Genomic DNA, 288,358 nt, shown 5'->3' on the forward strand with positions numbered 1-288,358 from the left:
TATATTACTAACCAGTCTTGTAGGTTCCTCGGGATTGTTAGTGAAGACAACCTGCTGCCATGGAAATAACAATACCAACTTGTTGGTTCTGTAATGTTACACAATCAAAAAAGTTCAGGGTGCCAAAAATTTTTTTTTTATTACTGTGTCCTGTCTGGTCCTGTCTAGACACAGTACTGCCTGATCGATTACCTCTGTTAAGATCTCCAGGCTAACTCAAATCCATCCTAAATTGCACAAACAGTGAAAAGCCAATTGATTACTGCATTAATGCACTCTTGCATGGATTTATTCAACAAATTGTGGGTCAATATTGAACCCATTGCTCGTCTGGGCTGCATACAAACAGATTATCAAGCTATAAACAGATAATAAGGCAGAGAGTCAGGCACTCTGAAAACACTGAGACATCTCACAAGGAGCCAAGTGTGGATGTAATCTTAATATAGCCATGGAGTGACACGGCATGGCCACTGTGTTTTGTTGTGTCATCCTCAGCCGTTGGCCAAATAGGGGGAGAATCATCCAAGACTTATGAGGCGGCATAAAGTCGATTACATAAGTCCTGCATTGGACAGGACTGCACCAGAGCGAGACAAGTCAGTCTAACGGTTTACTGGCTGGCGACAAGCAGCTATTTTATCGAGTTACACACATGTGATTCAATTGTGTAATTTCTATTATGTAAGGTCTTATTCCAATTAACCTTCTTAAAGGATTTGAATGAACACTCTGAAGAGAAAATTCTTGGATCCCCCAAAAAATCTTCATTGACACTGTCTGATGGAGAAAAGAAGCTTAGGCCCATTCACAGATCTGGAGCCGTGTATTTGTTTGTGTGTATCTGGCTTTAAGCCGCTTATTAGGGCTATTCTAGTCTGTAGTGACTGCAGCACACAGGTTCTTACATAAGCTTAAGGAGCTGAAGTGCACTAAGTGATCAAAACGTTGGATGTGTATAAGTGTGTGAGTGCGTGGAGTCAGGCTGACCTCCCACAGTGACATTCAAACTGAGCTGAAGGCCAGATGACACCCTTTTGCGTCACATATACGCTCCACACACTGACTTCACTGCACTCAATCTGTGCCTCCCTCTCTCTCTCACACACACAATATCACATACGTCATCACACACATTCAGACATGCTCTCTGGGTGGAAATTCTTGGTGAGGGTGTTTACATGCGTACATAGGCCTCCTCTGCTATATGGAGCGTGACCGGCACACATGGATTAATCAACAGAAATAGAAGACATGTGCACACAAGCCCATCAATCAGCATGCAAATGATCCCACCAACACACTGTCATGGGTGATATGGCACTCATATTCACACAGACACACACACAATGGCACTCTTCTGTTCATCAAAAAGGTACTTTCACATTCATTGATGGGCTTTCAAATGACTATAATTTCTGCACAATTAGTTGTTTTTTTTATGTGTCTGAGTGTGTGTTTGCATGTGTGTGTGTGTGTGTGTGTGTGTGTGTGTGTGTGTGTGTGTGTGTGTGTGTGTGTGTATAAAGGATTCATTGTAGTATTAATGTGCCTCGTCACTATCCCAGCAGCATCTTTAAGGCTTAACTCTGTTAACCTCCATTACTGAGTAAAATCCCAGCTGTGTATTCTCGAAAAAAGACCTACTGGAATTATGATTTTGGGATTACACACAAACAGCGATATGATCGACAGACTCAGTGTGTCCAGTCACTGACTTCTTAAGTGAAAGGCAGCAGGTGGTCCATTATTTAGAAGCTGGCTGAAGTTGAAAGGGCAGAGGGATGTTAAGTACACTTTCTGAAGCAGCACTGTGGACTCTCACTTGTCCACTGTATTCCTGAACCATCAAATGCAACCAGATGGCTGTTTGTGCTGCATTGTTGTATATCTGCTAATGTGTGGAATTCTTCTTCTTCTTTCAATGATACAAATCCATTGTATCAGCTGAGGTGAACAACCTGCAGCCAGTGAGCTAACTGTCAATCAATGACCTTGCTGTAATAAAATATTGTTTTATAAAAATTTCAGATCAACAGTTTACTTTGTCAAAATACTTTGGTTTGTGACCATCACCAATTCAAAATGCAGCAGCAGGGATGCTAACAAAGACCAGAAGGAGAGCTTATGCTAAACTCTTGACACTGGCTGTCTCTGACTTTTCGATTTGATTTTAAACATTTTTTTGTTTGAGGCACCTTATGGCTTCATGAGCACCTTATGCTCTTCTCTCTTGTTCCACAGACTAGAACAAAAAACCGTGGGTGATGCTGCTTTCAGCCACAGTGCTCTGAGGCGCTGGAACAGTCTGCAGGAGGAACTGACAGGAGCTGGAAATATTAATACTTAATATATTAATAATAAAACACAAACTAAAGACATAACTATTCAGTCTGGCTGCTATGTTGAGTTTTACACTTTAAGTTTGATAGTGTTTATATTGTTGTTTTATTTATCTTGTATCCTTTTTATCAACATGTTCAGTGTTTTGATTTGTATTTTTACTCTTTACCCTTTATTATTTAATTTTTTTTTATTGTTGTTCATTTTTAATGTTTTAACTTATTTTTAACTCTTTACTTTTATTGTTTTAACTATATATGTGTTATTGCTATTAGTGTGCATTAGTCTTTACCTTATAATCCATTTTTGTTTGTATCAAGTTTTTTCTTGTTTCTCAATCACTTCAGTTGATTTGTACGAAAGGTGCTATATAAATAAATTTGAATAGATGGATGGATGGATGGATGTATTGATTGATTGAAGAATGATCTGCATGCGTATATCAGCGTAATGTTTTTTCTCCATGGAAAATGAAGGCTTTAGCATGGCTTTAGTTACTTTGTTCTGTTATTTTACATGGATTTTATTGTTTTGAAATTTCAGTAAACTTCTAATTGGTGACAATTATATCCCTGGTTATCTTCAGTGAGTGGTCTGGACTGTTATTGGGTGCACCCGGTTTGTATTTAAACACATTTTCTATCACAGCATAGTCTCTTCATCCTGCAGTCATGTTGGCAACGGATGAACGTTAAGTTATATTATCTGTAGGCTGGATATTAAAAGGAGACAGCCAGAGAGTCACCCCATAACCGGAACAAGTCATGGTACCATTTCTTAGGCACCTATCTGTTATTCTTAGTTAGATGATATTAATGGTAGTAGTAGATGTTTATAGAATAGCTGTTTAATATAATATATATAATGTGCATATAACTCATTGAGAGTTGTGCATTATTGTCTTCAAGATCTCCAAAATGTCACAAGAAATCTGTTTGTTACAAGTAGCACATCCCCCCACTATTGCCAGTATTAATAGTGCTATTCCACAAAAAAAAGGGGGGGTTTGGTTTAATAAATAAAGATGAACCTACTTTTCTTCAGACCAAATGGAAGCCGAGGCAAAGACACATCCACTTCAACTGAAGTAGTACTCCTCATTCTTTATTATTCCAAGAGCCCCTCTGATGCACTTTCAACAGCGCGGGACATTTTCCTAGAGCATGAATTCATGACATCACCATCTAATCCATCTTCATCCAGTCCTATTCCTGTCAGGTGAACAGCATGGAGTGAAGGAGTGAGGCTGACCTCTGTTTCTAAATAAAGATGCAGAACCTTTGGCTAAACTTTACACGGACACCACACGTGTTTTTCTCTGTGAATTTCTAAATCAAGTCAAAGCTAGATCCAAGTCTCTGTTTGGATCAGCACCCCATACAGACACTGTGGGATCATGGGCGGTTCTAGACAGGGGCCAACAGGGGCCAGTGCCCCTGTAACACTGAGCTTGGTCCCCCCTCTGGCCACCCCTCCAAAAGGAAGAGCCCCCTTATAACACATACACAGTATTTGACTCAACAACTTGACTCGCAGTCTAGTATTAAATACTGTTACTGAAAGAAATATAAATCATGGCATTTTATGTTGTGGTAGTTAATGATGTGCAATAATAATATTTCTTTTCTTTTTTAAAGTGATCCTCTTTGTCTATTTTTCACCTGTGTTTAATGTTCCCCTCCACAGATGTTGATGCTTTGATTAGAAACACAAGACATCATATCAGATATGTGAAAGCAGCAGCAGGTTTCGGGCAAAGATTGAGATATTATTATTTTTTAAATTGTGAGTGAGGAATTAATAGGAAGAGGCATTTGTGCAGTGAGCATGCATGCACTGATGTTACTGTGTGTTTGGGAGTTTGTGATGGTGTGAATGAAGTGTAATGGGAGAGAGAATTACAGTAGTTGTTTAGTAAGGCAACGAGTTAGATACTGTATGTATGAGGCATAGAGCAAAAGGAACATCCCCCAAAAAAATCATCAGCACTAACTGCAACATAGCCTCTGCACTTCAAATTTGACAAAGGAAATTTAAAGCTGTAAACCCAGACCGATTAATTGTCTTAAATAAGCTTATAGACATGGATGTGAAAAGCCAAAGACATTCTTACAGCAGCACTGCTCCTACTTTTCATTATGTGTAGTCCTGAGGAGGGGGGTAAGTGGGTTAAAGGAAAAAAAAGATGAAGACAGGGGTATGAAAAAATAAATGCAAAGCTGTTAGGTCTTTGAGAGAGGATTAGTCTATAGTCCCTGCACACTCACAAATGATTTGACAAGCAGTTTAAAACCAAGCCCTTGCAAGACAATTATAACCAGGATTAATAGATTGATATACAAAGGTCTCAGATACATTTTCTTGTGAAAGCGGGTATGAAAAATGATTGCAGATCAGTCAAGTCTGACCTTGACCTCATCGGCTCTCCAAAGTGTAAAAGAGTCGTGTTACATTGTAACCTGAGACATAAATCCTGCGATTGTGAATAATGAGTTATTACTGCATATTTAATCAAATAGAGATTAAATAAAATAAAAAATATATAATGTGTTTTTAATTTCAGGGGCATTATCCTTCTTTGCATTGCAGCTCATCTCTTAAAGAGACACTAAAGTAATTTGAATTACATGCCCTTAAGCCCTTGGTTTGCTCAGAATCAACATATTATACTAGACTGAGCGCTTACAAAGCTCCAGTGAGCAATAGCCGTGATATCAACATTAAAATTTGATTGAAAACATGTTGAAATCAGGTTAAACGTCTAAGTCTAAGACGTAATTTCAACCATTTTTCTGACTAAAATATGGTTAGCTCATCGGTTTTTCAGTTTTTAATATAATTTGGCATGGTAAGGAGTTTCAATTTTAATTTTTGCAGTGGTGGGTGCTGTGGCCACCAGAGAAACTGGTTTAAAAATAAACTTTTTTCAACAACAATTGAAGAAGCAGATTCAATGTCTATGTAGGCAGGTATCAGCCGTATCATCAGCATGTTTAGATTAACTTTTTTTAAACAACTATCATAAACATGGTGCTTTATGAGTTATGTGATGTCTGTTTAAGAGACACCTTAATGGGACCTTTAAAAACATTCTTAATGGGAGTAAGAGCTTCAGTGCTCTAAATGTTTCATTGTTGAATGTGATGCACTGCTCAGTAATTCTGAGATACATGAGATATGACTTGTAAATTGCAGATAATGTGACCAATTGATTGATTGAAGTAGATTTCTCATTGAAATCTGGTTTAAACATAAACGTTGAAACAACAAATGCTCGCTGGGCATGATCAGCGGGATCCTAAACGTACACAGAATATTGTGTCAGTCCATCCTGGAGAAGTGGCGATACCTTTTTTTTATGAGTGGAATCCTTGACCCGATGATGGTTCTGGATGAAAAGGTAAAGTCATCTGGGTTGCTCCTTTGGGGGACATAGCAATCTGCACTAAATTTAATGGCACTCCATTCATAGCCAGTGAGCCATCACACCCGACAGTGTGTCGCCTTTTTGTAATGCAAACTTTCTTTTATTCCTCAAAAAGATAAAACCCTGATGACACATTCAGAGCCAGAGAAGACATTACACCGCTATTTCCACCGGCTGAGCAGTACTCCTCATGGACAGTGAGCTGATCTTTATGAGTCAAATTAAAAGTCCTCCTTTAATTTTATCCAGAAAAAACGGAGGTAAACTGAGGGAGCTGGGTCTCTGCTAATTGTGACAATCTTGATAAGGTTTGTCTTTAAAAAGTGTGTTTTCCACTGGAACGTCCCTTATTCTGCCGTACTCCTTAGCTCTCTTAATTTATCAACCTGTGTCTGCCCTGAGCAGACAAAGTACTGACATTGTAGTAAAGTCAGCAGTTTTCTTCCAGTCTAAATTTGGCCATGAGCTCATGACGGTGTACTTTAAAATAACCCCTCCACCTCCCCTTCAACACTCCAGAGGCTAAAGCCCAACCAACAAGGCAATTATAATTTCCTCCAATGTAGTTTCTCAACATCACACAGTTAGCACTGTCACACAGGCACGTCCAGAGATGCAAGAACACAGACACACACACACACACACACACACACACACACACACACATATGGTTGTGCATGGCCTGCAGCATGTAGACAGGCAGAACTGAGGCCTACTTTCAGCCTTGTCTTGAAGTTATATTTTGGGGGAGTGCATCATTACTGTTAGCGGGTGTTGCTGCCTCTCTGCTTCTTTATTAAGTCACAGTCATCACTTTCTCTAGACCTGCAAATTTATTTTTACAGCCACATCCATACATTGAGGGAAGCAGAAAAAAATGTATGTCCATTTAACCATTTCAAGTACTACCCAGAACAAATGTGACTTATTCATGAAGCTGACGGAGTGCATTCTCACTAAAAGTGTTTGGTTTGAGGCTTGAAAGGTGAAAAAAGTCCAACGTACATGAAAAAATATTAAATATTTGATGATCCTGTCTATGCAGGTTTTTCCCAGATCTAATGAGTCCATATTTACAACAATGCTCAGAGAGGTCTCATAAGGACAGCCCAAATCGTACTTTGAGATTCACTTTCGTAAAAGGCTAAATACTGGCGTAACATTAGAATTATGTTGTGATACCAGAAGAGAAGCCTCTCAGCTGTGAATTAGAGTGGACTGCTACATCCAGTTCCATGACGCATCGTTATGTAACTTTATGCCAGTGTTGCCACTGACGCTCTGCCAGTCAGGACAAGCCAATAAGCTTCTCAGCTTGTGAGTTAGCTAGGTCTAAATTTGCCAGCTCAGTGTCTGGGGGATGACCATAGACTCTGTGGTTTAATTGGGAACCAGGTTATTCTAGAATCATGCAGTGAGAAAGTGTAGATTAGGAGTTTGATGAACAGCAGGTGTGGCAACCATGAAGGTAGCACACAACAGGATTTAGATATTTGGCAGTCTGTTGGACGTAACCAATAAAACTATGATGTGCCATGCTGATGCAGCAGTCTTTCCTCAATTGCCACATTTTTGACTGGCTTGGTGTGTGATTCCAGATTTAGCTCTTCTTGGTTGCGTTCCACCAAAACCACATATGCAGCTTCCATCCAGGAGGCCGTTTCTACTGTACTCCAGTCAACACGTAAGCTATAAATAACTCAGAAAGTTGGGACTTAAATATAACTGGAAATAAAACTGGAAGCTTCCTCTGCATTTTTCAAGAGCAATGTCTTAACCCAGAAGAGGAAATTGTGATAAACCCGTAAATGGGATTACAAAATTGTTTTACTGAGTATTGATTGTGTTTACGTTCATATTTGCTGTCGCAACAACAGTTCTCTGGAGGACAACAGAGTTATGCAATAACAATAGATAATGCAATTATTTGAAGTGCCAGATGTATTTCCTCCTTTTCGTCCATTAGAGTTACATCACCCGTTTAAGTACAGTTACTGAAGCCCACGTTGTTACCACAGCAACCCATGCGGATAGGTTGGTGGTATCTGGACACACAAATCACCTGCAGTGATCACCTGCAATAAAACAGTGTAGACAGTTTAGATCTAATCTGAGAAACAAACCTGATTTATCTGTACTCAAAAAAGGCAAGGGAGAGGCCAATCAAGAAATCAGTTTGCACATTGTCTCCAGCTTTGCAGTCAAGAAGAGTTTTTGAGAGTCTTGAAGTTGAAGGTACTTTTCTTAAAGATCCCCACAACCTTAAAACAACACCATCCAGGACAAAACACCAAAAATCACCACACAAAAAAAAACAGTTAGAAGTTGATGAAGTTAGATTCTAAAAAATAAAGTTACAGTATGGATACAGAAAACTTCAGCAAAAAACTAGGGTCCTGTCTCAAATAGTCGCATAGCAATAAGCATGATGTGGCCAGCCACTTATTTGGCAAATCAAAGTCATACAGGTGCACTGAATGTTGGATAATACTAAATTATATGAACACAGATGTCTTCTGTTTACCTGGCTGTCATCAAAAGATCCAATCATGGCACTCTGACACATTTCCAAAACATTAAAAAATCGTATCTGTTGAAGGTCTATTGACTGAAATCCTAATATTATGGCCTCAAGCAGTATTTACTATCAAAGATAAACAGCGTTATCTAATAAAAATCTGGAATGCCTTACCATGGAGTGTAAATACAGCCTTAGACATCTAAAGGGGTAATGAAACCCAATGATTAATTTGATTAGTTAAGCTACTAATTCATAAATCAGCATGTGGACCCCCTCCAGAATCCTTAAGTGCTTGAAGAATCCTGCAAGAACATCTTGATCAAAAGCCATTAAGCAGGCTGTGGGCACACATCAGCGTGCTCCTTCCACCTTGGATGAGGTCAGGAAGATTGGACTGACGTATGCACGAGTTAGAAGTGAGGCAGAAAAAAAGAGAGTGGGAGACAGAGAGGGAGGGCTGATTGTGCTCCTATTGTCCATTCACTACTTTAGAATTAGTCAAGTGTAGGCAGCAGGTGGGTTCAGGCACTGTGTGTTTGAGTCATCCATGAAGAGGTGTGTGTATGTGTGTGGGCAACATAGATGAACATAGTGATTTGGTCAAAACTTACACCTAATAGATGGGAGGAGCCACAGGAACTGAAGAAACTGTATTGTGATAATCAGATAATCAAAGGTCTCTCTCTACACCTTTATGTTCGGCATATATGATTGTGTGTGTGTGTGTGTGTGGGGGGGGGGCATCTGTTTCTGTGTGTGCATTATGTGTGACGTTCAGCTGGATTATAGGGTTTTATGATGTTGCTTGTTCACACTTTCATTCCTGAATCTTTTACAGTATCAAACTGTAAACACTTGAAAACATGCACACACTAGCATACAGGGAAAAAACACACGCTATTAGGTATACAGGGAAAAAATGACTACATGAGGAAAAAAAAACAGCAACATCAAGAATCCTCACACCATCACGGACAGTGATTAATGAGCTTTTGTTGTTGCTGTGTTACACAACATCTGCTGCCACAGAACTTCAACACGAGCCGGAAACAATATGGTCTTTTTGGCCCATTATGTAGTGGCCTGTCAGATTGAAACACATAGGCACACATGCTCACAAAAACATAGACACAGACACACACACACACACACACACACACACCCCTCTGCCCTCATTATGCTGGTGGCAACCTCATTTTCTCCCAAACCACCCCCTTCTACACCCCCTTCTACACACACACTCGCACAGACACATGACCCCTGCAGACACACACATATGCCCATTATACATTTTGTATCCATCAACCCCACCTCCCCCTTAAAGACCAGCATAACCTGCACCCCTAAGAACTCCTAGAATGCTTCATTCATGGTTTTTACAAGGAGTCCCCGCTGACTGTAACCTGCAAACAATCACCTCAATAACACTGTGAACAATATCATAGACCAAACCATCATAATAGTCTCTTTATGTTTGATTACTTGGCAGGGAACAGCAATATAGCGTTTTAATAAGAACTACAAACAAAAATAAGCAGAGAAGGCATTCAAAGAGAGGAAAGAATAACAAAATCGAGAACATTATGAAACTGTTGACATTTAAAAACCCTTCATATTTCAAACAAAGAATACTGCTAGTAGTTCTTCAAGTAAAGTCGAATCCTTTGTGTTTTAGTCTCGGACAACACACTTTCATAATCAGAGGGTTTTTGCATTTTTGCTCACTGTGTCTGTTCCCCTTCTGCCTTTCTGCAGCCCTCTTGATGCAAATGGCTGGCACGCGGTCAGATGTGCGTGGGTGGAGGTTTCTGTGATGTGCATGTGGCCAGGTCACCTTGTGTGCGTGGTGGGGTGTGCTCTGCATGTTTGTTGGGGAGGGGTTCAACCGGCTTGGCATTTATGTGATGACCTCCAAGGGGTTCACATCAGAAGACAGAAGTTGAAGCCAAATGGCGAAACAAAGGCAAGGCGTGGCTGTGAATTTTATGGAGCCTGCAGAATGTGTGTGTGTGTATTTGGGTGTATGTGTGTGCGGGGGGGGTGTATATGTATGTGTGTGTGTGTGTGTGTGTGTGTGTGTGTGTGTGTGTGTGTGTGTGTGTGTGTGTGTGTGTGTGTCAATGTGAGGCCATAAGGATAAAAGAGACACCCTGAGGACAATGGAGGTGTGTAGCAGCTGACTATGGGGGAAATTATTCACGAAACAAATTAACATTTCACTAGACCACTTGGGACACTGGCTGTTAATCTTTCATTGATATCTTAAAATGATCTGCAGCATTTTATCTGAATTAAACCTGGGTTATTACAGCTTTTTTAGTTCTTTACAAACAATGCACCACACAAGATAAAAAGTGAAGTTTTGTTCAACCAACAGTCCAAAACCTACAGATATCAATATTAAAGTTAAAGATAAAGAACAGATCAGATTAAATTGGGCAACGTTTGGCATATTGGCATAAAAAGAAAATTGGAATTGATTATCAGAAATGTTTCACTTGATTGACTTGGTTTGTGCCTTGCAGAGTTTCCTAACCTGTCAATAATCCAAGAGATGGTTTAAAACAAATACAATATTTCTCTCTGAAATTAGTTTGAGGAGAAATAAAGAAGAGAAAATAAAATGTACTCACGTAGCTCTAAGTTCAGAAAACTGGTCTTAAAGTGTGCTGCCATATTTTTTTTACATCGATTTTATCATTACAAAGATCATTTAACACCCTAGTGCTCTTACATTCTCAGCAGTAACAATATAGGAATAAATTAAAGTATAGTACAATTAAATTAAATCAGAAACAAACAAACAAACAAAACAAAAAAAAAACCATCATCCTCTTATGTAACAGACGCAGAAGCACACAAGAATGAAAAACACAAACTTGCAAGGCCCATGACTGTCACTCCATCTTGGTTAATTTTTTAATATATAACATATTAAACTGATACGTAGCAAAATAATAAGCCACAGCTTACAGGGGAAAACTGATCCGTTTAAGAAAGAATGTTACCTGAGGTCTTGTTTGCAGATATTTACTCAAACTAGAAAAATAAAGTATTAATAACCAGTATGTTCCATTAGGTGAGTCAGTTAAAGTGTCAATGTATTCAATATCCTGAATTTACTCAAACACTTGATTGGAAAAAGCTCTCCTGAATGTTATTAGTTATATCTCTATTTATCACCCAAAGGAGAATTTCTGCTGTCCAAAGGGTAATTTTCTGTTTAATAGCTAGAAACAGAGCAGCAGTGTCAGTAACTACAAGGCATACACTATTTGAAACAAAGAGACTAACAACAGCAAATATATAATGAAGCAGAATTCCCTCAGTATATGTCATGATATCATGAGAAACACATGGCCTCAGGCCAAAACAGCCTCTGGCAAACACTGATATCACAGAAGGTTGTAAAAATGTGAGAATTTGCACTGATTGTCTTCCCAGGCAGAGTTTAAAGAGGAAGGATTATTTAGGAGGTCTATTCAGAAACGGTGCATCAGGGGAAGCAGTGCATGAGTGTACAGTAAATCATAACTATGAATATGAGGGTTCATAGTATGTATAATCACACAGTGACAGAGGGTGATGAAAATGGTCGATTTCTCCTCTTTTAGTGTGTAATGAGCAAACTTTAAACATTACATTGGGATAAGGTTACTCGCTTCTCAACAATGCTGCTGCATGATATACTTTGTTGTCAGTGCAATATCTCATACACAAACACAGATACACACAGACAGCCCACATTTTCACCTCTAACATTTAACGACAAGAGAGAAAGAGTAGGGCTGTCTACAGACTCAGATAATTAAACCAGAGGGAAATTATAAAGCTCTCTCTCTCCTCCCCCCACTCCCTCTCTTCTCTCGTCGTCTCTCTCTCTCTCTCTCTCTCTCTCTCTCTCTCTCTCTCTCTCTCTCTCTCCCTCTGTCTTGTTCGCTCACACTCTTACTGCTTGTCAGCAAATCAGCCTGGCTGCAGATGAAAATGGCAAACCTAAAAAGGAAAGTAAAGTGAGAGGAGGAGGTGGAAAATACACATGCTGGCAGTTGGGCCACAAAGAGGAGATGAAAGTAATATTTTCCATCTATTAACTTCCATCTGGGGTGGGGGATTTTTTTGGCGCAGTTATTCAGTTTCTGCTGTGGACTGGTGCTTAGCTGCAGCAGGTGCGAGGAGCATCATACAGAAGACATCAGTGGGATAATTTATTGTTTTTTATTTAGTGTCTTAAGCATCCCATTACTGGCCCTTTCATGCACTCACATACCATAAATACAGTCACTGAGAGGGTCCATAGGTATAATAGTTGTGCTCCTCGTTAAAGCTATGTGTTAACTTTGAGGTGCACAATAAAGCCATGCTCATCCCTGCAACAGAGCGTTTTGATTTGCCTCACATTGTGCAGCCATGTGTGTTTAGATGTGTGTTGTGTAGTTAGCTGAGGTGTCTGAATGTCCAGAGAGCAACAGCTTGGAGTAAAATGCACAATGTGATGTATCATCTCCGTGGTCACAAACACAAATCAACTGGCATAGGAAAAAAAACAAGACTAACTCACACTTTTAACATCTAACATACTCTCAGGCCCACACAAGCACATACACACGAGCGCACACAGCAAAGGCCTTTGTCCAGACAGGGTTGGTTATGGGGAATGGGAGGGGTGTTTCCATGGTGACCAGGGCGACAGAAGGAAGAGGGGGTCCGCCCCTCGACCTTCATTGAGAAGGTGAATGGCTGTCACTAAGCTGAGGCAGGACAGCCAGTAGTCACAATGCTAAGACAAGAGCAGGGGAGAGAGCAATCAGCAGCTCTGTGAGGCCAGCGAGGCTGTGTGAGCTTCAGTGGTCAGTCAGAGGGTCTTATCATTCGAATCAGAAAGACATCATTCTAATAGGGTGAAAGGGTCCTGCCTTTTGTGTATCTGCCAACTGGAGGCCATTTATTCGAGGGACTTTACAGTTCAACCGCCCTTCTAAAACTCCCAAAGTATTTCCATGAAGATAACATTTAAAATAGAAAAAACGAATCTGAAATGTTTCATCAATGATAGAGCACAGCCAAGCTTCTAAAGGCACTGAAGGAAAGGGAAACTGGAGAGTGACAGTGATGAAACTAAACGCTGTATACATACCAGAGTACACAGTCAAAATCCTTCCCAAAATCCCAAACACTTATAATATTATCACGCATGTCTCAGTGTTAACAACAGAAGTCGGGAACAAGGAAGCCAGAAGTTTTTGTTTTCTTTCTTAGAAATAGTTGACACAGGGAACAGAAATATTCTACCGACAGGGAAAGGGAATATGGGAATATCTTCCAAGAACTATGTTGTTTTAAATGTACTCTGAGCAAAAGTTGCAAGTTACTGTTTATAATTCAAGACCATGAAACAAAATGATTTCAATAACAGCTTTACACTCCATGCACTTAAGGCCATTCGTTTTCTCTCAACAGCATTAAACACATTTAATATAAAGTTAGATCAAAAATAAATAAAACGTTGAAATTCAAAGGGATTCAATCTCTATCAGAATTATATGCGTTAATTAAATTGATTACACAGATCATTGCAAGTTATTTTCCCTGAATGAACTATTCAGAAACTTTAAGGCAACAGATCACTTGACACTGCGCTGAAAACTCCCTCACAATGTAATATCTGCAGGACAAAGGCAGCTTTGCATAGTATTTATGGGGTTGTTTTAAGCTATTTGCCAAATTGCCCATTACACAGCGAAATTGGAGAGTGGAGGGCTTTTCTAGCCAACAAAATGAAATATTACTAAATCTGGAAATCACCACCCTGTTCTATAAACGCAGTCCCCTGCAATAGTCCCTCTAGCGAGCCTTTGAAAACATTGAGTAAAAAGGGGTACAGAATCCACATCTGTATGAATTATTACAATTAACACCCCTTTTATTCCTCTGACCCTTCGCTGTTCCTCGGGGAGAGACGCCACAGAGAAATTAAAGGCATTGCCGTTTAGAAAAAAAGAAAGAGGAAAACATGGTTGCCTCGGTAAAAGAGGAGGACAACGTTGGAGGCGAGTGCTCAAGAAGAGGAGCTGAGAGGAGGGAACAAAAAGCAGAGAAAGGTGGACTCATTTTCCTTGGATGAGTCATTCAATACATGGTATCACCTCGTATAGAAACATACTTACAGTACAGTGCTCAAGCATCCAAGCATCACGATGCCAATCCACACACAGTCTGTGACTCTGTGAAAGAAATGTCCCAGTGCACAGACACAAGCACAACCTGGACGAAAAACGGCATTTCATTTCATTTCTTGTTCCTCTGAATTGGCTTGTTATTGGATTTGAAAAGATGCCCTTGACCAACACCTCTGTGACTCACTGCTGTGGTAATGTTCGTCATCCGTGGACAGAAAAGAAGTAAAAGGGTAAAAAAAAAATGCTGACACCATTCAATGACTAATGCTCATGTCTTGTTGTCACATGATTGCCCCCTCAAGTACAAGCAGGTCACTCAGCCTCTGACGTCGTCACAGAGTTCCTCTTTCCATTGTCCGCTAAGGGTTAAGGAGTGATGTGAGCAGCATTGCACAGTATTGTAATGTATTATTAAAAAATGATAACTTGTTTTTAATAAAATACTTTTTGCCTTGCTCAGATATTTATTTAAATTTCATATAAGTAGTGCTGTGCTGACTGGTCTAAAGGGTTTTTTAATGGCTTTTACCAAAATCAAAAGAGACAGCCAGCTGGTGGCTGATATAAGCAATGTCCTGTTATCCTTTATCATTTCATTTTTGCACCTGAAATCTTTAAAAAATAATAATAATGACAAAGTAAAACAATAATTCTTGACTTATTGAATACTAAAAATATTGTCTCTTGTTTTACATAAATGTCAACAAGTGGTTAGGAAAAAAAAACTGATCTCTGAAAGAACTTTAAGAAATCAAGAATGCACGAAAGTTTGGTGGAATAAAGATTTTTCTGTTCAAAAATCCTCAGGGAAGAGTGACAGCCGGGAAAGAGGCTGTCTGGATAACTCTCCAGAATATATCACAAACCAATAACAGGGCTCATTTCCCTCCTTGTGTCCCAGAGGATTTGCCTCAGGGGTCACAGGGGCGAGTCACCGTGCTTAAGCCTCAGCAGGAGGGGGCGGGTTTGGCCTTAAGCTGCCTCCTGACGCAGCCGTCTGTTGCCAAAGCAACTTCCCCCATCTTCTAGGGCAACAGACATTTACAGGTAGGGTATAGTTACAATTCTGAATGTTCTGGAGTCGACACTTGAGCTGAGTGACCCTGTGGAAGTCACTGATGTGTCATCAAGTGTAAACAGGTCATGACCGCAGGTGACATATTTGAGGTCTTTTTGAAAACCTTTTTGAAAATCACTTAGTTTCATGGGATTAAAAACATACATACTTAAAAAAATGACATTGTATGATTTGATTGAGAAACAACAGTAAAGTTTAGAAAACAAATACAGGTATTAGTTTTTGTTTTTTTTCTCAGTTGATGCAGTTATCAGTTCTAAGGATTAGTTAATAAGGCAGGTTGTAGTTCAAGTAATTAACATTTCTATACAATGTAAGAAATTAATCATCTGAACCGCAAAAATCGGTCAAATTCAAAGCCTTCAAGCCTCCATAATTATTTATTATAAGCTATTTCTTGCAGCTGTGGCTCAGTTGGTAGAGTCAGTTGCCACCCTACCAGAAGGTTGAGGGTTCGACCCCCAGCTCATGCAGATGTGTCCTTGGAAAAGACACTTAAACCCAAATTCCTATGAATGTGTATGAATTGGATTAGTTACTTACTCCTGATGGCCACTTCACATAGCAACCACTGCCATCAGAGTTTGAATGGATAGGTGTGACATCTGGTGTAAAAGCGCATTTACCATTGCCAAAAATAGTCTTTTACACAAACGGACAAAGCACGACATTAGTCCAACATGGATAATTTAATACCAAAAAAATATAATACAAACAAGTAACAAATAAAGAGAAGACTCAATTCTGACCATGTCAAGTGATCAGGCACAAAATTACCATCAATAACATTTGTGTTCAAAAGTCATGGCCATAAGAAACCTGAGATTGATACAAAATGTCTAGAACTACATGTGGTGCAAAGGAACGTTGCACAATGATTAGGAAGCGTTACAAAAGTAGAGTGCGAGGGTTTATATATACTGTATGTACAACCGATAAAAGGTCATTCCTTGAAGCACAATCAGAGGCATGCCTACCGTGAACATGTTCTGCTGTACAATTGTGAGTTCTAAGAAATGCTTCCAACTCCATACTCAATAATGTATCAGCTGGTACATGAAAAACACCTCTCCATCTTACTTGCTGTTGATTTTGTATTTCTTTAAATTAGGTTTAAATATGAAGAAATGGGAGGATTTGCCGAGCCAGGGTGTCGAGTAGAAGCAAAACCTTCTCCCACAGGCTTCACTCCAGCATCACAAGATTTAGAGAACAATAAATGGGCTGTCATCGTATTCTGCGACAAACCACAGATGATACTAATTGGTCAAACTCCATTCAGGCTCTTATCGCAAGGCTCACAGGTTAGAGGGTCAGGAGTCACGGCTCAGCAGCTACTAGGAGGGGGCATCTTCACCATGTATAGCCTTATACCTGGACATCTCCTCTGGAAAGACTTTGCCGAGCTCTGAGATAAGAAGACTCTTGAATTTCTGTAAAAGAAAGTACAGCGGTGGAGGTTGGTTTAATTATGATTTCTAACTTTTTTTTTTTTACATAAAAGCTGAACTAATGTTATTTATGTATATGTTCAAAACAACTTAAACTTCATGTTTGTTAAGTACAATCAACTTTGGGGAAATTTGCAATACCAAATGAGAGAAACTGGCTTTACAAAAAAATAAAGTTTCCAATGGACTACAAGAACTCCCCCTCCTGTTGGCTCGAGGTGAATTCTCCACAGAATATCCCTCATGTAATGAAAACCATTACAGACAAAGATGTTTCTATGGAGTTCCTAAACATGATTGAGAGCAGATATTGAGTTCTGTAAATTCATACGGAGTCTTTGAGTCAAGTTAGGTCATTTATAATATAGTACATTTAAAACCATCTCAGTTTACCAAAGTGTTTACTACCAGTCGAGGTTTACACCACAATAAGAGGGATGAGCTCCATATCCCTGGCATTATTTCTTACCGTCATAGTGTCAATCTTCCCTTTGACCTGCTCATTCCTCGCCAAGGCTCTCTCCAGACATTCCTTGGTGTACAGCTGAGGGTTTCGACCTTGGTCAATGTACCTACAAACAAAAGACTAAATATTAGTTTAGGGATTTTTTTTTTTTTTTTTTTTTTAAAGTTTAAACGCACAAATAAAAAAATGTCTATTCAATAAGTCACATCAGGTAAATTTGCCTTTCTTCTTATTCAAAGACTCCACCGATGTCTTCAATAAAATGATGATTTGATCATCTCAACTTAAGTTTTGTTAACTTATTTCTGTGAATTATTTTTTTTAAACAGCACACCCATAGATGCAGTACAAGAAGCAGGGACACACATACTACCTATTACTGTCATTGTAGCTATAAATCTTTTTTTAGCCGTTGTTGTTCTGTCTCTCTCTTTCTGCACGTCCCTCTATCCCCTCTCAACACCAACACTGTTTTGGCAGATGGCTGGTCAACATGAGTCTGGTCCAGTTCAAGGTTTCTTCCTCCTGAAGGCAGTTTTTGCTAAATGTTGATTAGTGTTGTGCTCATGATGGATTGGTGGATGGCGGAAAAGGGTAATTGAAGCAGTTTTTCTTTCAGTTTTGGATTATGGTGATGTGGTCTATAGGCATGCCTCTTTCGCTACCTTAAAGCCCTTAGATGCCGTTTACCATTCTGCGATTTTTAACCCGCTGGAGAGAGAGAGAGGCTGGTTCTCCAGGTTCCTCATGCCAGGACTGACCTGGGGAAAACTGCTTTTAGTGTTAGTGCTGCAAACTCCTGGAATATTTTACAACAGGACCTAAATTTGAGCACTTTTATCACTTATTACTCTTATTTTTAACCAACCAATACCTAATTGTAACTGTTTTATTTGATTTTAATTACTGACTTATCACTGTAGTCATTTCAAGCCTTTAAATTATTTTAGTGTATATATTTTATTGCTCTTTTATTGATTTTATTTTCTGTAGTAGCTTTATCTCATTGTATGTATGTTTTCTCGGCATCACTGTAAATGAGGGTCGCCCTCAATGACCCCCCCGAGAACTTTAAAAATAAAGGTTGATGATGATGAGTGTCGGGCGACGTCTTTATAAACAATATGATAATGAATGAAGTCTAGACCTGCTATTTTTTTAAGTGTCTTGAGAAAACATCTGTTGTGAATTGGTGCTATACAAATAAAGACTGACTGATCTTACAGTTGAATTTATAAAACTATTCCTTCATTATTTTGACAGTGTAAATATGCCGAACTGTGTGTGTTTCTCAACACTTCAGAATAAAAGTGCCATTTCAATTCAATTCAATTCAATTCAATTCAATCTTTATTTGTATAGCGTCAACTCATAACAAGTGTTATCTCAAGACACTTCACAAAAAGCAGGTAAAAGACCTTACTCTTTGTCTGTTAACATTACAAAAGAGCAGGTAAAAAGACCTTACTCATTGTTATGTTACAAAGACCCGGCTTATCCATCATGAGTCCTTGTGACCTTTCCTGACACTGACTAACAAGCTTTCCTTTCTTTTTTTCTTCATTATTATTATTATTATATTTTTTTTTTTTATTCAGCTTTTTTCTGATTGTGTAATACTGGCTGGTTGGTGGGTGGCTAGGCTTGGGGGAGCATTAAGTGTGAGTGAATGTGAGTGTCTCTGTGTTTAAATGTTTGGTATTATGTTTTGGATTTACCTTTTATTTTGATTTTATATTACATGATTCATTTATGTTTTTTTTGTAAGGACCCCCTTGAAAATGACATGATGCATCTCAAAAAGGGGGGGGGGGGGCTATCCTAGAAATAAATTACAAATGTCATTATTTTTGACACGCGTAAATACGCCCAACTGCGCATGCGTTTCTCAACACTTCAGAATAAAAGTGCCATGAGTCCTTGTGACCTTTCCTGACACTGACTAACATCTTAAAAAAATGTTCGATTTTAAATGGGATTCAATGTCAGCGCAGCTTAATGCAACACATCTAGAGAAAGTGTGCAGCAGAAGGTTACAGACACGACACTTGATGAGCTATGAGACTTACTCAAAGACCTCCAGAGGCACATTGATCTCATGAAGCTGCTGACGACACTTCTCGATATCTTGCAGCCCAGATATCATGAAATTTCTGTAATGCAAAGTCAAGAGCACAGGTAAAGGTAATGCTTAATGCAGATAGGTTTCGGTATAATGCTGTGAATAACACATGACTCACAGTTTCTGGTTGAGTCCTGTCTGACTGCTGGGCTGGAAGTCGCTAACTATGATCCCCAGCTGCCGAATATTCTCGATAAATTTCTCCAGGTGCTCCTCCAGATTATCAAATTTTTCAGCCATTGTCCGCTAAATGCCTTTCGAGTCAATGGAAATGTCCCGAGTTTGTAGAAATCCTCTGAGTCAAACGATCGCTGTTTACTGCTAACCGCTAGCTACCGCTTCTACGACGCTCGCTGAGCCGATGTGCTTTACGGCAACAAAAAGAGCCAATCCGCTTGTAGGCACTCTTCCGCTACCAAGGCAACAACCAATGGCAGACTGTCGTTAAGTGTCGTGCTGGGAAAGCTTCTTCTTTGTTAGAACCCTCTGCGATCAGAAGCATAAAGTGCAGAGAGTTCGTTCATCTACGTGAAAGTGACTCGACTCCATTCAAGCCAGTTGTGTTTAAGTTGATCTTAAATGTGTGTGGATTGCATTGACAGCTGTGTATTTGTTTTCAGTTTATTATTATTATTATTTTTAAATATGATAGGAATTAAACCGCACCATGCTGAGTAACATGCCCGACATGAACATGTGTTGCACTACAACTCAAAATCTGAATTATACTCTCTAGAAAGGACCACTTGTTGGATAAAGCTAGAGACAATGATTTAGTGAGAGACCCTCAAGCAAGTTTCACATTACAGATAACAGAATTTGTATTTATTGCTTCAGGAATATTGAGAGTCGTGAGTAGTATTAAAGAGAATAAAGGGTGGTGTGTGTGTGTGTGTGTGTGTGTGTGTGTGGGGGGGAACATTTTGCAGTCGGCTGTTAAATATTTCTACTATGCAGGCTTATGAGAGACAGGAAGTTTTGCTCATGTAATTCTGATGTCAGCATTTCCTTTGCCCTATATGGCCAAACGATTAGATAAGGCAATGAAGAATGGTGTGTGTTTAATTTACGAACATATTCTGTGCATAATATGTTTTGCACCTTTGAAATATAATGTGATGGGAGTCATACATACAGAAATTTTTTTTTTTTTTGGGGGGGGGTGAGAAAGCTTTTTAAATGTTGCAACACATTCAGCACTCAATGAAAATGGGACAAAACAGCCTTGATTTTGTTTTTAGTAAGTATAAGATTTATAAACCTGCTGACATCACGTCAATGATACTGAAAGTGAAGGTTAATGTCGGTGGCACTAAGATGACAGTCTTCTGGCATTTTCTTCCTGGACTGTATTTCACAGGTATTTGCAGCAGCAGCAGCAAGACACGCATTGTTAGGCAACGACATGGGGAAATGAAAACTTGCCTTCACAATAAAGGTAGGTCCACCATTACTTGCAGATACGGCGCATTGTAGGTTAAAAACACAAGACTGTAAATATTACAGTTTCTTTTTTCTTTTCTTTTTTATCTCTAAATGTGTTATTATGTTTTGCCCAAACCCAAGTTGAATGGTACAGGGATGTTTTTGTATGATATAGGCCTGTCTCTTACTGTCGAATACTTTCATTTTCATCTTTGCAACACCTTCTTGAAGCCTTGGCTCCTCTGGATGTGTTAAATGTGCATTGTAATTACATTTCACTCTAGGGTGTTCATCTTTTTACCTGTTCAGAATCCAATTTTATTATTTTGGGTTGCGAATTGTATTGTATCTTATTGATATAGCCTTTAGTTTGTAGGCTATGGTATGGACTTTTATTTGATTTATTGTTTAAGTTTGAGTTTGTATGCTTTGTTCTAATGCTGCTCTTGTTTTTTTGTGTTTTCTTTTTGTCAAATGACTTTGTAAACCTGCATGTAGTGAAGATGCTATATCAAGTTGTTTGTTATTATTACCATTGTTGTTATTGCTGTTGTTGGGAAATTGAAATGTGCATTGCTCCCATGTTATAGTCATTATTAAGTAATATCGACCAGAATATTTCAGTAAACTACTGTAACCTCATTTGTGGCACATTTCTCATTGTAGCTTAACCGGTGTTTGGTTTGACGAGACCATTACCTAACACTGATGCTTTTACTTTGAAATGTCAAAGCCGCTGCAGCGCCTCACCGGTGAGAACTGGCTGAGGACGATTACCGGGGGCTGGTTTGTCCTCGGCTGCATTAAAAAGCTGGAGCTGCAGCAGCTGCACACACATCAAAGGCTCTCCTTCTTCTTCTTCTTCTTCTCCCACACTGCGGCTCCCACCGACAGGCAGGTTCTTCTGGATGGTGAAGCCATTTTTTTTGGGTCATTTTTTTTTTTGCAATCTTTGACACACAAGCGGGATCGGTGTCCGCTCCACATAACGGAACATAAAACGGACATACCTCGAATTGCAGCCGTCCACGGTAAGCACGGGCTGCTGTCGGACTGCTGCTGTATTAGTCTGCTGGATCTGTGTGGGCGGGATAACACATACAGGACAATTCATGTCTTGTATTCTTATAATAAGGACTTTACATTGGTGGCTGTGTATGTTTTTAAAGCAGGGATCTTATCGTGGCTTTATGGGCTTTACGACATTTCTATCCACTGCTACATTCCCATATCATTTTAAAACAGTGTGTCATTTATATAACTCGAGTAGGCTGCATTTGATAGACCAAATTAATATTTAAGCTACATTAATTTAGGCCTATTTCAATGTATCACATAGCCTGCTTATATTTTGCAAGGCCCATAGTCTACTGTGTCTTCCTGTCATATTTTGAGATAATTCTAAAAAAAAAACCTCTGATGCATCGTCGCCTAGTGTTTTTTCCTCCCACATTATCTCTGATTCCTCTGCAGGTTAAATTGATTTCACGGTGTGCACCTTTTTTCCTTGAGAAACACTGTAGGATCAACCTCAGTGCTTCTGCGTAAAGTAGCCTATCGTCCTATCACACAAAAAAAAAAAAAAAACAACTGCAGTCACAGTCGTGATGTCGGCGCACTTGTCGGGAGGTTAAAATGATGAATTCGGCTGATCCATTTAGACAAACCTCACTGTGGCTGTCTGCGTGCAAATTGCCATTAACGCTGGTGTGTTCCTTGTTTCTCTGTTTTGTCTTTAGTCGAGCCGTCTCGAAGATGATGCTCTGAGGAGAAAACAGCTCAGGGTCCCCGGCTTGTGTTCATCCTGAGGCTGCAGCGAGCGGAGCAGGGGGGACTGCGCTACAACAAGGTTAACGATCAGCATCGATAAAGGTCTTCTCTGTTAGCGGGAGACGACTTCAAAAAGGGTGAAGCTTGCCCCTGTGTGGGGGGCGGGGGGGTATCGGCGGAGAAATTTCGATCTCTGAAAAAAAATTATGGCCACCCTACTGCGGAAGATCGGTCTGATCCGCCTGCACGACCGAGACACCGAGGACCCGAAGCACCACCAGGGCTCGTTAAAGGGGACCAAAGGGAACCAGAAAAACAACGCCAACAAACACTGTCAGACTGCGAACGAAACCAACATCCTGAGCACCCCGGAGATCAAGGCGAGGAAGCTGGACCAGCAAGGCAAGGACAAGCCGTCCGGCAAGGATAAGCAGGGCAAGGACGCGAAGGAGAAGCAGCAGACGGGAGGAGGTGGGAGTAAAGCGAACAGTGCCTCCTCGATACCACCGCTGGCGCCTCATCGGCAACACTGCACCCAAGTGAGGACGCGCCGGCTGATGAAGGAGCTACAGGAGATTAGGAGGTTAGGGGACAACTTCATCACGGTGGAGCTGGTGGAGGACAACCTGTACGACTGGAACGTCAAACTGCACCAGGTGGACAAGGACTCGGCGCTGTGGCAGGACATGAAGGAGACCAGCACCGAGTTCATACTGCTCAACGTCACCTTTCCCGACAATTTCCCCTTCTCGCCGCCATTCATGCGCGTCCTGACGCCACGGTTGGAGAATGGCTACGTGCTGGACGGTGGGGCGATATGCATGGAGCTGTTGACCCCCCGCGGGTGGTCTAGCGCCTACACGGTGGAGGCGGTCATGAGGCAGTTTGCAGCAAGCCTTGTAAAAGGACAGGTGAGAGGAGGAAGGGCTGGTGGGTGAGGGTCCTTGCATGAAGTACCATCAGCCGTAAAGCATTCTGCACAATTATTTCAGCCATGCTACCCGCTGGATAGGAGCACTTCCATTAGGCACTCGTGCGTCATGCGTAATTGAAGCGTAAATCTGCTTCCACGCTGATACAACACATGTCCACCAAGTCGAGGTTAAGTCTTACGTGTAATGTTTGATTATGGTTCTTCCATGTATCAGTTGTATTAATAAACTCAGTGTCTTTTCACAAGTGCCATTTTGGGCACTACTGTTTTGCTCTCATATCCAAGTTAAAGCAAATTCAGTCTCTTTTAATGTTTGTTTTTAAGAGATCAATTCTTTGTCAAAAAAAAAGGTGGCTTTGTTTAATGCTTATCCTATTCAGAGCATATGTTGGGCTCAGTGCGAGCTATTGTCGGTAAGGTAATATTTCAGGCCTTCAGTCTCCTCATTGCCTCTCAGTATTGTGATCTGTATTAATCTTTATGTGACTTTATGGCAGCCATTTCATGCAGTGCAGCCCTCACTGTCTCCTCCATGCTAGCTCTCCTCTGCAGCACTGCTTTGCTCTCCTTCTTTTTTTTTTATAGCTGCAAAAAAGCCCCAGCATGCCTTTGACAACAAAGAGCGGTTTAAATGGAGCGTCCCCCATAGAGGCTCCAATGCAGCCTCACTGTATGTGTGCGTCCCCGATTCTAAAGGGGTAACACAAATCATCCAGCAAGTGTGACGCGTGACGATGGAGGAGAGAGATGAATAAATAGACACAGCAGGTTGCCTATACCTAACTGCAATCCACAGTGACTTAGACTGACTAGGTTATGTAATCCTGTCAAATCCGTTTCGCACAGCCTCAGTGCACTGCAGCAGCAGCAGCAGCTCTGCTATTCCCATGGAAATGGCTGCATCCCCCAATGCACTCATGGCTATTTTTGTACCAGCCCAGACCTGATTTTTTTTTTGTAGTCCACCTATACTAAAATGACTGTTTCATTCATATCAAAAACTCACTTTTTTTTTTTTTTTTTTTTTTTTTTTGTCATATTCCTGTGATTTCATCTGTAGAGGCTGCTTCTTTCTCATAGACTCACACTTTTTGACGTCAGCAGTGTGACGGCTCTGTGGCAGAGGAGACCTTATGTAAACTGTCACTGGGTTCTCCTGCCCAGCCCTACAAACCCTCTGAGATTTTGTTTTTGTCTTTGATGATATAACTGAACGCTATCACTGAGTCATCCTTGGTTATTACGCATCTGTTAAGCGAGAGAGGTCATGCAATAAACTGTACCAGAAGCAGAGAAAGAGAGAGAGAGAGAGAAAGAGAGAGAGAGAGAGAATGTGTTCATCTTGATTTGCTGCTTGAGGAGACGGGTGAGCAGCTCTGCAGTGCTCCCTAATTATGGTGCAGTGTCTTCCCTCTCCAGCTGGCTAATGGAAACAATATTGATTAATTATTTCTGTGTGTGTGTGTGTGTGTGTGTGTGTGTGTGTGTGTGTGTGTGTGTGTGTGTGTGTGTGTGTGTGTATCGTTGTTGCCTCTCTTGTGGCTATGTACCTACAAAGATGCTTGTATGTGTTTCATGTTCTTGTTTATTTGGAGAGAGACTCGCCTCTCGTGCATCACGGCCAACATAGCTCGCATGGCGCTATATAAACCCGAATACAGCCAATATATTTATTCGCCCATACGGCACTGCTACTTTGACAAGAGTGGCTTGGCTTTTTTGAGAAGCTCCTTTCCTGTTTGCAGGAGTGTGAGAGGCTACATGTAATGACAGACTGCTGAGGCCAGAGCCAACAGAGACAGGTCTAAACCTGCGGATGTGTGGAAACGCACACACACACACACACACACACACAAGATGACATTTCCAGAGGTTTGAGTGAACTAAAGGCAATTGGCAGTTCTTCAGTCTAACTTTTTAAGAACAACAATTTTAAACAATCTGTCAGGTGGTAAATCTAGCTTTGGTGACAGGCGATGAAATGTCAGATTGTACAGTACGTCTGTTTGTCTACTGTACACAGACATGGCATTTAGTTAATTTAGTTCAACATAGGTGTCTTTATAGTGTGATTTGATTTTTTCTGCTTTTTTTTTTGTACAGCAGTGCTCAGAAAGAAAACATGAGTCATTTGCAGTTAGTCTATCACTGACTGGCTAGAAGCTACCTCTTCTACTTTTGCACTGCAGACAGCTCTTTTTCCCTAACTCACACTGTTTATAGCTCCAACTCAAACAAATATTTCAGTCGTTCAGCCTTCATCATGTTTATTTCTGCTCTGTTTTTACACAGTAGTTAGGCTTTCATTTCTCATCTTTAACCACAAAGTGTTTGTGTGTTGTTGTTTCTGGTTGTACTGATAGAAGTGAGACTCAGAGTGAGAAGATGGGACACACTGTTTCAGGATGACAACAATTTGTGGTTGTTGATTAATCATAAAAAGTAGCTCCTGACGCAAAGTTGCATATTCCCTCGTGCCACTGTTTCAAACCTTTGTTTGGCGTTTGACTTTTTTTTAATGGGCATTTCACTGACTAAGCAATCATTTCATTTTGACAATGTCTAAGACAAAGATAACTGGATGATCAACGTAGAGTATGAAATAGGTTGCAGTCCCAGATGTTATCATTAAAATAATGATACAAATTTGCCAAACAAAAATTAAAGGGACAATCCATCAATTAATAACCCCTCTTCCATGACGTTTGGAGACTCACATGAGTCATAATTGAAATCAAGGCTGAGCAGAAGACTATATTATAGGCCAAGTCCCAAAAGGATGAGGAATGTGACATTTCCTGCAGCTGCATGTCTTTCATTCAGTCATTAATGCCTCTTACATGCCTCTGAAACTCCAGTTAGTAGCACAGATGTTGTGTCTAAATGTCTAAAAAGCACCAAGCCAAGAGAACCACCTCATGACATCATCGTCATCATTGCTTTTGCAAACTTTGAAAAGTTCCTCCAGCAGAAGAAATGTTTTTCGCGTTTTCACAGGTTGAGTAGAAGTCCTTTCGAAAAGTTCTGTGAAACCAGTTCCGCCTGTTTAACGTTCCCTGTTGGATTGTTGCTGTAGAAGTTCACGTCTTTGTCAGCGAAAGACTGCTCGAAGAATGCGATGCTGGCTATATGTACAGACAGGGACACGTCGAGCGATGATGCGAACTGTAAAAAGAACCACGGCATCGCCCTTTAATGACCCCGCCATCAGTCCCACGGGGCTCTCCTTAATGATCTAATGACGACGCCGATGACATTGATCTCTTGTTTGTTTATCCCGTCCCTTTTGAGCACATGTCTGGGGTTACGCAATCGCCCTACCCCCCAGAGCTCTCTTCCCATCATGCACCGGGGCTTTCCCTGCTCTGCCCATTGACTGATCTCCATTCACACGATTACCCAGCAGCCACTTTACACAAGTGTGTACCGCTCAACGAGCAGGCGCTTAGCTGAAATAGATAAACACTGACATGGCACTGTAGAGGCCCGGGGCTCTCAATAAGCCGAGCCATGACACACACACACACACACACACACACACACACACACACACACGCACACACACACACACACACCCTTTTGATTGCCTATTCTTTTTTTCATTATTTTCCTTTCTTTCTCCGTCATTGGAAGCATCATCATCTTCTCTTGAAGATCACAATGTACTTAATAATACTTAATTTGCCCTTTTTATGCTGAAGTCTTCTTCACAATCTTTTTGTCCATTACGCTGTTCTTGAGGTGTCTATTGGTTTTCTCTCTCTCTCTCTCTCTGTCACACTTTAACTACTGTTTTTAGTCAATAAATTGTGCTCACACTGTTCATTGTTCTCAGAAGTAATATGTCAATAAGAAATTAACAGCGATTGTGCTGACAAAAGATGCTGGCAGACATCGATTTATGAAAAGATGTTAGCAAAGGGAATATTCCTTGTTGCCATTGATCGCCGTGGTAATGACACCTCTTTAACAATGGCCAATTGCCATAAAAATATACATCTATGACAGCATCGGCCATTTTGAGGGTGGTGACAGCCACCATATGGCCGGGTGTGAATATATGTGTATTGTGAAAAAAAAAAAAAAAAACAACATATCCCAGATTTTTAGCGATGGCTGTAGCCAAGCGGCAGCTCTGCCTGTTGTTAGCTGCAATAATCTGTATCACAGACGTCTGGCTGCACAGAGAGGCAGGGCAGGTTTTAGTCAGTGCTGCTTAGGTGTCACCCGGCTGGTTTGTTTTTCCGTGTTTTTAAGGCTGTGTGGATCAGTTGTCTGAGAAAAGAGGAGGTTGTCCTTGAATGTGGTTCGGTAGAGGAAAGGAACAGAAACCAATCCCCAAGCATTTTGTATCTCCCTAAATGAGTCACTCACTGAGTCATGTATCGCGTTTCTCAATACATTCCAGGATTGTTTATGTTCTTCCTATAGCCGTGAGATCGGCGTATTCTGCCTTGTTTTCATTTGCCGAGCAAATTTGAGGAGTCAAACTGTGTCACATTCCCGTTAAGGACTTGTCATGTCTGGCATCTACAGTTAGGAGGATTGATTTCAATATTGATTGAAATACATGTGTCACAAACACTTCACACTGTACACTTGTGAGAGACACATTTAGGGAGAGTACAGTGTCTCTAAGCCCTGCAGTGAAATGAGGCCAGCATTGCTACAGGAATGGAAACTGTGTAACCCTAATCTCCAGATCATTCAATGTTACCACCTCATCTCCCTTTATCCTCCCGCATCACTTTGTCCCAAAATAGCTGAGCGAGTACACATGGGACAAACCGATCGTCCATCAGATGACCTGGAGGCAGAGAACGGGCAAACAATAGCCAAAGCATGTTTCAAATATACCCTCTTTCTTATTGTGCTATTACACTAACACTGAAATAGTGTATATTAAGTATGGTACCCGTAGATAATCTTCTATGGTGCTATGTACATGTAGTTTGAATGGGTCCAAATCACAAAAGAACGCAGATAGTGGAGGATTTTGGGAATATTGTTTGGTCTCATTGTGCAGATATCCATGTCTAGGCTAGAAATCTGTCTTGAACACAATGCAGAATAATTCCAGATCTGACCTTGGTGTGGACTTTCATGTTGAACAGAATGAGAATGATTTCTACAAAACTGCAGGCTAGTGTCTGTGGATTATTGGAAACTAGATAGCACTGCATTGCTTGTGGGACGGGACCATTCATTCATCCGGTAAATTGCATATCAAACAAAGTGGATTGTTGCTTTTTTTTCTCCTAGTTTTTATTTTATTTTTTTAAGATTTACTTTTGGGCCTTTTGTACCATTCTTGTGGACATAGGACAGTGGATAGAGTCAGACATCAGGGAGAGAGAGAGAGAGCGGGGGATGACAAGCGGGAAGGGAGCTGCAAGTCGGGTGTACTTGGAGGACTAACCACCACGCTACCGGCGCCCCTTTCTCAAAGTTTTTATTAAATATTAAACAGGATGTTTGAGCTTTCAAAGGTGTTTAAAGGTTTTGGTATTTTAGTCCAGAGCCAGTTTAGTTGCCCCTACTGTTAGTTCTCCGCTAAGCAGCTACTTTAGCTTTATATTTACTGTACAGAGAGATAAGACAGTGTTGTTAATATTTGATACATTTCTTGGAAAGAAATCAGACAAGCACACTTCCCAAAAAAAGTCAATCAGATGGAAAATAAAACTGATGGAAAATGTTCATGCCCTAAAATGTTGTTGGCTAAGACAAGTGTTTTCTTCTTTAAAAACTTGACAGGAGCACAAGTTGCAACTTGCAGCTTCGTCTTGAAGCCTGCGAGACTAAGCTGCAGATCATCAGTATCAAACAATATGAGATCATTTATATGTACTGCACTGCAGCAGCAGCAGCAGCAGCAATGCATCACAACATTACATTTCATTAGCATTGGTTTCATGAAAAGTGGGGTTTACCTCATCCGCGTTCCACCTTCAGTGTTAGTTAATAACCTAACATGCTGCAAAGAGTTAAATACAGCAGAAACATCAAGATTGACTGTGCAGGCTGACCTGTTTGTCACGACTTTCAATCTGTGGTGTCATTGTGACTCTCAGGGATGATTTTTAGATAAGATATTATGCATTTCCAAACAGCAGTGATACTTGCCTGAGTCACATAAATGTCACGTCTGTGTTGTTATGGCTGTGTATCTTCCTCATTGTTTTTATTCACTGTGAGGACAATTGTTTCTTTCTCAATCCATGCTCCCACCTACTCCTCCTTAGATTAAACAGCACGTCTGCAAAAACAGAAACAAAAACAGCTGTATCACATCTGTTCTCCTTTTTCTTTTCCTTTTTTGTTGTTGCCTGATATCATCCCACGCTTATTATTAGTCCCAGTATGAGAGGGAAGGAGGCGTCAGCAAGGTACAGTAGTGCCCGGGTGGAAATGTCTCTGTGGTGTGCTTGAGATGCTTTTCGCACTGAGCATAAGAGACTGAGCTCGCCTGTATATTTATCTCCAGTCATATATTCAACCTTTTCATGATTCAGTGCAGCGGGCGGTCTGCGCCTCTTTCTTCTCCCCATAGCCCGATGTAGCGGAGGGTATATTTTCACGTCTGATCGAATTTGACATCTTAAAAGCCTCTCCTTGTGCTTAAACATCGATCTGATGTTGGTCAACCAGCATTCAGGCTTCCTGTCGTGTCGACATCTCCCATGTGGCAGTGCGTTCACCATCAAGTGGGACTGTCTTTCTATATTTTGCCGTGGAAAAACTTTTTCAAAAGAGGTTTGCAAAAACAGGATGAGCCCTAGAAGACCACCGACGTTCCTGATCAAGAGAGCCAGCTTTCCTTTGATCTGACACGGCTCATCCAGATCAGATGAATAATGTTTTGACATATGCCGGTTTTTCAAACATTTCCCAAGTGATATTGTTTTTCAAGTACACAAACATAACTAGATCAACATCAACATGCTTTTTTTTTTAAGCAAAGACTCCCAAATTCTGTTTACAGCTTAGACTCTTACACTTTTTCTGCTTCACAAAAACAATCTTTGCTTTAGATTTATTTTTTTTATTTTTTTTACTCCATGTAGACAATTAAAAACATCACCGTGGCTTTTCTGAACTGTAGCAGTTGCAGCTTGAAAATGATTCACTTCGGTGACGTGAGCTCACCTACGCATCCTAGATTTCAGTTTAATTGGAATGAATTCGGTAAGCACCTGGACAACACACAAATGGAGACCTAAAGAGAGCTTCTTTCTCTGGTAGATTTAAAGATGTGATTGCATTACAATACATTTCCAAGATTTGGATCATCTGCAAAGAATTATCTTGATTTTTGGCTCGATATACCTATTTGTTTCTGCAATCTTGTGCAAATTAATTCATAATTTGTTCGTTTCCTTGTGACAGACAGCGAGAGAAACACAAATAATGATTGAAAACAGTGTATTTTTCCGACATTGTACTTTTTTTTCTGGAAGTCATTCGCCAGTAATTTGAAAATATGGAGGCCTTCAGTTCATCTTACTTCAGAACATTATATTTTAAACATATGTGAATAGAAACATACTCAAAAAGTCACGGGGGGGCTTTGCTCTGCCTAAAAGCACTACATTTGCTTACAAGCACCCCAAAAGCTGTCCGTTACAGTTACTCATTATCTCATACCTCGGCTAAAAGTAAACAAGTTTCCCAACAAGTCACTTTTTTTGTTTGAAAAACCCACCATGTGCAATATGTTTGGAATTGTATAGCACACTTATCCTCAGGTCTTTAATATCCCTGAAGATTTAGTGCTGGACATGATTCTGCCATTCTGTCGTAATGTCCCTGTTGCAGTGAGATAAGATGAGAGAGTAATGATATGACAGAGTATGAAGGTTTACTCCTATCCTACATGAACAAAGTGTTAAGTCAATTCCTTATTGTCCCAATAGCAAACACACACATACAGAAACATATTCTTTATCATTCTACTCAATCATAACCTCATTTCCCTCTCACCCTCTCCTCTTCTCTCTGTCTTCTCTCACAGGGGCGTATATGTAGAAAATCAGGGAAGTCCAAGAAAGCCTTCAGCCGCAAAGAAGCCGAGGCAACCTTCAAGTCCCTGGTGAAGACCCACGAGAAGTACGGCTGGGTGTCCCCTCCTGTGTCTGACGGCTGAGCGCTTAAGCTGACGACCCTCCATCCCCTGCGCTAGCTGGACGAAAACCCCAACTAGCCCTGACACGCAAAACAACACACCACGCTAACTCAACAATCTCTCATCGTCACCTTTTCGCTGATTCAATTCCTTTTCCGGTTTTGTGTGTCTGTGAATTTCTATTTTTGCCCTTTTCTCCACCAAAAATGCTCTGAGAGAAGACCCCCTCGTCATCACCATGACTCCTCAACCAAGAAGCAACCCCCCCCACCCACCCCCACCCCTCCTCTTTTCCAGCAAAGTTATTTTTCTCCCATTTCAGAGAGACCAGAGAGGGAAGTGTGTGTGAGTATGTGTGTGTGTTGTGTGTTTGTAACTCCATTGGACATCAGCTAGGAGTGTGTGCACGTGCATTGGGGTGTCTGTTACTGTCAGTGGATTTATTTTTTGTTTTTATTTTTGAATTCATGCACACACACACACACACACACGTGCAGTGGGATAAAGTTGGACAGTGTGGACCTTTCCACCCATGTGAAAGACTACTGAATGAAGAAGACTCACCCCCCTCCCGCCCTCTTCATCCTGCCCTTCCCTCTTCTTCGTCCTTTGCACTGAAGTGGCGTCACTTCCCACCGCCTCTCTCTGTAGCTGTCGGTTCATTTACATATAAATGAAGCTGTTAATGTTTAATAGACGGGCAGCACACTCATTCACTCCTTCATTTCCCCTCTTTCTTTCTTTTTAACTGTGCTGTTGCTCACTATTCAATGCAACATGAAGATTGTAATTTACATGGAGCTGTGCTCGCTCTATTTCTCTCTCTATCACTTCCTTTTAGCTTGCTCGTTCACTTTGTTTCTCTTTCTCTCCGTCTCTTGTGGCTAAATTTAGAGCTCACTGTTGTGTAGATGGATATTGATTTCTAATGGAGAAACAAGAAGTCACATGTTGCTTTATGCAGAGACTATGTATGATAAATAGAATGACAGTCAGTCACCTCTCTTTCTGTCTGTCTGTCTGTGTGCGCTCGTGTGTGTGTGTGTGTGTGTGATTGTAGAGAGGAAGAAGACTGTAATTCCCATGATTTAGATACCAGATGGTACAGCTGAAGGCCAGGCCTCAGAATGTGTGTGTCTATGTGTGTGTGTGTGTGTGTGTGTGTGTGTGTGTGTGTGTGAGAGAGAGCTTGGGGGGGGGGCAACCCTTTAAACAAAAAAAGATGATTTACTGTGAATGACACTAGGGCCCAAAGGGAGTGCTGTTTTCTGTTAAAGTACTGTCACTGTCTTGTCATACTTCCTAGGTCAGCCCCTTATTACTACTACTGTAAACACGTGCGTGGTTGTAACTGAATATCTACATGCACTTAGCCTCGTCTGTCTCTCTGGTCCAAGTGAAGAACTAAAGGTCATCAGTCGTGTATACGCTTCAGATGTTTAGCTATGCTACAGACCCGTTCACACATACACACATGCTCATCCACACCTGCAGCAGTAACACTCTGGGATGAAGACAGACAGGGGATCGAGCCGCCGCCATACACGGAGTGGTTGCTTTAAATGAGCGAACACTTCAGAGCCCGCCTGATTGATGTCTGCGAGAGGCGGGGGAAGAGGAACAGAGGGAGAGGAGTGAATTGTGGGAGCTTTGATCACTGATGCTTGCATCTCTGAAATGTCAGGTGGCCTGCAAAATGGCCAAAGACAGATATGACTTATCCAACGTGCTGTGACTACTTAAAAGACTTCAAAATGATTTTAATAAATAGATCTAATAATAACTCTGCGGACGTTTCAATCAATCAGACCCGCACTAAGCCCAGACTGTCTCTCCTGTCCAGTCCAGTCCAGTGAGCTCCTCGTGTGTTTGTTTTGCTATCTGCCAGTTAAATGTCAGAGCTGCTAATTGGTCTGACATTTCAGCAGAGCGTCATTAGAGAAGAGCAAGCGAGAGCAGAAGGATGGAGGATGTCTACCTCCTGCTCTGCACTGACATTTCGTCACTTTTCACTCCTACCCTACATTATGAGGGAGGGTTGTGTTCAGGGACGTTAGATAAGTTGGTTCTGGGAGGTGAGGCGCGGAGAGGAGAGGCTGGGATAGGAGCAGGTCCATGCCAGCCAGTTCTTAGAGGGTCAAAACATAATCCGGGTGCTGGATGTGTAGACCTCTGAGCTGAGTCAGAGCCTCAAAGCCAGCATGCCATAATCTCCCCTTGTGTTGTGTTTTTTCGTCAATAACAACTGTCTGCGTGTGCGTGCATGTGTGAGCAAATATGTGTTACACTCCCACCATGAAAAAATAGGCAAAAGAAAAACTGCAAAACACCATCTGGTATGTGATCATGTTCGAAAAGCGTGTTAGTTCTCTTTAAATTTGGCTAGATATTTCAGGGTCGATCGTAAAGTGATCTCTTGGCTTTCAGCAGAGAAAACTGAATTACTGCTAAGAAAATGTCTCAAAAGCTGAGTGTTTGGTGGTTTCAAGAGAATAATTTTGTGATATAGTTTAGATTGGTAGATTACAGACACTAACTGGGTGAACTGATTATGTTGTAATATATCTGCATGTGATATGTGATTGGTAGCTAGCTACTGTATATCTTTTTTCAAGAAAAACAAGAAAAAATATGGGGAAGAACAAAAATGCAAATGCTTCTCTTTTCTTGGTCTTTTTCTTTCTTTTTTTTTTCGATATGTATTGTATGTATCTTTTTTTTTTCTTTTCTTTTCAAAGCGTCCTAAAAAATGTCACATTGTGTTCTATGAATGTTTGTGTTTTAATTTATTTGTGGTTTTGCCAAAATGAAGATTTGAAGCATGTTGCAGAAATTGTCACAAGAAAATGAGAAGGAGGAGGAGGAGGAGGGGAGCTAAGAATTATAGCGTATGTGTTTGTGAGAGGGGGGACACATGCTAATTTGGGGGGAATTCAGGGAGTTAAAAATGGACAGAAGGTTGTAAAGCCTCAAGATTACAAAGGGAGTATTTCTTTTATTGGGAGGTCATGAAAATGGATCAAAAAAAAAAAATTTGCTCCCTAGAGTACTTTGTAGTCCACTCAATGATGTCACTACTGTCCCTTACCCCTTGTTCCTGCTCTAGATGGTAAATTGGCTTTTAGGTAATGCTGTCAACATGAAGATCTGGACTGAAAGTTCCCCCAGTCACAGCTCGAGGATCAGTATGACCTCCCTATGCTTCAAATCTCACTCCTAAAGGGAATGTGCACATCTGACCTGTGATCAGTTACTCTGGGCAACTTCATACCACTCCTGACTTGAGTGTTTGGTCAAGACCGAGGTCTTAAAAGTTTTAAAGGTGAAAGGTCGTCGCAAGACCTAACAGGAATGTGCAATAAAAGTTTCAGCTTATTCAAACTCTGCTGGTTTGATTGTTTTGTTTCATATCTGCGTTGTGAGCTGGTTTGACATCTGGTGCCTTTGTTTTCTGCTACAAATGCATGTATTTTAAAGGACCCTCTTCAGGCTGCTGTGTCCTCTGCATGGCCACTGCAATTTCCTTTTACTTGCATTCGCTGCAGTCAATAAGACGTTCTTCATGTCTGGACCACATACAGTATGAATAGCAACTTCCATTACAAAGTATTCATTTTGCATGCATTGGAGTTGGGCTGATTTTTATAACCAACCGCAGCTCAGTCAAAGCTACATATTTTAAACTGTGAATGAAGGTCTGATCTCCAAAAAAGAGCATGATGGCTTACATACTTCAAATTTGTCATATTCATTTTGCATACAGTTGTTGGGATAAACTCAACCTTACTAGGCACACTACATAGTAAGGGCATTAAAAAGGCAGCCATCGTTTCTAAAATCCTCCATAAGCTCAGACTCTAATCATCTCTTATCTTGTGCTTTTATTAAATGGCTCTCCAACTTTATGGACGACCACTGGGCACACAGTGTTCCTTCCTGTGTGCATTGTGGTCATCCTACTATAACATGCGTGTAAGTACATGTGTGGAAGAGACCGTGTTGTCTGGTGATGTTGAGAGAATACGTTTGAGCACAACATTCTACCAGTTTTGTGAATTGACTTTGTATACACTGTTTTATATGTAGGGATGAGGTAATGTGAGAAAATTCACATCCTTGACAAAATTCCTGTTGAACTATTTTTACAAGTTATGAGAAAAATGTTCACCAATGTCATGCTTTGACCCATCCTCATACCTTAACATGTTTTGGAGCCTGAAAACACGAACTCTAGAATCCTTGTATACTGTATTGTAGATACCAGTCAAGATTTTAAAGATGACTAGGTGTGTTTATTTTTACTTTCAGTTCCATAGAGTAATAAGGAGATTATTGTTAAACCAGGGCTTTACTGAAATATTGATCTTCTGCCTCATTGGACTATATGATAACGCAGGCCTGGTTCTAAAACAAAGTGACTCAGGGTGCATCTGAGATTAAAGCGGGTGCAGCTACAGTGAGCGGCAACAGCAATGAAAAAAAAATCATAGGTGTTCAGGGTCTTGCACGTAAACAGACAGGTCACATGCACCTGTCCTGACTATCAGATCATGGATGTAATAAACACGATCTGAGTCACTGCTGTCATTTGAAAGCTTTGATTACTTTTTTTTTTTTTTTTTGTTGTTGTACTATTGTCAATTTAATTGAGAGTGCACACATTTTAATTCACAGTGCAATGCATCCTTTTGCACCCTCGTAGAACTGGGCCTGTGATAACGATATCGCAAAAGTGCAGAGTTCAGATGACTTCAGCTGGTGAATAAATGTTATCATGACTGACGACATTTCAAAATGTTCTTTGTTTAAAATTGGTTGAAAAGATAGAAACTGAAGGGCATGTCAATCCTTAAATATCATCAACAACACAGTGTTTTACCACTCTTACTTTTGAAAAGGCAGTAGCAGAATATGTCATTGATATTGATGAGATATTGGAAACCAGACTAATGGCAGATTCCTTTAAGGGAAGAGTCTGGTAATGTTTGACCTGCAGTAGGGCTGGGCGATACAGTATGAACTCAAATCCATCACGATTAATCGAACATTTGACCTCGATTACGATGAATGAATGATTATCTGGTTTCATAGTTCACTGACATGATCTCTCTCTACTGTAAATATGCTCAGCTATTAAAGATGGAATATATTTTCTAATGAAAGAGTGCATATCTGATGAACTATTTTGTGGTTATTTATTGAATAGTTCGAACTGAAATCAAAGCATCGCTCTGTTCTTACTCTACTGGTTTTCGTCAGCTTTTTATTAGCTTCTTTCTTGCATTTTTCTAACAAATTGTATGCATGTCATTATTCAGCTTTGGAGAAGCATATGACAACTGAGACACATACATGAGGCCTACATGACACAAACTTATATATTCTACAAGGAGAGCTGATGCACTTTTTTTTCACTGAACTATTAATCCTTAGTTCAGGCATTACATATCAAAAGAATAGATCGCCTGACTCATCAGAGAACAAACACAGCATGAACGGCACACATGTAATCAATTACACTGATGATGACTGCAGTCCATCAAGTAGTTCCACATCCAGATTGTGTGTACGCCTCGCTCGCTTATCTGGCTCATACAGATACTTCACTCGCAAGGGCCACGCCACAACCATATGCGTTTTAGATATTTCATGATGGATCATATGAATGATGAGACCGAGGAATTGTAAGGTAATGATTATGATGGAAGAGGATGTTGTCTGGAAGACTGGACTGACTGCGGGGCAGAGGGGGGCTCAGGATGGGGGTTCTGTCTCGACCCAGACTGCTCCTATAATAAGACGGATGAGATGAAGGGATGAGGAAGGAAGGTGAATGGATGAGAGGAAGGGAAGGGGGGGGGGGGGGGGGGGGGGGGTCGTCAAAGCACTGAGATGAACATGGAGGAGTGGGATGGCTCAGTATTAAGTAGGCTTGTCAGGTTATTGAAGGTATGGTTTTGGGCGTAGTCCTGATCCCGAACCTAAGTGAATATATCAACTTCATTCAAATGAAACGGCTGCATCATTTAAGGGTCTGCTGTAGAAAAGGAAAATGATATCCAACATTACCAAACACTGCAGCAAACCTGTGTCTTAAAGGCGTGGTTCTACATTCGCTTGTTCACCTTCTTGCTGAAAGTCAAATGAGAGGATGACACCGCTCTCAAGTGGGCATTGTAAACATAAAGCTAAGGCTGGCTTGGTGGGTGGCTTATTGTAGAATGATGACTAAATAGTGGTTAAAAAAAAAAAGAAGATCTTTCCAAAGGTAATGTAATCTGACTGCAGCAACTTCCTTTCACTTCAATGTCAGAATTGTCTTCGTCAGCACCGGTTCAGCAGGTGTTAGACAACATTTAACTGCTGAACAATGCAAAGTCGCTCAACTAAATGAGCACTCGTACACCCACCCTTATGCACAAAGACACAACAAAAACACACACATCTTGCTTTCATCATTGCTGACATATCGCAATTAATTGATCCCTGAGCACTGTTTGTTTTTGCCTAGCTATTTCCCGGCTGCTCATTAAGGCGGTAAAGACTGAGCAGCGTATGGATCAGAGAGAGCGTGCACGATATTGATGACGGCATTCTGAATACTGAGGGGGCAGTAACTGATTAGTTATCACCGGTTGTGTACAGAAAAAGCCAGTTCTGTTTATACGTGCATGTGTTTGTGTGCACTCCTGCTTGTGTCCAATGTAACAGACACAAACATTCATTATTCAATTGTGAGACACAGAGACTCCCCCTGAAGGTTACCTTGACACAAAACAAAAACATCCAAAACCAACGTCAGCTCAGAAAGAGAGAGAAAAAAAACAAAAGGCAAAGTAAGACGGAGAGAGCAAACTCAGAGAAAGGTGACCGTTTATGAATTCAGGTTACTTCTTTTCTGTTAAAAAAACAAAACAAAGGCAAACCACCAACAGAGGAAGATTTCATGTGATTTGTAAAAGCAGCATGATGAAATAGCACCGTGACAATCAGAGAGATACGAACATATGGCACTTGTTTTTCTGTGGAAAGATTAGCTGGAATGAGATTTAAATATGGGGTAAGGAAATGGTGATAAAGTGTTTAATATGGGTGGTGTCATAGCAGGAGTAATACCTTAGTCAGGATTATGAATATGGTTGAGAGTAAAACATTTTAAATGCAATCTAGCCTTGAGAAGTTCTTCCCTTCACAGGGTGAATCTACATCTGTGTGATAAAGACACAACATATTTTACCAGTGGCTTTTTGTGCTCCTTTTATTTACCAGTCGTTATCTGTGTATAGACTTGTTTTACATTTATTTTGAAGTTTCTGAAGTCTACCAGATGTGTTTTTTGGGGTATTTGGGGCAGGTGTTAGATGGTAAGATTGTAACCACATTTAAAATCTTGAAATCCCCTGGAGCGCCTTGTTTCATGTGAGTCTCAGTGAAACTGCAAATAGTGGTCACGCAGAGGTTTCCCTCTGGGTTGATTCAGTGGTCTGAAAAAGAAAACAGTTTCCTTGTGATTTACTTGCAGCTTAAGGGTATTTAGGTTGCCAAGAAAATAACATGAAGAGGCAGGTTTGTGAAAAAGTAAAAACGCAAGATTATTCACAGCTGTCCTCAGGAAGAGAAGAAAAATAACTTTTAAAATGCTGGTTAAATAAATGGAGGTCAAATTGATCATTTCTCATGCATTCCAGGAAGTCGGACAATCTAAACGCTGATTAAAGTTCGTGACACAGCATCAAGCAGATTTGTGGCTCAAATTGAAAATTTGGTCCGATAAATTTGTTTAGCTGCACTAGCATGCAGATATCAGTTTATAGAGCTACAGTATGTAATCCACATCAGATTACTGACGCATGTCATGGTGCTGGATCGCATTCTGTCTGCTTGTGCTCTCCAGCCCTAACTACTTTTCCTGCATACTACAATGCCTGCTGATATGTGATTGGTCAATACTACTCGTACTACAAACGTACTACAAACACCAACCATAACACTCCGCATAACAAAATCCAGCCCCACCTGTATAGATTCTACATTTTATTATGTAGAATATGTTAATAGAGATTAATGTATGCAACTTTCACTTCATATGAACCAATAATGAGATTATTAGCCTGAAATATTTACTAGACATGTCAGAAAACCTTTCCTTTAATGTAAATTCCCAAATGAGAGTAATGTGTAACTATTCTATTAAAACTCAATTAAATATCATTAGAAGGAAATGAATGCTAAGGGAACAGTAGGCGACGTTACATATTAACGTTGGCCTGTTCAATCTTGCCACTTTACTAGTCAACCCCCTTTGAATTTAATGTGTTTATTCCCACACTAAGAGCAATTGCGAGCTTGAATATTATGGATGAATGACTGAAATGACATTACCAACCTCATTAAAAATTAACTGCATTAATTGTGTTTGTGTTTTAAGGTTAGCTGCCTCTTTGGGTCGCGCAAGGGAGAGCTTTCCTCCCTGAGAAGCAAAGTGTGACCTTGATCTTGGAACACATTTAATAATAACCATGAAAATAATGTGAAACAAGCTTGGCCCTTCAGTCTGCTCATCGTAATCAATCACCAGCATTTTGTCCATACATTTCTGTCAGTCAACAAACAGATTCCTTAGTTTATCCTTTCAGGAAACCTAAAAGTGGTCTCTGGTGGAGTTAGCACAGACAGTGAAAGAGGGGGACTTTTAATCGGTTAAAGGAGATATATAGACAAGAAAATAAGGCCACACAGAGCAGGGGTGAGCCCCTCCTCTCCATCTTAATTGAATTAGCTTCATTAGATAAGATGTGATTTGTGAGTTGCCCATTTCCTCTGTTCCATCCTCGAAGAAACATACCATGTTGAGGAGATTTTTCCAGGCTGTTTTCTGTGAGAGATCAACCTTTTAGAGATGCAAACAACTGCGTTATTGGAAACACACTAACCTTGACTGCTCATGCTCACAGATACACTTGCTTGGTGACAGAGTAAATGTCAGAAGACTTCAGTAGATGCTAGAAAGACTGTAAAAGGGTCAGAGGAGATAAACCAGAAGAACCAGGAGCCTCTTGGGAGAAGCCATCAAAAAGCCATGTGTTGAATTATAGATTCTCCCTCTCTCCCAATACATATAACAGTACATACATGATGTACACTGTATAGCTATCTAGTGGAGGTGCTGATATATGGATCACATACTATATAATCTGTTGATCATGCTAATATCCACAGGATGATTTACATTGACGCTGTCCTGGAGAATCATATGAAAAGAACCTGAAATGTTGCTTCTTCTTCACAGTTGGAAGAGTAATAGTGTGTGTAAGTAATCCAATAGCTACAGTATAGACTGCAATGAGGCTTTATTGTGTGGAGTGAGGGGACACTTGAGATGTGATTTCATTCTATACAGGCTGCATGCATTATGCATCTATGCCCAATACACTGTCTCACTTGGAAATATGGTGTTAAATAATGAATTGGTTTTCCCTGTTGATACATAGATGTATGGATACAATGGAATGTGTATGTTTGTGGCAAGTTTTACATCTAGATAATGCATGCGTTTGAATAACAGGCCATGTAAAATGTATTTTACTCCACGAGCCAACCTGTGCCTGACAAATTAGAGGACACTCGATGCGGTGCGAAGAATGGACGATGTTTGCAGCTCTAAGTGCACCTCTATTGAAGCTCAGTTATACAAGCAGCTGTTCTTAATTAGAGCCCCCATGTTTCATTTCTCAAGGCTAGGAGGCATACTTTTTTAAAGGTGAGGTGACGATGCCAATGAAGAGCTTCTCACATACACAGTCCTCGTCAGCTTGTAGATTCTTCAAGTTAGTGAATCAACTGAAAGCTACAGAAAACAAAAAGTTAAAAAAAAAGGTGTGAAATGAAAGACATTTTTGATACACAAGACATTCTTTGCCTTGGCTGACTCAACAAACCTTAGTTAGAGAAGTATCGAGCTGATGGTTATGAGTGTTTATGAAGCTGCAGAATGTTTCTCCAGGTGGAAATGTTCTGGCCTGCTGTTACACATTTCCCCTTGTTAGCCAGTGTTTGTTCACCAGCTATCATTTTATCTGAGATGATGTCTTCACAGACTACACAGGCAGACAAAGAGCAGTATGTGTTCTGCAATCATGGAACAGTATACAGTAGCTCTGATTTTCAACTGACATCAGAAATATAACAGTCCTTAGAAAATGTTTTGTTTGAAGCTATACATGTTTAATTCATGCTGTTTCACAATGTGTTTTATGTCAAACCTACACCTAAGGCAGAGATGATTTGGCAGAGAGGACATGACAAAGCACTCTGTTGTGCATAAATGCTGGAGAACAAGATGGCAACAGTTTCCCGTTGTGTGTTGCAGAGGTAGTAAGTATCACATCAATCCATTTTCTCAAAGGTATGAATGAGAAATGTTTTAAATTATACACACTCAATTGCTATTCAGAAAGATGGGTCTAGGTTGCATCCCAACATAGTTTGCAAGTGCAAGCTGAAGTTTGTAGCCATCCATAAATCGGTCATTTCACATTTAGCTCGTTAGCTTAGCATGACACCTGATAACAAAAGATAACCCCATGCCCGCCCACTCCAGCATGCATGACACATTTTTATTGAGATGTAATATTTCATAATAGTGATGATGTGTTGAGTGCAATTTGAATTGCAGAAGAACTTGATGACAAATATGGTTCCTCATTTACAAGTCTATTTAAACATTAAAAATTTGAGTTGCTCGAGTCTAGTTTTATTACAAATGAAAGGGTTGAACAGTGCTGACCCATCCGATATTTTCTAGAGTGAAACCGTTCTGTTGTTGCTGTAAAGACAAACATGACAGTGCTTTAAGCTCTGTACCACTGTATCTCAAACTGCAGTTAGCTCTTATGTAAGCTCTGGCACTTAAATAGACGCTACTGCAAGCTCTGGCTATACTTCCCCTCTCTGTCTCTGTTTCTCTCTCTATCTCTCTGTAGCATCTTTGCCATTCTTAGCAGACGGGGGCTCACTATAAATATTTTATATGGCACAGTGCATGTGGGAAAAAATGTATTTTTAGCCTCTTTCATTGCTTTCACTGGAAGCCCGCTCTCTGTGTAGCTAGACTGCTTTCATGGTGTAGATTATTTTGGCTCGCCTTCCCTTTTGCATGTGTAAGCGCATGTGCAGCAGGTCCAGCCTTGATTCATTTGATCAATTCTGACTGCTGTGCACTGGCAACATTCACAGTATTGATTCTTACTGAGTTCTTTTGAGGTAGCATTATGGTTTAGTAGATTAACACTATAAGGGACCTGCATTTGATTGTGTGTGGCATATTACTCAATGGGATCCCTCTCTCTCAAAGGACAACTAGAAAAAAAATGAATGATGCTGTGAGAATGTTTCTGAAAGGTCAACCAAAAGAATAGGAGGAAAGAAAAAGCATTTGCAGATGTCACTAGTGAGGGATGGACGTTGATATGCAAAGCACACCCTACCCCTGTTCGCCATGCATGCGTGAACATTAGCAACAGACAGCAGACACACTCTGTTGAACACTGCTAACACCCGAGGATGTAGCTCTTTGCATCTGCTTAGACAAAAGAGATCAGAGAAAGATAAAAAAAAAAAAAAAGAAAAGAAAACAAGAGACACTCATTAGCAGTCCAGGCATTAGACACATAGCCTACTTGGATCATTAGCCACATCAGTGATGCAACTTGTGTGCATGGCCAAAGGAGGATCTGTTCCATTTTTCAAGACACAAACCATTGTCATAGGATTTTTTTTTTTTTAAATGTGGAAGCTATAGAGATATAGTTTGGTTGATTTCTCTGTGTCTTTTATCTGCACCTGATCTGTCACAAGGCTGGCTGCAGTTAAATGGGTCGATTACACACACACTCCCACGCCCAGAGTGCCCTCAGTCTAACCTTGATCAATGCTACAAAGGGTCGGGATTCGATACAGGATCAGGTGCAGCACATCCAAGACGCCTTCCTTACTCATTTTAGAAGCTCTCTGGGAAGATACTAAATTGAAATCAAAGTCTTTTAAAGCCATCACGGTTGGTTGGTTGGATTGGGGATGTCTGTTGAAACCGGAAAAAAAATACCTTTAAGAAACATGCCACATCCAATAAGAAAGTGTCACAGAGCAACAAATGCTGTTGCAACAACCTTGGTGCGAGTGATTTCACTGAATTTCCTCTCCCTCATGTGTGCTTTTCCTCTCTAATTCATCTTTCTCCTTCTGCTTCTCCTTGCCCTCGTTTCCTCGTCTTTCTTCTGACAGGAGGACAGCAGCCATACTGACTGCTAATGAGGGACAGAGCTTTTGCTATTTGTGTGAGTTTGTGCGTGTGACAGAGTCTGGAGAAGAAAGACGCAGAGAGTGTCTTTGTTTGTGTGTGAGTGCATGCGTGCCTGTAATGGGATTTTGGAAGAGGGTAAGGCCAGAAGCAGAAAGAGAAAGAGTTAAAAAGATAAAGGGATGTGTGCTCTCCAGCGCTCTTCCCTCGATCTGTTTCCTCTCTGTTACTAGGCAACACCTGCAGGCATGCACTAAATAAAGCCTTGTACCCACTATTCAACCTCCCCGCCTCTAACTCCAAGTCTAACTCTCTGTCTCTCTCCTCAACAACCTCATCAATCACTCCCTCTCTTGTTCATCCTTAAACTCTGCAGAACCCTTACCCTTTACCCCATCATCCCAGCACTCACAAATGTCCTCACACTCATCTCGTCTTCGTCAGTGTTAACTTCTCCTTCCTCTATACACGCCTCCAAACACCGAAAGACAAGGTTGTTGTTAATTCGGTTTCCGTTCTTGTATTACCCTGAACAGGAAAAACAGCACATGTAGGTTATGGTCACAGTAAGCAAGGTTAAATCTTATTACAGGGTCAATAGTTGTGTTAAGGGATTTTCCCACTTTGTCCTGAAATCAAGTTATGCTTTCTTCAGGCGCTGCTGTTGAATCAAATCAACTGTTGTAACTGACCCCTAAACTAATGAAGAGGAAAACAAAGAAAGCACAAGGTCATTATCTGGATTCTGTTGCTCTAACAATTCATTCAATGTCCTGGTGTTGCAGACTAAAACAATAAATTGTCATAGGAAAAATATGCCTAATCATAAAAAACTGCACTAAGCGATCAAGCTTTTGTAAAAAAAAAACAAATAGTAGTATGTATGCATACATTTAGACATTTGTGTTACAGAGTCAATGGTCTGATTTGACCGAGTACACCTTAATATTGTAATCCAGTAGGGGTGTAAAAGTTTGTGGAGGTCAAGGTTTGGTTACCTCCGTTTGGTTTCACCGTTGGGTACAAATTCATGAAGAACCCCCCCTAAACCGCACTACAGGTGGAAACTATTATCACTTCAAATTGTCTCGTGGTGGTTCCGAAGAGATTATTCCCTTTTATTTCAGCAATGGCATGAACACATCTCTCTTGCCTCTAGAAGGCTGAAAATGTGATTTGAGTTTCTTCTCGGGAAATGGGCATATGTTGCTTGATTAAATGTTTTTTTTTTAAAAGGAAAGAAACAGAGGTCTTTATTATAGAAACCCATATCGTAATGAAAGGAAGATGTACAGTGATTGGTTTACTTCATATAGAGGTCTACAAGTTGTAGATTAGTTACATTTTTTAAAATATTATTTATAGGGCTGACAAACGATTCATTTCTTTATTGTGATTAATCGTAAATTTTAAATGTTATTATTTTGCCTTTCAAAAGAAAAATTGTAAGGCTTTTATTTTAAGCTGAGAGTACTTTACTTGCTGTCTGTATTCAACCCTGCTTTTATTTTTAAATAAAGAAAGGACCTTTTGGTAGATCGAAGATTACGACTTTAAGTTAATCACGGAAAAAATGAACTTGTTACAGATTAAAAACTGAATTAAAAAAGCTCAAAGGAACGGTAAAGAAGTGGAATATTTGATGTCATAAGGTGGATATTACTTCTGACTCTTCAACTGAGCTGTGTGAGAGTGTTTGAAATGTAAATGAGCCAGTCAAAGGTGCAGCAGTGTCATTCTTTTCCACCACTGCGACTACAGGGAGTCACTGCGGAGGATTATCCACGGGGCAAAAAGGGACAAAATGGCATTCGATTTATCATGATTTAAAAATTAATGCATTCATTTCAGACCTTAATGAATTGCAATTAACTAGTTAATGCTGACAGGCCTAATTATTTACCATTATTTTGTATGGATGTACCTTAAAACTGCAACAACAACAGAAACATTATGCTTCTTGTGAGCGTATCTGTTCCCAAAGATGGATCTGATATATAATTCTAGAGATTCCCATGAGTATTCACATGCAGGGGGGGGGGACAGATGACCTGATCCGCTCCTGAATTCTACTCCGAGCCCCCAAATGACCTGCCATGAGACTATTATTTTGCTTTGGGGTGATTTGTCAGCAGAGCCAGGATGAGGGCTGAGGTCACAGAAACACAGACAGAGACAGATAGAAAGAGAGGGACAGGAGTCAGAGACAGCACACTTATGGTAAAAGTAACCCCAAACTGTCATACTGACATAATACCTTATCTGTCTATATGTGCTACTCAGGAGAATACATTTTGGACAGCATGTGGGATCAGTCAACCTGACAGGCAGTACTAGTACAGTTTGTAAGAAATGATCCAGACTGCTTTTGGACCCATACAAAGCAATATAATGCTTTTCAACTGCAAAAATCCCTCTCTTTTAACCCTGGTTAATATTATACATGCTGTGTTACCCAACTTGATATAAATTCCAATGATTTATTAAATTGATTAATGAAACATTGATATTGTCCTGATATTAATCTGTGTTTTTTTTCTTCTTATAGGGACACTGATTGGTGTGTTGGCATGGAGATTCATCATGCTGCTCAGCTGTTGATTACAAATAAGTGTGAAGATGACTCAAGTGTATACCTCTCGAGGCTTTTATTTGGTCTAATGCAGGAGTGGGTGTTTGCTTAATCATGAGAGAAGAATTTATTACGCACTAGTGGTAAATTCAGGTAAAAAGAGCCTTGATGCCATCCTGTGAGATTTTACATTCATCACCAAATACAGACAAACACGAGCTAGAGAGAGACGAGGGGAAGGAAGAAATGGATGAAAGCCTGCGAGGCTGCACTATCATACACTGGAGGACAAAATGTTTATCTGATAAAAGTAAAAAAAAAAAAAAAAAATCCCACAGCTCAGTCTCTGTGTATGTGTTGAGTGGGGAGGGCGCTGCCTTAAAATTGTTATTTTTTTGTGGTTGCCCGAGCACACAAGGATAAGAACACACACGCTTTGCACAATAGCCCTATCAGACAGAGCCAACATCCATAACCAGAGATTTACCAGTGGATTTTAAAAGGGCGAGCGGCTGTGTTTGTGTGTGTGTGTAGAGCTGAGTGGGATTTGGTTTAATCCAAACATGAAAAACAAGATTCCCCCCAACACACTCACACACACTTTCACATTGCTCCCCCCCGTCACTCTCCCTGTTTGTGTGTGTGTGTGTGTGTGTGTGTGTGTGTGTGTGTGTGTGTGTGTGCGTGTTTCTGTGTGCGTGAATTTGTCTCCCTCAGTCTCTTTTAGCGTTGCGTAACAGCTTGATTATGTAATCCCAAACATATATGCATGTCCACGAGGCTGAGCGCTGTAGTGCATGAAGCATGCAAAAGCATCAAACTGAAGAGGGGATGATTTTTAAGAGGAGAAAGAGGAGGAAGAGGAGGAAGAGGAGGAGGAGGAGGAGGAGGAAGAGAAGAAAAGGAAGGACAACTTCTCGACAACCCTTTGGTACTGAGGACATCTCTCGTCTGGATGAGAGCTGCAGTGACATCACACATGTACTCCTGTTAATGTATTCATGTCGATGTGAACTCAAAATAGAGGTGAGCGAAGGAGGCAGCCTGTTTTATGTAAATGGTCTAGCTTTACATTAGCAACAAAAAAACAAAAAAGATTTTAAAGGATGGACTTTTGTGTTATTATAACAAAAAATGTCCAGAAAAAAAGAACACCAAAGGATTAAATGCAAACCTACTTTATTTAGATTGATGTGCTATATATTATCCTAAAAGTCACACAGGTTATAGTTTGTTTCAATCAAATTTAGAACACAAACTATCTTCAGACAGGGAGCAACATTAGCTTTGATTCGTTGTGTTTCTGGACAACTAGTGATGATTTCAGTGTTCTGCTGTGTGATAGCTTGTCCTGTCTTTAATATACTGAGCAGCTCCTGGGGGAATATGGTGGTCTTTAGCAGCCAGATTTTTGTCCGTCACTAGTAAACTCGCTAACTCTTTCTATTATTTCTTTGCTGGACTGGTAACAGAGAGTAGACCTGATACAACTTGTGGCTTCGCTTATGCTAATCAACTGGTCACTAATGCTTTTTACATTATTTGTTAGGTGGGGGTTATTTCTGTAGTAGATGGACAATTATGAAAACGTGAAAGAGACTGTGAATCATCTTAGATTTATTCAGCCATGGTCAGACAACACAGAAACACAACACACATGGCTGACAAAGTGCGGACCATCGCATGCTGACCCATGCTGACCAAGATCTCACAATCATTGACAATCATTGGCAAAGTGGCAGAATGGCAAAATCTTCATCACACAGTGTGGCTTATATTCTGCTAGAAGGTACAGCCCACGAATCCCTTTCCATTTGGGTACATCACTATCAAACAGGAAAGATGACATGACACTGATTTGCATACGTATCAGATGTAGACTCTCTGTCTCGCAAAACAGTTGCTGACAACATATGCTTGGCTCCTATTCAAATATAGATCTGCTACCACTTACTGTAGGTGCTTCACCCATATAAGGTTACAGCTTCAGACATCCAAAAGTAGAATTACTGTGAGATGGTTGACACAATTTAAAGACATGTCCACAAAATGATCAAGATGAATGAATCCATGAAAATACGTACTAACATTATTTTATTACGTTTCTCTTGACTATAAAATATTCTCCCAGCAAGTTAGAGGTTTCCTTTGGTAGCCTGTATAAGCATTACTAACAGTTGATGAGCTTCACTTTACATGAAGGGTATGCTGCTTTTAGAAGAAAATGAGTCTTTTAACATTCTATACTGTGTAGAGTTTATACTGTAGATATTTGCAATAAACCTCACCCTGCACCTTCCTGCACAAGTGTAGTTTTTCTATTGCTCCTTTTGCACATATTCTACATTATATTGCTTTGTATATTTTATTGCGTACACTTAATTCCACAGACAGCAGGAGTACTGCTGTTTACTAGCCTTTTACTTTTATATTCTACTTTTATGTTTATTGTTTTTTGCACCAAAAACAATAAGACAAATGCCTTGTCTGTTTTAAATGTCTTTGAGAATAAACTACATTCTGATTCTAACGCTGACATCTGATCTTTTATTTAGCTTTTGTCCAGAACAGTGTGAGGGTCAGAGTCCTCCTATTGCTAGAATAAAAGCTAGTTTTTATTTCTTTGCCTATAACTCCTGTTTGAATTTGAACTAGTTATGAATTAATCATTGTCACTAAATAAATCCAGAAGTTTTATCTTTTTGAACAATTTTCTGAGTTGTATTATTTATGTATTCCTTTGCAGAAGATGAATGTCTGCTACTGCAGGAGGAAGGTTTGATGAGAGAGGAATTTGGAAAACAATGAAAGACCAAAGCAACAAGCCCAAAAAGGTGTTAACGTTATGACATAGGGCAGGGCAAAGTTTCACTGAGACAGGATTCACCACGCGTACACTCGTCTATTCAATTTTCGACCACACATTCATGAGTTTTTGCACACACCCAGGACTTTATAAATCTACCCCATATCATACGGACAGATAAAAGAGAGACAGGAGTTAAGATTTGTTTAGTCAAACTAGTGTTGGAGGTTTTCAACTGGTTATGTAGCATTCTGAAATTACAGAAGCCCCTTTATGACCTAGAAAAGCAAACCAGACCATCAGGAAGAACACTGACTCTACTATATTGTTTTCACCGCCGCCACCAGGTTGGTGTGGGACAAGGTTCTTTACAGCACACCGATAAAAGGGTTTGCATATATTTAAACATCATATTTCACATTGAGCCATGAATTAAACTGTCAAAAGGAGGTAACATGAGGTTGTTTGTGATATGATTCCACACACACACACACACACACACAGACAGGACAATATCAGAAAAGAGTGATGACAAACCACTTTGTCCCCAGGGGTTGCAAAATTCACCACAAACTTAAAAGTTCCTCACAGCTGTATTAGAGTTGTTAAATGTGTTTGTGTAGTCTTTCATGAATAAACGACACACTATAAAGGAGAGAGAACATTTTCTACCAGCTGATGTAGTTTCCTCCATCGTATCCAATCTTAGAATATGAAGTGGTGCAGCTTTAATGTGCAGTAATACCATTAAAATAGATAGATTTTGAGCCCAAACATTTAGGTTTCAGTCATATGTCTTATTTTGTCAATCTGAGGCGATGTCTTTAGAGTCTTGAGAAATATTTCGGTGTGCCATTTTAACTTTGATGGAAGAAGAACCAAAACCCCCTCAATAAAAACGATGAATTGAGGGAGAACAAAAAGCAGAGACTTGAAATTGAAAAAAAAAAACGTTTGAGAAAATGTTTTAAAAACAGAGCTTTGTTAGGCTGTAAGTGCTTTCAGCAAGCTCCTCAAGGGTGAAAGATAATCAAAATGGAGAGAGTAATTGAGTGGTAGGATTCATGTTAGAGACAAGTATAAGATGGGAATTCAAAGAGGAGTGTAAAATGCAGAGAGGACAGGAGAGGATGATGGCGAGAGTGAAAAAAGCTAATATATGTGTGGAGTTGATGTCATTACTAGTATTAGTAGGTATGCATTAATGTTTAAGCTTAAATGCAGAAGACAAACCAACACATGCACTTTAAACACACAGAGACAGGCTTAGCTGGTCATAAACACATTCACACGCTTTACTCAAACACCCACTCCCACACATCAGACAGGCAAATAACTCTGTAACAACTTTTGCCTTATCTCCAAAACCTTTCTCTTTCTGTCCAATTCAATTTATTCATCCCCACCTTCTCCTTCATCTTCCCGAGCTTTTTTATCTTTTTTTGTTTTAGCTCGTTCCATTTTCATACGCTATTGAGTTTGGCAAATTGAAAGTTTTTTGCTGTTGTCATCATTTTTCATCCTTTAATGACTCTACCAGCCACTCCCCCAACAACCTCCCTCCTCTACTGTGGCTTCACCTCAACCCCTCCCTCAGCAATGTTGTTCAATATTAACTGGTGTTTTATTTCCAAACCGCCTCTATCATATACGATTTGCATTTATTAAATTGTAGTCAAAATGCTCATTTGTGTTTTTTAGGTAAATAAAACAAAAAAAAGGCTGGGAGAACATGTTCTAACTTTGTTCACTCCGTTTCATCCTCACATGTAACCCCAGCCTGCTTTCTTGTTCCACACTCGTCCCCTTCTGCCTCCGCAAACAGCGCTGTGCTGACATTTCTGCAGCTGAGGGAATTGACATGACAGCCACTCCACTGCATGGTTTAATACCCACTGTCAAGCCTTTTAGAGGTCACAGATCAAATTAAACAAAAAAAAAAGTGAATAAGGGACAACAGAGGATGAAGCAGAAGAAAAGTGAGGAGGGACTCAGTTGGAAGAAAATAGGGAGCAGAGCAGAGGAGTACAGGATGCTCTCTGTGGTCCCTCTGTCCTCTTATCCCTCCTGTCACCAGAGAGAGGTGAGGGGGCTGGTTGTCATGACGGCTGTTGTCATGGCAGCTGGACTGCGCTATAAACAGGAGAGATATCAGTCCATCCAGTGCTGTGAAGCTAAAATTGCAAAGATAAAAATATGTTGCAAATAACTTTTGTTTGTCCATTGGAAGTTAAATGTTGTGATTTTGACTGTCACTTTAAGACACTGAGAATTCCCTCTAGTCTGCATGTAAAGATCAGACCTATAAATAAATTATCCCATAACAAAGTCAGTGATTCCACTACAATGTAGTTCATAAATGGCTTATAAGTTGTTTTACACATTCATGTCTACTAGATAGTGATTCCATGTGACTTTAGAGAAGCAGAGTTTTCTTTTGAAGTGTCTCGACATGCTAACCAAAGAAGGTGAATGATAACCTAAATGCTAGATGATGTTGTTAAACTGTTATCAAATTAACAGTGACCCCTGCATACACATTTTACTCTGTGTTCTTTTAGCTTTAAATTGTTCTAAGACAAATATTAAACAAAAAATAAATCTTTACTGATGAGTTTTTTTTTCCCTCACAAAATATCGTTTGGGCTCATTTGGCACTTTTTACCTTATGACAAACAGCACAAATCGCAGCTACATTTCCTTATGGCTAACAGGGTCTCAAAGTGGTATGGTGTTTTATGCTTCTTTTATTCATCTTTGAAAATGTAATATGATAGTACAGTTATTGTAAAAGTCAATCATTTAGAATTTTAATAGTGAATTACGGAAAATGTAAAATACATATTTTACTTTACCCTTCAACCATCTTTAAGTTATCACTTTGAAAACTGCTGCTCCTAATGTTTAAACATTTTTACAGTCTATGGTTTAAACCACCTAAAGAGTCTATTCAGTTCTTCATACCCCAGTTTGATAATGTCTGTAATTCACAGATTATAATCAGCCCTTCTCTAGCATTACTTTACAGTTCAACAGGCCCAGAATTCACTTGAAGTCAAATAACTTGAACACCGACACAGTTGACCTTCAAACGCTTTAATTTCCTCCATGTTTGCTCCACTTAATTACAGGTGTAGAAAATGAAATGGTAATATATATAAACCTCTCTGAACATTAGTAAGTGAAAGAAAAGTCATTGCCTAATGGTCAGCGAAATAAATTCCTAAAACATAAAAAAAAAAAAAAAAAAAAAAAAAAAACACGTTAGAAAATAAAACAAGCCATTCAACTAAAAGATCCAGAGGGGATCCAAAATGTTAAATCCCAAGGGAGTTCGTCTCCTTTTGCGTTGGCAGTGTGGTGAACAGAGAAACTGGTACAGGCACATCACTCTCCTCTTAAACACGAGGTGGTCTTAGACCAGGTTTACAGCTCTCAGAGCTCTAATACAACTTCAGTCAATCGTCCTTTTCCCCCTCAGCTGCTTGCCTGCTTTCCAGAGTCCATCTTGGGTTGTGGTGATCCGTTTTCGTCACCGGCCTCCAAGTCCAGCTCTTCCTCATTTTCCATTGCTCCCTCCTCCTGTGCGTCCTTTCCCACCTCGCCCTCTACATCTTCCTTTACCTCCTTTCCTGCATCCCTCTGTTTCTGCCCGAGGCCCTGTTTGTCTCTGAAGACCTCCACGCCTAACATTCGAAGGTAATGAAATCTCTCGTTGCGGGGGACGAAGGCGCGGATGGACGTCTTTCCCCTCCAGCCACACAGCTGGATAGGACACTGGGGCTCTGCTGGGTTACTGATGAAAAAAAGAGGGGAACAGCAGGTGTCAACAATGACAATAATCCAGCACATCACTTTAAAAAAAGATAATAATGAAATATGCATGGGAAACACAAATATATATTTTAAACTCACTTTGGGTTGGGAATGTACTTCAACACAATGCTGCCCATAACTGTTGAAAGAATAATAGATTAACAACCAAAAAGAAATTTCACATTATCATAGAATCTATTTGGATGTTAGAAACGACTCTGTGCTCGTCTTGATTGGAATCTTATGTCAATCAGTAAGAGCTGAAAACAACCAGTGTAACAAACGTTTCCTTTTGATGAAACTGTTCAGCTCCTTTTAAGAGTTTTTCAGGTTAATACCTTTCTCAAGGGCAGCTCAACGCTGTTGTTGAGGAAGACGGAACATTACTTATGTACTCCTTTCATTTTATACCAGCAAAGATGGAAACTAAACATCTCTGACCCCCAATTCACACATACTCAGTGTGCGCCGTGGTCCGTCAGCGCCACGGTTTTGCTCTGTCGGACAGCTCGCGCACATTCACACTGGATCCGTTTCTGGGACGCCAGCGCAGCGGAGCGCACCCATACCACATCACAGCAGAACTACAAGATCCCGCGGGAATAAAGAGAAAAACATGCAAACAACATGTTGCTTTGTCTTTCTGAGGATGCATTGTTGTTAATTCAGCACCTGTTTTGATGTAATGTTGATAAAGTGATAAAAAATACGATCACAAGTCCGTATATTGTGTTTTATTTTGAAATTGACCGGATGCTCTGTGCGTTTCTTTGTCTGACTTCCTGTCCGGGTTGTCATATTCTGCAGTGCACTCTGTCGAAAATAGACTCGCTGCATATTTGAAACGGAGCAGAGTGTAGTGCCGTCGGTGGCAACGCGCCGGAGACGGACCGCAGCGCGCCCTGTGTGAACACAATAATAGACTAGAGTGGAGGCTAAGTACAACGTAGAGCGCGGCGCGCACGGAGTACGTGTGAATTGGGCTTTATGTATCTGAAGAACTGGTCGCAAAATATATCTACATGTATTACTAAACTGTACTTTTGTGAAAGCAGTCAGTAAGTTATTTTAGAGACAGGATAGTGGATAGAGTCAGAAAACAGGAATAGAGAAAGTGGGGAGTGACATGAAGGAAATGAGACACAGGTCGGATTTGAACCCGGGCCGCCCGCTTCGAGGACTACAGCCTCTATACGAGGGCGTGCGCCCTAACCACTTGGTCACCGGCGCCCTAACATCTGTTATTTTTTGTTAAAAGAATGTTGTTGTTTTGTTGTGTGTACCAGTTTTCTTGGCCTGAGCGTGAGCATCGTGTTCCAGTTTGCTGAGGAAGGGGTTCTCTTGGGTCAGCAGCACTTTGATGTCCTCCACGCTCACTCGGATTATCCTGGAGCGGATGTATGGCTGAAGAGTGTAAATTCCCTTAAAAGGAAAAAAAAAAGAAGAACATGCGGTAACAATCAACAGACCAATAAAACAAACAAATGATTTCAGCCAAACTGGAGATACAAACTTTACCATTAGTTTGAGTGTAAAATCCACCGTACTTTATCCCCTTAGTGTTGCATACAGTAATGATAGTAAGATTAACTCACTGTGCTTTTTCACACTTAAATAGAAGCTGCTCTAACACCATATTCTCATGGAAAATAAAAGAATGTGTAGGGAAGTATATAAGTAAATATAATCTATGCTATATCACAGTGCATAAAACATGGAGCCAAGGTGTCACAGCTTTCCATTATAAAACGCTAATGTTGGCCAATTTCTACTTGGAGATTGAACGTGAGAGTGATGTTCATGTCGATACAAAATGTGTGTTTTACCTCCTGAGCCAGTCTGAAGGCACAGCCAAACTCCTCTCCATCACTGTTACGAGACCACACCTTCACCCCCGTATTAATGACCTGAGGAACAAGAAGCTTATTAACAAACTGTTGCTTTTAAAAACACAAAAATGCAAATACTACTGACTTCAGTGTTTCCCCTAGGTTTACAGCTTCTTTGGGGGGGGGGGGGGCAGACGGAGGCACGATAATGGTAGGGTAAACACTGGACTTTTATTGCAGTCATTTATCTCTTCTGAAAATATAATCTAGGGTGATTTAAAGCAAAAATAAAGGATTTATTATTATTATTATTATGCGACTTGTTTTGCAGTGTTATTGGTAATGTTGTAATTACTGATGCTCAACAAATTTCCTTGCTTAAGGAATCTGCTGAGCAACATAATAGAAAACTGTGGGCCACTCTTTAGGCTCTCAGCGGGAGTGGGAGACAACTGTCGGTGATTTGCATATTAAAATACAACTTCCCTTCTGCAAATAAATATGCATGTTTGAATGCTTCAACAACCTTTGCTAAGTAGAGCAAGTTAAATTAACGAAACATTATTATTTCATTAAAGAGCATTATGACAGAATCAATACATGTATACATAATTAAATACTCTTTATTCTAATATTTAGTAAAGGGAATGTTCCCCACGTTGTGCCTGAATGTCTAATCTGTGTTGATGGTAAATTAATCAATTGAAGCAATTAATTCCTCAGTGCACGCTGCATTAAAACAGAGCTGTGCCAACATGTAACAAAGGCTACTAATCCAAGCTGAAATAAGCAGACATTTTACCACCAACAACATCGACGTTCTTGTCACATAGAGCTCTGGTCGTGAAAGAATTACAGACTTTCAGCTTCTCCTAGTTTTACCCCAAAGACACAAAATGCATCAGCAACAACTGCAGCCATTTTTCATACCATATACCCATCACAGGTAAATAACTAGACTGGAGATGATGTTGAAAATGTTGAAATTTGATTATAACAACGAAGTGGCCATAGTATCTATTGTTCAACCGTCATATACAAGATCTGTTATATTAATCGTGCAGACATGTAATTAATTGCAGTTCAGCCCAATAGAAAGTGAGACAAAAAATACAAGGAGAACAAAGAAAGTGAAGCGGACGAAGCAGCACACACACACACACACACAGACACTGCCACCTGTGCAGGTGCTCCAGGGTGGAGGACTAGAGGGACTTTGGATAAAAGAGGGTCCCATCTGTTAGGCTGCTTTCTCTATGATGGGCAGGTGACACATAAGCACCCTAATAAAAAGGAAATGATGTATCTCTTTACAGTGTGTAAAGTTTTATTACTAGATGGATTGTCTCCAACAAAGAGTAGATTATTGATTTGGATCAAATTTTTTTCTATTTCTTTTGAAACTTTTAAAGGAAAGCAAGAGAGGGATGACAAGTAAAGCCTGCTGGTTTGACTTGAACCCGACCCAACGTGTTAACGGCTCACCCTTAGTACATTGGGTCAGTGTTAAAATCGTTAACCAAAAATGGGATGATGAATGTTCGTCAACGACTGTTTCTCCATGAAGAAGAGACACTGACTCGCAAAAAAAAGTTTTTTGACAATAAAAACTCCGGAAATATGAAAGGGCACACTTACAGTAGGCCACCTGTACCGTGTTCAAGTACATTTGACCCGCAAAGTCATAGTCAGTTTGTTTGACCAGTGTGAGTGCTCCGTACTGTGCTCAATCATGATACACACAGTCTTATCCCTGGCACAGCTATAAGAGGTGGGCTTAGGCATGGGTCGAGTTGCTCACACAAATCACCAACTTCCCTAATTGAGAAATCCAGCAGTGTTAGAGCACCGTATCTGACCGAAACGTCTCAAAATAAGCCACAAAGTCAGTAAAGCTGCACTCATGTTCGCCATTGTGCTGACCCTGAGACCGTGCTTCTAGTAAACTAAAAAAAGGACGCTTCATGATGATGTAAAGCCACATTCAGATATTAAAAATTCATATGGGGAGCAGGAGGTGTGTGTGTGTGTGTGTGTGTGTGTGTGTGTGTGTGTGTGTGTGTGTGTGTGTGTGTGTGTGTGTATACGCCTGGAGCAGGAACCAGAAAGACAGCATGAGATGATGCAATAACGAGTCTTACCGAGCTAACGATTGCCTGGCCATGCAGTGGGTGACTAACATCTGTATTGTATCATAATATTAGCAACCTTCTATATATAACCTAGCTCTTCTGAGCATCAACATTAGGTGCATCAACATGTTTACCCAGTGATTGGTTAATGGACTTGTATAGTGCTCTTCCAGTCTTCTGACTACTCAGAGTGCTTTTAACATCGCATGTCACATTTACCCACACCACATTCACACACGGATGATGTCAGAGGCTGCTATGTCAAGTGTCCATCAGTATTTACTGATCCCACTCATACATATTCACATGCCGCTGTAGCAGCAGTTTCTTTTCCAAGGACACTTGGGACATGTGGCTGAAGGTCGAAGCCCAACTTTTTCCAATGAGAGAGGACCGACTCTACCACAGAGCCACAGCCAATCATGTTTTATCATCATTATTATTATTATTATTATTATTATAGGCCAGTGATGGGCAACTTTGATCACAGTAAGGGCCACTTTAATTTGCACTGCCAGGGGGGCCAAATTGTAGGATACAAAAAACGATTACAGTCAATTATGTCTCAAATTTAACTCAACACATACCAGTGATCATATATTATTATGGACATATTTCTGGTTTTCATCACAGATTTTTGTCATGTTTTCTTCATGTTTCCAATTAATGGATATGTAAAAATTGACCTGAGGGCCACGTTGAGGGTTGATGGGGGCCGCATGTGGCCCCTGGGCCGCCAGTTGCCCACCCCTGTTATAGGCTATTCGTTTTACAGTTGCATTACATATGGAGGCCTATGTTTAATTGTATTGCTGTAGGTATTGAATGTATTTAATGTGTTTTAAAAAGCAGTTTATACAACCTGCTGTCTTGATACTAATTTCTGATACCTAGGCTAACTAAATCATTTTAGAAAAGAGAAAATGCGTTAACTAAAAGAAGAGAACCATATGGGAGGACTTTTCATTGACTGAAAGCTGACGTAATATGATTGAAGTTGTCGTCGACACTGAACTGAAATCAAGAAAGCTGTCAAACTTAACACTGCATACAGTATTGGACGTCCTCTGCAGCTGAGCTACCAAAGTTGACTACAAAGATAAATGTATTTTGATGATTTTCTTTGGTAAAGTGTAGAATGATACAAACGCTGTTCACGCACCTTCAGGCGCTCACTGTTGTTGAGCAGCACGTTGCGGAGTTCTTTGGATACCATGTACAAGTGTCTTTTCTTTCCCTCGTGAGTCCTGGTTAGAACGTTGACCTTGGGAAAGTCGGGAGATATATCATAGAAAGATCTAGGGGGGAAAAAAAAAATTGTTTAGCTTCATCACCATCTAAAAAACCATTTCTACATCCAAAAGATAAAGAAGTACTGACTGTATGCTGGTGAAGACAGGGTCATCTTCAGTAAGGAACACAAAGGGGTCTTCTTTGTAACCAAAAATCTTCATCTTCTTATTGGGTGGTGGTCTGTTTAATAGAAAAGAGACGAATAAAGACGTGACCAAATGTACTGTAACATGGCTGCAAAAATATTATCAACGTGTCAACATTTTAAAAGGAGCTTTCATGGTGGGAAAAAAAAACATTTATAGGAGCTTTTAACTTGATCTTAAAAATGAGAATCAACACATTCAACATTTTAAAACAAACCTGTAAAATGAGCGTGTTCTTCAGGACTTGAGATGGGTTCGTTGATTCAATATCTCATTTTTGTCAGTCAAATGTGTTTTTCATATTGATGATGGCTCAAGACCTTCCTTTGTTTATTAGCAAACCAAAACAGCAAGACTCACCCACAAACTCCCTCTTGTTTAGCTGTGCTCTCCTGGGCCAAGGACGCTCCTTTGGGCACATCCTCTACTATTCCCTCTGGTCCTTCTGGCTCCCCGTCTTCCTCCTCAGCTCTCTCTGGGAGGCAGGGAGCGTCTGTGGGGGACAGGGCTGCAGGAGGGCCTCCAGCCTGGTTCTCCGAGATGGACGACACATCTTTCCTCACCTGGAGACGACAGGGTGGGAGATGAGCAGACAAAGAAAAGAAGAAGTCCCAGCTGTGGTTTGTGTAGCTGAACAGGTGAGGGATGAGAGAGAGAGAGAGCTGACAGCCCAAACCCACATGGGGGAATTCTGCTCCATTTTCCTCTTCAAGTACAACAGGCAATCTAATCATCCATTAATTCACTAAGTGTGGTGTGTGTGTTTGTTCCAGTACCTTGGGATATCTTTTGTTCCATGGCATTGGCGCTTTCTTCACCAGCACAGCCACAAAGAACCCCCCGGTGTTCTGGTGATGTGGCAGAATCCTCATACTGACATTAAAATACACAAAAACAAAAAAACATGGCTTTGACTGTCATGGTGCCACCTACTGTGTGGAAAACAAGTTTTATAAGCATTAAATAATAATAGGGCTTAAAAGAAACGTGTGACAATAGCTCCCTCTGCTGGCTGAAGTTGAATCATAATATAGACAAAGCTGCAGAGTGGGGTGACATCATCACCGAACATGAGAGTGTGCAGGGGTGTACATGTATGTGCATCGATGCAGAAAGTGAATAGGATTCTGGGAACGTGTGTGTAAAAGCTGAGCCAAGAAAATAAGTCAGACAAATTACTCCGCAAATGAATTTGGCTTCAGTTAAATCAGAGGAGATTGAAAGTGTTTTGTGTACAGTTCTCTGTTTTCACGAGAGCAAAATGTTCTCAGGTGGAGGAAATCAGGAGAATACATTTGCTGAATTAAGACAAGGGTTTAGTCACAGGAAATGGTCCTACCTTTTGTACAAATAAAATCCCACTTCGGGGCAAATTTCATGGATGACGAAGATACTCAGTCCATCCTTTGCTTATTTATTGATTCTTTGATTATTTCGGTACTCGCGGGGGGCTTTAAAAAGACTTCTTGTTCTTGCTTCTCCTCATGTGCTTTGGCTAAAGAGAGACTTTTAATGAAGCTATTAGAGTCAGGTCAGCCAACCTATACTTAAATAATACTCTCAAACGATAACAAAAAACCCCTGAAAACTTCCTGGATTTCTTTAGGGTGAGCTACATATGTGAACGCAAATAACCACATTTTTCACTCTGACTTTTCTAGGAAATTTTTCCAACCAGCCCACTAAAAAATGATCCTAGTAAAGTTGGGGTGAGTTGATGTCAGAATGCATCAGGTAATATTCAGGACAATTCACCACAAGCAGGCGGGAGGGAAGGTGACGTTTATATCCTGTATGCACAAACTGGTGAAATCTCCATGTACTTAATAAAACTGCTTCAGTATGTTTTCTGTTTGCCAGTATGTTCGGCTCCACAACTCAGAATGATTTCAGGGACAGTGTGCCTGACATCTTCTAAAAAAAGTGCATATGTTAAAACAGCTAAATATTGTAGGTTGGGATTTATAACTAAGCAAAAGAAAAGTCATCAATATAATGCTCTAGATCAGTGGTTTCCAACCTGTTTTCCTCTTCGCTGCTGTAACAATGTAAATTTCTCCGTTGTGGGGTGAATAAAGGAGTATCTTATGTTATCTTAAATCCCTTTACAATATGCATACACACTTTTTCTTTCCAAAGACCTTTGTGTGAATTTCCCAGTAATGTTTTTACACAATTTTATTTAATGCATTTAAATCTAATTTTGACGGCCTCAGAGCAGACAAGAGCCTTGATATCCAGGAGCCCAGACCCCAGGTTAGGATCCACTACTCTAGATTTAATACAAGGGCTTGGTTTGTTAGGTGTACATACCATCTCTCCAAATGCATGCTAGCAAGTTTCTCTGGGTCTGTCGGTGGGAACATGGTGGGGCGGATCTGTGTGTGACGACTGCTTGGAACATCAGCCCAGGTTGGGTACCACTGACCCTCTTTGGTCATCAGCTAAAAGAGAAAATGACTGTTTAAATCTCATACTTAATCAAAGCCATCTACAGCACGGACATCAACTTTACGAGAAAAAAAAAAAAAAATAGTCTGACTTTGAAGCTGAGGCGCTTTCATGATTATACACAGTTTTCCTTTGTGGTTTGTTGTAATGACCACCAAAGAATAAATGTTCCAGTACCTTCCAGGAAGTGACCCCAGGCATCCACTTCAGCCCTGGCAGATCAGCTGAGCTGTCGGCCAGCTCCAAAGCTCCTGCCAATGGGAACAGGAAAGACATTATTTGGTCAAAGAAAAAAAAAAGACTGGTGGTTATATTTAGAAATAATTTTCATGTACCAATTTACGATACATTACACATCTTAGCAGTAGATGATGGAGGGCTGTAAAGCTATTGACTTTATGTTTCAGCAACAAGGAAGTGCTCCATTTACACTATTTTATGTTATCTTACTAGTTTTACAGTAATAAACAAAAAAATCACAGATGTCCTTCCACAGCAGTCTTCAACATGTCGCTACTATTACAGAAATGTCTCGTGTGGGAATCTTACTTGATAATATATTTTCATCCTAAAAGCCAGAGAGGGAACCCTGTAGACCGATTCAGGGAAAAGAACAAGTTGAAAAGTTGCCATTATGGCGGTGGCATCTCCCTTCAACAGCTGCGGATTTTAATGCGAGCTGTCCTAAAAAGTGAAAATGTTCCTACTTTAATCATGACTTTCTATGTAACTTCATCTTTTACAACAATGTGAAGGACTTCAGGAAGAACCTGTGGAGTTTTACAGTTTACTACCAGGTGGGAAAAAACACAAAGTGTATGACGGTGGACACTTTGACCACATTCAATGTTCGTGCTGAGGACTGATATTCTTCAAATGTGGGTCGAGACCCTTATACCACACTGTATGTTCACCACCCTTCCCTCAGGCAACTGTAATATAGTCGACTGCCAAAAGAACATCAGGTTTCAGCTCTGATGGCAGCCTCCACCTTCGCCTTTGTTGAAACCTCGACCATGCACAGCAGAAATGGAATCCCAAAATCTATGTCAAGCTGACTGAGCAAAGAAATGCAGCAGGGTGAGGCTAAGGCAGATGAAATACAAATAGGCAGTTTTCTACTTTGCATTTGCATTGTGGACCGTGTGATTTGATCACAATCAGACAGCTCTTACTGCTAGCACAGCTGTTCAGCCCTGGCCAGATCACACATCTTCAGTGACCACTCGTGATCGGATCTCACTTTGCCACTCCATGTGAAATTAAAAATGGAGCCTCATTCTGATTAGACCTTAAAGGCATCAAAGAAAAAAAAAAAAACCTGATGCAGACTCGCAGCACAGAGCTCAGCGCAGCGGCAGAGAGCAGCAGGTATCAAAACCTTGTTTGACTGTGAAGACTGACGTTCCACTACAGTTCTGTGGTTAATAAGTGTGTGTATAAACGGAGACTGAATTCTCTGTTAACTGTGAAAAACAGACAAATAGATCTGAACGATAAACGCAGATCAATGCTAGGAAACATCATGACTCACTGTGCTGCATTATTTTAAACTATGATGAACAGCTTGATGGTCATATCTTCCCACAATGCAATTCAAGTAATGTTGAGACATTTCCTCCTTTATCCCCTTCTCAAACGGAGGAACTTTAGAAGTAATTAGCACTCACACTGGGGTACCACAAGGGTGTGTACTCTCACCTTTGTTGTTCACTTTGTACACAAATCACTGTACAAGTCCTCAGGATAACTGAATTAATTCACTTTTTTAGATGATCTTGCTCTAAAAAGGTCTTCAAATGACAATGAGACCAATAACAGAGCTGAGATTTTACAATTGGTGCTCTGATAACTCATTGATTTTAAATACTAAGAAAACTTAATAACTTATTATTGATTTTAGAAGACAGTCATCTTTCTCCCCTGTAAATATGAAGGACACAGAAATTGACATTGTACAAGAGTATAAGTATCTTGGCACAATAATTGACAACAAACTGACATGGAACGCCAACAAAAATGCAAGATTTGCAAAGGCTTAACAGCGCCTCTACTTTTGGAGGAAACTATGTTTACAAGACTTTTATTGAAAGCGTGCTGACCTTTTGTATTCAGTGTCGGGGAGGAGCACTGTCCTTACAAAATAAAAACAAACTGGACAAAGTTGTTAAACTAGGCAGCAAGCTGTGAAGCAAATGTACAGCATTTCTTTCCTGACAGACCTGTACACACTGAATTTAGCCATCAAGATCACAGCTGACCCTCTGCACCCCCTTTGGTCAGAGTATGAACTCTTGAATGAAGGGCGCAGGTACAGAATGCCCAGGATGAGGACTAAAAGAGGCATTACATCCTTTCTACTGCTGTATTCAGCTCCTTAATAAGCTTTGATTATACAGGATGAACTCAGCACTCTGCACTTTATTTAACTTGCTGAAATTCCTCATTTAATCATGATGATTGAGTGTGTTTTTATGTGCTATCCTGTAAATGTTTGTTTGTAAAGTGTTGTATGCTCTCTGTGCGAGTCAAATTCCCCTCAGGGCAACAAAGGCTTCTTTCATTCAATCATTTTGAGAAACTATTTGATATATTTTTTAGGCTTTCTGAACCAACCAAGGCTCAGGAGGTTTAAATTATGTTTAAAAGCCAGCATATATATTGTAACAGACTTAACAACACTAAAATATTAAGTAATCCCTATAAGATCAATGACATAGTGGATGTTAATTACTGCAGATTAAAGTTAAACACTGGAGGGAATAAAGCAAAACCAAAATTGAGCTCTCCTCCTTGTAGCACTGGCATTGCCTTTTCTTATGCTTTTTACCTTCGCTCTTCTCCAGCAGTGCTGCGATGACAGCTTCGTCCTCTATAGGGTTGAGTGAACAGGTGGAGTACACCATCCTCCCTCCCACAGCCAGCTGTTCTACACCACGCACTGCGATGCGCATCTGGAGCCTGGTAACCACACACACACACACAACCTCATAAAAACATGCTCTCTAGTACTTGCCAACTTTTTTTTTTTTTTTTAATTAGCACCAAAGATCACATAACATTCCCTTGGTGTTTTGTCAATTTGGTCTACCACAGGAGTGCATGAATTCCTATGTTGTCATAATGGTAAACACATCCTCTCCCAACTCACCCATGGAGATGCAGGCTGTTGCTGGTCGTCCACTTTTTCCACACATCTATGTTTTTCCTCATGGTGCCGTCCCCGCTGCAGAACACAGAGCACACAGCGGCATCAGTCAGAAACATCCCATGTTTGGCCGGGGGGCACTGAAACCACCAGAGATTGCCCGACACTTTCTCACAGGGCAAAAATGTCTGCCAAGCACAAACTGTGTAACTGCTGGGCTTTAGCCGACTGCTGCATGCATGCATGCCCTCTCCCTGTCTTCATTACTCCTTTCCTCCCTTCCCTTCTCCCTATGTTGTGTTTGGCAGGGCCTCCTGGCTTCAGCCCTACAGCTGGCCAAACTCAGGCAGCATTTGCAAACACTTGTAGTCCTTTTTTGGCAAAAATAAATAAATGCTAGATTTCAAGAGAATAAGAAGAAATATGTTTTACCACAAAGCTTGCACTGGAACATGAAGAGGAAGCATGATTATTAAGCCTTCATAAAAGACCTGTAAATACCCTGCATCTGCTGGGGGGGGGGGGGGGGGGGGGGCTTTTCAAGCAGTCAACAACCCACACATTCAGCAGAGCTTGAAAACTATATTTGTCTCTTCATCTTTTTCCTTCCTAATTAAACCAATAACTCTCCTGCAGTGCTTTAATCTGCCTCAGTTTTGCAGACAGAAAGCCCTGCGGCATTTTGCTGACCTGCAAGGCACGTCACACAGGATGCGGTCGTAGAAGAGAATGTCCTTCTTGCCCTCCGAGTCGATCTTCAGCAAGGGGATGCAGGAGGCGTCATGGTTGACCACCATGATGCAAGGGCTGTTGAGACGCTTGGCCTGGTGTACAAGCAGGTAGCAGCGCTTATTGTCCACATCGTTGGCAATGACAAAACCCTCTGGGGGGGGGGGGGGTGGTGAGAAGAGCATTCTGGTTAACTACAGTAGAAGGGGCAGGTACAGTGCTGATTTTCATCTCAAATTGCGTTTTGAGAAATGGTAAAAGTTGTGGGAAATATTCATCGATGTGCTCTGCGATTGATAATTTACAATAAATCCTTACAGGGGAAAAAAACAACATCTTAACTGGTATGGGCATTTCTGACCTGGAAAGGGCACGTCCATGTCAGCATGGAGCATCTCAATAAGCTGCGCCGTCTTTGACCCCGGAGCTGCACACATGTCCAGGATCTGCACAAAAATTGTCAATATCATTCTCAGGAGACAGCTGTTCCTAAAGCCACAGGGCAGAACATTTACAAAGGGACACAAGTGGAGAAGAAAAAAAAATTGTCTGACAACTCACATTGTCAATGTTTTATTATAGCAGCAGAACAAGGTTAAAACTGACGTCTAGGCTCCAACCACATGCTTCCCTGCAGATTAGTTTTACATGCAGATATTAGGGGAGTTTTTCAGATTATATTTTAAACCCTCCTTATCTGGAGTCTGTGGTTGGATGTTTTTGGGGGAGTGGGGATGAAAGACCGAAGGCAGTACCGCAGTGTCGTTCAGCAGACAAGGGGAGTTTGTACCCAAAATAGACGCTCAGATGTGGAGGGTGTCCTTGTCGAGTTTGTATAACAGTGCAGCTCAAGCCGAGTGCCTCAACTAGGTGGCAGGCGTTGCAACATTAACACCAAGCAGTGACCATATTATTAATCTTCAGAGGGGGCTGTTCTTTTACCTTGTGGTAGGACTCAATCTTTAGGAGAAGAGGAGGAATCATACTGACAGCTTCCTGCCGGCTGATGTTACCCTGCAAAGATAAATGCAAAAATGAAACGTGACACTTTCTTCAATTCTGACATGTTCCTTTCTTTCCTTTCCAAGGAATACTTCAATGCCTTTAATAAAGCCACAGTGGCTTTTGATGAAATGTTCTCGTTATTTTGTGTGTCACTTACCGACTCAGTCTCGCTGACGAGAAACTGGTGGAACTTCTCCAGCAGGGGAGACTTCCTGATAACCTTCCTGCTCATGTTAGTGTGCCAGGCCTGCTCATCAGGATACCTGTAAATGACGAGACACGAGTGTGCGGAGTGAGTTTCCACTTTAAGTCTTTGTTTCCATTAGACTAGAGTAAACCATGAGATCTTACCAGCTCAGAGGCTGCGGAGCCTCCATCTTCTGGCCATCAATCTCTACCTCCTGAATATCCTTAAAGTACTTGTCCTTCAGACAGTGGAGGATTTCTTTGGCATGGCTTGAACATGATGGGAAGAAGAAGATATTGGGCTTGGAATAAAAGTAGTAATAACATCAGTTATCAAACATGCAAACAAATCCAGTTTAATCAAACCACTACCCCCAATACAAAAAGAGGAGTTAAATCAAGATTATGTAGATGTTCAATGCATTGGCTTTACTTCCCGACCCTGCTTCCCTATTTCATTATTCAGGATAGTTCCTAAATAATATCCGGAATGTTTCTTGTCTTTGTTAGAATGAAAACGTGCATTAGTTTTTACATCAGCTTGCATGGACATCTTTGACATTAAGGATACAATAAAAGAAGATTGAAAGCAGGTCACACATCTCTCCAGCTTACCTCTTGTATCCTGTGATGCGGATCGTTGCAGGCAGTGGTTCCCTCATCGCTTCCATAAACTGTTCAAACTCTCCCTCAGGCACCAAACCTTGCTCCTTGTAATAATGCTCAAACAGCTTATTCTCCTTAACAATGTCAGCATAGCCTGCTCCCCAGCCCTGAAAACATGAAAGCTCGGTCGTGTTAGTGTTGCCAGATATGTGAAGACTAGCAATCTTAACGCTCAAAAAACAAAAACAAATGGTGTGACTGTATAAACAATGATTTGCAACACATGGCTTTGATATTTGCAGTCTGTGCTTTGAGCTGAGGTAGCTAACCAGCTAACCTTGATGCTCTCTAGTAGCTCCAATACACTGCAGTGTTGTAGCAGCATGACTTCATACATTTTGTAAAGGTGTAACAGTGCTAGTCAAGCTACCTACGCATTTAGTGATAAAAAAAAAAAGTCATGCCTGGCTTGGTTGAGCACCTCACACCTGATAAAAACAGAAGTTTACAGCAGCACTTGTGTGTGTGTGTGTGTGTGTGCGTGTGTGTGTGTGTGTGTGTGTGTATCTTACAGCGTTATCTCTGTCATCCCTGCCAGAGTTTTGGTTTTTCTGCCGCTGTCTGCTTCTTTTCCCCATGTTTGAATAGCAGACAAATCTGGAGAAGAGCCTGCGGAACGACGTGGTGGGTGACTGCCGAGAAACTATAACCGTAAGCAGGTATACACTCTGAGTCTGCTACACGCTTGAGGATGAAACGCTACACATATGTGCGCTTGAAACGTGTTGCCTCTGACGCACATGAATGAGGACCCTTTGAGAGCAGAGTGAGGCTGTCCCTAGATCTGCCTGTAAACATCTTCGCGGACGAACCATAGACTGTAAAAAAAATAAAAAATAACGACTAACGAGGCATTTTGAGCTTTTTTTTTTTTTAATTATTATTATTATTGTTGTTGTTATTATTATTATTATTATTATTATTGTGAAGCCAAAATTATGCTTTTGTTTGTAAATGATTTATTAAATATTAATTTAATAGTTTGGCTATCAGAGGTAATTAATTTGTGTGTGTGTGTGCGTGAGCGTGTGTTTATTATTTTATTTATTTTATTCCAGCAAAAAATAACCATTCGTTATTCCACTGAATTGTAACCATTTGTGATTTACACAGTGGATTGTTTGCAATTTTCTAAGTTGACAATGTATCACATTATATTTCGTAACCTAAACATGGGAAGATTTTCATTGGTTGGGAAGAATGCCATGTCATATCTGTTCAGGGATTGTGATTGGCTCCTGCCGGGAAACCCATCCATACGGTTCTGTGTGTGCGGTAATAGTAGCCGGCTGTCGCCATTGTAATGCAACACTTTGTCAAACAGTTGTAAATTGACATAAACTGAGTGTTTTGTTGTATAATAGTAGCCTTCCGTCGAAATGGACTCACTTTTATCTTGGCTCTTCTCCTCGGAAGAAGAAGAGCTTAACATGTTGTACAGCATGGCTTGCTTAATGGTTTTCATGGCAGCTTGCACCTTCGTTACTTTGCTCTTTGAAAATGTCCCATACGGTCGATATGCAACTAGCAAGTACGGGTTTCCAGTTAATGTAAGGTTTGCATGGTTTATTCAGGAGCTGCCTGCGTTTCTAGTGCCTTTGTGTCTGGTGTTTTGGACGTCCTCTGCGAAAACTTCACAACTGCCTAACCAGCTTCTGATTGCCATGTATTTCTGCCACTATGTCCAGAGGTAGGTAGGGCATACAAATCAAAAAAAGCGCTCTTACGAGTACTATGTAGCCTAACTTATATTTGTGTGTTCTGTTTGTTTTGTTTTTTTTTATCCTTTCCCAGATCACTTATTTACCCTTTTTTGATACGAGGAGGTAAACCGACACCATTCGTCTCATTTGCTCTGGCCCTTGTTTTCTGTCTCTATAATGGATACATGCAGGTCAGGTACCTGAGTCATTATGCAGAGTACCCTCCACATTGGGTTACACATCCATGTTTCATTGCAGGTAGGTGTCCTGTGTTTGCTTGCTACCCCAACTGTCAAAGGGAAACATGACTTGTTTGGTTTTGCAAGCCTTGGTCACCCTTTTTCTGTAAAATAGGTTTAGTTTTTGTCAAATGAATTACATATAAATAGGAGACATACTTTTTTTTTATTTTCTTCTTATTAATAGCTCTTAATTAATTGGGTTTTGATTACTTTAGGTGAGAACAGAGTATAGGGCCCGTCCGATATATGTGTAACAATAACATAACATGTCTTCATCATAAACACTGACATTCCCCACTGTAGCTGTCACACTGACATACCCTGGATTATGTCACTTATTTCATATTATTTCTAGAAGCTTATTTTGATATTTATTGCTTTATACTTTGCAAACTTACCCTTAATATGTCTCAATGTCCTGTATAGTTTTTAGTGTATAGTTAAGATTGTATTTGGTGTATAGTTTACTTAATACTTGCTTATAATAGTTTTTGGGGCCGATATTGGTATAAGGATGAGTAAAAAAATCAGATACCGATAAATATTATTGGCCAATATTGTTCTTAGATCTATCTTAGATCCGTAGAGATTGATAGATATAGATATACACATTTATTGCATTGATCCCGCAAATGTGGTGACCAAACACTTGCGGAAAATATATATAATGCCTTTTGATTGAAGTTATAGAGAAAACCTGAGATGTCAGTAGCTTTTCAGAGGTCTGTAACCAGGTTAAAATACAGGAATGACACAGTTATGAGTTTATTGAGCCATGGCTGTCCATTGTACAGCCCAGTTATTAACCAGGACAAATGAGTCAGAAAATATTGAAGAATAGGTCTGAAATATCAAGTCATTTTTGTTAAATTTGACATGAAAAGGTGAATTTTATTGTTTTTATGATGTCATACATAGCCTTTATATGCCCTTCTCAACAGACTCACTGAAATGTGGTTTGCGAGAAAAATACAATGATAAAGATGAACACAGTGAAGGCATGCTGGATATTGTTTCGCGAAATGTTTATTTTCCTCTGTTTTGGGAGATAGATGGAAAAATTAGCTTTAACCTTCCTGTGTCTGGACATCAAACTGGGAGCTAAAGCTGGGTGGTGATTAGCTTAAATTTGTGCATGAATGGGAACAGCTTTCTATTGCAAAGATATGGAAGAGGTATTTAGCTGCTCATCTCACTCAGAGAGAGAGAGAGAGAGAGAGAGAGAGTAAGTTAGGGTATTTCCCAAATTATTAATCATTTCATTAGAAACAGTTTGCTAACTGGCTCTTGGTCAGTAGAATGTCTTGGTAATGCAGCTTTTGGTTGCTCTGTCTCCAGGGTCCATGTTGTGGTTGGTTGGCTGGCTGATGAATATGCACTCCGACCATATCCTGAGAAACCTGAGAAAGCCTGGAGAGACTGGTTACAAAATTCCCACAGGTAAGGGCTTTAGTCATGAATTGCTGGATGGAATTATTTCTCTGACCACAGCGAACAAGTACACAACATTTAACTTCAAAGAGGTAAACTTAAGATTTAACATGATATATATATATATATATGTGTTTGTTTGATTCCTTAATGCTAGGTGACAAGAAAGTGGAGAAAGCAGCAGTCACATCATAGCACTGAACTCTGTGGTCTTTGTACACAGCCTACATTATAATTTTCCAGTGTGGTTGCATAATTATACAGGATCATGCTGTAAGTAGAATCACAGGTTGTCACTAATAGTTGTATTTTTTTCTCTGCCTTGCTCTCTGTGAGCCCTAACATTAGAGTTCTAAAAAGGTTCTCCTTGCTATATTTCTAATATGCTCCAACTTTGAATACTTGTAGTGTTTTCTCCATATTGAACAAACAAATATGTTTGTGTTAGCAATGTTGCCATCTTGAAAACTATTTTCCATAATGTTTATTTGCAGCATTTTTTTCTCTATTTATGTTCCTACTGTTATTCCTCTTCATAGTACTGTATTCCTGGTTATTTTTTTAACAACTAGGTGTTCTTAAACTGCATTTGTGTGTGTTTTCTTGGATGCATTTTGGATATCTGTTTAAACAGTCGTCAACAGTCAGCCCTTTTGCTTATCTGGTATTTTTAAGCTTTTTTTATTTATTGATTTTTCCCTCACTCTCCCTTCTCAAATGAACTTACCGGTCTAAATATGCGGTTCACTTTCACATCAAGGCATACGACATATCACTCTGCTTTTATCAAGGAAATTATCGTTTCTGATATTTTTGTAAACAAGTCAATGAACAACTGAAAAAAAAAAAAAAACATTCATTGACAAAACAGAAAAGAGTTTTCATGGAGGATACAGCATGTGGAGTTTATTTGTGAAAATTAATTCACTTTCTATAAGATCTGACAAGTTCAGGGTGGATGGGAGGGGTCAACAGAACTTCAAATTGGCTCATCTCCAAATTCCTTTGAGAATCTGCCTAAGGGGATGACATATAATGGGAAATTCAAATACAATCCATAGGTCTGCAGTATTTGATCAAGTAATAGGCCAATTCAAACCATAAGCTGGACTTTTTTTTCTCTGCCAAAGGAAGCAGGAATCATAACAGGTTCACAGAGAGAATGGGTCCCCTGATGGAGAACATAGTCACAACAATAGCACCTTAAGGCTTAACTCTTGGTGACCCTGTTAAAACAAACAATCCTGAACCCTTAAGAAAAATGAAACGGAGAAAGTGAGTAGAGAGGAAGCTGTGAGCAGGGCTTGAACTTCCAGGCATGTCTGGAATCTCCTTAGCCAAGAATCTGCCAATTTCACAGAGAGGGTAGCAACACTACACATGGGCTTGCAGTCAGATATGGATTGCTCAGCCATCTATGTCACTGTGGAGCTAATTATGTGAATGGCCTTTGAGTGTTTAGCAGACGCAGAATTACATCAAGAAATTGTTTAAATGTTGGCAACTTACTAAACTTTTTTAATGGCAGTCGAGGGAAATGCCTCCATTTTTCTTTATAGAGTAAAATATCTGGTATTATGTTGGCCTCAGTGAACTTATGAATAGATAAGTACACCTGTCCTTATTCCCTGTGTTTTAACCCCACAGGAGGAATGTTTGAATATGTGTCTGGAGCAAACTTCTTAGGAGAGATAACGGAGTGGGCGGGCTTTGCTTTGGCCGGCGACTCCATCCACAGCTTAGCTTTCGCCATCTTTACCACAGTGGTCCTTGCCAACAGGGCCGTGGCCCACCACAAGTAAGAGTAATAACACACACACACACACACACACACACACACACACACACACACACACACACACACACACACACACACACACACACACACACACACACACACACACACACACACACACACACACACACACACACACACACACACACACACACACAGTAAGCAGCCTTCTCACAGAGTGTATGTATAGTAAAGTTTGAAGCAACTGTTGTATGAATAGAAGAAAGTTTTCTGAATCCTCTTTATATCCCAACAGATGGTATCTCACTAAGTTTGAAGACTACCCCAAGAGTAGGAAGGCACTCATTCCCTTCCTGTTCTAACAACACTTTGGATACTTGAAGCCTGAAAATGTACTGGTTCCCTCTCTGGCGGAAAAGAACACTCCCAATTATCATTATAGTGTAGGAAAGCAGTGAGCACTCCTTGAGGATGCAGATTAAAACACAGGTCACATGCATGGTCAAATGATTTCAGCTGCAGGGTTTTTCTGTAAAATGTTTTTTTTTTTATTATTGTCATCACTTCACTAATTATGGCCATGGATCAAAACCACCAACAACACAACCAACTTCAACAACACTAACAGATTGTGAGAGTTGCTTAAAAGGAAACAGAGGAAATGATGTCCCACAACAGTGATACAGTGGATTTATAACACTGCTCTGCACCAGCAATAAACAGTTTTAAGACCCTCCACTGATCTGCATATTCTCCCAGATGGAACATGAACTTGGAAATGCAAAGCAGACACTTAAAAGTTTTCAGTCATTCTCGCATCATGTTTTTTGCTAAATGTATGTCATAGGAAAGACTTTCCTACCTACCTCATCATCTCAAGAAGGGAAGCCACCCTGGAACAAGCAGGAACTGCATCTCCATTGTGTAAAGGCTGACACTGTATAAGGCAATTCTGCAGCTACTTTGTAGCAGGGAAATCAGATGAATATCAATCTTGGCCCTCAATAACTCAACCATGCCTGAAATGAGAAGAGGAGAGCATTGCCTCTGCACATCACTTCTGTCAGGGTGTCAGAGAAAGAGAGAGAAGAAGACGACCTGGTTAAGAAAGAAAATGGAAAAGACACTAAATGTATGCGGCCGTGTGTGTGTGTGCATAAAAGAATACAGAAACAAGCGATAATACGGATTGGTAAAAATCTTAACATCTCTGTAATTAAAGTGATCTTATTTTTTACGTCGATCCCAAAACTGGATTGGAAACGTGGTATTACCTCATTACTTTTGCAACATGTTTACAAATAAACTAAATCTGCAAGGGAAAAAAACCATTGGCTCATGATATTGGTAACTCTGAATTCTATTTAGGTATTTAAACGTAACCTCTCCTTCTTGAATCTATCACCGAAAGGTACCAGCTGCAGTTTCCTCCCATAACTCCCGATCAGGGTTTCCATGTGTAGGACACCTTTCAAACACCAGTCAAGGCCAAGCTCAGGTCATTCTTGATTGTAAAAATAGAAAGTGTTTTGAATAGATTTATTTTGTTATCATTTTGACACATGGTTTCATCACTAAATGAGAGACTACTTTGTCTGAGTATGATGAAAAATGAAGGCTTTGTGTTGCTGAAGGCTATGCAGAATGACATCTTTCCTATTCAAGGTCCACACTGTCTCACTCTTCTTCTTCCAGGCTGTTTCCGCTGTGTATCCTCTTTATCCGCGCCTCTTGTAATTGCATCACTATATTACACAGACACTATTTACTGCCATGCCATCTGACTATTATACCTTTTATCTTCAGGCAGACTCTATCGGATTTCCTTTTTATATACGAAGCAGGTCAGTCAGTTGAATATTAACTCCCAAACTTACACATTCACTCACTCCGGCTGAAGTAGCTCAAAAGATGTATTATTCAATGAACACATGCCAACCTGCAATCTGTAGTTTCAAATTTGAATACTTGCAACACATATAGAAATAGCCGTTTCGATTTTAAAGATTGTGACAACTTCAGACCAAGAGTTCTAAAACAATTTCTAATTGAAATTGATATCTCCTATTTTTCTGTATAACCATGATTTTTGTATGAGTTGTTTCAGAAATTAGACCATGATGCAAGTGATAGAAGAAACTGAACTGTTCTAACCATTCAATATTAGGGAACCAATCACAAAACTCAGTGACTTACAATTCTCACTTTGTCTTCCTAAATCACTTCTGTGTGTGTCAATATGTTTTGGGTTTAAATTTGGTTGGAACCCCCCCCCGCCAAAAAAAAAAAAAATAGTTCTGCAGTTCTCACACTGCAGGAGCTGCTGCTATGCAGGTGATGTTAGCTTGGACAGTCAATGTTAAACTGTGTACTCTATAACCTTGCTATGGGGCTTACACCTCAAGCAATATGTTCAAGTGTAAAGATGTGAAATCGCTGTTGAAATAAGTGCTGTTTTCCACTAATGTGGGTTAACTATCTGGAACATGCTGCAGCCTCATTATCATTCAAGCCACATGCAGGCTCAGACAACTGCCTGCCTCCATAATATTTTTTGCTATTACTGTTAAGCCTGAGAGCAAACGGTTCCCTCCTCTAGCCCTGTCTCTGCTCATGAACGTGTGTCAGGCAACTGTCAGCTATGGTCCAGTCATCACCAATGTGGCAATCCCATAAAAGCTGTCAATGAGGCGAACCAGCCTTGAAATCTCAGCCCCACACACACACACACACACACATACACACACTGGCACACAGTCAGTGTTGGCGTTAGGCTTGATCCAAGACTGTGACATGAGATATGAGAGGAATAACCCATAAAATCTGGTGTGTTGCACAGACGTCTGTATTTCATACAATGTAGGACAGAGGGGGAGAGAAAGGAGAAGATACATTTCTACAGGCGTACAGTGGGAGTGAACAGCTGTGTGTATGCCTGAGTGTGTTATTCAGAGAGCAACATATCCTAGCTGGCATATAGTTTGCTCTGGGGGGTTTTCCTTGACTCTGTCACATGCTGCACGTGAGTAGAAAGGGTTGGGGGGGTGGGCATTATGCAAGACACTCTCTCTCACTCTGTTGTATGCACACACATCTCAAAAGGTGCTGGTTTTGCTTAATCCAGCTGGCCTTTTTTTTCCCACCACAGAGATTAATGGCTGTTAGTGGGTCTGCGATGATCAGCACCACCTGCTGCGTACTAACCCTTGAGAATTAGTATTTGGATTCAGGTGCCACGGCGTCAATCTGAAATAATACGCAGGAAAGAAAGGAGCTCCATTTACTCTTACACTTCGAACAAAAAAAAACCCCTTGTGGATTTGAGATGATTTATCTGCTTTTATTTGTAGGCTATGTAAACAGGGCCAGAGGGGATTATTGGAGTATTGCCCTCAAACAGTGTTTGAAATGCTACCTGACATCAGAATGTGGTAACCCTAAAGTTAATTTCAGATGTATTTTATTGGAATTTTGGTATTTTTTACTTAACAAGTATTTTAAGTAATTACAGGGGGGCATATATGGCATTTATAATGTTTGTATGTATATATAATTAGACAGAAGGAAGAGTCAGTCCTTTTGCAATTCCTCTATTCTTTTAGATAAAACTAAAGGCTTCATGATGCTAGAATATAACCTGCCACTTCTGCAATATGCAGCCACTGTTCTGCCTTATATTGATGGGGTATCCCCTATGAACCCACCCACTGGTGACGGCCGGGAGGTGGAGGTAGTGCGTAAGGGTTCTTTTGATTCGTAGCTTCAAGCCCCAGTGAACCACTGGACTCGTATTCAGTATTTACGTTTCACCGTGTATTCATTTGTTGTTCAATTAAACATTTATGGCATGGAAATTCAAACATTTATTCTGTACTATGTATCAACCGGGCGGAGTGATGGAGGAGGGGGCGCAGTCATCGTTTAAGAACCCCCCCTCGTACAGCGCATGCGCGTGGATTTGAAGCGAATACGCCATATTGAATTCCCGTAGGAAACGGCTAGCTTTTCTCCAGCTAGCGGTGTAAATGGGCCACTTTATCAATGGTCCTAATTCGGTTTAATTTTTAAATACTTCCCCCCCTGTAGTAAACCCGGCGGACGTAGCGACCTCTAAAGGTCCGGAAGACGGCGGAGATTCACGACGGGCTCGACAGTGTTAGATAGATACTTGCAGAGAGAGAGGAGAGGAGGGGGGGGGGAGAGAGGGGGGGGGTGTGCTACCAGAGAAAGAAGTTGAATGGATCCGAGGGTAGCTTGGATTCAGCCCGAACAGAAAGGACCCGCAAACGCCTTATGGATGCACGTCTGGGAGACCTCTCAGGGAGTACGGACGCTCTCCGCTCAGCAGCAGCTCCACAATCAAAACTACAACCAGTGTGTGAATTACGCTGCGTTGGATGTTTTAAAAAATGTGGTGGCATCGAGCAAGAGTCTTAGCAGCGGCGGCGGCGGCAGCGGCATCGGCAGCAGCAGCAGCAGCCATCACAGCATCATGAACGGGACTGCAATCTCCTCTTTAGGGCTGTCCAACGGGAACGTACATAACTCATTCACCACCACGACGACGACGACGACGACTGAACCAGGTGAGGGGAAAAACGTGCCCCAGAAGACGACGGGACCTGTCTCCTCTTCTTCGTCGTCGTCGTCGTCGTTAAAGGATAGCCCCCCGTCTGGCTGCTCACTTGACAGGACTATGGTTGGGAACGTATCGGGCGACATCAATAGAAATGTCGGGGGTGCCAATCTGCTTTTCAACGCGAGCGACAGAATGGACAATAACGTCAACCTGTATCACCGCCGTCACCTGCAGGAGCACCCGGCTTTCAATTTACAGCAAATGTGCATAAAGCGCCACCAGGTTCAACCGTGTCTACCTGTAAATCACACACACCACCCAGGTCGAAGGAAAAGTGACAACAAAGCGAGCACTTATGGGATGAATTACTTGCTTTCAAACTGCACTAATGGCAATTATGCGAGCACTTTGACGCCGTGGAAGACGAGGAGGTACAACCCGGGGGTCCTCGGGTGAGTGGATATCTCTCACTGTTTGACTGCCTTCAGATGGAAAAGCTTACTTTAACATTTTGTCTTCTGGTTCTAATGGTCCAAAGCCGCACACTTTTAATTTGTTTTATATATATGTGTGTATAGTGGTGTGTAGAAAGTGCTTTTTGTTACCCTACACAGTTAACTGGAGCTGGTTGTTGCAGGAATGGCTAACATTAGAGAGGCACCATTAAATATATGTTAGGTGCGTAAAGCTGGAGACAATCGACCAGAGCAAGACAGGAAATGGTTTTAGTGAAGTTTGAATTAAGCCGGTAAAAAAAAAAACATCCAACAAACTTTTGTTAAGATAAAAAAAAAGTTAGTGTCATTAAGTGTCTCCCTTTATTTCTCTTTTATTCACTAGTCTTTTCTATATAAATGTTTTATTTAGAAGCTTTGGACCGGATATGTTGCTTTAGTGCATTTTTGAAAAGCTTAACATACAAAGTAGCTCTAGCTGTCTTCACTACCCTAAGTGAAGTAGAGAACAAGCAATTAAAAACAAAACTAGTAAGCATTTGTCTCAGCCCGTATTAAATGAACCCTAATTAAAAGTACAGTTTTAACTCACATATAACTCTTTTTTTAAAGGAATCATTATTAATATTGGCCTTTTTTTCCCCGTCATGGCACTATGAGTATTTGCAATAAACACATCGCAAACTTCTAAAAGTATCAACATTTCCTTTGTAAACATATTACTGTCTCATTACCATGTATACATTTGAACTATTTGTTAAGTGACTACTATGGCCATGCTTTCACACCATTGTGAAACATTCAGATGAAGCTTAAGGCTGACCTCAGATGATGCCAATTTAGTAGTGGAAAAATAAAGTTTTTTTTGGATTCTGACTGGACATTGGGCATGAAAAGGTGTCGTGAAGGTCTAATAACAATTAAACTTGCCCAGGATTTGTCATACTGTGTTGGATAACACTTAACTAGAGATGTTATGCAAGTCTTCCATAGTATTCAGTGGGTTAATAACCCGATTTAATACAATTTTAAACCAATTTTGACTAAATAATTACAATTTACTTCGTTTGAGTTCAACTTAACTGGTGGGTTTTTTATAGTTTGATTTTTGTTATTGGGTATGAAAGAATGATCTGTTGGGGAATTGTTTTGCCCCCACATTGTTGGAGTTGTAAGAGCTATGTAACTAAGTTAAATCTATTTTATAATATATTAACCCTAGTTAAAATGTACCCTAACAGAAGCCTTCTTTAAATACAAATGACCAAGAACTTCCAGATGTGTTGCAGGACCTTGTGATATTTGTAATGGCTGGTTGCACCAGAGTGGGAATATTCGGTACAATATTGGTGTTTGTCATGTCATGAAAGCACTTACACATGCTTTATGCAAGTTTCTCTAAACCACAACACAGAGTTATCTTAAGTTTTTCTTAAGCCCCCCCCCCCCCCCCTCCCCCCCCCCCCTACATCTTCTAATGCAAGTTTTGGCTTGTGCACTCACTTATCTTGCAGTATTTTGCCTTCAGGGGTTCCTTTGAAGTGCCACTGAGATTTTCTGGCCAAATTAAAGAAATACACACAGTTGTGTACACCTTTGCAGATTTATGTGCATTGATGCCAGGATGATCATAGATTAAGATTTGGTTTATAGACAACTGTCTCTGTGTTAGTTGCTGTAAAGACGTAGATTCCACAGTAGACGACATAGAAGTCAGTGGTATTGGGGCCCAAATTTTAAAGTGATGTTTGACTTTAAACTACTTTGTCAGTTAAGGCTGTAGTAGCATTTCTTATTTGGACTTTGGGGGGGGCCTAACAATAACCATGCCCTCTGTCAGCGGTGGAAAATTGGCATGGATTTGCCCTGGCTTGTTGGCAAAGTGCATTCACCAAACAGTGGGCACATGGGCTGACTGCATTTCCTCCAAGGCTCTGGTAATTGATTGTGACAGTCTCCCTGTTCTGTATTTCACACTGACATCATGGCATGCATTCCTCAAAAAATGAATGGCCACAGGGTTGAACAGAGTTGCACTGTTCAGAGGATATTGACGTGTGAGAAATCTTTACATTATGTTTCCAAACAAACCACATAGATTTGGCCCTCAGTGTTTTACCAAACCCTCTTGGCACATTCCTCTTTAACCTCGAAGGTGTGTTGTATCTTGGTCTAGATCAGAACAAAATGTCCTCAGTGATAGAGAGATTAGAAGAGTTCTGCAAAGCCTGTCACTCCCGTCCTCCCTACCATAGTGCTATGGGGGGGTATGAGGGGGTGGCTGCAGTTGTCATCATTAACAGGATCAACCCCCGGTCTAGTGTTAAGATAAACACATTTTTAATCCTAAAGAAGTAGAAGCCTTTGAGGTTCCCTGATAACATATACAATTTTACTCATTTCTGAAATAGCATTTGTTAAAAGAAGATAGAAGTTGTGAAAATTGATTTTTCCAACTTTTCTCCAATGATACGAAAATTCAGGACCAATTTTAATTAATTACAATATCAGAAACATTACCAACCCAATGTTGTACTTAGTCAATTTTTGTTAGGATTTTTTTAAAGTTATCCAGTCAAGTTTAGTAAAATGTATTTAAAAAAAATAATAATAGAAACAAAATATGAAATATAAAGTTGTTTTCTTGCCGGGCTCTGGCTTGATGGGGGTTTAGCACAACAGTGATAAGTTGGAAGCATATCTTGGGCCATCTGGAGACAGTGCTTGTTTTTGTTCCCAAAGTGTAAGCCTGGTCATATTGCATATTTCCTTCTAATAATCCATTTCATGCTGGACTGTGTTTGTGTAGTATATATATATATATATATATATATTTAAAGTAAAACCCTTTTCTGTCGCCCTCTTTCTTTCCAGGCTCCATGAGGAAGTGATGGACTTCTACAACTTCATGTCCCCTCGGCCAGAAGAAGCAGCTATGAGGAAGGAGGTGGTGAACAGGATAGAGATGATCATCAAGGAGCTGTGGCCCACCGCGGATGTAAGATACACACACACACACACACACACACACACACACACACACACACACACACACACACACACACACACACACACACGCCTCTACAATTTCCTCCTTGAAGTTTCTTGACATTTTCAAGCAGGCCAATCTGTGAGAATAAAGTATTGGGACAGTGACAAACTGATCTCATCTTGCTCATAAATCCATGTGCATACCCAGCGTATGACAACATACTTTCATAAATGTGAGTCAGTGGTAGTACTGACTAGTGCATGTTCTTCTCTACATGCATTTCAACAGCTTGGCATGAATTTAGGAGTAATGGTCAGAACTGGCTTTAATAATTTGGTTTCTCAGAAGTGAGACTCTGTTACAGCTGCTTGGGACTCTGCACAAACATAAAGGCGATGTTATCATGTTCAATGCAAATAAGTGATATTTGCAAACACTCCCTTGCTCATCCTTACAACTCTCCTTTGTGAGATTTTGGGGGGGTTATGTATCTGGAGGGAGATGGATGTGCAGATGCAGTGTCTGGCTGATTCTAAAATCTGCACGTTCCTTTTAACATTGCGTTCATATTGAATAATGTTGACTTGTGCCCTAACAGAGAGTATGACTCATTATATTATGAAACACATGTTAAAACCCAGACAGACAGGGACTAGTGAGTTTTATGTTGATTCCCATTATGTTGTCTTTTCTTACATGTATATACAATTGCCTGGCTTGGACAGGCACTGATTTGCAAATTTGAACTTAGCGTAGTTGTAATAACTATTTTTTCCCATTGACAGAAACAACTAAAGTATTAAAAACAAAATGACACTCAATATACGTTGCAGGGCGTACTTCAGAGCAGAGAGTCAGGAAAGTTCACTTGAAGCTCACTAATATTGTCTTTGTTTGATCCATATAAAACAAAGAACAAGGTTAGCATTCTGCCCATTTATCACACAAAACAAACTTTTTATTCATCTGGGTAAGAATCTCTTTGGAGCTGCTGGTCCTGGCCAAGAATCTGTTTAATCCCAAAATGATTTCTCATTCAGAAACTCTTGCTCATTTCAGTGACATAAGTGCATCATCTTAAGGTTAACTCCATCTTTTATAGACTGGCAGGTCTAAGGGTTGAAGCGACAGTGTTTTCAGGAATATGTTCATTTTAATTTCTAACTGAGTACATGAAGGAATAGAGATGGAGGATTCCGCAGCTGGTTGTGTTGTGCAGAATTGCTGCGTTGATTAATGCCTCTCTTGTTACTTAATCATGTAAACCATGTGCTATGGTGATTGCTTGGCTGCCAGTCTTCTCTCTCCAGTCTTCTGTAAAGCCAGACTGTCAGGTAAATGGATCAAGCCCCTGATTTGTACCAGCCTCCCTTTTTGATTTCAACATATTAATCCTGGCCTGTCTTTGTGCTATGGCCTTGTTGTTTTGACCAGGCAGAAAGGAAAAGAACTCCACTCTGCTTCCTTTGGAGAGCTTTCACTTGCAGCCCCTTAAACACAGCATTTTTTCCCTGACTATTGTATACCTAATGTGTCAGCTTACTTAACTTGGCAGGGTTTACTGCCTCAGAAATGGAATGCGGAAATACCTAATTTCCTGTCATTTGAACTGTAAATAAAACTGTACATCAACACGACAAATGCATTGTTGTACAATACAGGATCAATTAACTGTACAAAGCTTGTAGCCAATCCCATTCAGTTAGAACAAAATGGATTTCTAGACTGTCTTTCAAAGATTTTTAGTCATTGTCTTCATATTTGTTCAACATTTTTTGTCTAGGTACAAATATTTGGCAGCTTCAGCACAGGGCTGTACCTCCCAACAAGGTAAGATTTTAGTATTATGATAAAAGACAACTTGACCTGTTAAAAAAATCTTCCTGGTGTGTTTTGCTGGACACTATTCTAACACCTGACTTGTTTTTTTGCTTTCAGTGACATTGACCTGGTGGTGTTTGGAAAGTGGGAGCGTCCCCCGCTGCAAGAGCTGGAACAAGCTCTTAGAAAGCATAACGTCGCTGAACCTTTCTCTATTAAAGTGCTGGACAAAGCTACAGTGAGTAGTAACAACCAGGGCATGTTCCACAAAACTTCTAGTTTTCAGACACATGTCAAGCTGTATTCATATGGTCTCCTGAAACAAAGTAGCACTGGTTTGTTACAACAGATCTTCATCACTCACACACTCACACACTGGCAATTTCGATCAAATGATAATCTGTGTTCTGTGTTCGCTGACACAGTTATTAACCATGTGGCACAAGATAATTGTGTGGCTGTTAACTTACGTTGTCCAAAAGGTTTTATATTTATTATAAGAGGTGATGAATATTGCCGCCTCAGTAAAGGGGAAACCAGTTGGAATGTACCCAGCCATACCTAAATTTGGCAGCTCTGTTAACGTCCACGACAAATATTCCCTGGACTTGAAATAGTCAAAAGTAAAAAGCTTTGGCTCATTCCCTCTTTCATCTCCATGGATATGTGAGGAGAAAAAAAGGAAATGCTCAATTAGCATCTTCCATCTGTTTGCGTGAGAGGTGGCACACTCTGCCAGTTGTTTGGTCCTTTTCTGTTAAGCTATGAATACACAGTTTAAATACCAAAAAGAAGGCTTTCTCTGTTGTTCCACAATCATTTTTACAGCTACAATTGTAGGCCTTAAGCACTTTGTAGTGTGAGCACCCACTCTAATGGAAGTGTTTCCCACAGTGGTTTAGTAGCACTGTAGCATACACTGTCATCCTGTGGGGTGTGTAAAAGACTAGGAAAAACCACTGCAAGCTACAATGCTGTCTTGACTGACAAGTTAATAAGTATGTAATGGCTTAATGTTCCTTTATAAGTCACTCATAAAGACTGTCAGTTTGAAAAGATGATTTTTTTTCCCCCTCTGCTTTGTCAGTGACAGTGACAGTTTCCATTACTGATGACTTCACTGTTACATTTTGTTAATACATGTTAAACACTTTTTCTCCCTCAAGGTGCCAATCATCAAACTGACAGACCAGGAGACGGAGGTGAAGGTGGACATCAGTTTCAATGTGGAGACTGGAGTGAAGGCAGCAAGCTTCATCAAAGATTATGTAAAGGTGAGGTATAACTATTGTTTGTACGTCAAACTCAGAGCAGAAGAGGTCAGCTGACAAACACATCATATTGTAACTTTTGCTTATGTGTTTTAAGTCCAGTTAGGGTTTGTTAATTGTAGTTTTCATATTAAATGAAATCCATCCAGAGCATATACTACAAACATAGATATGAAGAAGAGTGCAGAGAAGGGTCATGTTGAACATTTAAATAAAAAATAAAAAAAAAACATCAGAGGAGTCAGAAAATTACCATTTTACAGTGAGGTTTAAACTCAGAGGTTTGGAAATTCCCTTTGAGAAATAGTGGAACCAGCAGTTTTAAGACATCACATATGACCTCACTCCAATCTTGTATTGGCTGGTTTCATTTCCAAAGTGAAGCTGGAACCGACCCAAACAACATGGCTCAGTTCAATCTTTACTTAAATTCGACTGAGTCTATGTGTTGCTGAAGACCTTGTTGCCAAATCTACTCAGTGAAGCTGCAATCCGCCCCGTGGCTTTTGACAGAATTCCTGCTGAAGCTGGATCTCTGTCTGCTTTAGACACAGCTGTAGGTGCTAATGCAGGAGAGGAATTCCAGGTGCTGATGTTCCAGCACGCCGCCAGGTTTTGGCTTTTGTGCTTTTGTTGTTGTTACATTTTTTTTGTATTACATTTCTCTAGGGATACATGTCACAACCTGAAAGTTGACGACCAAACTTTGCATCAAGTCAGTGATAGTGGATATTGTTCATGCATGGGTTTGACAGGCTCCCGTGCCGTCTTGTCATTAAAAAAAGGTCATTCCAAAGTTAATCCTCAAATGTCAGCTCCCCATGCAGACAGATGGAGCAGTGTACCTCGCAGTGTTGTTCACACTTCTTAAAAGCATATTTGTAAACTCACAAGAGCTGCTGCTTTCCTGGCAAAGATTTGCACACACATACACAAACTGCCAGAAGCTTATATACCCCTATTCATTAGTAACAAGTAATATTTACAATTCCCGTTCCAAGGACCCTCTAGGCTTTCAACATATAATCAAGTGACAGTCTCTAGGAAACTTAATAGGACACCTACTTTTCAAAGCTGTTTACTGTTATACAATACATAACCTGAGGGTAAAACAGATACTCTAATAATATTACATCTGTTCCCTTCATAAACATGACTGAGAGGAGTCAGAAACTATGCAGTCCAATGGACCATAGTGCTATTCTGCAGATTTGGTGAGAGGAAATGACCATACTGTCGGAGGGATGTTTTTTTTTAATAACCTCAAACATCAAATGGAATCAGACTCTCTCTCTCTCTCTCTCTCTCTCTCTCTCTCTCTCTCTCTCTCTCTCTCTCTCTCTCTCTCTCTCTCTCTCCCTCCCCCACCACACACACCTCATTCTGATCTGTTTTTTCCCTGTTTCTTTTATAATGAATGCAAGTTAGTAAAAGCCCAAAAATCCCACATTGAACAGGCGGTGTCTTCAACAACCACTGAAAAAACAACAACAGTAAAAATCAAACCAGGTTTGACTGGATGAACCATGCTAATGTGTCTCTTTTTCCACTTTCAGAAGTACCCAGTGCTGCCTTACCTGATCTTTGTGCTGAAGCAGTTTCTGCTGCAGAGAGATCTGAATGAAGTCTTCACAGGGGGAATCAGCTCCTACAGCCTCATCCTTATGGTCATCAGCTTCCTACAGGTATTCTAAACAGTGCTCATGAAAGTGGAAGTGGTTTGTTGTGGTGGTAGCATAGACAGTATGAAACATGGACGTAGTGTCAGTGAGGTTACTCGTTGGTTTCTGAAGTGCACTTTTGAAATCCATTGATGACAGTCGCCATATTGGAAGTCAGGGTGCCCGTGGAGTCTTACATTTAATTGTGTTACATCAAGGCCTTAAAAGACTTTAGTGGGTTTGAATGGTTATACATTTTCTTCTGGCCTTGTGTAGGATTAAATAGATACCGTAGCATTGTAAAGAACTGCCAAACGTATTATCCCTGCCACTCACAAGCTAGCGTTAGCGCCTCGCCTCTTAATGGGACTTGTGTGTTTGACAAAATGCTGGGATATATACAAAAAAAAAGAAAAAATGGAGATTTTAAGCTTGTGTGCTCTGGTGCTGGTTACCTTACTAGCTGTGCAAGTACACCAGTATAGCTATGCTAATAAAGCTGTATTGCTATAGTATTGCTCATTATTTTTGACTGAGTTATGCAGCCAGTACTTTGGAAACATAGTGCTTACATTTGTAATATTAGTCATGTCTATGTAAAATTTAAGATTCCTTTAAATCTAACCAATATTTTTCTGGAGTTTAAATTCCATGCCAATGTTTCATCATATTCTTCCTCCCTTTGCCAGTGTTGCAGTTACATTGGGCTTAAATTTGATTTGAAGTGGTCTCAAAAATATCATTAAAAAATCTGAAATTTAACATGGAGAGTCATGGAGGGGTACACTGGGAAGGCTCTCTCAACCAGACCTAGTAACAGGCAAGCAGGTTCAGCTGTGGCGGCCTTAAGCCTTCAGTCATGAACATAAATATGTAAAACTCTTTTCCTTCATACAATCAAAACAGATATGTCATAAAACAAAATTCAAAGATAAAGACATGAGCTATACAGAACAAAGTGGAAATTTTTATATGGGGTGTGTATAGGACTTTGGAGACAGCCTCAAGTGGACAATCGTGGAACTGCAGTTTTTTTGCTTCTGTTTCCTCTGCCAAGCTCCATTGATTGGCACATCTGGTTGATGTTGTTTAATAGCGATTGGCAAACCTTTTACTGACATTACCGCCACTTGGATTGGCGAGTGGATACTGCCATGTGTGACTGCCTTTTTTTTTTTTTTAATCCACTCTGACCTATTAGTATGACTGCATGCACTGAGCAGGGATATTCATGACAAATACACACATATCCAATGTTGTACATTGACATTAATGACAATCCTTACCAAAGTCGTACTTGACTTAAATAAACACTAATCCAGTCTTCTTGTGCTTTCCTTTCAGCTCCATCCTCGTATTGATGCCAGAAACCCCAATGAGAATTTGGGCGTGTTGCTGATTGAGTTCTTTGAGTTGTACGGCCGCCATTTCAATTACTTGAAAACAGGGATCAGAATAAAAAATGGAGGCGCATATGTAGCCAAAGAGGAGATCATGAAGGCCATGACAAATGGATACAGGCCATCCATGCTGTGCATAGAGGACCCACTTCTTCCAGGTGAGACTTCCACTATTCACTGTGAATATAAATGTTACACACGCTGATATCTATGTACAATTGTATTTGTTTACACGTGCTAGTTAAAAGCATTAAGTATGAATTTGCTCTTCACCAGAAACAACTAGATGTAATATGTTGAGAAACACTTTATCTATAATAAACAATTATTTATACAGTAGATCAACATTAACAGAAAACTAAAAACGCACATAATCAACATTTTTTGCCTAAGTAACTGAACAAGAACTTAAAGTAACAAAAAATAAACTGTTGTAGTGCCATCTAGTGGAAGTTTCATGTGTGACACTTCAGAAAAGGGCAAAGTTTTTTTGACATAAGAAACATATTCACTACAATCTTTCCCTGTATTATTTGTTTCTAAAGACATGCATAAGACATCACAACACATCATTAAAGATGCTAGACCTAATGGAGAAATCACGCACAAGTCTGATTTAGGGCCCTTTTTTTTTTTTAGAGATACACTGATCCTATTTTTTCAGTTCTGATGCGATTCCGATACATAAGTACCAATACTGATTCCGATATTTTTCTATTTAAACTAATAATGTTATTGTTGTTGTTGTTGTTGGTAGTATGTGTAACGCTACACAAAGCTGTAGTAAATCCAGCATTGCATTGTGCTGGCTTCAAATACAAACAGGAAGCAGCAACAGCTTTCAGGTTTTTCAAATTAAATCTTTTAAACTGAAGTGTAAGAGTTGTACTTTTGATCTTTAAAGAAGGAGCTGTTCCATCCTGTCTGTGTTGGCACGTCTTACAGTTCAGTCTAAACATTCTCAGCTTGCACAGTCTCTCATGGAAGAAGTTTAAAGTGCCCAACCATTTCTTAATCAGTGATGTGGATTGGCGCTGTCAGTCCAATATCTGATACGTCAATTACTTCAATATCGGACCCGATACCGATATAAGATCGGGTCGGTCCCATCGCTACCATTTTTTTTAATATAGTTTGGCACATTTTTAATTGTTTAACCTAATACTAACTTAGTTAGAGCAACTCTAATCAATCATACAGTGCAATATGTAATGGAAACTTTTACATGATTTTGTGTTTACGCTCCACTGGTATGATTAGTTCATGGGGCATTAAGGACACAGCTTATCAAGAAAAATCTAAAAAATAGAACATCACAGAACTTACTGAAATTGTTGATAGTACTAACAAATATTAACTTCTTTGATTTTTCTCAATGCAGGTAATGATGTAGGGAGGGGTTCCTATGGTGCCATGCATGTCAAGCAGGTGCTTGATTATGCCTACACTGTCCTGAGTCATGCTGTATCCCCCCTCGCACGGTCATATCCCAACAAAGACTCGGAAAGGTTGGTATTCAATCCATTCAACACCTCTAAAGACACCTTGCATAAAGTGGTGCTGTTTTAAAACCCTTCTCTCCCTTACCTGCAGCACCCTGGGAAGGATAATCAGGTTGACACAGGAAGTTATTGACTACAGGGAATGGATTATCAAGAAGTGGGGGGGCAGGGATCTGACTCGAAATGACAACAGAGGTATGAGACTTCAGACTTACATACACAATTCTACAGTACTGAAGAAAAACAACTTGTTTTTTTTTGGTCAAGTGTCTTGAAACCTAGACATTACAAAGAATAAAGGATAAATGATCAATTCTCATCTACTTGCGTAAACACAGTTACACCTGATTGATCATCAACAGAAAGAGTTCTTAACTTTGGACGTGTTTCTCAACAGTTTCACCTCCCAAGGAGCCAGTGTCCGAACATGATCCCTGTGTGCTAGGAGGTGGTGTCGGGTCCGAGGAGCAGCAGAGGGACTCTGCGTCTCCCCACAGTGCAGACTCCCCAATGTCCATCTCCAGTCCTCATCAGCACTCCTCAGCCTCCTCGGTCTCCTCACTGTCTGGATCAGACAATGTAAGAATTAGTAACAATTCGATCTCAGAACCATCTATCCCAATAGTGGCACCACTATAGTTACCTGTGATTATATATTTGACGTTTAACATAGTGGAGTGAATGGCCACTCATCTGATTTTATCCTTGGATCCAGTTAGATCTTAATGAACCGCCATCCCATCAAGATGCTCACATAGAAACATATTGTAGTTACAAGTTGCACTTACAACTTTGCTTATTGTTGCTTTTTTTTTCTCTCTACGTTTTTACAGGACTCTGATTCAGCACTGCCGTGTCCTGTCCCTCCTCCAGCTCTGCCACCGTACCCGTCTTTCCCACCTCTGGGCCTTGCTTTACCACCAGGCCTTAACATGGGCAAGCCAGGCATGGGAGGACACCATCTCCTCATGCCTCCAGGCTCACAGGTAGGCTACATTATGAATGGAAATAACAAAGTGGAAAAAAAAAAGAGCTTCTAGCTACATTTTTGAAATTAAAGATGTTTTGTAACCAGACGAGAGATTCACAACAATTAATAACAAATAAGTGGATTTTTAGGTTCTTGGTAATGAATTCTATTCACTTTGTGTCCTCCAGGCTCGCGTCTCACTGCCCGGTGGTCTAACAATGCACTCCATACCTGGCAGACAGGTGTGTATAGACACCGGGCTCCCCCCCTTCTTCCACATGCCCCCCCTAGCCCATGCTCACCCCCCTGCCCCATCCAGCCCCCAGCCTCCGCTCAGCCCCCACTCCAGCCACACACACAAGGTAGGCGCCGGCTGCCTGAAACACATTGTCAAGGCATACCTGTCACACACACTCAAACACAATCTCTCTTACTTACGCACACACAAACACATACTTGTACACATGTAAACACTCATCCATTTCACTTTGCTGTTTAGAAGATGTTTTTCTAAATTGTTACTCACTCTGTCTCTCTCTATCTCTCTGTCTCTCTGGTTTCTCCTCTTCTCCTCAGAATGGAGCTAAGTTTAATGTGAAGGGCTTCCACAACCCGCCACTGGTCAACAACCCTGTGATGGTTAACCGTGGACACACACACACTCACACGCACACACAGTATCACCGCAACACTTGGCGTCGCAGAAAGAGGGACAGCCTTCCGGTTAGCCTCAGCAGATAGAAACCACTCCTCTCCCCCCACTTTTCCTCCCTCTCTTCTCTGGCTGCGAGACTGTGGCTCATCGTCCGCCTCAAAGGAAGATGGACAGGCAGACAGAGGACCAGCAGAGACCAGCAGTTTTCACTCTGGGGCTGTCGCCACATGGATCAACAGCCCTCAGCTCTGCTTCTTTCTTCTTCTATCTCTACCTTTCCATTTCTGCATGACTTTAGTTCACAGTTTTGTAGTTTCATTATTATGCTAATTTCAGTATTTTATTGATCTCAACTTTATTTCAGGTCAATTCCTGTTTTATTTTTGTATTGTTTATGAGACTTGGCGAAGATGCCTTTGACAAGTTCACTTGACCTCGTCATAGCCCTTGCAGCCAAGCTGCCTGTGGTTCAGTGTTACATTTTTTTTTTGTTTTTTTTTTTACAGTTTATACACTTAAGAACAAAAGTTTTTTCATTTTGTGCAATAATGTTGTTTTGCTTATTTAATTTGTTGTGTGTAAATGTAAAGGCATTTTTATACTGTTTTATTTTTGTAGAATTTTAAATTTTGTTTACAAAAAGGTTCCCCAGGCAGCATCGCTGGAGTATGTGTGTATGTCAGTTGTGTCTGTGTGTTGAGGGAGTGTATATGCCTGTTTGTCATCAGGTTTAGATGGACCTCACTTCTAGCTTCACCTCCCCCTTCTCTTCGTCTAGTCCACTGTAACTTCTGTTTGATATAGAGGAGCTGCATCAAAAAGGGATACAAAGCTCTTACCTTGATGTTCCCTTTTGTTTTTCATCACCTGTCTTGTGACCACGGGCAAAGTGAACATGGAATTCCTTATGGAAGTTTTGTTTCTCAGTCCAGTTAGTCAAAGGTAGGGTTGGAAATTCCCCACTGGGACATCCTGACAAACATGGGGAATGGATGTACTTCTATTTTGGCCCCGAAAAAAAGAGTTCATTCCTGGGCAGATAGAGCTTTAGCAGTGATTGTAGAGATTGTATATGTGTGTTAAACTCCCTCTCTCTCTGTGTGTGTGTGTGTGTGTGTGTGTGTGTGTGTGTGTGTGTGTGTGTGTGTGTGTGTGTGTGTGTGTGTGTGTGTGTGTGTGTGTGTGTGTGTGTGTGTGTGTGTGTGTGTGTGTGTGTGTGTGTGTGTGTGTGTGTGTGTGTGTGTGTGTGTGTGTGTGTGTGTGTGTGTGTGTGTGTGTGTGTGTGTGTGTGTGTGTGTGTGTGTGTGTGTGTGTGTGTGTGTGTGTGTGTGTGTCCCTTTTGTGGGACTGTGCTGTTACCATATTTTGCCAGTCAGGGGAAGGCTGGCATTGGCCTGCTAGTTTTCTTTTTCTTTGGCCATCTTTCTCTACACTGGAGGCAATTGTAAAAGAAACGCCTCCAGACTCTGCAGAATGTTGGTCTCAAAGAGCATATTCTGTTCAACATATTGTGTTTTCTGTTTTGAGCTTGTATATTTTTATAACACATTGTAGGAAGGTTTGGGCCACGAAGGCTAACACTTACCTGACTTGAATCTGAAGATTAAGGTTTGGTGGCGGAAAGCCGCTGATTTCATGTCAGAGAAGTCCTCTTCCTTTCTCTGTCAAGTGGAGGGATGGGGTTGTGGAAATCTGATCCTAGGGCTAATGTTAACTTTGCCGACAGCTGTCAAATCTGGGCGGGCTAACACTACGATGCTTAGCGAAAAGGTTTTCTCCTTAGCGTCCTGAACGAAATAGAAGGAAGGAGAGATGGGGGGAGTCTTCCTGAACCAAGGACCCTAATGAAAGGGAATTATATTTTGATTCCATTCCGGAATCTTGTGTATATTTGATTGCCAGGTACTTCCGCTAATTGTTTGCAATGCCTTTCTTTGTGTTTACTTGGAGTGTGTGTACGTCGTTTTCAGCGAGCATACCGTGTCACACAAATATACACACACTCACAGACAGAACTGTCGAGGGCTGTGACTCGCCCAGAACACTGCACTCGCTGATGTTATTACTATGCAAGTGGATATTTGAAATTATTGTGTCAACTCCTTTGCCCTTCAAATTATTATTATTTTTTTTTCTTCCAAATGACATCCATCGCTTGTCGGTCAGAACCGTTAGTCGCTGACAGACTCACAAGCCAGCTCATGTGAACCTCAACCCCAACCCTCTGACGCCCCTGTATTTGTATGAAGGTCCTGACATGTTTCAAAATCTAGTTTTCTACATGTTTTTGTCAAATGTAAAGACTGGGGGATGTTAATGTCATTGGTTGGGCCTAGGTCTGTGTAGTGTGTGACATAGTGAAATGTGTGTGAGAAAGTATTGAGACTTATGGCACCACAGGTTTTTAATCAGACACCCGACGGTTTATGAGCCAGTGCACCCAGAGAGCGACTTGCACTCTGTCGGTGCACTTCAGATGTGGCCAAAGTGTCCACCAACAATTCTTTTGCTTTTTTTTTTTTTTTTGTTTGTTTTTTTTACTGAGACTTTTCAGAACCATCACACTATTTATATTTACTTTTCCTTGAAACCATGGCAACTCTGACCTTTCAGTCAAACTACATCTGGTATCAATTCAATCTCAGATGACAGGTTCCTGTCTTGACTGGTTGCTCACAAGGCGATTGAAATTATGAGCTAATCTTCACCTCCATCGGAGAAATCCTTTCAGTTAAATGGTCTGACCAAATTGACACAATGATTGCAGCAGAAGGTAGTTTTTAGTGATGGGCCCCAAAATACTATCTTACCCATTTACCTTTTTAATTCTCTATAGATGATTATTTCCCATTAACAATTATTTCAAACCAACTGAACTGATGGCACTGGGGCATGAAATGATCACATGCAGTCCTAGCCCAGTATCATTTCAATGAAAGGAAAGTGGATGTAGAAAAGAAATCCTATTTGCATCCCTGACATCCATTTCTGCTTTTAGAGATTAGATCCAGTTAAAACAAGAGGCTGAAAATGAAATTGGTAATGGAAGGTTGTTGACTGGGTTAGAGTTGCCTGCATCTTAACATCTAAGACTTGACGTGCAGTATCCTAGGAAGTCTGTATGGATTAACAATCTCTGTGGTCCTACACAGATCACTCTTTGTCTTCACTTTTCCCTCGCCACTATATTGCAATTGGATTTTAAACAAAAGTCTGGGTCTCGTGCTGACAAATTGCCTTCACTTCTCTCAATGAGGTGTAAGTGACAGGAAAGGGAGGCATCAGAGAGTGTCTAGGACCGCTGAGTTTTTTGGCGTACACATGTACATGTAGATGCCGTGTAATATTACCCCCATTGAGATACAGTGAGGGATTTTAAACTGGCGGCTGCTGTTTAAAGAAAGGAGGCAGCCCATCTATGTCCTGGCTGATTCATGTGAGCAGTGGCCTGCAGATGGGCACCGAGCTAAAGGTGGCCGGAGGGATCCACAGCCCAGCAATTTTTTTTTATGTTGTTGTTTATTTCTTTCTTTTTTTTGACATTTTTTATGTAAATATATTTTTTTCTATTTTATTTTTTAATAAACATTTTAAAACTGCCATTCAGCCTGTCTTTTTTTTGTGTTTGGGTTGCTTTAAAAAAAAGTTTGCTAACATGCTGGTAGCAAAACATGAGATAGATATGGTGTTTCAGCGATGGTCATGTAGGTTACAGTGGGTTTATTAGTGCCTGATTTGATCCTGTATTGGATATCAGAGGACAGATAATGGGGTGGAAAAACTAAATAAAAACAGCAACAGTGTACATCCTTAACCAAATGATCTTAAAGGCTGAGGAGGAGAGGAACTCCTATCACATCACAACACCATTTTAACCCTAAACAAAATGTTGTGCAGCTTTGACTTCCCATCCATTATGGTTATTTTTCAAAACAGGCATACCTCTTGAGTGTTAGTGTGTCATGTGGCTCTGATACCTTCAACAGTCAACATGTGATACTTCTCATCAGCACTGGGGGGTGCTGTGTACTGCTTTTGGTGCTGATGTAAAATAATCTCTCACAGGCACACTGCTCTACATTGCTGAGCTCCCTCCCTCCTGATATGCTTTAACCCTCAAACCAAATATAGAGGCGTTAACTCCACGTTGCCAGACTTTGTCCACAAGCTGTACATTAAATCCCTCCAGGCCTTTAGTGGATGTCAGATGTTTGTATGTATGTGCATTTGTCCTGGATTAGGTGTTCTGTCTGTTCTGATGTGCCTCTTGTGATAGACTCTTCATTACATGCCCGGGTATCTTTTTAACGACCTGATCCACGTGTCTTAACCCCACTGATATTGCTTCTGAACAGTAATAAAGCTGAAGTGCAGAGGTAGCTTAAAAGGATTAGTCCAGAAGCTCTAGTTGAACAAGGTCAAGGGGGCCAAAAAGTAAGGGCATTTTCATTCTGAAGGAGCTACCTGTTGGTAAGGTGAGTCATATCAGGAATCAAAGGGTTCTTAAGGTAAAAAAAAAAAAAAGGCAAATCACACAACAACAACAAAAAACGATTAATGTTAACTGAAATGGAGAGGAATCCGTCTCATAAACAGATATCTGATATGTCTGAGTAGGGCCAGCCAAAAAAAACCCTAAAAGGCAATGCTCTCCCCAGAGAATGCAGAATTTAACAACCGAGTGGAAAGGCTTGATGCAAGACTGAATGAACAATTCCCTCACAGGCCATTGATTTGTTGCATCCACACTTTGATTTATAGTGTGAAGTGGAGCAGAGAGAGGAAAAGCAGACAAGGCTTCTCCCAACTGACCATAACGCAATGAAATTACCTATTTGAGAAAGTGATCTTCTTTCCATTGGATGAAGCAGTAATACCACCCCTTTTTAAACACAAGTTTTGTGTTAGTCGTAGTTCTTTGTTAAAGGGTACTGCAATAGATAAATAAATGTGATGATGACTTTAAGTTCAGCTGTGGCTCAGTTGGTAGAGTCGCCTCTCAACTGGAAGGTTGAAGGTTCGATCCCCAGCTGGACAACATGTCCGATGTGTCCTTGGGCAAGACACTTAACCCTGAATAGCTCCTGCTGCTTCGGGGGTGGTGTATGTAGGATTAGTTACTTCTGATGAATGATACTACATAGCGATCACTACCATCAGTGTGTGAATGGGTGTGTGTGACATGCGGTGTAAAAACGATTTGAGTAGTCGGAAGACTAGAAAAACGCTCTATAAGCTCAAGTCCATTTACCATTCTTATGACTATGAGGTGAAAGGTGTCACTCATGTTACAAACTCAGTAAAATGATCAACAGACTGCAGTCCCGATTATGTCAATGGAGCATTTTGGCATCTTAAAATGTATTGATTTGGTTTAAGAGTTGACAAATGTTCTTTTTCTGTTTAATCTTTACACCCAACTCACCCCCCAAAAAAACTCTTGAAACCCTCTTTAAGCTGAACGCCTACTATCAAATACCAGAGAGGCAACATCACACAGAACATTTGGAAACCAAAACGATTTTAATGTAATTTGAATTTATGTTGAATTGTTCAATATTCTGTATTATTTGTAAGCTAATAATACAGAGTCCAAAAAAAGAAAAACTCCCCAAGGGGACGATAACAGTATACATTATGTTATCTTAAGAAATATGTTCTTACTACATATTGCAGAGCTGCTTCCTGTGTTCTCAAAGTTCACCTTATCCAATTTAATACATCAACATGTTTCTTTCAAGCTAGTTTCTGCTGCATCCAAGTGTCCCAAACATCTGTCAGTGCAAAGTAAATTGTAGCGTTATTTCCTTTTCCAGATTGTTTTATGTGAATCAGCTGATAGGATTCATGAAGAAAAGATTACAGGACAACATTAAGTTGCGTCATGTATACAGCGTGTTTACTCCTCTTGTCTCTCCTAGGAATCATTTACACCCTTTACAATGATACCATGACCCCTCTGAAGGACCTGATCCACTGGTTAAATAACATATAACCTTCAAAACAACTGATAGGACAAGTATAATCTTTCTGATCCAATATCATTTTACTGTTTGATAATATCACTCAAACTTGATATCACAAATCATCTTATTCAGCTTTGCATTGACAGCGAAGTTGCAGAAAAAGATCGAAGTCTGTTGTATTTAATGATGTTGTGAAGTACCAGTGTTTATCCAGGGAGTCTTCTCACATAATGATCATCGCTTCTCAAGTCTTTGTGTGGAGCCAACAGAGCCAAACAGCATTTTAACAAGCCTTGTTAGAACCCCCAAAACAATAGTAATCATGGGCAATTAAAAGCCTGATTAGTTGAGCTTTTTGTCAAATACCGGGTTCTTTGTGTCACTTAATTACAGCATTTTTATAAGGATTGAATGCAAAAAGGGCTGAGTGTATGTGTGATTTAAAGCACAATTGAATGAGTAAAAACATCGCATTTCATATCAAATGAATCCCTCTGTGTTTGTCTTAATGAGAAATCAGGAGTTCTTTGTGTGGGTGGTCTCTCTCTCTCTCACTCTCTCTCTCTCTCTCTTTCCCACCTTCCCACCTTGATTGCTACTTATCTAGGTCATCCAAGTGTTTTTTAATCACTGCTGGGTTGAGAGAGACCCAGTTAGATGATGAAGCCCACTTTTTTCTCATCAAGGTGGGAAATCTGTTTAATTTCTAGCACATCGGCAGTCCTGCTGTAATTATCATTGTTCGTGCTCAGCAGCATCTGGGATTGCAGCCAATTCAATATTCACAAGACGTTTTTAACCCAGATCATTTTTAGCCTGCAAAACTTTTCTCTTTTTTTTTTTTTTTTTTTTTTATAGGCTAGAGAGTTGCTTGACCTTTTTTGTGTGCCCTTCAGTGAAAACACAAGACAGGATTGATCTCCATTCCGTTGATATCCCATATGGAATAGTTGGATGTTTGACTCCAAGCTGTAATATCGTCTATACCCTGATCTCTTTGCAAACCTGGTGGGTGTATGACTTTGCTGTTAATACTGAAAACAGCAACACGTTGAGTATACCGTTTTGTACACAAATGTGTCTCTCGTTTTAAACTGAACTAATGCTGCTGCCTGTATTTAAAAGGTGGAAAGCTGCAGATTACGCTCAGCAGGCCTGCCAGCATCACAAATCCAAGTGCTTCATTAGATAACACAAGAGAGCTTAAAAAACACGTTCTGCAGCATAGGTAAAAATGTATTGGAGCAACATGTAGTTAAAACTACACAATACTGAACCAGGCACATGCAATAGCACAATACATACATGCATTTTATTTCCAACACAAATCATTTGTACAGATGTCACTGTAACTTTAAGGCTCTTGCTTATTCTTATTTACCCGATGTTAAGCCATTTTAGCTCATTGTTTTGGTTAAAGCATTTAGCAGCAGAGATTTACAGATGGTGGAGATAAGCCGATGCTCTATATGTGGCTTACATCCTCACATTTAAGTATACATTTACTCCATCTGCATTTTTTACAATACACTTTTTGGCATTGAACAGCTAGCATATGTGTGTAATTAGATGTTTTGGAAAATCAAAACCAAATCAAAATGTAAAAAATCTAACAAAACTAAGGACAGAAACATGTAAACTTTGTAAACTTTGCAAACTTTGTAAACAATCTGAATAAGGTCTGGAGCGTCAAACTGACAAATCTAAAATATTATAAACATAAATATGATCACAGACATCAGCCTTACCTTTCACATTAGCAATTACCTTTTTTATGATTGATCATAAACATGCACAGTATTTCCCACAGCACCTGAAGGCAGCGTCCCCATCTGCTCGTGTTTCCTCATCTTGCATCCTGACACTGAGCTTCTGTCTGTATGTGGGAGGGTGTTGATGCAGAATTAGTGAAGGACCACTTATCCTCAATGTACTCTCCTTGGGTATAGACGTGTGTGTGTGTGTGTGTGTGTGTGTGTGTGTGTGTGTGTGTGTGTGTGTGTGTGTGTGTGTGTGTGAGCTCTTTGAGTGGGTAGCAAGTGGTCATCAAAATCATACCTGTTGTTAATAAGATGGAGAATATGGGCTTATGTAGTATACCCTATTTATAGTACAATGAATGCACAAATATTGATGAATGGGATGCAGTGTGACAACATGATAAAAACAGTTCTGTGTCCACAACTCTGTGTGCCTTGCAAACATATACATGTTGGTCTTGCTTCAAGATTGGGATGGCCTATGTGCCAGTATTTAGTCTAAATTACACTTCACGGAACAATTCTGCCACTTTGGGAATTGTGTGTGTGTGTGTGTGTGTGTGTGTGTGTGTGTGTGTGTTGTAGTGCTAAATATTGGGATTCCTCTTACTGAAGTAGCTTTGCTCAAGGGCACATAAAAAAATAACGTTTATTACAAGTTAAACACAGAAAGACTGAACAATCACACACACACACACACACACACACACACACACACACACACACACACACACACACACACACACACTTGTGCACGTAGGCAACACACGAAGAAATGTTAATCCTATAAACTGTCCTGAGGGTTTGTGTGTGTGCGTGTTTGTGCGTGTGTGTGTGTGTGTGTGTGTGTGTGTGTGTGTGTGTGTGTGTGTGTGTGTGTGTGTGTGTGTGTGTTTGCAAGCAAGGAACTCAGCTCAGTTCATTAATCTTGTCTTTGTTGTGTCAAGGAAGACCTAATTAGATTACATTACACACGCTTATTCAAGGCAGCCAAACAGTAGGCTTATAATTTGTTGCAATGTGGTCTGGCACACACCCACAAAAGTCTGTAAAAATCAGACACCCAAACACTGCATATGAAGACCTTATCACAAGTTTGTCAAATGCCTGGTCAACCACCAGAGGGGACATTGGACTTAACAATGATACACAGATTCACAGCAGTTTGAATGAGGTCAAAAATGCGAGATGTCAGAGCAGACTTGTTGTAACAAGAGACAGAATGAGCATCGGGGAGAGGTGGTCAACACAACGGACTTCATGTCAAACTAAATGATAACCTGTCAGGGGGTATCTGGGTCATTAGTTATTACCATGGGTAACTCTGTATGTCACTCATCTTTCCTATCGTGAAGATGTCTTTCCTGTTTCTAAAATAAATATTTGGGCTTCAGGCATTTCTGTTTTTTCCCAGCAGTGCTCTGCTCTTCAATCAGGAGGTTATTGACACTGAGAACCAGAGCCGGCCCTAACCATTTTGGTGCCCCAGGCAAGATTTCAGCCGTTGCCCCTTAAATTGCAGACAGTTTGACCACCAAAGACAATATTCATCCACTTAAGAAAACTGGCTTACAACTTTATATTTAACATCATTTCTTTATTTTAAAATAAAAAATACTTATCAACAAACATGAATAAAATGGTTATAACAGATTTCTTATAAATAAACACAAAAATAATAATTCCTTGGGTTTCAAGAAGGTCCTCGCTCACTCTGTGAGTGCTCGGGAGCTAATAAATACAAACAACTAGTGTCACAGAACAAACAATACCAAACAGTTCAGAGAGCAGAAGTGGACACAGACTGCCCAGGGACAGCAGGGGATGGTTTTACATGTTTTAAAATGGCATCCGGAGAGAGATGAGCATTTAAACAATCTGCATTTAATAATATAGTGTGAACACAAAATATTATTTTCTGTTCAGACCAGTACAGAAACATCAGCATTTCAGTTTTTCAGTTTTTCAGGTGAGCCCAAACATTTTCCTAACAACCAGACCTACAGCATGCACACATATCTATTCAGAGAGGAACTCTAGCACAAAATGCATTCATGCTCTTAGACAAAAGGCAAGAGCTTAGAACTATTAATGACAACAGGAGGAGGTAAATAAACATTATAATCGACGAGGGTGAAAGCTAACTAAGTACACAGAGATATCAATAAATATAAAAGTAGGTTTTGTTTCTCAAACAACATTGGAACAAAAGAAGTGTATTTCTTAAAGTGGTTATTTTCTTAACATGAATAATCTTAACCTAATAAAAGTGCAGTGGAAATAACTGATGTTAACTGGAGCTAGGAAACACTGACGTTACTATCATCATCCATAACAAGCTATCTTAACTTCAACAGATAATAGATCTGTGCAGCACGTTACCTCTGTGTCTTTTTCACATTTTTCTTCCTCTTCTTCTGTTTTGTCCCTGGGCTCCGGAGAGCTTTGTTGTTGTTTTTTCCATCACGGTCATTTATAAACGTGATATTATTATTATTATTATTATGATATTAAATAATAGCATGAAAATGATATTAGATAAATAATATTTAGTGATATATAAACATATTTTTACTTCTATTTCTTCTTCTCCAGCGGCGCCCTCTATGGAGGCTGGCGCCCCCTATGGAGGCTGGCCGCCCATAGCATTTGCCTATACTGCCTATGCCACGGGCCGGCCCTGCTGAGAACTTTATCCTCTGCTGATCAGCCATTGGTGCAGTTGGCCTTAAGATTTTCACACTGGAGTGCCTTGTGGTTACAGCACATGTCACATAATCATAACTCCAACCAGGGTCCTTTGATGAATTTACCGTTTTTCTCTTAGTAGTCCAACAATAAATAAAAAGCCCCCAAAATAGGAAGAGTTCAGACTGTTTACTTGCTGCCAAGTTTGAGACTGCAGCGAGTCTTATTTTAGATGATGTAATAATAATAATAATAATAATAATAATAATAATAATAATAATAATAACAATAATTATAGCCAGTAAAGGGACCCAAAATAGACCCCTGTGGGACCCCACAAGAAAAAGGAGCATCAAGATTTACAGAAAAATACCTATTTCCTAGATAGTAAATGAAGCAGTCCTTTCACCCCAACAGTACTTCAGACGGCTAATTAAGACATTGTGATCTATAAAAATCTCAGAAACTTTTACACATTCATCTCACTAGGCTTCTTACATTAACTTTAGCCTACCTTTTGTTAGGGTAATTTTAATGCTATTAAGTATTGTGTGGAAGGATTCTACACTTTTTAACATTACTCTTTAGGCCTATGTCATTTCATTTTATTTTATTTCTAACACTTAACTTGCCCATCATTGCCATTTCTGTGGCATATTTCTTTTCTTTGGTGGGTTGTAAGTGTAACAGAGCTTATTATATCAATCCAAAGAGCAATATTAATGACGTTGTATTGTCTTTTTTACTGATTCATAAAAATAAAGAGAAATGTAGGAAACTCAGCTGGTGCCTGGAATAGATTCATTTTCAAGAACAGTAGGCATGTTAAAGACATGAATATCTAACACATTTAAATAGGCCTATACAAATCTTTATTCTAATTAGCATCAAGTGATTTTTCTTTGATTTGAAGCATGCCTATTTCTGAGTTGAGTCTACCAGCTCTCATCATCTCCTTACCAATAACCTATAAAGCAGGTGGTGGCCATGTTCTCAAACATGTCCGCCCACCTGCACCTGGCAGCTAGCAAAGTTAAAATCCATCTATTTTCCTTACAGTTTAGATTAAAATGGAACTCAAAAGTGTTACTTTTTTTTTTCAGACAGCTTCAAACTCAGCTCAAAATGGATGCTAATTGCTTCTCTGTGTCACTGGTTTCGTTTTAGGGTGAAAAGTGTTCACTCAAGGTAAATATATTATTCTATAAAGAATACACTAACTCTGTACAGGTCTTTTAGGCTACTGTTTGGCAGAGCACGTCCAATATGAAAAACATCGATTAAAAATACTACCGGCCTACTGGTATGCTAACAGAATGAAGGAAGAAGGTAAAGTAATACTTCATTTTGATTTATTTGGAAAACCATTTCTTCTGGAATCTTCTCAATAACCTTAATTATTTGAAACAGCTCCTGCAATTAACCTGCATGTGAAAAATATTATAGTCAAACAATTAACTTATCTAACAAATCAGGCATGAATCGTTGGTAGAAATAAAATAATTAAAGCAGCTGAGCGGGCTCTGCTGTGGCATGTCAAAATATCAGAAAGCTTACAGCATCCATCAGAATTAAACATATGACATATGAGGAGAAATCCATAAAGAGTTGAGTTGAAATGGAACATACGCCTCTCTGTTATGTGTACCACCTGAGTTAGTTTTTGTTTTTTGAACAATGTATTTGTTTGCCATACACAATTGTTGGACAGATGGTGTTTTATAATCTTCAGATGACAATCAACAGGCAGCACACACAGTCAGTAATAACAGCATCTCAATCAAACAATCAATAGCTTGTATTAGGCCTACTGAATTTACATGGAGTTAATATTTTGTGACTAAAATATACATATTTCATATACATTCAAGTTGTTTTGATAAAATGTATTTTTATAGATAACATGGCAGCTAGACCTTTATTGTGCATGATGTACACGATCATGTACATTATTATTGTTACCAGTGAAATGAATGGTTCATTTTGATTCTCAATCGTTTTCTAACTAGGTCCGTTTGTTTGATTTCCCTGATTAACCGTTTCTGAAGTTTGTCACACAGATAAATGTAAAACATAGAATAGCTGCAGCTGCTTTGTTCTTTGCACTCTTTGGTTGGGTAAAGGAAGCTACTCCATTGTGAAGACTTATTGCTTTTCAGATTTTTCTGACACCACCCAAATGCATTCTGGGATTTTCCAAATTAGGCTTAATGCCTCACATGAGTGGAACTGACAGTTGGGATGAGATGAAATATGGTGAACCCAGGTATCTTAGTCATTTTCTGCCTTTTTCTAGGTTTTGTAGTGCAGTGTCTCAACAACAATTGGTTGGATTGTCATGGAATTTGGCGCAGAAATCAGCCATTGTGACTTTGTTTAAATGTCTCTTCTGCTACTTTAAAAGCAGAGGTAGAAGTCATTTTCATCAATTTGATGATTCTTTGAGTATTTAGCGCTGCAAAAGTTGAATTAATGGTTGTTATTATTCTCAGATATGTTCATTAACTTTAGCTGTACTTGTGATCCTGTTTGGCCTATAGGTTTTGGTTTTATGCAGAAGAACAATCTGTGTGGCGATACGCATATTGCGCTGGCTGTTATGCAATCTCAGAACCCATTAGCTATCACTGAACATCAGTCACGCTTTCATGTCTCTTCAAACACTTAACCGCGTGATTGCAGATACGATCTCCTAACTCCTTTCTCAGGTTGCTCGTGAGAATGTAAATCTGCACCTTATTTCTATTCTTATATGTAAATACATGCTGCTGTTTTTTTTTTTTATCCTGCACTACAACGAGCCAAATGCAACGAAATGTCGTTCTTATCTGCACTGTAAAGTACAAGTTTGAATGACAATAAAGAAAGTCTAAGTCTAAGTCTAAGACAATCAGTGGACAGAAGTGAATACCCTAGCCTGGATATCTAACATGAGTTATGTGGATATCTACCAGCTGTGCCAAAAGCCTCAAAATGTTGGCAGTCAGCACCAAAATTGGCGTCAGATAGATGATGGGTTTCAAGAGTGCCTGCTAGGCAACCACATTTTAGCACTCTTATTATGATCATTTTGGCATATTGATGTCAGACTTTGGCTAGCTGTGTCCCATCCCATTATGCCTATAAATGTGGCTGTACAAACTGTTCATTTTGCATGCGTGACACAAATACCAACAGATTGGGTGCACTATTCACTTGTATGCCTGTTGCTTTGCTGATGCTAATTTTTGGGTTGACCATGAAGCTTCTTCTGTTGACTTTACTTCCACTCTTGATAAGATCAACCCTCAGCAATCTCCAGACATGTTAACCCTAAAAATAATTTTAAAAACAAAGACCCATACTGAAGTTCTATACATGATTATTATCTTTAACATATAAAATGTGTGCCCAGCATAAATACTCTTTTTCTCTCCCTGTCTCGTTAGCATGCAGAAAGGACACTGTGGTTTTGACACATTGAGGTGGCCCGGCTATTTTCACACTTGACAGAGCATCACATGTAGACATGGCATGGAGGGGAGAGAGGAAGCCTGCCATTGAAGACAAGAAGAAGATCAAAGCTGGAAAAAAGAGAGGACTCCTAAGATTCTGTTACGTCAGAACTTCTTTTACTCCCAAAACACACACACACACACACACACACACACACACACACACACACACACACACACACACACACGCAGTCGCTCTCAAAATTTCACTCATTATCAGCTCTCTTTTCCCTCTCCCACCCCCCCCCCCCCCGTTTGAAACACCAATCTCTCTTCCTGTCACACTTTCTCTGTATCCTGAGGTTTTTCCTTCCTGACTTTGTTTCTTCCTCCTCTCCCAACCAGTCGTTCCCAGAACTGTGTGTTTTTCTTGCCTGTCTTTTTATCTTGTCAGCGGCTGCTTGATGGCATTTAAATTCTCTTTCCCTGTTATTCTGTTTTCCCTCCACACACTCTGCACCTTTTCTTAGTTTTAGCACAGCTGTTACAAACACTCTCACTCTGTAACTTACTATCGCTTTGTTTTTTTCATATTCACAAACTAAATCACACACACACACACACACACACACACACACACACACACACACACACACACACACACACACACACACACACACACACACTTCTTCTTCCTCTCTTCACTTCTGCCAGTTTCACACTCTCTTCTATTTCTCTCTTATGTAAATTTCCCTTCTTTTTTTTATTTTTACTGAACCTTGCAAAATCATGCACACACACTTGAGTCAAATACCAGTTCTCTCTACGTTAGTTAATCACACATCACTATTCTCACATTTCCACCCGCTCTGATAGCCACACACACACACACACACACACACACACACACACACACACAAACTTTTACCCACAATCTTTCCCCAGCACATACATTGGTACACACCCTCTTTCCTCTCTCTCCCTTCTCCCTCCCAGTCATACACATTCTCTCTCTCTCTCTCTCTCTCTCTCTCTCTCTCTCTCTCTCTCTCTCTCTCTCCTCACTGCTCAGCTGTACCTCAGCACAGTAACATGTTACCTCGCTGCAGCTACGGCACAGAGCGCTGAGCTGAGGCTGCCTGCTCTCTGGCTCACAGAGCAAACATACAGAGCAAAGAACAAAGGATAAGAAGAAGGGAGCTTGAATGATCATCTCTCCTCGGTGGTGCCCTGCCATATTCTCCGAGAGAAAGAGAAGGAGGTGGAGGAGGAAGAACCTCGGTTTTAAAGCTGTCTTGGCTCAGTTTGCGTTAGAGGGAAGAGGACAAAGCAGCAGCAGAGGATGCAAGGGAGACCCAAGGAGGAGAAAAGTTGACTCTCTTTTGCTCTGCCGTTCAACCATCCCAAACAGGAGACCAAAGTTTAGTAAACGAGGAGAAGAAGAAGGAGGAGAAGGACATCTGAGGGTGAGGGGTACAGGGAGCAAAAGCATCCCTCATCCCGGTCACTTTTGAGTGTGTGGGTTTGGTCAGTTAGGAAGGAGGACCAGCACTCCAGAGGCAGCTTCCCATGTGGCAAGAGGCTCTGTGGACCCGTGGACGCTACCTGCTGGAGAAGAACGATGGCGGCGAGTGTACTGAGGGGCCCGAGAGCATGGTCGACGGGTGCCCGGGGTTCCAGGGTGAGGTGTATGTGGAGGCGGAGAAGCCACAGGACTGGCTGTACGAGTCCTACTACAGAATGAGCCAGCAGCATCCGCTTATCGTATTCCTGCTGCTGATTGTCATGGGAACCTGCCTCGCACTGCTGGCTGTTTTCTTCGCCTCAGGACTGGTAAGTGTGTTAATATGTGTGTGTGTGTGTGTGTGTGTGTCGGAGAGTGTGTGTGTGTGTGTGTGTGTGTGTGTGTAAAGGTAAGTGTTAAGTGGATAAGTGTTTTTTAAATGTGAGGGGGAAATTATTCATGCAGACTGAAGAGGTTGGTTCAGGTTTAAAGCAGAATATTAACTGTCAATAAAAAGGACATGATGAAAGCCACAATTACAATGTGACAGTAGCGACTAATTCTTCAGATACTGTCACATTTAAATGTTCATACCATCAGACATAACTTCCTCAGAGTTGTCAGCATAAACAGACGAAGATCCGAAATTCTTTCGGACAGTAAGATGAAGAGGAGGATAACGTGATAACAAAGAATGAAAATGAAAAAGAAAAGTAAGAATGTTGCTGAGGGGTACTTCTATTTGCTTTGTACACTATTTGTAGATTAGCCTGTAATGCATCATTCAGATTCAAACTATTTCTAGAATATCAATTTCCCCTGCTAAAGCTAGTGTTGGTTTTGACAATAGTAAACACAATCAGATAGTGGGTTAAAAAAGTGTTGAAACCAAAATGTAAAAATGTAGGCAGCAAGCTGTTCCCCCCTGCCTAACCCTAAGGTTAACACACACACACACACACACACACACACACACACACACAAAAGTACAAAATGACAAAATGAAAAGACTAAATAAGACAACAGTGCAGTGGTAGGTAGTGCAAAAATGCTGCGATATAAATGATAATACAAATATGTAAATAAGTATCCAATGGGTTCATTTACATGAGGTAGAGAATGTGCATAGATTGGTATCGGATGATAATAATAAACATAATAATACAGTATTTACATGATGAAGTTATTGACCATAGAATTAGTTGAAATAATCTTGTGAACACTTACAGTGCGTGTTGGTTTCAAGGTTACCGGAGTATCACAGCGCCAGTTCTGACACTCTGTGACTGTATAGCGTTCATCAGAGTGACAGCCTGGAAGGAGAAACTGTTCTTATGTCGGGATGTTTTGACGTATTGATCTGTGACGCCTACCGGAGATAGACTACAGAGCCAACTACAGAAACAAAAAAAAGTATTGTAACCACTGAGTAAGCTGATAGTAACAGCTGATACCTCGGACATGACGCAATAGAATAGTGTTGTGTCTGTAACAAGTTCTAAAAATTCTTGTAGCGATATAAATGATTTGTGTGGTCCACTCAAACCAGCCATCTTTGCCGATGATTCTGCCGGTTATTTACATTTTTAAGCAGGTGTTATTGTAGAGCTGGAACAAAGGTTTATTTTTCTTTTTATGATTAACAAAAACTAAAACGCTTTTCCGAAGCTTGTCAGGATAAACGCCACCGTTAGCCCGAATGCTTTGTGATGCAGCACATTTTATCACATCATCGCAAAAGATTTGAGTGGTTAAAAGCTCCATATTCCATTACCGAGCATCAGATAGAAACCTCCTTGTAAAGATCACAGAGGAGAGCTAGAAGAGTTTTGTTTTTGAATGAGCCGGGGGGAGACCCCTGTGTCTGTGTGTGAATATGTGCGACAACATAAGAGGCTGTGAAGCCGTGTTCTAAATTGTGGAACTGAGTTTGCAAAGTGGATCAAGAGCGGGATGAGAGTTTAGTTCGCAGCTGTGTGGGTGTTTGTGCTTTTGTCAAGTGAAAAGTGTTGTTTTGGACACAAACACTCGGCCACAAACACAAGCCATTGTTTTTCAAGTGCTGCTTTTGTATTTTTATTAAATAGCTGTACAAAAGGAAGCCCACTCGTAGCTGTGTTTGTTACTGTTTCAAAATGATTGTTTTGCTGCGATATGTGTTCCGGACAACACGTCGACGTGTGGCGTTGCTCTTTGCGCGCGTCATGTGTTTTCATAGCAGCATATTTGGGGGCAAGGGCAAAAGAGACGCAGTCTGACATTTAGAGAAGCCTTATGGTGGATTCACACAATAGACAAACTTTCATGGACATGTTGGCTCTTTTAAAACATTAGCTTTTTTTAGCTTCAGGAGGCATTCGATGAAGGTCTCTGCTCTTTTAGGAGGCTGTCAGAGAAGCCCTGTTGCATTCAATGTATTTCAATAACAGGCTTTTCCCCGTAGAACCTCCACCTTAATCGATCCCTTTACTTCTATTTAAGTCAAATCAATAGACGTTATTGCCTTTGCTGGTTGATGTAGTTCTCCAGGTTTTCCTCCTCTTATCTTACTGCAGACTTCCCATAATCATTTCCTGCGATGCTCAATATTGAGAGTAAAAGTCATTTTGTTTCTATTAAATGCAAGACGGATCTCCATGTAGCAATGGAGTAGTTGTTCAGTGAGGCATGAGTATTTACATCTGGTGAACGAAGAAGAATGTCAGGAATAAATAGTGTAGGTTTGGAGCTTGGGGCCGGGGAGGTGGAGGGAGGAGAGGATGTTGTTTTAAGTGTTCTGGCTTTATCAGTGAGCCGGCAGAAACTCAACCAAAGCAGCAGTAATGCCTCCAAAATTACCGCACGCTTTAATCTTTCTCCACAGATCAGGGCTGGAGCCAATTTGGTGGTTTTTCATACAATGTCTTCTCCACCCATAATGTACAGTACGTGTGTGTGTGTGTGTGTGTGTGTGTGTGTGTGTGTGTGTGTGTGTGTGTGTGTGTGTGTGTGTGTGTGTGTGTGTGTGTGTCTGTCTGTGTGTGTGCTTCGATTTACGTAAATTTTGGCATGTGTTGTCTGGGTGTGTTTGTCTTAGGAAGTCTCTCATTTCCTTCTTAGGCTTATATGCACTTTTTAGATAAAATAATTTCTCTGTTTCTTTTTTGTTGCCTTCACGTCGTATGAATAGGAATGTGTGTGGGTATGTTTGTGTATAAGAGTGTGTGTTTGTGTGTGTATTTGGCTTCGGGCAGACAGAGCTCCCTCACACGGTGACATTTTAAACGCCCTTTGACAGTTTAATAGAGATCAATATTACATCTGGTAATGAGACATTGGAAATCTATAAGCTGGACATTAAAGTTTCCCATTATTTTTATGATTTACACCACTGATTACATAGTTTAGTGACTGCCGTCTTCGTCTCACTCCACGTTTTCCCAGGCCTGATCACTCGCAACCCATTTTAAGTCTTTGCATTTGAAGAAGGTGTTATTACAAAAAAAGCTTCTGAAACCACTGATTTTGTTTAACCGCGCTGACATTTTGATCATTTTCAGGGAGAGGGAGAGTTCTGTCTTTTTTTTTAAATCACGGCTCACCAGTGTATTCTTATTGGGCAGGAGATGAACAGATTAGGAGAAATAGATGTTGTGACATCACTGACTGAGGTGTGGTCAGCTGTAACAACACAAATCTCTGATGGTCTACATGCAGAAGGTATTCAAAAAAACAAAGTTTGAGTTTAATTTTGGGAAAACATGTTTGTTCCTGATGGTTACTTTAATATTTGAGATAATCAAGTCAACAAAAGCTATAAAAACAAAGCCATTACACTGCCTCCCTTTCCAAGGAGGCTAAAAAAAAGGCTAAAATGACATCTATAACTTTACACTTTTGCAGGTGTGCTATAAAAGACATTTAAAGCGTATATATATATATATATATATATAGATAGATAGATATATCTCCAAAAAGAAAAGTAAGAATGTTGCTGAGGGGTACTTCTGTTTGCTTTGTACACTATTTGTAGATTAGCCTGTAATGCATCATTCAGATTCAAACTATTTCTAGAATATCAATTTCCCCTGCTAAAATTTCACACCCATATTAACATGGTCTATTTCCCCATGTTCTGTGCCTGGTGGGAATCTTTGCGTTTCAAACTGATTCGATCCACTCAGCAAAGCCATCCCACTCGACCCTCTGGCATCTTTTTTTTTTTCGCCTGTTTATGAAATGGCCATTTCTTTGCCTCATACTCATGACGTCCTTCCCTTGGGTGCTGTGATTAATTGACACAAGATCACTCAGATGCAATAAATTATTCCGATTAAAAAAATAGAGCGATATATTTTGTCAAAGAAAAGTTTTGAATTGAAATGTGTCACTAAAATCCAAACACTGGAAGTATTATCAAACCTTTTCCTAGTATGAAAGTGCCAAGGGCTTCAAATGATCTTAGTATTTAAGTTCCAAATTTTTTTATTATCCATCTCATCTCATGGCAAATGCTGCATGCTCAGCAACCTTTGGCCTGTTTAAGCTGGGTGTGTGTCTGCGTTCTTCTGCTCTACAAATGGAGCACTCGAGGAAAGGTTTGTTAAATATTGATGACATTCATAAACAAGCTGCGAGCAGATTGCAGAAATTTGCCACGAGTGCAGCTACATCATGCAGGCTATGTAAATATTTAAAAAATAAAAATACCCAATATGTATAGTGCATACACTTCACTGCTAAACAATCAAATCCCTGCATCTCTCCATCTCTTTCTGCTGCTGCTATAGCTCCATGTTTCCCCTTTCCTCCCAATACAATAGCTTGGTAAGCTAGTCTGGGCTAAAAAAAGGAAAGAATTGTTCTGGATCACAATGCAGTATACTGCAGGCAGGCACAGCTCCCTCCCTGCATGCCATGTTGAAGTGGCTTCAAATGGTTCCAAAAGGGGTTTTTAACAGGATTAGAGGCCCTTCTATCAGAAATGTTCTTATTTTTTTTGCTAAAACATGTACTTGATATAGGTATCTCATCGATGGTTGCACTATTGCTTATTGGGATTCAGCCCGCGTCCCAGGCTGACTGTATAGCTGGTGTGGCGTCAGCAGCCACATCCCATGGGATCCCTTTGCCAGACCCTGACTCATACTACCTCTGCTACATTCTGCTACTGCTACACAGCAAAAAGTCCTCTCTTCCTGCTTTTGCTTTTGACAAATACCTTCTGCCATTTTCAGAAAACACCTTAAGTCAATTAAATTGTCATTTCGACCAAAAAGTCAGGAGTTGCATTCCACCCCTTGTTATTCACTCACATAAGAGCTGCCTCATTGAAATGACATGTTAAAAACATCAATCTGAAGTCATTTTTATGCCCGCTCTGATGCTGGTTTTACTTTAAATTCAGAGACATCTAATGACATAGTGGCTTTCTATTTCAACATTTACTGCTACTGGACCTGTCAGGGCATTTTAGGATTTAGGAATAATTTAAAATTCTTCACATGGGTGTTGTTCAGGACCGAGCCTGTGATACTGTGAAAATATGTAGTCCTCTCCTTCTACAAATAATGGTGATCATACTGCTGTTCCATAAGTTACTTGGACTGAAGAGGGCAGAAGGACATACTTTACTCCTACACTGGCAACATTGTGTGTGTGCGTTGTTTTGGACTGTGTTTGTGTATAATCTGTGTAATGGGATTTCTGCATAGTGAGTTAGATTTGAGTAAAACAACAGAAGAGGTGCAGTACTTTTGACACAGACTGAATAATTAGAAAATTGCTTCAGGCTTTGGGCAAATGCAGAGGTAAGGGACAGGTCAAAGGAGGAAAGTGCTCAGGATGAAAACGTTAACAGGGACTGAAAGGTGCTGCTGTCACTTCCTCTTAACATGAATAAAAATGAGACAAATTTGTCTAGGTGACATGAATCCTAACTGCACAGATCTTGGTTTACATTAGGTACGTTACAAGTTTATTTAGAACATTTATTTTGAGACTGATGGAAATACACTTTGTGATCTCAAAAAAATTCAATGACTCATTTTTTTCTGGTGATAAATCTTTTTACTTGAAGATAGGGCGGGGGGGGGGGGTTCCCAACTTTTGTCGTATCCAAGGGAGACGTCTTCATTTTTTCACAAGGTAGAGTGAGGAAGATTATTGCACCAAGAAAACATTTTATAAGATATGATATGAACACCTCCGGCAAGATTTGTCCCTTTTATAAGATTTTTTTTTTTTTAAATGAAACACATTCTGTTGTATATCTTCTCCTCAACTGTAAATATGATGAAGTTAGAGTGAAAAAGAGGCTGTGGAGTATGAAGTGTGTAAGTGTATGTACGTGTGTGTGTGTGCGTGAGCGTGTGTGTGTGCATGTGTATGTGCTGAGAGCTTGTAACTGCTGACTTTGACAGTGTGAGTGCAGAATTGATGCTGTAGCACATTCTCTGGGCTCAGACTGTCTGTCTGCCAATCTGTGTGCCGTCTGTTCATCTGTTTTAACGAGTGTGTCATGTTGTACTTGTAATCTCTTTATGGCAACTAAATGCCTTCAAAAGGATGCAGAAAAAGGGGGGGGGGGGATCGTATGCTGTAGGACTTTCATTGTACTAGCTTGGTTTGTTACAGATGTCTTGTGAAGCAGGTACTGAACTCATCCATTTAACAAGACATGGTAGAAAAGACATGGTAGAAATGGTGTCTCATGCTTCAGCCTGATTTTGAAATCTTATAAATGCATATCTGCCTTTTTGGGCCGGTTGGCTTTGGCTTCGGAGGACAGTGGGTCATCTTCTAATTGGAAAGTTGGCCGGGAACACCTCTTGTAGTCCACATGACCAAGTTCCCTTGGGCAAGACACTGAACCTCAAACTGCTCCCAAAGACATAGCCATCGGTGAATGTGGCTAAATGATTCGATAGTTCTTGTTGGGCAGCCGGGGACAGTACACAGCAGCCTCTGCCCACAGTTGGTGAGGTGTGCGTGAAAGGGTGAATGCTGACATTTAGTGTAAAAGTGCTTTGAGTGGTCGGAAAACGACAAAATCGCTCTAAAAGTGCAGTCATTTTACCACTTCAAGAGTCTCTCGAAAATCTTCAGGTGGTGGTTCCATGATCATAATGTAACACTGTGCTGAGGTCCAGTGGTAATCCGAGTTTGCCACAGAAATTGTCAAAGGGATTCCGTGGACAGTCTTTACGAGGACAAAAAAAACAAACTGTATGTGTTCTGAATATGTAATCAGTGATGTTCTGCAAAATGTCGCAAACCTTCACTTGTGTTAAACTACAATCCTTTCTCTTTGTGTGTTTCTGCAGACTACAGAGGATCACCTGACATTTCTGATCACTGTTCCCGCTGCTCTCTTCCTCTTCCTGTCCATCTTCATTCTTGTCTGCATCGAGTCGGTCTTCAAGAGGATGCTTGGCCTCTTCTCTCTTCTTATATGGGCCTGTCTGGTCACCATGGGTTACCTGTTCATGTTCTCAGGAGGGATCCTCAGCCCCTGGGACCAGGTAGAAAAACACATGTCTTTGGTTAATGTTAAATCTTATTTGTGTTAGTTGTTGCTACTGAATAAGATAATGTTTTCAAGTTCAAATTACAGCGGACGCTAACTCTGTTAAATCCATATCTTACTCTTTTTGTTGTATTCATGAGTGTTCTTGTGATGCATGCAAAAGTGCTTAGAGTTCCTTAACCTGTTAATCTGTTGGTGTTTCTACCTATATGCATGCATGACTGTGTGTGTGTGTGTGTGTGTGTGTGTGTGTGTGTGTGTGTGTGTGTGTGTGTGAGAGTGCAGAGTACAGAATTAATTCCACATGTGACAAGTGTTAATGAGGCCTAATGAGAGCTGGAGGTGAGCAGATCAGCAGACAGACACATTACTTTTCAGTGCCAGACACCTTCTCTCTGTCTTAGGAATCCTATTTTCTCATGGTAGCACCCTGTCTCCCCCTATTCATCAAATCCTATATTTCTCTTTCCAGCCTCACCAGCTGCTTTCTCCTATCAAGACCCCCTCCACAAACCCCTCCATAGCCATATTTACCAATCCCCTCTTTCCACCACTATACACTCCTTCACTCTGCTATGTCCTCTGGGTTGGAGATATTTTTAACAGTGGCCACCTGTGAGAGCATAATCATGTTGCATTGTTAATCACCCTTTTTTGCTCCCTTTTCTATCTATCTATCTATCTATTTATTTATCTATCCATCCATCCATCTCTCAGTCAGTCTGTCTGTCTGTAACTACTGACTGCCTTCCTGAAAAGCAAGCAAGAAAGAAAAGAAACTCGCAGGGAAGCAGAAATCTGGTGAAAAGCGAACAGCTGGAATTGCATCCCGCCCGCTCTCAGCGGGTTGGATTGATTGTGATTACCGAGAGAACAGCATGTCTGATGGAGAACATAGAGCTAATAACAGTAAAAGAGAAAGAGTCGCTTTGACAGAGAACGGGGGATGCAGAGAAGCCTGTGCATTGTTTCACCAATTACTTTTTAACCCATCCACCTGACCCCTAACACGCTGGCCTGATCACTTACTTTCCGTACAAATGCTAAAAAAATAAAAAAATTATGTTGTCAGTTGTGCCACCGTCTTGCTTCATTATTGTCTGGGCTTCATTCAGTTCCTCTAAAGGCCATGTCTCTTACCAGAAAGTAGTCAGAGTATGGCCACTGCACATGGTCCTGAGGAATCGAAAGCACTGTGTGGCAACGTACGTGGGCTCAATATTAATAGAGATCTTATCCTAAAATGCTAATGAGCTGCTTCAACTTGTAAGTGCTATAGGGTGCAAATAGCCAAACACTTGTGTGTTGTGGGTTTTGGACGAGGACATCTGTACATCGGGCTGCGTTGAGGCAAGTGAGCTTGTTCGTCTGGAACACAGAGAAGAGATTGTAGACTATTAAACAAGAGAGAGAGAGAGAAAAAATGTTATCAGAGAAGCGGCGAGAGATGATGGCTACAGCTGTTATCTGGAGGTGTTTGGAGGTGTACTAGGATTCAGGACAGGCTGCCACGAGATGAAGTGTGTGTGACTGCCTGCGCGGCAGACAGGAGCAGGTGACGCATTTGAAATTGGTCTGCCATTTACTTTGACTCACATGTACAACCAAATAGACCCCAACTGCCTCCCATCTTTTACAGAGGTATGATATCAGGTATAGGAATGTTAGGTCATTATAGGACCTGCTGCTCTGACACCAGCATCTTTCTCTTTGTTGGTGCCCTTAGCAACTGAAAACATCTTTCTCTCTGTTCTCTACGCACAGAATATCTTTTAGATGGAACTTGGTCAATCAGACAATCACATACATCCAATCCTCTGTTTATTGAACTGTATCTCTGTCATGATATCGACGCATCACTAAGCAATCTGTCACTGCAAATAATGCAGATGCAACACTGAATGTAGCATGTGAAGCCCATTCCACCAGCGACTTGCTAAAAGCCAGTTAAAGATTAGAAATGAAAGACAAACATATTGATGAAGCTCTGTCATCGCCATGTTTAGCTTATCTGATTCACTCCCAACTGTCATTTTGGATGGATTCCTGTTTGCAGACTGACTCTCGGAACTTGAAAGGCAGGGGAAATAAACAGACAGGCAGGAAGGTCGGAGTTCATCTTGTGTCCCAGTTAAAACTGTGACCCGTTCACGCTGGTCACCAACCACAACAGGAAGGGGTGGACTGCCAGCAGGGGAAGTGGACAGGGCCAAAGCAAAAGGTTAAGTCAAAAGGATCTTGGACCAACCCAGTAGGAAGCATATCTCTAGCACAACAAACAGGAATATGCACACATACAGATTTGGCTACCGTCAGAACAGATGGGAAGAGAGGACTGGCTACATTTAACAAGCAGAAAATGCCACCTTCAATCCATCATGCATTGAGTAATACTTGTACCATATATCCTTTCTCTATTTTCCATCAGTAAAAAAAAAAGTATTTTATTTGTACTTCAGTTTAATTCGGATGTTCCCAAGCCGTATGATCACAATATATAAGGTTTTGTGCTGGCGTAATAAAAGCAGATTGTTGTTGGAAGAACACAGAACGTGAATCTCTGGTGATATTTAAGACTGATGTCGTCTTTGTTTTGCCTTTGCTGTGGTAGTTCTTGGCATTAATGCTGTCCAGAAGTGGTGGGCATGTTATGCTAAATAAACGTCTACATTCTAATAAGATCGCAATTTTGTAAATGAGGCAAAGGGTTCCCGAGCGTGATGGTGTTGAGATCTATTTTGCCTGGATATTTCTTCTGAATTGCTACTTATAATTTGATGCCTTCTCTTTCGGTAGACATATTACATTAGAACCGTAATAAGGTTTCCAGAAAATATGAAGCAACATCAAAGCCACTACACAGATTAGATTAAGCAGATGAACCCATTTCGACACCCTCCTGTTTCCTGTTTGCAGGTGTCCTTTTTCCTCTTTATTGTGTTTGTCGTCTACACCATGCTGCCCTTCTCCATGAGAGGAGCCATTATTGCCAGTGCCATCACCTGCTCCTCGCATACTGTCACCCTAAGTGTCTGTCTGGCCTTTACCGTCACAGAACTGGAACCTCTGGTCTGGCAGGTAAGACTTATTTTACCCCCTGTTGAATCTGAAGGGCTCAAAAGAAAACTGTTGAAATCTTCAATTTACACAACTTTCTGCTTTAATGGAAGATGACTCTGCTCTCAACGTCCCTTTTTTTTTTTTTTGTTTTGCCTAAGACGCCTACATTATTGCTTCCCTGCACTATGAGCAGCAGCAACACGGGTTAGTTTATTCATTTGGTCGGGCTGTTCCTTGCACGACTAAAAATGATGAGGTTCAATATTCTAATAGGGTCTCCGCTGTATAACAGGAGACCTATCCTGCACTACGATGACGCAGCACACTCAATGAAGCCCCCAGAGTCAAATGAGTTGTTTTAATATACTCAGGATCAGCTCTTATAACAGTGGCTCTCAAGACACTTAATCTCGACAGAGTAGCACACTACAATCTCCGCCCAAAGCGCAAAGCTGAGGTTGCTCCGGAAAAACACCACGACACAAACAACAGAGTCCAAAAGGATAACACACACACACACAACATCTGTTTTACATAATAAAGATACAGTTATCAGGCTCACTGGAACTAATGTGGGTGTGTGCGGCGGACAAAGACCTTCAGTACACTGTGAGTGTCTTAAACCATCCTCTAAAGCAAACACAATGATAACACTCAAATCCAAATAGTTTCTCTCTTTCTCGTGTCTTATGCACACATATACACAGCGGAACAGCATACCAGCAATAAAACATGGTCAAAGAAGGTCATTGCCCGAGGATACAGAAAATAAGGACAGCCTATTGATATGCATTGCAACAATTTAAAGAGCCTGAAGTTGACACAGCGGTGGAAAGGCACGATCGAAGTGTGTGCTCTTGCCTGCTTTTACGAGGTAATAATGTTGGCGTAAGAGGAAGGAGGCAGATGGCAGGAATATTACATGTTGAGGGCATATCTGGAACATGCGTCAACCCTCCTGACTTTATTTGAATGCTCTCTGTTTGTGTTTGTATGCCTGTGGCGTCAGATCCTGGCCAATGTGATTATCTTCACCTGTGGCAACCTGGCTGGGGCGTACCACAAACACCTGATGGACCTGGCTCTCAAACAGACCTACCAAGACACCTGCAACTGCATCAAATCGCCCATTAAGCTCGAGTTTGAGAAGCACCAGCAGGTACACACACACACACACACACACACACACACACACACACACACACACACACGCATACAAAAGATCTAAATTAAATGTGTGATTTATTGTAGAAGTTTCCTCAAACCTGTTCCCCTTTTTTTATATAATAGTTTTGCAATACATGATTACCTAATTTAACAAATCATCTGATAGCTTTTAACAGTTACACATGAAAATGACAAAGAAACTCTCTGTATTCTCATTAACAACTTCTTCAGTTTTTTACTGCACCACAGGAATGTGAGACAAGCCGTTTAAATGGATAGCCTGTTCCCTCATTGACCCCCGCTCTTTCAAAATGAACAGGCACAAACAGTCCTCAATTACATCCTCTGAAAGCTTTTACAGCGATCCTCAATTACATGCTACTTTGATTGAGCCCCTGACTTTTTATGCAGCGCTCCAATGGAGTTAGCATTTGTTACTCAGTTGGAGAGTCTATAAAACGATGAGATGCATTGCTTTGAAATTATGAGCAAAATTTTGCTTCGTCCCCACACAGAACCATAATAGTTATGTTTGTTCTAAGGGTCCAAATAACTATGTTTTTCAGCGACTGTATGCGCTGGCTTTGGTTGTCAATAATTGGATTGCGGTCCTTTAACTGGCCCTCCCAGTCCACTTTCAGCTTGGTAACGTCTCCTTCATTTGTACTAAGTCTGTTCAGTTCATGCTTTTATCTGATTCCAGCAAATAAACTGCAATAATAACGTTTACTACTGTCACTACAGAGAAGCAAAACATTCAACTCACCTAGTGGGAGACAGCAGGAAAGAAAAACACTTTATAATGTTTCTGTTTAACACTGGCAGCTTTTAAAGTGGGATTTCAAGGACTTTATAAACTGCTCAGGGCTTCTTTTCATAAAACACATAATGAAACACATCGTACATTATATGTTATTTATGCTTTCTAATACAAATCTGCCTCTGTAAAGTTGCTAATAATCAATGCTGCCATGTAATCCATTGACAGTTTCCTCCAAAATGTGATAAATAAAATGCACAATTTTACAACTTTTTTCATTTCAGTACTAGGGTAAATTTTCACAGAAATTTGCTCAACATTTGCATCTTTGCCCTGCCGTTTTCTCTGACCTGGGAAATGATATGACATTTAAACTATTTGTTCCACACCACCTCACAGAACTAGCTATGATTACTCACAGAAGTTTGAATTGGAAAAGATATTTGTAATAATGGATGAAATACAACATCATAATGCATCACATTTAGAATATTTGTTTCTTTTTTTTATGTGAAAACAGGTTGTAAAAATGTATAGGCAATGTGTGTGTGTGTGTGTGTGTGTGTGTGTGTGTGTGTGTGTGTGTGTGTGTGTGTGTGTGTGTGTGTGTGTGTGTGTGTGTGTGTCTGTGTGTGTGTGTGTTTGTAAGAGGATGCATGCAAACACCAGCACATGACTTATCGAATGACAAATCGCATTCAGAAGCTGAGTACGGATCCCTACTGTGCATTAATCAAACACATAATTATTAAAGCCAAATCTCCTCCGGCTATAACACCCCCTCTACTGCCTCACAGTAGAGTGCCCATATTGCTTCAGTGATGAATAAGTAAATAAGTACGGTTGGTGTGGGTTTCTATTTTTAGCAATCCCCTCACCTCTCTCCAAAACCCTCTCTCGACTTAATTTGCTGCTGTGTTTTAGGAAATGAGCTCGTGGTGTGTGAACAATGTAATGACCCTCTCTGCTGTGAGATGCATTTATGAGTCACATCCCTCAGGCAGCTGCTATTCACTTTCTCTGACATGCACACGCATACACACACACACACACACACACACACACACACACACACACACACACACTTTTACTTGCATACACAGTCACTCTTAAACAGCCGTTCCACCGATGTGTATGGTGAAAAATCGAAGCCAAAAACCCACAACATGGTTACACAGCAACAGCTACGTATGTGTGCACATCTCTCAGAACCTTTTTATATGTAAAGAAAAAATTGCAGAAATGTGAGATGTATTAGCAAATTTGAATGTAGTATTACAAAATAAGAATGAATTACACCTTTCTAAAGTCTTTTCAATCCTTTTGATTTTTTTTCGTTTTGCACTGTTTTATGGTGCGCATGTCATGTACCTTTAGCTATTGGATGTTTTTTCATTGTGGAACAGAAAATAGTAGAAGTAAGTTATAAGTTCTTAGACACAAGTTTTTAAGGTAACATAAAAAAAGCGAACCCGAAATGTCCTGTTCTATTCTGATACGTTCTGCTCTATATGATTGTGTCCTCTTTGTTATATAAGAGAACTACTGTTTCTTTGAAGAAGTTTGAAGAAACCTTGTCTTTTTCTTTATCACATCCTGTTTGCTTGACTCTGCCTCGTCTGGATTCCATCCCTGCCCACGCCCTGTCTCCAGGAGCGTTTACTGTTGTCATTACTGCCCGCTCACATAGCCAGAGTGATGAAAGCCGAGATCATCCAGCGGCTGCAAGGACCCAACTTTGGACGAACTGAGAGCACAAACAACTTCCACAACCTCTATGTGCAACGGCACACCAATGTCAGGTTGGGTTCCTTTTATTCTCATGTATGTGTGCCTTCACAAAGTAAAGGTTATTCTGCTCTCATCTCAGCTCTTGATTTCTCAAATACCATCTCATCCCCCCCCCTCCTCATCTCAGCTGCTCCCCTTGTCTTCTTTTGTCCTCCACTTTCCAGCTACTCTCACATTTGGATTGCTCCTATATGTTGTCACTCCGAGGCCCCTCTATCAGCTTCATTCTACTCTCCTCAAAAAATTCCAACTCCAATTCCAATTCCATCCTGTCTTGTAACTCCTTTTTATTGTCAAGTCCAAATTCAATTCAGAGTTAATCCACCTCCATTGTATTGTGAGGTCACTTTGCCAAATGAAGAGGAGCCTATGTTCCCTTTTCTTGATGACACCCTCTTCTATATGGTGAGGTTCAAAGAAACATTCATGGCCAAACATAAAGCCTCTCCTTATGTTGTCCGCTACAGGCTGTGTAAGAGGCTGTGTGTGTGCTCATAGGAGTGTGTGAGTGTGTATGCAGTATGTGTGTATGCTCTCTTGTTGGTCTTCCTATTAACTGATTCTCACATGATCTAGCTCAAAGTGAGGAGGGTAATCTCTCCAGAACAAAGACCGTACACCCGAGAACAGCTTGTATTGTGATTCTGCTGAATCCTCCTACACTAGACAGTTAGTCGAGAGCCGATCAAAAGCAGCTGCCTCCATTATCATGTCTGCTGCTGCGTTTGGTGGGTTAAATGCTGTGTTTTTATTATTATTGAAATATCATCCTCATTCTTTGGGAAAAAGTCAAACACGTTTTATTTTAATTTTGTAACATTTCTGAGGCGATAGAGACACAATGCATGACGTGATACTTTAGTCACACTGCCTTTTTAAATATCTGGCAAGTAGGTTGCTTAATCTCGTTTGACATTAAACTTAAATGCTAGTGTTGTACCTAGTGTACATTTAAATTATTCATAGGTAATAAAGTTCAAAAACAAAACTTGTGCAGTCAAAAAAAAGGTGTTTGTCAAGATAAATAAGCTACAGTCCTATTTCTTTTTCTACATAAGTCATCTTTTCTTCCTGTGTTCCCACAAACTCAACTGATTAGTTGATGATAACACCGCATGAAACAATCACATCAAGTGAAAAACAAGCCAGTCCTTGTTTCATTTGATGGTTCAGTTTTTAAAGTTATGGACGGTTATCATGTTTTTTTTACAAATCTTTTTTTTTTTTTTCCAGCATTCTGTACGCTGACATTGTGGGCTTCACCAGGCTGGCCAGTGACTGCTCCCCAGGCGAACTTGTCCATATGCTGAATGAACTCTTTGGCAAGTTTGACCAGATTGCAAAGGTAATGCCCATCATCATTTAAGCATCACAATTTAAATACAAGGACATGACAGCAATCAGCAGAAATGGCTGAAAAATAATCATATTGTAGTCTTGGGTCTTGGGTGCTAGATGCAACCGTCTGTGTTAATGATTCTTCCTGTAGATAAAGGGAATAAGACATAAAGAATATACCATTTTTTTATTCTATGATGCAATTCAGAAGCACATCACCACAAGATGGAGATTTTCTTTTAGAACAATCAAACATCAAGAGAGACAAATCCACCTTCGTTTAGGTTCGATTAAAAAGGGGTCCTTTTATGTGTTTTAAACTTAAAGAAAGTCACAAACCAGGACAAAACAACCACAGCTGATTAAAGAAGATGTTTCCTGAAGGTGTTAAATACAGAGAGAATAGAGCAGTTCTTCATAGGAGAAACATACATTGGATACATGGGACATCTAGACTGTCCCCTCCCCTCCCCCAACCCCAAAAATAAATAATTAAACAATTAAAACATTTTTAAAAAACGGGGTTCATTCTAAGAGATTACTGTATTGAATACAACATGTTGTCAATTGCAGATAGGTTGTTAAAGACACATAACAATGTTATGGGTTCAGTAGAGGAGATCTTAGCTGACGTTTCTGAGAGTTTAAAACAGTTGACCCATTTGGAAAATTGCGCACAAATTGTGTTTTTTACAAAAGAGCCTATGTGAGATACGGGAACCGTCTTGTGCTGTCTATCACGTTACAGCGTGGCCTTGAAATGAATGTCTTCTCTTGTCCTGCAGCCAGTGACGGCCTTGGTTTTGTACTTTCTCATAGCTCTGTGCGCGCTAACAGCTGCAGGTGCAGCAGTGTGGGCTGGTCAGAGTGTATCTCGCAGTCTCATGGGTCCTCTGCTATTCGGGTTGAAACGGTTGAGCCAGGCTCCTCTCTGCTTTGTGTCCAGCAAGTCTGTCCTCCCGCCCGAGGAAGCTGCGGTTATATAAACCTGAAGCAACGATGAGCTGTAACACATCCCACATGTGGAAGAAGAGCTAATGGGTTATGTGTGTGGGTGTATGATTTTGGGCTTGATGGCTGTGACTGTGCATGTGTGAGGTTTGTGTGGAGGTGAGAAAGAGCATGCAAAAGTTTTTTGTTTTTTTGAAAGAACCCGAACCAAAAAATGTGAAACCTGTCTCAATTCACCTTTATTTTCTCTCTCTAAGGAAAACGAGTGTATGAGAATCAAGATCCTCGGAGATTGTTATTACTGTGTCTCTGGCCTGCCTGAGTCGCTGCCTCACCACGCCAGGAACTGCGTGAAGATGGGCTTGGATATGTGTGAGGCCATCAAGTAAAATACCAGCTCTCTTTCTCATTCTCTTTCTCTGTCTCGCTCTCACTCTCACTCTCTCACAAACACACTCAAACAAAAACACAAACAAACACACGCTTGTCAAACAGATTGAACAGAAGGAATGCCGGGCTTGATTACAGCTCTGTTTGAGCTCTGGAGTAAACACAATGTGAATTCAATATGATAAGCCTCCCAACTGAACAAACAAAATAAAATCCCAAACAAATATTCCCTCCCAGCCACGCTGCTCTTTGTCTCTGTCATTTCTCATGCAAGACCATAAACATTATTTATTACTAATATGTTTCCTTTATGACATTAGCATTTATTCACAAGCTCATCATAGAAACAACTCTCCACCATCTGCCACTGATATGATTCACCATTATCTCTATTCAAGTGCTGTTTTGGATGATTCCTAACCCGATAGAAAAAGGAAACACTGAATTATTTTGACTTAGATCAAAAAATGCTGTTTGTGTAAGAGCTGAAATCAGAAATATATAATGTGTTAACAGTAAATGGAGATGAACTTCAAGTGGTTTATCCTGATGCAATAAATATGATGGGATTTTTAGGCTTTGGCTGTTTGGGCAGCTCGTGGTTAGCTGTTCTCCCTGCCTCCTGTCTTTATGCTGTGCTTGGCTAACAACGTCCAACTCCATCTATGCATCTAACAAGGCACTCGATACTTATTGTGTCATGACACCCTCAGTAAATAAAAACAGCTAAGAGCGCGGCCACACTGGCAATGTTGTCCCGTACGCCATTCCCCCGCTGGACTGCACGGCCTGCGGTCACACTGCTCCATGGCAAACCAGGCCTGAACACGGTTACCTCTTGTGCATAACGTCGTAATACTGCACATGCATGGCTTTATGTTATTGTGAAGCGTGCTCAGTTTACAAACAGGTGGAAGAATTTTTTTTTAAAAAAGGGACGCGCAGTGGAGTCGGCGTCTGCACATCGGAGAACAACACAGAGAACATGACAGCTACTTTACTGACTTTGAGGCTTATTTTTGAGTAATTTTAATCAGAGACAGCCATTAATATATTAAAACATTTAAAGAGATGCGTGGTCTTTCTCTCCGAAGCGTGCCAGGGCCAAGGAAGTGTACCGTCTTTGAGCACGGTACCGAGTGATCACATTGGTCAAACGAACTGGACTTTAGGGGTGACGCGTGCTAAGGCACGGTACAGATTGCCGGTGTGACCGTGCCCTAAGAAGCTGAAGTAGTGAACTAATACTCGTCTAAGAGGATATTTTTAATGCTTTGTGCTCTCCCCAGGAAGGTCCGAGATGCCACAGGAGTTGATATCAACATGCGAGTTGGAGTTCATTCTGGGAATGTCCTGTGTGGGGTGATTGGCCTCAGGAAGTGGCAGTATGATGTGTGGTCACATGACGTAACTCTAGCCAATCATATGGAGGCAGGGGGTGTGCCAGGGTAAGACATCACCAATACTTTTTTATTATTATTTGTGTGTGTTTGGCAAACTAGGAGAATGAGCTCAAAGTTGCAAGATTAAGTTGGTAGTCTGTAGAAGAAGCTTTGCTTTGGGATTTGATTTACACTTACTTCTAACAGTTATTAATCTTGACTAGCAAGTCAGTGAATTCCCATCAGCCCCACTACAGTTTCATTTGCTCTACAGCTTGACGAGCAGGTCCCAGTGGCCAAATGCATGGACTCTAAATTTTAAGTGCAGAGTTGTCTTAACAAGTCTGTTTGAAGGCTTTTTTTTTTTTTATCTTAAAGAATAACACATTTCATTGTGTTTTAAATGCTCTTTTCGTCTTTGTGGTGAGAAAATGTCAGGTTTATTAGTATTCAGCATGGAATGTCATATATCAGCTCCCATAAACAAAACAATATATCGCAGCCTTATTAGTGTTCTTAATGTATGTTTGTGTAATTCAGTAAAGGAGAGCTGAAATAACTCAGTTGGTATAGTAGGCGCCCCCATGTACAGAGGCTATAGTCCTCGTTGCACTCAACTCCTGATCCTGACGCTGCTTGGAGCATGTCGTCCTCGACCGTCTCGCTCCATATTCCCTGTCTCTTCACCTGTCCTAACAAATCAAAGACAAAAAAAAAAAAAAAACACAAATATAACCAAAAAAGGAAAATAAAAACTGTTAACCTTCTGCCTGACACTGAATATGATGATGCCACTGAGGGTGTGATTTTGGAGGTGAGGTATTCCAGTATCTCCATGAACAAGTTCAATCAGAAATCATCTGAAATTAATGTTTCTTATTTAACCCATTCTAAACATTTTAGACAATCACAGCTTCAATACCCTATTTGACCTATCAGCCTCCATGTTTGTTATGTGTCCATTAGGTCTGTCTGCATGTTGGAGAACACAGGAAAATTGTTTCCGGTAGTTATGTGTATTTTGCTCTAAAAATAGTGTCGGCATGTTGTCTAACTGCGCTGCTAATGGTCTGTCTCCCCTTGCCTGCTGAAATGGTATCTGAAAAAAATAAACATATTCCCATCCCATCCTCTATCCGCTCTTTTTGCAAGGGTTACTAACAAAGCTGAATACTGAAGTGGAAGGTTTTGTGTGGTTATAGATGAGGAAAGTAAATCATTTGTCTGATACTGTTGACGCCACAATATTGTCAGCTCCTAACCTCTCTTGTTTCTATCCTCTTATCCCTTCCTGTCTCATCTCAAGGCGGGTCCACATCTCTTCTGTGACGTTAGAGCATTTGAAGGGTTCATATAAAGTGGAGCCGGGAAACGGGCAGAGTCGAGACTCCTATTTGAAAGAACATGGAGTGGTCACCTACCTTGTCATCAACCCCAAGGTCAGTTACCATTTACTTAAATGGTTCTCTATGTGCACATGTGGGCAGAATGTTTCATTGAAAGGATTACTCTCACACATGGAAGAGAAGAGGAAGTAGGCTTTTGTCTCTAAATCTGTACATTCTCTGCACATTTGAAAGCTGAGTTAAGAAGGATGAACATAAACAGATTGAAAATATGATATTATTCTGAATCCTAACCTGAAGTAGTACATCCTACATTAGCTCATTATAATGCTTTAATTTAGTTACAGCTGCAGAGTTATCGTTTTTATTACTTCATTGGTTGTGCTACAGTGACTGATCATGCTGCAGATTCCTTGTTATCCTACGCCTCCCCCAATCCTAGAAGAAATATTTCAATATATATATATAAACCATTTGAAAATCAAAATGATTTACTGAAAAACAAAATGTCACAAAGCTGTAAGAACGTTTATTGTACTCAGTTTATTTAGAACTTGTGTTTTGAACATATACTGTATTAGAAACCATTACTAAGGATGATATGTGAATTTAAACTCTCAGTACTTGTCGGTTTGAGCAGCAGAAACTGCTTATGGCAGGTGTGTTGGGTCATGGTGACATAATGAGCCTAAATGCAGCGATATATTATCTGATTTTCTATTTTCAGCATCGCTGCTTTCGAAAGTTTTTTCGATTTTGCAGGTCAGTTTAGTACAAAAGATCCCACGCTACCTTTTCATCCTGCCAAGAGCACAGTAGGCAGCTGAACAACTTTGACAATATCAAGTTTCAGGAAAAAGGGCAATAAACCAATGACATTACGATGTCAAATAACCAACATTTCTACAGGTGTAAAGTAGTGTAATCCGCATTGGATTCTGTTGGATGTTGTGTTCACTCTCACTGCTTGAGGCACTGCGTTTGTTGCCTGCAACATCTTGAAGATTTTCCTTTTAAACCAGGTCAGGTTGGTGAAGACTTTTAAAGAGCTGCCTCTTCAGGGAACTTCATCACCACAACACCCATGTGTCCGATGTTGAAAAGCTAGAACTGAGCTAGTATAACAAACTTTATAGCCATTACGTTTCTGTCAGTCTCATTATCTTTAAATGTTGCTTAAAATTGGATTGAATAACCAAAAATGTTCACCATAATTATCAATCTACAATCAGAGTGTGGAAAAAGTCGCTGTGACTTGTCAGCAATCATTTCTCCCAGTCTGCTCCTGTTGACATTTTCACTTTTGAATTGCTCTCCAAATAGCTTAGCAGAGAATATTGAACTTGAAGTCATCATTTTACTTTTATTACTAAAGGTTCATCTTGAAATTTACAGTATGTGTGTATGAATACATATAGCAACATGTAGGTAGAGACTTTATGCATTTACTTACTATGTTTAAATTGTGATACTATGTCTTCTTAAAACTGAACATAACTATCTAATTGGAAATCTTTGCAAAATATGACAAGCTGATCCTCTGTGTCCTTGGGGTGTTTGTTTAGAAGATGGCTTTTCCATGTCCTATAAGACATTGACAGAAAAAAAGGGCTGGGTATGTTGTGCGGGTTTTTGAAGTGGCCATGAATGGATTAAGGCCAAATATGGAGCGTGGGTTGCAGGAGGTGTCATCTCCACTGTCACTGACATTGATTGTCACTGTCAGAGCGGTTCAGTTCACCCGCAGGAAATGAACACCGACATTACGGACAGTGGTCTATTTCAGATCTTATAGGCCCATGTGCCTCGTTTGGTGAGTCACAGCACCTGTCTTCATCAGCAATTGAAATAATTCACCAGGGGAATGAAAAAACATAAAGCATCTGACAAACACAGCTACCTTTTTCCTTTTGTACTTTTTTTTTAATCAACATTAGAAAAAGAATAAAAATTGCATGCTTGATACAGGTCGATCTTTCTTTCAGCAGTGAAGTGGTGCTGTATTTGTCAAAGAGAAGCACTGTGCTGCACGGTGGTGCAGTGGTTAGAGCTGCGAGGAGGTTCCTGGTTTGAATCCTCGTCAGACAGGAGCCTCTCTGTATGGAGTTTACATGTTCTCCCCTAGCATGCGTAGCTGTCCAGAGACGTGCTCGTTAGGTTAATTGGTGACTATAACTTGTCCGTAGGTGTGAATGTGAGTGTGGTTGTCTGTCTCTATATGTCAACCCTTTGATTGACTGGCAAACAGTCCAGGGTGTAACCCCGCCCTCTCGCCCAATGGCAGCTGGGATCGGCTCCAGAACGGGAAAAAGCGGTATAGAAAATGGATGGACGTGAGGATGACTGTTTTGAAAACCTTCTTAAAGAAATGGTTCATAGCAATGATATTAACATTATCTGGTTTTTGGTAGTATTTTGGTGTTCCTCAGACCGAGAGGCACAGCCCTGTGTTTGGCCTGCGCTCGCGTCCCTCTCTGGATGGCGGAAAGATGAGGGCGTCTGTCAGAATGACTCGATACCTGGAGTCCTGGGGCGCAGCCAAGCCCTTTGCCAACCTCCACCATAGAGACAGCATGACTACAGACAACGGCAAGATCAACACAACTGTGAGTACAATGCAGAGCTCGCTGTCTATGCCACACACGTGCGTTCATCAGGCCCTGATACATAACTGGTCTGACTCCTGTTCCAGGATGTTCCAATGGGGCAGTACCACTTCCAGAGACGAGAAAGGTGAGCCAGATGAAACACTGCATTTATAATCCTGAAGTATGTAATCACTTCAAATCTGTCATTCCCTCCCTTTGAATCCAGGTCCAAATCTCAACGGAGGAGGTTTGAGGAGGAGCTTAATGAGCGAATGATTCGCACCATTGATGGCATCAACTCGCAGAAGTATGCAAACTATCTTATCTTATACATATCTCATGTCTGCATCACTCTTTATAATTAATGTCACCTCAGAAACTAAGTAAAAGACGAAATGAAAATCAAGTCAGCATCCACAGTCAGAGGAATCCTCCTCATTGCTCGTTATCTGATAATGGGGCTGAATCAACAACTGTAAGAGACCTCTCGATCAATTCAAATGTAATGCAAAACAGATGTTATTTACTTTTTTTTGACGAGGCAATCATATTGAATTATAACAAAGTTAGCATTTTTTGGCTCATTTGAGAACCAACAGGAACATACCACACAACGCACTCCAGAACCTGGTCCCTCTATATGGTCTGGTCTGAATCTGTTTCACATGTGTACTCAGGCAGTGGCTGAAGTCTGAAGACATCCAGAGGATCTCATTGTTCTTTCACAACAAAGCTCTGGAGAAAGAGGTAGGCGAATGCATTCAAAAGTCTGGCCAGCGTTGCTGACTGGGAAACAAATCAATAGAGTTGTATAGTTCAGCAAACCAGAAGTCATTAAGGAGGAAGTACAACCTTATAGGACTCTATATATTCCATAGTGAACCTTTGTCCTAAAATCTATCTCATGAACTATAGATTTAAACTTAGCATTTTTTTTCTGTTGTTATGTTAACCATTCTCATGATGTTGAATCCATTTCCCATTTCTTTATCTTTGTCTCCCTTCCACAGTACAGATCTACAACGTTACCAGCCTTCAAGTACTATGTCACCTGCGCCTGCCTCATATTCTGCTGTATATTCATAGTGCAGGTCCTCGTCTTGCCTAAGTAAGTCTGCAGCCCATCACACGATTTGCACAGCACATTCCCCTGTAGCCTCAGCACACTCCAGCTGTGGCAGCGAGTTGATGTGAAAAAGCCATTAGACGCCAGCTGTCTCGTCAGCAGGACCACACTGAAATTGAAGAGGATGTGGGGGGGGGGGGGGTGTGCAAGAGGCAGAATGCTAAAAAGCGTTTCCAAAATGAAAGAGCACCGTGTTTGGGATTATAGATCAGGTGAATCGAAGTACATCATCTCTTTATTGGCAAGGAGAGACATTCTCGTTCATGCTAATTTACTGCCTTTGGTCGCCAGTGTGGTAATTTAGCTTCTGAGGCGTCATTGATTGTCTAATTTACCTCTGTCTTTCTCTTCTTTTGTCTTCGCTCAGTCCGTCGCTCTGCACATTAAGACATGAAAATCATCAGTTAGATGGCAGGGTTCCCAAAAAAGAAACACCGTGTTCCTTCTTGGAAAAAGAGAAACATGAACGTGTTTATGACGCCTCTCCACTATGCAGCTATTGCAATTGTCAATTATGCTTACTCAATGTAAATGGACTGCAGGTCTGAGGTAGAATACATTAGAACCTTCATTACATTTATTGGCCTGGATGGCACCGCAGAAGCCAAGGAGTGCCAAGTGGGATTAGAGTAATGTAAGTGTGTGTGTGTGTGTGTGTGTGTGTGTGTGTGTGTGTGTGTGTGTGTGTGTGTGTGTGTGTGTGTGTGTGTGTGTGTGTGTGTGGGGGGGGGGTTATGTTGCAGAACTGCTGTGTTGGGGATCTCCTTTGGCCTGGCGTTCTTGCTGTTGGCTCTGATCCTGCTCCTTTGCTTTGCGGGTCACATTCTGGTAGGTCTGCGTTAATTCTTTAGTAAATACATAAACACACACTTGTGAAAATGAACACACTTAATTAACTACACTTATATACACTTGACACTTTGTGTCAGTAGATCAGCTTTGGAGCTTCCCTGTAAACAATATTGATCATTTTAACCATTTAGCTTGTTAGCTTCAATGTGATAAATTGTTCTCTTGCTAGAAGGGCTTATCCTAAAGGGCTCCCCATTATTTGTTCCTGTGTATCACGTTAGGTGATGTGTCTTAAGCATTCCTTTAAACAATAGTTCTTGCATTGATTTCTGTAAATTGTTGTCAAACACAAGTGCAGACTTTAAGTTACCAGCTGCCACAGCTACCTCTGACATGTGGTCCAGGTACTGTCAAGAAATGATTTCTACCAGAAGAGCTCACTTTAAGGTGGCTGAGAAGTGCAAATGCTCGGCAACCGTTAAAAGACTCACATTTGGCAAAGCATGCAGTGAATTCTGAAACTATGCAAATTCAAAAGCACGTGTGCAAAACAAATGCAATGACTGAAACGCGCTGCAAATAAAACGATATGCTGGAAACAACTGCATTAACGGCAAACACTGCAAATCCAGTCTACACGCGCATCCTTCTGTAAGTCATTTATACTGTTGCAGAACGATTACACTTTTCTGTCATACGTCGTGCATCTCGCTCCTCAAAGGAGTATTATTATCAATGAAGTCCAGCACTTTCTTATAAATGGAGAGTTATGGATAACCTTGAGCTTGCCCTGACCAACACATTAACTTGTGTAAAGCTAATGTGTGGCATCGATGCAGACACAAGGTCACACTCAGCTCTCTAACGGTCAATTAAACACTCAGGGCATGGTTCACTTAGAATGGACTGAGGCCGCTCTTCGCTTCAAAGATTATGCATCATTGGCTCCCTCTATCTTGAGAGAAGCTATCTGCACCTTCAGTCTGCTCAGAGTTGCGCTCTCATTCTGAAGGAGTATCGTCTTGTCCACATGAAGATGTTGAGCGAGGAGGGGAGGAGACCTTTTTTTTTTTAAGATTATTGTGAGGCCAGTCTATAAAAAAAAGTGATGTGAGTTGATGTGAAACAAATCTTCCTCTCTGAATGGAGCAAGCAAGGGCAACTGGAAGAAAAAACCAACAAGTTCATCTTTGTCACGCACAATTACTCCAGATCTGTCCACACGTGGATGACGACTGATTAAACCCCTGTTAATATTAATAATAGTTAAGACAAAGACATGTATTTATATATATTTTAGAGATTCTTAGGTCCTACAGAATTGGAATAGTTTTCCTGATCATTGCAGAGTTTGGGGTTTCATCTCCTGTATGTAATGCAGATCACATTGCACTGAACCCTTTGCAGGTCATTTGTGAATAAGACTGTCTTTTTTGTCATCTGGTTTAAAGGGTGCAAAAGCTGTGCAGTCCTGTTGTGAATAAGGTTATGAACATGCTCTTGATGAATGCTGCTGTTGTCAGTAACAACAGGGCTAACTTACAAGACTCTGAATTTGTGTGCTTAAACCCTATGTGCAAGTTGTTTATGTGTAAGTTAGCGATGAATGAAGCATTATATTGAAAGGAAGCATTCTCTTCAACTGTGAATGAATGAAGAAGGTTGCTGTGGGCAAATACATTTTTTGAAAATGTTTCTTCAAGGCAAAGCACAATTCCATTCTTTAAGACCATAAATCTGCTACAGGCCTATATGTCCTTGTAAGTCTTTGCTTGAATTGGCAAGAAAATGTATCTTTTTGTTTGTAGAATTTACCATCTGTCCAATAAGAAACTTCAATAAATGTACTTTCTCCTGTCCAGTTGATTTGGATTTCATATATAGTGGCTTGTTTGATTGATAACCATTGGTGTTCTACTTTCTGGCTTTGTTTTTAATTTCTTGAGATGTAGTAACAACTTCATAAGGGAGCATATAAGCTACAGCAAAGATGACACCACCGAAGTACAATTTACTTTTGGTCGGGACATGAAGAAGTAGAGGCCCTAATCATTACCTCTGTTTCTTTGCATCCTCAGCAGGGAAGAAAGGGGTCCTTCTGCTCTCTAACCTGGTTCCCCACTTCGTCCCGCATCATCGTAACCAACAATCCCTGGCTGCGATTGGTCCTGACCATGACGACCACTGCTCTTATACTGGTGATGGCTGTCTTCAATATGGTGAGGAGTGTTAAACGTCTTAAGATGTTGTGGATATTGTTGGTGCGATGATCTAGTCAGTTATTGTTGGACAGCCCAGCTCACTGCAATAGCATTATGGGATCGGCATTTTGATTATTACTTTATTATTTGATTTAAATCATACTGTTAACATGAAGATAAAACAGCAGGAAGAAAAGACAAAAGGCACCTTAAAAATGATATATAAACTGTTAAATATTCCACGAAGTGAGATTTAAAAAAAACAACAACTAAACATCCCAAGAAAGTGTTATGCATAAATACAAGCAATGAAACTTACACCAATTTGACATAGTCTTTGTTAAGGTTTATTTCTTCGCTATGGTCTGAATATGACAGCAAAAGTAACCCTTTCATTGCCTAATACAGAACTAATGTAAAAAGAATAGGTAACTATAAGCCACCTGGTCTGCTGTGTCAGTTTCATCACTTACGTAACATTTGTTTGTCTTACTGTTGTTAGTTGTATTTAACTGATGACAATGTCAGTAGTTATAATTTTATTCAAACTTGTATGTTAAAGTTCTTGAACAAAGATTTACATACATGAGGTCATTATAAAGAGCAGACCAATGTAAGCACACTTTATATCAAATGAGACCAAGAAATCATTAATAAGGGAATTCATCTTGACAGCACTGTCAGTGGTGAACTGTGTTTTACATGTCTCTGCTGAATCTATGAAGGTAGAGATGTTGCAAAATGTGAGAGCTTGTAGAATGTGATGTGAGAGCTTGTAGAATGTGATGTGAGAGCTTGTAGAATGTGATGTGAGAGCTTGTAGAATGACATGTGAGAGCTTGTAGAATGACATGTGAGAGCTTGTAGAATGTAGAATGTGATGTGAGAGCTTGTAGAATGTGATGTGAGAGCTTGTAGAATGTAGAATGTGATGTGAGAACTTGTAGAATGTGATGTGAGAGCTTGTAGAATGTAGAATGTGATGTGAGAGCTTGTAGAATGTGATGTGAGAGCTTGTAGAATGTGATGTGAGAGCTTGTAGAATGTGATGTGAGAGCTTGTAGAATGTGATGTGAGAGCTTGTAGAATGTAAAATGTGATGTGAGAGCTTGTAGAATGTGAAACCTGCTGAAAGGTGAAAGATTAATGCGAGTACAAAATGTCTCAAATTGCAGATTGAGTACTAAAACAAGTAGTGCTTTACTCTGCTAAATCCAGCCTTAAGTGTCCACCTGAAGGACACATCATTCAGCAGTATTAAGTAAATGACTTACGCTACTCAACAGCATGTCTTCTTGGCCACTCTTTAAGAGTTGAAATGCAAATGTCTATCAGTTCTGCGGAAGTTAGGTGATGGTTCAACTTTGAGCCCCTTTTTTTTTTGTAGTTCTTTGTGGAGGATCCAGGAGGCTCCATGGAAGAAGTCCAGACAACTGCTCCACATGTGAATCTAACTAATCAAACCCTGTTGAACAACCTGGAAGAAAACCTGGGGGAGGACAAGTTTTATCTGCCAGTAAGTACAACAGGAACACAACAGCTGGAAAAGGTTACATTTGTTTCAATTACTGAACACCAGTATCATACTCATACTCGTGCCGTTACAGCCTATGCCGTAACATTCAGGGAAACATTTCCCATAACCTAAAATAAACCTATTTACATTACATGATGGTGTAAAATCTGCTGCAAGGCATTTGCTGCAGCAGCCTCTCCCATTGTTCACTGTTACAAATATGCATCTCTCTACTTTAAAGGAAAAAGAGCCAGCCGTGTCAATTCTCACAGTTTCACAAGGGAACTTTTATAATGCAGTTGTTTAAATCTGTTGAGATAAGGACATGGATTCAAGCCAGACAAGAAGAAATAGTCCAATCTAAATATTAACTATAGACGTCAGTGACGCCAGGTTGTCTGACATTTGGGGGAATTCCTGAAGCTGGAAGTTTGGATTGTCTTTTGTAAGCATGGGACTGGCCTCCTACAACACTGTATAGAAAGAAAGAAATGATTGTGTCTGTATTTAAATCTCTTTTTGGATAAGCATAAACAAAATGTGATGGTTATATAAGGATATTGACAGATTCTCGGGCTGGTATGTATACTTGTGTTCTGCCCTTGATTCCTAACAATACACTATCTTACCTGACTCAATGCTGTCAGAGCAGTACACAATAAAAAGAACCACACTAAACAAATGAAGCCAAATGTCATCTTTTCTTTGCTTGTATAACTTGTCGAGTACCTCAACTCTTCTCAGATGTGTTTCTTACTCTTTCCATCTCCAGTACTTCATCTACTGCTGCATTCTGGGCCTGGTGTCCTGCTCAGTGTTCCTGAGGATCAACTATGAGCTGAAGATGGTGGTTATGCTGGTCGCCGTGGTGATCTACAACATCATCATTCTCCAGACACACGCCTCATTGTTGGATGGATTTAGCAAAGCACTGTACCAAAAAAATACACTGGATAGGTAGCTGAAAACTGTGCAAAACTAACACACACACGCATGCACACACACACGCATGCACACACACACGCACACACACACACACACACACACACATCATTTTGAGTGATAAAGAAATAATTATTTGGCCTACCAAAGGTCAATGCTATCTGCTTAAAGCCTCGGCCCCTCTCTGACCATGCAGCCAGCTTGTGTAAGCTGAGCACAGAATATGAAAATGACTAATGAGAATGAACCCTGGTTTCCAGAGGGAGAGGTAATGCTGAGGTGGCAGTATCCCGCATGACTGTCAATCCAGTGTAACGCCGGGAGAGGAGGGTGATGAGTGGCAGAATGAGATACAGAAGATTCTTGTATGGAGCTGAATACATTTTTCACATCTGACTGACAGTTGGAGTCTCCAATTCCATTATGCATAAAAAGTTTTCAGAGCAAGACTGAAGGAGAAAGACCAGGAACTTTTTCAGTCCATCATATTTCTGTTTGTTTTTGAGTCTCACTTTGGCCTCATAGCTGAGTATATAACACCATAAATATGACCGTTATGACGAGCTCCACTGACTTTGTATGCACTCATCTCCTGATGTACACACAAGTTATACTGAGTTTATTCATATCAACCATGTGCTTCACTTGAGCTGTGCAGAATTCACAGTTTAGCTTCAGTAGAATCCTGCAGGTGTTAAAATATAGATTTCTAACGTCCCTTGTCATTTCATTGATCCAAACCCTTTACCTCAATATCAATGAATAGACTGTGAAAAGATTGAAAATACATTACCAGGTATTTTTTTTATGATAATAAAGTTTTACAAATAATAAGTACAGCACATTATTAACTGGTATACCATCAATCTATCATTAAATGTTTTTTTTCTTATCATATTTGATGTCATTAAGTTTCAAAGGAGACAAAAATACAACATTAATATTATTACAGTATTTTCAGTTCCAAAATAGTTTTTTGGAGAGAGAAAAAAAAAATAATAATAATTTTTAAATAATTTTTCCCACTTAAACTTTAAAGTTTCCTCTCATTTTTATCTTGAAACGTTTTCTTATTTCATAATGACCTTATCTGTGGTTTAGCACACACAGCTAACTGGCTAATCTTAGTGGACGATAATAGTAATGCATGAGTCAGGGACAATTTTGGGCAGCCAGTTGATACACACTCGATGGACTAGTGGATATTTTTGATGCCATGATGTCCGGCTGACTCTGTAACAAACAGCAGTACCGATGTTGATGTAATCTAATACCATGTGGTTTAGCGTAACTGTGGCTGAGTCATTGTTTGAAACGCTTTTAGACAACACATGAGCCACAATGATGGGGACATGCTCAACAGGCTTTGACAACACAGATAGCACATAGTGGTAGAATCAATTCATTCAAAATTGATAAAAAAAATATCAAGAACTGACACCAGAAAATCAATTTTTGAATAATTTATATTGTCTCTCTTTTTTTTATCCAGGCCAGGAGTGCTTAAGGACCTTAAGACGATGGGCTCCGTGTCTCTTTTCATCTTCTTTATCACGCTGCTGGTGTTAGCAAGACAGGTCAGTTGTTGGAAAGTCTGAAATGATGGTCACTCATTTCCAAGACAAGATCTGGAAGCAAACATACGTTCAAGGTTTCGCTCAAACCAAAATACTTGTTCCTAATGAACACTTCTTTGTAGCATTGGAAGAGCCAGTCTGGCCAGCTGCCTCTTTTCTGAGCCCAACCCCTCACTTAATATGTGAGCTAAACTCGGCTGACACAGATTTGGTGTTTGTGCTTTATCTTTTTGAGGTATCATCCATCAGCTCTGACCCCAAAGCAGCTGTTCTCAACAGAAAGACTCCCCCAAGAGCTTCTCACTCAAAACTAGGGCTTCCTGAGAGCCACATTTGGTCTAAAAAGCTCCATGTGTTGTTCAGATTCTGGGTCACTGTCAACGTTAGGAGGGGAGCATTTGTTTGGAAGCACAGGTTTGCTGTGGTAAACTCTTTGTAACTGTCATATCTTATTCCAAGCTGCACTCTTATTGAGGTCTTCCAGGATTAATTGGGTTCGTCCACTGGTCGCTCTTTGTGTATTACTTAGCACACTAAAATGCCCAATTAATAATCTCCAAAGAATCCTGACAAGAGGTCGGTTAGTGTGGTGTTGCCAAAGGCTTTTGATGCAAAATTAGCTAAAGTGCTGCCTGATATGAGGGCACAAAGCCTGGGGAGCATTTCACATGCTTTTAGAATACTATTAACACATTTGCCTTGCAAAAAAATTCACCATCAATCCTAATGAGCCAATTTCTAGCAATGTAGTCAGAGGGAGGAGAAAGCAGGTTAGGAGAATGAGGGGCATCTGTAATTCATCCCTCCAGAACAGATGCGCGATGGAGCAAAGCTCATTTACAGGCTTGTTAGCAGAAATGAGCAACGTGTCATCTGGCCTACTTTCTAGACCAAAGGAGGAACTGGAGTTCCTCTCTCCTCAAGAGACGCAAGGACTCAAACTGAAAACACATACTGTATGTATGCACCACATATAGTAGTTCATGCTAACTATCCTTAGCGCGTTATAAGATAGTCATCACTTCTACTTCGGCCTCAGGCAATCAACTCAAAAGAACTGAACTTGAGCACTGAGCGGTATGAACCTACACTGCTGGAGTCTTCTAAATTGGCACCCTGCTTCACTCAGGGGAACAAGTATTCAGTGCACACATACATCATCCAGACTGCTCACCACACACATGATCTATATCTCATATGAGACTGAAACAGCACCCACATACTCTACTGCACATCCATACATACAGTGAGGGGCCAGCTTAATGGTAGCCTAGGGCTCTCGGATATATACGAGGTATGTTACAGGGGAACCCATCTGATACACAAACAATGAATCCCAAGATGTTTTTCTCCCAATAAATACTTCAACCCCTCCAGCGTTAATAAACAAAACACTAAAAAGCAAATACAATGGCTATCCATTATGCAAAACAGTCCTGCCTGCTTAGTGTTTCCTTGGGCGATGAGAGCGAAGCACCTCAGTGTCAATGTAGTCTTACTGAGACATTACTTTTCTATGAATACAAAGAAAGGCCTTCAGTCTCAGTTGGGTATATATTTGCAGAAATCCTACATACCGGTAGTTTCCATTTAGTAGAATCTAGCAGAACTCAATGCAGGCAGCTGATCGATGAGAAACCCCCTTATATCATGGACACATTCCAGTAACCACAGGAGTAATGTATTTGATGCTGACTCATCAACCTTTTTAGTTCCTTTCTTGATAAAGGTTTGGGTTTCTTCAGTGCCATGAAGCTTTGGAGCAGAGTACTGGGTGTTAATGACGCAGGTGTCTTTACTCTGTGTCCTCCTGTAACAGAATGAATATTACTGTAGGTTGGACTTCCTGTGGAGGGACAAGTTCAAGAGGGAGTGTGAGGAGATCGAGACCATGGAGAACCTTAACCGGGTTCTGCTGGAGAATGTTTTACCGGCCCATGTCGCAGAACACTTCCTGGGACGGAACTGGAAAAATGAGGTGAGTTCCTGGTCTAACTATCAAGCTTAGCATAAGTGGGGAAACAACTAGCCTGGAACTCTTGTTGCCACCCTGAGGTTGCCATGCTACATACAGAGACCCTGGAAATGTAGTATGGCTGGTCAACGCGCATTCCAGGACATAACCTCTTGTAATAATCTTGTTTTTTTTTTTCAAATTTGTCTTTTGTATTGATTTGAAGTTATTTAGTCATGTGTGTGCTTTAGTCATTGTAAGTCTGGTTTTGTTACTTTTGGACAGAACCAGGCTAACTTTTTCATTTCATTGCATTTAGCTAAATTCGATAGCTATCCGTGGTTAAATCTGCACACTCAGAGTTGTGTTTGTACACATATATTGTAAACATATTAATTTGTTTTGCTAAATTTTAACACATGACATGCATCATTTTCTCATTATAAAGTACTAAATACATTTTCATTTTATTACAGTTGACATGCTTGGTATGCTACCTATTAGGGGTGGGAATCAGAGTCCCTACAAAACGATATTATCGCAATACTCGAGACACGATACGATTCTATTGTGATTTTTAACATTTTCCGATATGCTGAGAATTACGATACAATATATTGCGATTAAGATTTTTAATTGCATATTATGTCCAGTACACTAAACTAAATCAAGAACTGTTTTGTCAAATAAGATAAATATTGTCAGTCTGTTCATCTCACTTCAGTCTATTTATTTGTATTTCAGTCTAATTGAACTTGAACATGAGTTCTTAACAATTCAACTTGTTCAAAAATGAATTATGCAACCCCTTCAGCAGTTAAACATTTTAAAAGCATATCTAGAATATAATATGATAAATATCGTTACTTGGTTGCCATGAGACGATATCATATCACCACACAAAATATCGCAATACTGTATCGATTTTTTTACCCCACCTCTACTTCCTATGCATACAATTTGTATTTAATGTAGCCAACTTGCCACCTTTCTATTCTCAAATTCCTCTTAACTTGTTCCATTGCTGTACATTTTTCATCACAACTCTTAAACATCCATCTCACTCTCTGTCTTCCCTATGATGAATCCTGCCTCTATTTTGCTGCTGTGCTAACCCAGTGTCCCCACAGGGATGATTAAAGTTCCACTTTATTTATTTAAAGAGCCAGTGTCATTGTTCAGTGTTAAGCCTGGCTCACACCGCAGGATAATCAGGCCGATTTGAGCTCCGATTCGTCCTTCCCGACAATCGCAGGGTCTCTCCCCACTCAAGGCTGCTCGGACCCGATTATCTGCTCACATTATCTTGTAGTGTGAGTGGTACAAAGATCCAATATTAACGTCCCCGATCTGCCCGGCGATCGTCGGGGATGCCTCGATTTATTTCAAACATGTTTGATATTTAGAATTTTAAATCTTGACGATTACGTCGTGAAAGTGTCCGGCAGAAGTTGTGTGTGTGACTACAATAGAGACAAGGGAGAACTGTAGTCATGGCGACCAGTGGCAGGACCCAGCGTTTTTTTAAGGTTTTTTTTTGTGTTCAGTCCAGATCATCAGTGCAGCACTTTTCTGAAACTTGTATCCATATATCTACGATTGTATCAACTTTCCTGTATCCTACAACAACTTCCACTTCCTTCTCTTTCACCAACCGCCGTCCATTGGAGTTTTCAAATGAAACTTTATTAACAAATGTCAACGCTCCGTCCTGTTTTCACTCATGCAGTGTGAGCTCTCCGGCCGTGCCCGACAATCGGGTCGTACAGTGTGAGCGCATAAAGGTCTGGTCAGGCGTCGTGAACGATTCAGTCGTACAGTGTGAGCTGACATGCCACCCCGACTTTTATACAATCGGGGGGGAAAATGGCACAGTGTGAGCCAGGCTTTAGGCTTTCACCTCAGATCTTTTTTGGGGTTTAGTCATTGAATACACAGAGCATTCATTTTTTTAACTTTCCTTCCCTGGTTCTCGATCAACACAACACACCCAGCTGTTATCTTCTTCTTGCTCATTACCAGGATCTTTACCATCAGTCATACGAGTCGGTGTGTGTGATGTTCGCCTCCATCCCAGACTTCAAAGAGTTTTACACTGAGTCAGATGTCAATAAGGAAGGACTGGAGTGCCTCCGTCTTCTCAACGAGATCATAGCTGACTTTGATGAGGTAAATTCTGCTCACCCGGGCCATCTGACATGAAGAGAAAAATTTGCAGGAAACCATTATCATTATCAGTCAGAGTGTTATTTCCTCTTTCTGTGTGTGCTGTGTTATTTACTGGATTCTTTCTGCATTCTTAGCTGCTGTCCAAACCTAAGTTCAGCGGCGTGGAGAAGATAAAGACCATTGGTAGCACCTACATGGCTGCAACTGGACTCAATGTGACACCAGGACCAGAGTGCTCACAGGCATGCATTAACACACATGGACTCATTTCAAACATATTCACACACAGTTAGAATTATATGAAGCATTCATATTAATATGGAGTGTTCACTGTTTCCTCCAAAATGGAGATCAACGCTTTCAGACCGTCCAGTTTTCATTAGAGCTCATATTTGATAGTAAAAGAACAAGATTCTTTTTTTTCACATGCTCACCCCAATTTCAGGTGCCAGAACGGTGATTATTTTCAGTCAACTTGTCACTTTTCATCAGTGGTCACAACACACGATAAGACTCAAGCATCAAAGTGTTAGTTGCATGGGGAGCTTTGTGTGGGTTGTACTAAAAATGTGTCTCACATAACATTAAAGCATCAGTGAGCTCAAATACATGAGGGAAGTCACTGCAAGGAAATGAGATCATCAAACAGAAATAGAGCAGCATATTTTTTAAAGGAATCTCCTAAGTTGGTAGGAAACATGCCTAATTTTGCTAATGCAATCGTACAAGCCATTGCTACTGTAGCTCACCAGCTGGGTTCTTCAATTTTACACAGAAGGAGCCATCTTAGTCTAGGTGTATATACTGCTATCGATTTGAATAGCTCCTCTGGGACAAATACAGTTTTAGTTGTTTTTTTTTTTGTTTTTTTTAATGTAAACACATTCTTATTCAAACTTGGTTCAGAAACTGGATGAAACACATTTTCTGCATCTCCCTCAGGAACATGACAGACAGTACATGCACATTGGCACCATGGTGGAATTTGCCTTTGCGCTTGTGGGGAAGCTTGATGTTATCAACAAACACTCCTTCAACGACTTCAGACTCAGAATTGGTAAGAAAAATTCTTCACAGAGTGAACATTTTGCTGGGTAATGCTGAGATCTTTTAAATCTTAGGTTAAATTATTGTCTGTCTGAGTTATGAACCTATGGCCCATTGATGAAAGCCCTTTCATGTACAGTATTCTTAGTTATAATAATCTGGGTGTCACAAGCAGATTGAAGTTTAGTGCTTCCTCTATCTCTATACCACATTCTTGGCCAATCTGTTCGAGGCAGAGAGGTGTTCACCAATGAGTCTTGATGTGCTCTCGGTTTCTGCCTGTTACTAGTTTTTACGTGCTTCTGTTTTGATCTGATTTCCACGGCATCTCTCTGAATAATATGTTCTGGACCTGCTGTTCTTTGAAGTGTCTTGATATAACTATATGAATGCAAATCTGTTTATTAATTTTTTTGTATGCAGTATTTATTTAAGTGATATTCATAGCTAAATCATATCTGCTTATCCCTATGGATAACAATGATGTGATGTTGTCTCTAACAACTGTATAATTACAAGTTGCTAGTCAGACTGTAAACAATAGTTGTCTCGGACCGAGAAGTTCTGGGGACTTTTTAAAGAGGAACTATCCGCTAGGGGGTTCCCTGAGAACTACACACCATGGGGACTTTTTTCTGTCTGCATTTGCACCGCCATGGTACCTACTCTGAAGCAGGAGCTAAAAAGGTTCCTCTTAACAGGGTTCTAGGAACTAAAATAGTTCATAGTTCCTGCGGCGCAGGATCAAATGACGTTTTCGGACCACAGGAACTTTCTCATAGTTGAAACCCTACCCCTATATATCAAGTATTGTCATTCAGCGAAATAATATCGAAACATGAGTTTTGGTCCACATCGCCCAGCCCTAATTCAGACGAGACTCAAAACCATCAGAAAAAAATCATGCCCGTATTTCGGCATATAGCCATAAGTTCCACCAAATGCAACAAGATCTTCACAAGTGCAACTTTCTTGTTTATTGCAGAGACTCAGCGATGTGGTTTGTGGTTTGCATTTGTTTTTGCTCAGGGATAAACCATGGCCCAGTGAAAGCAGGAGTTATTGGAGCTCAGAAACCTCAGTACGACATCTGGGGAAACAGTGTCAACGTGGCCAGTAGGATGGAGACTACAGGCGTACTGGGAAAAATACAGGTGGGATGTCTTACAAAAATGCAAAAGCATGTCTTCCAGTATGCTTGTAAACTTCTAATTCCAGTCATTTTTGTTTCTCTTAATACAGGTAACAGAGGAGACAAATTCTATCTTATTGACACTTGGGTACATGTGTTCATGTCGGGGCATCATCAATGTGAAGGGCAAGGGTGACCTGAAGACGTACTTTGTACACACAGAGATGACCCGATCTCTGTCACAAGGGACTGTGATGCCTTGAATATGACAATAACAGAAAAATAAGACTTCAGAACACAAAACACAAACAAAGTTGCTGTAGAAGTGATTTGTCATGCTCTGTAGCTAACACCCATTATCAGAGGCCAGCAGTACAATGGATAGAACCACTTTTGTCCTTAGCAACACAATGTAGAGCTGTGGTGTTGAGGAGCACTGCCACAGTTCTCCAGTGCCGCATTTTGGATGCTTTTCACATCTCAAGTGTAACAAAAGGACTTTGCTCCATGGAGTCTCATCACTGTCTAAAGGAGTGCCTCACTTATGAGAGGTTTGCTACATTAGTGCAGCTCTCGAAGACCTCAGTCACCCATCTGTACAGTACTAGTGGTGTGGAGCTACTTAGCCATGCCAGTGTTAGTGCTTCAGAGCCTTATACTTGAGCAAACTGAGCTGCCTGCTGAGCTGTGCTTTTTTTTTTTTTTTTTTTTTGTATCTGCCTGATTGGCACAGAGCGCTGGTTTGTTCCATTTTATTTCCAAATGGATGCTACAATAGTTTATTGTCATATAGAGCAGTTGATGCCAGTATGTCGCCATAGTGGTGGGTAGTTTGCCAAAAACCTGTGAATTGTATTTATAGCTGTAGAGCTGCATTTTGTGTCCCACTGAAGAGGAGGTGGACTCGGGCGCAGGATCCAAGTAGAGGAAAGTAGAGTTTTTCTTTTCTAATTTATCTGGAGACAAACCAACAGCTATGAGTGTAATTGTTCACTGCCATCCTTTTGTTATTCATTAAACATTTGTATATAAATAACCATCTTTTTGTCAGTGTGTGATTGTTTTAGTGCATCCGACAGAAAAGCACCATAAAAGACTCTTCAAAGTATAAACCATTGCACGATCAGCTCACAGGAGTCTAAAGCTGGTAAGATTATTGCTTTGAATGATAGGAGACAATACACGTATATATTTTTGCGGACATGTGTTTATTGTGATCAAAAAAAGCCAGAAAGCATCAGTAATACTGGGTTCTATTTATACAGTAGCAATGTAGCGGTATGTAATGTGTCTTTAGCTGTATGTTCTATTGTTTTTAATCAACAATCTTCCCAAAACAAATAATCCATGTGAACAAGAAGAATCATAAAACTGAATGAACTCAATTAGGTTTGAAGTCTTTGCTTTACACAATCCACTATATTTGACTTTTTCTACAATACCATGACATGTGTATTAGCTCTTAATCATCTTAAATGAACTCTGCACCAAGATTCAAAGACCGCATTATTGCTCAGAATGTAGCCCAAATTTCTACCCGAGTAAAAAGCAAAATAAGAGCCGTTTGTGCTGATTTTTATTTGTGTAGGAGGTTGATCTCAGCTGAGTGGGTTCAGACGAGTTGAGTGATTGCACCATGTGAAGGTAACAAAAACAAATCTAAAACAAAAAAAAAACGGAAGAGCCAATGTTTAGTGGTAAGTATGATCTGACTCAGAAATGTCACTGCCATTTTTCTCATTTCTTCTTTAAGGTCTCTTGCCAGAGAACTAAAAATAAAGTTAGACAAGCTGATAACTGGGGTTTATGAAATCTATAATAATTGGATTTCACAGTTACTCATTATTTTATAAAGTTATTTGAAGTTGGAATTTTTATCATTGACCCATCAAGTAAACTAAAACATTTGCAAAACCACAGCGCTTTATTGGTGACTGCTTTGATAACACATGCAGTGATACTTCAGGTTGTTAAAGAAGGGACTACTGATCCATATCCTTCTTCCACAGTCCAGATAATACCATTTTTCATGAAAAAATCCGCTTTAGTGCTTGCCACCCGTTTGAAAGTAGGATTTGTTTTAAAGATGACAGGAACAGGATGTTGGCCGTACTCTGCAGATGAGCGCACAGGAACAACTCTGGCCTTTTCCTGGGATTAAACAGGACAAGGCAAATATACACACAGTAAATAACAATTCTACAAGAAATTATGTATCAAAAGAAAATCCCAGCCTTATCAGCCTTAATGGGCCAATCACAGATATAGACTGATGTCTTTTTTATTTTAATATATGCAAATAAATGTACTGTTTCAGATTTTTTTCTAACATTCAGAGCTTCTAAATTTTAGAAGTTCAGGCTCAATATGTGCAGAACAGAGAGAGTGCCAGCATCTGGCTGTAGCAGATTCCCTGATTGGTTTTGTATTTGCATACGTAGTTTTGAATTCATATTCAAATGTGAATTCCAGAACAAAAACGTCCTAACTCAGCAAGAGCTGTCACCAATGCTGACGGCCAACCCCTCAACTCTGCGTAATTACACGCTCAGCAGTGTGAGCGGTTTGCTTTGTTCACCACCCTCTCTGCTTTCAGTGACCCAGAAATGCACTCTGAGCTACTTTTCTTGACATGAATAATTACACGATGGAGATGAAACAGAATCAAAAGCAGCCATAAAACTCAGACATATATGTCAGGCTGCACATGGTGACAGTGTTAACAGACTAATAAATAAGGAGCATATTAAAATGTATGTATGCTGTTTATAGAAAAAAATTTCATATTCTACTGAAGTTCCAAAAGCTATATTGCTAATAACATCTTTAAGCTGAAAAAGCTCAAATAAGTAGGACTCTCTTCTAGTGTTCAGGAAACAGTATATCAAGGTGTCAATGCTTATTTTGTTTGCTCTTGGTCAGGGATGGCCAACTTTGGTCACAGCAAGGGCCACATTCATTTAATTCTGACTGCCAGGGGGCCAAATTGTAGGATACTTAAACGATTACAGTCGATTTAACTCAACACATACCAGTGATCATATATTATTATGGACATATTTCTGGTATTCATGATTTCATGGCAGTTTTTTCTGTTTTCTTCATGGTTCCAATTAATTGATGTGTAAAAATTGACCTGAGGGCCACTTTAAGGGTTGATGGGGGTCGCATGTGGCCCCCGGGCCGCCTGATGCCCACCTCTGCTTTAGGTGGTAAAAGTCGGTTTGTGCTTTACTGCAGTTGTTAGCATATTAAATCCAATGCAAATAATGTTTTAACGTCCTCCCAGACTAGAGCTATAGATGCAGCTGTAGGTTGACTCTTTAGTAGTGTTTGGGTTGAATATATAAAATATTAAGAATGAAACAAAGGTCAAATTGAAACAAGCTGAGGAGATGTTGAGCAGTTGCTCTTAATTGATCTTCAAGTGATGAACTGATCATCTTAGGGCTGGCTGGCCCCTGTATTAGGTTTGTTTAATACTGGGAAGTATAAATAGTAAAGTTTCTGAAATACATCAAATTGAAGTTAGGCAAAGCAACACTTTATTTGATCCATCCAGGAATTCAGCTTCATCGTTTGCAACTCCTTTAAATGAAGATAATGAAAACCTAAAACAGTCACTCAATCAATGGAGTCATTACCTCTTCATGTATGTATAGTCCTCTTCCTTTATAGTGTTTTCTGTCATCTCGATGTAGTCGCATATCATATCCCTCAGCCTGATGGAACACATGGTCGTAGGTGGAGATTTCTGGAGCCTTGCAGTGGACAGAAAGTGGGCAGGTTTAATTCAAAGGGGGTACTCAGCCAGAGGCCGGAGTAAGACCTATCCCAGCATATTTCTTACAGTAACACCAAATCAACACTTTGGTAGATCAGTAACCAGTTGTTGTCATTTATTAATTTAAATGATCCTCTTACAAAGTATTAGTTTTACAACATAACTGAAGAGGGGTTTTTCCTTTGTGGCTATATGATCATGGAATATTCCCTCTATTAAGTATACATATTTGTCCTTAATAGGTTAATTTCTTTTTAGCTCAGAAATTAATATTCCTAACTTGATAGAATTGGGTTTTGATGTGAAGACAAACATTTGAGGATGTCTCATGCATTTCAAAGAGTTGTAAATGAGTACTGAAGTACCTGTGTGGATACATAAAGTATGTTAGGCTAATATAATACATTACATGTTAATAATATTCCCTGAGTTCCATTCATAAATTAGGAAGTATGCTAAAATGTCCTTAATTCATTTAACTGAATCAACTCTCCAAATAGTATTATCTTCGACAGCCTTTGTGAAGACTGTACTTAGAATAAATGTATTATTTAGATTGCTCAAGTAGGTTATCATGTTGAATCAATACACAGTCTGTGGTTGAATCTAATGTTTTTAGCTTAAGGCTAACTAGCTTTACTAGCAGTGGGGTTAGCTTATGGCTAAAAACAACGTTCAAATCCCACACTTTACCTGAGAGTCTCTGTTATAGTATGACATTTCTTTTGGTCCTTCACGGCGTGCTGGGATATGACTGAAGGCAGATATGGTGGCGATCGGTTTGGTTTGTGCCTCGAGATATACATCCATCTTAGTGGCTAAAAAACAAATCCACAGATAGTTTGATCCCAGACTGCACGTCCCCTAGAGCGTCGGCGTCTTTGGTTGCTAGGTTACTGATTCACGACGCTGCCACGGCGCGTTGCTGCTGGCCTTCTAGAACGACCGGAATTCTATCACAGTCTTTTTGACTGTTTACAAATTATTTGCATATAATTTCAATAATCAATATCAAATCTAAGAATAAATGTATCTGAAATGTTATGATAGGCAATTGTCCTACATTTCAGGACACCGAAATATAAAATCTAATGAATGTGACATTACATTAGTTAATCCAGAATCACAGAAACAGATATTTTAATTACAGATTCAAACTTTATAAAATATATATATATATATATATATATATATTTTGGTCAAATAAAAACAAACCTTGGACACTTTGGAACTTTTTCCTTGGATATTAGGATAAAATAACTTGTAAAAACAGCATTAACTTGCATTTCAATGCATGATAAAAATGTAAACATGTCAAACACATTATAGGCCTACCACAAATGGCCAAAACGGTGAATCGGATAACAACATAGGAAAACAACATACAAAATTGTGAAACTGCTTAGTGAGAACAGATATCATGCTGTAAATCATATTGAAAATATCGTGCTCAAAAATCACAAGGGATGTAGCCTAATTCTCCTGCTCACTTAGGTTTTATTCTGTTTCAACTGACCCGAGTTTACTCTATTCTGCCTTTTCAGTGTTGTTTGATTCAAATGTATGTCTCCTATTTCTATTTAGTTTTAGGCCGGTACACTTTATTTCCTCCTTGGGTTGATTGTAAAAACAATAGCTCACCTGCTCACCTTCAAGAGCGGGAAAAAGGAGCAAACACTAAAATGATACACTGGCTATAATGCGTGCGGTCAATATGACTGTTATGGCCTTTCAAGGTAGAAATACTCAGAACTCGTTTGAGTTTTGTATCTTGATCACAACCCTGATAACCATTTTTAAACATATCCCGATAGCAATTCTTTTTTTTTTAAATGTAGCCTACCTATATCTATCCCCAGCCAATGCTAAAATCGTGTCCGTAGCTATGAGGACACCAAAATCAGTGTTATGTGCATTTAATCAAATGGGTTTTTAGGATGCCCTATTTAAATTCCAAAGAAGGTGAAGCAATCATAGAGTTTAATATTCTTTGTTAACAGACCACTGATAGTTTAAGAAAAACACCCCTCAAAATCGTGTGGACTGAAATTCTTTCAAATAATTGCTTACTGTACGTTTGTTTGGAGTCAACAGTGACAGCAACACACAGTTCCACTTTTTGTCTTCTTTATGCTAACAACATTCGTCTCTTCAAGGTCCTTCAGGGTTCTTCTACAGCATTGCTTGTAACTCTAGAAGCAGAATCAATTTATATAGCACTGGACAGACTTTGCCTCAAGCACTGTGCAGAATAGGTGGCTATATAATAAGGTATAAACAATCTACCAATCACTCAGCAGTATAGTAATGGTGCACCTGAAATTAACTGGCCAATCTTAGTCTGATTAGGAAAGAGGGACATTTCTAACAACACATCCTCTGTGTATAGATGTTTTATATCCATGCTGTTGTGTGTTAAAAGAAATAGTCTGTAGTTTAGGGAAGTTCACATTTTTCCTTTCTCAGAGTTACTCAAGGAGATTAAAACCATTTTGCTATTTCATATATGAAACTTCTGGCAGGTGATGTTGTATCTTAGAATAAAAACTTTCAAAAGAGGGGGAATAGCTTGCCTGACATTAGGACAAGTGACTGCCTCTCTGCTCCTTGCCTGACAAGGCACCAGTAAGCTGCTGTGCCAAATCGGGAAAGATCCTAACTTTTGACAGTAATACACCATTTTTTATACTTTAGTTTTAAAATGAATGAATACTCTGCACTTCATTGCTATTTGAATCTATTTTTAGATACCAGACTGCATCCAGTCTTCTCAGGAAATCTAATCTCATCTAAATCTTGTAAAATAAAGGTTGTTATATTTGTTTACCTTCTTCCATCATCGCTGAAACACACTTGCAAATACACTTTATCATTTAGTGTTCTCATCTTGCACAGTGATGGTGACATGAGAAAACAGGTTAGGAGTTTGATCCCCAGCTCATGCAAACACGTCTGATGTGTCCTTGGGCAAGACACTTAACCCCAAATTGCTCCCTGAGTCCTGAGCAGTTGAGGCCCACTGCCTTGCCCAAGGGCACATTCCTAGCACTAAGGAAAAGAAATGGCACCTTCCCCAGCAACCAGATCAACACTTTGGTCTGTAAAATTAATGCTTATGAGAATATAGAAACCAAACAATCAATCTCACTGCTGCTGTTGCCATGTCAACAAATAATGAGTCTCAGTTAGTACCATTATATATTGTAGATTACTTGTTAGATTGTAGAAACTTAAATGGAGAGGAGAGAAGACATTAACACGATTCTTCCACAATCCAGCATTATGTTCCCACTGTGAATAAACGTTATAGTTGATCACAAGGACCAGCCTCCCCCTACTGGACATGACCAGTAATACAACAAAATTCACATAAACTTAATTTCCTAAAGATAACACTCAATTAAACAAATTAAATGACCGTGTACAAATGATATGATTTTCTTACCAACTTTTGGTCAGCTGCTCAAAGAAGTCTTATCAACCAAAGATGCCAAAAAAAAAAGTCATTGCATATATTTCCTATACTGAGACCTGTATCTATTGTCAGCATCACGTCTTTGTGGCCTTGTATCAGTGTTAGAGTCGGCCAACTGAAGGGTTGGTGGTCCTTTCGCCATCTCCTGCAGTCACATGTTGGAGAGTATAAATTGCTCCTGCTGCATAGCCAGCAGTGTGTGAATGAATTGTACTGTTGTGCAGTTTGACACTTTCTAACAGCCTGTGCTATGTGGCTTTATTGTGAATGGTTAAATGTGACATGTGATGTAAAATCATTTTAAATGAACAGAAGTCTAGAAAACTGCTTTTTAAGTCCAAGGCCATTTGCCATTTGCCATTTTACCATTTCTTGCTCCATCGGCATCACTTTTGTCATAAAGCAGTGGCATAAGGGGGAAAAAAAACATTTTAAGATGACTTAGACTTAGACTTTCTTTATTGTCATTCAAACTTGTACTTTACAGTGCAGATAAGAACGAAATTTCGTTGCATTTGGCTCATTGTAGTGCAGGATGAAAACAGCAGCAAGTATTTACATAGAAAAATAAAAATAAGGTGCAGATATAAATAGATATAAAAAGAAAAACTATGAGTAAAAATACTATACAGATAAATATATTGCACGTTATATTGTGTTTTACAGTCCAGTGAGGTAGTCCTGTGTGGGGGTTTGAGGGGGAATGGAGGGATTATTTTTTCCTGTTCAGCAGCGAAAACAGTCCTTGGTGGGGGTGGGAGGTGTCTCTGCTGATTTTCTGAGCCCTGGTCAGACAGCGGATAAACAATAAGCGGATAAACAATAAGCAAGAATTTCATACTCAATTTGTATGTAAGTTATCAAAGCCTTCGCCTGATAAGAGCCATATATTTCTAAATGAATTATTCTACAAGCACATCAGGCCACTAACCCTGTAAGATACTTAAAGAGGAATACTTTGCGTTTCTTTTTACCATGTTTTCTTTATCCAAAGTAAAAACAAATATAAAAAATAAATTGCACGTATTTGATGAACTGATTTTTGACTTATGTGTTCAAGTATGACCAATTCCTTATGGCTCATTGTGATTAACTTTTATTAGCCGCAGATTTAATAGAGTTAACTAAGTATAACCCTTTTTTTTCTCAAGTTTTTTCTCAAGCTATAATAATATTATTGAATTATTGTAACTTTCCCCCCACCTTCTTGAACTACTCATATACTGAATGAGTTCTGTGATGTGAAACTGTGTTTGATTCTGTGTTTGAAGACTGGTATTTACCCCTGATAAAACCTTCACTATGTCTCTGATATTTTTTGACATCAATATATATGCATGTCTCAATGGGTTCTCAATATGTTAATAAATTGTTTAAACTAAGACTTTTCTTTTTTATTATAAGGCTACACTTGTATTAGTCTGAATGAAGGAAAGTGTGTGCTAAATCTCATATAATTCTACAGGTTTAATCTTGATCTATGTAGGTTTTTTTTGTTTGTTTTTAATCTTTGTTTGAGTTAATATAAACATATTGGAGGGGGAACAGCGGGTGTTTTTAGATGTAACACATTTCTCTTGTCATGTGTGTCTTGTAAGCTGCTACTGGATGCTTTGAATATTTCTCTGGATCAATAAAGTATCTATCTATCTATCCATCTATCTATCTATCTATCTATCTATCTAGCTATCTATGAGCCTACAAATTCCTAATTTGCATAATACTATTGCAAAGAAACCTTAAGCACAAGCATCATTTTATAGGCCTACTTAAAAAAATGTTTTAAATTACAAACTTCAACCAGCAGGTGGCACCAGTGATATACCTCCGCTAACTAAGGTTAAAACCTCAATCAAAACAGCTGACCTTTTCTGATTGGATTGTATCCGGTAGACTTTACAAATCCCTCTGCTCGTCCTCCCTTACGTCTTAGTGAACTAAACATTCACACACTTTTAATGGAACTATCGCAAGAAAAATAATAAAAACACGCAACATAGTGTGTTAGATATCGGAACTCCCTGCCTCTTTCCTTGACAATTAATCGTCGCATAACCGAGACAGCCTTGATTTCACGTCATTTGAATAACTCCGATAAGCCAAATGATTCCCACTTACTTTCACGTCTATGTGTAGTTTTTTACGACTCTTTGGAGTAACATGTCTTGCTCGTCGGTTAAAGTCGGTCACACGCACGTACCGTAATGCGCCGCCCGTCGCTCCTTTTGATGACCCACCGACTGCTCATTTCCGAACGCACGGAGATTCACCGAGCGGCGACCCGGCCCCTCCCGCCCCTCCTCCCCCGCTACAGCCACTCTCCCCTCGGCTCCACTCCCGAGGAGGAACCCGGTGCCCCCCGGCTGATCGTTTCCAATTACGTTACCCTAAGATGGAGGTCTGCAGATGGCACTGCTAGCGTCTGCGAGTCACCGTAACCGTCCTCTGTGTCTTTAATGACATTTTCTCCGGGGAAGAAGTGATTTTGTTGCCACCTTTCTGACATTTTTTTTTTCTCTCGGAGGGATCTTACTTGGGAGATACTGAAGCACGGTTCCCGATCGTGGCAGCCATGAGCTCCGGGGAAGGAGCGGAGGAGACGACGAAGGACGCCAGCGACATAGCGGCGTTCTTCAAGACCGGTAAGCCCCCCCAAAAAAACAATAAGTAAAGAGAGGTCGAAATGAGCTCAACATTGAGCTGCTCCCTTTGCTCCATTGGACATTGTTACCGCTCATGTTGACTGCTTTGAGGAGGGGGGGGGGGGGGGGATCAGACAGTGAGGGGACAAGGGTAGTTTTAAGATGAAATATGTACTGCTCGATGTGTACAGCAAACAGCAATGGCCAACACTGCTGTGGAAAAGGCTAAAAAAAAAAAAATTGTGTTTTGTTAATGTATTTTTCTAACCAACATGTAATCTCAACCCATACGGGCAAGAATAGCCTGGCAACGCTAGCTGGAGCGCTACACGGCCGAGTTCCATCATCGGACATCCTCTCTTGGATCCGGTTTAGTGGCTGGTTAATGTTCCGTGTACTTTTAATCCTATATGTGTTATATGACTTTAGCTGACTAAGACTACTGATACTGTGACACTAGATTAAAGAAAGTAGGTTTGACTAAGTGAAAGTTATGACTAAGGAGAATATAGGATCTAAAAAAGGGGGTATGTTGTACATCCAGCTCCGGACAGACTCAAGCTTAATGAAAGATTACAACTCATAAAAATAAATCACACCTTGACATATGTTGGACTGAATACACTATTTTGACATGGAAAGGAGGTGAGAAAAAGAAGCAGGTCGGGAGGGGGAGGTGTCCGATAATGGGCCTGATGTGTTTGTACCCATAGACTGTATACTGGCGTTCAGTGTTAGCATGTGAGCTAGTGAATCCTGTCTGCTGGTTAGCTCACAAACGCTAGCTGGTTTAGCATCGCTAGCTCGCCTTTTGAGTTAACAAAGCTGGCGTGTATCTTAAACAGCTTGTCGGTGTATTACACACACGGTTGCAAAATGTGCGTCTGGTTTTTAACTTATCATTCCGTGAACTCTTAATTTCTTCGTTTTCCTCTCTGTGCTGCTGCAAAATAAAAAAGCAAAGCTATGCAAGCAATGTAAACAATACATGGCGTGGCATATACAAGGCTGGGGTGTGCACTGTGCAGGAGAAGCTAGCTGTGCAAAAGCTATCGAGGCCATTGGGCTGCACTGTTATCAATATCCCCGTCTGTTGGCTGTGATAAAACGACACTGATTTCTTCATTTACAAGCGATATGCTTTTGGACTTGGTGTCATGCCGCCCCTTTGGTTGTTATGATTGTAACATTAGCTACAGAGGCTAATTAATCTGCATGTAGTTGGTGTGACCTGAAGTCCTGACGCGGGCCTGCAGTGATTTCAGAGGCTGCAACAGACTAATAAACATTTAGTTTTATGTGGGGTTAAGGGTCCTAAAATACATGTTAGTCTACGTTTTGTTTTCCCAGCAGAGGTTAGTGAAACCATGCGTATTGACGACTCATTTCTTATTAATTCCCATATCCCTACACAAATTAAGATCTAAATATATTTTTTTTGTACAAAGTTTAACCCTATATGTCCAACGAGTGTTTCCTGAGATACAGCTCTATGAAATTATTATCTATGGTCGAATGCCTGTTCTTTTGTTGGTCTTTGTCTTGATAAATCTGCAGACCTTAGGGGCTGAACTTGCAATGCCAGATAATCCTCTACCAATTTTTCACTGACTGAAAACAGTGAAATAACTCCAGTGCTCGATGTTATGTCTGCCATTGCCATCAGTAACTCCACTGACTGTGCCAGCTTACTGCTTTATGTTCCTTAACTAACGGAGTTGACTGCTTTTTGTGTTATAAAAGTAGTTATTGAAAGTGTGTATCTCTTGGTGACATGTTCACAATTTGTGATGCTTAACAATGAAGCAGTGGAATAGAATAGTGATGCGCTTTATTTACTGTGTTCAAATCTGACTTTTCTACCACACGGTCATGTTTGCCGTCTACCTTTTTTTTGATATTTTGAAATACAGATAGAGGGGTGTAAACAAGGAAAACAAGCAAAAGTCTTTACATCCAGCCCCTGACTCCTGTGGGTTGAGATAATAAGCACAGTGTATTTATTGAACTTATTCTTTGGCTTCCTGTTCAGGGCGAGTGATGAGAGGCATCCTGAAAACTTGCTTCCAGTTTTGTTGATGGTGTGCAGCTGCTGCCAATCTGCTGAATCTTTGTGATCAGAATGGATGCTCATTCGTTTGTGCAATAACAATATCATTTAGACATGCCACCAATTCTCCATCTGCTTTTTGTGGTAAAAAATAGCTCTTTATTTATAAATAGGGTATAGTTTTTTTTTTTAGAGGAGCAATGGCTCAGTTAATTAGTTTAGTTTGTGATAATGGTTAGATTCTGCTGGATTAAAAGAAAATGTATTGTTGATAAAATCAAGCCATAAGAGTGCCTTTAGGGATGCGGGTAATGAATGCCGCTCTGGTTTAGAAATAATACTCTTTATCATCTTTAACTTTTCATGCCAAACTGCACTTGAGACAGTGTCTTTGTCGGCCCAGTATGGGCACGGATTCAAATCTTACGAAATACAATGTTGTTAAATGTTTCCATTGTATCTTATTGGGTTCAACAAATATGTGTATTTTAAAGCTAAGTAATATTCGAACAATGATGGACATTGTGCCTTGAAAAGGTGCTCGCATCCAAGTTTAATATCACTTTGCAATAAGACCCTTCAAGAGCACATGGTTTAGTTTTTGTTTTCTTTGTTTTTGTTTTCACAAAGAGAGAAAAACCACTTGACTTCAGCTATACTTATGCTCCAGTTTATGCAGTATGTGTTACAGGTTGTGGGTTGTAGGCTCAAACAGATAGTGTTAATGTTAAATATGACCCATTTTCTTGGTTTTTTTTTGTCGTGGTTTGTTGAACCCTGTGAGCACATTTTGCTAATGTGCTGATGTCATTTTGTGCAACTGGACAGTGATTGAGAAAACCGTCTATTACAGTAAGATTTGATTATGATAACTATGGACATAAAATACAAAGGTATCCTTTTGTCTTCTCGCAATCTATAGCAACTTTGCATTTGAGAAATGCTCCTTTCTGATCAGAATGCCTGGTTTATTCTGTCCAGAATCTGTAGTGAGTCAATAAGTATGGGGAAAAAGCAGAGCATCCTTGTTAAAAGGTCTTCTTGAGACATCTTAATGCAAGTTGTAAAACCAGAAGTGAAACCAATATATGCTTGAGATAGCTCTTTTACAATAAGTTGGAAGGCTTGAGTGTCACATTCAGGCTCCCCTCCTCCTTGTTTTTCTCATGAACATCCTCTCGACATATCTGGAAATCTTGTTGTGACATGCACAGGTTTGAGTGTCTTGCCACAGGCTATGCTTCCCCCCCCCACTCTATTCCCAGCTCCTTTCTCATATCTTTTTCCATCCTTCGACATTTGGTCTCTTTGTCTCCCCCATGTCCTCCCTCTGTGCTGTCTTCCTCTTTCTCTGTCAATAAATCAATCAATCTTTAGTTGTGTAGTGCCAGTTAATAACACGTTATCTCAAGAGCAGGTAAAAGACCATACTCTTTGGTAAATCTGTGTGATTGCCTGCTGTCTGACAGTTAATTTTCCTAAATCCTCCCTTCATACTGTGTAGTGTTGGGCCTCTCCATCCTGATGCAAAATGACAACTTGTGAAAAAAACGATCTTTCCCCATATCTTTCCCCCGTCTTCCAGACCGGAATTAATACCTAGTCCCATAGCTCTGAAATGGGGAGTTTTGTTGTGTCTGATTGTCAATCATCCAGTTATTCCTCTCCAAACATATATTTGGCTACACTGATGACTAAGAGGCTGATTTAGTGTTGATATCATACAGTTACTACTTGTCAGTGTAGGACATTATTCATATGAGGAAAAAATAAATCTGCCAACCACACTGCTAGGCCGTCATGAATGAATGTTTAGAGGCTGCAACACGCCGTTCACAAGGTATGTCTGTATGTTTGAATGACCATCAGTATGTATGTATGTATGTGTGAGTGTGAGTGAGTGAGTGTGAGTGAGTGAGTGTGTGTGTGTGAGTGAGTGTGTGTGTGCGCGCCCAGGAAAGTGAGTGAAATAGACAAGCAGGAGAGAGGGAGAGAAATCTGATCCTGAGCATGCATTTATGACTCAGACCCATTCACCCAGGATCAGGTCTGCACACACACACACACACACACACACACACACACACACACACACACACACACACACACACACACACACACACACACATGCAGTCTGAGACTAATGGATATTGATCCAGGAGATGGAGACTGATTGAGGTCCCTCAGTAAAGGTTTCCTGCAGGCTTAAAGCTGCCAAGTCAGACACAGAGCAGATGCTGAAGTCTAATGCTGCTCAAAGCAGATTTCTTTTTATCATCCTGTGTTTATGGGCTGGAGGTAAACAGAGGATTGGTGCATCACAGATCAATGCAAATTAATTATTGAAGGCTAGCTTTATTGTCGCTTTGTTTTACCCCTTCCTTTAGCGCCACTTTTTTTTTTCTTTATAACTTGACAGTTAGGTGTTTTTAAAACCATAAAGCTTATTTTCCAGGCCAACACATGTGACACCAGCACTGCATGGTGCGGCTTGGCTAAGGCACTACTAGGTTATGCCGTGACACATTGCTTTTGGTGAAGGTTTCCATTGACAAAAGCTACAGATCGTATCATACATGCACCTATCTTGGTTTCATCTCAAGATATGCCAAGATTTTAAAGGAGCTGAGCTGAAACTTAAAGCGTACATTAAACCCTGCCAACAACTGATCAGAGAGAATCCTCACCCTGGACAACCCTGCCCACAACTCCATAGTTTTGTAGAGCGGTCTGTGTCGCAGGGCTGCAGTAACTGATTATTTTAGTCACCGAGTAATGTGACTAAAATAAAATGGTTATTCTCGCGATTAATCGAGTAATCAGACCATGCATGGTCAACCCTTTCCTTCCCCCCCATCAAGTAACTTGCTTTATTTAAGAGCAATAGGGAGATACAAAAGAGAAAATTAGACAGGTTGGGGCCATATCTAACTTTCAGCTCGACCATGTTGTTAGTCACATCGCTGCATCTTTAACCAGTTGCTCATCTCTGCTTGTACCAGCACGAACGAGCATCCTGACCATCAGCCGTCACACACAGGACTCGCATGATTTACCATCGGCTGTAGCTCAGTTGGTGGAGTCGGTCATCTCTCAAATGGAAGGTCGAGGGTTTGATCCCCAGCTCCTGCGGCAACATGTCCGATGTCTCCTTGGGCAAGACACTTAACCCCAAATTGCTACTGCTGCTTCACTGACTGTGTATGAATTGATGAGTTACTTCTGATGGTCACGTGACATAGCAACCTCTGCCATCAGTGTTAATGGGTAGGTGTGACATGCGGTGTAAAAGCACTTTGAGGAGACAAAAGACTAGAAGTCCTTTTACCAGCTGATGAAATACAGTTTTGTACTTTGCGGTCATTTCAGGGATGTTGAATACCAAGATTTATCAGATGGGTTTTTGTGTAGGGAGCGACGTGTCTAGCCTGCGACAAGGTCATATCATTTAGATTTTTTTTAAATATACTGTATTGATCCCAGAGGGGAAATTCGGGTTTACACTGTTATTTTTAGAGACACATGCTTCTCACACACGCACAAACAAGACCTGTGGACATGAATTGGTGAAGAGATGTCAGAGTGGGGCTGCTACACAAGGAGTGCACCAGAGCAGTAGGTGGTTTGGTGCCTTGCTCAAGTAGCACCTCTAAGCTACTAGCCCAACTCCCGTATTATGGTCCGCACCGGGACTTGAACCAGCGACCCTCCGATTCCCAACCCAAGTCCCTGTATACAAGGCGTGGGCTACCATAAACAAAGCCAGCCAAACCAAACTACATACTGACTGATAATTGCACTTGTATGGCTGGTTTAGTATTAACTCTTTGTTAATAATGTAATTAATTGTTTAATGTTAGAATTACGTAAATCAGCTTTGCCGTGTTTCTCTTAACTTGCTTCGTAGTTTTTCCGCCACCTAAATGCGCTGACGTAATCGTAGTATCTATTCCAAATTGGTCTCCTCTGGTTTGGTTAGCAGACTTCAGTCAGCTGTAATAAACCAAAAATGTGCAACATCAGTGAAACTACTGTAGGGCTCATCACGTTTCAAGTATGTAACTGTGGCTAAGATTATCCAATCAGTGTTTACATTTCCTCAACCGCACTGTATTAAAATAATATTCAATCAGAAGCCCTTACTTGCCATCCAGCTTCTTTCACAGGTACACACCTGCAACCCACTAACAACAGGTCCATGTCATGAATCCAGATTAGATTGATTTTTCAGTATTTGGCAAATTAGATGATTTTCCCCACTTGTTAAATTAACTCACTCTAGGTAGGCTTCAGATCAGATTTCAGGGCTACAACCATAACATTGTAAGAAGTCTTACACTGTATGGTATACACCTTTTAACATTTGAATAGGGTAAATGAGGTCACTAGTACTCAGTGTTGGTATATTCAAATGTGAAAGGCTTAATATGGAATTAGTTGTTGAAATACATTTTCAGTACATCCCTCAAATAACCTTCAAATACTCTATGATGATATACAGATTTATATTGTCTCACTTAATACATATTTCACCTCCTAATGTCTAAACATTAAACCCTTTCATTTTTAAGTGAACAGGAGCGGAATTAAGTTGAGGAACAAAGCACAGAAATAAGTGTGAGGCCAATTGTAAGAAGCTCAGGCTGATAATGACTCTTTGACACTAAGGGCACCCTGTGCTTTGCTGTATAAGGGTCTTTGTCATGGGCAGCCGCTCCCAATTCTCTCCCAATTGCTATCTGTTCTCACTCGCTTTATCACTTTCCCGGCTTGCCGTTTCCACTGTCTTCTCCATCTTGTCTTCTCCCTGTTTTTGTATCACTGAGATCCTAGTGTACTACCAAAAGATGGAAAGGGATTGTTCTTGTTTAGCTGTACATGCATGTTAAGTTGTAGAATATCATGTACATCTGTAAGTGACCGTACTATTGTGCAACAAAGATGAGTGACTATAATCAGTGGGATCCAGATGGGGGGGAATGATGATGACTTTTATAAAGCATTGCAGCTTTGATCAAGAGGAAATGGATGGCTGAGTAAAAAGCACCTTTAAAAGGTCAGGAGATTAAGCTCGAGCATGGGGATAAAAACACTGCTGTATTGTGGCATTAAAATGTGATGTCTCCGTTAGAAAGGCATTCATCCCTTAAATGAAACACAAATACATCAATGATCACAAGACAAAAACAACACAGGTACTTTGGAACCATTAGCGGGACTGACCACCATGTTCTGAAGAACAGCTTCTTTGTGTCATATACTCATAATTTTGAAAATAAAGGACGAAAATGCTGAAAATATCAGTAAGTAAAGCATTAAATCAATGCACTTGCTCGCTCCTTTTCCCATGAGTAGTTGAGTAAACACAGTATCTTTCTCATTCCCAGTAACAGGTGCAGGGACATTAAATTTTAAACGCAGATTACAGCAAGCAGAACAAGCCAAACCCTCTCTCAACAGTTTTTCCTTCCCCTTCTGTTTAAATGATCATCTGTTGTAGTCTGAGCAACGTTTTGGTTACGCGTTTGCATTCAAACAGAAAGTTGCAAGTCTCCCACTCAGAGGTATGACATGGGGTTGGGGGGTAGACACTTGAATTTGTAGACTGATATCCCTTATCAAAGTGAGTTTGTGCTACATTGGAAGGAAACATCTCATGTTTTTTTTTTCAGTGACATGTGACAGAAACTATGACCTAATGTTGATTAAGTTTTTGGAACCTGTCCCACTTTCACACTCGCAAAGTAAAAGCTTCTTATCTCAGACCACTGGCAGTGAAATAAAGCACCTCAGCAAATAATTAATTAAACAATCAAAAGGTATATTGCATGACAGATCTTTTTAGAATGAAATGCATCTTGCCGTCCGATAAAAGTCAAACATTTGCTCTCTATGGCTCTGTTTTTGGTCTTTTCTTTAACCAGCTAGTGGCTAGCTGTGTCTGTCCGCTGGTTGGCCCTGAGCTTGTAGTGTACAGTTAGGTTACAGAGGTTTTGAACAGAAGCCAGCAGTCTGCTCAATAACCAAAAAAGTAAAATTGCGTAAAATACAAACCATATTTTTGAAGAAGCTTAAATGCTCTGCAATTGCAGAGGGGAACTGAACAGTCACGGATAATTCTCTATAGACACACAACTTGTTCACACTGAATACCATGTGATGATCCATTTTAAATATGAAGATATTGTTTATGTTGAGTCATGTGTTGCCCCCAGCAGCAGCAGCATCTTCTAGCTTCTATGACAAATGCAATAATAACTGATGCAAATCATTGATTTTTGGAACTTCCACGGTAACAGACGAGGAGTGAAAAAAAAACAAAAAACACTTGACCTCACTGACTAGGGTCCACACAGCAGAAGTGGTTGGAAAATTCAGGCCACAAATGTCTGGCTCAACTAAACGCTGTCATTTTTCAATCAGAACACGGTGAGCAAAATCATCAAAAAACATGAAGTAAAATGAATGGCAGCAGTGTCGTAGTTAGTAGCCCAGAGCATGTATGAAGTCAGTGTGAACTCCCAAGTCCTACCACAGTAATATAACCCTTAACCAGAACAAAAAGAACCGGATTGCATTTCTGAGAGACTGCCATTCACTTCCCTGCAGGTCGGATGCATGTAAACAAGTTTGGTCTCTCTCTGGATTTGCCCTAAATTTCAGTGTGAAGAGAGTGACCTGTAACAGCAAAGTTGTAAGATAGGACAAGTTCAGGGAGCGGTATGATAAATAACATTTGGAATTGTAAAGATGCCATGGATGTTCATGCTGATGGTAGAACACTGTTAAAAAAATAAGTAAATATGCAGTATGTGTGTGTGTGTGTGTGTATAGAAAGTCAGCATGGTATTAATAACATAGGGAGCAGATTGCAGATCCTCTCATAGATAGTATGGAGTGTGTGGGGAAACAGACTGGCAAAGAACTGTTTGAACAGGAATATGTGCAGCAGTACAAGTCCCTTGTCTGTGTGGGTGTGAGTGATGTGTCAGCTCTAATAGCATTAGGCATGTTAGAGGTGAGAGTTCATTGGATTACACACGCTGACCTAATGTAATCTAGTGTTTGGACAGAGGCAAGCAAATTGATTTGTGTGCCATTGCTTATGAGTAATGTGCAATATGATGTATGTTTGTGGATTTTATTGTTCTGTAGATTTTAGTTTGTTTCAGTTGTTTTCATTTATTGATTCTAAGGTAGATGCAACTCAATGCAGCACCAAAGTCACATCACATTATATTTTATGTTCTGTGTATGCACACAAGGGATTAGAGCTGGGTATTGTCCGCGACTTCACAATTCAATTAGATTTTGATTCTTTGAGTCACGATTCCTTTTCGATTCGATTCGATATTGATCAATATGCTTCAATATCGATTTCTGAATGATGACAGGAATAACCAGATTACTCATTACAGTACCTTTTTTGATAGTTCTTAAGTAATTAATTGAGCATTGTTTGTATAGGTTTAGTACAAACTGACTTTAAATGCATTTCATTGTTGCATTATTCTTTAATGAACAAATAATAAAACATTAAAGTCCAGTATGATCTAGAGTGCACATTTGTACCTGAACTGAATTTGCAGCTAAATCGTATTAAACATAACAGTGCTGTAATGGCATAGACAAAAAGTAAAAAAAAATGTGTAAAGATATGCACAATTGTGCCTGAGCTCATTTCACAGCACCTACAGTGTCCCTAGTGGAGAGGAGTGTCATCACAACGAAAAGAAAACCTGGGCTTCCGGCTTGGAGGACCATGGCCTCCATACATGGGGTGCACGCACGAACCACAGCGCCACCAGCTCCCCGATACTAAGTCTTTTCTAACAAGCCGATGTAAACTTGGTCTGCAAAGGCCTGTGCTCTCAGAGAGGCTTTACTACCCACACAAACAGATACACAGATTGCTAACCACATAGAGACCTGATAAGACCAAAGGCCAGCTGAAGTGAGGTAATTGTGATGGCTGGGTTCCACGGTCTTGATATGGGCCGTTATCGGAAAGGGACAGTTGCTTATTCAAACCACCCACACAAGAAACAGCAGAAAACAGAGTTTGCTCGCAAATGAGACAGCCGTCAATCAGTATAGGTGTTAATCTGGCCAAGGTATCAAGTTAAAGAAGAAAAGGAGTTGTGAAAAGAGGGTGGCATGAAGTGGAAGTTTGTTTTGATTAGTATCATTTTGCACCGTTAGATGAAGAACTTTTTAAACGTACAATCGAATGTCATTTTTTGTGTTAATAATGTAACATGAGATTTGAAGTATTAAGTGTGTTTCAGATGTGTTAATGAGTTTTTAGCTTGTTTAAATCCTCTCTATGGAACAGCTGAAACACAAGCAAACCTCTTACTTCTGTGTGTGTGTGTGTGTGTTTATAGAAGGAGCTTGTCCCACTTCTTCTGCCAGGCTCTTGTTCGGTAATTTCTCTGGCGTGATAGCTAATTGGTGTGAGCTCGGGAATTTTTTTTTTTTTTTTGCCTCCCTACCTCTGTCTCCTACAAACAAGCTGGAACAAGAGAGAGGGAGAAGAGTCAAAGGGGGTACAGAGAAAAATAGAGAGAAGATGGAGAAGAAGGGTAAAACAGAGGGAGGCTTGCTGTTTGCCATGAAATCACATGATAACTGATAACCCCTTTTTCTTCATGCATTCCCGCAAGAGGAGCATAAACAATAAGCCTTGGAGTAAGTGAATGAATTTACTGTCCTGCAAGAGAAATAAGGAAGTCTACTCAGGGCAGGTGGAGAAGAAAAAAAAAAAAAAAAAAAGAGTGAGCTTCGCAATTCAAAGACGGAACAAGAGAGCGAGGCCTTGGAAATGTAATGAAGAGAGTGTTTCAGAATCAGAATTGTGTTTTATCTCCAGGACGTGTCCACACAGAAGGCGCTTGGCGTTTTGGTCTAAAAACAATTAACATCTAGAATAAAGAAGTTAACGGCTGTGAAACGGCAGTTCTCCTGCTCGCAAGGAACTTAAATATAAGAATGTCATTAATATTCAAATAAGACATGAAGTAAATATAAAAACAACATTTTCACAATAGGCAGTGGAGTGGATTGAATCTGCTTTCAATCGATTAGGATCAGTGTAAAGAGATTTTCCAGAATGCTCTCTGCTCCTATTTTCAGAGTAGAAAGAGACGGAGAGAGTGAACCAAACTAGGACAAGTCCTGAAAGACCATTGTACTCCTTTTCGTCTCCAGTGCATTGAAAACTGCTATCTCACTGTTGCCCTCCCCATTTTGCTCACTTTTTCTTTCTGTCTTTTTCTGTCCTCTCCTCTGACTACTTTTCACCTTGTTTCTCTCCTGATAAGGGCAGGTAACCAAGAGAAATTGATCCACTGTAAACATCACAGTCGGTGGCCTTTTGTGTCTCAAGCAAAGGCTATAGCCTGGTAAGGTCCTCACACGGGGCCCCCAGAGGCCTGCAGGCAATATGAGGAATGGTGGTGTCCTTTATGTCCTCATCCGTGGGTCACAGTTTTGCTTTTACATCGTGGCTACAATGTCTAATACTGACTTTTCTTTGCACCTTGCTGGGATCTTGGATGAGGCCAGGTGACATTTTTGGATTAGAAAATTGAAGTCTTTATCATCATGACTAGGGGGATTTTTGGAGCCGATATCCAAATTGGGGAGAGAAAAAATCAGATTATGATATATGGGCCGATATCTTTCTTAAAACTATGTTTGATCTGTACAGAGATAGATTTAGAAATACACTTCGTTTTTGCTTTAGTCACTGAAATGCAGTTAATGGCTATTAATCGGCCAGCCGATAATATTAGTCAACATTAGCTTTTCAAGTGACTATCGGTACCGGCTAATTTTATCGGAGATATACGCCGATATTACTCGACTTATTCACGAGTAAAATAGCATTTCATGTGAGTTTCATTGTACGACACTAGCAGTTCTTTCACCAGCAGAGTGTGCTATATGGATTACAACAAGCGTTATCACTCTCCAGAGTGTCAAGATACATGTATGCACATTTACTTACCCGTAGAGTGACCATCTTGTCTTCATTATTTATCTTTTCAACAAGTGTTTGATAACTGCATTTGAGGGAGCATGCAATAAATGTGTACATTTTTATCTATCTATGTCTAGTAGATACCGGCGGCCAATGTATCGGTATCGCATTTTATTTCTCCCCAATATCGATATTCGACATCAGAAATTCAACTGATCTAATTTTAATGGCATTGACCGAGTTCAGCAGCATATTTATTTGGTTCAAACTGTGCAAATAGTGCATTGGATAACGTTGGATATACAATGATACTCGATTGAATGCCACCAGTGTTTATAAGTTGATCTGCATTTTAACAGCTGAGTGTTCTGCTGCTGTCTGTGGAACAGTCAGCCAGTGCCTTGCATTTCCTCCAAATCAGCTGGGTGCCTCTTTTCACATGGCTGGAATAAATTAGTTTTGCTTCTGCTGATTTCATTTGCCACAGCCTATAACAAACTCAACAGAGATTTTCTCGTGTTCAGACGGTGTAAAGGAAAATACCTTTTAGACGACTGGAAAGGGTTTTTTTTTTTGTTGCGGCGGAATGAACTGCTTCCATTTATTTGTGCTTGTTGACATTTTATATGTGGTGTAGGAGAAATCTCTCTCACCAAATCGCATACACTCTTTAAAAGTTGTAAAATGTTCAGAGTTTGAAGTACAGTAGTCTTTACCTGTAGCAAGAGTGGGCTCTTTAACAATAGACAGCTAGCAGCACACTGATGACCATCATGGCTGAACTAACGAAGAAAAAGCACCAGCTGGCAGCTGCCAATACTCAGACTCTGACAGACATCCAAAACAACATCACAAATTTTGGACTAAAGCACCTTTCACACATAGATTGTTCGGTTTGGATGCATGTGTGAAAACAAACAGCTGAATCCATCCAAACCGACTTTAAGCTGATCTCTTCCCCGTGGAAAAAAAAATCCAAAACACTTTTTTTTTTTTGGAGTGAGCCACTGTGTGAACACTGCAAGAAAAAGTGTGGAACAATAGCCATGACGTTCATGTTGAATGGAGTTTTGGTGTGTCAACTTAATACTGCTCAGCCCCCAGTTGCCTGTATTGTGTTTTCTTTATTGTAAACGTATTGCTGAAATGTCTTTACATGGAGAGAAGCCCAGAAACAGATTCCTTTATGGTAGCGTCCTCCCTCAGGTATTTGATCACTTTCTGTTTTGTGCCAGGTAACTAAGATCTCTCTCAGGTGGCTGATCTCATAGCTATTATAAAGTTAAGTGTGCTGTCGGTCGCTCTTGACATTTAAATGTTCGCTAAAACCCCTACAGCGGTATCTTCCGCTTCACTCTCTAAGACAGACTTGACAGCAGGGTATTGCTCATTGTTTTTGTGCCTCACACCTCATTCTAGTGGGTATGAGCCAGACAATAGGTATTTATAAATGAAAGAGGGTCTTTCCTTTCTGTGCATGAGTCAAATGATGAGTGTGCCTGCCGAGAAGGGAAAGACAGGGGCCCACTGAAAGGGTGGTCTTTTGCGTTAATGTGGGCTCAGAGGCAGAAACTGTGAGTGTTGGGACAGAAGAGAGTCGTCTGTGGAGGGGAGCAACAGTTCAGGATACAGTAAAGCCAGTGTTCAACTTGGTGAGTTTACTGAATCTGACTGATTGTGTGTTTCAGACAGATTGGAGTTTTGAGCTTTTATGGGAAGGGGTCCATTGGAGCTTTGCTTCGTCACTGCCTCAACAGTCAAATAGTCAAAGAGCTGTCTAACTCTGTCCAAATCACTTTGTGAACATTTTGGCCTTTTGCTTCTTTGGTCTGCAACAAAGTTCACTCAAGTGTGTTTGCATGTGTTGTTGGACTAACACAATGCTTCAGCTGACACAAATCTAGAGGAAAAGCCTTTGTTATGACCGCAATGAGGTGTGTATAACTGCGTCTCTCTTGCTTTGCACACATGAAGTGTGTTTTATCTTTTTTTTTTTTTTTCTCTCCATGCATGTTTGACGTCTGGCTTGACTACAGCCCTGGTTGTTTAGATTTTGATAAGATGTGGGCAACCACTACTGTAGTCTGTTATTACATTGTTGCACACTGCGGCTTAAGTGGACATCTTTGGCATTGCAAATATGTGAAGTATGTGGGTGTTTGGTCTTTCTTTTGCTTTCCTTTTTTCCTGTTCTCTTCTCCCTCATGCCATTTTATATTCTCTTAAGTTCTCCCAGGTAAACAGCTTTGGAGAAGATCCCCTTGGGACCTTTTTTTTTTTTTGCTTCTCTTGACTGCCCGTCGCTGCTTTCCCATGCCATGTTATTGTCTGTGTGAGCTTCTTCTTATGAACACGAGCCCCTGTGGCTGGTATTTATTATCAGCAAGTTTGCTCGTGTAGTTTTATGAGTACTGTGGTGCTATATGTTTTGTTACAGAAATTGCCACGAGCAACATTTTGCTTTTAATCATCACTATCTGTTACTTCAGCAGCGTGTACAGAAGGAAACCAAATCTCACATTTCACGCCATTGTTTCCTAAAGAACTAGTGAACTGAGCAGCAGGGTGATAGTTTAAATCTGTTGGTCCTTGTATGGAGCTTCACACCGCTGAAGAGCAGAAGTCATGGCCTGTTACAGAAGAAGCTACAAAGGAGTGAAGTTTCTTGCTAAGGCCCATAGCAAGGCAGACACTTTGTGGTGACATGTTAACAGTGTCCCGTGGCAATACTTTAATTGAAGCAACAACTTCCCCATTTGGGTTCATCTGACCTTGAAAACTGAGCTCTACTGCTCCGGGCCACCGTCCACTTCAAATGTTGACAGAGGGTTGGAGGCATTGTGTTTCCGACTTGTCTGTCCATCTGTGTGCCCTAGTTTTGTGATTACAACGATCAAAAATACTTAACGGGAATAGCTTCAAATTTGGCACGTTGTCCTCTTATAGTGCATTGACACTTGCACACGACTCCTGAAAAGTTCTTGCTTCTTACTCAGTAAATCAGTAGTTTGACACAAGATTGATTTATTAGTAATTTAACTGATTGAAAAATTATAATACATTTCCTCTGCTTAACACATAATTCTTTAGACTTGCAGTTGGAGCTGTGTCCATATTTTTATTGTATTATTTATTTAAATATGTTTTCCCATCCATCCCTCTGTGTGTGTGTCTGTGTGTGTTATCCTTACCTCAAACATGATGCCAGTCGCTCTTCAGGATCAGTTGCTTCTAGGGATGTAACGATTCATTAAACTCACAATATGATTCTCTCTCGATTTATTTTACAAAATGAGACTTAAGACAAATTATGAGACGACTGAAAAAGATTCCTTTATGTTTTTCATGAAAACACCAATGCACCTCGTAATCGTAAACCCAGCTTGTAGTGTGGTTTGGCCTCAGACCATGACACCTTCTGAATCGATTTTTAACTGCCTCACGATTAATCTTTACATCCCTAGTTGCTTCTCAGAAATTGGTGGTCTTCTTTTTAATATGTAGTGCCTGCAGCATATCAAACTGGACCCCTGACATCCTCAGACACACCCGGAAGTGTATTAGGATAATATTGCAACACGTGATAACTCTACTTCCTCTAGTCTTGTTTCCAGGAGTGGCTGGAGCTGGTTTATTTTCCTTCTTTCTTTTTTTTTAAGGAGTGAAAGAACCTCTAAATCATCTTCACTTCTTGATGACGCGACTTGATCAGCACAAGACAAATTGTCTCGCGCTGCGAATTTTCCCAATTAATGGAATGGAAAAATGAATGCGTCAGACTCAGTGTTCAAAGTGTTTCAATGTTTGTATCGGACAACTGATCCTAAAAAGGCATCCGAAATAACAGAGTCACTGTGCCAAGGCCTTTTAAAGGAAGAATGTGTGATATTTTATACGTAAATATCGCAGAAATCCAGTATATCCTGTGTAAATAACTCTCTGAGTGAGGAGTGTCTACAATGAGAGTGACGCGCGAGTCCTGCTGTCTGTGATGTTGTCTGAGCCGTATCTACAGCGTTGTTTACGTGGACGGGACGGCTGGCTCGTCCCCTTACTTATGAAGGCTGTTTAAGTGAAGGACTAGAGGAAAGAAGAATAACACACAGTACTCACTGCTTAATTGAGCGTCACGTAAGCGTTTTCAGATCATGGCCACTCCGCGTAAATCATCATGCTATGTGAAGCTATGCGCTAACGAAAGAGCGCTACCATTAGCCTGCTAACACAACAATAATAAATGAATAAAATGAAAACCTATCATCTCCGCTGCCAGACCGGAGCTGAGACGGACCGGACACGCAAGCTTCTGGTGGAAGTTGGCCGTTAGAGATATTTTTTTTTTTTTTCCTTTTGACATCATGCTTAAAAGTGAATAACAATGGTAGAAAACCGGAATCTGTTTTTAAGTCTACTCCTCATGCATGTGAAATGTATCACTTTTATATGGCATGTACTGGAGCAGTATCGGTCTTTGTACTTTATATAGACATCAAACTCTATCTCAGTTGACGTTGTAAGACACTTGACAGTACAGACAGATCCTAAAGTCTGTAAACGCACCGGCCTCTTGCTGCCTCACTGCAGCCCCTCTGTATGGTTAGACAGGAGGTAGGAGCCTGAGTCAGAACAGAGAGAGCATGTGTGGCTGAGTCAGCCAGTGGAGCGTCCGGCAGCCTGTTTACATGTTGACGGCACATGACACTGACTGTATCTTCCCCTCAGTCACAGCCAGCAGAGCTCTCGCACACAGGCTATAGGCTGGATCAATGGACCTCTTGTTCTATTGGCTGAGAAACCACTGTGTCTTGGTCATGAGGTATAGGGTGATTAGAAGATGACTCCTGCATGCACCGGTCAAGTGTAAGCAGAACATTCTCTTTGACAACAAGAAAATTGTCAAGCTGGTATAACAAAAGATCTGATGATTGAGACAACAGTAGCTTTTTTTTTTGTTTTTCCCTCACATCAGAGGAATTGAGTATGCTTGCCCTTTATTCTAGACATGAAAAATGTTTCTTATAAAAGCCCTGTCTAATAAGATGTTGGTATATTTTGTTGTGTTTTAAACTAATGTGAGAGAGTTTTAAATTTACTAACGCAAGTTATTAACTCTGAAAGTCTCAGAAACGCTCCTCAACCAACGTGGTCTCACATTGGATCCCTGCTAAAGACTGGCATCCTAGTCCTCATTTTCTCACACAATAGCGCTGATAGCAAAGTGAAACTGACCCTCTGTTGTGTTTTTTTTTTATGGGTGGATTGCCATGAGATATGCAAACGACCCCAGTAAACCGGAGAAGGTCCTATGCTGAAAGTATGATTTATGCTCCTTTTTGGAATCAACACTGTTGGTGTAAGTGGTGGAACAGATCGCAGTTCCATTCGTGATCCATTCAGATTACTCCTTCTGTTTGGAACACTTGCGCATCTGGAGAGTGATGGAAAATACATCATCGTCTAAAAGAAATATGATGGCGCTTAATCCCTTTGCCGAGTGTCAGTGAAAATAAATAGTGCATGGAGATCCACTGTACAAATAGGAAGACAATTCACTCTTTTTATAAATGTTTTCTCAAAGACTTCACTCAGAAACATGTTGTGTTAATATTCCATTATGTATGGCTACTTTGTTTAAGCCTCTGCTCTGACTATGATGATTGGCGCAGGTTCAGTCACCTGAGTTTGCAGTACAAAAAAGCAGAGAGGCCAGGCTGCAAACTTGTGTTTAGGGTGTGTCATTGCCCAGCGATGGGCGCACCGTTGCATGAGTTTAAAATACTCAAAACAGCGTAGGGCACATGAAGGCGACAGAGTAGGTTAAAATCAGTTCCTGTCAAAACCGAAGTTATATGCCACTATAGTTTCACAAATCCAGTGTTACCATCTAGCGCTGACCATGGGGAATTGCACATATTTCACATATGTAAAGCATTGTCATTTGCATGCATTTAGTTTGTCGCGCCACAGTGCCTACAATAATGGCTGGCATATCTTTCCGCCAATCAAGCAGTTGTCGTTGCATTTTTGATGACGTGATCTTTAATTTTTGGCTGTGGGTGCGACAGCACTGAAGAAAAAAATTCCCATTATAAAATGATCCATAATTTATCCAATGGTTACATTTTCACTCTTGTTGAAGACAACAATTGTTAATAGCTGGTTGTATATCCTTGTTATGTTTATAATATAACTGTATTCTTATTTGTGTGTGCCAACAGATGGATCCCTCCCGAAAGAGCCAAAAGGAGATGTATCGAGTCAGATAGCAGGTAAAACTAACATAAACAAACGCAAACATACTGTATGCAGCGGTCAGACATTTTACTGCTGTTATTCCATCCTTGCCAAGTCTTTTTTAGTGTGTAGGGTGATAGTGAGAGAGGAGTGTTTTCTTTATTATTGTGGAAATATCACTGTTATACACACAGATACACACTCACGTACATACACACAAGATTAATATTTCAGTCTTCCCAGTGACAAAGACAGGTCATTGTCACCAGGATTTCTCACATCTCCCCGACTCAACTTCTCTCCTCCCCTCCATCTCCCCTGTCTCCTTCATCACTGCATACCCAGTCCCCCAGTCTGCGATTGGCTACTCGTGTCTTAGCACTCGTCTCCGTAGCGTCAGGTTTCTCTCCATACGTTGAGATGGATAACGTCTGTAGCTTTTAACCTCTGTCTTTCTTTCTTATCCTCATGCCGTTGAGTTTGAGATTTGATTCAGTTGTCCATCATCTGAATATTTGAACATTCATCTCAGTTAGATTTGATCTTTTTTCTGTTTTGTCCTCACTGCCAGCCAGCAATATAGCAGCAAGACGGTTGCTGCCGACAGGCCGGTCAAGACCTTTACCGGCCGTCTCGCCGCTATATTTATATTTTCAGCTTTCTCCATAGAGCCAGTTAGCATAGCTTCCAAGCAATATGGCGGACGTTAAGTTTGGATTCTGGGAGTGAGCTCCCACCCACTGATCTGTGATAGGTCTGTAGCTTCAGTGGTCGAAAATATGAGGAACTAACGTTGTAGTTTTACCCCGCTAACCGCAGCAGCTTCCAGTGACGCAAAAATCGTCATTTTGCATCACTGGAAGCTCCCTTTCAGACTTAGAAATACAAAGATTTCCCATCTCAGGGGGAAATGAGGGCGGGATGCACGACCATTCAAAAATACCACCAGGTTTCTAATGATACAAAGCTTAATGCAAATGGGTGAAGTATCCCTTTAAAGTTTTCTTGCTTGAAAAGTAGAGGTAAACAAATGATTGACTTCTTGCAGCTTCAGTTAAAAAATGATCAGCTTCGTCGGCCTTGGACATTTTAAGCCTGAAAACCCTAGATTTAAAGGAGGACAGTGAGTTGGCAGGTTGCTCCGATGCCCTGGAGCTGAGCAGGGGACAGCTCTTGTGCCTGCAGAAAAAACGTGATAAAATAATAATGTATGCAATTACATGTAGACAATACTTGGCCTCATTATTACTGGCTGGCCTGTCTGTGAAACACTGTCAGAGCAGTGATCGTTTCCTGGTATCTGGGGGGGTTAGAGGATTAGGTCTGACCATCTGCTGGCCTGGGCTTCTTAGCCACTGGTCTGACTGGGCCAGAGTTTGTTGCATGGGGAGAGGGGCCAGTGCTGTTATGTAATAATGTTAATTCCTTTGGACCTTGATAGATGTGCTGAAGAGTGCTTCGCAAGGAGGGAATGTTGTGGGTTTGTGCACATCCATCACTCTCTCTATTTCGTCCTTTCTTTTTCTGCCTTCTTGGCAGTGTGATCACGATGTACAACTACTCCAATATAAGTGAATTGAATTTGTGTTAATCTTCAGTAATCAATTGCATTATGCAAACAGACATGTCGCCTGCAGATGGCGTATTTGTGCAGTAAAGATAGGATTGCAGCAGGCAGAGCTGCAACTGGCTGCTGAACTACAGCAGTAGAGAACAGCTGAGCTGAAGACTTCAGTATGAAACTGTTCACTCCATTTGGCGCTGAAAATGTGAAAGTATAACGACACAGAAGAGAAGAGATGGATGTAAATACAGTGGTTATCTAAGGCTCGCTATCATAGTTGTATCAGATTTTTAATACATTAAGTTAAGTGTTGGCAAAAGTGTTTTTCCCTGTCACATCGTGGTCTGTCAGAATGAGATCAGTTGGCATTTAAAGGCCCGTGCCAATGATCTCTTGGCAACTACAACAAGCCGTCTTTTTCTCTCCTCTTTTTGTGTCTCTCTTTTCTCCCTTCTTTCCCCTTTCTTCCCTGCTGTGTTTGGGTCGCTGGGGTAACCCTGGCCTGTTTCTCGCTCGTTAGGCTACCCTGCTATTAGAGGTCTGGACGGATGGAGAGAACAAAAAGGGGCGGAGGGAAAGGAAAGATGGTTCTCTCTCTCTCTCTCTCTCTCTCGGGCCAAAACTCAGATTTGGGGACAAAAAGAGGAAAAAGGGGCGGGGCAAGGAGAGCGAAAGCAGAGTGGACTGGAAACAAACAAGCCAGGCTGTGCTGTGTAATCGCTTGCTCTGTCAGCTTGATGCTTCTAGATAATGATACCCTGTTTTCACCAACAGGGCCAAATTTTCAATGGAGCATGAAATAAGTGCACACACATAGCTCTTCTTCAAATTGCACTTTTTAGCACGCTGTGTCTCTTGAATCACATCATTCAGCTGGACAAAAAAATAAAAAAATCCTAGAGGTGGTGAGGAAGATTTTACTCAACAAGTTAGATTTTTTTTTTTTTACATTTACAGTGAATTGTAACAAATGGCAGAAGAGCACATATTGTTTAATTCCGTTCGTACGTCTTGTTTATCGGTTACCACTTGTTTTGTGTGTACAAAGGCAAAGCTAGTCAACATTTTACACACAGTAGGTCTTTGTTAAACTAGCACAGCTGTGTCTGATCACAACAGCCAATCAGATCAACTATTTCGTCCCGGTCAAGTATGGGAAAACCCTCCTCGCCCAATCAGGGCTGCTCTAATAGAACCAAGAGGCTGGTGTCCAGCTGCCAGAGGTAATATTAATGGCGGCTCAGACAGAAGGATTATAATAAGACGGTGTTACTAGCTATGAATAAAAACACAATAGAGTTACACAATAGTAATAGAGAGGAGAAAGAGGGAAAACAGGATGACAGATGGTTCAAGACATATGAGTGTGATATTGCAATAGCGAATGATAAGAGTCTGTAAGAGTCTGAATTTCCTCTTGTCTTAATAGGATTGATTGATCTTTTACAATGAAACTTCCATGAATTGAACCTGGGGAATATGTTAGGCAGCAACGGAACATGTTTCCTGTGTTGTGATGCTTTGGAAGCAGGAAAAATGGGGAAGGGCATTGATGTGAGCATCTTTGATAAGGGCCAAATTGAGATGGCTGGACGACCAGGTCAGAGCATCTCCAAAACTGCAGCTCGTGTGGGCTTAGTACTCGTCTGCAGTTGTCAGTATACCGACCAAAAGTGGTCCAAGGAAGGAAAACAGCCATGGCTGTGAAACCTGTCCGTTCACTGATGGGCAATTTTATATTCAAAATAAAAACAAGGTGTCAAAATCAATTTAATTCCATTTAAGAGTTTCTAACATTAAAACCTGCATGAATAAAACGGCATGTGTTTGTAGTTGTTGTGTCTTTGATCAGGATTTAGGTCAGGGGTTCAGGTCACACACGTGTTATTCCTGTCCACTCTCTCACCCTCAAGGAATTCCTGTTATTCCTACACATCCCTCAGCGGATGAGGAATTTCTGGCACGTTTTGAATGTGGGAAATCCAAAGTTATGTAGGGATGCACAGTGCACACACATGTGCACGGTTCTGGTTTCTCTTGACCAATAACAGCTGGTTTAGAACTGCTGTGTCGAAGTTAGCTGCCAGGGAGCCATTATAAAACGACTCCTGCTATTAACCAGACATTGGAGATACTGTGAGTGTGTGCTAGTTTTGTGGTATGTAGGCAACTTCTCCCCTCCCTTCTCTGACTGACCATACCACCCGTCCCATCTGCCATTGGTCCAGGCAGCTGTTGCATTCACTCTTTTTTTTCTTTTTTTTTTATCACAGAAACACACAGACTTCGACCCCTCCCTGAGCTATTTGCCAGAATCCCTCTAGGGCGCTCTTCTAGTGTTGTTGAGTAAACTGCTTTGTTGTATTAGCCAGCCTAATGCCCACTTGACCTCTCTGAGGCCCCCCAACAGGTCTCAAACCTCAAGAGGTGTGTGCCGAGTGTTGATATGATCCGCCACAGACACACGACTCCGTATCAGCCCTGACCTGGAACGATGACCTGACTGTGTTGTTTCTACACAGCAAAGCGTGATGGCATTCCTGTCATTTCCTTCACCAGTCCATGCCCTTTCTCACTGAAGGGTGTAGCTATATCACTGGTCACTGGGTTTCACCACCATGCACTTCACACAGAACCTGTGACACATGGAATATTAAGATCATGAACGATTTATCTTGCTAATGCTGCATTGTCCTCGTGTACTGGAAAGACGAGCTTCCTGTCAGATAATGTTGACATCAGCTTTTGGAGAATACAATTGGGGATTCATCGACAAGGTAATAACTTCAAAAGCTTTAGCTAAAAGCTTATTGATTATCAATAGAATGAATGGCATCATGATTTTGCATGTTCTGCTGTTTGTCGCTGTTATATTGATTTTTCACGTAGTTAGGGTAAACACTGATTACTTGCATTTTGCCACAGTTTTCAGTATCCTAGATGCCAGGACAGGGCCTAACATGTAGGATTAGTATTGGTCAGAATGCTAGTCCATGCAGTGATCCAATACCAAATTTGAGTTGCGCAGATGGCTTAGCGGTTACGTCCTGTCCCATGTATGTAGGCTATTGTCCTTTAAGCAGGCGGCCCAGGTTCAAGTCCAACCTGTGGACATGTCATTCCCCACTCTCTCTCTCTCCCCCATTTCTGACTCTGTCCACTGTCCTATCCAAATAAAGGAAACAAAAAAAAGGAAAATAATGCCAACATTTATTGGCCTTTACACAGATGTGGTAAATCGAATTGCAAAGGGTGCTTCATCACACATTTTGAAATAATTCACAATTAAAGCCATCAGCTATACAATCGGTCACACTTTTTATACGGGATGTGTACATGTAGTTCCTGTGATAGAAGTCAGTAACTTGATTATATCACCCTGCAGAGTGTCACAACTCGCAGCAGAGCGTACATTTTCCCACAATTGCAACCACATTGGGTGTTCCAGGGCTATTTTCAACAAAATCAAAGTCAAGACGATAGTTGGGATGATAATTATTTCAGACAGAACTGTTTTTGTAAAATTTCAGTATTTTCTTTGAATAACTGTAGAACAACTTCTGGAAGAGAGGAGGAGGATTAGGAGGAAAAGCGCTCACACAGACGAGCAACGCTGAGGGAGCTTGTCGTCGTGTACAGATGTTGAGTGACAGGAAACAAAAAACTTAATTTGATTATTTGTCCGATGTAACTCAGTTCAGCAGTGAAGTGTTTTAACAACACTGCAGACTGCTCTCTCTGTTAACAGATTGATGTTGTCTCAAATTAACAGCTCAAAAGGGCGTGGAGCGTGTGTGCCTGTGCATCTGCTTGCCAGCTGTATAAGATTAATGAGTCCCCTCTGCCTTTGTGATAAACCATACACTGGTCATAGGCTAAGTCGGTGTGAACTTTCAGTGTGAAGTTTGTTGTCAGTGTAAAATAATCCAAAAATCAGTGTGAGCTTCTGTCTATACTTGAATGAATAGTTAGCATAATCCTGAACATAACAATGAATAAGATTTCAAATTGTGCAGCAGAAAGTATTGCTTTATCAAGCAGAAGGCCTTCTCAAATAGCAACGTGTCATGTTTTACCAGAAACAAATTCCTCGATGTTACAAACCATCTAAACTGCGAGTTGGATTATTCTACCACTGTAGATGGTTTTTGTCTTTGTGCCAGTGGAAACAACTGTTTTCGAGCTGGGAAGAAAAAATGGATTTCACATCCTATCATGTTATTGCAAAAAACAAGATTGTGGTCCTAGCAGAGAATGGAACTTTAGTCAGTGATAGCAAAATGTAAAAAGATTGCGATATATTAAACTGCACGAAACTGCATTGTTAGGGTTTCCTTATCAATCTCAAGTCTCCCTCCTGATTCTAAGCAGATTCTCAGAGTGAGTAAATGCAGTGCAGGCATTTTATAATTATCGTCCCTCCTACACATTGAGGATTAGGAATCTGCCTTCCCAAAGACAGACGGATTAGCATCTCACCTAATGCCACATGAGATGTTTATTGAGTCAGAGCATCCACACAACCTTTGGTATACACTGAGACAGTAGATGCTATGTTTCTCTTTGGAAATATTCGCAACAGCTTTTCCATGCGGCTATGTAGACGACACCAAAAACGGGTGGTTTTGGTCGTCTGCTAGATTGGAATATCTCCCCTCAGGAATCCCAGGATAAACCTCAGCTGCTCACACTCTGCCCACAGTGGACTGGGAGCATCATTCAGTCACTCTATCATTAGCTGATGGTAACGGCAGACTAAATTTCCCATTAGGGAACAAAGCCAGATTCACATCAATTAAATTTTATTTTTTTTAAATTTTGTGGAAGGACTTTCAAGCATGACTTGCTGGGCAACCAATCACAATTGGCGGTATGCTCAGACAGGCTCCGCCCTCATCCGTCTGACAGGTACAGTTTTACTTCTGATTGTGTATGGGTGAGGGGATATACTGTGTATATACCACAAGATTCTACCCTCCTCTTCTTAGGAGCGTTTCTACCAGGCAACACATGAGTTGCATTCTGGTTGATGCTTTTGACAAATGAAACAGGAACAGCTGTTTTAACCACAACATGAGATTGAAGACAGTTTGTTTTTGTTTGCTTCCTAAAAAGTCTATTTGTATTGAGCTGCTGTATCGCCCAGTCATAATCGATGAGCCATGCACCAGGTAAAAAACATGATTCTATCAATTTTAAACTGAAACACCCTCTGCAGACTCCAGATCATCCATCACATTCTGCATAAATGTTTATCACTGTGATATATGGGGAAAAAAAAGGCACAGAAACAAATAATGGCAATACCAACAACAATAAAACAAAGTTACAAAATTGGGCAGGTAAACATTTCTGTTCATGAAATGCTGTCATAGATTGCATCTCTGTGGATGACAGAGCCAGGAAGGCAGCATCCAAGAAACAGTGTCGTAAAGAAGTGACCAATGGGATCCATACTCCTCATTCCTTTATCAACTTTGTATGAAGTAAATACAACCTCCTTCTCCATATTCCCTTTAATATAAATGAAATCAACCTGACAGTAAAACATTTGAGAAATAAAAGAATAGGTGAAGAACACAGCTCCTTAACATCTCTGTATTTGTCTCCATGTTTTTCACCTGTCTGCCTGTTAGTTTCCATCTACTCTCCTTTTCTTTACCCTGGCTCACGTTCTGTCCCTCACTCACTCACACACACTTTTTCCCAACCGCATTACGGCAAGTTTTGTCTCATTATGTTGCACATTTTCATGGTTTCTCATTTCCTTGTCCCATTTTTGTTCCTTGCTGATCATAAATCCAAAGAAAACCATCCTTATCCAGCATAATGTGTGTGTGTGTGTGCATGAGAGAGAGAGAGAGAGAGCGAGAGAGAGAGAGGGTGACCTGGCTACTCTATATTTAGCAGCTGTGCCACTTTCCAGTACCAAAGTACTGCAGAGCACCGGGTACATGATGTGTCTGTGTGACTAAACTTGGCTTTTGCTTTGACAAGAGAGGAAAACGACTTATAAAACCTGGGCTGGAGGTTCTACTGTACTCGTGTCTTCAATTATCAGCTTTTACTGTAATAAAGAAAAATGACGTCAGCTTAGTCAGATACTTCCAGATCGCATGTCATTTACAAGTAGAGAGTGTTTCAAAGATCTATAGAAACCAATTATGCATCGACATCCAATCTCTCAAAACACATATTTAAGTAGCAAGACATTGAATGCATTTTACTGTCTGAAACACATCCACTGCATTTCTCTGGAAGTTATGGGGGATCTAGGGAGTCACTGACAGTAGTCAAAGAAGGAGCTTTAAACAAATGAATCATTGTTACCAGATTGTCCTCAACAGGTTGTTGAAATCTATCATTTAACCTAGAATACAACATTGTACTGAAGTATACATTTGTGAAAAAAGGTCTGTGTTTGTGTTAACATGTCTGTAGTCGTCTGTGTTTTGAGGAGATACAGAGTCAGGGATAGTGCATCAGTGTGGACCTAAAGCTAGTGACAGTTATATTTGAGAGTACAGTAGTGGATTGACGCAGAGCTACAAAACCCCCAGTGTGCTCTTGCCTCTTTCCACACACAGACACAAACAGTCACACACACACACACACACACACACACACACACACACACACACACACACACACACACACACACACACACACACACACACACACACAGTCTCTCCCTCTTTTGGGCATACGTGGTTTTCTGATCGTCATTTTGTCTACAGTTGTTTTTTTCCTTTTTTATCTTTGATTAGTCTGTTGCTTAATGGCTAAAAGCAAATTAGACACCAAGTTTGTGTCGAACATCAGAAACAAACTGACAGGATGCATTAGTACAAGGTAATAATTAATGTATAGCTACTAATAACAGTACCAAATAAATAACCATAAATATCAAACTGTAGGTGGACTGTAGGGTGAGCGATACGATATTATCGCGACACTCGAGGCACGATACGATTCTATTGCTATTTTTAACATTTTCCGATGTGCTGAGAATTGCGATACAATATATTGCGATTAAGATTTTTAACTGCATATTATGTCCAGTACACTAAACTAAATGAAGAACTGTTTTGTCAAATAAGATAAATATTGTCAGTCCGTTCTTTTTATTTGTATTTCAGTCTAATTGAACTTGAACATGAATTCTTAACAATGCAACTTGTTCAAAATGAATTATGCAACCCCTTCAGCAGTTAAACATTTTAAAAGCATATCTAGAATATAATATGATAAATATCGATACTTGGCCGCCATGAGACGATATTATATCGTCACAGAAGATATCGCGATACTGTTAAACTTTTGTATTAATTCACAGGAAAAGCATACAGTTGAAGCTTTAATTGCTCATAATGCATCAAACAAATGTCTATATTAAGGAAATGTAAGTACAGGACATAACACAGTTTACAACTTCTTCATAATATTTGTTTGAAATGAAAACCAGATTACTCTCAGCCCTCCTTAGCAAAGAAGAGTAGGAGCAGAACTGTACAAGCCTCGCTCCCTTCACGAGCGCACTGGGAAATGTAGTTGATCATGTTAATTTGTGTTTTGTGGCAGCCTGAGGGAAGTCGAGAGACAAATGAGAGGAGCGACGGAGAGTAAAAATAGAGACCTGATTCCTCATCCGTCTCCTCCGTTGGCGGGAAATAATTAGCATCCTCATTAGCATACGGTCATAAATATGGCAACATGCCGAGATCTGAGAGTGGAGAACAATACGCTACAAGTGGCTGCGAGTGTTGAGTATGTATGCATGTTTTGTTTGGGTTCTGCTCCGCATCATAATAGTAGTAGAGCGCCAACCACCTCTGTCTACATCATCTACATCATACTCACGGGTTCAACTCTGACCTGTGGCTCCTTTCCGACGTGTCGTTCGCCCGCTCTCTATCCCTGATTTCCAGCTCTGTCCACTGTCCTGTCTCTCCAATAGGGTCACGAAACGCCTAAAAAGAATTATGGAAAAAGAAGAAATCCAGTATATCCTATCCCTCTGTAAATGTCGTCTCTGAGTCATGACTGTCGACAATGAGTGAGGAGCATGAGTCCCGCCGGCTATGATTGTTGAGATTGTTGACAGAGATTGGTTTGGTCAAGGAGGCTTATTCAGATGTCACCTAAGCGCTTTTAGATCACGATGTTTCTGTGACAAATTATATGCAATGTGAAGCTATGAGCTAACTAAAGTGTGCTAACATCAGCCTGCTAACACAGCACTGTAGACCACATGCGGCTCGCGCAAAGGACGCGTTTGTCTGCCTCTTGCGCTTAAGTCTTTCACGGTAACACGAGTGGAGAGGGGTTGGAGGTGTGTCGCTGGAGGAGAGCGGAGGCTTCGGTACGGCACGGCGGGGGAGTGTGGCCAAGCAGAAGTCTGTTTTGGTTTCGTGTTGGTGCTCAAGGGTGACATCTGCTGGACCAAAAAGTAGCTCATGCTTCCTTTTTAAAAAAGAAGGGCATTACATTCGTTTTGATACAAATGTTACTTATCTCTTAAATCCTGCTAAAGACAACGGAGAATGTTTTTTTTTTGCTATCATCAACATGGAGGATAAAAAAAGAAGTAAACCCAGTCTCTGTAAACGTCAGACTGACTCTGTTAAAGTGTTATACGGCTTGTCTGGGTCTTCACTCACAAAAACCAGACCTCTCTGTCTGAAGGATAAACTCTGTCTCCGTTTATCCACCTGTGTGTTTTGAGGTTGAGATGAGAGTTTAATCACTTTTGGGAATTGTGTGTCTGTATACAGGAGCTGTTTGAACAGGTCTTCACTTACTGAATCTCCCCTGACAGCCATTCATTCACTTCTGACGGCATATTAGCAGCACAGCAGGGGGGGGATATTTGGCACAATCACACCCGCGAGATCGAGCTTGACATTTATAGGCTGTCAATTTATAGTTGAGATTATTGCCACGGAACTTTTTGTGGTGCAGGGATATTTTTTTTACTGGCAATCCAGTGTTTCTTACATTGATTCCAGTTAAACACATCAGTCCTTGTGTGCAGTGCCACAACATGTTTTTTTTGTTTTTTTTTTCCCCCAAGGAAAGAGCTTCAGTTATTCGAAAGCTCAAGTAATCAAGCTAACCAGCCACTTTTGTTGTGATTCATCCCTGAAGATAGGCAAGTACTAGCAGACACAGATTTAGAGGAGAGTGTCAGAAATGAGTAATCTAAAAGAAGGTGAAGTGGGTCAAAGAAATTATATTTGTAGTCATTTTTGCCCCCACCGTTTTTCTGGTCTCTTAATAGTTTCATTGAAATAAACGACAGCTTAAAAGAATGGTTCAATAGGGTGTTTTTCACAAAATGATATTTCATCATGCTAGTGATTGGCCTCTTGTGATTGCATCTGTGCGTGTGCGTGTGCGTGTGCGTGTGTGTGTGTGTGTGTGTGTGTGCGTGTGTGTGTGTGTGCGTGTGTGTGTGTGCGCCCGTAGCACTATAAACTATTGAGTCTATTGCCGTACAGCTTTGTAAGACACCAGTGATGCTCATAATCCTCATGACTTTGATAATAAGGTCAACATTGCTTTTTGTCCTGAGGGCGACAAAATCATTCACCAGTAGTAACATTTCCATTATTGTCTGCTTAATTTTTTTTAGCTGATGTCATGCTATTACATACTTACAATTACACCTGCTTAACATTGTTTACGTGAGTGTGTTAGCACACCTACATTACATTCTTTTCCTTTCTAATGAACACCTACTGGTAGATGAAGCAACCCACCAGCGGTGTTATGCTTTAACTGGAGCTGATGAGAACTGAAGTGGCCTGTGGCGCTTAATGTTTCTTTACCCTGTTTCACCTCTGCTACAGACAGAGTTACAACAGCTCTTTGTTTCTCCTCAACTTCCCCTCTGTTTGGCCTCACTTTGTCTCACCACTACTGTTGCTCTAACCACAGCTGCTATGCTTCCTCCTGGTGTGTGTCTGTGTTTTGTTTGTGTGTGTGTGTGTGTGGGTGTGTGTGTAAGACTGTGGTGCTAGAGTAACTTGTCGACTGTTTCCTCACAATTCAAGCAATCTGAAATGAGACTCGAGCCCTGTGAAATCTGCAGATATTCAGATTACAAGTCGACACAATCTGAGCCGTTCCAAACCTAGACAAACGAGTCATGGCTGATCAACTGGAGGAGAACAAGGAAACGTACTTTCACTTTCCTTCCTTTCTAACTTGTTTCCTTCGTATTTCCTCCCTGCAGGTTTCAGGAGAAATGAGGAGATGAGAGCCATGGAGGTTCTTCCAATCCTCAAAGAAAAAGTTGCCTATCTCTCAGGTAAGATTATGCGTGTTTGTAATGTCTATGTACCCCGACTCTAGGGCTGGGCAGTCAATCAAGTTTCAGTTTCTATTTTGATTTTGGCTTCCCACGATCGTAAAAACAAGATAATCCAGATTAAACGATTACTGTGCTGCATGCTGTGTCACGATCGTTTTATCCATAGGTTTTGTGTGGTGAACATTTCTCGTTTTTTGTTATATTTAAGCCACAAGAGTAAATCACCACTCCCTCAAAAAATAGAATAAAACATTTAATTTCAATTCATATATTAGATTTGTTTTCACTTATTTATTTGAATGTATTACTTGATTTTCAAAGAGTTCAAGTAGCGTTTAAGTCTGATAAATGCATGTGATGCAGATGTTGTAAAATCAATGACTTATCTAATCCTGATCGCAATATCAATAGATGGATAGATAGATACACACTTTATTGATCCCGTGGGAAATTACAAGCATCCAGTCGCAAGTTACAAAGACGTACGTGACATGAAACATTTGTTACAAATTAAACCACAAAACTGACGCCCCCCTCCCATACATATATATTAACCCCAAAAAAGATTTAAAGAATACCTCTAGGGTGAATCAAACTTAAACTGTGCAATTAAAAATAGACTTATACAAGAAATGTACATAACCTGTGCAGGGATAAAAATATATGTGCAATTTAAAACAAGAACCTATAAACAGTTGAGGAAAAAATCTGTAATTAGACCTGAATATAAAGAATAAAAAAAAAAAAAAGTGTTGACCTTCTGAAAGTTTGTTGTTTATATATGTACAGCAATGTTTTAAAAAGCAGATAGTGCAAAATTACCCAAAAACAGACATTAAATTAAAGGTGCTATGTAAGTGATTGAGGTGATCATTAAAGTGTCCAACTAGAGGCCGACTCTTGGGACAGCTGTGCAGATGAGAATTGGAAAAAAAATCAAAGGAAATGTGATTATGACTTTCGCCAAAATCGAGCAGCCCTAGCCGACTGTCTGATCACGTTAGACAAGGTTAATGAAGCCTTACTTTGCATATATGCACAGCTTGCAGGTATTTTGCACACATTCTGCCACTGTTTCTTTAGCTCTCTCTCTTATACACACACACACACACACACACACACACACACACACACACACACACACACACACACACACACACGGACTTAATTCTAAGCCTCATACTCTGCCTGTAAAACCTCATAGAGTGAGACTGAGGCCCTTGACTGTTCTCAGTACACTTTCAGTACATAGACACGTGAAAAACACATGATACACATCTAGACATCCCTTGTTTATGAAACATGGTCAGAATTTAGAGGATAGAAAACTACTGCTGTGTCTTTGTCCCCTCCAAGGGAAGTACAGCCTTGTTTGACAAGCGCACACAAAAACACACATACTGATGGGGCAGGCACACACACACACACGCACGCACACACACACACACACACACACACACACACACACACACACACACACACACACACACATGCACACAGACACACACTAAAGTCCTGCCAGGGAAACTCACAGGAGGCCAAGCTGGAGAAGAGGACTGCCAAGAACATCCAGCGGGATTATTTGTAAAACACACCAGACATCATTCTGCTCATGCGTGTGTGTGTGTGCGCGCGTGTGTGTGCGCGTGTGCGCGCGTGTGTGTGCGCGCGTGTGTGTACTTTCATCCAAATGCTGATTTAAAAAAAAACAAAAAACAATTCTCTCACACTTCAGAAGTCTCATCATGAAAGATATTGTAGTAACGGCATGTGCATGTTGTGTACACACTCCTCTTTGGTCTCCTCTTGTGTGCAGCTAAGGTCATAGGCAGTAACACACTGATGACACCATGACTCAGACGAAACACTGAATTTCAGAGAAAGAGACAGAGGGAGAGAAAGGCAGGGCCAGGTTGCCATGGAGATGACTTACTGTCTTTTACAGCATCCCGTAGTAGTCGCTTGCGGAGTAATTGGCTTTGAAATGAAGTAGGGCGGGAGGTAAAGGACGGACTGTCGGTGAAAAGGAGGGTAAATGAGCTAAGCCTATTATCTCGAATCTGGCCCCTTAATAAATCGACCGTGTTCACCCTCACTCATGTTTGCCAGTTTGCCACGTGAGCGTTTTGATTTCCTCCTCTGAGCAGCCGGGCCGGGCCCACATGCACACAGCAGCCTGACTGAACTCGACTCATTTGTGTGCTGAACTCAGTCAGCCTGTGTTTACAAGTTACCGTGTGAGCACAGCAGCTCTCCGCTTCAGCAACTGGTCACAAACTGAAATATTCTTATTATAATACCACATTCATAATTCATAAGTCAGTCTCATTATTATGTATTTGCAGCAAATGTCACCCAGCCACTAATTCAAATGACAAAATAATATTCTGAGGATTGTATTTAAGATACAAGAATATGAATGCAGAAATTCTGTAATAAAAAAAATAGCTGATAGGAAAAAAAAAAAAAGAAGCAAACTAAAGGGATACTGGATGAAATACAGAAACATTATTTGAGGTTATATGGGACTGGAACTTATTAAAAGTTTTATATTTTATTGCAGCTCAGCATCTCATATCAGTCATTTACTGACAATACAACTATACTTTGACTGTATATGATGTGTCATGTTCTTGCCTTAATCTGACTTTGTGTGTCTGTGTCCGCCTCAGGTGGCAGAGACAGACGTGGCGGTCCAGTGTTAACATTTCCATCACGCAGCAACCACGATAGAATACGAACGGACGACCTGCGGAGACTGATTGCCTACCTTGCCGGCATCCCCAGGTTAGACATTCTTCACTTTTGTTCTGGGCTGTGTGCTGAGTACACTGCTTATGCATATGTGCTGTCATTCATCTAAAGGGAACGGGAAGCAATGACACAAAACGAAGCCAACACCCATAGCAAGTGGACGAGGCTCTGTAAGGCACGTGAGAGAGCAGAGATGAGCATGTGAGGGGGTGAGGGAGGAATGAAGAGAGAGAAATGATTCAAGACCAGTAAGCTTGCCGCAGATTCTTTGCTGTCAAAAACCAGTTCTAGTGACATGGTAAGATGCTGAGACAGAGAGAGGGAAAGCCTGAGCTAAGAGAGGGATGTATAACAGCAAACAAATGAGGGGAGGAGGAAGAGATCAACAGAGAGAAAGCAGTGCAGAGAGAGAGAGAGAGAGAGAGAGAGGGAGGGAGGGGAGGAGGGGATTAGAGCCGACAGAGAGAGGGAGAGCGCATGTGTGAGGAGGTGTGTGCGAGCAAGAGAGCGAGCAATTGTGTATGTGCGAAAGCAAAACAAAGTGTCGCAGTAGCCGAGGCGGTGCAGCAGCAGTAGTTACTGTGGACGAGAAGCTCCTCGCCTCGAAGGTAAAACATCGCTCTGCTCCAGCTCTCTGTTTACTTCTCTGCCTCTCAAATCTGGCTCATGTCTCATCCTTCCACCTGTCCTAATCCATCCATCCATCCTGTCCTACCTCTACCCTCACCTCCGTTTTAGTCACCACTTTATCTGTGTGCCGTTTCTATTTTGCACGTTCACTTTTAGTAAGATGCATTTGACTGACTTTTTTAGATTTTAAGGAATTCATAATATCACTGTCATCATGTCATGTTCTGCACACCTTCATCTCTTAACCACTGTTGTATTTTGGTATCCAGAGGTGTTCTATTTTGGGAGAGGCAACATCTGCAAACAGCTGCGCTTTTGGCTTTCTACTGACAGCCCATTACAGAGGGAGAGGTTTTTGAACATGATGTAGGGTTTCGAGATGCAAAAATAGATATTTACCACAATATAAATTTATGGTTTAATAAATGAAAAAACCAGATGGAGGAATGCTATCTGAAATGCATGGCACTATCAAAGGGTCGAGTTAGTTGTCCAGGTTTGTAAATTCATAAAACAGTTTTGATAGAAACATTTGTGGGAATTTGTGTGAAAATCTACGAGTAAGGTTTTTCTTCCCAACCTATGAAAACAGTTGTTTTTGTAATATCTCATGTTTGGTTTTTTTTCAGCATAATTTTAGTTTCAGGTGTGTGCAGCAGACGTATTTCATTTCTGTGTGTGTGAGGTCATCCGTTAATGATGTCAGGCCCACCAGGCCATCATGTTCCTGATGTAGAAATGTGCTGATTTGTATTTTTATACTTATGCACACATTTGTGACTCATTGGTCACAGGTTTTTGTGTGTGGGTGGGTGTGTGTGGGTGCGTGGGTGGTTGTGGGGGATGTGTGTTGACTGCGTAGGCTTCTCAGAGTATAGAAAATGCGTCATATCACTGTTTGTTTTGATTCTCTCTTTTTTTCTTTTTTATCTTTATCTCCCTTTACTCTCACTGTCTTCCATCCCTCCCTCATCCTTTCCCACGCCTGTCATCTGTCTCTTCTCTCTCTGGATTATCCTCTCTCCAATCCCTCACTGCCCCTCCCTCCTTCACATCCTCCCTCCCTCCCTCCCTTCTCTTCTCTTTAATTCCTCCCACTCCCGCCGACCTCCATCCATCCCAGCGAGGAGGTGTGTAAACATGGCTTCACGGTCATCGTTGATATGCGCGGCTCCAAGTGGGATAGCATCAAGCCTCTGCTGAAGATCCTGCAGGAATCGTTTCCATCCTGCATCCACGTCGCCCTCATCATCAAACCAGACAACTTCTGGCAGAAGCAGAGGACGAATTTTGGCAGCTCCAAGTTTGAGTTTGAGGTAGGATGAGAAAAATCTTCCAATTCTGTGTGGCGCAGTGATGCATTTGCTGCAATAGCAGATATGATTCTTAGATTGCTGACTTTATCGGAAAATATGCAAACAGGTTTTTTTTTCTTCTTAGGTTCAGGAACGACACTCGAAAACAATAATTTAAATGCAAATGCCAGAATATGTTTTTTTTTTACAGTCATATATTATATATATGACAACAATTGATGTCAACTTAAAACAATTCATAATGATGTCATAGCCATTTAAAACTGAGGAGATGTCGGTGGACTGCTGCAATTCAGACGTGAGGCTTTCAGTCATAGCTACATGTCATTTATGTCATGTCAGGCTGCATCTCAGTCAAGGATAAACTTGACTGACTGGATCAGGTTGTTAAAAGAAATTGTGATACAGAGGTTGTTTTTTGTGACACAGAGATCAATTTCTATATTTGACATTTGTGAGTTAGAACAAAAGTCAACCATATTTTCTCTAATTTGCTGTCAGCTGAGTTGTGATTGTGAACGCAGCAGCTAGCTGAGCTGCTCATTGTCAGCACATTTCATTATTTTCCTCCCTACTGCTTTGGATGCGTGCAACCCCAGCCAGCTGTCTGCCAGACGGAAAAAAAAAAATTAATCGAATTCAACCTCTCGAACAAGCACACAGCAGATCACGAGCACCCAGCGTTTGCAATGCAGATCATTGAGCGTTAGAACCTCATCATCACAGCTTTTTTAAATGACAAATTCACAAGAATGGACATTTTAATGCCCTGACTATTCCTTGTTTTTTTTTTTTTTTTTTAAATTGACACCTAAAATGTGCTCCTGCTCCACTTTTCCAAGCTGGTACAACAGTGAAAACAGGACTGTGCGGTTTAAGCAGTCGAGCCTGGATTGGAAGCCTGTTTTCGTAAATGCCCTCTAATGAGGACTAGTTAACAACTCCCCACCCTCTGTTTGATCAGTCATTAAAAAAACACTTCTCACTGCGATGATGATGAGCTTCTCCTTCTGAGACGAGAGACATGCGTTGATACAAACTCACATCCTGCAGAATCTTGTTTCTCTGCACAGTTTGAGCCGCGATTCCTGTAAAGTGTGTTCCTGAAGCAGTGATGTGGAAGTAGCGCTGATTGCTCACATGGCTGTTCACATACACAGGTCCACAGTAGTCTGATGACATCTTATTGATTAGTCGAGAGAGGAATAGGCAGATGCCACAGGGCAGGTTATAGTTATCCACAAGCTGGCCTGCTGTGCAACTGGAAGCCATGCGGGTGTTGATTGTGTTCCTGCCTTCATGTATCACTGCCTGACCTCTTACTGTACATTCATTAGAACTATTTGTTATATGAAATTGAAAACATTGAAGACCATTGAGTAAACAGGTCTTCGTCTTTTTTCAGCATTTTGCACATTAGGAACACACATAATTGACTGTCACTGAAGCAAGTGTCTGTGTTTGCATCAATAATAATAATAATAATAATAATAACTTTATTTATATAGCACCTTTAAAAACAAATGTTTACAAAGTGCTGTGACAGACAAAGCAACAACAGAACAGAGATCAACAGACGGGCCAAACAGAGAGGGCAAGTTATAATATAAATGCAAATAACAGGAATAAAATAGATACGACAGGCAGGTATGAAGAGGCAGTTTAGTACAATGAAGATGAATCAGTTTAAAATCAACCAGGAGAGAACAAAATTAAAATAAAAAAATTGAGGGAGAGTGGGACGACATCACATCACAGGCTGTAAACACAGAATGAAGATAAAAAGAAAGGGATAAACGAGAGATGGTTAAATGAATAAAGCAACAGAAAGTCTTTTCGGGCTTGGACTGTTCGCTCTCCTCTCTTTTGGATTGGATGTCGGAGAAAAGAAAAGAAGCAGCGAACTGAAGAGCAGGGAACTTGCTTCAACCTTGACTTTAACTGTCGATGAATTGTTTGGTTCTCTGTGGGTGGTAAATGGTACCCAATAGCCCTGACCGCCTCCCCCCCCCCACCTCACCATTCAGGAGTACAAATCAATTAACTTGAACAACAAAAGCGGACATAGCAGTAACAGTCCTTTCCCCTGTTAAGGACCACTGTGCTTTTTACCCAAGGACAACTGTTCGTTTCTACATTGTTTGGCCTACACAGCTAGCTATCGTTCTGTCTCCATCCATCTCTGGCCATGTGTGTGGGGGTGTTGTGCGGAGGTGGCTTTGCAGAAAAACAGAGGCACTGAGACAAAGCAGGGAGAGACATTTCCTTACCGTTTCTCTGAAATTGATATTTTGTAATGTGGAGAGGATTTAGTTCAACTTACCTCGAAAGTGAAGGTAGACCACGGGCGGTCTACAAGAATTTGTACAAAAGGTTTTTCACCTGTTTAATCCTGACGTCACAGAGACAACATGTCGTGAGTGCATTACTGTTTCGTAGGTGTGCACAACATTACATATCTCACATCTTGAGTCCGATCGCAGATTTGTGTCACGGATCAGATCGTTTTTGTTTTTTTATTTCGGCTCGAAACAAAAAAAAAAAGTGAATCTTTATTATTAAAAGCGTTTCTACTCCTCGGCTAGCCATGACTGTACCTGTGCATTAAAACAGAACAAAAGATGACGATGCATCTCCATGATGTATTGCATCCTCAGTTAGCTTCATATGTACACATTGCAATAACAATAAAACAAGCAGTGAGATAAACCTGAACGCCCCTTATTATTTAAAAGGTGCGTTTAAAAAATCTGAGTATAACAGTGTGTAATATAAATAACTGCATCATTTTTAATACCAGTATTTGTAACACTCAACATCAATGCATAGACATCAGCAGACACAGTGAGAATGAGCGACACTGTTTGATACCAAGTATCCATCCACACTGAAATATCAACACTTTACACATTTGAGTCTGAGAATTTTTTTATTTATTTTTTATTAAAAACAGGGCTGTCTTCCTATTTTTACAGCAAATCTCTACGGCGCCTACACACATGACTTAAATGTTGCTTTCTTTTCTCTGACACTGCACAAGGATTTATTTTCACATACAGCCTGAACTGTGGAGGGGGTGGGGGGGGGGATGTTCTGAGTGGATCAAATATGATTTGTTGCATCGCTGCTGTTTTGACTGTGACAGAACAGTTTTTGTCGCTCCATGTTGAAGTGTCTCTTGTATAGTGGAGCTAGAGTGTGCTAAATTACCAGGTTCAAAAGGTTGAAGAGAGCTTAAGTAATGTCTGATGATGTATTGATTGCACTACTTTTGCTCAAATCTTATTTCTGAAACTCTTGCTTTCTTACAAAACTAGAGAACCAGGGGCTGCTTTATGTCCTCTGTATATAACCACATTTCTGGCATCACCAGATGGCAGTGAACATTTTTCAAAATGCAGTGAGAGAAGAGGAGATTAAAGGCAGTTTGCTCTCAATTGACTAAAGTAAAACTAAATCCACCTAAAACCCCTCCATATCCACTCTCCTTTATCTCATCTACTTTCCCCCATCTTTGCACCCCAGACCACCATGGTGTCGCTAGAGGGCCTTTCAAAGGTCGTTGACCCCTCCCAGCTGACGTCGGACTTTGACGGCAGCCTGGACTACAACCACGATGAATGGATAGAGGTAAGATAGTCAGACTCATCCTATACCTTAAGCCAAACGGCCTGGTTGGAAAATCTATCTATAACTCTCTAAGACTCTCAATGACTTTTAATTCAGTATTTATTCAGTAAGCAGAGAAAAAGTGGATGAATTGTATCAAGGTGTAGAGTAGCAGATAGTTTTGTGGTGTCAGTGGTAGCCGAGCAGAACTAATTGGCATCTTATTATATGCTGTATACATCATTCAGTATGTAGTATCTACAGTTTAAACATGAGTGCCCTTTTATTGGTAATAATTGAAACTCAAACTCCTTGATTGAACGCTCTGCTGTGTTGTTCATCAGGTGCGTGTTGCATTCGAGGAGTTCTCTGGTCATGCCACCCAAATGTTGGCTCGACTAGAGGAGATGCAGGAAATTGTCTCAAGGAAAGACTTTCCTCAAGATCTGGAGGGAGCGCGGCGGATGATAGAAGAACATGCCACGCTGAAAAAGAAAGTTATAAAAGCCCCGATAGAGGAGCTGGACACTGAGGGACAGAGGTAAGCAACCCGTCTTGTTTGATTTTAGTGCTTCGCTTAAAATGATGACTGAGGCAGAACTGTCTTCACAACTATTTTAAAAGTCGTTCTCCATTAAGATTGATTTGTTCTTACTCGTTTCTGCTTGAAGGAATGTTGTTTTTAAGTAAGCTCACTAAAAGTTGTTAAGAAAAGTTACAATGCACGGTTTAAACGCCAAAATAGTATGATCTTAAATCCTTCAACTTATCACATCAAGGGGTATTTTGAAGACAGCGAATATGCAAACACAAAAACCCGACATATCGTGTTTTCACACACAAACAAAAAAATCTGAACATTTCCCTAAATGTGCAGGTTTAAACAAATAAAGTTGATTTTTTTTCACCCTGATTTTAATCTCACTAGACTCTTATCGATAATGGTAATAATATCAATAATAATAATATTTTATTTGTAAAGCAAATTTGAAAATTGAACTGTTTGATGCACTTGCTATGTAAATAAAACATCAGCATTGCTGTAACAGTCCTCAAAAATCTGGTCCATTAAATATAAAACCGTGATTGGAATGGTTATTTATCTCGCTTCTATTGATGTGATATTTAACACATCAACAGAAGTAAGCTTTTCACACAAACAGCGAAAACAGAGTTGTTTTAGCGACACAGATAAAACAGTCATGAGTAATTCAGTCCTGCCATCCAAATACATATGAAATCCATCTCCAGGTTGCTCCAGAGAATCCAGAGCAGCGAGTCCTTCTCCAACCGTAACGGCGGCGGCAGCGGGGGCAGTGGCGGCAGCAGCGGTAGCAGCAGTGGGATGTGTAATGCCGACACCCAGGGACTTATGCCAAGGATCACCCAGCTGCTGGACAAACTGCATTCCACCAGACAGCACCTCCACCAGGCCTGGCATGTCCGCAAGCTTCAGCTGGATCAGTGCTTCCAGCTCCGCCTGTTTGAACAGGATGCAGAGAAGGTCGGTTGATCGCCTGTGTTGGGGGTCATTCAGCATGAGAAGTGATGTAGTGGTGATCTATAACTGCAGTTGGTGATTACTGTGGGGCAAACGACTGCCAATATAAACCCTATCTTCATTACATCCACAGAAAAGCATTGATTAATGCACATGAACCGGTTTCCTTTTTGTTTTGACAATTAAACAATAATCCCTCAAATAAAACAGGGTTTAGGGCTTTACCCTCCAACCCCTACAGTATTAATAGACAGGGCGATGGAGAATACTGTAGCTCCTGCAGGCGCAAAGCCACCTTCTCTTCTGACAGCTCAGGTGATGACAGCTGCAGCACAAAGTGAAAAGAGACACGGAGAGAAATTCAGAGATCCATGTTTGAGCGAGGAGAATAAAAAAAAAGAAAAAGAAAAAGCAGGTTGCAGCAACAGGGAGAGCTGCAGTCTTGGATACACTGCAGTAGTAGGAGCTTGTTGCTAGGACACCATAGGCCACGAGTTGTTCTCTTGGAGAGCCTGAGAGGATACTCTTAATTGAGGCGGCCCTTTTTCTCTTCATACTGGCCTGGAAAGATGACAAGTATCTGCGTGTTGCAGCAGTCAACACACTTGAGTCTCTACACACCGGCCAGGTGCCAGCTGTTTGTTTTCGCCTGCTCTAGCAAAGCTCTGTGAAAGTTGTCACTGAACCGGAGCCTTGTGCATATGTTTTTCTTTGGTTTGCTTATATATTTTTCTGTGACTCTTCTGTCATCCTCCATGCCTCAGATGTTTGACTGGATCATGCACAACAAGGGTTTGTTCCTGGCAGGCTACACAGAGATTGGCAACAACCACCCCCACGCTGTTGAGCTGCAAACCCAGCATAACCACTTTGCAATGAACTGCATGGTAAGACACACACACACACGCACGCACACACTCCCTCACAGCAGGAGGTAATACTTGTCCACCCACTTGGACTATCAGGTCCGTGGCCTGCACTGTATAATCATATAGTTATGACATTTAGTATCAACCTCTATAACTGTGCTCAAGTGTTTGTTTGGAACAGCCTCTGCTTTTGTGCACTTGCACATTTCTGCGTGTTAGCAGCAGCAGCAGCACAACTAGGTATTGAATAATCCTATTCTTTATCCACAAACAGGCTTATGTAACCATTATAAAACTGTTTAGAGGAGGAATCAATCTAGCCGCTAGAGCCTTCAGATGAGAAACTATGGTGCTCATTCATTAGCTCTCACCTCAGTGTCTGTCCCTTTTTTTTTTTACTTGCAGTGCTTCATTTACACTTTGCTCAACGCTATCTCTTTGCTTTCTACTTTATCTTTTTTCCTTAATCTCTTTTTTTTTAATTTTATTTCAGTCTAACCCAGTTAAGGTGTTTTATTTAGCCACAATCTTTTTTCTCAACCATCATTTTCATTTTCTCCCGCATCGTGCTTTGCAGAATGTGTACGTGAATATAAACCGGATCATGTCCGTGGGCAACCGGCTCCTGGAGTCGGGTCACTACGCCTCCCAACAGATCAAACAGATCTCAGGTCAGCTTGAGAAGGAATGGAAGGCCTTCGCAGCAGCATTGGATGAGCGCAGCACGCTTCTGGAGATGTCGGCCAGCTTCCATCAGAAATGTGACCAGGTGAGTCAGAAACAACGCAGATGTTGAGCTGCAGCTGGAGGGTTTTTTTGCAGAAATGTTCCTTATTCGATTCCCATGCTGAACACAAGCAGGGACCTTTCTGTGTTCTCTCCAGGCATCCTCCCCCAGACCAAAGACACGCTCATTAGGTTAATTGGTGATCTAAATTGCCCGCGAGTGTGAGTGTCTGGTTGTTTCTCTCTGTGACCTGTCCCAATGACAGCTGGGGTTGGCTCCAGTCTGCCATGTCCCCAACACAATAAGCAGTATGGGGAATGAATGGATGGTTAATATGGGGAATATTTAAATCTATTTCGAATATTGTGAAAAAAGGTGCATCACAATGATTATATATGTTTGTTTATATGTTCAGCCATAGATTACCTGAGCAGCCGGCAGGGTCATCTTTGAGTATTGTCTATTTTATGCTTATTTTATTAATTCTATTCTGTTTTATTTTTATAGTCTTCTGCTATATTGTGTTTAAGAGCAACTGTAACAACCAACTTTCCCCCAGGGATTAATCAAGTATTTCTTAATTCTGTTTCTGATTATGTGAGCGAAACGCTGATAATCCTTTCAAAAGTTTGATCTATGAGCCATGTTAGACACGCAGAGGAACTGGTAATCTTTTATCAGAAATAACTCAAAATGCTGGTCAAATTTGAATTCTGACAACAATTCTATGCTTTTTTTTTTTTTTTAGACTATATTGTGGCTCTTCTTGTTGTTGACATCTACTTTCATTTTTATGTAAGAGGTATGCAAAACTGGAGCCCCCGTAGTCTATTTTTACTTATCCAACTTTCTTAGCCTTTAGAGTGATTGGACCAAAAACAAATTGAAAAATCTATTTTGATTCCAATTTTATCTGTGTACACTAAATTTAAATTTCAGCCAGCTACAAAGACAAGCAGAGTAACCATTGTCACATCATCACAAGTTGAAAAAGTCCACCATTCCTTGATGTCTTAAGACAGTTTTAGTTGGGACTGGCTTAAGTTTAACTATCATTAATGTGCCTTTGGGACCAGCTGATGTGATGACCTCCACTGTGTCAATGAATGCACAGGGACATGTATGGACACACAGTCCTGGTTGCAAAATGCACATTTGGCCTCATTAAATCTACAAAGCCTTACATATGCATTACATTAGCATAAATTTACCTACACATATGAGAAATGAATTAAGTATTATCTCCTGTTATTTTTATCTGAGCTCATTAGTCATGACACTATGGAATAATTCAAGGCCTGAAAGAGCACATAAACAGTCTCCCAACCAGGGAACATGGGTGGTACAACTTTTCCGACCTGGAACATTGCCGTCATCTGAGCAGCCTTTCATGTTTGTTAGCTGAAATAGAAACACCTCCCCCCCCCCCCATAGGTTTCACCACAACCTTTCCTGCCTCATATATACTCAGAAGCTCATTTTCGCTCTTTGTTCAACTCCCATGTGTTATTCCAACTTTGATTGGAGACTTGTTTAAAAGGGGATAAAGATCAATTCAACTGTCTGAAGTTTCCTTTAGAGACCCCTTTCTTATAGGTTTGTTGTCTTTCTCACACAATGCGTAACAGAGAGTTAAGGAAGTTACCAGAAGCCGATTAACAGTAAACTCATCCATTGATAATTCTGCTGAGAAAGTCCTAAGAGCTCCTATAACTTCGAATAGGGAACATTTCTTCATGTTTAAGCTAAGTAGTGGTAAAAGAAAATGTCCCTCCAATTTCTCCTGCCCTACGGTTTTGTCTGACTAACATGTGACTCCAGAGAAGAGCACATGTGTACACTGTCTCATGTGAGTGCTTCTTGTAAAATCGATGCATGCTTTTCTTCCCCTGCAGTACATGAGTAATGTGGACTCGTGGTGCAAGGCGTGCGGGGAGGTAGATTTGCCCTCTGAGCTGCAAGACCTTGAAGATGCCATCCATCACCACCAAGGCCTTTATGAACACATTACTGCTGCTTACTCTGAGGTAACACCCCACTTATCCACATGTGCAAAAATCTCAAGTCGTACCATGCCCACAGAGCAGGGAATCAGTGTTGAAGAAGACTGTGCAACTCAATTTGTTGACAATCACAACATCGCTAAAAATTGTATTTAAATGAACTAATGTGAGGAATTAGAATTGCAGGGCAAAATAATAATTACAATCACAAATTCCTCCATTGTTGTTCTTTCATTTACCATTACTCTTTATGAGTATCTTATCAAAATTGTTTTGAATTGGATGTTTATATTTGGGTTATGATTTAGAATATGATTTTATATTATTGCATTTTATATCCTTGTTGATATCGTGTTTTTTAAAGTATATTTTCCAACCGTTTTTACAGGTGAGCCAGGATGGCAAAGCCCTGTTAGACAAGCTGCAGCGACCTTTGACCCCAGGCAGTGCTGATTCACTGACAGCATCAGCAAACTACTCCAAGGCAGTACACCACGTCCTGGACATTATCCACGAGGTGCTGCATCATCAGAGACAGCTGGAAAACATCTGGCAACACCGCAAAGTTCGGCTGCACCAACGTCTGCAGCTCTGTGTATTTCAACAGGATGTCCAGCAGGTAAACACACACATATACAGGATATTTATATATATTTATTTTGCTTTATATGTTTCTTTTTGTCGGGACAAAACTTATTTGCAAGTTTTCAGTTTAACTTGAGGGTGAGACAGTAATTTGAAAATAGCAGGTTAGAGTACTGGTAAGAAGAATTCTAATCTTAATAGAGGGTTTGATCTCAGTAGCAGCCACGTTTCCTATCAAAATGTCCTTCAGTGTTTCGCTGGGACCATCATGTGTTTCACTTGGAAGGAACATTGGGGAATTTCCTGAAATGTAAATGTTCTCTGCAGACCAAAAGGCTTGAAAACAAGTCAAATTACTGTGCCTGATAATCATATGGTCCAAAAGGAAGATAAAGCTGCACGCTGTCCAAAAAGCAAGAATGTGGTGACATGGCCGCTGTTGCCATGGCAACTGAATTGGGTCATGTGTCCATGCAGATGCTGGTCATCTATTAAAAATATAAAGGACTGAGGGCAGGACGATGAGTGTGAAAAGCAAAGGGTACAGATACCGTCGACAACTCATCACCATTTCTGTCATCCCTCTCCTCCTACAAACTCTTTTTGTTTTCTTGAACACATGTGGCTCATCTACCCCCCACCCCCCACCCCCCTCCCCATGGTCCTGGATATTTTCAAGCTTACTGTGGTCTGTGTGGTCTCTGTGTACAGGTGCTGGACTGGATAGAAAATCATGGTGAGGCCTTTCTCAGCAAACACACAGGTGTGGGAAAGTCCCTCCACCGAGCCCGAGCTTTACAGAAACGGCACGAAGACTTTGAGGAAGTGGCACAGGTATGTTTTGTTTCTGTATGTCTCGCTCGTCACATGCTCTCAGACAATATAGCACCGTGTTTTCAGTGATTTTTTTTTGTTTTTGTTTGTTAGAACAGCAGTGCAAACTCCACTTTGGTGGTTTAAAAATCATTAAATGTTGGATTATTTTTGGTGGGTAATTAGATTCTCAATATGACTGTAACTTTTGAGAAATATCATGAATCAAACTTGCTCTTTAAAGAGTTGTTTTAATAGGTGATTAAAAAGTCCACTGCTTAACTGAGTAAAAAGCAGTACTAACAGCAGACTACAGATAGGTATTACTGTGTAAAAGACATTAGTGAGACAGTCTTAATGAATTTATGACTCTTTCCCATTTATGTAACTTATACTGCCAACTTGTCAATTGTGGCCAAAGTAAAACTGTTTTCAGCAAATCTCGCACTGTCTCACTTTAAACTTGGCGCAGCTGTTTCCCCTGAAGTTGCCAAAAATAACAGCTCGATCATCCAATGAGTTCTTAGTTTCACATCACACCTGATTGACGTGCGGTTAGTAATCTCTAAGGTAATGCAGCTCAGCACATACACTCAGTATATGTATTACTACGGATACTGCAATTACAGGCCCCTTGTTTGTTACGACTATTTTTTGGGATGTAATGATTTTTAAGAAAAGGGATTTTGCCAGATTCAAAAACCTGTGATGTCAGCTAATATCAACTTTTTGTTATATTTCCCCTTGATGTTGCCATTTGTTTGAGTAGAATATGTCTCTTTCTCTTCAGCCACTCTGTATCTATTTCCTCTGACTTTACTATCACTGCCTCTAATCAGTGTACACCTCTTCTACATATCCTGTTTGGTATTCTTCTCTTCCTCTACACATTTGTGTAGCATTATTACGTTTTTTTCCTCCTGGGTTAATCAGTCTCTCTGTCTCGCTGTCCCCGGCCTTGGTGTAGAATACTTACACCAATGCAGACAAGCTGCTTGAGGCGGCCGAGCAGCTGGCCCAGACGGGAGAGTGCGACCCAGAGGAGATCTACCAGGCCGCCCACCAGCTCGAAGACAGAATCCAAGACTTTGTCCGCCGCGTGGAGCAGCGTAAAGTCCTGCTGGACATGTCTGTCGCCTTCCATACACATGTCAAAGAGGTAGGCAGCGGGGATGACATAACGCTGAAGTGGATGGTGGGCTGTGTGTGTGTTTGTGTTCATGAGTTCTCACAGTGCTCTCTAAACAAGAGGGACATAATTACCAGAAAAAATGGAATGTGTTTGTATTGTTTTTCTTCAGTGGTATCCAGTGGTAACACATTTTTTCACCAAGTATTTTTCTAATCTGAGTATATTCTCCAGTACTCGTCTTCTTAGGGAGGATGTTTTTGGCATTATTTTTGGGTCAAGTTTAGGCAGAAGTTTCAGAATTTGTTTGTAGCAAGTCATCTTGCTTAGTGAGTGTTATTATTTTCAATTCAACTTTGTATAGCGAAGTTTCACTTTAGTCTCATTCAAATCTCAATGTGAAAATTACAAGAAACGTTGGAAGAAAGTTTATAAAGCCGTTTTCACATATGCATTCCGGAGGATAATATATAGCTAATTACTGGAGGACTGCTCCGGAGATTCTCCCGAACTAGCCGTTCACATATGCTCCTCACAGCTGGGGACTTTCCCTGTCAGAGGGGAGGGGGGGGGATTTCCTGAGGTAAGACGTGACGTAAATAAACAACGTGGAAGTAGCGGCCGAAGCAACAGAGTCCACTACACAACATTATAATGAGAATATTTGCCTTTATATCAATGCTATGTGTAATCCAATGGAATGAAAACATCCACAAAAGAGAGGAGAACAACATACTGATGAACAGAAAACATAATGCAGCTGTTTAATTACGTGCACGGAGATCTTAGTGGTCGCGTGCAGACACTTTATCCAGTCACTCTACATACGGTAAACATGATTCGGGTCCCGCTGGCTCAAATTGAAATCTCAATTCAGACATCAGCTCACTCGGATTTTCTGCGGATAAAATACTAAGGGTCTGGCTGTAGAAACTCCGGGTAAATTCTGCGCGAAAAATGCGGCTATTTGTGTTCACACATAGCCTAAAGACCCTCCGGGTAGCCAAATCTCCAGAGCTTTTCAGGAGATTTCTGTATGTGTGAAAAGGGTTTCAGACTGCTCTTTGCTGGATAAAAAAAAAAAAATGCTATATCATACTAACAAATGTCTTCCTGTAGCTGTGGACATGGCTGGAGGAGCTCCAGAAGGAGCTACTGGACGACGTTTACGCCGAGTCAGTGGAGGCCGTGCAGGATCTGATCAAACGCTTTGGACAACAGCAACAGACCACACTGCAGGTCACAGTCAACGTCATCAAGGAGGGAGAGGATCTCATCCAGCAGCTCAGGTAAATGAAACGTTGTCTAAGATTAAAGAAAAGATAAATCAAACATGAAGATGTTTTATTTTAAAGCAAATGAAGAAGTATTAAATACATAATAAATATATGCGAGTATAAAACTTCAAAATCCATTGCATAGCTACAGAGTCAAATCAATATACTGACCAAAATCATCTTTTAACCACTTCAACTCCTGGTGAGGAATCTAGCAGCAGTTAATAAAACAGGTTCACAGAACACATGCTATGCTCAACAAATGATGCAGTAATCCTCTGAGCCAACTTTAATAATAAAAACAAAGCAAAAGCATTTTTAGGTCTACTTACATAATAGCCCTATTCTGGTCTTTCTTTGTAATACAGCTTTGGCAGGGTAATTCAGATATGGGCTGTTTGGGAATAAACGTTCTTATGAATATGTAAATGTGGAAAAAAAATTCAGGTTGTGTCATTATTAAGAAGATGCATACAAACTAAAAGAGACAGCTGAAAGGACGGGAGGTTTTGGAGAGGTGGATGCAGTTGACTGTCATTGTCTCGCTCTATTTTCATACTGACGCTGTTCCAGTCCCTCTTCTTCATTCCTCTTCATCCACCCCCTTTGTTCACCCTTCCACACTCTCTCGTTTCTCTCCATCCCTCTCTCCCTGGTGTGTTGGCTCAGAAGTGAAGTCTTACATAATTCTGTTTGTATAATCGCGTGCATAATTGTGTGACAGTCTCCCCAGGAGGCATCTGTAAGTCTACACCTTTTTGTCCAATGTGAGTGACACTGTGCGAGCACGTGTGATCAAGAATTGAAGTGTTGGATGTGCATCTTTCAAACTGCTCAGTCAACTAGAAAGAAGACACTTTGAATGTTTCTGACCTCCACTGTCACTGCTTACTCATATTTAGCCTCTCAATACCTCGCTGGTGTCTGATCATGACTCATGCAGGATGTCAGATTGATGAACCTATGATCTATATAAACAGCTTCACTTTTCACACACAGTATTAACTCTGACTCTGCCAACCATTTTCCCACAGGTGTTAAACCCTGACAGACTTTTTACTAAAGTTTAGATATCCTTAGATATACATAGAAAGATGTTATCAATCCCCCATTAGATGGCTTTGATCAGTGTTACTGATTTCTTGAAGAAAGAATGTGTGACATTTTACACATAAATACAGCAGAAATCAAGTATGTCCTCTCTAAGTGTCTCTCATAGTCATGACTTTGTACAATGAGTGAGAAGCCCGAGTCCGCTGGCTGTATTGTTGTCAGAGCCGTGTTTATTTCATGTTTACACGGACAGACCACCTTGCATATATATCTGTTTAAGACAAGGACTGGTGAAAAGAGGAATATATTATACAATCAAAAGTATTTAGCATACTCACGGCTTATTTGGATGCTTAGTTTCTTTAGATCACAGTCATTCTGTGTCATTGTATGTGCAATATGAAGCTATGAGTTAATCAGAGTGTGCTAACATTAGCCTGCTAACACAACAATGCAGACCACAGGCGATTGCAGCTTGAGCAAAGGACAATTTTTGCCGCCACTTGCACTTAATAGTGCTTAATTATGGTGTGTTCTTATTGAGATCGCCTTCCTGGGATTGCGAGTGGAGAGGGGTTGGAGGTGTGTCTCTGGAGGAGAGCGGAGGCTTCAGAATAGCGGAGGTGTCGCTCTAAACAGCAGTTTGTTTTGGTTTCATGCTGGTGCTCAAGGGCGACATCTACTGGATCACATTCTTCCTCCAAAGGCTAAGAAAAATGAGCATGAAAAACCCCCACCAAAGCATGGAGTAGTCTGAATAGACGTTGTTGAAAATGTGATTCACTAAAAGTAATATCTATCAACAAGATATTTCATCTTGACATCAAGGGAAAACCTTGTGATACAGAAGTTTACAATGTTGAAGTAATAGAGGTAACCAGAGGTTCATACAATAACACATTTATAAGAAAAATATAGAAATCTAATTATGGGAGGGGGGGTGGGGGCTGTAACCACAGATTGAACCCCTGTATTGTTTTTAAATATTTTACAAAATGTATCTTGTAAATCTAAACACAAAAGAAGTATTACACACAAAAACTGTTTTTTTTTTTTTTTTTTTTTTTTTTTTTAACTAAATAGAAATGAAGTGAACAAAAGCCAAAAAAGGATTTAAAGTCAAGAAGAATCCGTTTTCAGATGAACATTCTTAAGGAGAAATCGTGTTTATTTCAGGCATCACTTTTCCCAATTTATCAAAAACATGAGCTGCCATTTTAGGTTCCAACAACTTCTCTGTTCCACAGTCCAATATGCTTCTGCAGGCTGTGCTGTGCAGCCCTCTTCAGAGTAGTGTGCTTGGCATCATGCCTAACCGTGTCTGTAGAACTGTTTTTAAAATGCATAGGCGCTTTATTTGTGTGTTTCTCTTCCAGGGACTCGGCCATCTCCAGCAACAAGACGCCCCACAACAGCTCCATCAACCACATCGAGAGTGTCCTGCAGCAGCTGGATGAGGCCCAGGCCCAGATGGAGGAGCTCTTCCAGGAGAGGAAGATCAAATTGGAGCTCTTCCTGCAACTGCGGATCTTTGAAAGAGACGCCATTGATGTGAGTTTGCCTGAGGATGAGGATGAGGATGAGGGGGAAGGAAAGAGGGGGGTGGTCTTGTATTCTTTCAGCATGGATAGTAAATACTCATTTGTGGATTGTTATTATCCATCCTCAGATCATCTCTGACCTAGAATCCTGGAATGAGGAGCTGACGGGTCAGATGAACGAGTTTGACACGGAGGACTTGACCGTAGCGGAACAGAGGCTTCAGCACCACGCTGACAAGGCCCTGACGATGAACAACCTCACCTTCGATGTCATCCACCAGGGACAGGAGCTGCTGCAGTACGTCAACGAAGTCCAGTCCTCTGGTGAGTCCACTACCCAGACATTTAATGTCCAAAACCCCTCTCACAGCTCAACTACAGAGCCCTGCCTCACAGAGTACTCACCATAGCCCAAGACCCAACTCAACCACCCCATTCACTCTTTTCTTTTTTGCCGTCGTGTCGGAGATATAGAACCCTGACCTGCAACCCTGACCTCCAGGGCACGCTTTTCAAAGAGCTTTGACCCCCCTCAGCGACTGAAGCTCTAAACAAGCTTTCCCCTTCTTTGTTATGTGTTTTCTACCTGTGTTATATGTTTCTACTTACTCTTACATGTTTTCTTCATGTGTACCAACCGTGCAAAGCTGTGAAAACAAATTTCCCCCCTGGGGGACAATAAAGTATTGTATTGTATTTATATGTATGTACAACAGTTTACCATCTACAGTAGCTATTGGTAAATGCATGTCAGTAAATAGAATCAACTCCATTGTGTTCGTTTTCATTGAACTTTTGTTTGCTTTTGAATCCTTGTTTGCTTTTTTCCATTATTTGCGACTGGCTTTCTTTTAATTCCTATACGTTATCTTTTAAATGCTTAACAATATCAGAAGCTCTTCTTGGATAGTATTTTAAAAATCTTCAAACATTTTGCTCTTCAGTATCTGTCCTACTTGCATCCTGCCATTTTAAGCTATTATATCTGAAAGGCTTTGAAGTAGAAGTGAAGAGATGTTTGACTGTCGCCTGGCTAGCACAGCAGGTATCCGACATCATTCAGTGGAGAGTGAAAGCGAAAATGCGGCTCCTGTTCATTTGTGCTGCACAGATTTCTGTGTTGGCCGCATTAGTATAATATTGATACTGTGTAGGTGTCACGGGTCAGATTCAGTCAGTGTTTGTGATGAGAGGCACCCACTCACGAACCATAATAACTCACCTGTGATCTTGCATGCTAATAGGTGCTCTCTAAAGCCGCACAAAGTATTGTTACATCATGCCACGTGTATTGAAACATACAGACAATTTTTTTGTTGAAAGAGTTATAGAATAAAGGACGTTAGCTTTGCAAGACGGATTTGAATGTGAGTCATATTTGAGACTGTAAAAAAAATATTGACGCTAATAAAAAATAAGTTGCAGTACGCCAGGATTAGACATAACCGCAGCAAATTTGATTAACGTTTCTTCTGTAGCGATCGAAAGTTAAACTTACTGTGTGCTGCCTGCAGGTGTAGAGCTGCTGTGTGACCGAGACGTCGACATGGCTACTCGGGTTCAGGACCTGCTGGAATTTCTCCATGAGAAGCAGCAAGAGCTGGACTTGGCGGCCGAGCAGCACCGCAGACACCTGGAGCAGTGCGTCCAGCTGAGACACCTGCAAGCTGAAGTCAAACAGGTACGCACAGACCTGCCAGAGGCGCCATCTGCAGGCTGAGAATTTGCAACGACAGGATATCTTTTAAGTTAAAGATTGAATTAAATAGTGTGGGATTGGTAAACATTTGATTGCAACTTGGACTGTTTTTCCAGGTTTTGGGCTGGATTCGTAACGGCGAGTCAATGCTGAATGCTGGATTAATAACAGCCAGCTCACTGCAGGAGGCCGAACAGCTACAGAGAGAACATGAACAGTTTCAGCATGCCATTGAGGTGAGACCGTGTTTAATCATCCCCTCAGCTTCTTCGTCTGAAACTTAACTTAGATGCTCAGTATTTTGGCCGTTTCTAAACCTTTTCCATTCTGCACCTCTGCCCTCTTTGTACAGAAAACCCACCAGAACGCCCTGCAGGTTCAGCAGAAGGCAGAGGCTCTGCTCCAGGCAAACCACTACGACATGGACCTGATCAGAGACTGCGCGGAGAGCGTGGCCTCCCACTGGCAGCAGCTTATGCTAAAAATGGAAGACCGACTCAAGCTTGTCAATGCCTCAGTAGCCTTTTACAAGACCTCTGAACAGGTAGCAGACCCCTTGGAGAGTGCATCGTCATTCCTAAAACCGAGTTCAGTGTGTTTCCAGACAACCAAACCAAGTGTATTTGTTTCCCGCAGGTCTGCAGCGTTTTGGAGAGCCTGGAGCAGGAGTATAAGAGAGAGGAGGACTGGTGCGGAGGAGCAGACAAACTGGGACCCAACTGTGAAACGGACCATGTCAGCCCCATGATCAGTAAACATCTGGAGCAGAAGGAGGCTTTCCTCAAGGTAACGTACAAACAAATAAAAAAAAAAAAACAACTCATAATCATTATATCAAGTTCTATCTGTGATCTCATGATGTGTTTCTTAATCCTTCTGTCAGGCCTGCACTTTGGCCAGGAGAAATGCGGACGTCTTCCTAAAGTACATGCACAGGAACAGTGTGAACATGCCCGGGATGCTGAGCCACGTCAAAGCACCAGAACAGCAAGTCAAAAGTAAGTAGCAGAACGTACACTGTCCCCTTCACTTCCCTTTGACACTGCATGAAGAAATGCTCAAACAGTAAAATAGTGATGATGTAGGCGCAGTTTAAAAAAGGTAGCTTTAATCTCTGATAAGACGTGATAATGTGTGGCTGGAAGTAATTGATAAACAGTTGAAATAATAAGCTCAAACGAATGATTCAAATCTCTAAATCATTTGTCTCAAGTATAGGAATAGAATGTGTTTTTTCCATGGGCACGGCAACGTAAGGTGGGAGTATTTGGGTGCTGAATACCTGGATTTTAATTGTCTTGTGTGTTTTATAAAGACATCCTCAATGAGCTGCTGCAGAGAGAAAATCGTGTTCTCCACTTCTGGACCATGAGAAAACGACGGCTGGACCAGTGTCAGCAGTATGTGGTGTTTGAGCGCAGTGCCAAACAGGTACATGAAACACACACTCGCGCGCACACACACAGTAAAGTTGAAGTGCTATAACAGCGCATACAATCCTCTCGATGTCGTGTGACCTGGCAGCACATGAATCCCATGTGTTTTTTGTGTTTTCAGGCTCTGGAATGGATTCATGACACTGGAGAGTTTTATCTGTCCACACACACCTCCACTGGCTCAAGTATCCATCACACACAGGAACTGCTTAAGGAGCATGAAGACTTCCACATCACAGCCAGGGTTAGTCACACACACACACACACACACACACACACACACACACACACACACACACACACACACACACACACACACACACACACACACACACACACACACACACACACACACACACACACACAAGCAAAGCATATCACTTGAGTGTTTGATGTGTGTGTGTGCATTTAACACTCTCTTTTCCACTCTCCTCACAGCAAACTAAGGAGCGTGTGAAGCTGCTGATCCAGCTGGCTGACGGCTTCTGTGAGAAAGGCCACAGCCATGCTGGGGAGATAAAAAAATGGGTGACTGCTGTGGATAAACGCTACAGAGACTTCTCCCTGCGCATGGACAAGTACCGCTGCAGCCTGGAGAAAGCCCTGGGCATCTCCTCGGACTCTAATAAGGCTGTAAGTTGGCATTGTGTTGTTGTTGTTGTTGCTGCAGTATTACAGGTGTAGAATATCAGCTAATTGTTATTACCACTTTCTTGGTTTTGATTATTAAATGACTTTTTTCGTGGCCTCTGTCTGATGCAGAGTAAGGATCTGCAGTTGGACATCATCCCAGCCACGGCTCCAGGATCAGAGGTCAAGCTGCGTGATGCTGCTCACGAGCTGAATGAGGAGAAACGCAAGTCAGCGCGCAGAAAAGAGTAAGTCACTGCTTTCTTGTTTTTGCTGTTAGCTGTTAGAAAAACAGGTTAAGCAGGTTTTGTATGTGAAGAACAACTTTTCAGAAAAACACACATGGTCTACATCGTTTTCCAGATTTAAATATCAATTCAGGTTTTGCATAACAAAACTGTGAAGAATCTGGCCTCCATAGACAAAGTAGTACGTGCTATACCAAAGAAAAAGTAGCGAGTCACCACTTTTGCTGATTTTTTTCCCCCCCTGTTGGAAATATGTTTTATTGCCCCTCAGGACGAGAAATTGAATAATCAGCTAAAGGCCTAAACTGCACTGCAGAGCAGCCTTATGGTTACTCAGATGGTCTGTTTTCAGAAGGTCACATGTTCAGTTATTTGACCCATTAGTATCCTTGTCAACGGGGAACCCGACTTGCTCAATTGTTTTAAGTGGTTCTGTTAACAGAACAGTGAGTTAAGCACACGCAACAAAAATAGTAGACGTTGTCCCCCACATCACCATTTTTTGGCTGCTTCAGCACAAGAACTGCAGACACAATTCAAGCTAAATGAAACAAATGAACATTCGTGTAGTATACAGGAGGGGGAAGCTGCATCATTTCACATGAGCAGCTCAAACCGAGAGCTTGAGTTCAAGCATTCATGGCGGGTTTATGAGCGTGTTTTATAGTCTGTAGCTCTTTCATTATTCATTAGAGTAAATGGATGAAGCAGAAAGGGTGATACAGAGCTTTTGGCTTGGGGATTAATTATTCTGCGGATAAGGACACTATGAAAACTGCTAATTGTATGCTTGTGTCTGTGTGAGTCTAGGTTCATCATGGCAGAGCTGATTCAGACAGAAAAAGCCTACGTGCGGGACCTGCGGGAGTGCATGGATGTAAGTCCAACTTTCCAACCCACCACTGTTAACCTGTTGCATGCCAGAGTTGTGCAACATTTGAGGGCTCTGTTGAAGATTTTTTATTTTTTTTTAAATTTGGTTTGTTCTTCCTTTTTCAATCTTCTCTGCGTGAAGACCTACCTGTGGGAGATGACGAGCGGTGTGGAGGAGATTCCTCCAGGAATCATCAACAAGGAGCACATCATCTTCGGAAACATGCAGGACCTTTATGAATTCCACCATAAGTAAGAACATCATTAAGTATTTACATTTCTTGGAAATAATTCAAACTAGGCTTGTAAGCAGTTACAGCTGGGTCAAACCAGACTGATGCGAGTCCTGTACTCTCTTCATTCAAATGGAGGTTTCTCATATCTGTGTAAAGTTATTCCTCAGTTGCTATGTTTTAGCGATAAATGGTTTTATTTTTCATTTTGGAATATTAATGTTCATTTTGTAGAGTTTGTGTGCCTTTGCTGTTACCCACTTTTCAATCTCTTATCATTTGTTTTCTCAGCATCTTTCTCAAAGAGTTGGAGAAATATGAGCAGCTTCCAGAGGATGTGGGTCATTGCTTTGTCACATGGGTACGTATCAATTGTTCCTCAGCTGAAGCTGTTTCTCCAGCCCACCAATCATTTCATCTTTTATTTGTATCCTTTTCATTGTAACAACTTTCTTCTTTCATGTAGGCTGATAAGTTCCAGATGTATGTGAACTACTGTAAGAACAAACCTGACTCCACCCAGCTCATCCTGGAGCATGCTGGGAACTACTTTGATGTATGTATTTGTCTATGGCAGTTGAATTGAAATTGGTTTGTCTTTTTTTTTTTTGTTGCATGTGATCACGACTGTTCTTGTCTTGCAGGAAATTCAACAGAGGCACCGACTGGCCAACTCCATCTCTTCATATCTGATCAAGCCTGTGCAGAGAATAACCAAGTATCAGCTCCTGCTGAAGGTAACCTGACGATAAGAGTATCACTGGTGTGGAGGCTGTCCCCATACTTCATGGTTATCATGTTTTAAGTGCGTGTGTCTGTCCGTTGTAGGAGTTGCTGACATGCTGTGAAGAAGGTAAAGGTGAGATCAAAGACGGCCTGGAGGTGATGCTGAGTGTTCCTAAGAGAGCCAATGACGCCATGCATCTCTCAATGCTGGAAGGTGATTAACACAACGCTTACAAATAATGTTGCTGTAATCACACACTGTTTCATTTGTTTCAATAACATAAAATTACAACTCTCAAATCCCACAATGTGTTTTTTTTCTCTAATTTTATATCCCATACTTACAGGTTTTGATGAAAACATTGAGTCCCAGGGAGAGCTCATTCTCCAGGAGTCATTCCAGGTCTGGGATCCCAAGACTCTGATCCGGAAAGGTCGAGAGCGCCATCTCTTCCTCTTTGAAATGTCTCTTGTCTTCAGCAAGGAGGTCAAGGACTCGAACGGCAGAAGCAAATACATCTACAAGAGCAAACTCTTTGTAAGTGTGTCATTATTTGGAATGTGTCAAAGGAGGTATATTTGAATAACCGAATGAGGAACTATTTACAATCAGGCCTTAGAAAAGTTAGATTTTTAGATGACATCATTAGACTTTTTTAGTGCTCAGTGTCTCAACTGTAGTGATTGTATTTTAGCGAAACACTGTTCCATTTAACTTAAATTATTAGTCAAGCCAGTTTAGCAGCCTTTGTATTTCAAACAACCATTGTACTGTAGTTAGCTTGTAACCGTCTAGAGATGACATCTTCTCAACTTCTGTCCTTCAAGACGTCAGAGCTGGGGGTGACGGAGCATGTCGAAGGAGACCCCTGTAAGTTTGCCCTGTGGATGGGGCGCACTCCAACTTCTGACAACAAGATTGTGCTCAAGGTAAAATACACTTCCACTCATCTATTTCCTCTCAAATCTGATTTAGTGTAGGAACCGATACAGGTTTTCAAAAGCAGAACCTTGAAATGACTTAGAAAGAAAAGTCTTCAACCCAAGATAGTAACATTCAGGGATGTGACTCTTCTGGATAAATTCAGGATTTTCTGACATGAAGGGGTGACCCACGTGAATCAGCAATATACTTAAAAATACATCATCAAAGTAGTAGGTAGGAAGCTGATCTGGGAAATGAGAGTTTCAGGACATCCACAGACTAAAGTGAGTGATGATACTTTTCATTTCCAGGTATCAATGCTAATGTTGAGCTTCAACCAAACATGCTTCAAAATTGAAAGCAGTGAGCCATGTTAGCTGTTTGTGTTTATGTGCAAGCTGTTCATGAACTTCACAATGAGATACGCCATTAGCGACAAGCTAAATGCACAAAAAGGCTTTGTGTTAATTAAAGTTTGATCAAATTCGACCAGCTTTGATGTCTCTTAAGTCCACTGCTCGGTAGCCGAAGGAAAAATATTTGTTTGTGCATGCAACTCAAAGCGCTCAGTCAGCAGCACAGCATCTGTGTCTCTCTCTCTCTCTCTTTTGCATGGGGGGCAGGAGTAAGTGAGTTGCTATAGTAACGTGGACGCTCTGTGTCTGTCACTAAAACCTTATCAAAATCAACATCCTGTTAAAACACCAACAAAAGATAAACCGAAATCAATCACATTCTTAATCGTGTGTCGGGGTAATCCCAGCCATGTTATATAATCACTAAAAGTCATCACACAGGCTTCTTGTATTCAGCCTACAGCTGGAGGAACGTTGCTGACAGGTTTCCTGCTTCGTTGTCTGATGCCAGTCACATCCCTGAACATGCATTGTTTAGATATAGATACCAACAGCTTTAAATATTAAAATGATAACAAAAACATCCATATTAGTATATTGGATGTCCTATTGAACCCTCTCCTACCTTTCTTCTTTTACCCTTCCTCTCTCATGTCTTGTTAGATTGCATGAGCAGCTTCAAGGTGGCCAAAAAAAATCTTCCTTTAGTCACAGCTTTTCTCTTTCTCCTTGAAGTCCTTGTCTTTCTCAAATCAAACGTCTTTCTCTCTGTCTTCTGTCTCTCTCTCTGTCTGTCAGCCTCTGTTTCTGCTTTATTCCATCTTTTAACAAACACAGGCACATTTGTATATCTGGGGCTGTGTTTTTTTTCCTGTGGATGTTTGTATCTCTAATTCTCTCTGTGGGCTGACATGCTTCCACCAACGCTGCTGACACTGACTTCAACCCCTTAACGCCCACTATCTCCCATCTTGGCTCTGTGCCACTTTATTGAAGTGACGAGGAGCCATCTTTCTCCACCAGAAAAATACACTTTTTAATGGTTTGAGTGCCATTGTATAAGAAAGATGTGACTTCAATTTCTTTAGATCCGCGGGCGGATTTTTATTGGCCCAGTTTTTCCGACATCTTGTGTTTTCCTGTGGAAACAGTCACAGATGGATACAGATTTGTGTCAGCAGTTTGGAACAGCATGAATCCTAACACGTTAAACTCTGAACATTAAACATTTTTAACACATGTCAAATACCAAACTAACCACTGAGAAGCAGTCATGTGGTGTATTGTTAATGAAGTGTCTCTTTACTAACTACACACGTCCTCTCTTGCTCACACACACACACTCACACCATTACAATATGCTTATTTAATTGGCCAACAGTCAACTGTTAGTGCAAATGATCAGTGTTGTTTGTGTCTATCCTGTCAAAAATTGTTATGTACATCTTCTAAACCAAACCAGTGAAATTCTCTATTTTATATTTTAAATTCAAAGCTAAGTCAGGGATCCAAACACGGAGCGATGGTGAGTACAAACTATCCTACAACACAGCCCTCAGCCACTTCCCACAAGTCTGAAACACATACACTTCATGTCCTCTCTTCTTCGTGAACAGAATCTTTCGAGGGTTATATAATGGCAAAAAGAAGAGTGTGAGCCAAAGCAAAAACCCAATTTCTACTTGTGCCAAAACTGGGAGGCTGGAAGATTATATATTGAGCTTAACTGTTATAGCAGCGAGTTGGGATTCGCTGCTCAAGTAGTCAAGGGACATGTGGGAAACAGTGTTTAATCTCTCAATCTGAAAAGAGTTTGATGTAACACCTGAACACTTTGGATACAATTTAGAGTTTATGACAACTGATTAGCAAGTGAGAAGAGAAGTCTAAATAGTAAGTTCAGCTACCAGATATGTAGAAATGCTTGAAGTAAAAAGTACTTCCAGAAGTCAGAAGACTTGAAAAGCACTCTACAAGCTCAAGTCCATTTACCATTAACCAATAGTTAGCTAAAATATATTAATAAAAGCTAAACTGTCCTAATTTATAAATAAAGTATAAATGACAAAATGCTTGAAAATCATTGCATTACATTGTTTTAATTGGCAGCTGTAACTGACAAACAGTTTAAAAAAAAGGTTGGCTAAAGGTAACTTTAAAAAATGGGAAAAGGGAACATATTGTGAAAATCCACTTTACAGTGTTTTTAATCATATATTTTTTGGGTAACCTGAGTGTCTACTGACCCACAAAATGTGAAATAAACTCATCCAGTGCTTTTCTTGCGATCTGCATAAATCTTACAACACTGAGAAAAATGCTCCGTTTCAAATTTGCTCAACTTGTGATGTCACAGTGGGATTCTGGTTTCTCCACCCGTGGACTCCACCTCCAGCCTAGAACAAAACTTTTGCACAGCTCTGCTTTTTTTTTCTCTCTCGCTACAGACGAGTGATGTCTACCGGGAAAACTCTGGGGTAAAGTAAGGAGTGCATATTTGGTTGAATTAGTGAAACTGGTCAATGTAGTTTCAATAACTAATGCTAGTTAAAAGAAGACTAATAGATAAACGGCCTAATGTGCATAGTGAGAAAATAAAATATCGATAGCTTAAAGTTGCTCAAGATCATTCAAACTTATGTCAAGCCTGTGCCCGAAGTGTTGTAAGTGTAATCCAAACTGAAGCAAACACTGACAGTTCATATGCAACAGCATCATAGTAACAAACTGATCAAATGAAGAAATGGTGTCAGTGAAGTAATACTTGAGCTCATCATCAAAGAGTGGTTTAGACTTGCTCTTCATGTAAAATGTCTTGAGATAACATTAATCATGAATTGGCGCTGTACACATGGAAATAATTTGGTGATCTGAGAGGGCTTTGGCGGTGTGGCTGAAAACACGTTGGGAAATGATGTTCCATGGAGGCACTGCTCGACTGGGCTCGTGTAAAATTTGATCTATCAGAAAGATTCCTTCTGTTGATAAGAGATGACAAGAAGTAGTTCAGACTTGTGCGAAACACAGAGTGAAACAAGAATTCCAAGGGAAGCTGCTTTCCTCACAGCTTTTGACTTCTTGAACTTGTTCACTTCTTCATCAATAACAGGCGTCGAGCATAGAGAACAAGCAGGACTGGATCAAACACATCAGGGAGGTCATTCAGGAGCGCACCATTCACCTGAGAGGAGCGCTGAAGGAGCCCATTCATATTCCCAAAGCGACCACAGCAAAGCACCACAAGGGACGAAGGTGAGCGTGACATCTGCTATTACTGGAAGTCCTACGTTTATTTCCTGTGGATTTTAATGAATGGAAGTGAAAGAGAGATTAGTTAGTATTAAATCACTTTCACACAGATTTCCTTCTTGTATTGATCATGTGTGTTTTCGATCAGGGATGGAGAGGACCTGGACAGTCAGGGTGAAGGCAGCAGCCAACCAGACACCATCTCTCTGGCATCCAGGACTTCACAAAACACACTGGACAGTGACAAGGTCAGCCAACACACCCAAACACACACCTATCGGTAGAACTGGTGTCCTTACCACACATGTTCTGAAGTTAGAAAACGTCCAGTTTCCCCAAACAGAATCATAAAGACAATCCTTTCTCCCTCAGCTCTCCGGTGGCTGTGAACTCACCGTGGTGATCCATGACTTCATGGCCAGCAACAGCAACGAGCTGACTGTACGGCGCTGTCAGACAGTGGAGGTACTGGAGCGCTGCCATGAAAGACCAGACTGGTGCCTTGTTAGGACCACCGATCGTTCCCCTGCCATGGAGGGTCTGGTGCCCTGCGCCATGCTCTGCATCGCCCACTCCAGGTCATCTATGGAGATGGAGGGCATCTTCAACCACAAAGGTACTGGAGCATTGGAAGAAATGTTTAGATTCTTGTGGTTACACTGCACCATAAAGCAAATCCTAAACCATCAAATCCTTTTGTCTTCACAGACACTTTGTCAGTGTGCAGCAATGACTCCATCATGCCGGGGTCATCTGCCACGCTCCAGCCAGGTCACGGCCTTGGCTCCCACACCTCACCAGGGCCTAAACGACCAGGTATTGTCACCTATACTGTCTGTTTCATCTACTCTCATTCATCCCATGAAAACTTAAAAAAAACAACTCTTTTTATCAGGTGTCCAGAAAAATACTGCGGTTAAGTACAGCTACTTCTTGAGTGGGTGGTTCTAGGTGTTTTAAAATGTACTATATCATGTTTTGGCACTATGAATTGATTGTGCTGAACTCTTCTTTATTTGAAAAAGAAGGTCAACTGTTGTTCTTGGCAGAGAGTCTTAAATGTAAAAGTTGAAAAGAAGTTTACTTTCCGTGCTTTGAATACTCCTCCATACAGATGGCAAACTGAGTTTTATGTGTTTGGCTGATTTTCAAGGTAACACCCTGCGGAAGTGGCTTACTAGCCCAGTGCGCCGGCTAAGCAGCGGCAAGGCAGACGGCCATGTGAAGAAACTGGCCCACAAACACAAGAAGAGTCGTGACATAAGGAAGAGCGGGGAGATGACGATGGGGTCCCAGAAAGACTCGGATGACAGCGCTGCTACTCCTCAGGACGAGACTGTGGAGGAGGTCGGCGGACTACAAAATATCTCAAATGATACACTCTTGATTGAGCAGTTCAGTCATTGATCATGAATTCATCTCAACTTCTGTGCTTGTGTTTGCAGAGGGTTCGCAATGAGGGATTGTCCAGCGGCACATTGTCAAAGTCCAGCTCTTCAGGGATGCAGAGCTGCGGAGAGGAGGAGGGAGAGGAGGGAGCTGACTCTGTACCTCTGCCTCCACCCATGGCCATCCAGCAGCACAGCCTGCTGCAGCCGGACTCACAGGACGACAAGGTGAGGAGAGGGAGGAGGTAGCAGTGGGGACAGAAGAGAGACGAGGGGTCAGGGAAATAGGACAGAGTCAGGCAAAGAGGATGAGCAGAAGAGGAGAGGGGACTTTAGGAGTGACAGAATACATGATTTCTGACGGGGACACAAACTGTATTTAACTAACATTTTCTGGTACTCCAAAGTTGCTTCAGGGTAGTTTATTTAAATTGAAGATCACAAGTTTAATCCTGCTGTTTGGAATATGCCAAGAAGAATGTATATATTGATGAGCATGTATGCTATCAGGGAAGATACAAAATGTAAAATTAACTTAATTGTTATGATTTGTGTGGTCTTTATGTCTTCTTTGTAGTGGTCGGAAAACGGTTAAGAATAAGAATTTTCAAAGAGAAAGGAATAATCGCTGAGAAAACTGTAAAACCATCATGCAGTAAATTCAAAAGACCAAATTCTGTTTGCTTCTCTGAATTTTACTCATAGGATTTTAAAGCCTCCGACTCGTTACTTTGTCCACCTTGTGAATACAGGGGGTTTTTTTTTTTCATGAGTTAGCTGATATTAAATGTAGCCACCTTTCTTCCAGTCCTATTTCAAAGAGTCTCTAGAGGATGACTCTATTTTTACAGCTTTGTGGAGACAGTAGTATAATGTTTTATCCCTTCTACTACAGAAACATATGATGTTAGCAGTGAGCAGTGTTTTCTGCATACCATAAGCATTTCTTTAAAAATAGTAAGCCAACTATTAAACTCCTTTGAGTGTAGGAAGGTTAGTCTTATTAACTCTTTCAGGTTTTACTGTGGAAGCCATTTCTGAGAGTTAACAGTAGGATGGGAGACAGCTCTAGGTGTTCATATGTTAGGAGTAAGAAATGTTACAGGTTATTAGTGACTTGAACTATTTAACCAAGATGGTCAAAGTTTGAAGAGGTTATACTGCAAGAGTTAATTTCCATAGGATGATACATTGTGTATTTTTGAATTTAGGAACAAGTGTGCCCCCTGAGGTTAAAAAAAAAGCTCCATATATTAAAATGAAAGTCTACTGATACATGTTCTACTCTGGTTCTCTTCCTCCTCATTGCTCTTATGCTTCTTAGTGGTTGTAGGTTACTTTTCTCTCATTTCAGTCTCTCTCACGTTTCTTAAAAAGGGCATTTCCTGACACAGTTTCAAGTGACTCTTTAGTTTCTGTTATGCATAACATTTGATCTCGGCATGCTGCATCAAATTTTTCTCTTCTGTTCTGAAGCAGAAAAGCAATGAAACATTTCAGGCACGCCAAGTCTCCTCCAATATAAAAGTGGTGACTCCTCTCTGACACTAATTTCTTTTTTCTCTTTTGTTTTGTTTCCTGATTGTATCGTTTACTGTTTGCCATACTGTAGCATTACCTTGATTTATGTCCTGTCTTTGCTTTGTCTCAGTTTCCATACCTCTCCATCTGAAATGCCCCGTTTTTTTCCCCCTCCGTCTCTTGCCTCAGTTCTTCAAAGCTCTCTTTTTTTTCCCCCCCCTCTCTTCAGCTTTAAATGCTCCTTGCTAAAGGCTTTTTTCTTTCGTTTCTGCACCGGTTTTTAGATTGAGCTGAAATGAAGTTAGCAGCTTTAGAATTAGGTTTCTTACTTTGAAATGACACATTTTTCTTACCTCTACAAGTCACTCTTCCTAACTTTTATATGGTTTCTGAACTCACTTTAAACCTTCCTGCATTTCTTTGAGCAGAACTTTTCCTTACTTCCATTTTTTATGCCCTCAAATTGACTTGCGCTTTCTGCCGTCTCGACAACAAAAACAACTTTAATGCAGAGACCCGTGGCAAATAACTGAATAATAACTGACAGTACATGAAAATGTTGAAAAAAGAGGAGGATGCATGTGTCTCTTTAACTAGAGGGAATTGTTAAGGTGCTGTCTGCCAGTGTTAGTGCAGACCGGATTTCTTGAATAGACATCAACTTTTGTATTTTGCTTTGCCTTGAGCCTGTTGGAATAACACAAGACTTCAAATGTTTCTCTGCATGTTTATCCGTCATAGAATGGGAAAAGGTCGATTGCTATGTGAAGTTTCAAAAAGTTCCCATATCGATACAAAAGAGTAACGTCTGTAGGATTCTCTGTCAGCTGAGCAAGCAGCCCCCTCCCCCCCCCCCCGATGATAATCTGAATGTGAGCCCTCACTGAGGTGTAAATTCAAAAGCCCTCTTGTTCCCATCACCCTCCAACCCCCTCCCTCACCCACCCTGCTCGCTCGTCCTCATCTCCCTTTTACCCTCTGTGCGTTAACCTCATTAACCATGCGAGTAATTGGCATCTCTAAATGCTGGCGAGGCCAGAAGGGCACACAGCCTCACCCAGATTCCTAATTGGGGAAAGTCTTGAAGCACAGCACAGCAAGGGTGAGAGTCTCCTCAACTGTATATACATACATTTACCTTTTTCTTTCTTGTTGTGTTAGCATCCTTTTTTTTTTTCTTTAAAGGCTGTTCATCACCTCAGAGAACAACTGAAACATCTCAAACATCAATTCAATAACTTTTTCCCCCCACAAACCTCCATTTTCTTTTTACTGAATACTTTTTTCCCATATCTTCCACTTTCAGCCTGGAGTTTTTAACTTTTCATTTATTTTAAATAACTTTCATTTACTTTTCCTTTTCACTTCCTTCTTTTTGGATCCCACTCATAGTTACAGCATTGAACGATCAACACTTTTCACAAAGTCATTAATCACTCAAGTAACTAAAACAAATCTTAATAACTGAACCAAATCTTAGTCATGACCTTGGACCATAAACTAATATTTAGCTTTATCTTTATCTTTCCATTTTTTTTTTTTTCAATCACATGTGGGTGCACACACATGGGTTTCATGGCCTGGAAACATTTATGTTAAATAATTAAGTATTCATTATCTATTGTTGAGATTAAAGAACTGTTGTTAACAAGCTTAACTTAAAGAAAGTAGAGCTTTGTATCAGTTATAATTGTCTGATTACTTCAAACTCAACTATATTCTAAGAAAAGCTGAACTGACACCAGTCAGCAGAAATGTGTTTCCACTGTATGCATAATCCACTTCTAATACTCTTTTTTTCCCCCTCCCTCAACCCTTTAATCTGTGTCATTATCCAGACCTCTTCGCGTCTGTCAGTCCGTCCATCCAGTTCAGAGACGCCCAGTGCTGCGGAGTTGGTGAGCGCCATCGAGGAGCTGGTCAAAAGCAAGATGGTAGGAGACAGGAGTGCACTGAAACGAATGCATCCCTTTTTTTTTATCTTATCAGTTTGATTTAGCTTAGATCACCTGAGTGTGGCTCAAAGACATTTAATGTAGCTGAATATGGTGTTATACTGCATTCTCATATCCGTTCTGTGTTTTAACAAGGTGCTTATCTTGTGACTCATTAGCATGTGAATGGCTAAAGATGTTTACATATACATACATCAATCTCATTGAGTCAACTTCATGTGTGCAAATCAGGGGATTTAATATGTCCTCTCGCTTCCCTTTGAAACATGCAGACTATTGGCCATTTGTGTGCTCTCTTTTCCAATTCTTCAGTTTATAGTCTGCTCTTCTCTGGTGCAGGCTTTGGAGGACAGACCCAGCTCGCTGTCGGTAGAACGGGGGGACAGCAGCTCCCCTTCCTTCAACCCCTCTGACAACTCCCTCCTCTCCTCGTCCTCCCCGATGGAAGAGATGGACGAACGCAGGACCAGCGTCCTCAAGAAAAGACAGTATGTCTGCTTTTGTCTCACAAATGCAACCAGGTGTTCTGAGAATTCTTGGTGATTGTTTTTTTTTTTTTACACTATATTCTTGAATTTTAACTTGACGTCTGTTTCCTCGTTGCTGTAGCTTCATTCTGCTGGAGTTGGTGGAGACGGAGAGAGATTATGTAAGAGACCTGGGCCTAGTGGTGGAGGTGAGTACATGTTTTATGAGCTGCTCATTTGGTTGTACATTATTGAACTGTGTGAAGGATCTGGAACAATATATGTTTTTTATTATGTTATTTTTGAACATGTTGGTATGTCTGTATTCTTTGATAATCCTATGAAGTAACTCCATCTGATTTGTTTCTGATAGAAGTACATCTTATTTAATCCTTTTTAAAATGTCACTGAAATAACTAAAATGTGTTTTGCTCACAGACTCCCCTGTTGCAAATTTGTTTTGATTCATATGTCTGTCTGCATCATAAGGGCTACATGTGCCGGATGAAGGAGGAGGGTGTCCCTGACGACATGAAAGGAAAAGACAAAATCGTTTTTGGAAACATCCATCAGATCTACGACTGGCACAGAGAGTATGTGGAAAAGTGCACGAGTTTATCCCGTGCAGATTGTCTTGTGCAGTCACTTAACCTCTTGTCTTCGGTTTTTTGTCTCGTACAGTTTCTTTCTTGGAGAGTTGGAGAAATGTCTGGAGGACCCTGACAGACTGGGACCACTCTTTCTCAAACAGGTTTGTCCACCTTGAATTTCCAGCTTCTTCTGATTTTAGAAAATAGTTTTTCGACACTACATCTTGTTCTTGTTGTATGCAGGAGCGGAGACTCAACATGTACGTGGTGTACTGTCAGAACAAGCCCAAGTCGGAGCTCGTCGTCTCAGAGTACATCGACACCTACTTCGAGGTATGAAGATACAACCATTTTTTAAAATTTCACCCCAAGACACATCAGATACCTTTTAAAGTAACTCTGACCTTTTTTGCACTGTAGGACCTGAAGCAGCGGCTGGGACACAGACTGCAGATCACAGACCTGCTCATCAAACCAGTCCAGAGGATCATGAAATACCAGTTGCTACTTAAGGTCGGTCTACTTAACAACAGAGGGTGCTAGAGCTTTAACTCACCTGTCTGCAATCTTATTTCTAGAACTTCCATCTTAATATATAACATCACTTTCACTATCTGCTTTTCTTAAATATCTACTTAATACAACTTACATTCATATGAAGAAAGTGTAAATAGTTGAGTTGATTGTTTTTCCCTGTCATAGGATTTCCTGAAACACTCTAAAAAGGCTGGGCAGGAGTCCGTGGAGTTGGAGGTAAGATAATGATTTTATTTTCACTTCCTCTTTGGCAATGTGAACGTACATTTTGTTTCCCATGCCAATAAAGCCCCTTTGAATCCAATGAATGATACATTGCTTTTGACTTACTTAAAAGTAAGACAGACATTTTGAGCTACCCCTATTAACCTTCTTTTCATTTTTTTTTTTTTTTTACAGAAAGCAGTGGAGGTCATGTGCATCGTGCCAAAAAGGTGTAATGACATGATGAATGTCGGCCGGCTTCAAGGATTTGATGTAAGAAATCACGCTGCATTAAATAAAAAACAAAGCACTCATCGACACAGCACACTCTTCACAGCCTGTTTCCTTAAATGGTTAATAGACTTGGACTAGTTTAGAAGACTACGTTCACAACACGTCGACACAATGTGAATGTGGTGTGATGTGCTACGTAGCAGAGGCTCCAATGGTAAAGTGCCCAACCACCTAACAGTACTACTCCATTCACGTGCTGCTGACATAGCAGCAGGAGCAATTCAGTGTCTTGCCCAGTGACTCAGTAGCTTGGGATCAAACCCTCAACCTTCCAGTTGAAATATGACTGAGCCTCAGCCGCCCCCTTCTTACTAACAGAAAATCTCTCGCATCACTTAATTTGCCTGCAATGCCATCCCTCCCTTTATTTCTACAACTGATTTGCCCCATTTCCATCTTTTTCTTGTCTTCCCCCAGGGGAAGATCGTGGCTCAGGGCCGCCTTTTGTTGCAGGACACGTTCATGGTGTGTGACCCTGAGGGCAGCCTGCTTGGCCGGATGAAGGAGAGGAGAGTCTTTTTGTTTGAGCAGATGGTCATCTTCAGCGAGCCCCTTGACAAGAAGAAAGGTTTCTCTTTGCCAGGCTTCCTCTACAAAAACAGCATCAAGGTAACAAAACATGCAGACTGTGCGGTGCAAGGATGAGCAAATACATTATCAGTGAAGGCCAGTGGAAATAAGGGTGTGTGAATAGCTAGCAGGGGGGGAAAAAAAAGGCCTTTAGCGCCCTCTGGTGGAGAAACTGAAACCTGTGAAACATGAATTCGTATTCAAGCGAATCTCTAGGAATGTCATGTTTCACAGGTTTCAGCTGTATTGGAGCCTTTTCTTTAAGTTATCGTCAACTGGTTGAAGCAAACGTTTTGTGGGTAGTTGTCTTTTAGTTCCAAGAAATACCAAAGATAGGAAAATGTTTTGTTTGGATTTAATAATGAAACTGTTTAATGATATGTTACTTTGGGATTCTGTCATTAGTACTGCCATAAAAGGTTCAACTCTTTGTTATTCAATGTAATTAGCTAAAACTGTGGCTGCTGCTCCCCTGATGTCCTTTTATGGGATTTTGTAGAAAGATAAAGAAGAAGTGCTAAAAAACAATGTTTACCATGTCCTGACTTAAGAACCTTTGTCATTATACAAAGAGCAAGGCAGGAAGAATGAATGTACCAATAGATACAGTAGTGAAAGCTCAGTTCTAACAGAATACAGAAATATGTAATGAAATGTAATCCACACTTCTGTTTCTTTTTGCACAGGTGAGCTGTTTGGGTCTGGAGGAGGACGTTGAAGGGGATCCCTGCAAGTTCATTCTCACTTCCCGGTCGACAAACAGCACCGTGGAGTCCTTTGTGCTTCACTCATCCCACCAAGGGGTGCGTGAGGTCTGGACCCTTCAGATAGGCCAGATACTCGAGAGCCAACTCAATTTCCTCAACGGTAAGACCAGTTACACACACACACACACACACACACACACACACACACACACACACACACACACACACACACACACACACACACACGCACAGACGATTACTTTTAGAGAAGATACCATTTGCAACATGGCCACCCTCGTCTCTTTTGTACCTTATGACAGCTCTAACTTCACCAATAGAATATCAGAGGAACCATGTGGGGGCCAGTGGTGGGTCATGTGTGCCCAGCCTGGGAGCTCCGGGTGGAAGCAGCAGTAGTGCTCCTCTTGGAGTGGGAGGTTGTAGCTCCCAGAGTAGTGCTGTCCCTTCAGGACCCCAGGGTGGATCTCGTCGACCATCCAGGATTCCCCAGCCCTCCCGTCTGCCCCAACCCCTACGCCATCATCCCGGGGCCGACCCCGATGGCCCCAGCAAGATGTCAGGTATGGAAACATCTATCAGTGTTTGTGTGAAATTGGTTTAAACAGAAAATGTGATTGAGTTTTGAGTTTTACTCACTTATGATCTAGGTTCGTCCCCCTGTCCTGTTCCTCCTCCCCAACTGCCTCCAGGGGGTAGCCCACAGGGCAAGCGCCCCTTCCAGACCCCAGAGGACCAAGCACAGGCCCCCACCCCTGCCAGTGCTGTATCCCCTATTCCCCGTGCCACAGTTGGGCCCATGCCCTCGACGCCCACTTCCAAACCACGGCCAGGAGCCGTGTCCCCTATGGCCACCCCTTTGGCCACGCCTGCCTTTGGCAAAGATGGCCTTCCTCCTCCCCCTCCCAGTCCAGGCCAGAAGTCTGGATCAGGATTCTGGAGCTCCATGCCAGGCTCTCCAGCCAGCCGGCCTGGCTCATTCACCTTCCCAGGGGAGGCAGGAGAGACTCCAGTCCGTCAGAATTCCAACCAGATCCAGACGGGCTCTGGATCTGGGAGCCAGTCCCACAGACACTCCACGCACAGCAAGGAAGCCGACCGCATGAGTACATGCTCATCGGCCAGTGAGCAGTCCATCCAGTCCACCCAGAGTAACGGGGTAAGACTACTGCTGCCCAGAACAGCACTGACTAACACAGAGGCAGAAGGAGGTCTGGTCTGTCCTGTCTGCCTGCTGTCTTCTGTCCTGCTGCAGCCAGCTCTACTAATCTGTCCCCTACTACGCATCTCTGACAACCTTCACTGCTCTTCAACATCATCTTCTCTGGCTTTAGGTCATTTCTGAAGACAATCTTTTTCAAATGTTTCCACTGTCAACATGTTTCAAGATTCAAAACCTCACTAGCGGACGTAAATCAGCTCTTCAGAGACTCCCTTTGAGGCTGTCTCTACATTTCTGACTCTTATGTTAGCTTGTACTAACACCTGACTTCCTCCTGGCCGTCTTTCACTTCCTGCTGTCTTCATGGTGTGTTACTGAAACCTACTTTCCTGCAACTAACCCCTTACGTTTGTGGGTCGCCTACAAATGTACTCAAACGAGATCCTCTCATTCAACCTAACATTCCTCGTCTTTGACGTGAGTGGCAGAGCAAAGACGAGTCTCTCCAACTTTTCCTGCCCCTCTTTGTTCAGATCTTTTTTGTTGTCTTTTCAGTAATGAAATAACTAATCACTGTTTTTCACTCTTTCTTGTAATTTAGTCTTATCCTTTCTGAAGACTGTATCAAGGAGACAGTAATCGAATAGCTTTTCTAGTGTTTGTTTTCTGCTTTGACATTTTCTTTCACCTCTGAAGAATAATTATAAACATATTTAGATGAAAGTGGCAGATTCAAAGTTAATCCATAAGTGTTTAAATTTCGATTTGAAATGTAACTTAGAATGAAACACTGTGAAAAGGTACTTAGTGTTCTAAAATGTCCTCTATTTGTCCCTGTGCTGCAGAGTGAAAGTAGCAGCAGCAGTAGTGTATCCACCATGTTGGTGACCCAGGACTACATGGCCGTGAAGGAGGATGAAATCAGCGTTAATCAGGGCGAGGTGGTCCAGATCTTGGCCAGCAACCAGCAAAACATGTTCCTGGTTTTCAGGGCAGCGACTGAGCAGGGCCCCGCCGCCGAGGGCTGGATCCCCGGTTTTGTGCTCGGACACACCTCAGCCATCATCCCCGATTGTCCTGAGGGAACCATCAAGTAAGTATTATGAAGAATTTATTAGAGGTTTAAAATCACAAGTTTATTTTGTATTTGTTTGATTTTTTTTTTACAAAAGTACACGACATCACAAAGTCTGCCACAAAGCAATTTGTATTCTATTCAGTTCTGTGGCCTGCCAATCAATAAGAGATGATGTCATTTGCGATTATAATGCTTTGTGCAGAGAGTAAAAACACATAAAAGAATTAAAAAGGTTTTGGGTAAAGAAAAGACTGGGGAGATGCGGACTACATGGGTTGTATATTCTTCAGTGAGAGCTGGAGGTCAGATTGTAACTATGAGCATCACAGTAGTCAAGAGCTGCCGCGCGGGTTGCCTCCTGCCGCCGCTCACCACGACTACACACTTATTACTGTCCTCCCTCGTCTCTCTCTGCGATTGAAGTTACACACGACGTCTGCCGGACACTTTCAGGACGTAATCGTTAAGATTTTAAATTCTAAATATCAAACATGTTTGAAATAAGATTGGAACCTTGTACCACTCACTACGAGATAATCTGACAGATAATCGGTTCTGAGCAGCCTTAAGTCGGCAGCGACCACCAGGCTTTAGTCATTACACCTCTAGTCATTATCAGGTCTCTCAAATATATATCGAAGATTCATCCACATCAATGTTTGGGAGTTTTCCTGAACTCTTATTTTCAACATCTCCCTAAAATATTCCCGAAACAACACAATGTAAGTTCAACAAGGTATCTCATTGAGTATTATGCTGTAAAGCTAAATCCAAGTCTCTGACTGCCTTGCTTAGTTGACTTTGATTTGATACATTTTGTTGTTCTAGTAGGAAGTCTTCATCCTGGCACACGTCCCTGCGCATCCGTAAAAAATCCGAGAAAAAGGAGAAGGAGGCAAAGAAAGAGAGCAAGCTGGAAAACGGTTACAGGAAGTCCAGAGACAGCCTGGCCAATAAAGTTTCTGTAAAGGTGAGATTAACAGTATTTAAAAAAAAAAAAAAATCTTCTGCTTCTACTTAATGAAACTTGTGCACCATGGTGTATTCTTTGATCTAATGGGATTTTTCCATTTTTTTTTCAGCTTCTAAATCCAAACTACATCTATGATGGTAAATGTTACTTTGTTTTTTTGTTTTTTTTTGTTATTGCAAAAATGAAAGAATATGACAGGAATTGAACATCAGTCCTTCCTCTTCCAGTTCCCCCAGAGTTCCTTGTACCGCTGAGTGATGTGACATGTGACAACGGAGAGAGCGTCACCCTGAGGTGTAAGGTTTGTGGGCGACCCCGGGCATCCGTCACCTGGAAAGGACCCAACCAGAGCAACCTTACCAACAACGGACACTTCAGCATCACCTACAGGTAAGAGGACATGGACGGGTTTAACCGCAGTGACAGAAAGTGGTGTGTTTTGTATTATTTAAGAAATATAGCAAAAAGCACAAACTGCAGTTTAGATTGTCGTTTGAGTTAATTGAATATTCTGTGCGATTTGTTGTTTCACGTGTTTCTTGCAGCGCAGGTGACTGTGTTTGACCAGTTAAGAGAACAGTCAATGATGAACGAGTTAAATGTTGAAATGTGATCTAAATGAACATGTCTTTTTTTTTTTTAAATTTCAGCGATACTGGTGAGGCGACACTGCGGATTATTGGCGTAGCCTCTGAGGACGATGGTGTTTACACTTGTGTTGCCACAAACGAGCTGGGCAGCGTCGCATCATCAGCTAGCCTCAGAGTGTTAGGTAAGAGAGCAGGCGGATGACGTCGGAGGACAAGAGGACATGCTGGTGCTCAGTTTGGACATGAATTGATTTGTTGTGTTTATTCTTCACAGCCATGTCCAGTGATGGGATCAGAGTGAGCTGGAAGGACAACTTTGAGTCGCACTTCACCGAGGTGGTTGAACTGGGCAGGTAACAGACTCACTGTTGTGTTCTACCTAATGAGATGATGAGATGAGATGAGATTCAACTTTATTGTCATTACACATATACAAGTATAGAGTAACGAAATGAGGTTTGGCATCTCACCAGAAGTGCAAATAAGCAGAAAGTGCAAGAGTCTGTGCTATGTACAGTAATTACAAAATTTACAGATGTAGACAAAAAAAGTGAATTATTAGGTATATCTGGATGGCTGGATTAATGGGATGCAATAAATATAAATAAATGCTATAAATAAGTAATGCTACAAAATAAGTGTATTCTTAGGATTATAATATACAGATTAAGGTGCAGTGAGCATGCTATACTAATAATATACAGATTAAGGTGCAGTGAGCATGCTATACTAGTTTACAGATAATATAAAGAATATGGACATAATATGAACATACTATAATACAATAATACAGATGGATGAGAGGTGTGTGTGTGTGTGACCAGGAGGAGTGGTGGGGGGATGATGGGTGTGAGTAATACATCTATGATACACCAATCTTCATGACACTTCAAGAGACAATGGACATATATTATTGTATGTCCTTCATATGGCCAATTGAAGGGGTTTTCCCTTGTTAAATGTCTTACACATCATTTAAGAAAGCTCTATATACATGTCAACCACACCTGTAACCTCTGAATCCTTCCTCTGTGTTTCCCCAGGGGTCGTTTCTCTGTTGTGAAGCGTTGTGACCAGCGGGGCACCAAACGTACAGTGGCGGTCAAACACGTGAACAAGAAGCTGATGAGGCGGGACAGGGTGACTCAGGAACTCAATCTGCTCCAGAGACTCCAACACCCCCACATAGTCAGTCTGATAGACACGTATGAAACCCCCGCCAGCTACGCGCTCGTCATGGAGATGTGAGTTGTGGAATGAAACTCAAACATGTGTGAACCATCAGCTCGGGTAAAACCTACTTACAGTACGTCTCCCTTCTGATGTGTTTGTGATTATTTGTGTTTCAGGGCTGATCAAGGTCGTCTGCTGGACTACATTGTTAGCTGGGGGAATCTGACGGAGGAGAAAGTGGCCTGTTACCTACGCGACATTTTAGAAGCTTTACACTACCTTCACAACAGCAGGATTGTACATTTGGACGTGAAGGTAAGCAGTTCCCCCTTAATGTTGTTTCTATTACTGTCCTTGATAGCTCATGCATACATCTAAGCTTGGTCTTCATGGCTAGGTCAGAATGTGTGTTTCCAGCCTTAAAGGGATCAACTTGCTTTTAGATCCTCCTTTTCTCTTAAATACTTAAAGACATTAAATTCTCTACATTTTAATAGTGTTAGGCTTTTTGATACCACGTTATTTAAAATGATACTATCTCCCAAAGACCTAACATTTTAAAGTATCTAAAAGTACCACAGCTTATGAAAAACAGATTTCTGTCTAATTCACAGGTTGGCAAAAAATAAGTTCTTTCAGTGTCTCATTAAGCCTCATGTGCCTTATAAGGACAGAGGCAGCGTTGTGATCTGGTCCCTATACGTCCTAATGTAGTCCCAACCTGCGTACACTAACTGAAGCCCCAAAATGTCCAAAATTGTAAGAAAAGTAAGACAGAGAGCACTCTCTCTGCATATCCAGACACAACCACACACTCATTTTTGAAAAATAATGAAAATTACCCAATTTAAGTGCCTAAGAGTTCGTGTTTTTTGTTGCCGTGGTTTCCAAACCGGTCTCGATATTGTTCTCTTTGCTAGTATCGTCTGGCATCTTGACAACCCAAGATGGACAATAAAATTTAAAAAATGAATGGACGTACAATTTACAACTAGAAACCTGATCGTTTGACTGCAGCAATAATGAACATATTGAACAACACTAATGGTGCCTCTGTGATTTCTATTTCCAGCCTGAGAACATGCTTGTGACCGGCACCAGTGGGCAGCCCACAGTCAAACTCACCGACTTTGGTGATGCTGTCCAGCTCAACAGTGCCCACTACGTTCACCCTCTGCTGGGCAGCCCTGAGTTTGCCTCCCCTGAGTTGGTCCTTGGAGAGCCGGTGTCGTTAAACTCCGACATGTGGAGTCTGGGAGTGGTGACCTACGTGCTGCTGAGCGGTGCCTCCCCCTTCCTCGATGAGAGCGCAGAGGAGACCTGCCTGAACATCTGCCAGTTAGACTTCAGCTTCCCCAGGGATTACTTCCAGGGCGTCAGCCAGGCAGCTCGGGACTTCATCTGTCTGCTCCTAAGAACTGACCCGGGCAGGAGGCCTCCTGCTGGGCTCTGCCTTCAGGAGCCGTGGCTGCAGGTCGGTACGGCTGAAGGCAGGGCCAGAGCAGAGGGCTGCCTGGACACCTCCCGCCTCATCTCCTTCATAGACCGGAGGAAACATCAGACTGATGCCCGCGCCATGGGAGGAGTCAGGAGCTTCATCCAAAGTCGCCTTCAGCCCCAAGTTTAAAGGATAGCTTATACAAATCCAAACTAAACTTGGACTCCTCCTGCCTTCTATCCGATCATAGCAGACAAAAGCAGGAAAATCAAGACTTCCTTCACAGTTTGTTGTCGAGTACTGAGGCTTCAGGGACTGCAGGTTCCTTTTGAATAGAGCATCTTGATGGTTTAGATGAAAAGAACGAATGCTGATTCTGTCCTCCTTTACAGAATGCTGATTTCCTAAAGTCCGGTAGTCCTTTCCCCATATTAAATTTAGACCTGTCGAGGTCCTAAACTAATCAGGTCCCTAGAGAACAGAGTTCTCTCCAATCACGTAAATTATTGGATGCCCTTTGTCTACTGCTGCTTGCTGGTTTCAACTCATTCAAGATTTTGTAGTTAAGTGAACAAATATATATATAAATATATATATTAAAAAAAACATAATGAAGTAATTTATTTTCCTTTGCAAGAGTTCAAGTGGATCATAAAGAGCCAACTGATTCAGCCTTGACACCACTGCATCGCGGCGCGTGATGCTAACAATGCTGTTGAGAGTGCTGAGAGCAAACCTCCCTCCCTCTTGTTGCTAGAGGGACACAGATGTTGTATGTTTTTTGCTCTTTTACACTAAAACTGTAACTCAAAGACTTTTGAGAAGCAGCCCTTTCTTATAGAAACAATGTAAAAGGAAACGTCTGTCTCTATGTTTCAAAAACTTAAAAAAAAAAAAACTTAAAAAAAAAAAAAAATGTAGAAATGCTCATCGGTTGAAAGTTGCTGTGCCACTTTGGACTCTGTAGACACACAGACAGTAACTTTAATGAGACATTTATACATCCAATCAGAGCTTTTTGATGGCAGCGCTTATATAATGTACCTTATCTAAGATACCATGATGACCATGTTGCAAGTAACAATGCTGCACTGTCCACTCTGAGAAGAAACAATAGACATCCATTGTTTGCTTTTTCTAGAACAAAACTTGTGTTGCGGCAGATATGAGATGTTTAAGCCTTACCATGTATATAAACTTCTGCCTTCTTTCCTCTGACATTCACATTGGACTCCTGCTTTGGATGGCAGGAGATCAGACTGTCCCAGCCTCTTTGGCAGCAGTGACTGCCAAAATCTGTGGGAGTGGTTTCGGAGAGAGGAAGACAAATTACTGTAAATGCACTCATTGTATGTTATGTTTGATTATCATGTGCAATGTTGCGGCTTTAACATTTTATGCAACTATTTATGAAGACATCTGTTGTATCTGTAATAAATCTAGAGAAAAGCATGTACTTGGTACTGCAAGCACTGCTGGTAGTTTGTGTTTATTTGATCTTTTGAGTGTTGCGACTTCCAGGCCAGGTCAAGGTTAAAGGTCACATTTACAATCATTATACTTTGATCGAACTCATTAAAACACTTCTTGCAGTGTATGCCTTTTGTAGTATTGGTACACCAAAGTCGCGCTAGCTTTATAGTACTTAATAATCCGTTTAATTGTGATTATGGTTCACATGTGAAATGATTGTTTACACAAGTTCAACTCGAGATTGGAGGAAGTTTCATGGAGTCTGTTGTGCTCGTCATAACAAAAGCAGGGGATTCAAGAAAGTTTCGTTTGAGTTGGAGATTTTGAACATCATTTAGTAAATGCTGTTCTAATTTTATGTACAGATACTTGTTGCCAAAACAGTTATTAATAAATTCCTTTTCCTTATGAAAAAAAAACAAACTACCCTGAAACGGCGAATAACCAGTGGCTTTCAGTCTGATTAGATTTTCTGTCCTGCACATTTAAAAAAAAAAAAAACAGGACAGCTACAGCGAAACACATTCATCCAGCACAGGGTCGAGACATGTTGCATTCAAACAATGATGTTGGAACAATGACTTTACCTGGAACAGGGGACCACCTCCTCGGATACCTTTTTTTTTTCTTTTTTTTTTAATTTATTTGAAAGGTGTGACACAGCCATGAAAGACAAGGACACTTGGACTGTATACCTCAGTTTAGGGTTGTTTTTTTTTTTTTTATCATTGTTGTTTGTCTTTTTTTTTGTCATGTTTGTTTCCAATTTCCTTTGTTTCATGTTTGGTATTTGTTTTTCTTTTTTACGTTTGTTTTTTTTTATCTGCATGTATATTTCTTTGTACAGATCATACATATTTTCTCTTGTAAATATTTTAATTCTGCCATCAGTTATTTGAAAATTAAACACAATGAAATCATCTTCCCCGTTCAACATTTTGTTTCTTAACCATTGTTTTCTTTTATAATTTAACTCAAGTCTCCTTTAAGCTCAAATGAGAAGTTCACTGACACTACTGTGGCTTGGATGCGTCTCCATACACCAAGAAGAGCGTTTGTTTCTGACTTTAAAATGTTTCAGTCATCAATTCAGTAAATTCAAAAATCAATTCAAATTCATACTCGACTGATTTGACCAGATGCTTCTTCAAAGGTAAATTAGCTGCCCTTAATTCATTCCCTTATTTCACTGCTATGAGTACTCATTGGGTACTGTTATCTCCAGTTCTCTCTCAGAGCTCATGGACTGTTCCAGACTGTCAGCTGTTCGTTCACAGCAGTCACTGGACTTCTTCTGGACAAGTTTTGATAAACTGGATCAATTAGTTTAGCTCAGTCGGTAGAGCAGAAGCTACAGTCCTTGTCAAATTGGCCACAGTTAAGATTCCGACATCGACCTAAATGCATGTCGGTCTCCCCCCACACTGTCTAGTCTACCCCACTGTAGTTTCAGTTGCCTCTGACTTGCAGTGTCTGTATTGTTAAGCAGTATGATGGTCGAAGATGCTACAAATATTCAGCCTTCTTCATTCAACCACATGTATTTATGTACTCCAGCAAAGCTGTCTTTCTTCTCTTCCCAGATCAATGTGATTGGTGTATCTTGTAGCTACAGCTTTAGAGTAGACCACTACCTGGGTTTCCACTCTTTCATAGTTTGATGCAGATGTCTGCTCTCCTGTCCTATGGGTTGTCACTTTATACGTTTAATATTGTAGGCCTACTTCTTCCACTCTATTAATGTCACAGCATCAGTGACTAAAGAGTGAGCTTCTTAAGATCATGCAGACACTGTAAACATTTTTTTTTAACAAAGACATGTTTACATTTCAACACAGGAAATACTCAGCTGTTATCATCCACTTTAATGATAAATTAATTCTCACCCACTCAGGATGAGAAAATATTTTTTGTTTGTTTGTTTTCAGATGTCAGTTAGCTGTGACAGGCATTTTCCCACAAACTCCTCATTGTTTTCAAACTTGGAGGCCAGTAGAGGAAAATAACTTAATAACTCACTTGTTAGAGTTTTCTTTTATACTCTGTCTGATCCTCACCCCTCAGATTATTTCATTTTGCTTTATGCTGTACAGAAACAACAGCAAAATGCAGTTAATGCTAAAAAAAACAATAACGTTCCTGTCACAGATTCAGATTTTCTGTAGAACAAATATTAATTCAGACACTTCAAGTATCCTTTTTATTCTGATTTTTTTTGTTGTTGTAACAAATCAGAACCAGAAAACCAGAATTGTTTCTGTTCTGGATTTAGTTTGACATTTTTATAAATTCATTGAGGTAGTATAATTTAGTGTAAAATATAAAACAAATATTATATTAAAAATACTAAACTACAACCTTCACCAATGGCAGTCTCTTCATGTATGATAATGGCAACCACTCAGAGGTCGAGTCGTCTCTCAACCAGACGGTCAGGTGTTCGATACACAGCTCCTGAAGAATGTCCAAGTGTCCTCTAGGGAGAGACACTTTCTAGGATTCCTAGAAGTGGTTCTTTTTAAGTAAATAAGGGATAAACTATGAATATACAAGAGTAAACACATTGCTCAAAGAAAAATAGTGCAACTTCAGTACCTGCCAATTCAGTCAAGATGCAAGGCAGTGCAATGTTTAACAAGAAAAATAACCAACTTCTCTTCAGGTTGATAATCTTTTCATTTTATACTGAAACTGATAACGAAGGCAGCAGGTAAACCAGAGTTCACACAACTCAAAGAATTGTTGGTTGCACTTTTTATTGCCCTCTTTAGATTGAAAATGAGAACAGAAGCAGTGCTTCAATACATCTATATAAAGTTTGCCACACTCAAATACACTATATAAAGTCTCAGTATCGATACAATAGATTAACCTTGCAAATCGATTTTAGATTGATTTACGTCCCCCGTGAAGGGCAACTTGCGGAGCACCTATTGATGTAGTTGGATCAATGTAGTAGATGAATTGTTACACCCTTAGTATAAATGGATTATTAATACTGATGGACATTTGACATTGCAGCCTCTGCCATCAGTGTGTGAATGTAGCGTAAATGGGTGTGACCTGTAAAAAGTGCTTTAAAAAGTACTATACAGGCACAAGTCCATTAAGTAGAAGATGATATTCTTTATTAATCCAACGAGGGGTCATCCAATTAAAAGAGCGTTACTGTACAACACGATTAAAATCAAAATAAAGAAAATGATTTAATTTCATTTTGAACGGAAAATTATTAAGACAATGTGCCAGACTAACTTTAAAACTAAAAACAAATTCAAATACACAGTATGTTGGGGCGCTGGTGGCGCAGTGGTCACTGCGCGTGCCCCATGTATGGAGGCTGTGGTCCTCCAAGCGGCTCCTTTCCTGCAAGTCATGCCCTACTCTCTCTCTCCCTGATTTCTGACTCCATCCACTGTCCTCACAATCTTATTACGTACTGATGTTGCGCGTAGACTTCCCAACCACGGCTGTACCCATTTAATTGATTTTTTTTGGTTTACAATGTTGACGTTGATTTCTTAACATGTTAATGACACGTTATGTGTTAATTTCCACCAATGTAGCATCAATAAAGACTATTTTATCTTTTCTTAAAGAACTTTGTAAAACATAAAAAAGGGAGTTCATATTTATCTGCTCGCTTCTTTGATGAAAAAAGTAGCCATGTGCAATAATGTAGAAAAATAAGCATGGGATTGATATTGAAATTTATTGAATTGTTGACAAGATTATCATAATAGAATCGTGAGACCGGTAAAGATGCACAGCCTTAGACACATGCCAATCATTTGTAAAATGATTATAGCATTTAGTAAAGCAGCACAGTTTATGATCTCACAGGTGTCAATTCATGTGTTGCTTATTTAAAAAATTGTCAAAATGTATTTAAAGTTAGGTTAGAAAAAGTTCAACACCATCAAGATAACTAAACCAAACCCACTTTTTCTGACTGAGGAGAGAAAGTACACAACGCGTCGTAAACAGAACACATCACCAGGTCAGACATGTTTGGTTTATAGCAATGTTGTCTTTTATTCTAATGTCCAATAAAACAGAGAATATACCAGTCCCTTATTTATACAAAAATACCTGAACAGGATAAAATGTTGATCCAGGAGCCGTGCAGACAGAATGAAGCAAAGCACAACGGGGTTATTTGAAAAAAGTATTTCTGTTCATTTGATCTTTTTTCATTCCCTGAAAAGTTTTTTTAAACTTCAGCTTATGATGACTTTAACTCAAAAGAAATTCCAACAACACTGAACACCTGCACTTACACTGTGAGTCATCAATGTCTATGGGTACGTAATGTTGACCTGATATTAGGATTTAGTTCCAGTAGGATTCTGTTTCACAGTCACAGCTATAACTGTACATGAATGCAGTGAGTGGACGGATGGCAACTAAGGACTTAATACTATTCACAAACAAGAGGCACCTGCTGCAAGAATAGGCTTAGGCAAGAAAAACTATTTCTTGATATGCACCTTAAAATCAGAGGAAATGGATAATATATGAAAAGCCGACCTTCTTGAGCTACAGCATATAATTGCACTGATTGCGGTGAAAGGTGTGAATAAAAAGCTGCTGAGAATATCCCCAAGAATTGAGTATTGTGTGTGTGTGTGTGTGCTCTCAAATCGAAAAACCACTGGTGTGTGAGAATGCGTAGAGGTGATAGGTTAATACTCAGATACTGTCTTGAAGCTGAAAGAATATGAGCAGAATTAGACGTGCCATATAAACAGAAAAGGGATATTCAACATGTGGCTTCAAAACAAAAAATGGTATCAGAATTGGACACTGGCAGAGTTCAATCCTGTCAGTTTACACACACAAATGATGTTCAGAAATTTGACACACGCCAAAAATCCAGTTTGATTTTTACAAAATAAAAAAGCTTAATTTAATACTGTATATATATATATGTGGTATATTATTTTGTTTATATATATATAAAAGGTAATTTTGTGGCAAAACCAGAGAAAATACACTAAAATGACAATATACACACAATCAAATAAAGGAAAAAAGGAACAAATAAATCATTCTTCATTTTACACTGAGTTATGAGCAAAAGCATAACGCCCCATTTATAGTGATCTGTGACCTAGGTACAGTGTTAGATCTACATCCTCTCCATAGCTTCACATATTTAGCAAACAAATGATACTGTATACTGGTGTATTTATAAACTTAGGCTTGTGTATAGGATTGCATTGTAACACAGTGATGTTTAACAGAGGGGCAAAGATTATTGTGGGTCTCAGCTGACCCAGAATAATGTGGTTTTGAATCCCTCTCTGACAGACCAGAAAGAACCTCAGCAGAGAAAAATAGGAATGCTGAGATACTTCCTGCCAAAGTCCTGTCTCCTTTAAAATTCACAACAAAGCACTACTTTACCCATCAGACCTCTTACTGTATCGAGAAGGCAAGTTCTGATAACCAGCAGACTAAGCAATCCTGCGTTTAACAGTCTAGCCATCCATACACACACATTCACAACAGGGTAATAGCTTAAAGGCTGGAAGCAGGTGGGAAAGGGGGACGGTGGTTCAAGCATTATCAAATCCCTGGAATGAGTCTGCCATCCCTTACTAGAGTGTCCTGATTGGTGGAGCACACAGCTTCTTAGTGATGTGATTTGGTTGACTAAGCAGCAGTGAGAGAGAATTAAGTCATCCTGGTGGGGAGTCCAATGGCAAACCCTGTTCACTTTATTCTGGTGTAGGATGAAGGGGACTTTCAGGTGAAGCGGGCAGAGGTCGGGGTGTGGGTGAGGGCTGAGCAGGTGCTTCATTGCACATTTTTCATTTGCTGGTCACCTGACAGCTAGAGATGGATGGAGAGGACCAATCTTTCCTTTTGCATATTGCTACAATAATGGTCCTTATACTTTAAGGTTGACATTTTTTCACTGCTGCCATTAAGAGCCCCAAAGAGAGCTCTAAGTTTAATTTGTTGATTGATACTGTCACAGTCCTCATGTTGGTGAACAAAACTTGGCCTAATAAACCTGCCATGTCTGCTCCAATTTCATCTCCCAAAATGTATTTAAACAGCCATCAGAAATAGACATCACCATGTTTTGTTTCCCATTGAAGTATACGCCTATAGCAGTTGGTTTACCCTAGCTACCCAAAATATGCAATCCTGAAACTGAGGATCGTTATAATTTTGTCAATTTTATAGGTACATGTATTAATTGTTTGGTTTACAAAATGCTAGGAATTTAGAAAAAGGGACCGTTTGTATTGACAACAGTTTCTAGTATGGTGAAATTCGACTTAATGATGGTTGAAAAATTGCTATTTAAGAAATAATTCCTTCAAGTTTAATTGTGTTTGACCGACGCCTCAACCAGTTGTTCACCACTGACTGACGCTACAGAAATCCTGTGTATCTGCTAATCGGAATATCTTTAATTAATTAATTGATTAATCACACATTTTCTGAAGGGTGAATGGATTTCTACTTTTAAGAAAAAAGATTGACATGTTGGGAAATAAAGTTATTTGCTGTCTTGCCAATTTTTTTTTGAGAATATTGATACAACTTTTATATTTAAGCTAATGCAACAACAAAAAAAAGATAGAGATTGTTAAAAATGTCAAAGAAAATACTGAAAGTCCAGCACTGGTTGTACAGCTAGCTGCTACTTAGCTTAGCTTGATAAATCACTGAACTTCATGAAAAAGTCCAGCAGATGACCTCAGTTAAAGCCACAAAATCACATACTGTCACTTTCGACAACAGAATGTGGTTATGATGAGTTTTAGAGGAGCTGGTATTTAGATTTAGTTAGAACAGAGCTAGCTTAGTGATTTCTGTGTTGCTCGGTGTTGTCAGTGTCAAAGCTAATAGCTACTTTCTAATGATAGCTTTTTAAAAGATTTGGATCAATGTTCTCATCAAAATCTCAACAAGATAGTTTATTTAAAAAAAAATCTAAAAACTTTTAATGACCAATAAACACTTTTGAGGCAATCCAGCCTCTTGTTTTATGAAATGGGTTCCTGTATGTGCATTTTTTTAACAGCTTTGATTTCAGACACAAGGCTCCCAATTTTCACTTAAGGCAAGTGACTCTCAATTAACTGCGTGTGAATTCACAGTCAACTAAGTCCACATTTCAAGTCATTTGTTCATTTACATATTAAAACAAAAGAAAACATTATATGAGTGCTTTTGTTGATTTGTGTTTTCTGATGTGTGGGAAAAGTGGTCAGACTCCACACATGACAGCTCCAACCCATTAATATCAACTCAAGATCAATAAAAATGTGCAAGCAGTGAGCCCAGAACAGACTTAGGAAAAGAAAATAACATTCAAAGACAAATTCACCAACAGATTTAACCCTTTCAGTTTAAAAAAAAAAAAAAGACTAATAGTAGAAGTCATTGGGTGGATAAATGTTTGAGGAGTCTATTTTACAGTTTTCCTCTTTTTCCTCATGGTCTTCACACACTGCAGGCAGTTTATGAGCACATTCATTTGACCAAAAGCATAGTCATGTTGGTTCAAGCCACACAGAGGTCCAAGATGTTCCCAAACCTGTCTGAAAGGCACTGCATAATCAGCTGTGGCTCTATTTGCTCCCAAGCCCTGTAATCCAATCAGAACCGAAGGAAATTCACATGCATGCTTTTCAAAAGGGAGGGGGGGAGGGGGGGGTCAGTGGGGTTGTTGGATAAAGATGAACAGAAAGAAGGCAGCTTCATTTAGCTAGAGAAGAACAGCTGTCATCTGTCCGCTCGGGAGTGCAAAACTAGTTCTGCATTGAATCAACAGCAATAAAACAGCATTAAAATGACATCAAGTAATCAACTCTACAAGAGAGGCTTGTTACAGCCCTCCTGATTAACATTCCTTTGTCCTTTTAGCAAACCCTTGCCGCTGCACTGCTTATCTTGCCTTTAGCTACATCTCTTTCTCTCCCAACTTTTCTGAGCCTCTGTGGAGGAGGAGAAGCGGGGTCAGGGTTGCATCAGCTGGGATTGTGGGACAGGACACAGCAGAGTGGCAGCATCAAGTCCTTTGGGGGATAGAGTTGGGGGGCAGGGTGTCAGCTTATCCAGACTGGACTGCACAGGTTGAGAATACCCCTGGATCAGGTTTGATAAGACCCAGAGAAGTTCTCGTCCATCCCTGATGATCAATGAGGAAGTCATGGGTGGCGCCCTCCGCCAATCTTGGCCATCGGATGGCAAGGGTGGGGCTGGCACCACAGCTTATCAGGCCTGGAGGATGAGGAGGTCAAGGTATTAAGGGGGGGGGGGGGTTAAGGACTCTGGGGAAGGGAGACCCCCAGAACTCCTGATGAGCTAATCTTAGCTGTCTTGTGTTTTCTAAAAAATTGTCTATTTTTAGGGTCAAAACGGCAATGACAAAATCCAAGTCTCCATGATCAGGGCAGGAGTTTGGGCAACTGCTGGGTCCACAACCTGCAACGCTTCAGCTGTCCAAAAGCTTCCAATCCAAACATCTCAGCAGCAAGACTGAGGCTGAAGAAAGCATGGGTGCACTGAAAACAAACTTCCAATGACCATCGAGTAGTTCAAAGCCCCAAACTTGACTTAACCTTTTCCTATCTCCTCATCCTCATTGTGTTGGTGCGAGAGGGGCAGATGGGGGTTGGAATCTCTGGGGTGAGAGGTGTGCAAAAAAAGGAGGTGAAGGTGTCAGGGTTGTGAAGTATCACAAGGCCACTGCGGTGCAGGGGTGTTTGAGTTTGCAGGGCAGCACTCCTCTGTTCAGCTGGTAAAACTCCACCAGGTGAATCAGGTCGGTGAACTTTGTGGCGCCATCGTCAAGGCTGAAGAACACCTGGCCGTCTTCCTCACACTTTGGACCAGAGCGAGACAGAAGAGAGGACAGTTAACCATCACAAACTACTGTGCAAATCTAAAAGGAGTGGTGGTGTTGTTGTTGTTGTGTTGTGAAGTATTGGTTGCTTGGAAGATTTAACATCTATAAAAGCTAAACCAGCTGCAAATCTGCAGGGACAGATATGGACTGACATTTAGTGATAGGGCTATGCCAGGAAAGCCAATATTAATAATAAAACATGTATCAGGACAGATTTGAGTAATGTCATGTTTCCCAGAGATGAGGCTGCCTAACTTGGTTTGTTCGTGTATTAACAAGTGAGCATGGCATATTCCCTGTAGTGTAGTGTGACTATATGTGTAATGAGACTGACCGGTAGGATTTGGAAGTGCTTGATCTTCTGGTGGTGGCACAAGGTGAGCACAAACGCCTTTGGATTACTCTGACTGTCCCGCAACAGGAATAATCTAAAAAAATAACAAAAAACATTAGTGAGAAAAGATTTAACTACTGAAAATGACTTAATCACTACTTTAACTCCATTATGGTGCTTTCTACACAAATACTTTTCTAATAGTAGATGACATGCTGCTGCCTGAGCTAATGAAGCGTTGACATTTTGAGAATCATATCTTAATCCCCTGGGTAAAAGCTAAGTACTTTGCTGTCAAGCCAAAAGGCCATTTCAGACAGTGACATTTCAAAGATCCAAGACATTCACGTCAGTAGAGGTGTCTTCTTTTTTTTCAAAATGTTTAGTCTTACAAATAAATATTAATAATATATACATAACTCCCTTTTTTCCCGAAGCCTGCCGCCTGCTGCATATCACAAAAGACCAATTTGGCATCATTTCAAACCGCTTTGTGAAGAAAAGGTTGAGAGGCTATTCTTACCCGTCCACTTGGCCTTGTTGTATGATCATTTTGTGGGCTTCCTCTCTCATGATGCGACCATGAAACCAGACCTGTGTCCTGTGGATCACTGAGAGACAGACATCTTTGAGTCAGTAGCTGTGGTGACATGAACACATTGGCCCTCACTTATCAAACGTACGTACAGCAGAAAAATGGGTGTACGGTCATTTCCACGCAAATTCGGCACTTATCAATTTGGACGTGAGCGGAGGGTACGCTCAAATCCCACGCCCGGTCTCAGTTCGTGTACGCATGTTTTCAACTCAGTGTGGACTTGCAGTGCAGCAAATCTGTCTGTGTCGGAGAATAATTAGATCACACTATAACAGTGCTTGTTAAGACGGATAGAGAGAGGTTCACAGATTTACTGTTAGATAAGATATCTCAAATGTATTTTATATTACACTTCACCTCAAACGATCTCTGTAGGCTACATCGCTTTATAAATCATGTGTTTTAATTGATGAATTTTTGTTTGTTTAATCGATTTACTTTAAAGATTAAAGATAAGAGAGGCTGCTTTCAGTAAATACATGTTAAACATTCAGCGCACAGGAATATCACTGCAGAAAATACTGAGACAATTAAAACAGAAAAACTAAAAACAGTTACTTTAAAAGGACATCAAAACTTCCAGAGGATAGTAAATACAACTTTTAGCCTCTGAAATATTAAATATTTAGGAATACAGAACATTAACATTATCATTATATCATAACTAATCGGTATGTAGGGAGATTAAAATAATAAATACGCTGATGTGCCACATGCGTAATTGCACACAGCAGACGCACAAAGGCCAGAGACTACATGTGACTTAATAACGAATAAAGAAATCCGGGGGGCTCTAAGACGGAGTCAGGACCTTCTTGTGTTAAATTCTCATGTTTGGAAAGAAGGCTAATCGGATGAGGAGTGCACATTACACAGCGTTTGATCAAACACTTTATTCATGTGATGCAGGATGTTTCAGGTTTCTCTTCTCTTTTAAAGTCTCATTAATGGCGAGCTGCCAGTGCAGCCGACGTTATCCGACACAGATCCAAGTTCACCTGTACCACTTGTGCCTGATATTGAGGCTGAACCGATGAAGGAATGGAGGTTTTTTAAATTAAAGTATTTCAAAAAATTATATTATAGCTTATATTATGTACGTTATGGTGTCACTCAGGCCATATCTCGTTTCTCTCCTTTGCCGTATTTAGTATCTCCATGCCGTAAGCTCTGGGGGCGAGGACAGCTGAGCCGTGAATAAATAGGCGCGTGGTTTTTAAATGACGATCGTTTCCAGCCGCCACACTTATCAACACCCGGTCTTGCGTACGCTGTGATCAGCCAGATACGCACGTTTCATAGGTCCCACGTGGACCCTGACGTACGATGATTTCTACACCCAAATCTGCGCTGGTTTCTAAACCAGACTGATAAGTGAGGGCCACTGTGCATTCTGCCTGAAACCATTCCCTTTTACATTTCAGGATTGCCTTCTTGCCTATAATGGGATCTCATGTAAGTAGGTGTGAAGAATGTAAACAGCCACAAGGTAGTGTTCGATAGGTTGGTGATATTGCATTGACTAATCCTTTGCAACCAATAAAAATCATTTGGTTTGATCATGTTTGTTGTGATTGAGGTGCATCAATGCCTTTTTTTTTTTCTTCTGTCCGGGCTTAAAATACATTAGGCAGTATATACTCATTACTACTTTATATCAGAGTTTTAACAAGCTCTGGACAAGACATGCAGCATAGTGTTGAATTTTATCTGTACGTTGATGTTAAAGTACCTGTGCTCAGAGACGACGGGTGCAGAGGGCTGGGACTGCCCAGGACATTCATACGCTGGCTCCGTTTCTATGTGAGAGAAAAGAAACATGGTCAACATTTGCACACACACATATATATATATATATATATATATATATATATACATACATACATACATACATACATACATATATATATATATATATTTATTTTTTTTTTTTTTCCCAAACCAGCCACCCAGCCTCAAACTGTAACTTTACCTTGATGATTGATACATTAGATTACGGTAAAAGTAAGGCATTTGACCCAAAACACAAATACATTTAATTTGGGGGTGGGGGTTCTGCAAGTCTTTCATTAAATGTACAAACATTTTTTGCAGTTCCCAAGAATCGGTTTCTGATTGTTTTTTTTGTTCACAGGCTGTCACTCTGATAAACGCTGAACAATCAGAGAGTCTGAACAATCACTGTGCAATAACCCTGTCACACTTCCTTACTGAGAATGTAGATAGGATTATTTATCTCCACTTTAAGGACAAATAATTCATCATGTAAATAATATTATCCTCATTTTCTGACATCAATCTTTACCACTGCTTTAAAAGGGGTGGCTGTGGGTCAGTGGTAGGGTAGAGTTGGTCATCTCTGAACTGGAAGGCCAGGGGTTCGATCCCGAGCCTCCTGCAGCCACTTAACCCCAAGCTGCTTCCCTTTCTACGTTGGCTGCTTATGAATGTGTATGAATGGATGATTTAATACTGATGGACACTTTTAACATCAACCTCTGCCATCAGTGTGTGAATGTGGTGTGAATAGGGAGGTGCGACCTGCGGTGTATATCCTCTTGTGTATTAACCCATCTGATATAAACATCAGTTTATTATAAATTTTCTGTCAGCATATTTGTCACTCCTCCCCATTGCACTATTTCCTAATGTAGCCTTGTATATATTATTTTATTGTTCAATATTTATTTAATGATAAACGTGTAAACATGCTTGGTGAACAAAGTCTGATTCTGCACCAAATAAAAATAGAAGAGAGAAGCTGGTTTCTGCTTTAGCGGCATCAGCGCTTTGATCAGTCCAGCGGATAGATTGGGCTACTGCATACTGCCAAAAAACACTCCAATGAGGAAAAGATAAGATTGCCAAAGATCTGTCATAAAACATTAATATGATAATCCAAAACAAAGGAAAAGCAAATGATTGTGGCAACATACATATTGTCATATGTGGTTTGAAATGTATTTTCCTTCCTGAAGCCCTATCCCTCTCTAAGCCCAAATTCAATCTTTTTTTTTTTTTTTTTTACCCTCCAGGTCTGCCCCTCCTCAACGGCAGCGCTCTGGGCCTCCACAGGGTTGTCGATGACTCGACCGGTCCTTCCGGAGAAGTCCATGGCGACCAGGGAGTTCTCAGATACACTCCTCTGTTGACACGTGGCAGGGCAGGATGATGGATGGAGGGTGGTAGTGGGTTGAGAGTAGGGGGAGGGGGCACAAAAGGATGGGGAGGGGAGGGGGGGGGGGGGGTAGACAAGGGTGAGAGGTCAAACAAGCCAGACACACTCACTGGGGCATGACAAATCCTGTCTGCACACAGACCCACTTCAGTCACTCCACAAATGCCCTTCTGAGGAGAAGCACAAGCCTCTCGTGGCTCTCCCCCTCAATGGTACTGCTTTGCTTAGGTCTGTTCCTTCCCTGAACATTTCATTAAATGACTGTTCCTCTTAATCATTATCCCTTTTACAGGATAAAACATGTAATAATGGTGGGCGATCATAGTGATCTCTTTTTGACCGAGGGGGTTGTGTTATATAAGTCAGTTATACTTCAATTAAGACGTGAATTTTTGATTTTTAGAAGGCTTGTTTTAAACCCACAATGAACATTGCCTTAAACGATGGCGTTTCAAACATTAAAAGGCTTTAGTATTTGCACAGATTAACCTCATTACTCTTGATTATGTTCCGTGACATCGCTCTTATTTTCAACAAAACAAACATGTATCATTTTATCAATTAGGTTTCCATATTATTACTTTTAATATCCCATACTTGTTTAACCATAAATGTATCGTCATTTTCAAAAATCAGAATTTTCTGAGGACCTTGACAGAAGAATGGCTAAACTGTGATGGAATTCATTGTTATTTGCTATTTAATAAAATAAATGGTGCCACTCTTTATCAGCTGAAGTTTAAGATCAGTGCTTTTAATTTCTGCTAAACAATAATGAATTAAAGGCCTTACCCCAAGATTCAATGTGCCTACTTTATAAATTGGACAACATTTATGCTATAATAAGCTCACTAACATAGCACACTTAATAATAAAAACTAGAGTTACTGCTCAAAGATCCTATTGCAGCAAAGTTAGTATGTGAGGTAAATCACAGCTATATTAAATTGAATGAATGAGCAGTATACACTATATAGTCTTACATTTTTGCAGTGTTACCAACGTCCAGCAAGCGCCAATACTGTAAGATTTGCTACTGTAGTTTTGGAATCATAGCAGTTAAATCTAGTGCTGAGGCATTTGCCACTGAAGAAGTCAAAGTTATTTTAAATAATAAATGATAAAACTCACTTTTCATGCAAAACAACAAACACTCTATTTTCCAGCTTTAAAAAAAAAAAAAATAGAAACACTCACTATTGACTAATAACATTTAAAAAAAATCAGGCAGATTAAACAATAGTAAATAATAATGTGATATTTACACGTTCTGCAAAATGTAAACCACATTGCTTTTCAGTATTAGAAATGATTCGAACATTAGTCCTTGAATATAACTCAGTCACTCCACAAGTCATTCATGGTGTAAGTGCATACCCTTCCTTAAGATTGTACAGACTGCACATGTGTTGTAGACTTATGTAAATGTTCTCTCTGAAATAACTCTGGGATAAGATGTTATGAGTTGGATTGTACTTTTGTCATAGACTTCCGTTTGTGTAAACAACTAGTCTGACCTGAATCTGTACCAATCACCTTCCACCACACAGCACTACTTTAGCCTCATTAACAAAAGTCAACAGAAGCAATGATCGTCTGAGTAGAAAGTCATATCTGCAAATCCATCTTATGCAAAATGGAAAAAGTAATCTAGCTCATGGTTGCTTGTTTCCTCTTAAGACGGCACAAGCTGGCCACAAAGTGAATTGCTTTCCAATTAACTATCAGCTAATTAATGGATCAATGTGGATTGGTCCTGGCTGAGTGGGTGTATTAGAGCGGTGTTGTAAGGTGGTGATGTCAGAGAGCAGATCCTCACCACAGGCGCTGTGAAAGGCGGGAGGTTGGACTTTCTCTGCTGGGGAGCGTTGTAGCTCTGGTACAGTACTATCCCGTACTATGAGGAAAACAAGAGAACAGAGATGGCATCATCTTCAATATGTCCAGACAAATGAATTCATATGGACAACATATAAACAGAAAGAAGTAAAGAAGTACTTTTAGCAGTCTGAAGGCAGTCATCCAGCAGGTCCTGCTCTGCTCATCCTCGGCACACAGCATCTTCAGCTCCTTACAGTCACTCGTCACTTTACTGGGCTGTCAACCATAGAGAAGACACAGAGGAACATTAAAGAAATGAGATCCAAATCCTGAACTTGACCATCATTTTTTTTTTTTTTTCGTGACATGGCAGGGCAAGGCAACGGTGCCACACTGTCTTTATTTTACTTATTTTGAAGACAGGCAAAGAGATTGGTACAAAAAAATGCATGAAGACTTATGATTTAAAAAAACTGACCCACTGTGGTCTGAAAAAGCCATTAGAGAATAACGGTAATAATTAAAATGATAACACTGTAGTACAGTATTACACAAACACATTTAGCAAATTAGAAAATGAACTAAAATATTGATTTAACACACCAATAACAACAAATTACGTTTAGTTTTTTAAAAAGATGATTGCCTTCAAATAGCTGCCATGAACTAAACAGCTCCAAACAGTGTTCCAGGGACCTATTTTTTCTTTGAATAAAGTTTGTGTATTCAGTTCAGAAAATATAGCATAGAATTGTTTCAATTCTCCAACTTTCACCACCAAAACTCCTTAGTGCACCTTTAAGTGTTGCATTATATTGATTAAAAAGGCCCATTTGGCATGTTGACAGTAGAATCTTTGATATAATTACACCAAGTTAACCATTCCCTCTTCCAGTCAGGGAAGGTTACCAAAGTGTTGTAGCAATAAAGCCACCTCACCCTTTGGTTGAGTGTATACAGTGCCAAATCTGTGTCACTATACTTTTCCTCTGGAAATTTGGAAATAAGTTTTTAGGGGCTTTACAATTCATTTTTTTTTTTAAATGTGTATGCTGAAGTCTGATACACATTCAATGGGATAAGAAAGATTCTACTAAATATATAAGAAATAATATAGAATGTCAAGATGTGAAAGTCTTAATTGTGCCTCTGACAGTGATCTCTGCTAAAGAATATATATTTAATAATTTAATAGTCCTACTAATAAGAGCTTTATCAGCACCACAGCACAGGCTTTCTCCTTTTCCCTCCATCAATAACAAGGACAAATGGCTCCTTAAATGCAACCCTACTGGTAAATTCATTCATGTCACCATAGCAACAATCCAGCAACCCCATTTAGCCAAGTAAAATCTGTTACCAAATCCTGCACTGTCACCCCCGCTGACAGCATCTGACACGCCGGTCGTCTTTACGTGTTGTCTGTGCGTGCAGGTGTGTGTGTGTGTTAAAGAGAGAGATGGGGGGGGGGGGGGGGGGGGGTTAGCTGGGCCAGATTCCCTGTACCATCGTGGCTTATCCCACTGGGCTTATCCCTGATCAGCAGGTGACCCACCACAGATAACTCCTGCAGTGGGACACACAGTGCTGAGTATGTGTATGAAACCCTGCTGGGTTTTAACCCTTGAGTCTGACACACACACACGCACACACCCACAGACCCTCATGGATGATTATATGTAGAGAGAAAGCAGGTGTGTCCTTAATCCAGAAAAGGGCCATACAAGCTAAAGTCCATTGACCATTTTACAAAGCAGTTCTGAGAAAGATCACAAAACAGTCTCTCTTTCTATCTGACATGCTTGAAGCACTTCACACTAACATGAATAATATTATAAAAATGAAGCCTGGCAGATTGAATTATTTCTTTATTTCCACCTTCTGCAGTGGCTTCCTTGAATTGCAAAGCTTCCAGTGTTTTGTTGTGTGTGTGTGTTACCTTGATGCAGAACTGGTAGTCTGTGGGAGCATTGTGGAATTTTCGCCCCGTGATGATGGTGAAGATGTTGCTGTCCTCTAAATCTGACAGCAGCTGCAGATGTCGGGGCTCCTGTTGAGTTTTAGGGAGGGCGATTGAAAAAGGGTGTCAAAACACATGAAAGAACATAATCACAGATGTTTCTTTGAATGATGTTACTTCTTTTGCTTACGCTATGAAAATTAACATTTGATTCTTTTATTAACTTGTATTTGAAGAATATATGAAATAAAGTTTCTATGAATTAATTAGAAAAATGCCTTAACAGCAACACAATTATAAAAATGTAATCAATCGTTCAATTTATAAACTGAAAAGTGAAGCCCAAAACATTTTGTGTCATCTTCACGTCCCTTTAAGAGAAAGTATAGCAGTAGTTGTGACCTTGGATGTTCCTTTAGTAGAGAAGTAGAGCCCGGAGCGGCGCAGGAACATGTAGAGTTTCTTCCAGGACTTGCGTCCAGGCTCCTTTAAATGCAGATAGCCCTGAATCTCTGGACAGCTGCTTGAGTTCAGGAAGTTCTGCAACCAAACACACAGTGCATATCACAAACACATCTTCACAGGAACCGAATGCAAATCTCTCAAATGTTTGTGTTTGCTGCCTCTGACATCCTTGACAGTAAAAGGCAGTACAATTTTTGGGGGGATATTATGATGCCTTCACAATGAGAGCAAGACCTCCATAGCAAGACAACTACATTTGTTTAAACACTTTGTTTCAGAAAGGTTTTTTTAGATTACCTGTAAGAGCTGTGACTGAGGGATTGAGCCATCAGTATCCTGACACCAAGCCACCATCTGCTCTGGAAAGAAGTTCTGGTATGGAAAAAAAAACACACAAAAGACTGACAATAAATGAGAGATCGAGAGTGAGACACAGAGAGAGAGAGAGAGAGAGAGAGAGAGAGAGGGACTAGAAACCACTTAGTGCATATGCAAGCTTAGAGTCGGGTAGTGTTTCTCTATGCAAAATATGTCTCACACTCTGTGCCTGTGTGTATGTGAATGTGTGTTTGCCTGGTGAGCACAAGGACTCTGAGACAAAGTGGTTGGGGCGAGAAATAGATAAAGAGAGAGCAAAAGAGAAAGAGAGAGAGAGGGAGGGAGGGAGGGAGGGAGAGAAAGGCACTCCAGCCTTGGAGTAGATGCAGTATGATCTCACCCGCTGATGTAATCCCCTTTAGCAAGCAGCGCTACTCTTAGCTTGATTGACAGGCTGTGGCCAGCACTTTGGTGTTTTACTGTGCTCATTACCACAGGGCTGAGGTCACCTGCTGGCTCTGACACACACCTAAATCTCCACAGCAAAAATGTCAGCGTATACCCGACCAGCACGTAACAGCAGAGCCCCATGCCGAGACCACACCAGCAAAAGATCCCCTTTGCAAACTAGCAAACACTGACTTCCTGGTATAGTCAGATGCAGGTTTGTGTGGTAAAATCATGAACAGCTTTGCATATGGTATTCTAGCTGATGCTCAATATCCAAAGAGTGTGTGCAAAAAAAATGTGAGCTTGGGCTTCCACATCACCAGTAAAAAGAAAGTAATGAGCAAACCTGGCAAACATCTCTGAGACAACACAAAGAGAGGGCAGTGTAAGGGCAGTTATGAAGTGAGAACTATTTAGAATAATCTTTTTTGCCAAGAGCTACAAATCTGATGAACAACTTATCAGCAAAACTACACTGTGGAACGTGGTTTAACAGAAGGATGCATAAATATTGTTACATATTTCCAACAATGTTAATATGGTCAGCTGAAGACCAAACTGCGAAAAGCATGAAAAACCTAAACAGCTTCAGCTGTACTCTAAATGTTGTGCTCATGATTGCATGTTAACATAAACACAAATTTTGAACCAAGTAAACCTCACAGCTGCTTAACATTTTCTTAACAACTTCTATCATTCCTTTTCTATCGGTCATCAGTGAATCACTGCGAAGGGAAAGTACAAAAAGGAAGGGGGTTAAGAATATCAAAATGTTTAAGTTTAATCAAATGGGGACAGGGTCAAAAAAATGTGATGTTGGTTCAGGAAATTAACCTGAACTGCACTGCACTGCTGATCTGTTGAAGTGAAGATTGGTTGTTATATGGTACTTGATGTTGGAGTTGAAATGTGAACACAATTCTCAGTAGCGTCAGCTGTACTTAGTGTTTGGTATTGATTGGCAAATGTAACCATGCTAATGCAGCAACTTAGTTGGGATAGATTGTAAGGTTGCCAGAGTTTTAAGTACTCTGAAACCATGTGTTTTAAAACGATGCAATCTATGTTTTAAAAACACATGTTTCAGAAAAGTAATTTTGTTTAAAATAATAAATATTTAAGAATGTAATATCTATTATATAAGAGAAACCTCCTCTTTTCACTTCAGAGGGATTTGCAACCCTATTAGAAAACTGTGCACCTGATGTATTAGGATTAAAAACACTAGAACGTAGTTGTAAACGTCCTGGATGTCTGCATGACATTTCAGCTATCAACAACCCTTTGCCTGTGTGCGTGTGCGTGTGCCTGTGTGTGTTTGCATGTTAACACTAAAGTGTGCAAGCAGTATCAATGAGTGCTAAAATGATTTAGTCAAAGAAAGTCATTCCTAGGGATGCGAGAGACTCACCAGGGGGTTTCTGAAGAATTCATATTTGGCATAGTTCTTCCTGAAGAGGAATTTACTGTCGCTGCCCATGGAGGCTTGAACCTGAACCACCAGCTCGTGGTCCTCCAGACACCTCTCTGTATGAGGACAAGGAGAGACGGGTAGTTTAAGTCACCTCAGAAGTGTTGGATCTGAATGTATGTTACTATAGGCAAACACTGCCAATTGTACACTGCTTGAATCAGGTCTTCTTCTTTTATGTATTCTATATTTCAATTCTTTTTTTCCCTCTCCTTTTTTAATTCTAAAAGCAATGATGACAGATTAGCCCTGCTGCAGTCCTGACCTGTCACCCATTGGAGCATTATAAAGCACAAAATACAGCAAAGGACCCTGAACTATTGAACAACTGCTACATCAAGCATGGAAGGTAAAATGTTTCATTTTCAAAATTTCAGGAACTGGTCTCATTAGTTCCCAAACTCTTAAAATTGTTGTTAAAAGAGGAGATGAATCAGCAGGGTGGTAAACAAGAACACGTCCCAATTTTTTTTGTAAGGTGTTGCTGGCAAAATTTTCAAAATAGGCATATCACTTTCAATGTATTCAGGGGGAAAAAAATCCCCTGTTAACAAATTAAAGGTTAAATGAGGAGGGGCTGTGGAAAGAAGAACTACTGTGAGGCAGCAGGGGAGGTGAAGGTGGAGAGAAGTGGCATGAGATAAAGAGGGGGGAGGAGGCGGGAGAGGAAGAGCTGGTGGAGGGCATGCAGGAAGATGATGTCATGTGTTTAGGCTGATTGCTGAGTGGCACGGCCATAAGTAAGGTACAAGCCACAGACAAACACACAACCACACATTAAGGGCTCACACAGAGCCTAACCTGCTCTGTGCATCACCTATACATTGTCTGTGTGTGTGTGTGTGTGTGTGTGTGTGTGTGTGTGTGTGTGTGTGTGTGTGTGAGTGTGTGTGTGTGTGTCTGTGTGCCTCTGTGCAATGTGATCCTCTAGAAGTTGAAGCCATACAATCTCAGAGTGAGGCCGATTAGAAATTGATAGTGACAGGATGTTCCAAATCGACATGGACAGTTACCCACACATGTGAAATGATAGCAGCCAGGGTTTGGCACTAATTCTCTCTTTCAGATTAACTCACAAACTCATGTTTGGTTAAATGACACACACAAACACGCACACACATAAATAGTTTGGTGAAACTGCAATTACTTTTCTTGCAGAGAAAAGTTTTCGTGTTGCAGTTAAGGGGCTGGAAATGTCTGAGTTCTTTTTAAGTGTGAGCGATGCGTGTGTGTGTGTGTGTGTGTGTGTGTGTGTGTGTGTGGGTGGGTGAGTGTGTGCACGCTGCTTGCAAGCTGGGGAATTTCCTGTGGAGGGTTAAGAAAAGATTGATTGGTTGAGAAGGCTAGGGGCTCGTTCAACAGAGAACCGTGATTGGTGCCTTGCGGCTCTGGTATGACGCTTTAGTGCAGGCCTCTCCGCCCTTCCCCCCCCTCAATCTTTCCCTCTCTCCCTCTCTGTGTCTCTCTTTCTCTCTCCCTTCATCTCTCTCTTTTTCTCTCCCTTCCTCTCCTCACCTCACATTCCATCTCTCCAGTGCACTTTTTTTTTTCCAGAATCGCAGATCAAGCAGCAAAGCACAAAGCAATCCTTTGACTCTAAAAATAAGACTGAGGAGTAGGAAAGCCTCACAGGAGGACAAAGAGAGACCCAGCGAGAGAGAATTAAATCAATAAAAAAAAAAAGAAGCTTCATATCGATAAGGTGAAAGCATTGTGTTTTGTTTTTTCCCTTTTCCCCTTTTGAGCAAAGTATAGGAGGCATACGAGCAGAACATGGAAAATGCTTAATCCACCAAACATCCCTTCAGAGCTGTATAGAAGGCATACGAGCGCTTGTGCCATGCCCAAGTGAACATGCACAGAGGGCACACACAAGAGAGTATCCACATTCATGCAAAGACACACAAAAGAGGTAAAGAGAGACACACACACACAAACATATCAAAGACTGAAACACACCTGCATGAAAGACATATACCTCTGAAAATACACTACAGAGAGACATGCATGAATGTAGGGAGGGTAACTCATTTTATTCTTCTTCAAACTTGCAGAATGTCCTTTTCACTCTCTCAAGTAACATAGGGAGCTTCTTATTGTGTTTTTACTGATTTGTATCAAAGTCTGCTCTGTATAAAACATGTTTGCAAATGACAGACTTTGCCTAAAAAACTGCAAAAATGTTAGCATTGCAAAGCATTATTGTTTGGATTTGGGCTTTGAATGGTGGCGGTCAGTCATACAAGAAGTCTTGTTGCTGCTTATGAACCACTAAGGCAAGGCAAGTTTATTTATAAAGCACATTTCAGCAACAAGGCTTGCTTTACACAATACATCAAAATCATCATGAAGACAAAGGGCAGAAAAACACATTAAAAGAGGACATTTAAATATAATTCAATCATAAACTTAAATATTAAATATTAACAGTTGATTGACTGATGTTTTAGGACAAACGGTTAAGACACTGTTACAGTAACCAAGTCTACCGCATATAATAGCATTGACACTTTTTTTTTTTTCAGGTCCTGTTGGGACATTAGTCGTCTAATTCTTGATATATTCATCACTACACCCAGATTTGTTGCCTATACTCTGTAGTTTTCAATGTTACTTACTGACGCCAAGTTCTGACTCTTAATCACTCCTACTTTGTTCCAAAAACAACCCCTGTTTTTTATCTTTGTTTAACTGAAGAAAATGTTGGCACATTCACTCATTGATTTGTTCTATGCAAATCGCCTGGCGCCATTGTAATATAGATGTGTGTAATCCGCGTAGTTATGAGAACTTATTTTGTTTTTTCAATGACCAGAACTAGTGGGAGCATGTAGATGATAAACAGAGGAGGCCCTAGGATGGAACCTTGGTGAACACATTCACCAATTTTTGTGTGCTCAGCTTTAAAGTTGGACAACACAAAGAAGTCCCAAACTCAAACCAATTTAGTACTCAGTCAGAAATTCCCAGACAGTTTTCCAGTCGGTTTTACTAGGTCATTATATTTAACAAGTTCACATAAAGAGATGAACAAATTAGAATAATTTCTATCTCTGCGAAGAATAACATGAATATAGAAACAACAATGTGACAAACGCATTCCTTGATGCATGCACACTAACTTTACATACACACAGACAACCTTACCAAGGCCAAGGACGGGGTGATGTTCCACCAGTGTCCAGGCATTGTCATCCAAACAGTGGCTCTTGTAGACCAGGAGTTGACAGATGTCTCTTGCCGTCATGTCTGCCGGAATCTCCACCACTTTACCGGCTCCATCCTCGCTCCACACCTTAACTATCTGAAGACACAAGGGAAATCATCAGAGTTTGTAAGTAATGTTTCCATATGCTGAAAAAAAAGTGTAAAATACACAGAAGGTATATGATGTATCATGAACTGCTTTTGGGGAATTTCAATTTGCAGTAAAAAAAAAAAAAAAAGTATATTTTAAACATATCTGAGGCTACTTTTACCTCCATAACCAATTTGTCGTCAAGTCCACTCATGAAAAGTCCAGTTCACATCATCCCAAAACTCCAACATGAGAACTGCTTTAAAAAAAGATGGATGACGTTCAGGAAAGGTTGGCCGGCCCTTGTGCTCTCAGACCAACCCTTTTTTGTCCACAGCTTCACCAAACTTCAGCTCAAATATCCGCAAATACGCATGTAGCCACAATGACACAATTCCTGTCACATGCAAATATGTCTTCATTCAGAAAGTAAAAAATATTCAAACGTGCATAGAGGCACATTTGCATGTGTACAATTGTGTCTTTAAAATGTCACAACTTGGGAGAACTACAGGTTACAGTTTAAAGCTTAAGGACCGCCCATTGTTGCGCCATTTTGAACTATTTTGGATAAGTACTTAAAGCGATATTTAAACTGAGTGTAATTTGTCTTCTATTGTTGAGGAGATAACCATAGACCAGCTGCTTCACTATACTTTATGAGCAGATTCACACACACCACGGAGAGCTCACTCCCAAATGCAGCGCAACACAAACACACATGAGCATGAGAAAATGAACAATGAGACGGCTTTCTTCAATGTAACAGGGAAAATCGCGCGTGTGTATGTTAGTGTGTGTCCCCAGAGATCCCTGTGCACAGCAGGGATTCTGCTATCCTGCACACTCACAAAACCACCATGGACCAACTATTGAAAACTACACAAAACAAGACACAAAGCTGATGATGGTCACGGCCCGGATGCGGTTGGAGGATTACAGAAAATGAAATCAAACATTCAAAACAAACAAACAAAAAAAAAACATCAGCAACGATAGCCTGAAAATACCATAAATACCACAATCGGAAGTAGAGAAACGCAAAGAGAGACTCCGAATGCAACAACGAACAACGTCACAGCGTTCTTTGCCCCTGCAAAGCAAGAAGACTCCCTCCTTTCTCCTCACACGCCCACGTAAAAAAGAAAAAAGTAATTTCATGACGCATGAGTTTTGTTTGACAAAAGTTTCCGAAACATCTAGGAGGAAAAAATGCAAAGACCCTCTCCACTGCAAACTGATAACGATTCACACACATGCATACACACACACACACATGCATATACATTCATACATACACTCAAGCACACATAGTAGAAGACTAACATCCAGGAAAGAAAGAAAGAAACACACACACACACACACACACACACACACACACACACACACACACACACACGTCTCTTACCTCCACAGCCTGAAAGAGGCAACAGTCTGGAGAGCAGGATGGCATTTTCACACTGAGACGCTCTCCAGTGACACAGAGAGACAGAGAGAGAGAGAGAGAGAGAGAGGGAAGGGGAGGAGGACGAGGACAGGAGAGGGAGGGAAGGAAGTCAGGAAGAGGGAGGGAGGCACAGATTGGCAAGGAGAATGCAAGAGAGGTAAGGGGGGGGGGGGAGGAAGTGACAGAGGAAGGACGAGAGTGAGAAAAAGAGAGAGAGACAGAGCGAGCGAGAGACAGCCTGCCCCTTCTTCTCGTGCTGGGCAGCATAAAGGCTGAGCTGCGAGGAGTGGTATGAGCTGCAGCTCCTCTCCTCCTCCTCCTCCTCCTCCTCCGCCCCCCCTCCTCCTCACTGGATTAACCCAGTGTCGGATTTTTAAACGGTGAGCTGCTACCTGTCACGTACTCTACACTCTTATCTAAAGGGCTGCATTCTAATCCCCCCTTCCCCAAAAAAAGATCCCTGTCAGCTCCTTTTACTGATGGCGCTGCAACAAACGTAAGAGTCTTTTTCCCTTGAACACGCCTACAACACCCCCCTCCTCGCACACACAGTCGAGCACATCGGCAGAAATAATAAACTACAACGACTGAACAAACAGATAGACACACTAATTCTTATGCATCCACTGACATTTTCTTTGAGCTGTTTGACGGTTTGAATACCCCTGATCTTCCTCCTCCTCCTCCTCCTCCTCCTCCTGCACCTCAGCTGTATGTGAAATGCAATGCAAGAGTGTTAGGACCAGAGCAACATGTGTAACGCACAATGACGGTTGAGGTTTGGAAGAGGGCAGTCGAAAGAAAACGGAGGAGTGATTCGATCTGAAGCTGTAAGGATCACGTGTCGAGCGTTTGGGCTCTGCTGAGGGGGTCAAGGGAGGGGTAGCAAGGGAGGGAGCAAATGGGGGGGAGTGGGGGGGGTGGTTGCTCAGCAAATCTGCCATGCCTCTAGAGAGGAGAGAGAGAGAGAGAGAGAGAGAGAGAGAGAGAGAGAGAGAGAGGCAACAGAAAGACAGAGAGAGGGGGAGAAGGTGATAAAGAAAAAGAGAGGAGAGTAGGAAAGAAGAATAGAAAATAGAGCCATGGGAGGAATGTCAGTAATGCAATACTGAGTCATAATCAGGCTCATGTGTAGAGCGCAGGCCAACCCAGCTGGCCCCTAATACAGTGTGCATGAGAACTTTGAGCTCAATACACGCACACACTCACACATACACACAAATAAAAGTGGAGGAAAATGTAAACTGTAAACTGTATGAGAACTAGCTCAGGCAGCATTTTGTTCAACTAAACTACAAGATGTTTTTCCTCCAGTGTCATGAGGCTGTTTTGCATCCATCTGGGGAGCAGTGTAACAAAGGCTCTTACTCAATGCATGTACATATGTTTGAGGATAATGCAATGTGATGAGCACACAGGAACAGAAAGATAGGAGCTAAGTAAGTGTGCCAACTTGTCCACAATTTAAAAAGAAAATGAAGAAAAAAAAAAATCTCCCTTTGTTTTCAGTTTCCTCTATTTGTGCTGTCATTTGTTTGTAAACTTTTTGATTTACTTTCAACCTCCATTTACCCTCAACATCCTTAACTATGTAAACGTCTACAAGGTTTTATCTTTACATGATGAAATCTAACACACCTTAGCTCTTTTCTACCCCCCCCCCCCCCCCTCTGCTTTCCCCTCCCCCACTTCCTTCTTTTCCTCTCCACCAGAAGAGGGTGAGGGGTAGAAATGTACAGGGTTATTGGTCTCCTATGCTGCTAATAGCAACATGCACAGGCACACACACAATCACACATACACACATACAAGACTAAAGAGCGCTTGGAGCCACAGCAGATTGGATTGAAGGGTCATGGACAGACACCTGCATGCCAATAAACAAAGAAACACAGACATACAAGCACAGTATGTACGGGGTCAGAGGTCAAACACAATAATCTGCGCCTGGGTCAGGCCCACTTGACCAAGAGGTTTATGGGCCCTTAAACCTATCAGGCAACACACACACAACAAATGCACACACTCATAAGTACACGCTAACAGGCTCAAGTGCACATACACACACTCACACAAGTGATCTGGTTGTTTTAAGCCAGAGCAGGTCTATTCCACGGTAACACGACCCACTGATTGTAAAAGCAATCTTGAGCCATGCAGACTTGAGCAGAGGGGGTAGGAGTAGGGAAGGCCACAGCATTGATGTGATAGAATTTGGAAATGAAATGTAGTTCAACTGATCAGCTCTGGGATGTTTTATTTATGCACCATTGTGGCAAAAGATAATGTGAAACTAGTGAAATGTGAAAAAGGGTTTGCAAAGATGGAAAATGTGAATATTATTGTTTCTTAAATTTTCATATTATTTCTTATAATTCAATACCAAATATCAGAAAAAAATGCTTACAATTAAAACACAACAGGTGACAGAACCCAAAGCTAAAAGACGCCGTGCTGCAGAGTCAGTTAAAAATTCAGGGTGTGGCCTTTTTTTTTTTTTTACTGTTGATGATCTGAAAGTACTGATTAGCACAGCTTTAATGTCAAACTTACAAGTAAACTGAGTCATGTTTTTCTTCTCCTTTTTGATTTTTTTTGCTGACTATGTAAGCAGGATTATGTGACATTGTGGAATGTCTACCAATATTGTGTCCAATGAAATGCTCTCTCACTAAGTACTTAAGTCCCTCCCCCCAAAAGCTTGGGCCTTGTGTGTGATGATCTCACATGCAGAGCTCTTAGCTTTGAAAAACTAAAATCAATTACGGCAACAAGACCCTCCATAGATTTTTACTTACAAGGGAGAGTGTTGTGCTGTTTGCTGTCTGCTAAATTTATGGTAGAATTGTATAAAATTGCAAATATTGGGAATCAACATGAAATCTGAAAGCATATTGAAATAGCTATAGTCCTTTAACTATCGACTGTTTTTCCAAATAGATGATACTAGTTGATATAAAACCTGCCAAATGACACTGCATACAGCTGTCAGGCGTCCACTGTAGATGAACCCACCCATTGTTAATGTCAGCATTAGAATGCTGTTTAGGGATGACTTCCCACCGCTGACTTACATCATCAGTCGTCTTTCATGTCTGCGAGTGGTCGGGTTTCAAAGCAGACAGAGCTGATTAGCTTGGCAGACAGGCCAAACTCAATTTCACCTCACTGGAGCGCCACCACAAAGCCTTACTGAGTGGCTCACCTCCCCACCTCCCAACACTGACAGGGCACTGTCTCACAGAAAACACACTTCCACAAATATACACACAACACACTCAAACCCATGCAGATAGACCGTCTGTAAGTCAGTTCTAGGAAATCTGTGTGCACCTGAATGTTTGACTAAATACAGTCATGTGAGTGTAGGTGAGCTCAATCCTTTAAAACAGAAAATAAACTAGATTTCATCTTGGTAGATATTAATATCAAAGAAAAACAAACTTGAGTAGATAAGGCGGAAATGTTAACACAGTGATTTATGTTTCCGTGCAAGGAGCTCATCCACTCATTATCTTTCATCTAATTTGCCGGTGCAGAACACACTGAGCTCTCAATCCTCAGACCTACTGCATATTTGGTCATGTAGAGGATATTATTGATCTTCTTTGATAAAACACCAAGAAACAAAATATGATGTAAAAGCTCTCCTAAGGAATCAAAATGTAATCTCATGTCCATTTTAAAAGCTTCTTTTTAAAAATGGTTTAAACACTATGACTGTGCTGAAATCATATGCTGATGTACTTTAAGTAAATAACCTCAGGAAAAACTTCACATCCATCTGTCTATATTATCTGACTGTATTTGAATGGTTTCCATAAAGGAAAGCCAATGTACTGGCTATAGTATCAATGATGCTCTGTTTTTCTAGACGTGCGTTCATGCATGTGTCTAAGCACTATATACAGTACTGGCTGAGAAATCACTTTATTACGTCATCACATCGACACGGAATGTGAAACATGAGGTACTTGGCAGGAACTCAGAGTTCTCTAAATCTTTATTACACACACAACACACACACTCTCTTATTAAGACTTTTACTCAGATTTCCAAGGTTTTTTTTTTTTCACCCAGGTAAAAGTGACTTCCTTTAAGTAAACAAAACACAATTTCAACTGCTGAAAACTAATAACTGAAACCACAGTCACTCAGTATCTGTGTGAAAAAGCTGATATGTCAATGTCATTATAATCTCACTCTGCTGAACATACTCTCCCTGTCATCTTCACACACACACACACACACACACACACACACAGACAGACACACACATGCACCTGATCTGAATGCAGTGGGTCAGCAGACCATTGCGTGCAGAAGCACATCAGCTGACCACAGACACAGGGGGAGGTAGCAGTCTGTTAAACAGAGAGTGTGACTCTGAGCTTTTGTCTTCCATTTGTTTTTAATCACACAGTTTATATAGCCTCAAAAACTAATATCTGACTCTGTGTCAGTTATTAAAAACTAAACCTTCAATTTTAAAACGTTAAAAATAACATAAACATCTGAAAACACCATCACAACATTAGCTCCAGAAATCTACGACTTCAAACGATCCCTCTGTAAGGCTGTACTTAAGAAATGGATGTGCTGGGGCGCTGGTGGTGCAGTGGTTAGTGCATGCACCCCATGTATGGAAGCTGTAGTCTTCCAAGCGGGCGGCCCAGGTTCAAATCCGACCTGTTGCTCCTTTCCTGCATGTCATTCCCCACTCTCTGTCTCCCTGATTTCCAACTCTATCCACTGTCCTATCTCTCAAATAAAGGCACAAAAGCCCAAAAAGAAATAAAAAAAAAAGAAATGGATGTGCTTTGAGCTAAATGAACTGTAGACGTCCTCAGTCGGACTTTGTATTCCTTTTTTTGTGCTTTTATATTTTTTCCTACTTTTCATTGACAGCAGTAAAGATAAAAGATAAAGATAAACTTTATTGATACAGTACTGTTGTTTATAAGCCCTTTAGGTCTACTTTATTTTTCATATATTTCTGTGTCATTATTCTTGCACCTAAACACCATGTCAAATTACATATGAGTGTAAACCTACTTGGCACTAACCCGTTTCTGATTCTGATATAAAATACAAATATAAATTGACTATTTGAAATATCTAGGATCGGATTATGTCATTTGATGAAAGGTTAAGGGGTCATCAAAATTAGGTGAACTTCATGTTTGGGGCAAAAAGTTCATCCTCAGGGGACCTTAAACACCTTTACTAAATCATGTAGAACCTCAAAAAATACTTGTTACGGTATTTCAGTATTGACTGAAGAAATTGACAGACCAAGACTGGAAATCTATGTTAATCATCTGCTTTGACTTTTTGAATTTTTTTTGCAAACTCCAGACTTATCAGTTCTCAAATCACACACTGCTTCACAAAATTACAAGAAACTGACTTTTTCCACATCACTTTTAATTATTCAAAAGCCATTTTTCTCTTAGCGTATTCCACAGAGAGGTCAAGGTCATTAACCTCGGTGAACCATGCAGTGAACCAAGTGCCCAAAGGTACTTCAGCAGGGTTGATACTCGCCAACAGAAGTGGGTTTGAACACGAGTCCTTTGTTTGAGGAATGGTCTCTCTGCCACTTGGGCTCATTCCTGATGTTAGTAATTATGCAAAAAAAAAAAAAAAAATCAGGAAATGTGCACAGCTGTTGCCAGGGTTACATCGAGTGCTTTCGATTAGCATCTTTTGCATTTGCATCTTCTAGACCCACAGTAAAGGTTCATAGTTATTTATATTAAAATGGCTATTTATACACTTATTCCTAATTTCTGACAGAAATGCAGTGTCACATCTATAGCCTGTTCATGATACCCTGAGGACTAATCCATTTAGGTCATGAAGGGCAACGCGGGCCATAAACCTGTCATGTCATTCACATGCACAGTTTTACTGACTCATAATATAAGCTTTGAGAAAGACTGAAGCTTAGGGAAGAATGTTCAGATTCCAACTCTACAGCTGCAGGGAGAGAGATCCTCTGATAAATCCATGCCAATGCAAATACAATGCAACCATCTCTGCAGACCAACGCACGGCATGTCTGAAGACTCTTGTCTGCGTTGTTGTGCAAGCACTTCTCGGTGCTTTTCAGACAACACAAATAAAACTGACCTGCACACATGCATGTGTACTGTACATATACTTCACTTTCGTAGAGCCTTTCTGTTGGCTTACATATGACATTACACAACATTGCATGCCAACAGAATCACTGGAGCTAAAGGCCAAATCTTATCCAGTCTGCTGCTTGTCTTGCTGAACTTAAGTTATCTGATCAGTGAAGGTTTCATTTAATCAACCCAAGACTAGTCATGGCTCATTTGAAGCATTAGAGCATTAGAGCACATGCATACGCTGAAGCAGACCAGTAATACTGGATCTGATTTATTACACAGCCACAGTTTAAACAATGCAAACATGTTCATGTCTAGCAGGTTATGTTCTCCCTTTAATGGTAAGTTTAATATCTTGTGCTTATTAGCATGAATCAGCATGAATAGCCAAATATTCAAAGTACAGCTGTGTCTGATGGGAACTTTATCATTTTTCCAGGCCTTGGTCGAAGTTTTGAATGAATTGAGATTTTGACCTAATAATGCTGCATTAAGAGATCATCTAAGTGATTTATATCCTCAGGGAGATGAACGAGTATAAATACCAACATTTAAAGCAGTTGACAAATGAAAACAGAACACTGGGGGGAAAGTAAAGGGATCAGCTCAGTCCAAATCTGGAAAATTTCAACTGAACACATCCTTAAGCTGTTTTTATTTTAGCGTTGGTAGACATTACAATGACTTTGCCTCAAACCATACTGCTGAAGTTAATCAGCAGTATGGTTGTAGCAGTTTTTATTAACTCATTATATTAGTTTTTTCATTGTTACTAGATCAAATTGTCGTGGTAGTTTAGTTTTGATGATAAACATGATGGAATGTCTGGGATCATTTCCCTGTACTTTTCACTCTCCTTGCAACACAAACCTTATCCATATCCGTGTTTTTCTGCTTTGCACGCTTAAAGAATTTCCTGTCAACTTCAAGCTGGAGACATGAAATGAAAAGGGCAGTAAAGAAAAGGCAAAATGCTGCCTCACATCTGTGACATAATCACACATCATATCACAGCTGCAAAAATATGTTTTCAGAATTGAAGCTAGAACAAGTCGTTAATGTCAGTTACAAAGCATGCATTTAGCAATAGCTTAAAGAAAATCCTTTAAAAAAAACACATAGAGCAGCAGAAATTAAAGAAGAACAAAAAGTGTCCTCTATAACAAGAACTGTGTGACTATCTTCCTCTTAAAATATACAAGACACAAACTGAAGGAACTAAAGTGGACAAAATCATGACTTTCGGGAGACAAGACATGATGCAACATCCAGTCAGGCCTCAGACACTCAAACACACAAAAGATCCTTTGTACAAACTGCAAACTTGCTCTCTGACTCTAGATCTTGTGAGATGATGTCAACAAAATTCTAAAATAATGCTTTGCCTAGTCACATGCATGAAAAAAAAAAGCCACCTGAGCAACTAAAAGGCAAGAGCGTCTAAAGCAACTTTTATTGTTCAGGGAGGGCATCCTGAAAACATCTTTTAGAGGGATGGAACATTCCTGGGACAGGAGGTTTTTTACCAGGAAAGGAAGGGCAAGGCTATAACACACACACACACACACAATATGCCTGTGCTGAAGCGTGTGAACCGGAAACGGGTGCCTGTCTTGCTGGGCCGGCAGACGGATTCAGAAGGTTCAGAGAGATCCGACCCGCAGACGTTCCCAGCCGTATTCAAAGCTCTGCTGAGGAAGTCTGCACTCTGTCTGCAGCATCCTGGAGACATTGCTCACCTCCTTCCACGGCAAAACATGTCTGTCATTCTGTATGTGAGTGTGTATGTACATGTGATAATGATGCTTCCACAGTAATACACACATAGAGCCAGATAACCCAGGGTGAGTGGTTGTATAATGAAAGGAAAGGCTTTCTCCAGCCAAAATCAACACATGCTGCTCTGACCTTAACATAACAAGCCTGTCAGCAGGTTTTAAAACACACACACAACTTTCCCTCTGATAGTGCTCAAGTGAACTACCATACAAATATATTTTTCAACACACACATTATATATCATAGATTATACATATATATAACCCGTGTGTGTGTGTGTGTGTGTGTGTGTGTGTGTGTGTGTGTGTGTGTGTGTGTGTGTGTGTGTGTCCACTTGATGCTGGCTATTAAAGCCTGACAAGTCTCAGATACAACAATGTTACATTTTCCATTGTCCAGCAGATATAAACATGTTAACAGCTCAGATCAAAACATGAAAATTGCCTGATTAGTGTTTTATTTTCTTATGACACACACAGGGGTGAATATTTTCATAACCCCTCTGTTTTAATATAAGAAGGATAAGAATTATGCTTAACTAGGGGCATGACTGATCTGTCTGCAAGCTGGCACGTTGTAGCTGTTTGCCAGGAGGCTAAAGCACACCTCAGCTCTACCTATTTGACTATTACTGAGTTGAATAACAGTTTGGATGAGACAGTATTTCCACATTAATGGCTTAAAAACAATGCAGTGATGTAGACTCAGCCCTGCTACAGTCTATGGTAAAAAAAAAATTGAATATCTTATATTCTCTGTATTTGCAAAGTCCTTGTAATTAAGTATCTTAAAAGTTGTAAGTCATTTTTTTTATATGTACCAGCACTGAAAAGTAGCCACTTACTCAAAAACCTCCAAAAAACACTTCAGAATGCATGTATCCTCCAGTCGGTTGAAACAATGAGTGTATAATATATCAGAGGGAAGATAGTGTGGGTGTACTTACGCAGTTGTCAGAGGTCAGTATGGAGCCGAGGACGGGGGAGCCTGCTGGGCTGCAGAGCTCGGGGAAAGGGTTTGGGATGGCTGGCATGGAAGCTGGACGCAGAAGTTGCTCCTCCTTCAGGCACCTGCAGAGGGAGACACACACACTCTGTAACAATCCTGGCTGAGCAGTGAAAGTGAAAATACTGTAAACTGCAAGGACTGCACAGAACTTCAAGTTCTTTTTTTTTTTTTCTTCTTTTTTTTAAACAATGATATGAATGCAAGGTGCAGATGCTGGGTGTCCACCTGACTGCCTGAATGTGCATGGGCTGGGATTGTCGCAGGTTCTTTTTGGAAGGCGGGGAAGGCTGAAGGTGTGGGTTGTGACGACGCTGGGCGGGGCCATGTCTTGGGAACGCAGGGTGCATGAGTTGGTGGTGATGCTGGGTGGGCACGTGGCCGTTATTAAGGAGCAGTGCAGTGTCTGCCTGTGTAGAGTACCCACTCTCCATGGACGAGTTCATGTCATTCACCAACTGCTCCAAGTCCACATCATCGTCTATGGAAACAGGTGGAGGGTGGGATTGACAGAGGTGGAGAAATGTGGTAGGAGAAAGTGAAAGACAGAGACATTAATGTTACAGGGCATCAGATTTCCACTAGGTGTCGCCTCAGCAAATCAAGTGTCTGAAAGAATATTTTTATATCCTATGTACCAGCAGCTAATTGTGAATAAAAAAATCATTTTTAACAGGCTTTTGGCTTTGGTAACTTTCTCTTTAAATTAAAGTATAGACATAAGTGTATATGCTGAGGTTTACTTTTATGAAACCACTTTACAGACAAAAACCATCATATTCATTATTTCCCAGAGGTCTCTTTGATAAGAAAGGCTAATTTGAGGATAGAACAAGACTATAAGGTCTGTTTATGGACATTTCTACAACACTCATGATGAGTCCTAAGTGTTGTATTTCCATTCCTAGAGCTAAAGACAGATAGTGAATACAAAAGAAAGAATACAAGGAATCCTGTTATGGTCAAAGCTTTCGCTTTTAGTTGCAAAAAGGTTGAGCAGGTTGCCTTACTGTGAACATACAGTTTAGTATATTGGCCTTAAATCCCTACTGTTGGGACGGCAGTAGCTCAGTCTGTAGGGATTTGGAATGGGAACTGGAGAGGTGCCAGATCACTTCCTGTGCACTGCTGAGGTGCCCGTGAGCAAGGCACTGATCCCCCCCCACCCCCCACCCCCCACCCCCCACCACCATCAGCTCAGGAGCGCCCGCTGTGGGCCGCTCCCTCACTCCGACATCTTTCCATTAGTGCATGTCCGTAGGATCCTGTTTCTGCATGTGTGTGTATATTTCAGTCTGTGTGTGTTGCATGACTTACAGAGTGTAAAAACTGAAATTTCCCCTTGCGGGGATCAATAAAGTAAATCTTAATACTGTAACAATGGTACAGCATTCTGAAAATCTTTTGACAAAAGGTGTGTTTTACTACAGTTTACAGTGAAAATAAAAAAACATTGCCAGGAGCACATGTGGCCTAGGAGAGGGAGAGCAAACACAGCCTTTAGTAAAGTTATTCTCCTCGTTGATTTCCGAAGCTTTGATTTCTTCAAAAGGTTCTATAGTAAACAAAGTTGTGAGGTCCCCTAGATGTGCTTTAACAGGATAGTCAGCATGACAGCTGTTAATCACCTACCTTTATTAACTATTTACTTACTAATTATCATTTACATGTAACTGAAGTTTGGAAGGCTGAGTGTGAGCTACACCGACCTGCTTTTCATTCACACCTTTTTTTTTCTTCAAATTAAGGAAAAAGTGTAGTCGCCAGATAGAAATCTCTCTTTCAAAGCTTGTATTAGGGTTGAGAGCCAAACAGACTGTTTGACCGTTGCTTTCTTTGTACTTTGTTAGTAGGCGTGTTAAACCTCCTCTCAAGTGGAGCGCAGTACGTGTTGCCTTTCTGCATCTGTGTGTATGTAGATGTGTGTGTCCAAAGCCCTTTCGTCCTATGTGCGTCCCACCCCAACACCACACACAGAATTCCTGACATTCCTGCAGGAAGAAATTGCAGCACTCTGGTAACATTCACCAGCCTGTTCATGGCATATGGTGACCAAATGATCAGGACAAAAAAGTAGGACACCAAAACACACATGCCTGCACACAGACAGGAGAGCCGAGGACGCCATGTACGCTATGCAGTGCTGATGAGCATGTGCATTTAATCATAAGAGAGATTAAAAAAAAAGAAAAGTACACAGCGCTGCATAACATACTTACAAACACACACACACACACACACACACACACAGCACTCACTTCACCAAACAGCAGGAGTTTCCCCGCGTGATCTCAAACCACAAGGAGGTATGTTAGACACATATGCACACATAAAGGACAGTCCGGGACACAGGGTCATGTGATGTTGAGGTTCATGAGTAGGGCATGGGTTGGGGTGACACAGAGGGGGAGCACACAGTTGGAAGAGACCAAGAGAGCACATAGGGACAGCCAGACATGGCTCTTATGTAAGCTGCAAAATACACTATGCCTTTTTCAAAACTGACACATCAACTCTTCATACAGCAGAAGAGAGCAACCATGGCTATCTGAATGTAATAAAGTTACAGAATACCAGCTTAAAAATAAAGGAAATACCGACCTATAATACACCTGTGCTTTTCTAACATATGTAAATAGGTCTTACTGCATCTTGATGTACTACACTGATAGTTAATGCAACTTTTCATGAATTCATTCATCTTGGTAGTTTTGTGGATATATTATTTTAAATCTGTCTCGGGTCATTCCTCCTTTAGGTTTGTGTATTTATGCGTTAGACACTTCATAGCAGCAGATCTATATTTGGATAGCAGCCAGGTGAATGTTGTGAGCTTCTTTCTAGTCGATTAGAAGTGCACCCACATGGAAACTGACTGTCAGCATGAATGGCTGAACGGCTTTTCATGTTATATTTTGTCTGATGTCGGCCGAATATATCCTTAAAATAATCCAAAGTCCGTCTCACGTTTTCATCATTGAACATTTTGAGAAGAAACATCCCCAGCTAACGCGGACCTACAATTCAAAACTACACCCTCAATTGTTCCAGAAATGACAACAAGAGTTATGTAGAGCATAAAAATACTAAACAGATCCAAGATAGTGAAAGTCCCAGTTGGCTTTACAGACGGAAATTCATCAGGTATCTTCTTCTATTGCGAACAGCTATTCAGCCTTGAACAGCAACACCTACTGTACTTGGAGAGTTCTTTGTGTTGAGTTACTTTAAGACATGTTAATAGGCTGAGAGCTGAGGAGGTTGTCAAGAATAATTTGCTCACATGTAAGTTCCAATTCAATTTTTCTCTCAGTAGAGTTTCCAATGTGTCCCTTTCTAAGCACAGACCCCAAGTGGCTTCACTTAAAACCAGTGTTTTAACAACGGCAAAAATATCCTCTATCCTCTTAATTTTGGGAAAAAGGGAAGGTTTTTCTCAGCAGCTTTTCACTAGCGGTCTTTGATTAAGGCCGATAAGCCCAGCAGAGTTTCACAGAAAAATTAAGCCTAGTGCTGCTTAAAGAGGATAATAATGATATTGGCATTCCTCTCTTTCCTCCTGTTGTTGGCTTAGCCTTATTGCACTGTTGGCATTAGTTGGGAAAGTCAAAGGACTTATTGCATAAAAATGTTCTCCAGCCTAACTTCGTCAACTTATTCTGGGCTCGTCGCTCATCGCAAAGCCATTTAGTGCGATCAGGCCGCCGGGGACCCAGCAGACCGGCGTGTAGGTGAGCTGACCAAGCCTTATGATTTTCCTGACGTAAGAACCAGTCCTTTCTGTCCCTGTCATGTCTTGACCTCTCTGTCACACTTAGCTAGCTTTTCGTTTTATTTATACGTGTAGCCGGCAAGTTAATTTTTCCAAGATCTCTGAGTTAGTATGCGTCATGACAACCTGTAATTATCCGTCTTTGTCAGCTGTCAAGAGGTCAAAAAAATGCTGGAGGTTTACATTTTCAAGGGCAAAGTTCTATTGAGTTATGCAACAGGAATGATTGAAATCTACTTTGATTTTGTTTTTGTATATCATTTGTTCGCTGTAGTTTCCACATGTTGTACTGCAGAACGCTTTCTCTGGGTGAAAAATATTTTACTCATTAATTTGATCTTCTAAATCTGACAGCTACAGTGAACAAGAAATGCTTTCCCGCTCTAACAATTACTTTGTTACAGGTTCCTGTAACTCTGGAGAACACCACACAAAACTAAAAATCGTCATAGAAAAGATCAGAAATCTGATATTGTGTATTGGCAAGTTTTTTTCAGTCATTTTGGTTCTTTGTATCAAGAAATATAATATCTGAAAGACAGAGTTAGCTTAAATGGGGGGTCTGCATACCACAGCTCCATGCTACTCTTTTGCCGCTCTCCTGTGGCTCCCTGCAGCTTTGCAGAAAAGATGCCGAAATCTGCCTTTTATTTTATTATGAGGCTAAAATTATTATTTTCAATATTTCTTCAACGTAAATGTGTCACATCCTGCCTCAACGCTGCTGCGCAAAACAGGCCCTTACCAGTCTTATTTGGTCTGCAATCTGTTGCCAGAAATAAGCAAACAAACAGTGGGACTAATGTTGACAGATATTTCCAGGACAAGCACATTGCATTTTGTGAGAGGGATCCGCCTGGGAAATTAGAGAAAAAGAAAGCAATTTCTGAACTGCTGTGGAAAGCAGAGCAGAGCAAAAGGTACTTTTAAGAAATGTATTCATTTTCCTTCTAACTCCACGACTGCTGCAAGTTTTGTGGCAGCTCAGGAAATCGTAAGGCGTGGGAAAACCCCTGGCTTAAATATAAGGCAGGTCAGTGGAGCAGAGCATGATCTATATCCAGCATGTCTGTCAGTGAGTTTAATGGGATGTTTCTCTGTTGTGCAAAGTCAGAAGGAAACATCAGCTGGATGTCTTTGACATCATTAGGACATCGCTTATACAGATATAGAAACAATTTTTTTAGCAGTCCATTGTTTCTTAGATTTTTTTTAAATCTAGGTTTTGATACATTTCTCTCAAATTATGTAAAACTCTTTACAAGACCATCCGCAAAGTGCAAAGTACAGTTCACTAAAGTTCAATTGATAATCTTTATCATTAATTTGGTCTAGATGGAACTGCAAATTAAGAAAATATCCCCTTAAAATATGGAGATGTGGTGGACTGTATTCTGAGTGCAAACCTGCGTACCTTCAACTCTCAACCCCACAGGCCTGTGGCCAACTTTCTATAAACTCCCCTCTGCCTGGCACTGGCTGACCTACAGGCCTATATAAAACACCCAAACCTCTCACCCCATTCACGTGAAGCAATATTTAATTCTCCTACACGAGCATGACCACCACAGATCAGCCAAGCAGACAACTTAACCACTGACTAGGGAGAAAAAAATGAGGCCAGGGAGGGAAAATTTACAACCTCTCCTCAAGTTGGCTGCTTGCCAAAAGGATTCCCATGACTTTCCACCACGATGGCTACAGGGATTTCTGGGAATATACTAGCAGCAGGTTAACGCATGTGTGTGCATATTGTGAAGGGGGGGTTGTAAAAAGTTGCTGAGTAGCACAAAAAATAACAGTGAAGGTTGGGTTGGGGGGACGGGGGACGGGGGGGGGGGACGGGGGACGGGGGGGGTTACACTTAAAGCCCAGCCTGCATTGATGAAGGGAGAAAATGTCCCAGATGAAGATGGAGATAGGAATGAAGAGGGGGAGATTTCTAGGAAGACAGGACGTGCATTCAGTGGGCCAGCAAATAGTTTTTGGCAAGAGAGCGAGCCCATTAAGAAGATATGAAAAAGAGAAATATCTGAAACCTGAAAAAAACAGAGTCTTTTTTTTTTTTACAACTTGTGAAATTAATAAAAAAAAAACACATTGGGCAATAGTATAACAGAATTTATGATTGAAATCTGTCAATACTTTTGATATAGTTTGGTTAAAGTGTAGAGGAAAATTACCATGTTGATGTGGCAAACTTTGATTGGCTGGGCCCTGAAAGCCTGGAACAATCAGCTCCTCAGACCTGTGTGAAGAAGTGCGATCCACACTTTCCTGTAGAGAAGAAGGACAAAAAAAAAGAAGGGCAGAGACTGTGCAATAAAAACAAGTGTAAGTGTTTTGACATGTCATTTTCACAAAGTTCAAAGGGTCAGTAAAAGTTATTTTCTCTCGAGGAACATCAAGCCGCAGGTTCAGGGGCAAGTGACAGTTTGACCCTATGGCACGGTGCCTTATGACAACCCCCCCCTCCCCCCCTCTCTCATACATATTTTTCAAACTCCTTACATGTGAAACTCACATCAGGTAATGATAGAAAAAAAAAAGAACAGATCAATCATTTTTTAGAGCAAAAACATACCAGCTTAGGCACACTTATACAATCTCACACGTCTGGATATGCACACAGTTCCTCAAACATTGCCTAATTTAAAGCAGCCTGGAGGCAAAAAAGAAAAAGCTGGAGAAGAGAAAGGGAGGGGGAAAGGGCCAAACAAATTTTCAATCTTCTCTTTTCTAGGAAAAAGAAGAACGCGGAAGCATTGCTTCCAGGAACTGTTCTTGGCCAGGGGTCCTGTTGTGCATGTATGCACATACGCACACATTCACAGCTCCCATCAGTGCTACGAAAACATCTATAAATGCCCAGAGTCAGATTTATAGCTCTGAGAAGCAACAGCCAAAAGCTTTCCAAGGAAGGCAACTTGGCTGCCGGGCCTGATGGCTGACAAAGAAAGTCTGCAGGCTTCAGCTGGAGCAGACTAGCTGGAGCAACTCGTCCAGTAATCCTTCTCTGATACAAAGTATATCTTACTTATCATGTGAAGAATGCAAACCAGCATGCACAACGACAAAGAGCATTGAACAAACTGACAACATAATCTGGCATTACCCGCGTAAACTGCACATTTTGTTGCAGGTAGCGAGATTCCGTTGCACATTTCTTTGCACAGAGCTTGCTTGTCATTTAACTGTTTGCTGGTTCAGGATTAATTATATTGATATGAGAGGAGTATTGATTTTTCATACAACTCGCTGAATGCGTCTCACTATTCCTGGAAGACAACAGAGGATTTGGGTTGTATTATAGGAAGTCATGGATTAAATGCTGCAAAGACATAGTGACTTTAAATAAGATTCTTCAGCAATGAAGATTTGGCATCTATATAACTCAGTTATCCTGATGCTGCAATAACGATTTTGGATCATGTATCATTGCTTTATACATTTGAAGAGACTTCAGGACAATTCAAGAGTGTATAAAGCTTGGTAACATATATGCCTGTTTTCCTGCCAGTGGATTTGCTCTGCCAGTGTAATTGTGTACACTGTGAGGAGTTGGAGGCAGGATGGTGTCCTAGCTCTGCAGCAACAGTGTTAATGTAGCTACAAGTAAACCCAGGTATATCCCCCTCCCCTCAGCAGCTCTCTCATGGCAAAAGAGTCCATAGTCTCATAAAACCCTTTCTTTGAATTTCATTAACAATCTTTCTTGACTCTGTAGTTTAAAATAATCGCACAATGGTTCTACCTCAATGTCACACACTCCTGGAGCCGCCCACCTGTCAGGAAAGAAAGGCTGCCATACTGCTGCTCGCTACAGAGAGGTTTACGGACTCAGATGCCAACTATGTGTTTTAACCAGGTTAATATTTTATTTTTTAAACGACAGACTGCTGTTGTTCAATACGATGCACTAACTGACGAGGAGACAAGCCAGGGTTGTAGTTCCAACAGAACCCAATCTGAGAGAAAACCCAGTGAAGAGGAGAATGTAGATTGATGCTATCTCTGTTTTCCCCTTGAGGGAACAAAGGAACATTCTTCTCTTACTTGCCATATTATATTGTGTTTACTTGAGCAACATATTACTGCCTTTTGACCAACATTGCTGCCCAGGAACATTGGCTGAAAGTGACAGCTCAGCTGGTACTAACTCGAGGTAACTTTAACTAGCTAACATTAGCAATCCTCTATGCTTTGATGACGAGGAATATCTTGACCCTCACGAAATGTATAGCTCTCTGTAATTTTGTGGGCTTTTGTCCTGCTAGCAGGGTAGGTATAAAGATTCTCCACTTAATATCTGTTAACATCAGCGAAAATTAACTAACTAGCAAGGACTTTGATGTTTTTAGTGATCGAAATAGTGTTGCACCCAAAACTCGCAGTTGATCTTCATTACTCAGTTTTTCTGCGGTCGTCAGGTGATGTAAACATGTGTCGTGTTGAAGAGCAGGAAAACATTAACGAGCCCGTGCTGCAGCTCTACAGAGTGTTTAATGGTGGCCGCCATTTTCATTTCCTATGCTCTTTTATGTTGACCTCCAGGCCTACGTACTAGTCACATGACTAAAAGCTCTGAATGGTCAACTCGGTCTTTAAGGGATGAGATCTGATGAATATTGATGATAGGGGAGTGTGAAAAAATGTATTCACGTCATAATCGATTGTTCATTTCTAAGATTCTGAATCGATTCAAAACATCTTAGTTGACATTTTCAAAATGCACTTTTATCACTTCTAAATCAATTTCACCAACAGCCAGTCTGAGCACAAAAAAAAACCCACTGCTGGTTTCTTCTTGTGTGCACCATCTCCACCTTGCTTGGTGCAACGTTGCTGCAGGGGGTGTGTCAGTCCTGACTAGTCACTCTCGCTGCATTAGCAACATTAGCTAGCTCTGACTGACTGTATCTGACATATTGACTATAAACGTACAACTGACAATGACAGTTTCAAAATGAATGAACTTGTAGTAAATTCTTTAAATCCCCCAAGTGGCTAACCAGAATTAAAATGGTAAACGGTAAATGGACTTGAGCTTGTATAGTGTTTTTCTAGTCCTCTGACGACTCAAAGCGCTTTTGCACAGCATTTCATAACTACCGATTCACACACTGATGGCAGAGGTTGTTCAGTAAAGTGACCATCATACAGACGCATACACCGACGACAAAGCAGCAGGAGCAATTTGGGGTTGCCTAAAGATAAATCGGACATGTTGCTGCAGGAGCTGCTGGGGATCGAACCCCAACTTTCTGGTTGAGAGACGACAAGGCTCTACCAACTGAGCCACAGCTGCCCCCTGTGGCAAATATAGAGGAACAACGATCAAAAACTGATAACCAACCCACACGGCATCACTTTGCTGGTTTAGGTTTTCTTCTGTGTAATCAGCTGATAAAACCTTTATCAATATAAAAAGCTGTTTTATCTTTTTTTTTTTACATTTTATTGTTCTTTTTAATGTCAAATAATAATTTGAAGCTTCTTAGAGCACATCAGACTGGAGAGCCTAAAATATGCACCCCTTTGTAACAGAAAGGGAATGCATTATGTATCAGGAATCAGTCTGAATCGAAAATACAAATCTGAATCTAATTGGGACCCAGAGAATTGAAATTGAATCTTGCGATAAATTGCAAGATTCCAACCACTAAAAAGATGACACAACTCCCTTTCATAAAACTCATCACTGGTTTCTCAGAAAAAGTAATTTCCACATGTGGATTTTTCATTTTTTTTGCACAAGGAGCCAATAGTAATTCAGAAACAACCTCTTGATGTCACAGTTCTAAAGGGTAAATGTGGTGCAGTACATGAAGGAAGCCTTTGTTCTTTAAATCTTTGGCTTGTGGGTCAGTCCTCAAGCCTTGTGTTTTAAATTTTCACAACAGGATCATAACACTCAAAGGTCACCACTGGTTCACTATGTAACTAATAACTGATACATCTCTATTAGTAAGTAACATGATATAAGAAATAATAATATATCTAATAGTGAAATCCCAATAAGAAAGAATTCCACGGATGTCAAAAGAAATGTGGTTATCAATCCAATAACTGTTGAGACATTTAACTAAATGCCAAAAATGTCATCTTGCTTGTTGCGCAACAGGAAAGGCCTTTCTCAAATCACTCCCTACTACACCCTCTCCCTAAACACTGTCACCCCACATCGAGTGTTGTCAAAAACCTCTGCGGTTGGAGTGAGAGAGGGTTAATAAACCGTCCAACAGCAAGTCTGCGCCAACACTGACTGACTTATGTGGTGTAACACTTCTTATTGATCCAATAAGGCTGTTAGAATGACTGACATTTAAAAGCCAGCGTTACTTCATTACGTTATGTGAAACAGCTAACGACAACACCACATTAAGGTGTATTGACATCGATTCAGCGACAGCGGTTAGGCTATCGTTAGCATAATAGCATCCTGGGAGAAAGAACGTCTCGCGCAGTAAACAAACACAACAGGTGATGATCATACAGCCGTGAGAATTCTGTCTCGGAAATACCAACATTATTTTCCTCCGCTCGAGTTAAAGAATGAGTGAGCTGTTGTCTATGTGAAGGTAAAGTAAAACCCCCCCTCCCAAGAACGAAGCCCCAAGCTAAACAAGAACACACTTCTACTAAACTAGTTGTTAGCGAGTTCAGTGCTGCATACACGTAACTAGTGACAGTAACTAGTTACTAATTGTCAGTAATGTGCCCAACACACATTTTAAGATGGAATATTGGATGGAAATATAATCTGTCAGGTTTATATTCTTTAGACAAACACACGGTTCTTGGAGTCATTAGAAGTTGAATAAAACTTATTTTGGGTTCTCAACAATGATAGACAACTTGACATTATCTTTCATCATAAGAAAACTTCTCATCTTTCACTCTATAGCCCTTAGCATTATCGTCTTAGCATTACAACATTCCTTTCCTACACAGCATCAAAGGCTGAGTTTCCTCGAAAGCACAATTGTGAGACTGAGCGTGCCAAGTGACGCCTGTTGCATGTAGCCTCTGACTATATTGACCTCCCTGAATTAAATGTAGGAAGGAGCTATATTCCTCATACTTCCTCAGACTAAATAGGCATATCCAGGACTGTTTGCATGTGTTTGAGGGAGAGGCTCTGTTAAATTCCTCATTCATTCTGCTCCTCTGACTGGTTAAAGTGATAAGTCAGCTGAGGACTTTGGTATCAGCGCTGGCAGGTTTTAAGTTTATGGACACTGAAATACAGACTCATTAACTTGAGGAGATAGAGGGGAAAAGGGAGAAAGAAAGCGAGAGTTGTAGGCTTCTTACTCTGAGACATCAGACGGACGTGCACACACATAAACGCACAGTCTTTGAAAGACAGGCCTGGAACGCTGCCCACATTCACAAACATGCCCCGCATTATGTTTAGCGTTATGTAAGTATGCAGAAACAAGAACTCATTTGCACCTTATCTATGCACAATAAACCTACAGTCACTGCTTACCAAAAGACTTCATGTAGGGTGTGTATGTGTGTGTGTGCGTGTGTGTGGTCATGCTGTGTCATGTCAACTGGCAAGCTTTACATAACAAACACACACAGAAATGTTGTAACCCACTTCTTTCACTCCAACTATCAAACTCTGTTTTTTCCCCAGTAGATGCAGGGTGGAGGAATGCTGTTTTCTATGGGGATTCAATTCACTATTCAGTGCAGTTCTACTGGTGCAAAACACTTTCCTGGAAGCCAATGTGAACCAATCCAACTTCATGTCAGCTCAACAGGGGCTCATTGGTCTCACGGTTTGGGTTAGCAGGGAGCTGCATTCTTGTACCTCGACTAAGAGGAATAAGGCAGCTGAAGCTACGTCACCTCCATCGCCCCCATTGGTCCCAGTAAGACGTCATGCCATCAATCCCATGCTTTCAGGCCTGTCACACAACAAAGCCCCCTGCTTGTTATTGTTGTTTGTTTAGCACCCTATTTATAGACCTCCATGATGCTCTTTAGGTTACTGGAGAGCTGGAGAGGAGAAAATCCGAGCCGAGAAACAAAGGGCTCATTCTGCAAGAGTTGGACAGTGGAAGTGGGTCTGTTGTGTTGCACAGATACTCTGTTTCACCCAACTAGGCCAGGAGTCATTCATTGTGAAGCAACAGACTCACAGAGCCACTGTACACATTGTGACACATACTGAGAGAGGTAACTGCAAAGACTTCTCCGACTACAGGCTTCCTGAACTCAAACCTTAACCCTTTACCAGCATAAAGCTCATTCAAAAGCTTTTCCCTTCCTGTGATGGGAACAGTCCCACTCATGATACCTTTACAAACTACTTCACAACTCCTCACATATTTTTACACTGTCTTTGTTTTCTTTAGCTCATTGTTTTGATTTTCTAGCCCAAAATTCCCAATTAGGTTCAGAATGCGCTCATTAAAAGGTATAATAGGTATAATATCATATATCACAGTGATTCCCAAAGTGGGGCACGGGACCCCTGGGGGAAGGGGGCATACCAACAATATTGCACACCATTTTAAAAGCCAACAAATTCTGGAAAATGCTGTGAGATGATATCCAGGTAAATGTAAGGCTGACAATGAATCTACACCGGAAGTCACAAGTTTGGAAGTTTCATGTTACAGTATAAATTTTAAATTACTAACTCTCTGCTCCAAGCATTTCCTGTCTGCATTTTTTTTCTTTAAATCAATAATGTGATTTATGAAACAAGATACATTTTGATTTGACAAACCCCTGGACATCTAAATACACTTATGATGATAAAAGTTGTTGTTTAGTCTTGTTCACAATTGTCAAAGCTAAAAAAAAAAAAATGTGGCCAAAGATTTGAGTCCAGCCTGCGCTTTCCATATGAAAAAGCTAAGCATTCAAAGTAGATCAGGCTTGAGCTCTGTTGGGTCTTAACTTTTTCATAAAACTTTAACATATATTGTAACATACATTAACCTGCTGCCAGGGCCCACTGACAAGAACACATAAACCTCAAAATAAAATTTACCTTGTAGTTTGAGTGCCGTAAAAAGAAGTCAGGGCATCCCGCTAAGGCCATGGTGTTCCTTCAGGGTTCCCTCTGTTGGGAATGTCACTCACTGGACTTACCAGCACCCTGAACATGACAGGAGAAGACACATCAGAGACTGAATGCAAGGAGGACACAAACAATTTATCACGAATTTCACTAAATGAAAATTGCAGGAGAAGAAAGACAATAAGAAATCATGAGGTTAAACACAAAAAAAAAGTTGAAAAGTGAATAAGGGTCAAAATAAAAGACTGTCCCAGTTGAGGGTTGGGATCTGTGCTTTACTAAATGCAACATTTTGTAAAACTGGTATCTTCTGTGATTACCAAAGGAAGGCTACGAAGCAAAAAGCCTATATCCCTCTCTCAGCTTAAGAGAAAACTAAGCCTGCATGAGCAAATGAATGTGCGCACACGGATTAACCCGCACACTACATCCAATGTAAACATAGCCATTGTGTTACACACACACACACACACACACACACACACACACACACACACACACACACACACACACACACACACACACACACACACACACACACACACACACACACACACACACACACACACACACACACACACACACACACACACACACACACACACACACACACACACACACACACACACACACACACACACACACACACACACACACACACACACACACACACACACACACACACACACACACACACACACACACACACACACAACAAATTGTCTCCAAGAAGGCAATACACAAGAGCACTCAATACCTGCAGACCAATAGGGAACACAAAAGAGGGTAAGAGCCCTTCTTAAAAACGAGTCAGCTATTATGGCTGCATTGTGCAGCATTATTTGCTGCAAGTGAAAAGGGGATGTGGTGCATAGGTTCATGTTTCTGTTTGGAAAGAGGATACCCATTATAGTGCAATAACATTCTATTTCAAGGAGTGCAGGAAAAGTGCTGGATGCAAATCCACTTATTTTGACACATTGCAAAGCAACTGTTTTGATGTTGCCTCCAAAAGTGGAAGAAAGCAGCCACTAAAGAATGAAGACTAATGGGACCCTTGACCCAATATAATTTTGAAATGGAACAATATTTCTATCTTCTTTCATTGGTTTGGCTAGAAAAGCCCCTCTTCCTGTGGGAAGGATATGAACTCCTATTAGCCCACCCAATTTCTTAAAAAACTGCAATACAAATACTTTTAATGTTTTGCAGCTTTATATTTGCATTTGTGTCTATTAAAGATACTTCTGCAGCCTACACTTACAACCAATACTGCTCCTCAGATGGGTTTATCAAACTGAATATACACATACACGAACACCCACACCCACCCACACACACCCACCCACACACACACAATCCCACTTGATAGCACCCCTCCATCTTTGACTCTGCACTTTCTCTCCCAGCATGTCTCCATTGTACAGATCATTATATAACAGATATCAGATGGTTCAAACAATATATCTTTCTCCTCCTCCTCCTCCTCCTCCTCCTCCTCCTCCTCCTCCTCCTCCTCTCTTCTCCCTCTTTTTCACCCCACTAATTACTGTTTCCACTGGGGCTCTTCTATCTTTAGGTCGCTCTGCTGACTGAGAGTCTGTGTCTAAATGTGTGTGCACACTGCACAGTTGCACACACATTGAAATGCCAGCCTCTGAGCTGCTGATAATTGCCCACTTTTTTTCCCCTGAACTTTTTTTTTTTTTTTTTAAATCTCACACATTATTGCATAGGTTTACTGTAGTGTTTACAACAATCTAAATGCTGACCAAAAGGGCAAGCAGGGCTGATTCTATGTGAGACTAATAAGCCTGAAAGCAAAGCCAAAGCTCCAACTGCTTGACATTTGCTGACATTTGTGGGTCCTCCTGCAGAGAAAGCGGGTAATTCACCTTTACTGGTCATACAGAGAGTTCTAGAAAATTGAACAGGGCTGTGAAAAAGTTAATAATGCCAAATGTGTGTGTGTGTGAGTAGGTGTGGATATAACATGCCATGCTCCAATATCTTTCAAAGTACATCAGATGCTGATACTACACTACAATGCCGGTTTAGTAGTACACTGCACCTGTACCTCACACACACAGTAGCATTAGATGGCCATTGGTAAGCTCTTAGAGGCCTTCATGTTACCTGATCCTGAACAGACCTGTAGTCTTCTGTAGGCACCAGGAAGGAAGAATGAAGTTTAGCAGCGTGCAGAGATTAGTCTACATTAAGTCACAGCTAATGGAGCTTTATGACTGACACACGCGCACGCGCACGCACAAAAGTCCCTTATTGCAAGGCAAGATCATTCACTTACTTGGAAACAAACAGAAGGAAAAAGTATAATAACTGGACAGTTTTTTGTTTGTTGACATGATGGCTCATTCTTTTGTAAACCAGGAAAACCTCAAGTTCAGAATCTAATTTATGCGAGTGTCTTCATACTGATACGTTTTGGAGAGAGTTTTGTTTGTTTTTGCCTTGAAAACTTTAATCAATCAATCATCAAAACTTCAGTAGTAGGTACCGCACTGATTTAGTGTCAGGAAATCTAACTGGTGAGCAAAAGTAATACGTTTCTTTCACAGAAGCATTCTCTGGTTAGTAAGCCTATATCCTTATGGGCTTTATTGCCCACCATGGTGGATTTTCAGACTTGTATAGTTCATTCTTCAGCGAAAATATTCACAAGGTAAAAGCGCTTCCTCTCCTCTGCAACATGCATGAGCAACAGCATATGGGAGGAATATATTTTGCCTATGAGTGTAACAAAAACCATTCTGTACCGAGTTCCCAAACAAAGAAACAAGAGTGCTTACTGTAATCAAAAGGCAGCTCGCAGCTGAAGAGTCGTGTCCAGGACGCACGACGGAGCAACACCCGGCACGCTTCGACTGTCCTCGTCTAGATCTCCACTCAAACTGCTTCACCCCAAAAACTGTCCGCTGCTCTGTTGTCTACACCTTGTCCCCCCCCCCACCCCCACCCCCACCCCCGAAACGCTTTCCTTGCACACGTACACACACACACACTCCCGCGCCAACACACACTTGCACATATCCGCACACTTGCACATATCCAAACACATGCGCACATGCGCTGATCTCAACTCGCACTTTTCGACCAGCTGACACATCTCTCGTTCTCCCTCTCTGACACACACACACACACACACTCTCTCTGAACGAAACGTTCTCTCTCCGCCCCGCCCTGCTCCTAGCTACACTCTGCAGGAAAAAAAAAACTTTTTTTTTAAGCTGGTGATCAGTTGGATTCTCACGTGTTACACAGTATGTAAGGAAGGAACACTATCCATATGTAGCCCTAAAGTTCTGAATTTGCCATTTCCATAGTGTTGCAAAAGTCATACACGTTTTCAACACTGGAGAATTTTTCTCCAGTGTTTTCGAGACCTGACTGTCCTAACTCCTGGAGTCAAAGAGATGCATCCTCTAAGGTGACACAGTCACTAGTCTATCCATTTGCCTTCTCTGATGCCTACAGCATATATCCTTTATGCCAAATTTAATTGCACATTTACATCAGCAGAAATCATCACAAATGTGCCGGCTCTATAGTTTATCTAGGTATAGTATCCCACACACACTTACACAGCAATAATGGTTAAAAAAATGACTCCCTGTGCTCAGTCAATCAATCAATCAACCAATCAATCTGTATTTGTATAGGTCAACTCAGATAGCCTAGGGGTTAGGATGCTTGCCCCATATACAGAGGCTAAAAGTTCTCCAGAAAGCAGGTGGCCTGGGTTCGAATCTAACCTGTTCCCCACTCTCGCATGACATCCCAACTCTCCCTCTCCCTCTCCCTCTCTCTCTGTGGTTTCTGACTTTATCCACTGTCCTATCTCTAAAATAAAGACATAACAGCCCACAAATGAAACTTAACAATGTACACCCCAGCAGCCCACTTTTACTACAAATGGCTTAAGAAATAGGTCTTTTTTTTCAGACAAAATAACTGCAGAGGTGATGACATTTGAGAAGCTTTAATTGTTGGAATGCTAATACACCAATCTGTTGATAGTGGTAAAAATAAGACAAGCATTTCACTATTGTCACTGCAAACATGTTGGGGTTGTTAGAAGGCTTACAAGAGGAACTTCTTTAACATTAGTGTCCTCTTATTGAACACAACTACAGTTTTTTTCTTGTTTGAATACAAATATTGTCAGTATGTGGCCTACAGAGTTGAACATTATCTTATATTCCAACACCTGTTTTTTTGACACAAGTAACATTCCCCATTCCTAAGGTCTCTTACCATTGTGCTAGCCTCCTCTGCACTAAATGTCCTACTTACCCTCTTTTCCCCAGCTGCACACCTGTTGCCAGTCAGAATCAGCCATGCATTCACCTGACATTTTCCAACCAACCTGCTCACCTGGCTGTCTCCACTTCACTTCTCAGTGCCATGCCTTGACTTACCATTTCCTGCGTTTAGTTGCTCTTTTATTTGTCAAATCATTGTTTGAGATTTTAGTTTTTCCGTGCTGTGTTTCTTTGTTTTTCAAGCTTCCTTGATGCCACTCTGTATACTTATATGTTTCCATTGCCAGTTTCCCTGCCTTCAAAAGCCTCCTGTTTACGGGCCATTGCCTGGTCCTATTTCCCAAACAGCTTCACGCTCAACACATGAGCCAGCAGGAGCCTTAGGAAACATTATGTGAGGCTTATACGTTTATCAATAAAAGAGAGAGCTTGTTGCATAGGTCAAATGTTGACACCAAACAAGAGTTACACTAGAAAAAAAAAAAGGAAAATATCAAACACCCTAAACATCACATGGGAGTTGGAAAATCTACTCTATCAGTTGCATTTGAAGTTCAGAGTGCGATCACATGTGAGATTCAACATTAGATGGTCTTTTTGGTGGAAATGCAAGTGGCAGAGCTGCTGTAGCAGAGCAGAGAATATCCACACTTAAGGAGCAAATAGAAGATCGGCAACCAAACCCTTTGAACATCTGCAACAAATTGCACCTTATCATATAAGCAAGTTCTGATTTTTACTGAGATGGATAGCAAATATTTGTATAACAGTGAAGAAGAAGAAGAAGAAGAAGAGGGGTTTACATTCAATTTGCATGTGTTTTTTCTATTAACATCCTTCTGGGGGTTTATTGCCTGCTGGCCCTTCATGCACACTTGATCTAAGTTAACTTTCACTTGCAGTTTCTTCTCACTCAGCTCGCTATTCCCTAAATCACTTAACATCAGGCTTACATCTATTGTCATTTTTATAAATATTAAAGATGTAGAGTTAGTTATCTCTCAACTGGAAGGGTGGGGTGTTTTAACCCCAGCTCCTGAAGGAACATGTCAAAATGTCCTTGGGCAAGACACTGAACCATAAATTGCTGTGTCAGCACAATTGGATTTGTTAATACTGAAGGACACTTTATATATGTTAGCAGCCTCTGCCATTAGTGTGTGAATGTGTGGTGTGAATGTGACGTGCTGAAAAAACGCTTTGAGTAGCAAAAAGACTACAAAAAAGTCCATACCATTTGATTATTCCAGTGATTGCAGTGCTCTAGTAGCTACACTTTCCTAATAATTCCCAATGTGTTCAATTGTTAAACCAAATAACCAGGATTGTTTTGCTTAGTTGACTTGAAATTTCTAAGTACACAGACTGACAAAGGAGAACGGTGAAGTTGTGCTGTCAGGATTACTTCAAAACATCACCGTCAGCATTTTGATATGGATCTCCACAGTGAAAGGAGGTTAACAATGATGTTCATTCAACTGATTTCAACAACGCAACAAAAATGTGTGCTATAGCTGCTGGTCTCCATCAGTAAGGTTCATATGAAAATGTCACATGAAAAAAATAGCACCTGTTCCCTCCGCCTACATATTATTTTGCCAGCCACATGCACAGGCAATAACCCTTAACTATTTGGTAGTTGTGAATTACTGAAGTGGATCATCTTAGATATGCTTGGCCGAGGGCAACATACTGCACAATTCATCATATTCAAAAACTTTGAGTTTTAGTCTTAAAATGTAAGTGATCTAACAGTTTGAAAAGTTTAGTTTTTCACCTCAGTATTTTGTTCCATTTATGTCCTAATAAAGCATTAACTGTGAGATTTTCTAACTTAATATTGAGACCAAGGCTTTTTTTTTTTTTTTTTTTTTTACAGTAGATAATCATGAATGTCTGAGGCCTTGAAATATTGCCCAAGGACTTCTACATCAAACTTTGTGTGCTGATAGAAACCAGAGCCTTTAATGGATGAAAACCCTCCACCACTTCAAAGCATAGGGCCTTTCAGGAAAGCCAACAAACTTTAAAGGCAAAGGCCTGACTTGGTCTGATGACCGGTAAGTCCCACTGCTTTGTTTGTTTGCATTCATAGGTTATGTGTAATACCATTATGCAATTGACAACAGAAACAGCTTGATGCTTCCCACTGAAATGGGTCAGCCGCACAAACACGTGGACATGCGCAGTGTTTTGACAACACAGGAGAAGCGTGGCTGTTACATAAAAATTCCTCTGACCCTTGTTGGGAAATAGTTAGGCATTCCCAGATGTGGAAGAATCTGACTTCACCTTGGGAGGTCAACTCAGACATGCATATGAAACACACCATTACTTGAATCACCACAATGGGATACATGATCTCCAGTTGTAAATACAGTGTACAATATGCTTACGTTTACTTGGACACCTAACAGACATGAAAGCACTGTGCTGTCTGAGTGTGTGTGTTTGGATATGTGAAATAATTAAAATGTCATAAAGGTACAGGTCACGAACCCATGGTGTTATTACTAGTTTGAAACCTCTGGGAGGTCCGTGGAGTAAACAAACATCCAGCCACATGAAACTAGGCCATCCTGACACGGTGTGTCCATGTGTGTGTTTGTGTGTGTCATCTTTTTCAGGGTACAAGTGTGTGCTCATTCAATGTTTTGTGGATGATGCTTTGTGTCACTTTGTGTTTTTAGGTGTGTCTGTTTGGACAGTGTCTATGGATGGTTGGTCTACAGATCTATTGTTGACAACAGTTTTTCGAACATTGATGCTCTTTTTCTAGCTGAGGACTGCACTATGAAGCAAGAATAATGAGTAAGCGATTTAACCTGGCTACATTGCCACATTGACCGACTATATTAAACACATTATGCACCATTTGTTACCATGGCAATGTTACCCCAGTACAGATCCCTTAAGTCGATGTGTATAACTGTGAATAAACCTGACGTTATCCAGCTACCCTGAAATCCTGCTTCATAAAACAGTACTCAGAAATGTGAGACTTTTGTCGAATGGTAAGTGGACTTGGACTTGTACTGCACTTTTCTAGTTTTCTGACTACATTAACACACTTTTGGCAGAGGCTGCAAGTAAAGTGTCCAACTGCCCCCAAAAAATTCTCCATTCACACATATTCGCACACTGTTGAAGTAGAAGTGGGAGCAAATCTGGGCTCGATGTCTTACTTATGGACACTTCAACATGTGACTGAAGGGGCCGGGGTTAGAATCCCGATTCTGGTTCAGAGATGACCAACTCTACCGCTGGACCACAGCTGCCTTTTCAATATTTCTTTCCTTATGAAAGTCTTTATAATTATAATAGACTTCTAGTCCAATTAAATGTAACCCTTTTATATGTAAATATCCAACTTGTATGTTAGTCAAGCCACTGACCGTTGCCACATGGTCAACCATAGAGTTGAGTGCATTATTTTATGCACTCAGTTGATGATGAAGAAAATCTTCCTCCTCTAATTTTCTTCTCTGTTTGCTTAAGTTTTTATTAATACAAAAAAATCCAGATGTTCTTTCCATACACTGATGATTATGCAGCAGCTAACGATCACTTTGGTTTGAATTAAGTTAATTTTAATCTCATTTGGCCAAACATTATGGGAAACTGTCAGGCCTTAATGGTATTCTTGACTTTGCATCAAATCACAAGTTTTATGTAAGAACTATACTAAGTGCAGTTGTCAAATTAGAATACAGGATCAACTTGGGGCGCTTTAAGTCCAGTCAAGCACGTTCATTTCCAGCAGCATTCCTCTTGTCTAAGTTCAAGTAGCATAGTTGGTTTTTTTAATGATGTATTCTTTATTTTTTATTTCTGTTTGGCATGACATCTTTACTAAATTGGTGTTCCTTTTTTTGGTTCTAGGTTTTGCCAAGCCAGCTTATCCAAAGCTAGCCAGGGAATGTAGAACTTGCTTTTACGCACGCCCCTCAACTGTCAAGTTCGTTGCAAACTGCAGGGTCAACCAAACATAGGGAGCTGCCTGTAGGATTGGCAGGAGGTTGATCAGACATGGGGAAATGCTCTGGAGTGCAGTTAGAAATTGGACCACAAAGCTGCTTTATAGGACAGGCAGGAGGTCAAACGGATGGACCTGCTCCGGATAATGGGCAGGAGGTTAACTAGATGTAAGCAGTTCTGGAGTTTGACCTGGATAACTAAGAGGTTGCAACTCTCAGGGGAATGAGGCGGCAACTGATTATCTGTCTAAAAGCCAACGTGAGTCCCAGGAAAGTTGGACAAGAAGTCCAGAAGCTCAGCAGGATCAGGAGTCAAGTGCTAAATTATAGCGGAAGCAAGTGAATCACTGCCTCTTTGCAGAAGCAGTACTCTTTCGCTGACACTTTGCAGTAACGGGACTTTTGTTGAAGCCATCGCAGAAATATTACATTATAGCTGCAGTTTAGCAATGACAGGAGAAGGTTTCTACAGCTCAGCGGGAAGAGGGATGTTGGCTGCTGCTCAGTAGAATCAGGAGATTGCTGCAACTCAGTATGAGCAGCCTGAACACTGACACCTGTCCCATGTTCCCCAGGAATTGATTCCTGCCAGGCTGCAGACTGGGAACCGGGAAATTTGGTTTGGGCTTGGCAGGTGACTGAAATGTAGAAATAAGTGTTCCCAAGGCATTGCACTGGGAACCTGGCAGGGGTATTGGCAGCTCTGTGGAACTTGGCAGCAGAGTCTCTGTGGGGCTGTGCAGCAAAGTCTCTGTGGCACTGCAAACCAAGGCACTGCAATGCTGGGCACCTGAGGCTTGGACATGTTCAATCCGGAGCAATGAGGACCAATGTTCTCTTTCTGGGGCCTCAATGGGCCACTGTTAAAATGGCCAAGCAATACCCTTGAAGGTGACTACTAGACATAAATATCCTTCAACTGTCCAGAGAAAGTTAAAATAGTTAAGGGATTTCAGGCTCAATAAAGGAAAGTAGAAGACTAGCCAGATCGAGACTTGAACGCCACAGGTTTTATGAAGCCAAGACTTGCAGACTAGGCTAGCTTAAAATAAGGCCAATGGCTGGTTGGCTGAAAATAGAACTTGCAGCTGGTTGGTGAAATTCATCAACAGAGACCTTCACATCTTTTATGCAAACTGAGCTGTAATTAAGATTGTTAATTGTAATTCAAAGTCTGCTTGTCTTAGAAAACACAATTTTGTTCTGTGGAGCAGAATAATTACAGCTGAATACCAATCAGCCAAAATAGTATTGTTGCTTACATGTAAACGGCAAAATGCGGGGCTATTGATATGAGAGCAATCAGTAATGTAGTGGGGTGGAGCAGTGCTCTTTAGAAACAAAACATAGGTAATAGCTGTGTGCGATTTTTACACTATTTCCCAACTTATAAAGTTAATTGTATTATATGCAACATTATATACATTTGAGTCATGGCTTTCTATAAAGGAAGTAAAGTCAAACTCCCTCTGGGTTTGTTGTTCTTAGCTCTTTGTTCACACTGATGGGCTTTTTACATCGCAGGTCAAACTACCTCATTCTCATCACATTCACACACTGATGGCAGAGTCTGATAAGTGCCCTGCCCATCAGTATTAATTAATTCATACACATTAACACGCAAGTGTCTTCCCAAGGACACATCGACATTGGACAGCAGGAGCTGGGGCTTGAACCCCCAACCTTCTGGTTGAGAGACGTCCACTGATCCACAGCTGCCCAACAATTATAAAACAAAGCTTTTAGTTCATATTGTTCGGAAACAAATTTGGAATATTTCATTACGATTGGAAAGAATTTCGGAACCTAGTACTGTGGAGTTCACTGATGGTTTTTAAACAATAGTTAGAGTGTATTTTACATATTCAAGCACCATTCATCTCTTAACCACATGCTAGTCATTAGATCTAAATTAGAAACACTTTTTTGTTTTCTGTTTAATGAGTCCACAATGGATTTGGATATAATTCAGCATCTTAATTACAAACTTCAGTCTTAATTAGAGCTTAGAAAAGTGTTCATAGGTTTGAGTTATTTTGCTTGTGATAAGCCCAGGTCTACACAAAGGCAAAGAAATACATTTCACTTGATTTATTAACAATAAATATACATTCAGTGCCATTCAGGGTTAAAAACAAATGAAATATTCCAGGCTTATTTAGTAAGGAATTGCTTTTAAAATAATAGAATTTGTTTGAAATATTTTTTTGAAAGAAGTGTCAGGAAACCTCAAGATTATTCAACATTTTGTCACCAAAGTAACGCAATAATGAGAAATGGACTGACTATTTTGACATGTTTTCTAAGACTTAATTAAAGTTTCAACTTAGATTAGCTTACCCATGTTGGACATTATTTGCAGCATTTACACTCTGTGTGTATGTATGTGTTTTTGTATGTGTGTGAAATTAGCACTGGCCCCAATTCCACTCCAAAGTCGCTTAGAGTGAGTCAGGAGATCAAAGTCGAAGCTGTAGATTAATCCACATAACAGGAGCTTTTCCACTAATAACAGGGCATTCTTTTCATTCTGGCTCCTGGTACGTTAGTGCCACCAAGTCTTTGCAGCTGCACCAACACTTGGATCTTAGTCCGGAACTCTAGAGTGGCACATTTAAACAAATCAACAAAATAGTGTATGAGGCTCTTCTGGTACACTTGAAAGAATGGTACATGTATTTAAAGCTCACAACCACGTTCAGACAGAATGTATGTGACTTACCCTTGTGAATTATGTGTTTACTGATAGTCATGATTTTTTTTTTGTTATCTCTGTAAAATGTAAAATATTCTTGATAATATAAATTATAATAATGATGAGAGCTCCTAAATATCACCACAACACACTTATTTCTCATTATTTCCATTACCTTTCTCTGCATGGGAAATAAAAGAGGGTTTCCCAGTATAATATGTCCAAAAACTGGATGAAAATGTGCTGGGGAAAAGCGTAACAGCCTAATGGTTTTTGGTGGGGCCAATTCACTGTATAATAAATGGACAGGGCTTCTCTGTCTCCTAACGTTGATGCCATGTCCTTTTCACTTATTTAAGCATGTCAGCCCACGTCAAAGATTCCTTCAGAACAGTACAGTCCACTGCAAAACAAAATCTTTTGTCAATTTGGAGCAGACTCTCGCAGTTATGGAACATTTCACAATTGTATTTTTTTTTCTTTAACTTTTCTTTTACCTTTCCTCCTTTTCTCTGATGATCCAGTTAAGAACGCTGGAGCCACATTACTCAACATAGCTGTCGATCATGATGTTGCATCCAGCTTTTTAAAAAAAATAAAAACTTATCAAAACAAAACTACTCATAATAAATTCATCATGATTATGACCTAATAAGTACAACATAGTCTGGGTTTAAGAAAAAAATATTTGACAATGTAGTTTCACTTTATATACTACTGAAAGTAATTAAAGGAACACTTAATTGACAAATTATAACACCAAGTCAGTTAAATTTCAGAGATAACAACCTGTCTATTTAGGAAGCAATAGTGATTGTGAATCAATTTCACCTGCTTTGGTGCAAATGAAAGTCAAAACAACTTATTCTTCTCCAGTTTTGGGTTCTGCTAGTGTCCTTGTCACTACTAGTAGCATTAGGTTGTACCTGCAGTCCATCAGGTCACATAGGTAGTCCAGCACCTCTATGATGACACATCCATACTTGTGGGCACAAGAAGGTTTGTTGTGTCTACCAGCATAGTATCAAGAGCATGGAGGAGATACCAGGAGACTGGTAGTTCCATGAGGAGAGGTCGACAGGGCTTTAGAACAGCATCAACCCAGCAGTATGAGGTATCTGCTCCTTGAGGAGGGAACAGTAGGAGCATGTCCATGAGCCCTACAAATTTACCTCCAGCAGTCCACTGTTGCATGTTTACCCGACTGTAAGAAACTGAGGGCCTTACATCCTCTTTAGGGACATGTTCTCACGGCCCAGCACCAGGGTAGGTATGCCATTGGCACCCAATTTTCTCCACAGATGAGAGCAGGGTTATACTGAGCACATGTTATAGGCATGAAAAAGACTTCATGGAGAATGTTAAGCTGCCTGTAGCATCATCCAGCATGACCAGTTGGGCTGTGTGTCAGTGGTGGGTGGGGTCACAATGACCTCCATAGTCAACGGTGCCATGACTGCTGTTGTTGAGTGCCAGGATGACCAGGATTGTCAGACGCTGGTCCAGTGGGCCATGGATTCTTCCTGGTGCATACAATGCCTCATGTGGCCAGAGTGTAAGGCAGGCAGTTGCTGGCCGATGAAGGCATTGATGACGGCATTGATGACATTGACTGGCCCTCTCATTCCCCAGACCTAAATCCAATCATGCACCTTTGGGAAGGGATGTAGTGAGCGCCCAATGCCACTAATACCGCCACACACTGTCAGTAGCTAGCTGTAAAGAAGATTCCACATCCTTTCATGTTTTTCCACCTCTATTATTCTATATTTCTCAAATATCTAACCTATACCTTAGTTTATCTCAGCCTGTCAGTAGCTAAGTCCAACCTACTGTTAACCGCTTTAGGTCAAATCACCTATCAATCAATCCCGGCAGACGTGGGTTGTGCACCATCTTAGTTGATCAGAAGCATATCCAGACAACAATTGATCTGCCTCTTGGTTCAGTGAAAGTCAAAAGTTATTTAGCCCTCCATTATTTGGACAGTGAGAACCTTTGTGGGTCAATCAACATGTGATTGCTGTTTTCATTTCATATGGTTCTAAAGTGTTACATGTGTAATCTGTAATTAATGCTAATGCTCGTTAGCTGTGTTTAATGCATAGTACCAGCAGTAACAACTATATGCAATGTGTGGCCTATGCAGTACATGATGTTATGAATTGGAAGGTTGTTTCATAGATATGCAGACGGCACTCGGAACAAGGCACTCCTCAATTGTTGTGATAATTACTCTTCGTACTCAGGTGTGACGGTAACTACTAGGCCTGTCTGCTGTATTTCTGCTGATATAAATGAATGAGGGAAGTCATGTTATTCTTAATAGTACTAATATCATTTCCAGTGTTATTTGCCATTGACATTTATTGTAACAGAAAACCAGACATGTATATTTTACTTTCCAAATAATCAATGTTGCACAGTGTGTGAAGTTGTAAAAAGAGTTGTTGGAAGACAAATCCATATAAGGAGCATTTTTTTTTTATAGATGCCTTGCATTGACCACACTAAGCTACCAGTAAACTGTTTGTGGTAGTTGAGAATATATCACCATGTCCGATTTCACACTAACTGATTCCCTGATCCAGGTCTGGGAGGAGATCCCCCCAGGACACTATCTGCCTATCAGGGAGATGCCCAGACTTAGTCTGGAGAGCATACAGCGACGAGGGTGTACACACTCCGAGTCACATAATGAGCGGCCATGCTCAAATTCATGCAAGCCTGGGATTTAAATTTCTTACTTTGATTTTATTTGCCATTTTGAATAGGCCCTCAATAGTTTGATGATATTGGCCTGGCTGAACAAAGGGCCGGTTGAGTAAAGGCTTGGTGAAAGGAGGTGAACTTTATGAAAGCTGTGTAAGGTGAAACATCAGTCCTACATCCATCAACTGGAGATCTATAAATGTCAATCCTAAAATCACAATGTCAGAAACATGCATCAGCAATTCCCCAATACAACAGATACATCATTTGTAATGGTATTGCAGCAAGCGAGTCTGTGTTTTGTGTCAGTGAAAGCGCAGATGTTTGGGTTGAATTGCCATGTGTTGGAACGCCACCCTTCTATCTGGCTCAGACTCCGTAGACTACAGGAATAGAGTACAGAGAACGCAGGGGGAAAAACTCCCCTTATAACACAATAGCAAAATAGAGGAATGTTCTTCCTGCACCTGCAGGTCTTTTCTTTTATGAGTGCACCAGAAGAGAAAAAAAGACTTGAGCAATAATCATTTGAGGAATTTAATTTCGCCTTGGCTAAAACACTTGGAATGTTTGCATTGCACCTCAGAAACTGGGTCTACCTTGGCACCAAGGAATTTCTTTATTAGATAGCCAATGGATCCTGAGAGCAAGTTTGGCATGAATGAGATACCGTTTTAATAGAAATACAACAATAAACACTCAGCAAGGAGTGTAAATTAGATTTTTGGAGTCATAAACACAAGGTATTTTTTTATTTAGTCATTAACATTATATTCTGTGATTCTCTGCCTGGTTGACTATAATGCATTCATATCTCAAATATCTAGATTACAAACTCAATTGCTAAATAAATGTTGGATAATGGAAAAAAAAAAAAATACGACTAGAAAGTCATTTAACCCTGACATCTGCCAGCCTAGAGCC

General features: G+C 40.6%; 9 protein-coding genes across 19 annotated transcripts; 5 read left to right on the forward strand and 4 right to left on the reverse strand.

The window, feature by feature from the left end:
• Positions 1-16,222: 16,222 nt before the first annotated feature.
• med10 (mediator complex subunit 10) lies at positions 16,223-19,973 on the reverse strand. The gene is made up of 4 exons (XM_020655316.3): positions 19,706-19,973; positions 19,535-19,618; positions 17,469-17,571; positions 16,223-16,981 (listed from the first exon to the last, which is right to left on the reverse strand). The coding sequence occupies exons 1-4, from the start codon at positions 19,825-19,827 to the stop codon at positions 16,886-16,888; spliced, it is 405 nt and encodes a 134-aa protein (XP_020510972.1). The 5' UTR covers positions 19,828-19,973; the 3' UTR covers positions 16,223-16,885.
• Positions 19,974-21,769: 1,796 nt separating this feature from the next.
• On the forward strand, positions 21,770-35,222 carry ube2ql1 (ubiquitin conjugating enzyme E2 QL1). Its single transcript, XM_020655314.3, has 3 exons — positions 21,770-22,043; positions 22,752-23,693; positions 31,731-35,222. The coding sequence occupies exons 2-3, from the start codon at positions 22,989-22,991 to the stop codon at positions 31,860-31,862; spliced, it is 837 nt and encodes a 278-aa protein (XP_020510970.1). The 5' UTR covers positions 21,770-22,043; positions 22,752-22,988; the 3' UTR covers positions 31,863-35,222.
• Positions 35,223-52,597: 17,375 nt separating this feature from the next.
• nsun2 (NOP2/Sun RNA methyltransferase 2) lies at positions 52,598-67,656 on the reverse strand. The gene is made up of 19 exons (XM_020643179.3): positions 67,431-67,656; positions 66,868-67,025; positions 66,418-66,522; positions 66,224-66,329; positions 66,004-66,075; positions 65,423-65,507; positions 65,023-65,215; positions 64,336-64,410; positions 64,015-64,145; positions 61,362-61,435; positions 61,047-61,177; positions 59,510-59,606; positions 59,094-59,296; positions 58,675-58,767; positions 58,457-58,592; positions 55,160-55,240; positions 54,617-54,755; positions 53,433-53,472; positions 52,598-53,313 (listed from the first exon to the last, which is right to left on the reverse strand). Exons 1-19 carry the CDS (start codon positions 67,494-67,496, stop codon positions 52,995-52,997), a joined length of 2,304 nt encoding a protein of 767 aa, XP_020498835.2. The 5' UTR covers positions 67,497-67,656; the 3' UTR covers positions 52,598-52,994.
• Positions 67,657-68,169: 513 nt separating this feature from the next.
• srd5a1 (steroid-5-alpha-reductase, alpha polypeptide 1 (3-oxo-5 alpha-steroid delta 4-dehydrogenase alpha 1)) lies at positions 68,170-73,588 on the forward strand. The gene is made up of 5 exons (XM_020643183.3): positions 68,170-68,608; positions 68,713-68,879; positions 70,202-70,303; positions 71,942-72,092; positions 72,346-73,588. The coding sequence occupies exons 1-5, from the start codon at positions 68,298-68,300 to the stop codon at positions 72,410-72,412; spliced, it is 798 nt and encodes a 265-aa protein (XP_020498839.1). The 5' UTR covers positions 68,170-68,297; the 3' UTR covers positions 72,413-73,588.
• A 2,430-nt stretch (positions 73,589-76,018) lies between these two features.
• Positions 76,019-92,958, forward strand: tent4a (terminal nucleotidyltransferase 4A). Of its 2 annotated transcripts, none has more exons than XM_020643174.3 (13): positions 76,019-77,081; positions 79,959-80,082; positions 81,860-81,906; positions 82,015-82,135; positions 83,064-83,171; positions 84,725-84,853; positions 86,174-86,387; positions 87,611-87,737; positions 87,823-87,926; positions 88,129-88,310; positions 88,565-88,717; positions 88,890-89,063; positions 89,278-92,958. In XM_020643174.3, the coding sequence occupies exons 1-13, from the start codon at positions 76,288-76,290 to the stop codon at positions 89,440-89,442; spliced, it is 2,442 nt and encodes an 813-aa protein (XP_020498830.2). In that variant the 5' UTR covers positions 76,019-76,287; the 3' UTR covers positions 89,443-92,958. The 2 variants fall into 2 exon arrangements, with proteins under 2 accessions (XP_020498830.2, XP_020498831.2); XM_020643175.3 differs by having other exon boundaries at positions 88,890-88,943.
• An 11,311-nt stretch (positions 92,959-104,269) lies between these two features.
• Positions 104,270-142,484, forward strand: adcy2b (adenylate cyclase 2b (brain)). Of its 2 annotated transcripts, none has more exons than XM_020643168.3 (25): positions 104,270-105,037; positions 112,013-112,210; positions 115,132-115,293; positions 116,285-116,434; positions 118,856-119,004; positions 120,227-120,338; positions 121,540-121,667; positions 122,962-123,120; positions 124,361-124,493; positions 126,812-127,006; positions 127,093-127,133; positions 127,215-127,295; positions 127,666-127,735; positions 127,999-128,096; positions 128,858-128,942; positions 130,988-131,125; positions 132,495-132,623; positions 133,396-133,580; positions 135,058-135,142; positions 136,962-137,120; positions 139,119-139,265; positions 139,400-139,507; positions 140,208-140,322; positions 141,342-141,466; positions 141,555-142,484. In XM_020643168.3, the coding sequence occupies exons 1-25, from the start codon at positions 104,774-104,776 to the stop codon at positions 141,705-141,707; spliced, it is 3,369 nt and encodes a 1,122-aa protein (XP_020498824.1). In that variant the 5' UTR covers positions 104,270-104,773; the 3' UTR covers positions 141,708-142,484. The 2 variants fall into 2 exon arrangements, with proteins under 2 accessions (XP_020498824.1, XP_020498823.1); XM_020643167.3 differs by having other exon boundaries at positions 104,271-105,037; positions 130,985-131,125.
• Positions 142,485-142,633: 149 nt separating this feature from the next.
• cfap90 (cilia and flagella associated protein 90) lies at positions 142,634-146,119 on the reverse strand. The gene is made up of 3 exons (XM_065948482.1): positions 145,922-146,119; positions 145,089-145,205; positions 142,634-143,595 (listed from the first exon to the last, which is right to left on the reverse strand). Exons 1-3 carry the CDS (start codon positions 146,036-146,038, stop codon positions 143,407-143,409), a joined length of 423 nt encoding a protein of 140 aa, XP_065804554.1. The 5' UTR covers positions 146,039-146,119; the 3' UTR covers positions 142,634-143,406.
• Positions 146,120-151,096: 4,977 nt separating this feature from the next.
• trioa (trio Rho guanine nucleotide exchange factor a) lies at positions 151,097-228,735 on the forward strand. Of its 7 annotated transcripts, none has more exons than XM_065948475.1 (63): positions 151,097-151,345; positions 169,599-169,649; positions 181,416-181,490; positions 184,166-184,280; positions 186,001-186,193; positions 189,719-189,823; positions 190,147-190,343; positions 191,054-191,306; positions 192,068-192,190; positions 192,750-192,941; positions 194,795-194,926; positions 195,291-195,521; positions 196,199-196,321; positions 197,268-197,459; positions 198,549-198,718; positions 201,136-201,310; positions 201,429-201,624; positions 202,815-202,981; positions 203,116-203,235; positions 203,352-203,543; positions 203,636-203,785; positions 203,883-203,997; positions 204,315-204,430; positions 204,557-204,679; positions 204,874-205,068; positions 205,198-205,313; positions 206,124-206,190; positions 206,329-206,438; positions 206,711-206,780; positions 206,886-206,975; positions 207,064-207,156; positions 207,248-207,359; positions 207,493-207,683; positions 207,974-208,075; positions 209,922-209,951; positions 211,536-211,678; positions 211,824-211,923; positions 212,048-212,291; positions 212,384-212,491; positions 212,829-213,022; positions 213,121-213,291; positions 216,423-216,518; positions 216,879-217,027; positions 217,149-217,215; positions 217,496-217,599; positions 217,688-217,757; positions 217,840-217,929; positions 218,017-218,109; positions 218,299-218,349; positions 218,533-218,610; positions 219,049-219,240; positions 219,888-220,068; positions 220,229-220,489; positions 220,577-221,085; positions 221,934-222,181; positions 222,995-223,136; positions 223,249-223,276; positions 223,352-223,529; positions 223,790-223,911; positions 224,004-224,082; positions 224,773-224,973; positions 225,079-225,217; positions 225,975-228,735. In XM_065948475.1, exons 1-63 carry the CDS (start codon positions 151,276-151,278, stop codon positions 226,527-226,529), a joined length of 9,345 nt encoding a protein of 3,114 aa, XP_065804547.1. In that variant the 5' UTR covers positions 151,097-151,275; the 3' UTR covers positions 226,530-228,735. The 7 variants fall into 7 exon arrangements, with proteins under 7 accessions (XP_065804547.1, XP_029135030.1, XP_029135031.1 ...); XM_029279197.2 differs by having other exon boundaries at positions 223,367-223,529; XM_029279198.2 differs by having other exon boundaries at positions 222,998-223,136; positions 223,367-223,529.
• A 2,771-nt stretch (positions 228,736-231,506) lies between these two features.
• Positions 231,507-276,762, reverse strand: LOC109990889 (growth factor receptor-bound protein 10). Of its 3 annotated transcripts, XM_020643157.3 has the most exons (17): positions 276,578-276,762; positions 273,738-273,845; positions 266,905-266,998; positions 261,178-261,430; positions 260,891-261,014; positions 250,431-250,587; positions 247,224-247,339; positions 245,342-245,416; positions 244,982-245,119; positions 244,559-244,669; positions 242,797-242,895; positions 242,618-242,695; positions 240,649-240,765; positions 239,353-239,419; positions 237,546-237,633; positions 237,023-237,116; positions 231,507-236,664 (listed from the first exon to the last, which is right to left on the reverse strand). In XM_020643157.3, exons 2-17 carry the CDS (start codon positions 273,786-273,788, stop codon positions 236,518-236,520), a joined length of 1,809 nt encoding a protein of 602 aa, XP_020498813.1. In that variant the 5' UTR covers positions 273,789-273,845; positions 276,578-276,762; the 3' UTR covers positions 231,507-236,517. The 3 variants fall into 3 exon arrangements, with proteins under 3 accessions (XP_020498813.1, XP_065804552.1, XP_065804553.1); XM_065948480.1 differs by lacking the exons at positions 266,905-266,998; positions 276,578-276,762; XM_065948481.1 differs by lacking the exons at positions 260,891-261,014; positions 261,178-261,430; positions 266,905-266,998; positions 273,738-273,845; positions 276,578-276,762 and adding an exon at positions 251,990-253,593.
• Positions 276,763-288,358: the final 11,596 nt, after the last annotated feature.

Source organism: Labrus bergylta, chromosome 19 (genome assembly GCF_963930695.1).
Source record: "Labrus bergylta chromosome 19, fLabBer1.1, whole genome shotgun sequence".
In the NCBI taxonomy this organism is placed as follows: Eukaryota; Metazoa; Chordata; class Actinopteri; order Labriformes; family Labridae; genus Labrus; species Labrus bergylta.

What these genes read in the sequence shown, in the direction of transcription:
- adcy2b (XM_020643167.3), top strand. Translation starts at nt 104,774, where the DNA reads ATGTGGCAAGAGGCTCTGTGGACCCGTGGACGCTACCTGCTGGAGAAG. An exon ending in CAAAAAAATACACTGGATAG is followed by an intron (nt 133,581 to 135,057) that starts GTAGCTGAAAAC and finishes TTTTTTATCCAG; the next exon opens with GCCAGGAGTGCTTAAGGACC. An exon ending in TGCTGGTGTTAGCAAGACAG is followed by an intron (nt 135,143 to 136,961) that starts GTCAGTTGTTGG and finishes CTCCTGTAACAG; the next exon opens with AATGAATATTACTGTAGGTT.
- ube2ql1 (XM_020655314.3), top strand. Translation starts at nt 22,989, where the DNA reads ATGGCCACCCTACTGCGGAAGATCGGTCTGATCCGCCTGCACGACCGA. An exon ending in CAAGCCTTGTAAAAGGACAG is followed by an intron (nt 23,694 to 31,730) that starts GTGAGAGGAGGA and finishes CTTCTCTCACAG; the next exon opens with GGGCGTATATGTAGAAAATC.
- srd5a1 (XM_020643183.3), top strand. Translation starts at nt 68,298, where the DNA reads ATGGACTCACTTTTATCTTGGCTCTTCTCCTCGGAAGAAGAAGAGCTT. An exon ending in TGGTTACAAAATTCCCACAG is followed by an intron (nt 70,304 to 71,941) that starts GTAAGGGCTTTA and finishes TTAACCCCACAG; the next exon opens with GAGGAATGTTTGAATATGTG. An exon ending in AGGGCCGTGGCCCACCACAA is followed by an intron (nt 72,093 to 72,345) that starts GTAAGAGTAATA and finishes ATATCCCAACAG; the next exon opens with ATGGTATCTCACTAAGTTTG.
- tent4a (XM_020643174.3), top strand. Translation starts at nt 76,288, where the DNA reads ATGGATCCGAGGGTAGCTTGGATTCAGCCCGAACAGAAAGGACCCGCA. An exon ending in GGGCTGTACCTCCCAACAAG is followed by an intron (nt 81,907 to 82,014) that starts GTAAGATTTTAG and finishes TTTTGCTTTCAG; the next exon opens with TGACATTGACCTGGTGGTGT. An exon ending in ACTCCAGCCACACACACAAG is followed by an intron (nt 89,064 to 89,277) that starts GTAGGCGCCGGC and finishes TCTTCTCCTCAG; the next exon opens with AATGGAGCTAAGTTTAATGT.
- cfap90 (XM_065948482.1), bottom strand. Translation starts at nt 146,038, where the DNA reads ATGGATGTATATCTCGAGGCACAAACCAAACCGATCGCCACCATATCT. An exon ending in ACTATAACAGAGACTCTCAG is followed by an intron (nt 145,206 to 145,921) that starts GTAAAGTGTGGG and finishes GTCCACTGCAAG; the next exon opens with GCTCCAGAAATCTCCACCTA. An exon ending in GACTATACATACATGAAGAG is followed by an intron (nt 143,596 to 145,088) that starts GTAATGACTCCA and finishes GTTTAATCCCAG; the next exon opens with GAAAAGGCCAGAGTTGTTCC.
- trioa (XM_065948475.1), top strand. Translation starts at nt 151,276, where the DNA reads ATGAGCTCCGGGGAAGGAGCGGAGGAGACGACGAAGGACGCCAGCGAC. An exon ending in CGGACTCACAGGACGACAAG is followed by an intron (nt 213,292 to 216,422) that starts GTGAGGAGAGGG and finishes GTCATTATCCAG; the next exon opens with ACCTCTTCGCGTCTGTCAGT. An exon ending in ACATCGACACCTACTTCGAG is followed by an intron (nt 217,930 to 218,016) that starts GTATGAAGATAC and finishes TTTGCACTGTAG; the next exon opens with GACCTGAAGCAGCGGCTGGG.
- nsun2 (XM_020643179.3), bottom strand. Translation starts at nt 67,496, where the DNA reads ATGGGGAAAAGAAGCAGACAGCGGCAGAAAAACCAAAACTCTGGCAGG. An exon ending in GGGATGACAGAGATAACGCT is followed by an intron (nt 67,026 to 67,430) that starts GTAAGATACACA and finishes TCATGTTTTCAG; the next exon opens with GGCTGGGGAGCAGGCTATGC. An exon ending in AGCATGCATTTGGAGAGATG is followed by an intron (nt 59,607 to 61,046) that starts GTATGTACACCT and finishes TTTTAATGTCAG; the next exon opens with TATGAGGATTCTGCCACATC.
- LOC109990889 (XM_020643157.3), bottom strand. Translation starts at nt 273,788, where the DNA reads ATGGCCTTAGCGGGATGCCCTGACTTCTTTTTACGGCACTCAAACTAC. An exon ending in CTCAGTCACAGCTCTTACAG is followed by an intron (nt 245,120 to 245,341) that starts GTAATCTAAAAA and finishes GTTTGGTTGCAG; the next exon opens with AACTTCCTGAACTCAAGCAG. An exon ending in CGCCTTTCACAGCGCCTGTG is followed by an intron (nt 240,766 to 242,617) that starts GTGAGGATCTGC and finishes ACGTGTCAACAG; the next exon opens with AGGAGTGTATCTGAGAACTC.
- med10 (XM_020655316.3), bottom strand. Translation starts at nt 19,827, where the DNA reads ATGGCTGAAAAATTTGATAATCTGGAGGAGCACCTGGAGAAATTTATC. An exon ending in ACAGGACTCAACCAGAAACT is followed by an intron (nt 19,619 to 19,705) that starts GTGAGTCATGTG and finishes TTTGCATTACAG; the next exon opens with AAATTTCATGATATCTGGGC. An exon ending in GGAAGATTGACACTATGACG is followed by an intron (nt 16,982 to 17,468) that starts GTAAGAAATAAT and finishes TTTCTTTTACAG; the next exon opens with AAATTCAAGAGTCTTCTTAT.